Source organism: Cryptomeria japonica, chromosome 5 (genome assembly GCF_030272615.1).
Source record: "Cryptomeria japonica chromosome 5, Sugi_1.0, whole genome shotgun sequence".
In the NCBI taxonomy this organism is placed as follows: Eukaryota; Viridiplantae; Streptophyta; class Pinopsida; order Cupressales; family Cupressaceae; genus Cryptomeria; species Cryptomeria japonica.
The window spans coordinates 19,969,984-20,258,341 of NC_081409.1; the positions used below are offsets into that span (position 1 = coordinate 19,969,984).

Consider the following 288,358-nt stretch of genomic DNA (forward strand, 5'->3'; position numbering starts at 1 on the left):
ATATTACATCTAATCTGACTACCAGTTGCAATTTCCAAACCAGTTCTATTCATGATTTTGCATTTACCATTCTTGAATTGTAACTGAAATCCCTTTTCAACTAATTGACCAACACTCAAAAGATTATGCTTCAAACCTTCAACATAATAAACGTTGTCACTATTGTGCTTACCATCAAAAGATATAGTTCCTTTTCCTCTTATCAAACAAGCTTTATCATCCCCAAATCTTACTAGACCTCCATTGTATTCTTGAAAGGTTAAGAATTTACTTTTATCACCAGTCATATGATGTGAACATCCAAAATCAATGATCCATTCATCCTTTTCTTCAATTTTAGCTGCCAGGGCCTGCTCTACCAATTGTACAATAGGTGTCGGTTGATCTTCTATTATTGCAATAAAATCCCATCCATTGTCTGTTGGTTCCTCATCAGAATCATCAGTAACTCTTTCATCAACATAGTAACATGATTTGTCTCTATTCTTCTTAAATCTGTATCTCTGATATTCAAGGTTAGTCTTATATATTCATTTAGCTTCTTCTTTCAATCTTGCATGTCTATCAAGACACCTAGATGCTATATGACCAATTTTATTGCATTTAAAACATTTAAATGGTTCTTTACCTTCATACTTACTTCCAACTGGACCTTTAGGCATTTTCCTTGCAAATAGTGCTTCAAGCTCTTCAAGTTCTTCATTCTCTCTTCTGATTTATTCAAGTTCTCTAGCATAGAGTGCTTTCCAATCAGATTTTTCAGATGATGATGTTTTGAAAGTCAAATCTATCTTAATTGTAGTAACAAGACCAAATTCCTCAAGTTCAAAAGCTGAAAGTTTTCCAACCAAAGTATCTCTAGATACTAATGTATTAGGCATTCTTCTCAATTCATTAATAACAGTTACTTTCATTTTGTATGCTGGTGGAAATGCTCTTAAAACTTTAGAAACAATTTCATCGTCACTTAAGAATCCTCCACAACATTGTATACCCAGAACAATTTCATTAACTCTTTCCATAAAAGCAGAAATCCTTTCATCTTCTTCCATTTTCAGATTTTCATACCTGACCCGAAAGCATTCCAGTTTTGCAATTTTGACAGTGGTATAACCTTCATTTAATGTCCCTAATTCATCCCAAATATCTTTAGCAGTAGATCAGTCTAATAATCCCATGATTTGCTGATCTGACAATGCGCTAAAAAATGCTTCTCTTGCTTTGCAATCATTCTCCTAATCTTTAGCCAAGGTAGATGGATTACATTGACTCTATGTAGGACCAACATAGCCATTCTTTATAACATCCCATATGTCTTTTCCAATGCAATTCAGATGTGTCTCCATTCTAATCTTCCATATACCATAGTTAGTTCCATCATGTTTCAGACTGTCCTTCCTGAAATAGTTAGTTGCCATAGAATATCCTCAAGCTGTTAAACTTCTGAAAAAATAGGACTTAGCTTTGATACCAATTGTTAGGACCCGAAGGCAACTAAGAGGGGGGGGGGGCTTGAATCAGTTGTCTATTAATTTCAACACAAGTATAACTGTATAACTTAACCAAACTTAATGCATAATACCGGTAAACCAAACTTAATGTTGGTTGACAGTTTAACAGTTAATAACAATACCGGTAAAGTTTAATGCATGAAACAGAAAGACAAATAACATCCACAACACATAACACAAAAATTTGTACGTGGGAACCCTGTAAGGGGAAAAACCATGGTGGGAAACCTTACCCACAATCAGATGATACTACTGCAGATAGTATGTGTGTACAAATGGGGTCTGCACATACACAAAGGCCGACTGCCTAGAGCTCACTGCTCAATCACAAAATGGGAGTCACACTGACTACAATTGGATGGTTAGATCCAATGATAATGTACTGCTCAAAATAGAATCTTTATATGCTGGATTTAGTACCGGTTAAGCTTTGATTGTCTTCTTCATACCTTCCTTGAATCTTCAAATGATGTCTTCTTGTATAGCTTTGCTTATATTCACATATATCTTGTTACAATCCTCTACCACACCTTCTTCATAATCTCACAAATGAGATCTTACATATATACCAAAACCTAAGACCAAATGTGTAGGTCAGCTCACTAAGAATATTACAATTAAATCAATTACAAATGAATCAATATGCGATGCATCATGTCAAATCAATGCATTTACAATAATAACCAATCAATAAGACATCTCCATAACGTGTCATGCTGATCTGGAATAGATAACACTTGTCGGTCCATAGCCTAGACCTATTTGCCGGTAACAACAAATATGCAAACTCGATTAGACCAATAACCAAATCACCAAAACCAAGTGTCTAAACAATGTCTTCGACATAACCAAGTAATCTCCAGATGATAAAAGATCATCCTCAGTGTCGGTGAACAATATAACTTGTTGGTGAACCAGATGCCGGTGAATGTGCATAAGTCACTAAACATGTCGGTGAACATAACAAAATATCTTTAGTGCTGATAAGTGTTGACAAGTGTTAACATCAATGACAAAACCAATGCAACACATCCATAATACCAATAGATAGGCTAGTTTAATGGTTGGCCTCTGCAGAGGCTTCCAATCTTGTTTCTTTGTATTTGTGCTTTGTGATTAATAATTTTTAACCCCTTTTAAGAAAAAATACACATTTAAAATAGATTTGCAATTTAGTTTACTTTGAAATACATACAAATAATTTATATACAATTATATATTAGCAGTTTGAATTTTTAAATTTAAATATACTATTGTAGCCATTAAACTAAATCTATATGTATGAGTATTTTTGACCCACTATAGTAGAGATTGGTCTAGAATTATTATTCCCTAAATATTTGGGGAAGATGTTTTGGTTGATATTGTATGTTAAGTAGAAGCTTTCTAAGGTAGTAGCAAGTGATAAAAAAGTGAGGAGTGATCTTGTGGACCTTGGGATTTTTTTTTTGGATATGCTTATATATTTTTAAATTATAGAAATTAAGGCACATATTCATAAAAGAAAGGATTGTGGTCAATGGGACCTTGGTTGTTAGTGAATTTGAATGGTTCTTAAAGAGTCCACTAGGGAAAAAATCTTGTTGAGTGTAAGGCTCTGATATTTTAACTTAAATCTTCACAATAAAAAACTCTATAAATATTTACATCAACTCCTAAACAAATTTAGTAATTTTTCACTTATATGCTTAAAATAAACATGCATTTATTAAATTTCTTTACATATATGCAAGATAAATGGAAAGTAGATCTATGCACCTACAAATCTCAATGCCTTTTGAAATTATAATGACTAGAATATGTACCCATTGGAGAATGAAATTACAGCTGATTTTTCAACAAATTATTGAAAACAAATCAAACTTCTTAACATGAGAAGGAGAAAATGAGACGATCCTCTAAATTGAGGAAGTATGGGATATTGGCACAATGAGATGTAACTCTCAAGGTGATGGAACATAAAGCTTTGAATAAACCTAAAAAGAATGCATTGATGTTGACCACTCTCTTTGTAGATGATTGAGTTCAAATACATTCACAGCATTGGCATAGGACAAAATTTAATGATGAAATTCACATAATCACACAAATTCTCATTTAATTTTTGGGCACATTTCGAGAGAATGCCTTAATGTGATTATATATCAATAAATGACACAATCTCATATAAATTTAGATCATTCCTCAGTCATTTACCTATCCCCATCTACGCATGTATGATCCAATCTCATCTTATCCATTCCTACATATTATCCAATCCTCTTTACATTTATTACTGAAAACTATATATCTATAAATTCATTTGATTCAACAAATATATTACATACTATATCAACAATCCTTATTTTCAATATGATTTAAAACTTCCCCCTAAAGAACCACCTACACAATCTAATCCTCTATTACAACACTGGAAATCTAGTTAACCCATAAAACTCCTTATTTTTATAGCTTGAGCATATTGGAGAGGATCTTCATATTTTTGTAGAGGAAGAGAAATTATAAAAATCCAAGATCATTACCCCATCTACATTGCTCCTTTTTTTTCTCCAAGTCTGCCAGCTCCTATACTACTGCTCCTCAAATGGATGAGGAGATGGCTCTAGTGATTGGGGGGATGGTGATAAGACTACTATTAAGCCTCATAATAAAGAGAAGGGTAAGAAGAGAACCTCTAGAGATAGGCAGAATGATGAGGTATTTAATCGTTTTGATGCTCTAGAGGCCATGGCCTATGATGAAGGATTTCTAGTTGATTTGCATTTGGGGGATAAACCTCTGAGATTGGCTAATGTGCATGGTAGGGAGGTTGATACTGGTAATCTGCCTCTAGCTATTTTTCTTGCTCATCAGTTGTTGAGTAAAGTCTCTGATGACTTGGCATGACCTGAATCCATGGATGCTAGTGGTGACATAGTGTTAGCAACTTTGGCTAAGGAGGATTTGGGTGCTAGGGATAGTGATTCTTCTCTGGCTTTAGGGCAGCAACAAAGATCATTCAAAAAATTCCTTTCTAAGAAACCTTCTAAGGTTGGGTAGATGAAGGATCAGGAGAAAGTTAAACTAGTTGGAGAGACATTGGTGGAATCTAGGTCAGTGTGTACCATTAACTCTCACTTCTCCCAATCTCACTCATGATTGTTCTCTCAAGGAATGTAAGGGGGTTGAATAGAATCCCCAGACAAAAGGCTATTCATGATTTTATCATCACTCATTCTTTGTATCTTGTTTATATTCAAGAAACTAAGTTATCTATAGATGGCATGTTGCAGCATGCTTCTAGTATCTCGAGGTGTGGTCAATGACAATGCATTGGGATTTTGGTTCTTTTGGAGGGGTGACTTATTTTTGAGGTCCAAGGAAGATTTCTCCTATATGTGGGTTTCCAGCCACTCCTCTATCTCTTTGGTAGCTTCATGCTTAGATTATGGTGAGCTTGTTTTATTAACAAATGTGTACACTCCGACTAATTTGTTAGGTAATATTTGCTTTCATCTCACATCAGATATGTTCGATCTCTTGCTCCTCTTCTTCCTTGGATTATTATTGAGGACTTTAATTCTATGCTTAGTTTGGAGGAAAAGCAGGGTGGAATTGTCAAGTTAGATCCTTCTACAAGCCTTCTGAGAGCTAATGTGGACCTCCTTAATTTGATTGATGTGTAATCGAGTAATGGTATATTTACCTCGAACAATTGGCACTATGGTGATGATGCTATTTCTGAGAGGCTATATAGGTTTCTTGTTTCTTGCTTTTGGGTTAGAGGCAGGTCGACCACTAGTTCAAAAATTCTTGATTGAAGGGGTTTGGATCATTGGTCGATTAAACTTGCAACACTTTTTTATAAAGCCCCTAAAAAACCTTTGTAACGCATGCTAGAATTCATCTTCAAATAAATAAAGTTATCAATTAGAAGCACAAGGAAAATCATGAATCCCTATCTAATCAACAAATCTAACAAACCAAACAATGAAATGATACAATCAAGCAAAGTAGGAATTATAATTTCAATCTATAAAAACTCCCTATTCTGTGACTATGTATTGCTTCCATTGCTCTTCTCCTCTTCGTGGTATGATGGCTCTCAGATATTGCATTGGTAACCTGCAAGTGACACAAAGATTCAAAGTTCGTGATTGTTGAAAATGGAGATTGGATGCTCAATTTATAGAAAATTGGAAAAGATTGATTGAAAGGTGGAACAGAATGATCAACAGGTGTGAACTCGGGTGAGCTCAAATGCAAGTTGATAGTTGAACTGCTGATTGTAGGAGTGAAACTCAATAGATTGAATAGATTAATTGAGTCAACTGATTGATGAAAGAGTTAACTGAAGGAAGAAAAAGGATGATTGGTGGAAATAAAGAAGATGACACAGAGAGCTTAATTTAGAAAAAGGTAACTAAAAGATGGAAATAGAAGTTGAAGAGATAAATGATTTAATTAATTAATTGATTGAATTAATTAATTTAGTATGTGCTTGCATTTAGATTTAAATTATTAATTTAATCTTTGCATGAGATATTATTCAAATAATTAAATTAATAAATTCAATTTAGCATTTGAATATATTTAGAACTTGACTTTGATTTTCAATTTGGTTTTTGAAATCATGCACATGTAATTTGAATTTGGAAGAAATTAGAAGAATATGAAATTAAATGAAATTAGAATTTGGGGATTTGGAAATGGAAGAATTAATTAGCTAATTAAATAATTTAAAGAAACTATTTAATTATTTAGAAATGGACTTTAATTAAATAATAAATATTTAATTAATATTTAGAAGAGGGTTGAATGATTAGATGTTTTAGAGATAGAATTTGAATAATTAGTAATTTATTTAATAATAAAGATTATTTAAATTGGGAAATTAACCATAATTAATTAAATAATAAATATTTAATTAATATTTAGAAAATAATTAAAATGATTAAATGATGATAGAATAGGAAAATAGAATAATTAATAAGATGAAGAAATATGAAATTAGAAGAATTTAGAAGAATACGTTTAATTAACTTAATTAAATAATAAAGATTATTTAATCAATTAGAGGAATAATTAGTACATGATCAATGAGACATTTTTAGGTGTCTACATTTGCCCCTATTTGAGATGATGTCAGAATGACATTGTTTCAAAGAAAATGAAAAATTATACCCCAGTATGCCTTGGTATTGTTGTATAGTGTAAATATGCCCCCTCGGAAAAGGTGGTCAGAAAATTAAAAAATTGAGACCATGTTTTTGATACCAATTTGAAGAGCAAGCGTGTGAAATTTTGTGTCATTTTGAGATCGTTTGAGTAGGCTACAAGTTGTTTGAAGCTGGTGGGGACCATGGGCGTCAGGGTGTCATAAAACCCTAATTTTTTTGAGCTATAAATAGAGAATTCGAGGTTTTCATTTGCTCATTTGTGATTTGGTAGTTCCTTGATTTCTTTGCAATATATGTGCCTATTTCTAAGTATTTTGATCATCATGGCTGGTTATAGAGCTCGATTGCACTTGTCAGACCGAGTACGTTCATTTCAAAGACCTCCTGGGACTAGCGGCATGGTATTTTTCATTGTTTTTCCCTGATTTTTGCCTGTTTTTCAAAAATTGTCCTTGATCACTTTTTGCTCTGTGTTACACAATCGCTTGTCGATTTTCATGCATTAGTGTTTAGTGTACTGCAAACGCTTTAAATGTTACGCATGCGTCATAACTGTCACGCATTAGCTTTAACATGCCACATTTGTGTGTATCATTATGCATAAGTGTTTTTTGTCACGCATGCGCTCATTTTGTCATGTATTAGCTTTAATCGTCACGCAAGAGTCTTATTTGTACCGTATAAGTCATAACTACTACGCATTCGTTGTATATGTTATTTGTTGTAATGCGTTTGAAAATATTTTAAGTTTATCTAGATCCGACATCTGATATTTTGATCATTTTCTCGTTGCAGGAGAACATTGGAGTGTTATACTGTCAACAAAGCAGACCTAGTGGACTTGATCTTTGAGTTGACCTACCGGATGATGAGATTGAGCATATTCATCATCTTGGTCTTTACCATGTATTGCATTTTCCAGAGGTTACGGCCAACAGGGCCATGATTATAGCTTTGATAGAGCAGTGACACTCAGAGACGTGTTCATTTCATCTTCTGACAGTGAGGCATCCATTACCTTAGAGGATGTATGGCATACACTGCGTATTCCCATTCATGGTGAGAGAGTTATATATGACCATGATGATTGTATTGCTGGATTATGTGCACTTTTTGAGTGTGAGATTCAGGATTTGTAGATCAGTGGCCATTATGAGATCCCTTGGGCCCGATTAGACTATGATGACTTGACCATTATATTATGCGGTATTGTCGGTGGTTTACTGATACCTAATCGACAAGGTCATGGGTTTCCAGTTGGATGGGGCAGAGTGCTTCATGATATTATTATGCATCATCAACTATATACTTGGGGTCCTTGTCTACTGGCCATGTTGTACTATCAGATGCATGGTATTGTGTATCTAGGATACCGTTCTATTAGTTGTGGTGTTACTTTAGTGCAGACATGGGCATGGGAGCACATTTCTATTTCTAGGCCTGTCATTCATGTAGACTTGCAGGCTGGTGAGCCTTATGCCTTTAGGTATACAATAGGTATCAGACACAGGGGTTTGGGTAACACCTTGTACTAGAGACATCAGTTGGATACATTGCAGCATTTCATTTGGAGACCTTACTTAGATTGCTCCGGTTGGCTTGATGATGTAGTGCACTTGTCTTTCTGCCAACATTAGAGATATCTTATTGGGAGGACCTTTGAGACTCAGCGGATCATAGAGATGTATCTTCCTGGGTGGGTTCTCAGATAGTTTGGTGAGGTACAGGTGACACCTGTTGTTACTGCATATTTTGCTCATGTATCGTGGGAGGTATTTGATTGGGGTGTGTGTATTCAGCCACATGTTGCTTCTAGTGAGTTCGATTCTTTGCAACCATTACTCTGGGGTTGGGGTAGAGGTGGAGCGGATCCAGGGATGATAGTGGAGTATGATGCGTGGTTTGCTAGGCATGGGCCACTGACTTTGATTGATCCTGTTGTTTTGATTACATCACAGTAGATTTGCCATCCTAGACAGCGGTTGAGGATAGACGCAAGGGAGAGAGCCGAAGGAGATGGTGGAGATGGGGGAGGAGGTGGTGGAGATGGGGGAGATGGTGGTGGAGGAGAGGGAGATGAGGATATAGACATTGGTGGAGACACTGAGTCTATTAGTAGTAAGGAAAACGATGATTCTTCGGAGTCATCGAGTAGCGAGGGTGGGGATGACGATCATGATATGCCAGAGTTGGAGGATGTGCCTGGTGCTGAGGATGGGAGAGGACAGGTTGATGATGAGTGGGAGACTCTTAGATCATGGGTCCAGAGTTTGGAGGACGAGGTTGCCAGATGAGATATAGAGAGAGATCGTCTCTAGAGGGAGAGAGATGAGGCAGTGTGGAGATGTCAGATTACTATGGATGCCTTCGATCATCTTTTTAGAGCAGGTATAGATGCGCGCGACCAGGCAGATAGGTATTTCACTGCTGCACAGGAATCTATTTATTATCAGTAGGCATATGAGAGAGCCATCCCTGAGGGTCAAAGAGAGCCTAGCTTTAGTGCATACATGGGGAGGAGATCGAGTAGATCTACTTCACGATGGACTAGTAGTGGTGGTGTTATGGGACCACCTCGACATCCTGGGGCAGGATCTAGTGGACAGGATCCACCTGCTGACAGAGGCAGTGTTGGTTGATCATGTTATTTGAGCCTTCGGGCTTATTTATTGTATTCACACACATTATCATTTTTGAGCTATATATATGGCATGCGGGTTTTTTGGAAATGACCTATGTATATTATTTTCCATGTATGCTTTATATGAAGTTATGAGTTGTATGTTGCATATCTACTTGAATTCTATATGATTCTAAATGTAATGGAAATACATGTATGATGTAAATGAAATCTAAATGAATGCAATAATGAATGTAAATGAACCCTATAATAAATGCAAATGAACTCTATAATGAATGCAAATGAACTCTATAATGAATGCAAATGAACCCTATAATGACTGCAAATGAACTCTATAATAACTGCAAATGAACCTATAATGAATGCAAATGAACTCTATAATGACTGCAAATGAACTCTATAACGACTGTATTTTTGTATGATAATGGTTGAATCAATTTTAACTCAGATACGCCTTGAAGAAATGTTAGTCAGATGGTAGAGAGAAACAATGATGTTAGAAAGAATGGTAGAAAGAATGCGATTTAGACAGAAGATGAGAAACCAGCAAACTATCAATAAGCAAATGAGATGAAAAATGAAAATGAAATTGAATGAATCATGAACTTGTGTCACATATTTTATTGTGTCAATATATATTCATCACTGAGCCTTATTATTGAGCAATGAAACTTTAGCACATCAAGGTATAAGGAACCAAGATGCAAAGATATCCCATTGTAGAAACAAACATGTAGCAGACAAGGAGTGAACCCTCCATTCTGGGAATTGCGTTAGGGGTTGAGGTATGTTTGGCGATTTCACCTTGATGTGAAGGCTCTTATCACAGACACCCACTAGAGCAATTTCCCTAGAATTTCATCAGTTCACACCACAAACAACAAACAAAGAAAAAGATAATACTCATCATAGCTCCTCTAGTCACTTGTGGACATCCTTGAGTAGCATAGAAACAATATCTGTCACCAAATGATAAAAAGATAAAGACTGACCCGGACAAAATTCAGCAGCTATACTGACCTTGTGCCTTCGTTCTTAGTTGTTTGATGTGATGGTTGATAATGTCTGATCTTAGAAAGTTGCGGACCCCATTTAAGACTGACTTGTCTGATTTCGAGTGTATCCTCTTATGTTTAAGACAAGATAATGATCACGTTGATATGGATATGATATGATTGATAAGACAGTTTGATCAATTGATTGCAGATGTTTGACTAGATAGTTGTATCCTTTGTTAACTTCGTGCGAAGTGTTTGCCGGATACCTGCTAGGGTATTTGTTTCTCACAAGACATCTTATTGCAAGTTTTTCTGATTGATTGATTTTTTATTTTTAGTTATTTTTGAAGAGCTTTTTCGATGTTTTTGGATTATGTAGGTAGATTTTTGAATGTTTTTGTTTGATTTTTTTCAGGATCGTTTTTGAATGTTTTTGTTTTCTTTTTTTAGGACATTATATGGATGTCTTTGGATTTTGAGTTTTTTCATTGTTTTTGGATTTTGAGTTTTTCAATGTTTTTAGATTTTGAGTTTTTCAATGTTTTTTGGATTTTGTCAGGACTTTATTTGATTTTTTGTATTTTTTTAGGACTTTATTTGATTTATTGGATTTTTTCAGGACTTTTATCTGATTTTTTGGATTTTTTCAGGACTTTTATCTGATTTTTTTGGATTTTTTCAGTTATGCCCCCAGTGTGTAGACTTGTATGATATAATGATCTACAAAATGCATATGGAGACAAATGAATTTTTGACATGACCTATGTGAATGCAACATGCAGGATGAAGATGCATTTCCTATTCGAACAAGGTTGACTGTGTTTGTTTTTGCATTTGACTACACCAATTGAAATGGAGGTGCAAAACATTTCATAGATAAGCGATCAATCGATCTCTAAGGCCCTTCAAAACATTCATCTCAACACACTTAGTGACTAGGTTTTACAAATGGAGACGCAGAAAACTTCCCCATTGGTTCTTGAAACTTTGATCTTCTTTTGCCCATGTGTGTGTAGATGAGTTAATTTCCACTCTTGTGTTCACTAAAGATCCTTAGCATCCTATACGACTAGCTACATGGATTATTCTAACTTCAAAAGCATCTCGAATAGAGCCTTGTTGCCAGCAAGCCTTGAGAGCTCCGACGAGGTTATAGACTATAATTTCTCAAATATTGCTCCATTGCCAGTAGGCGTTCATAGCCCTGATGGAGTTACTTACATGTTCCCATAGTCAAGCTTTTTTATCACATTTGTATACATGATATTTTAGTTATATATCATTTCTGTTTTGCCTTGAGATGGATATTTGGCATAGCTCTTTTTATTTATATTTTCTTGCTTTGACTTGTAAGTAATGAAACCTACTTGGGTGTGACAATTACAGTGGCGCTGAAGTAGAATTTCAGATTTTTCACTAGTCATATGATCAACTAGGTGTCTAGAATGAATTAGAGATTTTGTTAATGTGTGAGATATAGCAATTGATAGATTGTGGGTTAACAAGTCTCAAATAGTGAAATCACTACCCAACCATAAGTAAAGCATCATCACAGGGTAATGTTGAGAATGAATGACTTTAGAACCCCAAAGACTTCATGTCTGAATATCTAAGAAAGGTGATGACCCTTGTTTTCTTTAGATGCAAACAAATGATAAACTTGAATAGTTGCCTTGTTTTATTTGATGCTTCTATATAAGAATGCAGAACTTTAAGAATGCAATGTGTCTAAAAAGGAAATGACATGTTATGCAGTGTTTTAAATGATATGATATGCAATGCAGAAAGTAAAAGCTAAACTACTTAGCCCTTAGGTATAATATCGCTTAAGGTGCATGTTGTTCATAGGGTCAGAGATTGGATCTCCCTCCATGGTAGCCAAATGATAGGCTCCATTGCCTATGACCCTTGTTATAATGAAAGGACCTAGCCAATTAGGTTCGAATTTCCCTGGCCTTTCTCGTTCTGCTAAGTTCCTTTGATTCCCTTTAAGTACTAGATCTCCCACTTGAAAGGTTCATGGGTGGACCCTTTTATTATAACTTTGTCTCAGTTTGTTTTGATATCCTTGTAAATGATTGAATGTCATTTGTCATTTTTCATCAAGGGTCTCTAGTTCTTGCAACCTTGCTACCTTGTAGTCTTCTTTCGATATAATGTTATGTAAGGATACTCTTAGAGATGGTATTTCTATTTCAATGGGGAGTATCGCTTTTGTACCATAGACCAAGGAATATGGTGTTGCTTCTATAGGTGTGCGCACTCCTATTCTGTAAGCCCAGAGAGTGGGATTTAACTGCAGATGCCAGTCTCGTCCTGTGTCAATGACTACTTTCTTAAGAATTTTCAGTATTGTTTTATTCGTAGCCTCTGCTTGCCCATTACTTTGTGGATAATATGGCGTGGAAAATCTCTGTTGTATGTGGAATTTATCACACAACTCTTTCACTTCCTGGTTTTTAAATGGATGCCCTTTATCTATAACAAAGCACATTGGAATTTTGTATCTACATATAATGTAGTTGAGCATGAATTTTGCTATCTCCTTTCCAATAGTGTATGTTAAAGCAATCACCTCAACCCATTTTGTAAAGTATTCGATGGCTGTCAAGATAAACTTGTGCCCATTGGATGAAGTAGGGTTGATTTTACCTACTAGATCTAATCCCCACTATGAAAATGGCCATGGTGATGTGATGGGTTGAAGATCTTGTGTTGGTGCATGAATAAGGTCTCCATGCATTTGGCATTGTTTACACTTCTGTACATACTTGTAAGCATCTTTTTCCATGGTTGGCCAGTAATACCCTATTCTCAGCAGTTTCTTTGATAATGGTGGACCGCTTTGGTGAGCCCCACAAATTCCATCATGGACTTCTTTTAAAGCAGGGTGCGCTTCATTATCATCTAGACATCAGAGAAGAGTTCCATCGAAACCCTTTCTATATAGAGTATCAGCTATAATGGTGTATCTAGATGCCTGACGAATAAAGGTCTTCTTTTGATTTCTGGACAGATCTGGTGACATGTATTGGGTATGCAAATATGTATATATTTCATTGTACCAAGGTGATTTTGGACCCACAATTGCACATACATAGTCTGATAGGGGGATCTCATATGTAGGTAGCATTAACTATTCTATGAAGAACTCAAGTTGAGTTTCGTTAGCAGGCATATTTAGAAGAGATCCTATGGTTGCCATTGCATCTGCTGCCTTGTTTTGTATTCTGGGGATTTGTTCGAAGGTAATTTTGCTAAAGTGCTTCTTGTAATATTTGACCAACTTCTTATAAGGCATGAGTTTGTCATCCTTCGTATTGTAATCATCATTGACTTGGTTTATAATTAACTGCGAATCACCATAGACTTGTAACTCTTGTATTTTCCATTGCACAGCTGTACGAAGCCCTATGAGGAGAGCTTCATATTCTGCCATATTGTTGGTGCATGGGAAATTGATCCTAAATGACTTAGGTATAACATCCCCTTGAGGAGTAATGAAGAGAATACCTGCTCCAGATCCGTGATTTGTATATGATCCATCAAAGTATAACTTCCACATTACTGAGGCATTTAGTGTAAACATGGATTCATCTGGAAAGTCTATCAGCAATGGGTGACTGTCTTGTATAGGAGCCTCTGCTAATTGATCTTCTATGATTTGTCCTTTGATAGCTTTTCTATCTATGTATTCTATATCAAACTCTCTCAAGATCATAACCCACTTGGCCAATCGCTCGGTTAATGTCGCTCTGCTCAATAGGTATTTGAGTGGGTCAAACCGGGCAATGAGTTGTACCTTATGACTCAACATGTAGTGTCTGAGCTTTTGGGATGCAAAGATTACTGCTAAGCATGCTCTCTCTATGGGGGTGTAATTAAGCTCATAGTCGATTAGAGTCCTACTTATATAATAAATGGCTCTTTCTTTTCTATTTTTGTCATGCTATGCCAATAGAGCTCCCAGAGCTGAGTTCGTTGCTGATATGTATAACAATTGAGGTTGTCCTGGAGTAGGAGATATTAACACTAGTGTGTTGAAAAGATAATCTTTTAGAGCTTGGAAAGCTTCCTAGCATTGTTCTGTCCATTTAAAAGTAACTCCTTTTCTGAGTAAATGCTGGAATGGGTGACACTTATCTACCAACTGTGCTATGAATCTCCTTATGGATTGCAATCTTCCTTGTAACCCTCTGAGTTGTTTAAGTGTTGATGGAGGTCGCATATTAATGATTGCCTTGAGCTTGGCAGGGTCTATTTCAATTCCTCTGTTTGATACTATAAACCCTAATAGTTTACCTGTTGTTATGCCAAACACACATTTCTTCGGATTTAATCTGACATTATACTGTTCCAACCAGTCAAATATCTGTGTAAGAACTGCAAGGTGACTTTCTGTGGTTTGTGATTTAGCCAATATGTCATCCACGTAATCTTCCATTATGTTATGGATCATGTCATGAAATAATGTTGTCATGGTTCTCTGGTATGTTGCCCCGACATTTTTAAGACCAAATGGCATCACATTCCAGCAATATGTTCCCCATGGGCATGTAAAGGTGGTTTTATGTTGATCTTCTGGTGCAATTTTAATCTGGTTGTATCCTGAAAAACCATCCATTAAGGATAGCATCTCATTTCCAGCTGTGAGGTCAACTATCATGTCGATATTAGGTAGCGGGAAGTCATCCTTAGGGCATGCTTTATTTAGATCTCGAAAATCGGTACAGATTCTGATGCCTCCTGTGGGCTTAGTCACAGGTACCAGATTTGATATCCATTCTGCGTAGTCAATAGGTCTGATAAAACCTACATCCAACAACTTTTGTAATTCTATTTTAACCAGTAATGCAATACATGGATACATTTTTCTCAATTTTTTCTTGTAAGGTTTAACTCTTGGTATCAATGGTAAGTGATGCAACACTAATTCAGAATCTAAGCTCGACATGTCTGAATAGAACCAAGCAAATTTGATAGGTCGTTGTTTGAAGAAATGAATGAATCTGTCTTTTTCTTCTTTGCTCAATGATTTTGGCAGATGGATGTTATGTACAATTTCCCCTTTTGCTATGTTTACTTCTTCTGTTTCCTTTATAAGTAATGTTGAACTTTCTCTTTCCATAGGAAGATTACCCAAATCACTTTTGTCATTATGGGTAGTTTGATCCTTATCTTCTATTTGAGAAGTACTTTCTTCTCCAAAGTATGTCATTCTATTTAGGTCTATAGCAAACCCTGCTTTATGATCACCTTGCGGAAATCCTTCTCTGATTCCTAGAAATTCTGAAATCGCTTCGTCATTTTCAAACCAATCCAACGTTGGTTTTCCTTCTTGCCCCCAATCAATCAAGTGTGAATATACTAGGGGTAAATCATTACTCCCTTCTTTAGTAGACTTGGATAACATGAAGACCTGATTGTTTGATTGGCTCTGTGTATCTTCATCTTGTATAAGCCTTATTTGATTCCTTAATATTACACTTTCTAAGTGGGCTAGAATCATGGAGTGATAAGAATTTGTAGTCATGTGAATCTATCTCACTATCAATTTATGTTTCATCACATGGGCTATCATCACTTATTTCTTCTTGTTCCTATCCCTGATTCCATTGTAGATTGACTGGTCTTCTTTGTGCATTAGTGACCCTTCTTAAGCCAAGTATAAGCCTTTGCAATCTTTCTTCATTTGTTTCGTTAGGTTGAGCCTGAGTTGCTTCTCATGGTAAAAGTAGTGACAATAACCATGGGTGGGATTCAGGTGGTGATGGTAATCCTGCATCTGTTGCCACATTAGCCTATACTATTGTGTCAATAACTGCATCATTTTGTAACTCCGTGGTGGGTTCTTGCAAGAGTTGTCTCATGTCTCTCCCATATGATTCTGCGCTTGGTGATGTAGGTACCTGATTGCTTGTTTGAGATGAAGATGGAAGAGCCTGGGTGGACCAATTCCTTTGTGATATGTAATTTGATGGTTTGCTTGGTTGATTTAGTATATCAAGGATACACTGTCTGGCTTGTGTGATATGTTGTACATGCTTGTATCCCAATCCTTGATTTCCTAGATTATCATTAGGAACAACAGGTTCTAGTCTTCCTTGATTTTGTAACCCCAGGCCTATGGTACCATCATATCCATGTCTTTGGAGTATTTTGAATCCATTGCCATACTGATCTGTGTGTATTCTGGGTGTTGTCATATGATCTTCTTCTCTATATATCCAATGGTTAATATCTTCATTCAAGGATTCTTCCTCTAAGTCTCCCCATCTAATGAAAGAGCATGAGTCCGAGTATCTGACAATTTCTTTTCCTTTGTCTTTCTTTTGTACTATAGTGTGAGGTTTCCTAAAGGACTTACGAGAAAAAGGCAATTGTTTCCCATTTAAAGTATTTGCAATAGAGTACTCTCCACAACCCATAACCTTTATTTGTAAGGAGGATGTCATAGGAATATCTTGTTGTATTTCTGTGATCTTTAATGTTTCCAACTGTGTAGTGAGAGGTGCAGTCTGATTGATAGGTACCTGATTATCAACACTATCTTTTAGATAATTACAATGTTGAAACGGATTTGGATCACCCTTTATGGTGATTTCAATACCATTGTATGGGAATTTGACACACTGATGAAATGTAGATGGTACACTTGCATGGTGTGGATCCATGGGTGACCCAATAACATGTTATATCCCAGCTCTTTGTCCAAGACTTGTAAAGTGACCTCTGTCGTTATTGGTCCTACTTGTACAGGTAATGTTACAATGCCTTTATATGGAAATTCTTCATCATCATAAGCCTTGATGTTTATCCTTTTGGAAGAATCAATGTGAAGTTCAGAATATCCTAATGCTTTGACCAGCTTTAAGGTACAAATGTTCAGACTGGCTTCCCCATCTATAAGTACTCTTCTGATTATTTTCTTGTGAATGTAAGCTTCCAGATGTAGTGGGTCATTATGAAGCAATTTATCACTAGGAATATCTTGTTATGTAAATGCAATATGCGTACCTTGTGTCAGATTTCCTACCATAGACTGGAAGGCACGTTCATCTATATCTTTGTTCACTACTGAATCTTGAATTGCTTTGTCTAGTATAGCTCTATGATAAGGATATATGTGCCAGAGTTTTCTTAAGTTGCTCAACTATATTGTAAGTCCCTACTGCTGGTGGTTGATTTTGTGGTATCCCTTGCAAGGTTACCTTTGACCTGCGACTAACCACTACGTAGTCTCTATCTCTAGGAGTAATTGTGATTGTAGCAATTATATCTTTTGTATCATAGGTTGTCTTATCTAGATGTATATTAAATCCTTCTTCATAGTCCCAATGTGTATGTTCGACATTCATAATATGTTCAATGAGTTCATCTTCAAACCAATTTGAGTGAGATGGTTGATCCTGCCCCCAGTCATGGAGACAAAGATTCATATCATCATTATACTTTGGTCCTTTAGATATCATGCAAATTTGGTTGTCATCTTTATGAGTGTCTTGATATTGGTCCTCCTGATCAGGTGTTTCTTGTGAATCATTGTTTGTTGTATCTCCTGAACTAATGACATGAATAGTGTAGTCGTATGAGACTTTCATGTAGTTAGCCATGTTGTCTTGGGTACCTAATGTGGTCGCTTTTCCCTTGTCATGATTAACAAAAGGATCTTTAAAAATTGTATGATTCATGTTTGTTGAGGCCATATCCGTATCAATTGTGATGTCCCCTTGGTCTATCATATCTTGGACCAAGTTTTTCAATTTGTAGCAACTTGTCGTTTTGTGACCTTTAGTCCTATGATAATCACAGAAATCATTGTCATTCCACCATGTAGGTTTGAAAGGACCTGGTTCATATACTCTTACTTTAGGTAGAGTTATCATGTTTGTCTATATTAAATTTTTGAGTGCTGATTCAATAGGTTCTCCTAAAGGTGTGTAACTTCTTCTTGGAGCGTTTACCCTGGGATATCTTGTGTTTGTATTTTGCATAGAATTTACATTGGTTGAGGTTGTGTTATTTCCAGTATGTGGATTTGTTGACTGACTCATTCCCAGTGATAAAACAGGTTGAGTTCTATTTATTGTTCTAGAGTCTACAATACCATCATTGGTCACATTTTTGTTTTTTGACCAAAACTTAGATTTGTCATTGTTGTTGGTATTGCCATACTTAATAAGACCTTTCTCTACCAAGCCCTTCTCACATTTGAGAGCCTTTTCTGTGATTTGTTTGAATGTGGTAAGACACTGCATTTGTATCGGATATTTTATTTTAGGAATCAAATTTTCTGTAAACATATCCACTTGCTCTGTTTCTGGGATAACTGTCTTGCATCTCATGTAGAGAGCCTTCCATCGTTGTATGAAGGATGCAAATGTTTCATTCTTGTATTGCTTAGTGGCACATAAATCCATCAAAGTAACCGGGGTGTCAATGTTGTGCGAGAAGTTGGCAATAAATTGTTCAGCTAATTCCCCTCATGACATGATGGTTGGTGGTAGATGTGAAAACCACTCTAAAGCCGGACCTCCCAGACTTTTAGGGAATAGTCTCATTAGGTAAGTATCTTGCGAGGAAACTTCTATACATGCCGTAAAAAATTCTCTGATATGATCTCTAGGATCACCCTTCCCTCGATATCTATCAAATTTGGGCATTTCAAAATATTGTGGGAAGAGTGGCATGTATAATGTGTGATCAAATGGATAAGGATGTAAGTCCTGCATTGTGTAGCTCTTTTTATCATTACCAGTTTGCATGGTCGTCATCTGTTGTTGCAAACTCTATACTTGTTGTGTCAGAATATCTGTTGATGTCAAAGGTATACCTTGTGTGTGTGTATGTCCCACAACAAGATTCGTGGTTGCATAACTAGGAGGTTGTTGAAAGGTACCAAGATTATAACCTTGTGTGTTGTGTGTTCCAGTAGGTACTGTGAAATAGGCAATATGTGAACCCATGTTTGGTTGAGTTGTTCCTGTTGTATTGGTAATACCTAGATTTGTATTTTGATAACCATATGTGGATCCCATAGAATAGGAAACTGGAGGTTGGGTTACATGCATTGATTACGTTTGAATAGGTGCTGAGACACTTGACATTATCGGTATGCTCTATGATGGTATACTAGCATTGATCGCTGAATATGAACATGCTTGTTTGAAAGTTTGCATTTGTGTTGACATTTGTTGGAAGAGGTATGTTTTGAGGAAGACTAGAGGTCATTTCTCATATTTGTGTCAAGGGTGGTGTTTGACTGTTATCTTGACCTAAAGTTTTTCCTAGTGGTAAAATCTTTGTGACATCAAAATCCTCAGGTAATTTTGCCCCATTTTGTATTAACAGCGAAAGATACTTGTCCCTATCGCTATGTATAAGTGCATCTAGGATCATGAGGGCATGCAGGTCTTGCTGTGCTGACTCAATTTCTTCCTTTGTCAGATGTTGTTGTAATTCGTTTATGGTGGACATTGTCTATGTACCTGAGTGTTGACCTATTAACATGTCCATGTTCCAAGTAGGGTTTATAGACTGTGTGTTGTTCAGGTCCATTATTCCTTTTGCTTTCTGGGACCTTGTGATGGGCATCTAAAATTGCCTATATGATGATGGTTCTATGCAAGATGATGACCTAACACTAGACAGTAGATGTAAATATGAGGTATGCAATACTATACTAGACTCTCTATTGAGGATTTTGATGTGAGACCTTTTTAGCCTTTCTATCTTTCTCTAATGCAAGTCTTTCCATTTGTTGACGAAGTTGTTCGGCCTCAATCTCTCTATCAATCGTACGGGCAATCCTAGACTCAATATCTATCTCGTATATAACTCCCATATATTGGGGTGCGCTTCTTCTTAAATCCCAAGCTAAGTTAGCTAGACCATCAATGATTTCTCATTGACCACCGTTTGGAACTAGATTAGGTTGCACGAAGGGGAGAAAACCATCACCTGGGAGACCCATGAAGGCACAAGCTATGAACCTATAACTGATAATGGACTTAGACGTATATGAGGTCTAGGTGAAGACATATATGATAAATGGCGGACTATGCAACTAATATGGATGATAATGAGGACGTAAGTGGGACTATGCAAAAGACTATGGACGATAATGAGGATGTAAATGGGACTATGCAAAAGACTAAGGACGATAATGAGGACGTGAGTGGGACTATGCAAAAGACTATGAAGACGTAAATGGGACTACCTATGGTCACAAGTATGTAAGGACGTTTTGAGAATCAGTTTCAAAATGGAATTTTTTTTTGGTAACTTCGTGTGTAGGACAATGTTTTGCAGTTTTCCAAATCTGAGAACAATGGTTGGTAGGTATGTATAGCTGACTGACTCAATTTTCATACAATCTCAAAAAATTTGGAGATACATGGGATAGGGCCTGAAATAGCCCAAGGGACTAACTCAATACTGGTCTATCACAATGATACATAAAAAAGCATAGAATACAATCTTAGGCTGGATAGTGGACACCATTCAGTGAGGACCTTACAAAATACCAAGACAAAATGAACAAGTAGAGAGTCTAGCAGCACTAGCTCCACTCCATGGCACACACTTCTCGGGCATGCCAGTCTCTCTTACCTCAAAGATCCAAGGATCTTATAGCCGAGGGATTTCTGTATCATAGTGTAAGGTACATGAAGGGTATCTATGGGGTACGATCTGCACTCCCGGAACCACTGAATGTAGGATTTTTGGCAACTAATTTGGTTCTTAGTATTAGGTTTTGAGGGATCCTGATCCAACGATGGATTCTTAGAGAAAACCAATTAAGGATTTAGTTGAGCTTATCGGTGCAGGGAAGGCCCCCACATACGTCGAATTCACTCAACACTCTAGCCACCTGACCAATATATTTATATAACGGCTTGAAAAACCCACTCTACAGTACGCTAGGAGAGATGATATCCCCAACGCATCCCAATTTGAAGTACCTTTGTGGGGTGATGAAATCCCCAGTCAAAGATACCCCTCACTACGTAGAACAAAAAGAAAATTTGGATGTCGTTGTCACCTTCCTTCTTTCTCCCAAAAGCCCGATGGTGGGTAGAAAGTCAGTTAGTGCAACTGTACGTCCACCCCAGACACAATCAAAAGTTCTTTTCCCTAAATAAAATAAAAAAATGATTTAATCTAATGCAGCCTGATTCACGTTCATTTTATAGCCCAAATTTAGGTGTTAGACCCACATGTGCATGTCAATTTTAAACACCAAATCCAAGAATGAAGGCATACATGTCAATTTTAACCATTTGTTGATTTTTTTAAGCACCAAAAACCAAGTGTAAGATGCATTCATGTCAATTTTATCCCATGTTCATTTTAAGCACCAACAACAAAGTGTGAGATTATCCATGCATGACAATTTTAACTATTGTTGATTTTAAGCACTAAAAATTGAAGTGTGAGATTATCCATGCATGTCAATTTTAACTGTTGTTGATTTTAAGCACTAAAAATTGAAGTGTGAGATTATCCATGCATGACCATTTTAACTGTTGTGAGATGTGCATGCAAAATTACTAATCTAATCCTCTCTGTGAATCCACCACAAGTTGTAAACAAAAGATTAGTAGCAAAATAAACCAACAGAAAATAGAAACTAAGAACTTGACAGAGGCGATTGCGTAATACTACCTGAGTGATTGCATGATACTTACTAAGCGAATGTGTGAATCTGACAGAGCGAATGCGTAAATCTGACAGAGCGAATGAATGACTTTATCTACTCGATTGTGTAACACTAATAGGTCGATTGCATGACAGAATGCAGACAATAAAAAAAAATTAGAAAAATACAAGAAAACTAAACCCGGTCAGGAACCTGTGAAACGAATTGTGAAGCCCTAGCCAAATCCCTCATCATCCATTTAATATTGATTAGATCATATTTAACTTTATAAGAAAGAACTAGGCTATTATATCTATCTAAGGCCAGTTGTTCTTCTGAATCCTGTATCAATTTTTCTACCTGGAGAACTTTTTGATATCGTTTGGCTTCTCTCCTTTGTTGTTTCATCCTTCTTGCACCTGAAATCTTGAATTGAACTTTTCTTGCCATAAATAGTGTTAATCAAATCATGAAATAAAAAAAAATTTGATCCTGAATTAACCAATTTTAAGATAGAATTAAACAGAACAGATAATAGATGGGAGAAAAAAATTAAACAGCAAAGCTTCCTGCGAATGCGTGATCGGAAAAGGGCGATTGCGTGATCTAGATAGGGCGATTGCGTGACCCTGTCTGAACGAATGCATGACCCCGAAGGGTCGAATGCGTGATTCTATCTATGCGATTGCGTGATGGAAAATCTTTTCTTGAAATTCATGCAACCTGCAAAAAAAATGAACAATCCGTACAATCTACCAAAATCACACAGAACACAGAAAAAGGTTAAATTGTTGTTAGCTCACATCGGGTTCACCAAAATGTAACGCAAACCAGACAATGAAATGATACAATCAAGCAAAATAGGAATTATAATTTCAATCTATAAAAACTCCGTATTCTGTGACTACGTATTGCTTCCATTGCTCTTCTCCTCTTCGTGGTATGATGGCTCTCAGATATTGCATTGGTAACCTGCAAGTGACACAAAGATTCAAAGTTCGTGATTGTTGAAAATGGAGATTGGATGCTCAATTTATAGAAAATTGGAGAAGATTGATTGAAAGGTGGAACAGAATGATCAAGAGGTGTGAACTCAGGTGAGCTCAAATGCAAGTTGATAGTTGAATTGTTGATTGTAAGAGTGAAACTCAATAGATTGAATAGATTAATTGAGTCAACTGATTGATGAAAGAGTTAACTGAAGGAAGAAAAAGGATGATTGGTGGAAATAAAGAAGATGACATAGAGAGCTTAATTTAGAAAAAGCTAACTGAAAGATGGCAATAGAAGTTGAAGAGATAAATTATTTAATTAATTAATTGATTGAATTAATTAATTTAGCATGTACTTGCATTTATATTTAGATTATTAATTTAATCTTTGCATGAGATATTATTCAAATAATTGAATTAATAAATTCAATTTAGCATTTGAATATATTTAGAACTTGACTTTGATTTTCAATTTGGTTTTTGAAATCATGCACATGTAATTTGAATTTGGAAGAAATTAGAAGAATATGAAATTAAATGAAATTAGAATTTGGGGATTTGGAAATGGAAGAATTAATTAGCTAATTAAATAATTTAAAGAAACTATTTAATTATTTAGAAATGGACTTTAATTAAATAATAAAGATTATTTAATTTAAAGGATTAAATCATAGTTAATTAAATAATTAATATTTAATTAATATTTAGAAGAGGGTTGAATGATTAGATGTTTTAGAGATAGAATTTGAATAATTAGTAATTTATTTAAATAATAAAGATTATTTAAATTGGGGAATTAACCATAATTAATTAAATAATAAATATTTAATTAATATTTAGAAAATGATTAAATGATGATAGAATAGGAAAATAGAATAATTAATAAGATGAAGAAATATGAAATTAGAATAATTTAGAAGAATAAGTTTAATTAACCTAATTAAATAATAAAGATTATTTAATCAATTAGAGGAATAATTAGTACATGATCAATGAGACATTTTTAGGTGTCTACACCCTTCATTTAAGTTCCAACTCATGTGGCTTAGAGATTCCTTGTTGAACACAATTTGGTGGTTGAGTGGTGGCATCAGGGAAGTCCAGCTTATGGGACAACAATGTGTTCTTTTGTCAAAAGATTACAATTTGTCAAAAAATTAAGCGGTGGAATCAACACTATTTTTGTAATCTTCGTGCTATTAAGAAGATTCTTCAGGAGTGGCTAGCTCAAATTACTCGTCAGATTCATGATCATGGACATTGAGGATCATGGTAGGGATGAGGATCGAGTATTGAAGGATTTGGAGGAGTGGGATATTAGGGAGGATAATTTTTGGAAGAAAAAAGTGAGAGTGGATTGGCTTCTAGAAGGAGACAAGAATAGGACCTTCTTTTATAATTATGTTAAAGCTAGGAGGCAAGGAAGTTTTATTTCTTTGCATGTGACCTTGGAAGGAGCTTCTTTATCTTCCTTGAGAGAGATGTCTTGGGAGGCTACTCACTTTTATTCTGGTTTGTTCATTGAGGATTCCCCTCCCATTGATAATGAGATAAATCTGATTTTGAGTTGTAGTCCCTCTTTAGTTTCCAAGGATTTGAATGCAACTTTATTTTATCCTATCTCTTTGTCAGAATTGGAAAAGGTGGTTTTTGGGATGAATAAAGGAAAGGCTCCTAGTCTTGATGGGTTTCCTATTGAGCTTTTTCCAGAGTTTTGGGATGTTATTAAGTCTGATTTATTTGATTTGTTCCACGAGTCTTAGGGTAATAAGCAAATTATTCGCACCTTGAATGCTACTTTTCTGGTGATTATTCCTAAAAAGGATGAGGCTAATAGTCTAGATCAGTTTAGACCCATTACTCTTTGTAATGTGGTGTAACAAGTTATTACTAAGTTGATTGCTGACAGGTTAAAGCCTTGGCTAAATATTTTGATTTCATAAGATTAGGGAGGGTTTTTTGTTGGTAGACAGATTCTTGATGAGTGGCACAATTGCTAGTGAGGCTATTCACTTCATGGCTATGTCTAAGGAAAAGGCCATGTTAGTTAAACTTGACATGGCAAAAGCATATGGTAGGGTTAAGTGGCAGTTACTGTAGGAAATTCTATTAGCCTTTAGGTTTGACCAAGATTGGGTGCATTGGGTCATGAGTTGTATTACTTCTTCCTCCTTTTTAGTTATCATAAATAGTGAACCTTCTGATTTAGTTAAGGTGTCTAGGGTTCTTCGTCAGGGGGCTCTTTTGTCTCCCTATTTGTTTATTCTCATGGTTGAAGTCTTAGGAATATTTCTCAAGGCCTATGTCTCCCAACAAGTGATTTATGGCTAGAGTTGGGGTGTTGGTTTGCCTCCTACTTCTAATTTACAGTTTGTTAATGATATAGTTTTAATGGGGCTTGCCCGCATTCAAGAAGCTACAAATTTTAGGAAAAATCTAGACATTTATTTGGCTACATCTAGTAGAAAATTTATGATCATAAATCTTAATCTATTTTTTTAACATCCCTATTCTCATTCAAACAAAGATTGCTAAGATTTTGAGGTTTCAAATTGGTTCCTTACCTTTGGTTTATCTTGGAATTCCTCTTAGTGTGAGCTATCAACTTAGGGGTTGTTGGAAGGAGTTGTTGGATAAGTTACGTCATAGGGTTCATCATTGGACACATAAATGGTTGTCGATTAATGCTCGAGTTACTCTTTTGAGTTCTGTGATTTAGGCTCTACCTATTTACATGTGTTTTGTTCATGTGGCTCCTTCCAAGTTTCTTAAAGAGTTTGATTCTCTCTATCATAAATTTCTATGGAATGGTAATTTGCTTGCTTCTAAGTGGAGTCTAATTAAGTGGGAATCTATTTGCAGGCCTCGATGTGTGGGTGGGCTTGGTATCTGCTTAGCAGCTTTGAATGGGCAGGTTCTTGCTGCTAAATTGTGTTGGTGGTGGTGTACAAGTCAGGATAAACTTTGGGTTCGTATTCTATCTCTTAAGTGTCTTGGGGGGGTTGCTAGTCTTGATGTTTCTAGATGTAGTTTGGAAGGGCAAGGCTTTGTAATTTGGAATACTCTCAAAATTGGTGCTCATCTTATTAAGAAGGGTCTTTTTTGGATCTATTTCCAGGGTTTTGATGCTTTGTTCTGGGTTGATTCTTGTGATGGGTGTTAGGTCTTGGAGACAACTGAGAGGGGGGGGTGAATCAGTTGTCTAATAAATTTAAACCAAAAACCAATTAACCAACTTAATGCTTAATACCGGTAAACTAGTTAAGTGTGTCGGTAAACAGTGTTAACAGTAAACTGCTATGCCGGTAGAGATTAATGCATGAAACATAAACATAGAGTCATCCACAACACATAACACCAATATTTGTACGTGGAAACCCTGTAAGGGGAAAAATCACGGTGAGAAACCTTACCTACAATCAGATGATACTACTATAGATAGTAAGTGTACATAAATGGGGTCTGCACATGCAGAAAGCCCAACAGCCTAGAGCTCACTACTCAATCACAAAATGGGAGTCACACTGAGTACAATTGGATGGTTAAATCCAATAAGAATGTACTGCACAAAATAGCATCTTCATATGCTGGATTCAGTACCGATGTAATGCTGATATGCTTCTACAAAAACCTAGCTTCACCTTCAAATGATGTCTTCGTGTATACCTCTTCTTAATCTCGCATATACCTTCACACAATTCTTTTTCGCATTCCACATTCGATCTTACAAATAAGATCTTACATTTATACCATAACCTAAGACCAATTTTAGTAGGTCGGCTCTAGAAGATATTACAATAAAAAACATTTTACATACAATATAATATCCGATGCAATAACCAATTAAACATGTTGGCTTAATGCATTTACAACAATAATAAATCATCTCCATAGCGTGCCATGCTGATCTGGAAAAGATAAACCTACCGGTGTAACCCTAGATAACCGTAGACCTATTTGCCTGTAATAGTTGTGTAGGAGAAAAAGTGACACTAAGCAAACATGCCCTAATCTCACTTTCAACCACACACTTGTGGAATACGAAAGAGCCTAGAGGTATCACACAATTGGCTACTTCTTCTTGTGGAAGAGAGAGCCACGGGCTACCTATTAGGATTTCTATTCCTTTGTTGTAATTGAAAGATAAAATGATGCAAGTTCAATCCCTAACCCCAAAGTGCAAGTATGAACTAATAACAAGATTACAGAATTGAACTTAAATGATGGAAAGCTATAAACACAAGGACAAGACAAGAATGCAAATGCGTGCCCGGAGTTAAAATCTGACTGAAAATGTTCGGGACGGGGGTGCGGGCGCCACTGTCCTGATTCTGCCCCTGAAATTGCTCCGAAAACTGCTGTTTTGCACTCTGGAAAAGCTGTCAAAAATGCTGAAAATGTTGTCTATCAGGAGGACCAGGGCGCCCAGCGCCCCTGTCCTAGGGACCAGGGTGCCCCACGCCCCTGTCCTGGTCTTTTGCTCTGAAATTTGGTGGGAAGGTCTGTTTCTGTCTGCTTCTTCCGGATCTGCAACCTGCGGTGTCGTCCGAGTCCCGAAACCTGCACTTATATCTAAAAAGGTGTTTGGGCGGCTATATAGGGTTTTGCCTTAGTCAAACCCCCGCTTCGGTGATTTCCACCTCCATGAATAGCCAAGTTGTATTGTAAAATGTATTGTGTGTGCAGACCTAGTGTGTGTGCAAGGTCCTAAAATGCAAGAAAGCAAACTAGAGCAACCTAGAAAGTAAACCCTAATTGCTTGTAAATGATAATGTAAATGCTCCAAATCAAGATGCAAAGTGATCTAAAGCATGAATAAAGGATATATTGAAGCTTATGCAAAGACATGAAAACAACATGAAATCATACCCAACCCTCAAGGGAGGGGTACAAGCCAATCTTCAGTCGGTAATCTCCTATTGTTCTTCAATGTCTTCCAAGCCCTAAATGAATGAATGAAATTGATAAATGCTTGATAGAAGGATGTTGAATGTTGTTGAAGTCTTCAAAGATCTGCTCTTTCGCTGCATATGAGGTCCTGAAATCAAAAATCGGATCCCTTCAAATGAAGAAAGAGAGCTCTTATGTATGAAACCCTAGGTCGTAATTTCATCTTTTGGCCGACCTAGAGATTGAATATCCCGCCAATTTCTTGGGGTTAAGCTTTATTTTATGATTGGATCGTGCTCCTAAAATTTCGGGAAAAATGTTCGGGACCATGTGCACCGGGCGCCATGGTCCCGGCAACTTTTCACCAAATTTTCAGGGCCGTCGGATATGATGATTTTAGAGAGAATCCCGAAGTTACAGGTGATTTCGAGATGTTTTGACCTCGAAACCAAGCCCCCAAGTTCGAAATAGGACTTAATTAGGGTTTTTGATTGAGTGATGTATTGAAGGAATAAAATGCGAGGGGCGCGCTTTAGTGAAAGGGCCCAACTTTATGATGATGAAATAGGACCTTAGACCTAATTAATTTGATTAATTAAGTGCTCAAGGGGAAATGCAATGCAAAATGTAAAATGCACTAAGGCGGGTGCTAAACTAGGTGTGAAATTGTACCACCCTAGCAAGTGCGTACAATTTACGATGCTACATTTAGCCCCCACTTTAGCGGTCATATGAACACTACGTGCATATGCAAGCTAAAGTACAGAAAAGTAAACATTATTTGAAAAAGGATATATCCATAAGTTCGTCGAATGAAGCCCCCAGCGGTATCTGCAGTACACAGTTAGGAACCACACCCTACAAAACACACGTTAGATCACAAAATCACCTAATGCTTACTGAGGAAGGTGATGAAAATTTGAGGGTAGCTATATGCCCCCCCCTGTTTCGGCTTGCTAATTTTAGTGAGTTGAAACAGGGTATCATGTTTACCACTTCGAATTGTTAAAGAAAATTGATGACAAATGCTCACAAGAAGATTTGATATGAGATCAAAAACTAATGGAGAATCATTTGGTAAGAAAGAGGACTAAATCTCAATTCCAACACAACAAAGAGTGTGAAGATTTGAGAGTTCTCTAACACGAGATGAAGGATGCAAATGGAAACAAAATGCAAAGAGAAGAAAAGAAAGGAAAAAAAAGCATGAATACACACATTGGTGATCCATGAGAAGAATAGTGAGAGAGAAAACATGGACTTCTCACCCCTAGATCTTGTCTAGGTGATCCATGGGAAAAAGGACATGGAAAACTAGCCCCTAGAGTCTGTCTAGGTGATCCATGTAAGGGAGGAGAGTGAGAGAGTCTAGCCTTATGCCGCTAGTTCCACTCCACCTCGTGCATGTGTGTGTAAGTGAGGTTAGAAACATCTCATAGGAGTCTATGCCCGAGTATGCTACAACCTGTATATGTATAGTACAAAAGCGTGACATCTCGCTCTAAAAGTCTGTGCTCTGGTTCCGAGAATAATCACCTTGCATAAAAGAAAAATGGAGACATCTCGCTCTAAGAGTCTGTGCTCTAGTTTCGAGAATGACCCATTGCTCAAAAAGTGTAATGTTTATGTCATAAGAAAAGTAGAACAAGGATACCTACCTTCATCACAAAAGAAGATACCCCAAAAATGCAACAATGTCATAGATCTAAGCAAGAGAGTTTTGCACTCTTTAAGCAAGAATAAGATAGTTGAAAAGGGATATCTTGTAGTATGTGTAAAGGAGATCCTTAGAGGAGAAGAGATATTTGTACAAAAGACACCTATCCCTAAGAGAAATTGTCTTAGACAAATATAACATCTTCTAGAATAAGACAAAGAAGAGAATAAGAATGCAATACTTCCTTCTTTTGCGAGGTGAAAGTGATTCTTAATGAAGGATGACGCTCTTTTTAACCCAATTAGGAGAGTGAATTCGCTATGGATGTATTTTACCAAGTGCAAAAGAGGTTGTAGTCAAGGACTTACACCTCTTGTAAGAGAGAACCCTTGAACAAACAACAACAAATGCGTACAAGGCATAACATCAAGTAATAAATTTCACACCATCCACGAAATAGGAAAAAGTGGATCCTTAGATAAAAATAAGGAAAGATCATTGCCTCCCAAGGATAAGGACAATGAGAAGGACTTACACAATCTTCTAGGGAGAGATTTGGACATAAGCAAAAGAAGAGATGTATGAAATCATTCTTGTCCCCATAGGAACAAGAAAATTAGGCTATTATGTTGCTTCAAAAAATATGATTGCACTTGAAATTGTACCATCATGAATGACAATGAGCCCCCAGTAAATGAGCTACCAATGTCACATAATGATGAGCAACATAACAGCCATTAATGTTATTTAAAGACATGATAGATTGAATGAGGTATTTGAATATGACATGCTAAATGCTCAACTATAAGTGAGATCAACAACATGTATAAAATGATAAAAATTGAAGAAGAAAAGTCACAAGAAATCTTAGAAGAGGGATGAGTGTAATTTATTAGAGCCTTATCCCTAGAGGAAAGGACTTTATGATGAATAGGAGATAAAGATTCATAAGTGGATTTAGAAATTTGAGGGGATTCATAAAGAGATTTGTTCATTGCCAAGATTTCCTTATGAGGGGAATGAGAGTTGATAGAAGTAGAAGATGATTTAGTTGAAGTGAGATCATCATCACTACTAAATATAGCATTCACATTGAGAGATGGTCTTTTAGATGCTTTGGTACGTTTGCAAGGATTATAGCCGAGTCCAAAGGCATAATTGTGAAAATTAGTCTCTAGAGGAACTTTTATCCCTTGTTCATGAGCGCCACAACCATTTCCATGATACCCATGCTTAGCAAAAATGCGAAAACCACGACCATAACGATCAACCATTTCAGGAAGAGAAGGTGGTTTTTCATAAGACAAAGAATCAAACTCTTCATAATTAGAGGTGTGAGGAGAAGAAGTTTGAGAAGCGGCCACAAAATTATTGCTCATAGGTTCAGGTAAGATTGATTGATTTTTAGTTTCTTCCTTCTCTTTACCTTTAAGCTCTCTAGGAGGAACCCTATACTCACCTACAAAGGTGGGATTAAAATCAAGAGATCCCCAATCGTCTTCTGCGAGAACCTTCTCAGCATCAAAAGCCTCTTCATGTGTAGATTCAAGTTGAGAAGAATCTTCTTCAGGAGCTTTAGACTCATCCAAAGAATTTTGATTATCAGAGGGTGATGATTCATCCATAGGTATTTTGTTTAAAGAGTCATCACTAGAAGAGGAAGGTTTAGAAGAACTCCCTTTGGAAGTAGATGTTTGTAAACAAGACTGAAGATTAGTATCACCTATCAAGGTATATGTCTTATTGTTATAAATGAATTTAACTTGTCTATGCAATGTAGAGGGGACAGCTTGCATACTGTGAATCCAAGGTCTCCCTAATAACAAGTTGTATGATAGATTTCCTGACATAACATGGATAGGAGTAGGCAAAGTAACAGGTCCCACTGTGATGGGTAAGGTGATAATACCTAATGAAGACTTAGCCACATTATCAAAGCCTCAAATGGGATGAGAGTCGGGCTCAATAAGGGATGTATCCACATTCATCTTATGCAATAGATTAATGCTACACACATTAAGGCCAGAGCCATTATCTACCAGTGTTCGTCTTATAGCAGTGTCATTTATGATAACCACAATCATCAAGGGATCATATTGATGTTGAATTTCACTAGTAGGCAATTCATCTTGGGTAAACACAATTTGAGCTTTAGGATTCATCACAGAGTTAACTAAAGATGCTATATTACTAGATGTATTCGGTGGAGGAACATTCAAATCTTTCAAGGCATCTTGCAACATTCCATGATGAGCGGAAGAAGTTTGGATCAAATCCCAAAGGGATATCTTAGCAGGGGTAGCTTTAAGTTGTTCTATGAGATCATATTCCTTACCAAGAACTTGTGAAATACGTGGAGCTTGCGGAAGAATTGGTTGAGAAGGAGGAAGTGAAGTTGGGATAACTGGAGGAGGATTAGGTTGCCTATTGTTTCTTGTGTTATAGGTATGAGCAACCGCATGATAACTCTCTCTAGTCAATTGCTTAGCATACTTATAAGGGCTCTTAGAAGAATAACCTCCTTGCACAGTAATAATAGGTTTCTTAGGAGTGCAAAAAGAATCATTAGCATAACCACCTTGAACCACTAAGATAGGCTTGTTTAAAGGTTGATAATTTTGAGAAGGACAAGCACCTTGGACAGTGAAGAGAGGTTTGTTAGATGTTTCATTCACATGTATCAAATTGATTGAGGATGGTTTAGAAGAAAGAACAAAAGTGTTGGAAGAATTATTGATAGTCTTCTCTTGCACTAAAATCTTATCACAGATTAGATCAATTTTAGGAGAGAGACAAGGGATAGGAATTGATGTTCTAGTAGGAAGAGGAAAGGTCATATCATCCTCTATCATCAAATGATCTACATGGGGAATAAACTCTCTAGGAGAAGGATCAACATTACTCTCTAAAGTCTCACTTTTGAGAGGGAGATCTTTGAAAGAGATGTTAATCATCTTGCTTTGAACTAGGGTATCTTCATGAGTAGAACCAAGTTGAGGAGAGGGAGAATGATTGAGATTAAAGGAAGGTGAGAAATTATCAAGGGAGAGAGAATAATCTACACCTTCTTCTAATGGTTCATCCCAAATAGTGAGGTTGTTAAAAGGAATGTTTGAAGTATTGTCAATTTCGGGAGAGGAGATAACATTGTTTATTAATTCCTCATCCTTAGGAGGGAGAGCATCAATAGATGTGTTAAAATCATCCTCTTTCCTCAAAATATTTTCAATATGATCTTTAGGGGAGAGATAATTAAGGAAATTGCTTATTATTTCATCTTCTTTCTCTAAGGGATGCTTATGGGTAAGACAAACTTTAGGAGAAGGGTAAGCAATTATCATTAATTTATCATCTCTAGTGGGAATTTTGTTGGAAAAGGAAATGCCATCACTAGGAAATGTAGGGATAATGTCATTTTCTTGCACAAAAGGATCCTCATGAAGGGAGTGTTTTTTAGGAGGAACATGAACATATTTCTCCAAAGATTCATGCTTAGGAAGAAGATCTTTGAAAGAAGTGTTCATAACCTCTTGTTGCACTAACATGCCCCCATTGGAAGGACCAACTTTAGGAGAAAATAAGTCAATGTCCATCAATACCTTTTCACTTAGAGAGACATCATGTAGGGAAGGTAAAGTAACATTAAGAAAGGTGTTTATGATATTATTCTCTTCCTCTAGGATAGCTACATAGGAAGGGCACATTTTAGGAGAATTATCAAGATCACTCTTAAAGACTTCATCCTTAGAGCATGGGAGAGTCTCAAAGGGATTGATAGAAACTCTTTTAGGCACTAAAATGTTGTTATAGATGGGGGGAGGTTCTTTAGGAGAAGGAAAATTTGAAACAAGGGAAGCTAACCCATTATCACATCTATGAAATACATCATGACAACAATTTTCCTCTTTCAAATGATAACACATGCAAAATAGAAGGAAATGTTTAATTTTAACCAATGCAAGTGCTTAGAATGTAGATTTAGAAAATGAAATTTATGATTCAAATGAGTTCCTAAATCAGATTTAAAATTATTGATCCCAATTAAGCTATCCACAAGTTCAACTTTTGAATTGAAAAATTAGGGTTTTAGCAAAATTTCCTCTAAATTTTTGAATCTTGCAAGAAATTAAAACTTGTAAATACAAATTTGAATTGGAAATAGCATAAACACTCAAATTTGAAAACATAAATCAGAATTAGAGAAGATTGGAGTTCACGTCGGGTTCACCAAAATGTGTGGGAGAAAAAGTGACACTAAGCAAACATGCCCTAATCTCACTTTCAACCACACACTTGTGGAATACGAAAGAGCCTAGAGGTATCACACAATTGGCTACTTCTTCTTGTGGAAGAGAGAGCCACGGGCTACCTATTAGGATTTCTATTCCTTTGTTGTAATTGAAAGATAAAATGATGCAAGTTCAATCCCTAACCCCAAAGTGCAAGTATGAACTAATACAAGATTACAGAATTGAACTTAAATGATGGAAAGTTGTAAACACAAGGACAAGACAAGAATGCAAATGCGTACCCAGAGTTAAAATCTGACTGAAAATGTTCGGGACGGGGGCGCGCGCGCCACTGTCCTGATTCTACCCCTGAAACTGCTCCGAAAACTGTTGTTTTGCACTCTGGAAAAGCTGTCAAAAATGCTGAAAATGCTGTCTGTCAGGAGGACCAGGGCGCCCCACGCCCCTGTCCTGGTCTTTTGCTCTGAAATTTGGTGGGAAGGTCTGTTTCCGTCTGCTTCTTCCGGATCTGCAACCTGCGGTGTCGTCCGAGTCCCGAAACCTGCACTTATATCTGAAAAGGTGTTTGGGCGGCTATATAGGGTTTTGCCTTAGTCAAACCCCCACTTCGGTGATTTCCACCTCCACGAATAGCCAATTTGTATTGTAAAATGTATTGTGTGTGCAGACCTAGTGTTTGTGCAAGGTCCTAAAATGCAAGAAAGCAAACTAGAGCAACCTAGAAAGTAAACCCTAATTGCTTGTAAATGATAATGTAAATGCTCCAAATCAAGATGCAAAGTGATCTAAAGCATGAATAAAGGATATATTGAAGCTTATGCAAAGACATGAAAACAACATGAAATCATACCCAACCCTCAAGGGAGGGGTACAAGCCAATCTTCAGTTGGTAATCTCCTATTGTTCTTCAATGTCTTCCAAGCCCTAAATGAATGAATGAAATTGATAAATGCTTGATAGAAGGATGTTGAATGTTGTTGAAGTCTTCAAAGATCTGCTCTTTCGCTGCATATGAGGTCCTGAAATCAAAAATCGGATCCCTTCAAATGAAGAAAGAGAGCTCTTATGTATGAAACCCTAGGTCGTAATTTCATCTTTTGGCCGACCTAGAGATTGAATATCCTGCCAATTTCTTGGGGTTAAGCTTTATTTTATGATTGGATCGTGCTCCTAAAATTTTGGGAAAAATGTCCGGGACCATGTGCACCGGGCACCATGGTCCCGGCAACTTTTCACCAAATTTTCAGGGCCGTCGGATATGATGATTTTAGAGAGAATCCCGAAGTTACAGGTGATTTCAAGACATTTTGACCCCGAAACCAAGCCCCCAAGTTTGAAATAGGACTTAATTAGGGTTTTTGATTGAGTGATGTATTGAAGGAATAAAATGCGAGGGGCGCGCTTTAGTGAAAGGGCCCAACTTTATGATGATGAAATAGGACCTTAGACCTAATTAATTTGATTAATTAAGTGCTCAAGGGGAAATGCAATGCAAAATGTAAAATGCACTAAGGTGGGTGCTAAACTAGGTGTGAAATTGTACCACCCTAGCAAGTGCGTACAATTTACGACGCTACAATAGCAAATATGCAAATATGAATATACCAATGATTAATTCTTCAAAACAAAGTGTCCATACGATGTCTTCGACATTACCAAGTGTCTTCCATATCATTCCAAGTGCCGGTGAATATTATATCCTGTCGGTGAACCATATACTAGTAACTGTGCAATAGTTACTTGCTTGCCGGTGAATGTTGCTAGATTTCCAAAGTGCTAGTGTTTCAGTAGGTGTTGACATCCATGACAAAACCACACCAAAATACCAACAATCTCCCCCTTTGGCATTGATGGCAACACAAGATGGAAAAACCATCAAAGTGCCAAAATAGAAATGCCAAATATCAAAAACCAACAATCTCCTTTAAACAACAATTTCTCCCCCTGGGAGCAACATGTGTTTATCCAAAGATTAATCTTTAATACCAATCTCTTCTCAAAATATAATGTGTTTTTCCATAGATATCTCTCCCCCTTTGACATCAAATGCCAAAGTTACAAAAATCAAGTTCATACAAAATACCAATCAATTCAATATATTAACTACACCCCCTGAGAAGTACCTTCCTCATCAAAGACCGGAGTAAAAGATTTGTATTTCTTCTGCCGGTTGATGAAAATCATCAACTGTCTAAGTCTCTACCAATGGTGGTATGACTCCAAGCTGATCTCTGAGATATTCAAAGGTCTCCTTAGGCAAAGGTTTTGTGAAAATATCCGCAAGTTGTTCTTTAGTATTCACATAAACTAGTTTTATCTCTTTTTCTTCAACTTTTTCCCTTAGAAAATTCAGTTTGATAGAAACATGTTTTGTTTTAGAATGTAATACCGGATTCTTAGATATATCAATTGCTACAGTGTTATCACAATATATAGTAATAGGTTCCTTGCATTTTACCTTTATGTCTTTCAACATTTTCTTAAGCCATAGTACCTGTGTACAGTTAGTTGCTGCTGCAACATTTTCTGATTCGGCTGTTGATAAAGATGTACAACTCTATTTCTTACTCAACCAAGAAACTAATCTTTTTCCAAGAAAGAATGCTCCTCCAGTGGTGCTTTTTCTATCATCCACATCTACTGCCCAATTTGCATCTGTGTATGCACATAGGTCAAAATTTTCATCTCTAGGATACCATAATCCAAGATTTGTTGTGCCTTGTAAGTACTGGAAAATCCTTTTTATTGCTGATTCATGATTTTCCCTAGGATTACGTTGAAATCTAGAAATAATACATACTGCATTCATAATATCAGGCCTGGTTTGTGTCAAATACAATAAACCTCCTATCATAGATTTGTATCTAGCTGGATTAATAGGTGTAGATTCATCCCTTTGAGATAATTTGTCATTTGTAGTCATAGGTGTTCTTACCGGTTTAGAGTTCTCCATCCCAAATTTCTTTAGTAATTCTTTTAAGTACTTGGATTGACTCAAAAATATACCTTTATCAGTCTGTGAAATCTGCAATCCTAAAAAGAATTTTATTTCTTCAATCATAGACATTTCAAATTCTTGTTGTATTTTACTAGAAAATTCCTTACATAATCCATCTTCTCCTTCAAAGATTATATCATCAACAAATACTTCAATAATCAAGATGTCATCATTAGTTATTTTGTAATATAAATTGCTATCTGCATTTCCTTTAGTAAAACCAATCTTTAAAAGATACTTATCCAACCTTGCATACCAAGCTCTTGGGGCTTGTTTTAATCCATACAGAGTTTTTCTTAACCTGCAAACCATATCATTGTCATCTGTCAAAGAAAATCCATTAGGTTGTTCAATATATACTTCCTCTTCAAGATCTCCATTCAAAAATGCACATTTAATATCCATTTGATAAACTTTGTAGTCCTTGTGAGCTGCAAAAGCCAAGAATAATCTGACTGCCTCAATTCTAGCTACTGGTGTAAAGGTTTCATTGTAATCAACTCCTTCTTTCTGAGAATATCCTTTACATACTAGTCTTGCTTTATTTCTGACAACCTTACCATCTTCATTAAGTTTGTTTCTAAATACCCATTTGGTTCCAATTACATTTTTATCTTTAGGCCAGGGAACTAATGTCCAAGTATTATTTTTCTCAATTTGTCCTAATTCTTCTTCCATAGCTTTAATCCAAAATTTATCTTCACATGCCTCATTGATAGATGATGGTTCAATTTCATAAATAAGACATACCTCTTCATTTGCCAATCTTCCTCTTGTCATAACTCCTTTAAATTTGTTTCCAATTATCTGATCTTCAGAATGATTCAATCTTACATACCGGGGTGTCTTAGTTTGCTGTTGTTCTTTGATTATTGTGGAATCCTCTGATGATACCGGGGTAACTGGATCTTCATTTTGTACCGGTGGATTTAGTGTAGGTTCATTTGTCACAATTTCTGTTGCCAGTTCAGAGTCTATATACCTTGAAGTTCCTCGGAATTGTTCATCAATCTTTACATTTGTACTCTCAACAATTTTTTGCAATTTCTTATTAAAACATCTATATGCCTTGCTCTTAGATGAATAACCAAGAAATATTCCTTCATCACTTCTAGGATCAAATTTGCCAATATACTCATCTCTTCTAATATAACATTTACTTCCAAAAATTCTGAAATACTTAAGAGTAGGAGTATTACCAAACCATAGTTCATGAGGGGTCTTACCGGTTTTACCTTTGATGTGAACTTTGTTGAATGTATAGACAGCAGTGCTAACTGCTTCTCTCCAATACACATGTGGTAGATTTGCTTCTGATAACATACTTCTTGCTGCATCCAAGATAGTTTTGTTTTTCCTTTCAATAACTCCATTCTGCTGTGGTGTCCGAGGTGCTGATAACTGTCTTCTGATATCATTCACTTCACAGAATGTATTAAAGTCCTTGGATGTGAATTCTCCTCCTTGATCTGATCTTAAACATTTGATTTTCTTACCAGTTTCATTCTCAACCATTGCTTTGAACAGTTTGAACTTTCCAAGTGCTTCTGATTTTTCTCTGAGAAAAGTAACCCAACACATTCTAGAATAATCATCAATAATTAGCATGAAATATCTATCACCTTGTAAGCTTTTAGTTCTAGCTGGACCACATAAATCAGTGTGAATCAAATCAAGAGCATTATTGGATTTTTCTGGAATACTTTTGAAACTAGCTCTAACTTGTTTTCCAAATTGACATTCCTTACAAATTGTATTCTGAGGTTTCACAATTTTAGGTAGATCTCTAACTACCTTAGAAGTACTTATTTTTACCATGCAATCAAAGTTTACATGACATAGTCTCTTATGCCATAACCAACTTTCATCTATATGTGCAATCAAGCATGCCTTTTCATTGTTATTCAAATGAAAGATATTACCTCTAGTCTGATTACCGGTTCCAATTTCCAAACCAGTTCTATTCATGATTTTACATTTTCCATTTTTAAATTGTAATTGAAATCCTTTCTCAACTAATTGACCAACACTTAAAAGATTATGCTTTAATTGTTCAACATAGTAGACATTGTCAGTGTTATGCTTACCATCAAGAGATATTGAACCCTTACCTTTGATTGAATAGGCTTTGTCATCTTCAAATCTTACTAAACCTCCATTGTATTCTTGAAAGTTCAAGAATTTGCCTTTGTCTCCTGTCATATGATGTGAGCATCCTGAGTCAATGATCCTTTCATCCTTTACTTCAACTTTAGCTTCTAGGGCTTGTTCTATCGGTTGAGTAGTAGGTGTTGGTTGATCTTCTATTATAGCAACAAAAACCCATCCATTGTCTGCTAGATCCTCATTAGAATCATTATTCACACCTTCATCAGCAATGTAACGGAATTTGTCTTTGTTCTTCTTAGATCTGTATCTCTGATATTCAGGATTAGGCTTGTATGTTCTTCTAGCTTCTTCTCTTAGTCTAGCATGTCTATCAGGGCATCTTGAAGCCATATGACCAATCTTATTTTAGTTGAAACATTTAAAGGGTGCTTTACCTTCATACTTACTTCCAACAGGACCTTTTGGCATTTTTCTTGCGAATAGTGCTTCAAGTTCTTCAAGCTCTTCATTTTCCTTCCTGGTTTCTTCAAGTTCTCTTGCATAAAAGGCTTTCTAGTTTGATTTTTCAAATGATGGAGCAAATGATGTTGATGCTTTAAAGGCTAGATCAGTCTTTATAGTAGCAACAGGACCAAATTCCTCAATTTCAAAGGCTGAAAGTTTTCCAATCAATGTATCCCTAGTTACTGAAGTATTAGGCATTGTTCTCAACTCATTTATAGTAGTAACCTTCATTTTATATGCCGGTGGCAATCCTCTTAAGATTTTTGAAACAATTTCATCCTCACTCAAGGTTCCTCCACAACATTTAATACCCAAAACAATTTCATTTACTCTTTCCATAAAAGTAGAAATCCTTTCATCTTCTTCCATTTTCAAATGTTCATACCTGACTCGGAAGCTTTCAAGTTTTGCAATCTTGACTGTGGAATCTCCTTCATTTAGTGTTTCCAAATTATCCCAAATAGCTTTAGCAGTAGACCTATATGATAATCCCATGATTTGTTGATCTGATAATGCACTCAAAAGTGCTTCTCTTGCTTTGCAATCATTCTCTTCATCTTTAGCTAAGGTAGTTGGAGCATTTTGACTAGCTACAGCAGCAGTATAACCATTATTTGTAACTTCCTAGATGTCTTTACCGATGCAATTCAGATGTGTCTCCATCCTGATCTTCCATATCCCATAGTTGGTTCCATCAAGTTTAGGATTGTCCTTCCTGAAATAATTAGTAGACATTGGATCTCCTCAAGTTGTTAAACTTCTACAAAAGAGGACTAAGCTCTAATACCAATTGTTAGGTCTTGGAGACAACTGAGAGGGGGGGGAGGTGAATCAGTTGTCTAATAAATTTAAACCAAAAACTAATTAACCAACTTAATGCTTAATACCTGTAAACTAGTTAAGTGTGCTGATAGACAGTGTTAACAGTAAATTGCTATACCAGTAGAGATTAATGCATGAAACATAAACATAGAGTCATCCACAACACATAACACCAATATTTGTACGTGGAAACCCTGTAAGGGGAAAAACCACGATGGGAAACCTTACCCACAATCAGATGATACTACTGCAGATAGTAAGTGAACATAAATGGGGTCTGCACATGCAGAAAGGCCAACATCCTAGAGCTCACTGCTCAATCACAAAATGGGAGTCACACTGACTATAGTTGGATGGTTAAATCCAATAAGAATGTACTGCACAAAATAGCATCTTCATATGTTGGATTTAGTACAGGTGTAATGCTGATATGCTTCTACAAAAACCTAGCTTCACCTTCAAATGATGTCTTCGTGTATACCTCTACTTAATCTCGCATATACCTTCACACAATTATTTTTCGCATTCCACATTCGATCTTACATTTATACCATAACCTAAGATCAATTTTAGTAGGTCGGCTCTACAAGATATTACAATAAAAATTTTTTTACATACAATATAATATCCGATGCAATAACCGATTAAACATGTCGACTTGATGCATTTACAACAATAATAAATCATCTCCATAGCGTGCCATGCTGATCTAGAAAAGATAAACCTGCCGGTGTAACCCTAGATAACCCTGGACCTATTTGTCGGTAAAAGAAAATATGCAAATATGAATCTACCAATGATTAATTCTTCAAAACAAAGTGTCCATACGATGTCTTCGACATTACCAAGTGTCTTCCATATCATTCCAAGTGTCGGTGAATATTATATCTTGCCGGTGAACCATATACCAGTAATTGTGCAATAGTTACTTGCTTGCCGGTGAATGTTGCTGGATTTCCAAAGTGCTAGTGTTTCAGTAGGTGTTGACATCGATGACAAAACCATACCAAAATAGCAACAATGGGCATCCTCTTATTCTTTCTTAGTATCCTCATTTTTATTCCCTAAGTGATCGCCTTATTGAAGTTGGTTGGAGTAGGGTGGCTAATTACAAGTTGGTTGAACATGTGGGGCATGTGATTATGTGCAAGTGGAAATATCCTCAGGATTGGCCTCCTGGTGGGATGGAGGGGGAGTGACAGGAGTTAGCTCAGATCCTTGCAAATAGGGAATGCACGTCTCTTTTCGAGAGGGACTTGTTAGCTTGGGGTGAAGATTCGTCTGGTAAATTTCCAGTGGCATCTAGCTATTTGGAGCTAGATCGACAATTTTTTGGGAGGGTTGGCATTCCATGGTGGAAATAGGTGTGGCACAAGTTTTCTTGGCCCAAATGTATTTTTTTTCTTTGACTAGTGACTCAAAATATGTGTCTCACTTGGGATAATTTACGAAAAAAGAGGTTTCCATGGGCCACCAGTTTGTGTTATGTGCTATAATAGCGAGGAGTGTTATTTTCACCTTTTTTTCCTTTTCTCTTTTGCTAGGGATATGTGGCATCTTTGGTGGGTGGTTTGGAATCATCCTTGTTTGCATGTCATGTCTTTGGTTGAGTTTTGGGATCGTCTTGGTTTTTTTTTAGTTTCGACCTCTTTTCTTCAAGTTTCTTGGGAGATTGGGCCTTCTCTCATTTTATGGCATATCTGGTTGGAAAGGAACCGACAAATATTTTAGGGGAAAAAATTGGTTGTCATGCAACTGTGGCAGGGAGTAATTTGTGCTCGTCAAGAGATGGTTTAGGTTAAATGTGACCTTTATGGTCCCGTGGCCCTTGGTGATTTGGATATCTATCCGCGGTTGAGTTTCCTGGTTCCAGGGGTTGGTTCTCCTAGTAGGAAGAAGCTTAGGTAGGTGAAGGAGAAAATTGCTAGAGAGGGTAGATGATGCCCTCCTCCTCTTGGAGTTCTCAAGATTAATACTAATGGTTCTTCTCGAGGGAATCTTGGTCTGCCAGGGATAGGAGGTATTGGTCGAGACAACTATGGAGAGGTTCATTTCTTCTTTTCTGTGTATAATGGATTTCACACCAATAACTTTATGGAAGTTCTTTCTATTTGGTATGTGGTACATAGAGCTTATGCTCAGCGTTGGAGAAGGGTTATATGTAAATCCGATTCATAGATGATTGGTTTGTGTTGACTGTGGGGCGGTTGGATGGGGTTAATTGGCGGATAGCTTAGGTTCTTTGACAAATTCTCAGTTTGAGTGGGTTTTTTAATTCTATAGCTTTTTTTCATATTCTTAGGGGATGGAATGGTGTAGGAGATTGTTTTACTAAGTGGGCATTTGATCATTTGGAGGGATGGAGTAGTGTTGACAGGAGTTCTTTACCTTTGGATCTTTATATTGTGTTAGATCAATTAATGGACAAGGATAGGCTACTTTAATGGTTGGCCTTTGCTGAGGCTTCCAATCTTGTTTTTGTATTTGTGCTTTGTGATTAATAATGTTTAACCCTTTTTAAGGAAAAAAACATATTTAAAATAGATTTGCAATCTAGTTTACTTTAAAATGCATACAAATAATTTTCTATACAATTATAGTTAGTTTGAATTTTTAAATTTAAATTTACTATTGTAGTCATTAAACTAAATCTATATGTATGAGTATTTTTGACCCATTATAGTAGAGATTGTCTAGAATTATTATTCCCTAAATATTTGGGGAAGATGGTTTGATTGATATTGTATGTTAAGTAGAAGCTTTCTAAGGTAGTAGCAAGTGATAAAAAAGTGAGGAGTGATCTTGTGTCTTGGGATTTTTTTTTTGGATATGTGTATATATTTTTAAATTATAGAAATTAAGGCACATATTCATAAAAGAAAGAGTTGTGGTCAATGGGACCTTGGTTGTTAGTTATTTTGAATGGTTCTTAATGAGTCCACTAGGGATCAAAACTTGATGAGTGTAAGGCTCTGATATTTTAACTTAAATCTTCACAATAAAAAAACTCTATAAATATTTACATCAACATTTATTAAATTTCTTTACATAGATGCAAGATAAATGGAAAGTAGATCTATGCACCTACAAATCTCAGTGCCTTTTAAAATTACAATGACTAGAATATGTACCCATCCGAGAATGAAATTATAGCTGATTTTTCAACAAATTATTGAAAACAAATCAAACTTCTTAATATGGAAAAGGAGAAATTGATGAAGTATGGGATATTGGCACAATGAGATGTAACTCTCAAGGTCATGGAACGTAAAGCTTCAAATAAACTTAAAAAGAATGCATTGATGTTGACCATTCTCTTTGTAGATGATTGAGTTCAAATACATTCACACCACTACATAGGACAAAATGTAATGATGAAATTTACATAATCACATAAATTCTCATTTAATTTTTGGGCAAATTTTGAGAGAATGCCTTAAAATGCAATTATATATCAATAAATGACACAATCTCGTATAAATTTAAATCATTCCTCAATCGTTCACCTATCCCCATCTACACACATTCCCACATATTATCCAATCTCATCTTATCCATTCCTACATATTTATTACTGAAGACTATATCTAAAAATTCATTTGATTCAACAGATATAGTACAATCCTTATTTTCCATATGATTTAAAACTTCCCCCTAAAGAACCACCTACACAATCTAATCATCTATTACAACACTAGAAATCTAGTTAACCCATAAAACTCCAAATAAACACAATAAACATTCTCAGAGTTTCCTCAGTAAACCATTTGTTTTGGCAGCAGCTGCTTGCTTCATGTGACCAAGACTCTCAACACAATCCAAACAAAGGCGCTCTGGATCAGGCATGAATTCCTCTGCAGATGTGACCACCAGCCTGACTTTCCCCATGTAACTCATAAAATACACTGCCAAAGACTGTCAAACATTCAAGCCATTGCAGTTAGTGACAGACAGAAGAGCTTTTAAAAGCATTTAAAGTCCAACAAACAGAAAAATAATAAAAATATTAGGAAGGTAGGAAGGAATTACATGTGGCTGACCAACTGTTGTGGGGGCAATGTAAGTAATACTCTGACCAAAGAAATCAATTTCCTCTTCTGGTGCAACTGTGTTGGAGAATGTTAATGTTGTGTTGGAACTCATTCTGTACCAAATATTCTCACTCATCTGCCATTAAAAAGAATGAATATTTTTTATCTTTGTTTTTCATAACTTTATATCTAGATTACATAAGATTGTTTTTGAATTCAATGGTGTTAATCTTTCAATAATAGTTTCGCATCACTCTTTTCTTTTTAATGATGATGGATCATTGAATGTGATGTAAAGTGAATTGAAAATCTAACACAATTTAATCCAAAAATATTTTTTATCTAAATTATAACGATTGTTTAAAACAAGAAATGTGTTTATGATTATTCTGGAATCTAAAATATCATAAAACAATTAATTATGTAAATTATTTACATACCTGGCCTGAAAGGTAGGCAGTTAAATAAGTAATGTACATCTCCAGTGATGATTTCTTTTTCTTGCAGATTATTTTTGCAGCCTGTGCATATTGAAGAGGATCTTCATATTTTTGTAGAGGAAGAGAAATTATAAAAAATCCAAGATCATTACCCCATCTACACTGCTCCTTTTTATTTTCCAAGTCTGCCAGCTCCTGTTTTATATATATGAGAAAGAATGAAAATAATCATTAATTAAATAAAAATTATAACCATTAAAAACAAACTTACTTGTAAGCCTGGTACTGCCCTCGTATTCACAGGCATTGCAAGCCTAACTAGTAAGTTTGATGGCAAAGTTTGTTCCCTACTTGCTGCAATACATATCAAGTGAATTATTGTTGGAATAAATAAAGTTAAATTTTGTTATCTAAAAAGTATTTAAAATTTGTTATTTTGTTTTAATTAAAAATTATTATAATAATTTTGAGAATTTTTTTATATTTTCAATGATGTTCTTATTTTAAAACATTAAAACAGTAAAACATTTTTTTAAATAAATAAATAAAAGTAACTTTATTTATTTAGGAGTTAACAATAAAAAATCAAGACTCATAACTTATATTTCTATAGTTCACATCATTTCAATTTAAATGTCTACAGTAAAAAATCAACACATTAACTTATTACTTGTATAGATATTTTCAATACATTGGTCTAGAAAATGTTACATCTATACTTATATGTTTTTTTTTCTAATTTATGTTTCTTATTAAATATTAAGTATTTGGCATATCAAATGTGTGGTCTACATAATCAATCTATGCTTGTAGAAGGGACCCACAAATGCAAATTTGTCTTGGAGACCATGAAACTTAACATAAAAATATAGTAGGCACATTCACTTTACCATTTTTTTAGCATCAAACTAGAGTATCAAAACTCGCCGCGAGTCAGGCGAGTTTGCCGAGTTGGCGAGTCGAGCCAAGCTTGACGAGTTTTGACAAATTGTGACTCAGACTCGGCAAGTTTTGCTCTTAACTCACCTAACTCACCAAGTTTGAGCTCCAGGACTCGCGTTGCGGCATGCGGCATGTCAGACATGGTAGATAGAGAGGCTGAGGGTGGCTATGGCAGAGGAGGAGGATAGAGCACAATCTGACACATGCACAACTGATGTTGATCATTTTGGCACCTCACAGGCGGAGACTATGACTACTCAGTCATCTAGGACCTATCTTAGATGCTTTTGTAGGAGGTAGACAGACTACTTTGAGGCTGAGGATGAGCTAGAGCCTGAGCCATAGACTTGTTTTTGTTTACAGTTACATATGTGTTTGGGAACATTTGATGTCATGGATTTTATATACATTTGACAACATTTATAACTCTATATATCTAAGTTTTCTATTTCCTTCAACTACAATTTACGTTTCTATGCATGTGATGGATGTATGTTTATGTATATGATCAAATTAGCTTCTATTTGATGATGTTATAGTGTCTTTAAGCTTTATTCAATAATGAGTGCATGAAGCAAGTTTTAAATCATTAAAAATCTCTAAATTTCGAGGGTTTTTTTATTTTGTCACGAGTCGAGTCAGCCTTGCCAAGTCTGAGTAGAGTCAAACCAAATCGTCAAAATTGTCTTCAATGACATTAGTAGACGTAAGTACACTTAAATTAAACTAATAATTATTTGTATGCTTTTTATTTTGATTTCACTACACGAACATTAAGAGTATGATTATTTTCTTTTATAAAACTATAAATTAACTTGAGCTAGATCTAGCTACTAATGAACTTTCTAAAAAATCTCTTAATTATCAAAATTGCACAATGACAACTCAACATGCAAATAAAGATGGTGAGGACTTTAATATATTACTAATTTCTAGTTTTAGATCATCAAAACTAGCATCTAATTCAGAATTATCTTCAACATTATTGCTAGAGATAAGTACATCCTTTACAATTACTTTACTAAAATCACATTTAATTGCTCAACTATCACTACCATAACTATAAGTTATTAGTCTAAGTTAATTTATACATATTTTATTTGATTAACCTAAATTAACATTAAGAAAGGTTATTTTTCCTTACAAAACTATACATTAACTTAGACTAACTAGGTACTAGTGGTGTTTTTAAAAAACTTAAAAAACATTAAAAAAAAATAATTCACATTAAATCAAATATTTAAGAAATTTTATAAATACTGTTATTATTTATTATCAAAATCATTCTCTTAATTCTCTTATTTTATGTGAGTTAAATGTTTTAAGTAATTTTTATTTATTGAGTTTCAATTTTAGATCTTTGAAGTGTCATCTAAGAATATGATGCAATGGCATTCTTCATCTTATAATAGATAGATCAACCTTAAAAAAAAAATATTATACAAAATGAAAAATTTGAAATTAAAAGATCCAACTTAATATCTGTAGATTTAATCTAATTATATTATGAATGTCTCATTAACTAACATCTATGTTACCTGGAGTTTTGGGACAGTGACGACATGGGACAGGGGTAGATGGTGATTTTTTTTGTCAATTTTGGGGAAGGCTAAGGGATGGCTATATAAAAATAGGGAAATTAAAATATATCAGAAAATTTAAAATATTCATATGAAAACATGGATAAAGCATGCACATATACATTATAGAACCTTAAGATATAAGAACTAGCAGAGTTCTTATGCCAAATTTGTGTTAAATTGAAAGTCAAAGTCAAATTGCTTATAGAATTCATTGTCCCGGAGGAAGATACCTGAAAAAAATACATAAACTAAGATTAAGTTTTTTTAATGCAATGAATCAAACAAAAAAACATATTTTAATAGTTAGATGCATACCATATATCCTGTCTAAATATCTCACCAGGCCGGCTGCTAGAGTTCCTATAATCACATCATTTACAGTCTGCAATGTTCCAAATTAAGAGCAAGAAGGAAACAATCAAACTCCAAAATAAAACATCTTAAATTTAAAGGAAAAATAAAAAAAAAAAAAATTCAAGTATACTCTACCCCATTCACAGCATTTTTAATAGTTTTGACATCCTCCAAACTGAAACAAACATGTGCTAGACGCTTAGGCATGGATCCCACTCCGTCTGATCCCTTAATGGGTGTATTGCTATCCCTGATAAAGTTTGACAGGGTACCCACAATTCCTAATGAATCCTGAAAGCTGAAATACATCATAAGCAGAAACCTTAGAAATAACATAAAAATTAAGTAGACAAGGCTGATTGGTCTTGTGGGTCTTTGAGCAGGGCGTGGTAATGTGGGCAAGGATTTGGGATCATTTGTTTTTCGGGAACAAGCAAAGCAGAGAGACATAAGAGACACTCCATCTCCTATACAATGGTGGATTCTGAATATCATGGTTGCTTCTGCTTCTGCTGACTTCATGTTCAAAACATGGAGTTGCCACAGAGGCTTTGATGGATCCAGTGGAGGAGCTGTGCCTAATTTGGCAGCATAATCCTCAACAAACCCTACACAATTCTCACTGTTCATGCTCAGATCTATCTGTGGGACTATGATATGATCATCTATGTTGGCTTTTGTTGGAACCCATCTCAGCTTTCCCTTCCTGCCTGCCTTCTGTTAATCACAAATCAATTCACAAAGTGAGATAATGTCGTCGCTATTTTTGATTGGATTGTATGAGATTTTTTAGCATCAACGTTTTGTCAGTCTTAAACTACACACTAAACAACATATTAAGTCTAGAGAGTGTCAGTCAACTCTGAGTGTTTAACACTTTTAAGTCTAGAAGTCAAAGTTTAGTGTGTGTGATTTAAGCTTAGTGTGTGTGATTTAACATGCTGATGATGGATTAGGGTTTGTGATCCAGAATTTTGATGCTAAAAGAATCTCACAAATGTTGTCGCTGCTGTTTCTGGATTGCATTGTGTGAGATTTTTTTAGCATCAACGTTTGAGATCATACTTCATGATCCATCATCAAGATTATTTTTCATCTCTTTGAGTTCTCTAACATCATGATCGTGGATCAAGAAATGTAACTGAAATGTTGACACTAAAAAATCGAATTCAAAAGCAACAACCTTATCAATTGTATATACAAATTTGATATACTAAAATGAAATAATGGCAATAAAAATAACTAAAATCAATTGAATTTGAGGATCAAATGTGACTAACCAGGATACTAGAAAAACGCTTGTGTTTGAAGAGTGGTGAATTTTCCACATTATTTTTGAGCTCTTGGATATCTATCTCATGTTTGCAACCAAACAAGCAAATAACATGGCAATTTATTTGCTTGAATAAACGGGCACATGGAGACACAGGCTCACACTCATCTAATCCATCATCTTCATTTTTCTTTGTTTTAATCTTTTTCAAATCCTTCACAATTTCTTCCATCTTCCTTCAGTGCAATGCATTGATTGGAATGCATATTAATATAATTCAAGCATTTAATGTAGGGTGTAGTAGTAGTTTTTGAATTTAATGTATTTCAACGAGCTGAGAGTTGTGAGAATTTATTTATGTGAAGCTAACTCACTATCACTGCTATTAAAAGCTAAATTCTCGACTCCACTGTATATACCAACATCAATTATTTTTATTTTTAGTAACATTTTTTCTTTTCATTGTACCATCTAAAAATTGATTTATTGAATCATTTAATGTTTAAATATGATGGTTTTAATATACATAATTTATTAAATTAAATTTATTTTTTAAATTTTATTATTAATGTGGAGAGGTATTTTTAGAATTGTATATGAGTGTTACAAAAATTTCATATATAAGTCATTTCATTTAATTTTTCTTTCATAAAGAAAGACTAACTTAATTATATCCAAAAAAAGCTTTAATATCTATTTTTCTTTAGGCAAGTATATCAAATTAATTAGTTAAATGTTGTAGTGTTCAAATGGTTGAGGAAACCACATGTGTGTGGAGGGGTGGTATTCATTGAACACTACTGGATGCTAAGAGGGGGGTGAATCAACATATATTAAGACTTGAATAAACAAAACTCACAATTCCTAACATACATCAAATTATGAAAGTAAATAATCAAAGAAATAAGAACATCCACACAAGAATGCCAGATATTTACATAAAAAGCCCAAATTGGGAAAAACCACAGTGAGATTCTAACTCACAATGTTTATATTAACTATTTACAAAGTTTAGGCCACAGGCCAAGGAGCTCATTGCTTCAGACTTGTAGACCAAAGCGCACTACCTCAGAGCAAGATACAAATGAAGGAGTTTCACAACTGAAGATCACTTCTTTGGGGCAACATACATAACAATCCAGATACAATAAAAATAGAAGATTGAATTGTATAGGAAAATGGCATCTATCAATATGTTGATAACAATCCACTGATCAAAGCTCATCTATCACAATAACATTTTCGAACATTTGTTTTGCATGAACTTGCACCGTAAATCAACTCATTGTCACATACACTTCTTCGCACACCATTCTATATACATAACCCAATTAAATTGCTTATTATATACCTTTTGGATCAACAATATTCTTCATAAGGTAAGGCATAAATGAATGTAATGTGTATATTGCCATTGGTCCAAAATAATTGATACAACAAATGCTGAATGCACAAAATCGTGTAAAGGTCTACACCATGTTGGCTCATCTTCCAAAAAGAATTCTAAACACACCATACACAACTTCATGGACCTAAAACAATACAAACCAATTTGTCTTACACAAATTCTTATTCCAGATCAAAAACAACATTAGAGAACCACCAAAATAGAAGATAATATAGGAGCATGATCTAATAATCTGAAACACTCTTTACTCATTAGCAAGGCGAGGAGCAAAAGACATTATTCTGCATCAACCCGAGTTGTATGAATTTCGTCTTTATACATCTTCTGACACCAACAAAACGAAACATAATTCACATGAACTCCATAAATTCATCTTACAAACATTTCTTACCATTTGAAACACTATCTAATAATTTGCACAACATCTTTTACATATATATACACAATCTATGCACAACCTAATCATATTGTATACAACTAGACTACTTCTGAACTAGAGAGTTGACATCAATGACAAGTTGTAGGGCATATTTGTAACAATATCCCCTATTGCCATTGATGGCAACACCTGCACCAACAATATATCATTCCAAAAGACAGTAAAACTGAAAACCTCTCTCGCTTTGACATCAAAGACAAAGGTCATACTATACACCAAACTAACTCCCCCAATGAATAATACTTCATCAACAAAAATATTCAAGAAAATATGTACACAAAAAAAAAATGAATACTATACTAGATGCTCACACATTCTACACGGCAGGGGATATGATGGTCTTGTGAATATCTCTCAATTATTTTCAAGCAGAGCTCTAATCAACTTTCACAAATACTAGAATCTTGATTTGACTTTCCATATCCAAAATAAATTATTCTGCAACATTACACTCAACTAGAAACGAAATAGATGCACACAATTTTTGAGAATCCTTGAGCACTTTCACCATGTTGGAGAGATGCATGTCCACAATGTCCTCAACCTTTAAAAAACATTCTTCACATGCTCTCTCTACCCTACAAGCTCATTCAATTGTTTATACTATTTCTCAATTTCCATTCTCCCTTTACCATCCTCATCATTCTTTAAATCAATAGCCTTAGATGCTTCTAGAATGCTGGCCTCAATAGCATTAATTTCCTTTTGAATTTTTCTTGTGGACTTGGGGCATGAATAAAAAAACTTGTACACTTGAATCACACTATCCACACTTTGTTCAAATATTGCAATGCATTCCTTCAGATAGGTGTGATTCTCTGCACACTTTCTTGTTAGCCATTGCAATCAATAATATGTCATGTTCTTCTCCATAGCATTTGTAGTGTTTATCTCAAGGCTTGAAGGTAGTTCCCTCAATCTTTCAAATAAATCTCTTACCTGGTCTTCATCACTAAAAGAGTCATCAATTTGTACATCCAAAAGTTTCTCATGGAGAAAATTCAACATGTCTTCAACTAAATCTCCAGACACATAAATTTTCTTTCTATCTTCCAAGTGTAAAACATCACATAATTATAACATCTGTTGGGGTGTTAACTTGCCTATATCCAACATTCCCTATGTGATCGGTACCTATAGTAACTTGGATGACATTCTTGGTTCAATAATCATCTTCATCTTTGCTAACTTGGAGACATTAGAGGATTCCCCCACAAGTGTTTTCTCTGTTTGTCTCCTTTTCTTCTGACTAATATGAACATTGTCTAAACTTGTCTTATCTTTCTCTCTTCTTCCCTCTATAGATGACTTATGTAGTTCATCCTATGACTTATCTGATCATTTTCTTCTGCATTCACTTCCTTACTAGTGTCCACTAATGTTTCCAACACTTTTAATAAACTGCTTATACTGATCTTCATGCACATTCTTTGGAATACTATCACCAACATTTTGTTGTCCAACTTTAGCCACCTTCTTTTCTGTAGTAATAGGAACTTGTTAAATAGGCACTTGACTTTCTAGAACCATTTTTCGTTTTACCATCATCAACATTTTGAACTTCTACTCCCTTCTCCAGAGTAGGACCACTTCCATTAGGTTCACCGATGCTCAATTCCTTGTTTATCTTTCTTGGAGGAGAATATAATAACTTCACAACTTCCAAAACAATTTTTGTCGCAATATTATTAGATTGCCTAATAATTTTCTTGATATAGTTAGGATCTCCACCCATTATTAGATTCACTCTTTCCTTCTTACAATTTACCTTTCTTTAATAATCTACAAGATTTGGGCTCTAGCCTCTTTTGATAGAGGGCCCTACAAAATTTGTCTATAGCACCTATTCGGATATCATTTTCTTTTGTTAATGCCTTGCTTCTTTTTGTTGGCCATATGGTGGAATTGATTATGTGTTGCATTGATGTTTTGTCATTGATGTCAACACTTGCTATTTTGGTTGTTTACTGGCTTCCGGTAGGAGGATTGGATTGGGAAGATAATCAGTTGATTGCCACTGGTATGATCTGGTTGATGGAATAAGTCTGTATGGATGGTTCATATGTTTTTCAAGTATGTTTCAGTCAGTTGGTATTGACTTGATTATTAGATGCTATCTTATGTTCTAGTAAGCTTGCTTTATTGGTCTAGTAAGGGTTTCACCGATAGAGCTTTATTGAAGATCTTTGATGTAATGCATAAGTGGTGTTGGTGTACCTTCTAGAAGGGATTCAGGATGCTGATGGTGATTCTGTTTGTGCCTCGACTGATTGGTGTCATTTCTTTGGCATGTGTGGATCTAATTTAGTTCCGGTGCTATCTAGGTTATGGACCGGTTTGCATGAAACATGTTGGTGGATCGTCCAATGCGTTTCTGGGATGTTTCATTTGTTGGATGTTGTTTGTTTGGCCTTAGGCCAACATGTGTTATGATTTTATTTCAAGATTATGTAATGGATCTATTGTATTATCATTTGTGTGGCCGACCTAATTGGTTAGGTCCTGGGTTGGTATAAATATATGTAAGATCTCATTGTAGATCATGTGTGGATATATGGATATGGGCAAGGAGCAAATAATGTAACAATCATTTGTGCAGAGGATTTGGTCGATCATAGGTGATCGAGTTGGGTTTATGTAAGAGGTTTTAGACCTCTGGTATTGAGCTTAACTGAAACTATAATCTGGCATGTTTGATGCTATCACCGACAGTTCTTCTCTCTAGATTGTAGTCCAAACATCTTGAGGTGGTTGATATCTATGTAGTCAGCGAGACTCCATTGTGATGAGCAGTGAACTCTAGGAAGTGTGCCTTCCTTTATGTGCAGGCCCCTATTTTAATCATATACTTGCTACCGAAGTATCATCTGACTTTGGGTAGGGTTTCCCACAGTGCATTTTCCTCATTGAGGTTTTCCACGTACAAATCATGGTGTTATGTGTTATAGCTGTATGGTATTGATTCTCTGGTTTTCATTTATGCTTTAATGCTTAATCTGTTATATCAGTATAAGGTTTTAAGTGCTTTAATTCACATAATATGTTAACAAATGATTCACCCCCCCGCCTCTCAGTTGTTCACCGGTTATCCTAACACTTTTCTCCATCAATGCTTCATACAAACTTTTAGGAACAAAATCTTGAATATTACATAGATTTTGATTGCTAATAATCATATATCTGATTACAACTTTCTCAATTACTTCTTTATCAACCAAATGTGATTCTTCATCCACAAGGTAATTCAAGAATTAGCTTTCATACATTGCATTAACAAGACTATCTAAGTTAGGATATCGAATGGGTGGATCTACCTCTTGTTCTTCTTTCTTACCACCTTTCTTATGGTTTCTCTTCTTTGGTTCACTCTTCTTTTGTCTAGTAGAGGTTTGGCCTCTTTTCTTCTTAGCAAGAGGATCAACACTTTCTTCTTCAATATCCTCCATCTGAGTTCTCTTTGTCCTCGAGTTGATTATAAATTTCTTCTTCTCTACTTCTCCATCACTACTACTCTCAACCTCTTCAACTTCAACTTCTTGTCATATTAAGTTTCCTTTGAGGTTTAGCCTTCTTTCTTGGTGTCTTCTTCTTCTCACTAGCCATAGTCAAAGAAGGGGTTTTGGAGGAACTCAACATTGTTAGAGGTGATGTAGAAACTAATCTAGTCATCCTCTACACATAGACTTCTACAACTCTAGACAATCCCATTTCATTAAATATTTTCTTCATTCTTTTGTCCAGTCCCTTGTTGGACCTCTCATTCCTCAAGTTTGCTTCTATATCCTTAGTTGTCCCCAAATGGGGTTCATTGGGGTCTCTATCCAAACCAATGATCTCAAAAATATTGGATTCAACCATCTCTTAAAAAATTTCATAGGTGTTACTACGTCATTTATTCCTCATGATAAGAGCGAGTCATCCTTTAAGATTTTCAGTCGGAGTCCTAATCTTACTTGTGATACCTCAGTTCAAGTCCTTAGTACGTATGTAAATCCTTTTTCAATCATAAAAGTCAAGTTTAGATAATTGGTTGAACTCTGTGAACACGTTGAACCATTTTGAACCGGGTTCAACAAGTTCATTTAGGCTCCATAGGTTCCTAGGTGTTCAGGGAGGTTTTTCATACTAATATTTTCTCTAAGTGTCTTGCAGCAGCTCTCTAAAAGTTTCTTGTTCGGTGATATGTTACTTTATTTCTCTCTGGGTTTTGAACTCATTGAACCAAGTTCAAGAGGTTCAAACATGTTCAACATGTTCAATATAGCACAAGTGGTCAGCAACTTGATATCATTAGTTTTCTCAGCAAAATTCTCCTTGAGTGCGGCATACATCTTGAACTACTTGAACGCCCATGAAGTATGTTCAGGATGTTCATATGTGTTCGAAGTTGGTGGGTCCCGTGGGTTTTAATGATTTGATGGTGCATTCATTGCTAAATATGAGGAGGCAGAACCATGTCTTAAGTGACATCAATCCTTGGTTTTTTGAAGTAAGTAATCATTTCAGGAACTGGCGGTTACTTCAAAAATGCCGCCATGCATTCAATGCATGCGTGCGATGTCTAATCCACAAACTTAACACAATTGGACTGAAAATTGGAATTATTGCATTCAATGTCTTCGTATCATTGCCTTCAATAATAAGGTATGAAGGATTGTTAGTGCTCTGCATTTGTTCCTCGCTGTTGTGTCTTTGTTTTTCCTGGATAGGAGTCTTGTTTGCTGCTAGCCATCATTCGGTTGTTCAACTGTGAAGGTGAGTCTTTTTCTTGTCCTCTCCAGTGGTTTTTGCTTGCATTTTCTCTCTTACAGAAAGTTTTGCTGTAACCAATTTAGGCTTATTGTTTAAAATTATGAAGTCCACACTACATTTGTTTGGGAACGTTTTTAGCCTGGCATCCATTGAACCCATAGTTAGCGATATTGACCTAAAAGGGGAAAACCTTGAGGTGTTGAAAGAGAGGGTGTTCAAGGGAATCGACAAGACTTTTGGTGTGGAGATTTTGAGTAGCAGTCTCGTAGAAGCCACAACTTTTCCCCCAGCCATTCCTTGCCCAGAATTGATTTGGGAATGTATTGCTAGATATGACCCAATGTTTGAAACCATTAGGAGAGACAATGATGAAACCCTTCTTGCCATAAATTGTGAAGTAATTTACTCAATCTTCAAGATACCTGTTACCAGTTCTCCAACTTTTCCTCTGCTCAGTCAATCACCGAGTTCAACGCAGACAGAACCGGACACTATAACAATGTAGTAAAATTCTGGTTGAAGGTTCCTCAAAGATGTGGTTCCAGGTTACCCAAGAATCCTAATAAGAATCATATGTTTCCTCACATTCATGACATAATGCTTTTGTTGCACCGAGCCAGAGGATCTGTTGAAGCTTATAGCTTCGACGACTGGATTTATTGGACCGTGCAGCTGGTTTTAGAAGGGAAGCAATATTTGGATTGGGCTGAATTGATTGCTGATTCAATGAGAGAACAACTGAGTATGGCTAAACAGTTCAAACAGAACTTCTTTATGTCTTCATATCTCTTGTATTGTTTGGCTTGTGTTAAGGAGTTGGTTGGAATACCGAAACAGCTCACTGAGGAGGATGTTCCCATATATGAGTTCTATTCCATGCTGCAAAAGGATAAAGCTTTATAGGATTTTAGAAGGGTGCAAAATGCTTTTCTGGGTGATTTGTGTCATGAATTGAAGAATATGAAAGCCAAAAGAATCTCCGAAGATGCATAGACTTTGATAAAGAGGTTTGGTAGTTTTTATATCCAGTTTCCATGCTTCTGTTACATATGGGTAGGCGGCTTTGAAGAGGAGCCCTTCAAGCTCCCTCACTTCTATTCAGATTACTTTGTTTTGGTGGAGATATGCAAGCAACTAACCTCCGTAATCAAAAAGGCACAACCCAGGGACAAATGGGAAGGTCATTTTCCCATCCAATTGGGTGTGTTGTCCTATAGTTCGATGTCTAACACTTTGAGTATAGGAGCAGACCTCAGGAATTTCAATTTTTCCCTGTATCCTAAAAGGAAAGGTTTTGATAATAAGGGATTTTCCAAAAGTCTTGGTCTAATGCCATACCTTCCAATGCCACAGTTAGAGGATTTCTGGGAAGATTGTACAGATGAATTCGAGGTATTCAAAAGGGGAAACATGAGATTGGTGTTAGAACAAGTTGTTTCATTGCAGATAAAGTTGGATACTAAGGGGGTCGAAGAGGATTATCTAGAGCTAGCCCGTGGGGAAGTTGAAATGCCTCCAATTGACTAGGATGAGGAAGAGAAAGATGATATACAATTAAGGAGCAAAGGAGTTTTGGAAAGGACCGCGGCATGGGTGGCCAATAAGAAAGCAATGAAATCAAGCGTTAAGTCTAATTCTGCAAGAAGTAATAAGGATCCTCTACCTTCACCAAAGCGTCTTTCTAACAATGGTTCTATGCCTATTCCTGTAGGTAAGGATAACAAGCCACCCCAGCTTAGGCAAAGGTCTAATTTAGCATTGGATTTTTGTACTCCTCGGCATACCCAGTCCCGAAGTGCCGCTCAAAGAAAGATGGATCAGGCAAAGGATATAGGGGTGAAAGATACCATTCTTGATGCCCAGATATTTGAAATTGAAGACTTGGATGGCGATGTTGCTAGTGCCCTGGATTCTCATATGGTGACTGTGGCTATGACGCCACCTTCCAAGATGATCGAAGGAACCACTGGTTCCAGTGCAACTCCTAAGTGGTTGACCACCTCGGTGAACAAAAAATGGATTTTTCTTCCTGTGACTATTCCAATTCAGGAAATGGTCGTTAAGTACACAGAGAAGAATCCAAAGCCGAAAAGGTTCAAGACTATTGCTCGCCTAGACAATGATGAGGGAACTGGAAAATGGGTTACTGAAATCGCCTTGTATAAACCCAAGGATGAAAACAAGGAGGCTAGCCCCGATGATTTCGAGATCACAAAGGTGGAATTTGGAAACATGAGTAGAGACACAGACAATCATTTCTTCCAAGTATCGGCAAAGAAAATGCTCACTAGGTCAGAGAAGGATGGGTGAGAAAAGAGAGAACTAAAGTGACACATAAACGTGCTGGCCCACTTCATCAATAGTATTGCTTGCCTTGAGGAACTCCCAATATCTCATGCTACAAAGAACTTCAACCCAACTTCACCAGAAAATAAAAAGCTAATGAGCCAAGTTCAATGGGCCAAGAGTATTGCTGAAGCTGTGGAGAAATGGATTGAGGGAATAATCAAGGATGACGAGAAGTACATTACCAAGTCCCGAAGGCTATGTGATGAGATACAGGGCCTTATTGTCGAAGTTCAAAATCAGCTTGTGCTGTGGGAGGAGGAGAAAAAATGGCAAAATATCTTGCCTTTGTTTGCCAAAATAGAAGAATATGGAGTTACCAGGTTTTTGACAGAACACTCAATCAAGTTGGTGGCGGATGAATGTCAGTTTTTTGTGCTGAAGAAAACCATAATGTGGCGAGTGCTTACCTTCAAGTCTGTGATCACCGAGGCAAAGACCTTTGTTTACGAACTCCAGGATCTCCAGTGTAACATAGTTAATGATAACAAGGTGGTTAACCCTGACCATGATTGGCAGTTGGGAATTTGCGGGTTGAGCACACAAGATGCAATCGGGTCTTTCAGGATGAACATGGAGAAAATCAAGGCCAAGGGTAATTTCACTCCAAAAGATATAACAAGGGTGGCTAGGATTGAGTCTATGACTTTCATTGGAAATGATCAACTGTCAAAACATGCCGAAAAGATGGTGAAGCACCAGTGGAACAAGGAGGCAATGAAGGTGAAGCTCAACGCGATGAAAGTTCCAAACCAATCCATTGTTCAAGAACTCACAACCGCTCATGATGCCCACGAAAGCGGAGAGGATGATGATGATGGAAAAGTGGCATAATGCATTGATTCAGGCCCGGTTCCCTTTATTCTTGTAATTTCTCATGTTTATGCAAAGACTTCGGGACATCTGTCCCAAAATACTTCTTGTTGGCTTCATAATTGTTTACGGGGAAGGTCAAGTTTTCAAGGAACCCTCCCCTGTTCTAAAACTATAAATTAAGGAAAGATAGATAGTATGGGGGTTAGATTTTGTGACCAATTTTTGGTTGGTTTTCTTCGGTTTTTCCCTCTGTTTTGTGTATTTTCGGTTTTGTAGAAGGAAGAATCAGACTGCTAAATCTGGAATGTAAAAGATTTATACATGTATTTTCGTGCCTTTGTTGCATAAGAATATATATATAGAATGATCATACTATTCTTGGGAGAAGGAAAATCTGTGTATTTTGAATCTATGTAGATACATGTCTTTGCATATGTTTATCTTATCAAATAACAGTAAGGATCTTTCCATTACAGAAAATTATTATTCTTCTGATATTCCTTCCTTTGAGTGTTTGTTTTCTTCTAGAGAAGATTCATGTTTGAGGACATATTTGTTTTCTTAAATTTGTTCATTCTTTATTAAACCTGTGAAAATGGTGTACTAAACTTTGTTTTAGTTGTTGTCATCTCATATATTGAAAAGATAGGAAAAATTGCTTTCTCCTTTTTAGGAAACATGTGTGAAATATCGGCCTCTCATCCAAGAATGAAGTAGGCAGCCTTACATGCTTTCAGGTTAAAAGCTACTATTCAAATTAAAATAGTTAAAAACATTACTTGAAAAACTGAGATAGGGAGCTGTACCTATGAAAAATTCAGAGGGAAGTGGTTTATACAACACTTACCCAACTATTTAATGAAACACTTGTCCTTAAAATAAGGCGATAGAGTTCAAAATTGATCATTTTAAAAAAGGGACAAATCTATTCACTAACAAATTTTTGGCGACTCTGTTGGGGAGTTTAACAAAGAGAAAACCAAACATTCAGTAGGCTAGTATGTCATAGACATAACAAAATTGAGCCTATAATTGGCAAAAACACACAGAGTTTGTTTTGTCAAATACATAGTTCTATAATTCAGGAAATTGTTGAGATTGAGATTTGGTTGAAAGAGCTTAGGATTCCTAAGGGTGATAACACTAGATTCTCATCCATATACTAGAGTGTAAAGGAGAGAAGGAATAATTGATAATTGTTTTGAAGAATTGCAAGGGTTGTCATTCGCCACAAACTTTACTCCCAAAAGAAAATCTAAGAGTAGACCTTCCTCTCATGTTAGAGTTACTCCTATACCTTCTTCTTCAAACCCTTGGCAAGCACTAACACTTATTGGAGTTCAAGCCCCTCCCCTTGTAACCATTTATCCTTCGTTCATTATGGCCCAACCATGGGGTGCTGTTGTTGGACCTCTTTCTCTCATAGCTCATAATCCACTTCCAAAAGGGGCGAGGGATGTTTTACCTAAATATAATGGAGACAGAAAAGTCTCGGTTGAAGAGAACTTGAATTCTTTTAATGTGGCCACTAGAATTCTGGCAGTCCAATATGAGGATGTGGCCATTAGGCTTTTTGCCCAAACTCTCATTTAGGGGGCAGTAGATTGGTTCAGTCATCTACGAGTAGGATCCATAACTAACTGGCAAATGATGAAAACCGCTTTTGAGAAAAGGTTCAAAAGTGCTGATGATGAACATTTACTACTAGCTCAGCTCACACAAATGAAAAAGGAAATTCATTAGCCAATGAGGGACTATGTAGCCAGGTATAATAAGATAATCCACAAAATTCCTCAGGCCAAAAGACCAACTGCGGATAATCAACAATGTTTCTTCATAAATTCCATGCCACTTGACGTGGGTTTTCACCTTAGAAGAAGTAGGCCGGTTGATCTGGAGACTACACAAAATGAAGCTATATAGCTTGAAGATGATTTGATAACAACCAGAAAATGGAGGAAAGATGTACAAACCCATTAGGGCCAACCTCAAGCATCTACCTCTTCTATTGACCCAGTTGTTCAGTGGCTTGTCAATGATATGATTGCTTTGAAGAGGCAGATACCCAAGCCTGGAAGTTCTTATCCACAGCCTTATCAAGATATAAGCAGGAAAACTCCAAATCAGTATAACTATGGACGACTGTTGCAATTACCTGCTATTCCACAAAGATTACAAATAGAGGCACCTCCTGACAAAGGTGTCATGTGTTCATTCCATCTTACCATAGATCACGATGGGGGTTCTTGTCCTGATATAATAAGACATGTTTAGATGCAAAACACAAAAGATGAATTAGGTGAGTTGACTGAGGTAGAAAAAATTCAAGAGGTACCTAGTGACTCTGGAACATTCTACCTCGAATATGAGTTAGATTCGAAAAAAGGTAGTAACATTTTGGCGACCCTTGAAGGTCCTGCATGTGCGATTCTAACAAGGAATCAATGAACTTCCCAGGCTTCTTCTTTTGTGAATCCTTCTAGAAGCAATTTCAAAGGTAAAGATCTCCCAAGTAATAGCTTTTGAAAGACCCCTGAAGTTAGGATTTTGCAAAGGAACCATGAAGATAACAATAGCCCTTCCTCTTCTTCCTCCTTTGACATCATTGAGTTTTGTAAAGCTTCTACTATTCAACTTCCCACTACTGAGTATATGAAACTGAACCCAAAATAACTAGATAAACTGGTCAAATATGTTAAGGGAGATTCTTCTTCGGAGTCCCTGGTACACAGATGTGTGGAGAATAGTGATTTAACTGTTGCTAAAAAATATTCATCTATCCCGTGCTCATTAGCTAACTTGGCTGATCCTTGTGCTTTTCATGATGCTAAAAATGGGCTTGAGGTTGAGATTCTGAAACCTGAACCTTTCTACATATCCCTTCTCTTGAATGGTCAGAAGCTTAGCAATTGCATAATAGATTCAGGAGCATCAGACAACATAATGCCTTCACCTGTGGCTAAGTCTCTAGGTTTGACTCTCACGAAAACATTTGGGAGATGCTTTTTGATGGATGGGAAATAGGTTCCTCTTATTGGATAGGTAAAAGATGTCCAGGCAGTGCTAGCAGCATGCCTTGATAAAAGAGTAAAATTAACTATCCTGGTTGTTGATATTCCCGCAAGTTACAAAATGCTTTTGATTAGAACTTTTTGCAAGGATATTGGAGGTGAAATCAAAATGGACTGGTCCGAAGCCATTATTCCCCTTGGAAAACAAAGAATCAAGCTTGAACCCGAGCCTAAAAATAAGTACACTATTTTTCCTTCGGACAACCCCAAAGCCCAGATTTTGTTTCAAGAATGCGAGTTTGGAAACTATCTCATTCTTGCACCTGGCGAAAGAGAACCAGAAGAAACTGTTGACGAACTTGGTGGGTTGTGGCAGATGGAATTTGATGGAAGCTGCGCCAACTCCAGCTCTGGAGCAGGGGTAGTTTTGCTGTCACCCACTAGTAATATTTTCCCGTTTTCTTTCAAGTTAGATTTTAAGAATACTAATAATACTGCAGAGTATGAGGCATTATTATTAGGATTAAATGAGGCCAGATGTAAAGATATCAAATTGCTCAAAGTTAAAGGTGATGTAGAGTTGATTGTTAGACAGGTGAGAAATGTTTATACAGTTAAGAATGACAGATTGAGACATTATAGAAATAGGGTTTGGGATGAGTTATAATTCTTTGATGCTTTCTCGAGTGAAGCCATTCCGAGGGAACAAAACAGTAGGGCAGATTCGTTGGCCATTTCAGCTTCACTTTTATTACCGCATCTAGACTTTAAGGATAATTCATATAGGATTGAAATGATTTATAGGCCTAGTGTCCCTAATAATGTAAATCATTGGCAAGTGTTTGATGCAGATGCACAGATCAAAGATTTCCTAAAACATGTTCAGTCATTCTCCCAATCATAATTTGAAGGTGTTGAAATCTGATTCCCTTTAACATCCTTAAAATAATATGATTAAACTCGGTGTAGAAGAGACATCAAAGATAAGGAAATTCTCAAGACAACATATGACAAGGTTTGATTGAACCTCCTGCACTTCGGACTTACTCAGAGCCCAAGCGGGTATACCTTTGTGAATTGAATTCACACTTTTGAACATAAACCCACAGCAAACCAGTCTAGAAAACCAGTGGATCTATTCACCTTGAAATCAACTGAAAATAAAGAATGGAAACTATACTTAAATTCAACATTTCGATCAACAAAACATGCAATAAACCACTTCAAACAATACCAGTGCCTTATCCAAGGTCACAGAGTCATCTAAACTCAGATAATACTCCTCAAACAAAACATCTTTATGCGTCCCATTGGCTTGGTTCCTATTAATCCTTGTATATGCCTGACACCTACAAGAATTTATGCATTCCAAATTAAGCTATGATCATCAAAATTCAAAGTCTCTTCCAAAGAGTTTACTGGTATGAGTGATCCCCGCATCTTTAATTTCCCTCCTAAAGAGAAAAGCTAACGAACACTTCTACTAAAATTGCTTTGCAATTCCATTCAAACAGAACAACCTTGGATTATTCAGAATGAAAACAGTAAACAAATTTGTAAACGCACTTGAAGACAACACAAAGCTTTACTCAAAACCGATGGTCTGTATAATGATATTTAGTTCAAGAAATATTACAAGAAATTTTGAGTATTCTCCATTAGACTTAGAAAAGCTCAGATAAATTTCTATAGCATTTTCTTACAATTTTTTGCGATCTCCTTTCCTCTAGTCCTGGTATCCATTTATAACAACATGGATGCACAAAGCTTCGGACTTCTCAAGGAGAGTTTGTTACAATCATTTCTTTCAAAATAAAGAGGTTACAAGCTTTTCGCAAAAAACAGTTACAAGCTCTTTTTGGCCTCTGCAGTTTCTTCAATAGACTGTTCAATTGCAACCTCTTCTACCTTTTCAGGGGAACTTTCCAATTGTTCCAGATCATGGGTGGCATATTTAATTTTCTACTCATCATACACCTCTTCTATCGGCCATGAGAAATTAATTACTTTATCTTTAGTTTTAGTCAACCTTTTCCAAGAATTTCTCATTTTGTTGACTTCTGAATTAAGAAAACCATAATGTGACTTAATTTTCTCTATCTCTTGTATTGTCAAAATGAAGAAAGAAGCATCATCTAGATCAATAATTCCTTTAACTCTCACTGACAATTTAGCTTCTATCTCCTTAAGCCACATTTGTTTGTCCTTTAATTGATCCGGGCTATTAAAAACTCCTAAGACTTTAGCGATATCAGAAGTGGATTTGATGATGGGATTGGCCCTTGCCTCATCGCAGGATACACACATAAACTCTAAATATTGCTCCCTAGGCCTCCATTTATCAAAAATAGGTGTCAAAATGGCCTTGTCTCTCTTGAGCTCATTCCATATATCCATAATTTTACCTACATTGTTGTAGAGCAATGAGGCATTTATTGTATCTGCAAAACTAGAAATTGTAGCTCTTATTCTCTCCTCATACTTCATTCATATAAGGCCTGAGCCTGTTTCAAGTTTTCTAATTCTTGGGGAGTAATTTCAATCATTTGAGAGCTGGAGGGTGCTAGAGATGGTGGAAACTCAATGATAGGGCTAGTAGGTGGAGGTCTTGCAGGAGAAGAGGAGATCATCAGTGTTGAAGACTCACCTTGATGGTATTGTCCAGTCAACTGGCTCTGCAGCTTGGCAATGATGCTATCCTTACCTCTTACCTCCTCCTTGGCATTGTTATAGGCCTTCAAAACTATTTCCAACTTAACTTGGAGGGCCTCTTTCTCTTTGGCTTCCTTCTCTGCTACTGCAACACTAAATTTTGCAGTCTCTAACACAGTGCTAGCAGCCTCCACTACCCCTGTACTCTGCACTCTCTTCACCATCATTCCACCAAGGTAACTTGACCCTGGGGTGTCTTTGCTTTTCTTACTCTCATTTCTCTTGAGAGACCACATGACGAGTGCAACATTGTCCTTATTGAAAGTAATCCCCTCCATGGGTTTAGTCTCTTTTCTCACTACATCTAGTACCAGGGCTTCTACTATATCCCATTTGGGTAAGATAAGCACTCTAGCTTGTGCTACCATATCTCTTCCCTGCTCAGGGGTGATGGTTTTGAATTCTTCCATCATCTCTTTCTTTATTTCCTCTTCCACTAGGGCTGGATCTTTATTGGGTTGCTCAGCCTTTCTCTTTTCACATCTAGCATTATATTTATCTATGTGTTGTTTCCATATAAACTGCATAAATGCTTCTGATGTGACAAAATTGTTATCAGCTAAAAAGGCCTTACTTGCCTGCTTTATCTCAGGATCCCACTCTTGGCCTTTGATTTCAGTGGTAGTGATATCCATTTCAGCAGCAATGGGTTCTTCTAGCATTCCTTCCTCCACTTCATCATAAGTGTAGGCAATTTCCCCTAGACTACCTAACTGTAGGAGTTGCTCAACTGCTGCTTGCTCATTTCCTATATGGATAGGGGATTGGGATAGGGAATACAAAGGTGTATCTGATTGTACTTCTTTCCCCACCCTTTACTTCTTTTGGCTTTCTTGGATGTCAATGACATCTTGTATCTTCCTCTTTCCTTTGGAGGTAGAGGGCTCCCCTGTTGTAGGCATTAACACACTATAACTGGATTTCCTATGCAGTGTATAATCACCAGGAGGGATTGCTTTGCTGGAAGTTGACCTACTTAGGATCATTCTTGCCTTCTCAGGGTTGCTCTTGATTACGACTTCCCTCTTTTCCTTCAGTGTTTGCATCACATCTTCAAAGCAAACAATCAAAAACTTTATTTTCTCCTCTAGTGGGAAAAAGCTAGACAATGGGTCATAGCTGGCATCAAACTGATGCACAAAATCCAAGGCTTTCTTATAAGCCACCCACTTCTCTTTCCTTAGCTCCTGCTCATCTAGATCAAACTCATTTTTGATGAGGTCTTCAGGAAACTAGAATTGATGAGGCCTACCTTTGCATGCTGCCTTTTTTCTAAACATACAATTGAAGAAGTCTTCTGGATCAGCACACCTGGACACTGTAGTAGACAAATGATAAGGCTTGAGGAAATCCTCAAAGCAATTCCAACCTCCCTTTGTTATTACAAATTGGTGGGCTATGGTAGCTGCAGGGAAAATAGTCCCTTTACCCCTACCTGTCAACTCTGCCTCTTGTAAACCACCAATTTGTCTAAGGATCTCTACGATTCCCATTTTGAGAGGGACCTGGTAATGTAGCAAAAATGGGGTGCCTCTGAAACCAAACACTCTGAAAACTATGGAGACTGGATACAAGTAAATGTCACCCCAGTTATGAACAATTTTTATGTTCTCTGCGAATTCTTTTGGTCTTATGAATTCTAGAAGAACTTTGGGGATTCTTGGGTTCTCAGAGTAGAGGAGAGTCCTTATCTTGGATACAAAATATTTATCAAACTTAAAAAAACTGGCATCCTCTCTATCCCATGACAACACAATACTCCATAATTGTAATGGCATTTTTTCTCCTTCTTTCTCCTTAATAAGGTCTAGTCCACTGGCAAAGTAGTCACCACCTTTGAAGAGAAAAAGATGCATCAAGAGTGAGTACCATCCGAAAGGTCTATTCACCTTTCCATTCGTGATTCCTGTTAACCCTCCATGAATAGCATCAGCAATGAAAGAGGCATACTCAAATGTAATTGCAAGAGAAGGATTCAAAATCTGAGCAATCATTAACAGGTAATGATTTGGCATATTTTCTTCAACATCTTCTCCCAAAACTTGGCAAAGTGCCCGATACATTCCTTTAGCCCTCAGGGTGAACAAACTTAATGAAAAGGGCTCTTGTGTGTTGGGTCCAACAACTGTTAACCCTCCTATCTTCACAAAAAACTCCTTGAGAGGCCCATTCCTGAGATGACGCCTCTGTGCACTGTAAATTTGGGCTAATGATGTGAAATTTATAGGTTCCAAATAATTGGTGAACTCATTAAGCCCAAAAGTTTTCCTGAATTCTTTAGCATTAATCTCGACAAGGGTTTTTCCATTTATATCCTGAATGCTTCTTGTGACTGGATCATAGTTGAGCACAATTTGGGTCAACAAGTCTATGTCCATAAATACCCCTAGGACTACTAATTTCCCGACATCTAATTCCCAGATACTGTTTTGCGGGGTAGGAGAATTTCTCATTCCGAATCCAACTTTAAACAACCCCAACCCAGACAATCCAACCTGTGGGTCTCTCAACCAGTTACCCTTGTCATATAATCCTTCTCCTATCTTTAAACGGGGAGCCTTGGGTACTAATTCTTTTGCCTTTGATGCCTAATTAGTTGACAACATCAACTGTTCTAAAAATCCATCACAGACACTCCTTTCTGAATAGTTAACTTTGCCAGATAACTCTCTTTTAGGAGCCATTTTGAAAACGTAGGAAATGAATACCACTCTTAAACAATTCTGTGATGAATCAATTATCTTATCTAAAACACTACACAGGAATTGCTACACGAGAATATGAGAGAACCTATTCTTCGCTTGAAGGAATTTTCTCTGGAACTGAACCGACTTGCTCTGTACCTAAAGAAAATAACTCTGCATCTGCTCTTCTGCAAAATTCTTTAAAAGATATCTTCACCCGGTTGATAGGAAATCAAATATTGTACTCAGGGCCTTAACTACAACATTGATTCCGCATGCTTCGGTCATCCCTTCAAAATTGAATTCATACGAGAATTCATATTTTTCGCTCCAACGGGTCACAATGTTCCTACAAGTGTTTCATTTTGCTCTTTCGCAACTTTGCGAAGCATAACTATCGGGTAGCTTAGTCCTGTGAAATAGCGCCGACTGTCTGATCAAAAGAAACTTGATCGAGTGTTAGATTAACTAACAACTTTTGCTCCATGCCAGGTCCCACTTCTCTATTGGCTATATGATACCACATGGCACCCAACCATTGGCCTTGAAATTTCCTTCGCATTCGACTTAACGCTGGCCGCGTGTCTTTCCTTTATACCGCCGATTCCACCTTGGTGGGCCCACACTTTCTTCTTAGACCACGTGTCACTGGACATGTGGATGGCTCTCATGCACTCTCTCTATTTTGCGGGGTATAAAGAATGAGCATCTTACCCTTGCGAAATAGCGCGGGCCGTCAGATCATCTCTTAAGTTGATCGACATTTAATCATCTGAAAAGGCTTTTGGGAGGGGTGGGCCCGCTGACTCACTGTGAACACCTGGCATCCAGTCACCTTCGGAGCTAACTTGTCACTTTTTCATTTGCTGAGAGAAAACCACGGGGCCCCAACAAACTCTTAATAGCTATATCCTCCAGGGCCGCCATCAAGACACGTGGACGACTCTCATGCACTCTCGCTATTTTGCGAGGTATAAAGAACGAGCATCTTACCCTTGCGAATTAGCGCGGGCTGTCGGATCATTTCTTAAGTTGATCGACTTTTAATCATCTGAAAAGGCTTTCAGGAGGGGTGGGCCCGCTGACTCACTGTGAACACCTGGCATCCAGTCACCTTCAGAGCTGACTTGTCACTTTTTCATTTGCCGAGAGATAACCACGGGGCCCCAACAAACTCTTAACAGCTATACCCGCCAGGTCATCTCCTGACTACGACCTGACTCACCTCTGGGGCCCGCCTTTTAGCCTTTAATCCTGACCCGCTGGCTGTTGTAACTTATGTCGCGTGCCGCCATTTTACTCGCTATCATCAACCAGCTGGACTGTCTATGTGGCATGCCATGTCATTTTTGCAACTTCACTGGTTTTAAATTATGCGCAACTTCGCCTAGCGAAATAACGCGAGCCATGGATCTGCCCGCGAGATGCGCACCAGTTACTTGGCCCGAGCAACTTTAGGGGAAAAATATATGAGGCATAAATTTTTTGATTAATTAACATGACCGCCTAGGAAAACAACAAGGGGGGACACTTCCTACAACCCCACGACCCATTACTTAAGTGAATAAAGTAACGAAAGATTAGAAACCAGAGGGTTTAAAACAAACACAAGAGGATCTAAAATCAAAAACCCTTAAACCCTTGAGGTCAAAAACAAAACTGAAGCAGTTGAAACTGCACCCAATTCAAAAAAAATCAACAAACCATAGCTAATCATGGGAAAAGAAAAACCCATTTTTAATCAGTGATAATATAAGGTTCTGAAAATGCCTGCAAGGAGTTTAGTCCAAACCCAGATGTTGATCCTACAAATAGTTTTATTCAGCTCAAAGGCAACAAAATTCTGAAAGGGCTAGTGACTCTGGAGAGGTTTTTCACCAGAGATGATGCATTCATAGGAAGGAAAGTTTCCAAGGATGACGAGAAAGGAAGTTGCGAGAAAATAAATTTGGGCGATGAGTCCAACCCAAAAGAGGTAACAATTGGCAAGTGTTGTTCTACGGAGGAGAAGTGAGCAATTGGCACACTGCTGAAACAATACATTGACAATTTTGCTTGGTCCTACGATGACCTGAACGAGTTTAGAGATGGGCATTTTCAGCATCAGATTCTATTGAAGCCAGGCGTCTCTCCTTTCAGGCAAAAATTGAGGAATTTCAACCCCATAATGGTGGATGCAATTTTTAAGGAGGTTGATAAAATGCTTAAGGCGAGAATCATATATCTAATTCATCACTCTACTTGGGTAGCCAACATTGTGCCTGTAAGGAAGAAGAATGGGGAGATTCGTATTTGTGTTGATTTTCATAATCTAAATAAGGCAAGTCTGAAGGACAACTACGCTTTACCCAATATGGACCACATTCTGCAGACGGTATCCGGGTCAGAGATGATGTTTATGTTAGACGGTTTTTCTGGTTACAATCAAATTAGTGTTGTAGAGAATGAACAACACAAGACGACATTCATCACTTTGTGGGGAACATTCGCATATAATCGTATGCCTTTTGGTTTAATAAATGTTGGAGCCACCTTTCAAAGAGCTATGGATTCCTCTTTTAAGGATTTTCGAGATAGAATTATTGTTGTTTACCTAGATGATCTCACAGTATTTTCGAAAGAAAGGAAGAACCATCTTAGGGATTTGAGTGCAGTTCTGCAGTGTTGTCGAGAGCACGGAATCTCCCTGAACCCAAAGAAATCAGTTTTCTGTGTCACAGAGGGCAAATTGCTAGGACATATTGTCTCAAAAGGAGGAGTCAAGATCGATCTTGAGAGAGTTAACACTATTCAACGTCTCAGTTTACCTTCCAACCGGACTGGAGTAAGGTCATTCTTTGGTCAAGTGAATTTCTTAAGGAGATTCATTCTGGAGTTTGCAGAAACTACAAAACACATCATTAGCTTGTTAAGCGAACAACATCCTTTCAAATGGACTGAAGAGGCCAAAGAAGCTTTCAAAAGAATCAAGGGTTCAGTTGCAAATGCGCCTACTCTCATTAACCCAAATTTCACAAAGGACTTCATTTTGTATTGTTATGCATCAGAGCATACAATGTTTGGAATACTGTTATAGTTGGATGAATCTAGGGCCGAAGCACCTATAGCGTTCATGAGTATCCCGCTCAAGAAGCATGAGCTTAAGTGCTCACTCTTGGAGAAACATGCCTATGCCATAGTGAAAGCTGTGAAACAATTTTGGTACTATATTCTGCACTCCCTCTCTTTGGTTTTTGTCCTAGAATCCATAGTGAAAAGCATTTTAACTCAACAAGAGGTTGGACTAAATTAAAGAGCAACTTGGGTAACAAAAATTCAAGAATATGATTTAGATATTCGCCCTACGAAGACAGTCAAAGGACAAGGCTTATGTAGGATGATAGCAGAAAATGAGATGGAAACAGAAGTCGAATTACCATTAACTCTTTTTGTTGGATTGCAGGATACCTGGTTCTCTGATGTGGCCTATTATTTGACTTATGGTAGCTGCCCAAGTCATTTGTTAGCAAAAAAACAAAGGAATCTTAAGTTAAAAGCTGCTAAGTATGTAATTTGGTGGGATGTTTTGTACAAAAAAGGTTTAGATGGAACATACTTAAGGTGTGTAGATAAACCTCAACAACAAAAACTCCTGGAGATCTACCATGGTGAAGCCTATGGGGGACACTTCTCATCATCTATTATTGCTTTCAAAATTTTGAGGAATTTTTTTTATTGGCCCGACATGTTTAGGGATTCATATATTTATGTTAAAGAGTGTGACAAATGCCAACTCTTTTTCGGGAAGCCACATTTGGCGGCCCTGCCTTTAAGGCCTGTGGTAGTAGATGAACCTTTCAAATAGTGGGGCATTGATTTCATAAGACCAATAAACCCTCATTCCAGTGCTGGTCATATGTACATTTTGATAGCAATTAACTACTTTACCAAGTGGGTAGAAGCCATTCCCACTAAAAAGGCAAACTCAGAGGTTGTTTGTAGTTTTCTCAAGGATTACATCCTAGTCCATTTTGGGGTTCCCCAAAAGATTGTTGCAAATAACACATCATATTTCTCTTCTGAGGAGTTGACCATGTTTTACTATGAGCATTAGATTACCCTCTCGCATTCCTCTAATTACTTTCCACAGGGTAATGGACTGGCAGAGTCCAACAACAAGAACCTGATAGTCATCATGAAAAATTTGGTTGATGAAAGTGCTCAAAATTGGCATAAGAAGGTATATGAGGCTTTGTGGGCAGATAGGACCATGCCCAAGAGGGCCATTGGAATGGCACCTTTTGAGCTTGTGTATGGGGTCGGAGCAAAACTTTCTTTACCTCTAGAATTATCAACAGCCAAGCTGTAGACAGTAGTGGAAGATTCTTTCTTTCAGAATGCTTTGGAGAAAAGAATTATGTACCTGACAAAGTGTTGTTATGGGATAAAAGGAAAGAATCTCAGAGCATCAGAGCCGAGTGAAGAGGATTTTCGACATGAGAGCTCGGCCAAGAGGTTTCCTAATAGGAGATGAAGTGTTGTTATGGGATAAAAGGAAAGAGCCAAAGGGTGCTCACAACAAGTTTTATTCATTATGGAAAGGCCCTTTCAAGATCTGTGAAGCGGTGGGACAAAATGCTTTCAAACTCAGCTATGCCGACAGAGCGATTATGCCCTATACCTACAATGGGCAAGATCTCAAGCTCTACAAATTGTAAGTCCTGTGGTCAAGAGTTTTGTATATAGTAGCTTAGGTGTTCTTAGTTGTGAGTCACCTTATCCTTTCCCCTTTGTTTTTTTGGTCATTCGAAACCAGAGTTTGAGAGTTCTTTGCATTTTCCTTTGTAAAATACAATCCCCAGTTAGAGCCAATGTCACTGTGTCATTTATTCCTCGTGATAAGAGCAAGTCATCCTTTAAGATTTTTAGTCAAAGTCCTAATCTTACTTGTGATACCTTGGTTCAAGTCCTCAGTACGTCTGTAAATCCTTTTTCAATCATAAAAGTCAAGTTTAGGTAATTGGTTGAACTTTGTGAACACGTTGAACCATTTTGAACCGGGTTCAACAGGTTCATTTAGTTTCCATAGGTTCCTAGGTGTTTAGGGAGGTTTTTCATACTAATATTTTCTCTAAGTGTCTTGCAGTAGCTCTCTAAAAGTTTCTTGTTCGATGATATAATACTTTATTTCTCTCCGCGTTTTGAACTCATTGAACCAAGTTCAAGAGGTTCAAACATGTTCAACATGTTCAATATAGCACAAGTGGTCAGCAGCTTGATATCATTAGTTTTCTCGGGAAAATTCTTCTTGAGCGCAGCATACATCTTGAACTACTTGAATGCCCATGAAGTCTGTTCAGGATGTTCATATGTGTTGGAAGTTGGTGGGTCCCACGGGTTTTAATGATTTTGATGCCCTCCTAAATGGCACAAGGTTAGCTTAAGATCAAAGAACACAAAACACACAAACCATTAGTGTTAGTCAATCGAAAACTAATCTAAAAAGGCATACCAAAAGAGAGACTATAAGCATGCAAGCATATTTAACTATCAAAGCAAACATGATGAGGCATCTCCAAATACCTCCTAACATACTCCTAGTTCCTTCTCCCTTGTTCCTCTCCTCTCCAAGTTCCAAAATAGTGTAGCTCTCAGCAGCTTTTTGCACTATGGATGCTTATGGAGGATTGAGATTGTAGTATAGCTCCACATATAAAATGAAAAGCTAATTTTTATGCTAAAATGATGTATTTTAACCAAAAGAAAAGATTTAGTTATGCTATGCTAAATGCTCTCTAAAATGGCTATAGTCTAAATGCTTACAAGTTTTCAGGATCTGGATTATGAAGGAATGGGCTCTATTTATAGGAAAAATGGAGCAATGGATGGCCAGGATTGAAAGGTTTAATCAAGGGTCAAGCTTGAAAGTTGGGGATCCATGTGCACAATTTGCACCAATAAAATAGTGACAAGTGTCAACACAGGATTGGGTTGAGAGAAGAGGTTGGAGGCATTAAAGGCCTGAGAAGACCTCATGGTTATCTAAAGGCTAAGAGTCAAGCCTAAATTAGGATTACCCACTGGATTAGGAGTTAATCCAAGGATAAACCTTTGTGCAAATGATTAAGAGATAATCATGGTCAAAGCATTAAATGCTTGATGAGACCCTTGGGTTGGATAGAGGTTGAGTCAAAACAAATGTTTTAACCATGTGGGAGGGTTTGGGTTAACCATTAATGGTTATTGGAGACTTTGTGGATTAAGTGGTTGAAAGTTGGAAGCCTTTAATGGTTTTCAAAGACTTTGGGGTTTTTGGTGGTTGAAGGTTGAAAACCTTCAATGGTTATCCAAGACTTTGGGCCATTTGAGAAGTGACTCCATTTGCTTAGGAATGTGACAATAATTAGGGGATGGATTAGGCTAATTAGGAAGGGGTTAGAAGAATCTAGAAGGGGATTAGATTTTGCAAGTGGATTTGGTGGGTGAGGGAAAATAGGATTTTATTAAAATAAAAATTCATTTATTTCAATAATGTGTGCAAGTTGCATTTGTAGGAAAATGCAAGTGGGGGGGGAGGATAATGATTTAAATAAATGTTAATTTATTTAAAAGAGGAAAAGGGGGATTTTAATTAAATAAATTGATTTTATTTATTTAATTAAATGGAATTGGATTTTAATGATTTAATTAAAATAAATTGAATAATTTATTTAATTAATAGAAGAATGTTTGGGGATGAATTAATTAAATATTAATTTAATTAATTGATGGCTAGTGGATTTTTAATCAAATAAATACGAAATATTCATTTAATTAAAATGGACAGATTTGTGTGACTACAGATTTGATGGTGCATTCATTGCTAAATATGAGGAGGCAGAACCATGTCTTAAGTGACATCAATCCTTGGTTTTTCGAAGTAAGTAATCATTTCGGGTACTGGCGGTTACTTCAAAAATGCCGCCATGCATTCAATGCATGCATGCGATGTCTAATCCACAAACTTGAAACACTCAGACTGAAAATTGGAATTATTGCATTCAATGTTTCCATATCATTGCCTTCACTAATAAGGTATGAAGGATTGTTAGTGCTCCGCATTTGTTTCTCGCTATTGTGTCTTTGTTTTTCCTAGATAGGAGTCTTGTTTGCTGCTAGACGTCGTCCGGTTGTTCAACTGTGAAGGTGAGTCTTTTTCTTATCCTCTCCAGTGGTTTTTGCTTACATTTTCTCTCTTACAGAAAGTTTTGCTGTAACTGATTTAGGCTTATTGTTTAAAATTATGAAGTCCACACTACATTTGTTTGGGAATGTTTTTAGCCTGGCATCCATTGAACCCATAGTTAGCGATACTGACCTAAAAGGGGAAAAACTTGAGGTGTTGAAAGAGAGGGTGTTCAAGGGAATTGACAAGTCTTTTGGTGTGGAAATTTTGAGTAGCGGTCTCGTAGAAGCCGCAACTTTTCCCCCAACCATTCCTTGCCCAGAATTGATTGAGGAATGTATTACTAGATACGACCCAGTGTTTGAAACCATTAGGAGAGACAATGGTGAAACCCTTCTTGCCATAAATCATGAAGTAATTTCCTCAGTCTTCAAGATACCTGATTACCAGTTCTCCAACTTTTCCCTTGCTTAGTCAATCACTGAGTTCAACGTAGACAGAACTGGACACTGTAACAATGTAGCAAAATTCTGGTTGAAGGTTCCTCAAAGAGGTGGTTCTAGGTTACCCAAGAATCCTAATAAGAATCATATGTTGCCTCACATTCATGACGTAATGCTTTTGTTGCACCGAGCTAGAGGATCTACTGAAGCTTATAGCTTCGACGACTAGATTTATTGCTACATGCAGCTGGTTTTAGAAGGGAAGCAATATTTGGATTGAGCTGAATTGATTGCTGATTCAATGAGAGAACGACTGAGTATGGCTAAATAGTTCAAATAGAACTTCTTTATGTCTTCATATCTCTTGTATTGTTTGGCTTGTGTTAAGGAGTTCATTGGAATATCGAAACAACTCACTGAGGAGGATGTTCCCGTATATGAGTTCTATCCCATGCTGCAAAAGGATAAAGCTTTACAGGATTTCAGAAGGATGCACAATGCTTTTCTGGGTGATTTGTGTCATGAATTGAAGAATATGAAAGCCAAAAGAATCTCTGAAGATGCACAGACTTTGATAAAGAGGTTTGGTAATTTTTATATCCAGTTTCCATGCTTCTGTTACATACAGGTAGGCGGCTTTGAAGAGGAGCCCTTCAAGCTCCCTCACTTCTATTCAGATTGCTTTGTTCTGGTGGAGATATGCAGGCAACTAACCTCCATAATAAAAAAGGCACAACCCTGGGACAAATGGGAAGGTCATTTTCCCATCCAATTGGGCGTTTTGTCCTATAGTTCCATGTCTAATGCTTTGAGTATAAGAGCAGACCTTAGGAATTTCAATTTTTCCCTGTATCCTGAAAGGAAAGGTTTTGATAATAAGGGATTTTTCGGAAGTCTTGGTCTAATGCCATACCTTCCAATGCCACAGTTAGAGGATTTTTGGGAAGATTGTACAGATGAACTCAAGGTATTCAAAAGAGGAAACATGAGATTGGTGTTAGAACAAGTTTTTTCATTGCAGATAAAGTTGGATACTAAGGGTCGAAGAGGATTATCTAGAGCTATTCGAACTAGGGTACTTAGCCCGTGCAGAAGTTGAAATGCCTCCAATTGACTAGGATGAGGAAAAGAAAGATGATATACAATTAAGGATGAAAGAAGTTTTGGAAAGGACCACAGCGTGGGTGGCCAATAAGAAAGCAATGAAATCAGTCGTTAAGTCTAATTCTGTGAGAAGTAATAAGGATCCTCTACCTTCACTAAAGCGTCTTTCCAACAATGTTTCTATTCCTATTCGTGTAGGTAAGGATAACAAGCTGCCCCAACTTAGGCATAGGTCTATTTCAGCTTTGGATTTTTGTACTCCTCAGCATACCCGGTCCCGAAGTGCCACTCAAAGAAAGATGGATCAGGCAAAGGATACAGGGGTGAAAGATACCATTCTTGATGCCCAGATATTTGAAATTGAAGAGTTGGATGGCAATGTTGCTAGTGCCCTGGATTCTCATACGGTGACTGTGGTTATGACACCACCTTCTAAGATGATCAAAGGAACCACTAGTTCCAGTGCAACTCCTAAGTGGTTGACCACCGCAGTGAACAAAAAAGGGAGTTTTCTTCCCGTGACTATTTCGATTTAGGAAATGGTCGTTAAGTACATAGAGAAGAATCCAAAGCTGAAAAGGTTCAAGACTACCGCTCACTTGGACAATGATGAGGGAACTGGAAAATGGGTTGCTGAAATCACCTCGTATAAACCCAAGGATGAAAACAAGGAGGCTAGCCCCAACGATTTCGAGATCACAAAGGTGGAATTGGGAAACATGAGTAGAGACACAGACAATCATTTCTTCCAGGTATCAGCAAAGAAAATGCTCACTATTTCGGAGAAGGATGGGTGAGAAAAGAGAGAACTAAAGCGACACATAAACATGCTGGCCCAGTTCATCGATAGTATTGGTTGCCTTGGGGCACTCCCAATATCTCATGCTATAGAGAACTTCAACCCAACTTCGTCGGAAAATAAAACGCTAATGAGCCAAGTTCAACGGGCCAAGAGTATTGCTAAAGCTGTCGAGAAATGGATTGAGGGAATAATCAAGGATGGCGAGAAGTACATTATCGACTCCCGGAGGCTATGCGATGAGATACAGGGCCTTATTGTTGAAGTTCAAAATCATCTTGCGTCATGGGAGAAGGAGGAGGACAAATGGTAGAATATCTTGCCTTTGTTTGCCAAAATAGAAGAATATGGAGTTACCAGGTTTTTGACAGAACACTCAATCAAGCTAGTGGCAGATGAATGTCAACTTTTTGTGCTGAAGAAAACCATAATGTGGCAAGTGCTTACCTTCAAGTCTGTAATCACTGATGCAAAGACCTATGTTTATGAACTCCAGGATCTCTAGTGTAGCATAGTTAATGATAACAAGGTGGTTAACCCTGACCATGATTGGCAGTTGGGAATTTTCGGGTTGAGCACATAGGATGCAATCAGGTCTTTCCGGATGAACATGGAGAAAATCAAGGCCAAGGGTAATTTCACTCCGGAAGATATAACAAGGGTGGCTAGGATTGAGTCTATGACTTTCATTGGAAATGATTAACTGCCAAAACATGCCAAAAAGATGGTGAAGCACCGGTGGAATAAGGAGGCAACGAAGGCGAAGCTCAACGCGATGAAATTTCTGAACCAATCCATTGTTCAAGAACTCACAACCACTCACGACGCCCGTGAAAGCGGAGAGGATGATGATGATGGAAAAGTGGCATAATGCATTGATTCAGGCCCGATTCCCTTTATTCTTGTAATTTCTCATGTTTATGCAAAGACTTCGGGACATCTGTCCCAAAATACTTCTTGTTGGTTTCATAACTGTTTACAGGGAAGGTCGATTTTTCAGGGAGACCTCCCCTATTCTAAAACTATAAATTAAGGAAAGATAGATAGTATGGGGGTTAGATTTTGTGACCAATTTTTAGTTGGTTTTCTTCTGTTTTTCCCTCTGTTTTGTGTATTTTCTATTTTGTAGAAGGAAGAATCAAACTGCTAAATCTGGAATGGAAAAGATTTATACATGTATTTTCGTGCCTTTGTTGCATAAGAATATATATATAGAATGATCATACTTTCTTGGGAGAAGGAAAATCTGTGTATTTTGAAGCTGTGTAGATACATGTCTTTGCATATGTTTATCTAATCAAATAACAGTAAGGATCTTTTCATTACAGAAAATTATTATTCTTCTGACATTCCTTCCTTTGAGTGTTTGTTTTCTTCTAGAGAAGATTCATGTTTGAGGATAGATTTGTTTTCTTAAATCTATTCATTCTTTATTAAACCTGTGAAAATGGTGTACTGAACTTTGTTTCAGTTGCTGTCATTTCATATATTGAAAAGATAGGAAAAATTGATTTCTCCTTTTTAGGAAACATGTGTGAAATATCGGCCTCTCACCCAAGAATGATGTAGGCAACCTTACATGCTTTTGGGTTAAAAGCTACTATTCAAATTAAAATAGTTAAAAACATTCCTTGAAAAAATGAGATAGGGAGTTGTACCTATGAAAAATTCAGAGTGAAGTGGTTTATACAACACTAACCCAACTGTTTAGTGAAACAATTGTCCTTAAAATAAGGCGACATAGTTCAAAATTGATCATTTTCAAAAAGGGACAAATCGGTTCACTAACAATAGGTTAATTGAGGAGTCCAGGCAACTCTCAGTTCAACTACCATGTTATAACAAATTATCTTTTCTAACTAGGAAAGTAAACATTTCTTTATACTTCTAGACTAAATCCGGAGGGAAACTTCTCCTTTTTTGCATTCTCACTTTAAAATACATAAAAGAACCACCAAATGTTCTCTTGAAAGGCTGATCATCTAAGCTAAAACCCTTAACATATAGTACTATCTACACTCCAATAGGTGAAGTTTTCTCCCATACATAAGTATCCCTTCTAAGAAGCTCATTCAAGTACATAAAACTGATACAAATGATCAGAGAACCAAATTTGAATGGATACTTTCTTTTTCTTTTCTTCTCTAGATTGTCCATCAGTTGTGCCAGGAAGAATTCATATAGATCAAAATTCTCTTCGCAAACCACCATCTGAAAAGAAGTGTGAATTGCAATCACAATTGCAGTATCCTCTCGGTTATGGAAATAGATTTTGTATGCAAGCCCTTTAGATACATATTTAAATCCTCGGTCCTTGATATCTTTGATAACCATGGCTCTTCCATCCCACCTAGAATGAGTCAGTATTGAAATGGTGCCCTTTACTAGAATTGTGCCCTTCTCACATAAGCCGATAAAAGCCCTAATATCATTTTTCATAATTTTATAGGGTTTTTCTAGATGCATTGTGTCTCCATTAATTAAGATTAGAATATTTTTTATCCATTTGGTATAATAGTGTTAGGATTCCCAAAGATACTGAAAGGGGGGGGTGAATCAGTATCTTGCCGGTTAATGGATTTTCTTAATTTCTTAAATGAAAAGCATTCCAAAACTATATCCAGTAAATCAAAATTAATGTAGTAAATAAGAACAACAACCACAACATGAAAGACACACCATAACACAACATTTTTAATGAGGAAACCCAGTGTGGGAAAAACCTCAGTGGGATTTGTGACCCACAATATTCACTTACTGGCCAATAAGAGAATATTACTGTTACATAGGGCCCTGCACATGCAGGAAGGCCAACTGCCTAAAGACCACTGCTTACATACAAAAAGGAGAAGTCTCACTGACTTATAAAAGTGGATTATGAAAATCCAATGTCATGTATTGCTACAAAAGGGCATCTGCTATGCCAGATCCAGTACCGGTTTAAGCTCTGGAACTTCCAAAACCTTTTACCAAACTCTGCCTTAATATTCACATCAATAATCTAACCATATCCGCATCTAAAAATGAATTGCATGAACTCATACTTATATGAGTCATATTACAACTTGCCTTGTCAACTTACAAAAAGATATTACAATTAATTACATTTTGCAATAAATAAAATCCTGTCGGCCAGGGTGTCAGTAATCAATCTTTTCAATGTCGGTGAACGTATGTCAGTGTAGAGTCTACTAGTGTCAATGCCTATCGGTGTCATATGATTGTAAAGTTTCCATCAATGACAATACTATTAGGATTCCCATAGATACTGAGAGGGGGGGGTTGAATCAGTATCTAATTGGTGAATTGAATTTCTTAACTTGAAACATGTAGAATATATTATAACAGTGTACCGGTATGCAAGAAATAATGCAATAGACAAAATTAAAAGTAACCACATAAAAAACACACCATAACACAATGTTTTAACGAGGAAACCCGGTGTGGGAAAAACCTCAGTGGGATTTGTGACCCACAATATTCACTTACTGGCCAATAAGAGAATATTACTGCTACAAGAGGGGCCTACACATGTAGGAAGGCCAACTACCTAGAGCTCACTATTCAATAGGAAGTCTCACTGACTTACAATGATGGATTATACCAATCCAGTATCTTGTATTGCTTCAAAACAGCATCTATAATGCTAGATCCAGTACCGGTTTCTGCTCTGCTTCTTACATAAACGCTTAACCTATAATTCACATAATAGGTCTACGTTATTTCGCCTAAAATATATTACTCTTACTTACTTACACATGTTCTACAATGATCTCTCTTATATAAGAGTCATTTTACAACTTTCCAAGTCGACTTACAAAGATTTTACAATAATAAACAAAATATAATATAACAAAAATCCTGTCGGCCTTTATGCCGGTATGCTTCCTTTCTCTGCCAGTGCCGGTGGTCTGAGTGCCAGTGTAGAGTCTGATCTTGCTAGTGCCAGTGTAATGCCTTGTTAGTGCCATAGGATTGTAAGGTTGCCATCAATGACAAAACCTTCAATCACCTACAATGTCTCATTGGAGTGTGCATATGCCAACAATCTCCCCCTTTTGCATTGATGGCAACACTTATGAGAAAATTTAAAAGTGTATCCAAAACTTGTAATCCAAAAATATTTCCAAAAATATGTTACCAAAAATATAAGAGCTCCCCCTGAGCAAATAAGTCTTTTGCCAGTTATTTTCTCATACTACTACTCCCCCTTTGGCATCAATGACAAAGGTTGTCAAGATGTCAGTAGAGTTGTAGTCTCAACCTTGTAACTGGGTGGTTACAATTTCAAAAAGATCTCCCAAAATCAAGTTTATACTTTCCATAAACTTCTTGCTGTCCTTTATTGCTATCTCTATTGTTTGAACTGTACCGGTGAGGTGCTGCATATGCTCTGCTGGTGTTCTCTATCCCTATACTAGTGCCTCAGTTATTTCCTTCTGTAATGATGCTAGATAGTCCAATCTTGGACTCAGTCTTAGTCTCAAATTCTTTTCCTTATTTACTATTCTCTCCTTTTCTCTTTCTAACTTAAGTAATTCTTCCTCAAAATTGGTTATCCTTTGTTCAAAAACTGATAATGTATCAGGTGAGTTAACAAAATTATCAGCAAGCTTATTGATTTATTCTTGTACCTTGCTCATTTTCTTATCTATGTCTACTATCAAAAATTTTGTCTTGCAAGTATCTTTGTACAGAGTTTTAAATTCCTTCAACAAGCTACATAGTTCTGGTAAAAGTGTGTCAAATTCCCTAGTACACTTCTTTATCTGATCTTCAAAGAATTTTTGCTTTTCAATTTCTAACTTATCTTTCAATGCCTCTTCCTTTATTTGCTCAACAGTCACTATGTTCTCAGTGATGTATTTACACAAAGTGTCAAGCTGGCTTAAAGAATCCTTATTGTCTATGATACAGTTGGGAGCTATCATCTTCAAAATTGGGATTGTGTCATCTATAGCTTTATAAGCTTGTGAACTACAATATGTTATCCTTTTGATGGAGTCCAAAAGTACTTCAGTTATATTTGTTGATTTGTTACCTGTTGAGGAGGAACCAACATTTTGAATTCCATTGGTGGAGGAAGTAACCAAGCTTCCAGTGACCTCTGGTAGGTCAGTCTGTGTTTCCATTTCTTTAAGCAATGGTTTTTGATCTTCTCCTGTTGTCGGTGGCACTGTTTCCATGTGAATTTGTTCCTATTCCAGAGCCTATTGCTCTGCTTGTCTCTCTATTTTTTGCTCTATTTTAGTCTCAGTTTGAGTCTCTACCTGTTGCTCTATGTTATCAACTTCAACTTTTCTTTCAGTATTGTCAATGTTGTCAGTTGTCGGTGGCTCACACGCCATATCTATCTTGTCGGTTGTATCTTTGTCTATCATAATGTTGACCTTATGTGTATCAACATCAACTGTGTATAGTACTTCAGGATTAGGATTTGTATCCTCTATGTCCATACTCTCATCTGCCAGCCGATCTTCAGTAGTTGTTACTGGTGATGTAATTGGAGGCGATGGGAGTAAGTTGTCTTTTACTTTGATGCTCAGAGGTCCACCAACCTTTCCTTTTCCTTTGTCCCTTTCCTTCTAGTATACCTTTAATGGTTTGGGGTTCCTGTATTCTTCCTATTTTTCTTTCTCAACAAGAAATATGTCCCATGCATTTTTTGTTTCCTCTATCACTTCATTCACTCTTCCAACCATTAATGCAATATGCCAGTGTGCAGTAGAGAATACTGACCGGTTGGCTTCTGCAATTAAGTCATCTATCTCCTTAGGTGAGTTTACTGGATAAACAACAAGTAACTTTTCAATTTTGATTTTCTTATCAAGCTCTACAATAGCTTGTTTTCTTGCTTCCAGCCTTTTGAACAATTCATCTGGTAGTTCATCTACAACTTCCATTAAAAACTTCTTATAGATGTCCATGTGTAAAATAACACTATTTTCAACTTGTTCTTTTTCATCTGCTGATAGTGTATCATAGACCTTTCCTATGTTCTTGAGTTTCCCTTCCTCTATGATTTCATTCAGCAATTTGTCAAGAGGGGCCATGTTTTCTTTAGTCTTCTTCTTCTTTGGTGTCAACTTTTTCTTTGGTGTTGTCTTTCTAACTAGAGACTTCATTGCCCGTTGTTTTTGTCTAGTCCTTCTAGGTGAGGGTGTGGATGCCGGTGAAGGATCCCTTTTCCTTACAACTCTTTTGAAAGTTGCAAGCATGTCACTCTCTGAAGAAGTAGCTATCGGTGATAGGTGAGTCTCAGGCTATAGAGTTCCTAACTCATCCTCAATGATACCAGTTTGTTTCAGTACATCTTCTTTAATAACCTTCGCCTGTCTAGAACCTCTTCTCACAACTGCTTCAACCTTTTTCACTCTCTTCTTAGATTGAATTTGACTTTCTATGGTCTCAGCACTACCAAATACTTCTTCCTTTGGTTCATTTGGTGCTTCCAGAAGTGCTTTAGCATAAGTCTCAATTATATGATCATCAGTCTCATAGCCCATCTTTGTTACCCAAATTGTTCTTGGGATGATTGCTTCCATCTAGATCTCATCCTTTTTTATCACAAAACATATTTCATCCTTGTATTTATTGACAATCCTCTATGATAGTCTGATTCTTTTGTTCATCCTAACCTTTAGTGCTTGAAAATAGTCATGAATATTCTTTTCTTTGTTTCTTGAAATAGTAAGATTTTCTTGAATTGCCTGAATGATATCCTGAGCTACCTTTAGATCATCTTCAAGTTTGATATTTTTTAGTTTTTCTACATCATAGTCTAAAAGAGCTGCATCTAGTTGCTTCATTAGATTTTCCATTTCTACCGATGTCAACATCTTCCTCAAGTTGTTAGGCTTCTAAAAATAGAGGACCAAAGCTCTAATACCAAATACCTTTTGTAGTCACATAAATCTGTCCATTTTAATTAAATGAATATTTGCTATTTATTTGGTTAAAAATCCACTAGCCATCAGTTAATTCAATTAAATATTTAATTAATTCATCTTCAAATATTCTCCTATTAATGAAATAAATTATTGAATTTATTTTAATTAATTCATTATACCAAATTCACAAATCAATTAAATGAATAAATTATATTTATTTCATTTAAATCCCCTATTCTTCTTTTAAATAAATAAAATAAAATATTTATTTAAATCATTTATCCCCCCCACTTGCATTTTCCTACAAATGCAACTTGCACACATTTATTGAAATAAATAAATTTTTATTTTAATAAAAATCCTATTTTCCCTCACCCACCAAATCCACTTGCATTCCTAAACCCCTTTCTAGATTCTTCTAACCCCTTCCTAATTAACCTAATCCATCCCCTAATTATTGTCACATTCCTAAGCAACTTTAAGTCACTTCTCAAAGACTTCAAAGTCTTTGAAAAGCATTTAATGCTTTCTGTGTTCAACAATTTAACCTCCAAAGTCTTCCAAAACCACTAATGGCTCTTACATGACCATTAATGGCTCTTACATAACCATTTATGGTTATTTAAACTTGCACTCATGTGTCTCCTCAAGCATTTATTGCTTTGACCATGGTTATCCCTTTTGCCTTTGCACAAGAGTTTATACATTAGATAAAAGCTTTATTCTTTGAATAAAGAATTTATCCATTCAACTAACCTTGACCTTAACTTCCAAATTAACCTTCACGTCATGTCAAACATTTAATGCTTATTCCCTCTCCTCTCAACCTATCTCACATTGACACATGTCATCTTGGGATCGGGTTGAAAGCCCCCACATGGATCTCAAATCATTCAATCTTGACCCTTGTTGAGATTACTCAATCTCAACCATCCATTGCTCCTTTTTTCCTATAAATAGAGCCCATTTTTTCATAATCCAGATCCTGAAAAACTTGTATGCATTTAACCTATAGTGAATTTTAGAGAGCATTTAGCATAAATAACTCGTATATTGTCATCTTGAACTAAAATAATTCTTAGTTCTTTTTCATAATATGTTTTATTAGTTTGTTTTACACTTGCATAGCATAAGCTTGAGATCATTTACAATCTTGAATCTCCATAAGCATCCATAGTGCAAAAAGCTACTGAGAGCTACACTATTTTGGAACTTGGAGAGGAGAGGAACAAAGAAGGAGAAACTACCAGCATGGTAGAGAGCATTTGGAGGAGCTTAGTTGCTTTTTGTAGATTCTTTAAGCTTTCTTTTTGCTTAGTAGTGTCTTTCTTGATATGCTTGCTTAGGATAGTTTTTAATTTATGATTTTCTAACATCTAACAATCGACTCTTATTGTTTCTTGTTCAAGTGTTTGTTTATCCTAACCTTGTCCTTTTTGTAGAGCATCATTTGGTGAACCCGATGTGAATCACAAACACTTAAAAACTTTTTTAAAAAAACCGACTAACATGTTTGAATGTTGAAATTGTCACACAGGTCACGCTTTAGCGCTTTTGCTCGCATTGTAGGGCTATTGCAACTTGCTATTCTAGCGCTATTGTTTTTACAATAGCACTATTGTCTCAAGTTTGGCGCTATTGTGCTGGTTTTAGCACTTTTGTGCTTATTTCAGCGCTTTTGATTTTGTTCTAGCGCTTTTGTATTCATAGTCAAAGTCTTCTTTTAAGCACTTTTGTTTCTGTAAAAACATGTTTTTGGTTAACTAGTGCTTTTGGTTTCACACAGACTAGCACTATTGTGACAGAACATTGTAAGGAAGGCCTTGTAACTAAAAATTTGATTTATTTTAGGCTTGTGGAAGCCCCCCGTAGGTGTGGATTTTACTAATTGTTTGCTTTTTGTGTAGGTCTAAAATTCACTTCCTTAAAATCAAAATTTTACATTTTGGTGCTCTAAAAATTGAACAAAACAAATTTACTTCTTTGCAAGTTAGGATCATTTGCATTTGGTGTTTTAAAAATTGAACAAAACAAATTTTCTTTCTTGCAAGTTAGGATCATTTGCATTTGGTGCTCTAAAAATTGGACAAAACAAATTTAATTCCTTGCAAGTTAGGTTCATTTTATTTTGGTGCTTAAAACAAGACAAGACAAATTTCTTTTTTGAATCAAACTAAAATTTACAATCCACACTTCAAATTTTGGTGCAAATAAAAATCACAATCAACTTGTCTCAAATTTGCAAAAGCTATTTACTTCAAGCAAACGTGTTTTTTATTAAGTTGACTAGGATTTTATTTTCCTAGTTACTTAAACATATTGTCTTTGAAGATAAAAAGAACATCATGGTTGTTCGAGCAACATCTCCAAGTTAGATAGAAAATCATTGCAATGACAAATTAAGAAAAAAAAAAAAACAAGTGTTTTTCGTGATTGACACACTTGTGCAAAAGAGTTGGTCGAGTGGTCCTACTTCTAACACACACTATCCTCTCCCTTGGCTTTCGTGATCCTAGGTGCAAGAGAAAAGTGTTAGTAACACTCAAATTTTTATCTTTTTAAGAGAGGCCTGCCAAGAGACACATCACTCTTGGGAACGACCTCGTGCGGTAAATCCTTCGAGCCGCTATAGAAATCATGTGAGAGCGAAAGTTGTAGCCTTGGGCATAGCTATTCCTACAGTGTAACTTGCTGAAAGGATAAATGGGCCCCACCACAAGTTACAAGGCTCTTAAGTGAGTCACTACAGAATGAACTTATGTCCAAAGACATCAAAAATGACTAAACACCTTTAAGTAGTAGCCCACCCATTCTATTGATTGAGGATATTTGTGATATAATTCAGTGCAAGAGCATAGATGGTTTTGCTCCCAAGATAATCACCATACATATTTCCTTGAGTAGAAACATAGCTTTTTGAAAAGTCACTTGTGGCTTGATAAAAGTGGTGACTCCCCCATCATAGGGATCATCTATTTGTTATGCTCGTGCAAGACTTAGTATATCACATCCTTACCTGCCACAATAGGATTCATAAGGTATGTAGTACCAAAGTCGAAGAAATATCAAAATGTGGGTTGAATTTATCGCAACTAGCCATTTGACCTTAGGGATAAAAAGTGTTTGAAGTGTTTTCATTATAGTCAAGACCAAGTGCAAATTGAGCCGACTTCAGGCTTTGGAAAGAAAAACACCTAAAATACACTTAAAGGAAAGGGTCATAAAAAGTCCAAAAATTGGGTTGATCTAGACCCATACACATTTGTGCCTTTAAGACAATATTCTTGTGTTTGTGTGCTTGCTTTGTTTTTCTTGTCAAAGAAACATCATAAAATCCAAAAATCAAAACAAGTATTCATCCAACCAAACATTTTTCAAACAACCAAAAAGATCAAAAGCAAAAGAAAAGTATCAAACTTTATGACCATTCTTCACATCTTGAGAAAGAAGAATCTTCATCAAAACATCAACTTGAAAAGAAGACCATTGAGCTCAAAGGCTTTGATCAAAAGGCAGAAATTCTTCTATCTAAATAGACAAATCTTTGTCTCTCATAGAGATTTTCTATGTCACATGCATCTATACCTTCAAGGAAAATCAAACGAATTTGATCCAGAGTCATTGAACCACAGAGCTTTTATGCAATATAGAGCTTTGAGTTATCACAAAAACCAAGGAGGCAAGATCAATCCCAACTTCTTTCTAGACATTTGTATCACATACAACGTAGCTCGAGAAATGCCACCAAGACCCGAAAGGGAAGAGGTAGAATTTGTCCCATATGTGACACGGAGCTTTTATTGAAGTTACACATTTCATCCATTATCTCATTCACACATCATCACTTCATTATCAATCCGTTTCAACTCTCAAAACATTAAGAGGTTCTTGTCCTAAGTTCTCTTTTGGATATTGATTGAATCAACACAACAAATCACTTTTTAGATTGTTTCTACATCTAGGATAAGCTTATCCTAAGAGACATATCTATGCAGATTAAAACTAGTTTATGAGTGAATCCTCTCATTACTAGGTAGTTAAGTTTGTAACACATCTCAGATTTCTCTACACCTTATCACATCAAACCTTATCAAAACATAACAAGCAATTCAAGAAAGAATTTTGGTCACATCTACCTTTAAAGTGCTAGAGATCCACATGCAAAACAATTCACCAAACATCAATCTTTCATTTCATCAACAACTCATCATCATTTTCACCCAACTTCAACAAAAACTTATAAACAAAATTGCTCATACCCGATCATAGTCAAGGCAACAAGAAATAGAAATTGAAGAAGAAGAGGAGGAAAATATCAATGAATTTCAAGAAGCACTTGGAGGAAATGCTAATGATGAAAACCCAAGTACTCCTACTCCTGCAACAATAGAAAGGGCTCAACACAACCCTCTCTTTAACAGACTTTTGGACGAAATACTCAAGAGCAATGCGGATGCTCACTTTTTAAAACTTGCTCAAGAAGGAGCCAAACTCCCCTCTGACTTTGATCTTGCATAACTAAGACAAGCATCAGAATGACAAAGTCACCATGAAGAAGAAAGAGGTAGAGATCCCATCAGATATAACATTCCTCGAGGTAACCCACCACCTCCTCCTCCAAATGAAATAGAAATGTTGTGGCAACAAGTCAAAAATCTCGCCCAACAACTTTATAGTGGTGTAAAAACCAATCAATTTTCACTCAATGACATTTGTCCCTATCCCTTTGATAGGAATCTCTATATGCCACCTTTTCCTCAAGGGTTCGAAACACCCAAGTTTGAAAAATAGAGAGGAAAAGGAGATCCTTGTGATCATGTCAGATGATTCCCTTCAGCTTGCCTCGAAGTGGCATACGAGGATACATACCTAATGCGCCTTTTTCCCCAAAGCTTGGGAGGAACAACCACATCATGGTTTTCCCGATTATCAGGTGGCATTAGGGCATTTGAAGAGTTAGTCTAGAAATTCTTGGCACATTACTCTCATAACATTGAATGTGACATCACCATGGATGATCTATGTAATACTAAACAAAAACTAGGTGAACTATTCTCAGTATTCCTGCAATGATGGCGTCAAATGTCTAGCAGACATTCTCTTCAGTTACCTGAACAAGAACTAGTGGAAATATTTATTTCCAACTTAAACGAAGAAATGGAATTTCACCTGGATGTCAAAGACATAGACTCTTTCAATGACATGATCACCAAAGGTTTAAAATGTGAGCGGGCTCTCATCAAGAAAGGACTTATCAAAATCTATAATGAACCAAAGGATGGTCCTTGCCCATGCTTCATTAGTGACAAGCCAAGCTTCTAGAACAAAAACAAAAATGTCATCAATGATGGGGTTGTCGATGCCAGAACTATCAAAAGTGCACAACCTGTAGTTCGATTTGCAGGACAAAATCCTCCACCTCAGACTAACATAGTTGCTCCTCCAAATCAAAGCTACATCACATCTCATGATGAACCCAGACCTCGTCAACAAAAACAAAAGCGAACATACACTCCCCTAGGGGAACCCATCAAAATAGTGTTGCGACAACTAGTTTCTCAAAATCAGGTAACCCTACCTAAAACATCAAACTATGAACCTCAAATCAAACCTACATGATGGAGGGATACTGAACATTGTGATTTCCATCAAGGGAGAGGACACAAGACAAGCAATTGTCAAAGATTGAAAGATCTTATTCAGGATCTTATTGACCAAGGTGAAATTGAAATTGAAGGACATGACCCAAAAACAACAAACAATGATCATCTGATGTTCAAAAATCCACTTCCATCACAAGATCAAAGGGGTCCTTCCACTTCCAAGAGAGGTACTGATATCACTGATTATACGCAAGCTGTATATAATTACACTGTAAATCACCTATATGATGCCAATGAACAAATTGAAACTATAACCATCAAAAATCCCAGCTCCACTTGCAATGTTGTTACACGTCGCAGCAAGATTACCATAAAAGCAGCTCCACAAGGCACCACCTCCATACCAAAGCAGTACAATCTTGTGGATCAAGCTCTCCAAGATTGCACTGATATCCATTTTAGAGCTATTGCGCCTATCTCCATCTCATAAAACAATCTTGGATCAAGCTCTCCAAGAGGCGTCAATCCCTGTTAACTTGAATACAGATCAGTTCCAAGCCATGGTTGTAAGTCTAAGATCATCCCCTTGTCTCACTTTTTCTGAAAGTGACAACTCTTCCTTCCAGCAAACTCATAACACTTTGCTACACATTGAAGGATTTATCAACTAGCATAGGATCAAGTGAGTCTTGATCGATAATGGAGTAGGCCTAAATATTTGCACACTACAATTGGTCACAACTTTGGGATATGCCATTGAATCCATGGATCCTCGCAAGAAGATCACAATCAAAGCTTATGATGATGCAGAGCATTCATCCAAAGGAGCTGTTGTACTACCAATTCAAGTGGGCCTTGTAGTAAAGCACATCGTATGCCAAGTTTTGAACCTTCCTCTTCCATACAATCTATTGTTAGGAAGACCTTGGATACATGCCATGCAAGCCGTTCCATCCACCTACCATTAGTGTATCAAGTTCCCACATAATGGTATAGAGATCACAATTCTGGGTGATGCAAATCCCTTTGCATATTCTCATAATATCAGTCATCAACCAGAGATTACCATTCCCAACAATAGAGAAGCCATCTCCTCCACATCATATGTAAGTCCAGCCTCTCTTGTCAGTTTGAACATCACTATACCCAAGCAAGAAAAGCTTAAGATGAAAATAGTAGAGGAAGGTCCTGGGGAATACAATTTGAGTCAACTCTATTGTGTGGGACAAATTCCCACTTCTCCTAGAACACATGGCAAACTGTAGCAGTTACTTCAGCAACCACTAATCACGCTAGCATGTGCTTTGACGGCTTTCATCCTTGGGAAGAGTCAAGAAGAAGAAACTAAAGATGAGGACTTAGCGGAATGGATCTATAAAGATCCCATCACCACTGATATTCCACAAGCTACACTTCCCATGGATCAATATGGCAAAGGCCTCCTCAATATGAAAAGAATGGGTTATGATGGTCAGAGTGCTTTGGGACCTTGCAAACAAGGAAGACATGAACCACTATTGCCAGAATTAAAGCCCAAGGATAATATAGGCCTAGGCTTTGAAAAGGAGATCTTTCCTAAGCTCAGATTCAAAGGAAAACCCAGCAAACCACTATATCAGCCTATTGCAAAGATGACACCTTTTATTATCAAAGCAGCATCAAACACCAACACAACTCCCCCACTGATGCTCAAAATCCCAACACAACCATCTACAATGCCAATCATCCCACCAATCAAACCAATGATCCCATCAGCAGTAGCAATAACATCAAAAGCACCATTAGTAGCAGCGACTATATTAGAACCCATAGCAGTATCTACAACAATAGTGGTTCCAGCAGAAGTAGCAGAGTCAACATTACCAATGCTCCCCATATCAGATTCATTGATCCCCATAAACCTTCTTGCAACACCGATCATTTCATCTACAAAGGCACATCAACCGATCACACCCGCAGTGTTTAACACAAAGGACATCCTAGTCTGGTATAGTAATCGGATACTGGAAAGTGATTCAGAGACCGACTCACATGAATGGGAATTTGATTCCATCTAGCTTAATACTTCATATGAGGAAGACACATCACTACCTCCACCTCACAAAGACATCCCTATTTATGGAGAAGCACAGATAAAGACCTCTTGGGTTCCTAAGCTGGAAACTTCTTCCATAGACACTACGTCACATCATATGCCTGATTCTAAAAGGGAATGTACCATCAATGACCTTCACCACATTGTCTTAACCCTCACTGACACATCTAACAAACTTAACCTAATCGATGAAGTAATGCCCATTATCCATCCTAAACTCATTGAATGGAACCACCCTAATCCCCCATGTCTTGACCATTTCCAAAATGATGAGGCACTCATTGACTTTTTGGAACTATGAGATAACACACCAAGTAGGGATCACAAAGCTGGATTCACCATAGAACTTAATAGTGCAGCATACTTTGGGGTGGATGCCAAACCTTTCAATTACAAAAATATAACAATAAAACATGGATCTTCTAGTGAAAATCACACCGTGGCACTATTTGATTCAACAAAAGTAAAAAGAAAGAGTGTATCCAACGATGAAAACCTCTTTGAGGGGTCTGAGGATGAAAGGTTTGACATCCTTCCCTGTAGCACACAATGGGAATGATCAATTATTCTCATCGAGGAAACAAAAGAATACAACGTGGGGACTCCTGAAATTCCTCACCACATACATCTGGCATCTCTTCTATCTCCAAAGGAACAACCTAAATTTGTAGAGTTCTTTCAAAAGCGTCAAATCAACTTTGCATGGTCATATGCAGACATGCCTGTGCTTGATTTTGATTTAGTCATGCATCACCTCATAGTAACAGAAGGAGCCAAACCTGTCAAGAAAAAACTTCATAAGATGCATCCTCAGATAGCAGTATTAGTCAAAGCTGAACTCAAGAAACTTCTGGATGTTAGATTCATTAGACCCATTGATTATGCAGATTGGATATCTAATATTGTGCCTGTCGGCAAACCAAATGGGGGCATCTATATTTGTACTGACTTCAGAGATCTAAATAAGGCATGTCCTAAGGATGACTTTCCCCTACCAAACATCGACATCATAGTGGACCTAACAGCAAGACATGCCATGCTTTCACTCATGGATGGATTTTCAGGATACAATCCGATAAAGATAGCAGCAGAGGATCAACATAAGACAACCTTCACATGTCCATGGGGCACATACTGCTGGAATGTAATGCCTTTCAGTCTAAATAATGTAGGAGCGACCTATCAATAAGCAATGACCACCATCTTCCATGACATGATACATACTATGATGGAAGATTATGTTGATGATGTTGGCATTATGTGAACCTGTATGTGGACATAATAACATTGTATGTTGTCATTGATGTCAATATGTTGAAGAGGTGTGAACCGGCATATGTGAGAATCAGTATAACACTGTGAACCGACATTTGTGCCAAAGTGAAGTAGTGTGCTTGTTCAAGGTGAACTAGCATATGGTTATGGGAACCGACACATGGAAGCGTTGTATGACTACCAGTTGGTAGTCTCAACTTTAGGGTTTTCGGTTGATGTGCTTCAAGCCTATATGGCTCAATAGGTGACATTATGTGATGAGTTAGCGTTGTAATGAAGAATGGATCATGTTGCCATGTCAGCCTTGTGCGCGTGAAGGACCTTACATGAAGGAGATTGTTCCTATTCACCTCGGGAATAAGCAAAGTTTGTAAAACGGTGATAACATGTGATGGGTTATCAACCACCATAAAATCGGTGAGAATGGATGATGGAGAATGTCTTGATATTGGATCAAGACTATTGCAATTAAAGGAGTGTTACCAACGGTCAGGATTGAACCATTTGAATTCCTTAACCTAACAGGCTTAGAGTTTAGGGTTTATGCTACCGACCTATCTATTTTCCTATAAGGTTGATGTTGTGTCTCTTTCTTAGGTTGTTGGCAAAAGGTTGTGTGTGAGTATCCAAGAGAAAGGATACGTGTTTCTTGCCAGACCAAAAGGAGAGAAGTGATACCTGCAGAGTGTAAGTGCAAAAGGAGAAGAGGAGCTTAAGTGGATCTGCATTGGCATTGAGTGTTGTTACCAGATCATAGTAATACCTATTGATCTCTAACCACCTCAATAGTTGGAAAATCCCTTAACAGGGTAGCCTTAACCGACTTGCTGTAAATCCTTTAACAGGGTAACTCTAAGCTACTGAGTTTGAAGTCCTTTAGCTATTGAGTTCTTGAAATCCTCTAACAAGGTAACCTTTAACAGGGTTTAACCATTAATTGGGTATTGTAGCCATCCCTTAACTGAGTGATCTCTAAGAGGATCAGTTCCTAGCAGAACCTATTGTAATGTCTCTAACTAGACAAGGCTCCTAACAGAGCGGACTTCCAAAGAGTTCAAACAACATCTTGTGGGTATTCATCCCCACTGTGGTTTTTCCTAGTTGCATTTCTACATGAAAAATATGTGTGTCATGTGTGATGTTTTTATCTTGTGATGCTTTGCTATTGTTTGTCAAACATATGATGGTTCTATGTTTTATGCCTATCAATAAAACATGTTGAACTAGCTGCTATTATGATCTGATGATAGATTACCTGTTTATGCATAAGGGTGAACTGGTAGTGTAGTCTCAAGTTGAGTGAAAGGCCAAATGAGTAACCGGTTAATGTTTGCCTCAGACATTCTTAGCTTTACCGGTTGCACTCTGTTTCAAACCGGTGTCACTATCTGCTAGTCTTCTGAAGTGTTTGTTGTCAAATCGGTTTAAGAGATTGTTTTGTATGTATTGATTCACCCCCCCTCTGAGTACCGGTTTGGTACTATTTGCTCATCATTGAGTTATAAATTGGTATCAGAGTGTCCTCCAGGTCCTCTTTGTTATAAGCTTAACCGCTTGAGGTAAAGATCCCAATCAAATGATGAAGAGGGAAGGTCCAAAGTTTAACAGGGAAAGTTTTGATATATGGAAATATAGGATGAAGATATTCATCAGAAGCATGGGTGCTCAACACTGGAGCTGTGTTGAGAATGTCTATGTTGGCCCTACCAATACTCTCATTGATGACCAAAAGAGAGAGATACAAGAAAATGGGCAAGTCATGGAAGCCCTTATTAGTAGTCTATCTGACATTGAGTTTATTGATGTTCAGGACAAGGTAAATCCCAAAGAGGTATGGGATGCTCTTGAAAATATCTATGGTGGTGATGAACATGTAAAATAGGCTAAGGAAGAAAGCTTGAGAGGGAAGTTTGAAGATATGCAGATGGTTGAAGGTGAGACCATTCAATAGTATGGAATAAGAATCAAAATCGTTGTTGGAGATATCAAGAGTGCAGGTGGTAAAATAGAAGACTCCACTGTGGGAAGAAAAGTCTTGAGATCCCTATTGCTGGTCTATGCAATAAGGGTTGCTACTATTCAAGAGCTGAGATCAATAGACAAGACTAAGGTATCCTTGGACTCCATCATAGCAAAGTTGACAGCCTATGAGCTAAATATTTTTGATGGAAGTATTCAAAAGACTGAATTGGCTTTTAAAGCTTCTGTTATTCCATCCAGAAAAGGAAAAGAGGCTAGCACCAGTGGTGAACCAAGACAGAGCAGAGAAATGGGTGATGAGGAGATTCTGATGGCATTCGAAGCTCTCCTTGCTAGGAAGATTCCAAAAGGAACTAGTAAATACAAAGGTAAGCTACCTTTGAAATGCTTTTCTTGTAACCGGATTGGACATATTGCTATAAATTTTCCTAATGGCGATAACAAGGACAAATCGGAAAGGTTCAGGAAATTCAAAGGAGGAAACCGGAGAAACTATTTTGTGGCAGTTGATGAAGGTGTCATTATTGAAGAATCAGAGGATGAAGAAAACAAAGATATTGTGTTTGTGGCTGCCAAGGAAGAAGTGTTAGACAAGAAGGCTCTTGTCTCCTGGTTTGATAATTCCAATGAGTGGATCATTGATAGTGCTTGTTCTCACCATATGACTAGTGACCAGAGCAAGTTCCTATCCTTGGAGGAGTATGATGGTGGTGTGGTTTGTTTTGGCAATGATGCACCATGCATGGTCAAAGGCAGAGGGTCCATCTCTTTGAATGGAAAGAGTAGTGCTGACAATGTGTACTGGGTTGATGGTCTCAGACAAAACCTTCTGAGTGTTGCCCAGCTAAATGACAGTGGCGTCACTCCAGAATTCAAGAAGGGAGTTTGGAGAATCAAAGGAAAAGATGGTGAATTGGTGGCCACCGGCATGCAGACCAAAGGTAACCTATTTCATCTAAAAGCAAATATAAGTACATGTCTTATGGCTAAATTTGATGATAGCTAGATATGGCATAGGAAACTCTGCCATGTAAACTTTGATAACATTATAAAGGCCAATAAGATCAAGGCAGTTAGAGGGTTGCCAGTGCTAAGAAAATTGGATAATACCTTGTACAGAGAGTGTCAATTGGGGAAAATGTCTTCCTCAACCTTTAAAGGTAAATCTTTCACTGCTGACAACTTGCTTGATCTTGTGCATACTGATTTGTGTGATCCTATGAAAACTAGGAGTGTGCCGGGTGATAGGTACTTCATGATTCTCACTGATGACTGCTCAAGAATGATGTGGGTCACATTCTTGAAAGACAAGTCTGAAGCCTTTGTAAAGTTTAAAGCTTTCAGAGCATTAGTGGAGAAGGAAAGCGGTAAAAGGATCAAGTGCCTGAGAACTGATCAAGGAAGGGAATTCACTTTTGGTGAATTCAACAAGTACTGTGAAGAACATGGCATCAAGAGGCAATTATTTGCCCCTCGGACTCCATAGCAGAATGGCCTAGCAGAGAGGAATAACCAGACTGTGGTTGAAGCAGCTAGAACCATGTTGATTCAGAGCATTAGTGGTTGAAGTTTAAAGCTTTTAGAGCATTAGTGGAGAAGGAAAGCGGTAAAAGGATCAAGTGCCTGAGAACTGATCAAGGAAGGGAATTCACTTTTGGTGAATTCAACAAGTACTGTGAAGAACATGGCATCAAGAGGCAATTATTTGCCCCTCGGACTCCATAGCAGAATGGCCTAGCAGAGAGGAATAACCAGACTGTGGTTGAAGTAGCTAGAACCATAGAGAGGAATAACTAGACTATGGTTGAAGTAGCTCACACCTTTTGGAGAGAAGCTGTGAGCACTGTAGTCTACACAGTGGACTGGGTACTCATCAAGAAAGGTAAGGATAAAACTCCTTATGAGTATTGGACTGGTAAGACACTTGTGGTTAGCTACTTTAGAATGTTTGGTAGCAAATGTTATATCAGGAGAAGTGAACACCAGAGCAAATTTGATGCAAAATGTGATGAGGGAATATTCTTAGGATATTCCACCAAGAGCAAATCTCTCAAGTGTTTCAACAACAGGACTCGAATTGTGGAAAGCATCAATGTAAGATTTGATGAAACCTCTGAGAAAACTAAGGAAACCGGTAGTGTGCAAGTGGTAAGTGAACTGGTTGCAACCTTCTAGGAATCGGTTGTCAATCAATCGAGTTCCATTGATTGACACTAATGTACATGAGGATGAAGAAGAAAAGAAAGAGGAATCTATCAAGACCATTCCTCAGTATGTCAAGCTGAATCATGATCCTAATTAGATCAGAGGAGATAAGGATGCAGGAATCCTTACAAGGAGAAAGGTTAGATAAAACTCATGTATGATCTCTAAATTTGAGCCTAAATCATTTTAAGAGGCACATAAAGATGGAATGGATCAAGGCAATGGAAGAGGAACTTGACCAGATAGAGAAAAATGGTACATGGTCCTTGGTACCCAGACCGGAGTACAAAAATGTCATTGGTACCAAATGGGTCTTCAGAAATAAGCTAAATAAGGATGGCACAGTGATTAGAAACAAAGCCAGACTGGTGTGGAAAGGATATGCCCAAGAAGAAGGAGAAGACTATGGTGAAACCTTTGCTCCTATAGCCAGATTGGAAGGAGTTCGTATGCTTCTAGCATATGCAACTTTTAAAGGCTTCAAAGTATATCAAATGGATGTAAAATCTACATTCCTAAATGGTGTACTTGAAGAGGAGGTGTGTATAGAACAACCAGATGGGTTTTCCCTATCTGAAGACAGTGACATGGTATGTAGGCTACATAAAGCCTTATATGGGCTAAAGCAGGCACCTAGAGCATGGTATGAACGCCTGCATTCCCATCTTGTGAATATTGGATTTGAGAGAATAAGTGAGGATAGCAATATCTTCTTGAAGTCTGAAGGAGATTAGATCTTAATCTATGAGGTATTTGTTGATGACATTATATTTTGTGGTGATGACAAGATGAGTCATGAATTTATAGATGAGATGAAGAAAGAGTTTGAGATGTCACTCATAGGGGAGCTTAAGTTCTTCATTGGACTGTAGATCCAGCAGATGAAGGATGGAATCTTTATCACTCAGTCTAAGTATGTCAAAGAGGTGTTGAAGACCTTTGGCATGGAAGATAGCAAATCGGTTGGTACACCAATGGTGACCAGTTGCAAACCATCCAAAGAGGATGACTTTGCATTGGTTGATGAGAAGGAATACCGATCAATGATTGGTAAGTTGCATTATGTAGTGCATAGCAGACCAGATATTGCACATGCAGTTGGCATTACTGCAAGATTCCAGAAAAGTCCAAGGGAATCCCACTTGGTTGTAGTCAAGTGGATTCTTAGGTATTTGAAAGGAACTATTGACTATGGGTTATGGTATCCATACAATAATGATTTTAACCTAAAAGTGTTCATAGATGTTGATTGGGCTGGTAATGTAGATGACCAGAAGAGCACAACCGGTGGTGCATTCTTCCTTGGTGGTAGACTGGTCTCATGGATGAGTAAAAAGCAGAGTTGTATCTCTCAGTCTATAGTGGAAGCGGAGTATGTTGTAGCTTTCATGAATTGCACTCAAACAATTTGGATGAAGCATGTATTGAATGGCTTCAAAGTTCTTGTATCTGAACCGGTAAGTATATTTTGTGACAAAACTAGTGCAATTAATATCTCCAAGAATCCGGTTTTACATTCTAGAACCAAGCACTTTGAGCTTAAGTATCATTTCTTGAGGGAAAAGGTTTAGATTAAAGAGATTGCACTAGAGCATGTTTCTAGTAAGGAGCAGTTAGCAAACATATTCACCAAGCTTCTCCCAAAGACTACATTCGTATACTTAAGAGGTGAATTAGGGGTACTGCCCCTTCAGGAGGTAAACTAAAAACATATGCTCCACATTAGTCAGGTATTGCATAGTCAAATTTATTTTGGATTGATGTGTTGAAGGATGCTACTCCTCAGGGGGAGCAACATAATGGAATAGGGTAGCTTGTGCCTCCACTTTGGCATTATTGTCAAAGGGGGAAAAGATGTGAAGCAGAGAAGATATCTGATGAAATTGGGGGAGAAGATGTGAAGCAGAGAAGATATCTGATGAAATTGGGGGAGAAGATGTGAAGCGGAGAGATATCTTAGTATATTGCCATCAATGCCAAAGGGGGAGATTGTTGGCATTATGTGAACCAATATGTGGACATAATGATATTGTATGTTGTCATTGATGTCAATATGTTGAAGAGGTGTGAACCGGCATATGTGAGAACCGGTATAACACTGTGAACTGGCATTTGTGCCAAAGTGAAGCGGTGTGCTTGTTCAAGGTGAACCCTACATATGGTTATGGGAACCGGCACATGGAAGCGTTGTATGACTACTGATTGGTAGTATCAACTTTAGGGTTTTCGGTTGATGTGCTTCAAACCTGTATGGCTCAATAGGTGACATTGTGTGATGAGTTAGCATTGTAATGAAGAACAAATCATGTTGCCACATCAACCTTATGTGCGTGAAGGATCTTGCATGAAGGAGATTGTTCTTATCCACCTCGGGAATAAGCGAAGTTTGTAAAATGGTGATAACGTGTGATGGGTTATCAGCCACCATAAAATCAATGAGAATGGATGATGGAGAATTTCTTGAGATTGGATCAAGACTATTGCAATTAATGGAGTGTTCTCAATGGTCAAGATTGAACCATTTGAATTCCTTAACCTAATAGGTTTAGGGTTTAGGGTTTATGCTACTAACCTACTATTTTCCTATAAGGTCGATGTTGTGTCTCTTTCTTAGGTTGTTGGCAAAAGGTTGTGTGTGAGTACCCAAGAGAAAGGATATGTGTTTCTTGCCAGACCAAAAGGAGAGAAGTGATACCTGCAAAATGTAAGTGCAGAAGGAGAAGAGCTTAAGTGGATCTGAATTGGCATTGAGTGTTGTTACTAGATCATAGTAATACCTGTTGATCTCTAACCACCTCAACAGTTGGAAAATCCCTTAACAGGGTAGCCTTAACCGGCTTGCTGTAAATCCTTTAACAGGGTAACTCTAAGCTACTGAGTTTGAAGTCCTTTAGCTATTGAGTTCTTGAAATCCTCTAACAAGGTAACTTTTAATAGGGTTTAACCCTTAATCGGGTATTGTATCCATCCCTTAACTGGGTGATCTCTAACAGGATCGGTTCCTAGTAGAACCTATTGTATTGTCTCTAACTAGACAAGGCTCCTAATAGAGCGGACTTCCAAAGAGTTCAAAAATAGCTTGTGGGTATTCATCCCCACCATGGTTTTTCCCAGTTAGGTTTCTGCGTGAAAAATATGTGTGTCATGTGTGATGTTTTTATCTTGTGATGCTTTGCTATTGTTTGTCAAGCATATGATGGTTTTCTGTTTTATGCCTATCAATAAAACATGTTGAACTAGCTGCTTTTATGATCTGATGATGGATTACCTGTTTATGCATAAGGGTGAACTGGTAGTGTAGTCTCAAGTTGAGTGAATGGCCAAATGAGTAACTAGTTAATGCTTGCCTTAGACATTCTTAGCTTTACCGGTTGCACTCTATTTCAAACCAGTGTCACTGTCTACTAGTCTTCTGAAGTGTTTGCTATCAAACCGGTTTAAGAGATTGTTTTGTATGTACTGATTCACCCCCCCCTCTCAGTACTGGTTTGGTACTATTTTCTCATCATTGAGTTATCAGATGACTTACTAGAAAAATTGTTCACCAGAGAAGGGCATCTCAACATATTAGATAAAATCTTTGATAGACTAGAACAATATCATGTTTGACTCAACCCAAAGAAATGTGTCTTTGGAGTAACCTCCGGGAAGCTTCTAGGATACATTGTCTCCAGCAAAGGTATTGAGGTCAACCCAGCAAAGGTCAAAGCAATCATGGACATGCCACCTCCAAAGAACATTAGTTAGCTAAGGACATTACAAGGATGGCTACAATCCATCCAAAGATTCATTGCACAACTGGTAGATAAGTGTCACCCCTTTACACATCTACTACACAAAAACATCCACTTTCAGTGGGATGCAAGATGCCAGCAAGCATTCCAGATGCTTAAAGACTATCTCATGAATACACCATCGTTGATCCCACTAGATCTGAGTAGACCTCTATTACTCTATATATCCGCAACAAGTACCGCATTGGGTGTATTACTGGCACATCATAATACAGAAGGCAAAGAGTGTGTTGTTTACTACATCTCTCACACACTGGTTGGCTATGAACTCAATTATACACCTATTGAGCGAGCTTGCTTAGCAGTAATTTTGGTAGCCACTAAATTGAGGCACTATCTATTGACACACAAAGTATAGCTCATTGCAAAGATTGATCCACTCAAATACTTTCTTAGTAAAGCAGCATTGATAGGCCACTTGGCCAAATGGGTGATGATTCTCAGTGAATTTGACATTGAGTATGTGGACCATAAAGCTATCAAAGGTCAAGTTATTGTAGATTAGTTGGTCAATGCACCACTCATAGGTGATCATCCTATCATTTCCAATTTTCCAGATGAAGAGATATTCATGATCACAACAGTAGAACCATGGAAACTATACTTTGATGTTTCATATACTAGGCATGGCTCAGGGGCAGGCATTCTATTTATCACACCTCAAGGTGATAGCATCCTGAAGTCTTACAGGCTCACATTTCCATGCACCAACAACATAGTAGAGTATGAGGCCTTGATCACCAGACTCAGGCTAGCTGTACAATGGAAGTTACAAGAACTACAAGTCTATGGCAACTCCCAATTGGTCATTTGACAAGCAATAGATGAATATCAGACCAAGGATGAAAAACTCATGTCATACAAACAAATGGTGGAAAAATTAAAGGCATCATTTACTACCATCACCTTTGAGTAGATACCAAGAGATCAGAATCAAGCTACTGACGCTATGGCTACCATCGCATCTCTCCTAGATCTTCCATAGAATTCAACACGCTACGATTTCTTGGTAGAACAACTTTGGATTCCCGCTTATGATATCCCTAAATCCGAGATGATATGTCACCTTATCGGTTCTGAATCCCCATGGTACAGTGAGTTTTACACCTATCTCCATGATCACACCCTTCCTCCTAACCAATCAAATAACCAACATAAAACTTTCATTTGCCAAACTACTCGATATACCATTATTGCTGAAACCCTATACCAACGTAGTTTTGATGGTACTCTCCTTTGATGTCTGGAACAAGATGAGATAGCAAAGGCCTTGGAAGAGGTACATGAAGGAATTTGTGGAACCCATGCAAGTAGTCCATCACTAGCCAAGAAACTCCTGTGCACTGGATACTGTTGGCCATCTATGGAAAAAGACTCTTACTACTTTGTCAGAAAGTGCAAGAAATGCCAAGTTCATGGAGACCTAATACATGCACCAGCACAGGAACTCCAACCAATCACAACACCATGGCCCTTTTGTCAATGGGGTCTTGACCTTGTGGATAAAATCCATCCATCTTCATCTAACGACCATAAATTCATTATTACCGCCACCTAATATTTGACAAAGTGGATTGAAGCTGTTCCACTTACCCAAGTTACTGGCAAGCAAATCGCCTCATTCATCCTCAATTACATCATCTGCCGGTATGGTGTACCCATGTCCAGCATCATAGATAACGGTCTTCCTTTCAAGAATCAGGATGTCCATGAACTCTGTGAGAAATTTCACATCCAAAACCGCTTTTCCACTCCCTATTACCCACAAGGAAATGGTCAAGCCGAAGCATAGAATAAAAACATATTGAGAATCCTCAAGAAAATAGTCAATGATGCTAGTCATGATTGGCACGTTCAATTGAATCCAACACTCTGGGCATATCGAACTAGCATTCAAACCCCTACAGGCGCAACTCCCTACTCATTGGTCTATGGTGCAGAAGCTATTTCACCTATTGATGTCGAGATACCATCACTACAGGTTTCCTTGCACAATCTCATCAATGATGAAGCATATAGAGTATCCCGTCTCCGAGACTTAGAGCTACTTGATGAAAAACGACAAGCTACATACAATCACCTCAAGGCCTATCAGCAGCACATGAGAAGAAGCTATAATCATCGAGTTAGACCTCGTACATTTGAGGTAGGTGATCTTGTTCTTCGAGAAAATCCTCGTAACCAACCCAACCAAGAACATCAAGGAAAGTTTGAATCAAATTGGCTGGGTCCATATATTATCACTGCTATATTTGTGTCTGGGGTATATCAGTTGGCTACTTCAGAAGGAGAACCGCTAGCAGATCCGATCAACAACATGTACCTCAAATGGTTTTATACATAAGCTACACAGAGCATCAGGCTCCCATATATACTGGAAAAAATACCAAAAATATTCAGATAAATGTCCTGAAGAACATACAAAAACATCAAAATAGTAAAGAAAAATCATGCATCCAAACGGTGAACAACCACTCCGGTGGCACCTTGGGTAAGTACGATGGTGAAAACCTGGCAAACAGGTGCCACTCATAAAGGCTATGGCTCCATTGTCTTTCAAGCTTGTTTCAATCACATTCACTACATACACACATCCATCCATCCAAACCATGGCTTGTTATTAATTTGCAATCAAGAAAGTACTTCACGCGTCTTGCATCCCACTTTTTCATAGTCATGCCTAAACTGGGGGCAATGCCCTTAACCTATTGATGGAAGTGAATTCTACATTGTTTCATGCTTCAATAAGTTCTTCATTCAAAACTATCTTTTAAAATCTAAAAACATTCAAAACAATCATCAAAATACCAAAAACATTTTAAAAATATCTCACAAAATCCAAAAAAAATATTAGAAAACATCAAAAATCACACAAAAACATGGCAACACATTGTACATACTCATCCAATTGGATACCAAACAAGCATTGAAAAATACTCGCATGATGATCCCTTCTCAAAATCGACCAAATAATCAACATCAACACTCAAAACTGTCTTCAACAAGGATGCATCCTTCCTTACCAAAACAAAGACAAAATGACATTTTCTTTGACAAGAAAATTATGTGTTAAGCTATCAAATACTTGGTTGATTTGTGAGTAATTCATTCGTTTATATGTATCAGGTTCCTACAACATTGTTTGTGTATCTTTAGCGCATTATTTCGATGAAGTTCTGGGCCATGTCCTAATGGTGTCTACGTGGGAAGTTCACTAAGCTACATGATCTTATGCAACATGTAGTCATAGATCACTACGGCTTGTTGACTATAGTGTATACCTCGACCATATGAGCATGAACCATTACCAAGGATCCATATTCTTTATTCTTTATGTATATACTATTTTCTTGCAGGTACAATGCTCCTTCTTTGGTTCTTCCTCATCCAATTTGGATAAAGGTTTTGTCTCTTATTAAGGTATGAACTTGTCTCAGGATATGATCAGCCCAAGATCAAGGAGGACAACCCAAGTCATGCATAAATGAAGATGATCCTTGTCTGTTCCACAAGCAATACTCAGGTCAACTTGACCCATTATATCAAGTTGTTTGTATTAACTTGCTATATCAAATCCATGTAAGAAATACTCTGGTCATCTTGAATCATTATGTCAAGATGCTTGTATTTTCTTACAACATTTTAAAAGCTCAATAATGAAAATAGAGCACTATGGATCATCATTTCATCCCACCTGTATATATATTACATTCCATTGCATGTCACCCATCCATTCACTCATTCATATGTAGGATTTGTCTACAAATGTGAACAAAGTTAAAATGAGCAGCCATGTGCAAATTAAGCTGGTCTTGGATACAATCGCGACCGAGTACTCTGATACATCATCAATGCATCATGCAAAGTCTAAAAATACCTTGCATTCCTCATGGTCATATCATCATCAATACATTTAGTTGCATTTACATCAAGTACATTTCATATTATTTTAGTTGCTTATCATTTATTACAAAATTATATCATCTCATCATTGCATAATCGAGATATTTCAATTCATTCATATAAATCAATTATACCTGATTGTATTAACCATTTACTATGCATTCATTTAGTGTCAATTATCAATTATCATTTCATCATCCTTTATTATCCTTTATCATTTATTGTTGCACCCATTTCTTTATCTATTCATTAGTTAGAAAGTGCATTCATTCATCCATTATTAAGTGTCTTATTATGCTCATTCTAGGATTCATTTGCATTGCATTCATTATCCTTTTTAATTGCATTAAGGTGCAGTTATTAAACCATAGGTTGCATTATCATCACATTATCATTTTACTTAATCATATTTAGGCATTTAGAATCATAAAACCATTTGTCTCAAACATTGGTTCATACCATTTTATATATCCATTCTACGTATGCATTCATTTAGACATCATCATATAAACATTTGTACTTTACATTTGTTTATCCATATTTCATTCATCTAAAAACATCTAGATACATTTACATACATATAATCATTCACTCAAAATATTGCATTCATCATTACAAATATATCAAACATGAAGCACCAAATCTTGTTCATAAATCATCATAAGCATACATCATCATCATCATGGCATTACATACATAAAGCACTAAATCAAACAAAACATACACACATGTATAAACCTACATTCATATGTCAGTATCCAACATCATAAATCATCATAAAAAAATGCATATAGGAATCATCTCATAAATGTATACTGTAGACACTCAAAATTGTCATGTCTAATTAAATAAATATTTTATTTATTTAATTATCTAAGCCTAATTCTTCTATTAATTAAATAAATTTTTATTTATTTAATTAATTCATTTATCCTCTTCTAGCCTTATTTCTCATTTAAATAAATACATTTATTTATTTAAATTATTCCTTTCTTAAATTAAATAAATATTTTATTTATTTAATTGTCCTACTTCTTCTATTAATTAAATAAATCTTTATTTATTTAATTAGTTCATTATCTTTTTCTACACATGACACATGTCATTCATCTCTTATTTCCTACACTACCTACCTCTTTCATTATTTTGGTATTTCTTATACCTACCCTCTAATCCTAGCCGACCTCTCTTTTTACACCTCTCAATCTTAACCCTCCATTTCTTATTGTGTCTTCTATTTAAGGAGATGCTTTCTTCATTGTCAAACCCTAATCAAGCATTCTAAGGAAGAACCCTAACTACTTGATCACTTGGCTACACTACAATTCTACTTGCAACCACATTCCGTTCTTTATTGAGCTCTTGTGCATACAAAAAATCTGAGAGCAAGTATATCAAACAAGATCAATGGAGATAGGAAGAATGGAGATCAAAACCCTAGTGGACATGTGATGGTATAATCTTTGTGATTTTGAGTTGCTTTGCATTGTCTTAGGTTATCTTCATATGTTATGGTGGATCTTTGTTCATTGTTAGGCTAGGGTTTTGTGGTTGAATCCATTTTAGTCCTTCAATATTGTTGTTTATTGCTATCCATTTTCACCATATACATTTTGGCACGCCCGGTGGGACCCTTGTCCCTTTGCATTTAACATTTTTGTTGCAGATTTTGCATTTTTGAAGTTGCAGATCGGACGATTTCGAGGACATTTTAGGTTTTTTCCGCGTCTGCGAGTGTTCGGATCGCGTTTCTGTATTTCAGAGGCGTCTGCGATATCTTGGATCGCGTCTGTGTTTCTGTCATTTTCTATTTTTGCAGGTTTCCGAAAGTCGCGTCTGTGATTCAGAATCGCGTCTGTGCATCATCTTCTCGCGTCTGTAGAATAAAGAGGCGTCTGCGAATCACAGAACCGCGTCTGTGTCGGACAGACGCGTCTGTGTCTGGTATAACAGCGTCTGTGCTTTCTGTTTTGCAAATTTTTCAAGTTTTTTTTTTATTCGAGTTTTTGGATTTTTGTATTTAGGGTTTCAGATCTGGTTTATTTTCGGCTAACCTTTGCAGATCTAGCTAACCTGGTTTGTGCAGCTTGCTTTGGAGGCAAATACGTTTTAGTTGAAGGCCCCTTTTCACAAAGTCTTTTTGGGTTTTCTAAAATTTACCTAACTTGTGTGCTTGCAGGAAGGGGTTATCATTTGAAACAACCCAAACTACTAACAATTTTGTTGCAGGGCCTTAGCTAGGGTTTTGTAATTTTATTGTGTGCCTTGTTTTCATAGCTTAGCAAACACTTCAATTGGTGCACTAAAATTGAATCATTGTCTTTTGTGTCTTGAGCAATAGGCTCTTTTTGTTTATTCTTTAGAGGGTCTGTCTTCCCGTGTGGTCATTAGGACTACTAGTGAGAAGAGAACGACCCAAGTGGTAGCAAAAGAAAAGCCATCTTCTTCCAAGCCACTATAATCAAATGTATTCATGGTGAAAACTATGAATAACGTGTGCTGATTAGTTCATACCGACACTATGTCTCCCCATAAACCCGTTTGATCAAATTTATTTGATCATTTGTAGGGCGTAACCCCTACCGGCTGGGAGCCTTCTGTATTTACAGAGCTGAAAGTGCCGCATGTATGGCCACACGAGCGGATGCCCTTACTAGCACCTCTTTGTTTTAGATGCCCAAATCCTTCTAGTTGTTGAGGCAGGAGGTCGGACCTCTGGTAGCGGCCCACACACATACGGTTCTTAGTAGAGATACAAAGTTCGCCATGGGGAGTTTTCATGGGGACTGATGCTTGGCTGACCCGAGAAGTGAGTGCCGAGGGTGGAGCCAGTGAGGTCAAGCATCTAAGTATCCGCTCTGAATAGCGTAGCCTCGGGGGTAAAACCCCATGTGGGATCAACAATTATTGTCCTGGCCAGCCATAAGAATTGTGCTTGACTTATGATAAACATTCAAACACTCAAAGACAAAACAACAAAACATTGTGTCTTTTGTGTCTTCAAGTGTATGCAAAAAAACTTTTTACATCAAACAAACACACTTTTTGGAGTCTAAACAGTCTGCAAACATTGGGTCATCAACACTGTGTCCTCTTGTCACGAAAAACAGTCGAAAAATCAGATTTGGTCACAGCAAAACAAATTCACAGATAGGAAAGATTGCACTAAGGTTACAGAAACGCGTCTGTGTCTGTTTAAACTGCGTCTGTGTCTGATAAGCGCGTCTGTGAAGTACAGAATAGCGTCTGTGTTTTTATCAGCGTCTGTGTCGAACAGAGACACGTCTGTGTATGGAAATCGCGTCTGTGAAGTATACAGGCGCGTCTGTGTCCACAATTGCAAAAAACTGTTACAGTCCCGGCAAACATCAACAGGAAAATCTCAGAATCGCGTCTGCATCAAACAGAGTAGCGTCTGTGTCTTAAAACCGCGTCTGTGAAGTATACAGAGGCGTCTGTGTCAGGATTTGAAAAGTTTAACAGTCAAGCAAACAAAGAAATCAGTTTTGGCATACTTGAGCTTCCTAGGTTGTCTCTTCAGGTTTCATCTAGCATTCAGCCTGTTCTAAGGTCTTACACAGTCCATCATTGCTTCACATCTCATTTTACATTCATACTTGTCTAAACTTGAGTCAAAAAGTCACTTGCTTGTCCTCATCATACTTTGTCAACACACTACTACACTTTGCTAAGTGGTCCCTCATCAAGGTTTCTTACCTTTGGGTCTCATTTGGTCTTACTTAGAGTCAAGGTTAGCTTACCTCATCAAGAGAAACTATCCTCTCTTTGGAAGTCACACCTACTCTACTGCATACATACTTGGTCTTACACTTTGGACATTGCAAGTACACCTAAGATTCATTTACACTCCATACAACTCTTGGTCTTCCATACTCTTTTCATATTTTTCATCTAGTCTCTCACATATTGGTCTAATACCTAGTTCATAGTTGAAACCCGTCTTCAAAAATCTAGGAGAAAAGCTAAAGAAGCTCAAGGGCCCGTAAACATGAGTTCTTATGAGTATGACAATGATGTCTTCTACAATCCTGAGCACACTACATTACCAGACATGAATGTTTATAGACACAATCCAAATGTGGAAAGCGCAAACGCTATACACAACGCTACACACAATGGTAATGTGGACAATTCTTCAATACTATCAGCAGACATACAAGAATCTATAATGGATCCTCAATTCAATAGATTGGTTGAAGAGATAATGAGGAGAGATCGTCAATATTTCCTAAACATGATGGCACAAAGTGGAGCTTAAATACCACATGATTTTGACTTATCTCAACTTATGGAAAGTAGACCTTCACAACAAACTCAACCAAATAGTGGAGGACCCAATAATATGATGCCGGAGTCACCATCAGTTTTGCTTCAGAAACCAGCAATCCCACATACACAAGCTCAAATGCATGATACTTACACTCAAAGACCATCGTGGAGGCCTTATGCTCAAACACATGCTCAAGATATGGGTCAACCAAGACAAATGGATACTCAAGGACTTCCTCAAAATTTTGACACAAGGAGACCTCATGCCAAAATTGGGGGCAACACAATGGAAAATGAAAGGCCTATTGAATATGGTTTATATACACAAAACAGATATGGGGTCCCTCAACAAGAAGTTATACCAAGTGCTCCATACATATCGCAACAATATAGACCTCCATATGGACATGTCTACGATCAGTATCATCCATATATGCAACAAGCTCCTCCTCAAATGGGTATTTCAAACATGGGATATGCTACAAGAAATCCATCTCCTCCCAAAAATAATTTGGAGCAACAAATTAGAGATCTACAAAAGAAAGTGGAAGACATGGGCACATCAAAACCCACATATACTATGAGAGGTATATGCCCTTATCCCTTTGATAAGAGCATTCCAATGCCTCCATTTCCTCCACACTTTGCAACGCCGAAATTTGACAAATATAGAGGGAGAGGAGACCCCAAGGCACATATAAGACAATTCTTCACAAATTGCATTGAGGTAGCCGCAGAAGAAACATACTTAATGAGGTTGTTCCCACAGAGCTTAGGAGATCAAGCGATGGAATGGTTTTCTCAATTACCTCCCGGTATTAAGTCATGGGGCGACTTGGCAGAGGCATTCATCCAACATTTCTCTTACAACATTGAAACAGATGTCTCAGTTACTACCTTGTGCAATACAAAACAAAAGGAAGGAGAATCCTTTGCGTCATTTTTGCAAAGATGGAGAAACTTAGCTAGCAGATGCTCTTGTGAGATCCCGCAAAAACAAATGGTAGAGATGTTCACACAAAATGTTAACAAGGCTATTGGCTATGATCTCAGAAAAGCTTGTTTGTCTACATTTAAGGATGTCATTGAAAAGGGCCTAGCAACAGAAAAGGTCTTGATTGAACAAGGAGTTATCAAACTATTCAAAGAAAACAAAGAGGACTTTAAGGGAAAGGACAAACCAAAATTTTGGAACAAGAACAAGAACACAGTTAGTGACGGCGTTGTTGATGCCAACACAGTGAGACCAAAGTTCGTCTTTTCTGGATCAAGTTCTACCAACAATCAAGTGAACAATCAAACGGCTGCTAAACCACGAAGGAAATATACTCCATTGGGAGAACCACTTGAATCAGTATTCAAAAAGCTTGTAGCAAACAAAGTGATCACGATCCCAGATTTTCCTCCATATGAACCAAAGGTAAAACCGAATTGGTGGAATGATGATGAATTTTGCGAATTTCATAAGAGCAAGGGTCATAAGAAAAGTAATTGCCATCGATTGAAAAACATTGTACAAGATCTCATTGACAGAGGAGATATTGAGATTGAGGGACATTCCTCTAACCAAGAGCATGAGGTGTTTAAGGAACCATTCCCAAAACATGACAGAGGAAAAGGCAAAGTCACAGATGATCAAGCCAATTACACCAGAGCATCTTACAATTATGATTCCACTATTAATCACATCTCAATGGACAATCATATTTCTACCATTACTATCAAAAACAAAAATCCGGAGAATCCTTCTCAAAGACCCAAAATTGTCCTAAAAGGTGTGGGATCTTCGTCCGCATCTACCTCTGAATGTCATGTTACAACCCGTCGAGGTAAGATCACATTGCCAGGTACCTCTACTAAGAATACCAATCTTCTGTCAACGAAGCCTGAGTATGACCTTGTAGAGAAACTAGGGAAGACACCTGCGCTCATCTCTATTCTTGAGCTCTTACGTATATCCCCTGCACATAACGTTGTCCTTGACAAAACCTTGAGAGATACTGCTGTCCCTACTGATCTAAACATGGACCAGTTTCAAGCCATGGTGGGATACTTATCCGTTCCACACTCCCTCACATTCACAGAAGCCGATGACGCCTCCATAAGTCAGCCTCATAATGCACCTCTACATATTGAAGCCTTCATACATAAACACCGAATAAAACGAGTCCTGATAGATGGAGGAGCAGGTCTTAATATTTGTACATTGAGCACCATCAGACAATTGGGATATTCTGACAAAGCTGTGAATGCTACAAACCAAATCACCATTAAGGCTTATGATGATGAAGAGCGTTCGTCCAAGGGCACGGTCATCTTACCACTAAGAATAGGGCCAGTCACAAAGGACGTGGTTTGTCAAGTCCTGGATCTAGACCTCACGTATAACATATTGCTAGGACGCCCGTGGATTCATGAAATGAGAGCAGTCCCATCAACATACCACCAATGCATTAAATTTCCTCATAATGGAGTCGAGGTAACGGTCAATTGTGATCCAAATCCATTCATATATTGCAATAACTTGAGATCACATACTGAGACTATCATTCCTAGCAATCGTGAGGCTACCCCTTCTTCAGCATATATTGATCCTGAATCATTAAAGCCCTCGACATCCAAACAAGGTGAACTTAGAGCCAAGTTTCAAGACAAAGGCATGGGAGAATACACTCTGAATCAAACAATGTTCTTACGACAAGTCATGAACTCCCCTAAGGAATACGGGAGGCCACATCCTAATAAGCAAATCTCCATCATGCTACTCAAATGGGATCCTACTGTCTTTCAAAAATGGGGCGAACTAGAGGAAGAAAATTTATATAAAATGCTATACAAGGACGCTGAAGATGATACACATGATCAAATTATAATACCCTGTGAGAACTATGGCAAAGGTTTCAAAATTCTGCAGAGATTCGGGTATGATGGAAAGAGCCCTCTCGGACTACGCAAAGAAGGTGTCGTGGAGCCTTTATAACCTGAGCTAACTACAAGAAGGGAACGCTCTAAGGGGCTTGGTTTTCTAAATCCCAAGATTCAAAATAAGAGAACAAAACAAATATGGCGAGTCAAAGTGGCTGAAGTTCAACAAGAAGATAATTATTCCACAGACTCCAATGAGTGGGAATGGGGTTCAGACAAATCCTCCAGCGACTATGAGATCAATGAGACATTTAGAGAGCCAGATGAACCTACAGAGGAGGAGGAGTTTTACAAGAAATTCAGAGTCGGTCAAGAACCGACCCATAAGGATCCCGCACAAGCTTCGTTTCAAGGCCCTAGGTCAGGATCACATAGGATGAGGACACCTGTCCCTGAGGGTGCCACTAGTGATGATAATTTGGACTCACTCACGATCGAAACTGATGAGGAGAGTGCCATTGATGACCTCGATGACTATCTTGACATACCTGAATATAACCACATCTTCACTATTAGCCTTGCGGACTCTAAAAACACTAAAGACCTTCCCCTCGTTCACCCCCAACTCATTGACTGGGATCAGGATGGACCACCACAGCTTGATACATTTCAAAATGACGAAGCTATTGTTGATTATCTTGGCATTCGTGATGATCTTCCTCTTGGAGACCATAAAGCAGGATACGCCATAGAGCTTAATAACATGGCATACTTTGGTGAGGGTGTCGGGCCTTCTAGTCGCAAAAATGTGAAAATAAAAACAAAACAAGGGTCTTATGGCGAAAACCACACTGTGGCGTTATCTGACTCTAAAAAAGTAAAAAGAAAGGATGTATCTGAGGGTGAAAACCTCTCTGAGGTGCCCGAAGATGGAAGGCTTGACATTCTCCCAGCATCATACGAGGAAAAATCATCCATGTTGGTAGAGGAGACTATAAAAACAAACATTGGTACAACAGAGGTTCCACACAACATATTTTTGGCTCAATCATTGACAGAGACCGAAAAAGCAAGATTCATAAGCTTCTTTAAGGAACGACAAGTCAACTTCGCATGGTCTTATGCTGATATGCCTGGACTAGACCCCGACTTAGTAATGCATCATTTAACAGTCAAACCGGGGGCAAAACCAGTAAAACAGAAATTAAGGAAAATGCATCCACAGGTGGCATTATTAGTCAAGGCAGAGCTGGAGAAATTACTAGATGTCGGATTCATACGCCCAATTGATTATCCTGAATGGATTTCCAATTTAGTACCTGTCAGCAAACCAGATCGCAGCATCCGAATATGTACAGACTTCAGGGATATCAACAAGGCTTGTCCGAAGGACGATTTCCCATTACCAAACATTGATTTAATTGTTGATCTCACAGCAGGCCATGAGATGTTATCTTTAATGGACGGATTTTCTGGATATAATCAGATCAGGATTGCACCTGAAGACCAACATAAAACATCATTCACTTGTCCATGGGGAACCTTCTGCTGGAATGTCATGCCCTTTGGGCTGAAAAATGCAGGTGCCACGTATCAACGAGCCATGACTACTATCTTCCATGATCTCATGCATGTAACGGTGGAAGATTATGTTGATGACCTTTTGGTTAAATCAATAGACAGAAATACACACTTGGACATACTTTCAGTTGCTTTTGATAGGCTGGAAAAATACAAGGTAAGATTAAACCCAAAGAAATGTGTCTTTGGAGTAACCTCCGGGAAGCTCCTAGGATTCATTGTGTCTAAAAGAGGAATAGAAGCTGATCCAGCGAAGGTCAAGGCTATCTTGGACATGCCACCACCCAAGAATATCAGTCAACTTCGGTCTTTACAAGGGAGACTCCAGTCCATACGAAGATTCATAGCACAACTTGCAGATAAGTGTAATCCTTTCCAGCACCTGCTACACAAAAACATCAAGTTCAAATGGGATGAGAACTGTCAACAGGCTTTTCAGGCGCTTAAGGACTATCTTTTGAACCCGCCAATTTTGATGCCACCAATTCAAGATCAACCATTGCTACTTTACATATCAGCTACTCCAATAGCACTGGGGGCACTCCTAGCACAACAAATACCTGACGGCAAGGAAAAAGCAGTCTACTATATCAGTCGCACATTGGTGGGATATGAGCTAAACTACACACCAATTGAGCGTGCATGTCTCGCTGTGGTCTTCGCTTCACAAAAATTACGACATTATATGCTCACTCACAAGACTAAACTGATTGCCAGAATTGATCCACTAAAATATCTTCTCAACAAAGCTACACTTACTGGGTGGCTGGCCAAGTGGGTAATGATTTTGAGTGAATTCGACATTGAATACGTGGACAGAAAAGCCATAAAAGGACAAGCCATCACAAATCAATTGGCAGATGCTCCCATGATAGATGATGTGCCTCTACAGTCAGAATTTCCAGATGAGTCCATTCTAACAATATCACCTGCAAAGCCATGGCAACTATACTTTGATGGCTCATACACACAGCACGGGGCAGGAGCGGGTATACTCTTTATAACTCCCCAAGGCGATTCTATACCAAAGTCATACCGCTTATCATTTCCTTGCACCAACAATATATCGGAATACGAGGCATTAACAACGGGGCTAAGAATTGCAGTTCAGTGGAAGATCCAGGAACTTCGTGTTTTTGGCGATTCTCAACTTGTCATCCGTCAAGCAACTGATGATTACCAAACAAAAGATGAAAAGCTAATGCCTTACAAACAACTGGTAGATGATCTGAAACAGCACTTTGCAAAGATAGAGTTTGAGCAGATACCAAGAGAACAGAATCGTGCTGCTGATGCCATGGCTACAATTGCTTCGCTCATTGATTTACCGCAAAATGAGACTCGCTATGAGTTCCTGGTTGACAACTTGTTGATTCCGTCATATGAGATCACTCCTACGGAAATGATATGTGTTGTTGGTCCTGAATCCTAGTTATATGGTTCCATATTCACATACCTTCGCGACAATATCTTACCTCCCGATTTATCGAACAACCAACGCCGCACTTTCATTCGCCAATCCTCCCGATACGTTATCCTAGCTGATATCCTATACCGACGAGGTCTAGATGGCACCCTCCTTAGATGTTTAGAGAGTGACGAAGCTCAGATTGCGTTACGAGAAGTACATGAAGGGATATGTGGTCCGCATACTAGTGGTCCTACCTTGGCTAAGAAACTCATCAGGACTGGATACTACTGGCCTACTATGGAAAAAGATGCATATCAGTTTGTCAAGAAGTGTAAGCAGTGTCAAATTCATGGAGACCTCATACATGCACCAACACAGGAATTACAGCCACTTGCATCTCCTTGGCCCTTTTGTCAGTGGGGACTCGATCTCATAGGCAAGATTCACCCTCCTTCTTCCAATGGACATAAATTCATTATCACAGCCACAGAGTATTTCACAAAGTGGATTGAAGCCGTGCCTCTCACGCAAGTTACTGGGAAACAAATCGCTACTTTCATCTTGAACTACATCATTTGCCGATACGGGATTCCTACTTCCATTATCACTGACAACGGGCGTCCTTTCAAGAACCAGGATGTTCGTGAACTCTGTGAGCACTTCCATATCTTTCATCGTTTCTCCACACCATACTACCCCCAAGGTAATGGCCAAGCTGAGGCGTCTAACAAAACAATTCTCAAAATCCTTAAAAAGACAGTCAACGACGCTGGCCGTAACTGGCATGTCCAACTCAATCCCGCACTTTGGGCCTATCGTACCAGTGTCCGCACACCTACAGGAGCTACACCCTACTCACTTGTCTACGGTGCTGAAGCCATCTTGCCTATTGAGGTCGAGTTACCTTCTTTACGGGTCTCCTTGAGAAACATAATCAACGACGAAGACTACAGGGTCTCTCGCTTACAAGAACTAGAACTGCTGGAGGAACGACGACACACTGCTTTTAATCATCTCAAGGCTTACCAACAATGAATGAGTCGCAGTTACAATCACAAGGTCAAGCCTCGCACATTTGAGGTAGGTGACTTAGTCCTTAGAGAGAACCCCAAGAATCAGCAAGACAGAGATAAGAAGGGCAAATTTGAACCCAACTGGCTTGGTCCTTACATCATCACAGCAGTATATGGATCTGGGGCATATCAGCTCTCAACTACAGAAGGTGAACCCTTGGAGGATCCTATCAACAGCATGCATCTCCGCAGGTTCTACACATAAGCTCTTTGGAATATCCTAATTCAAAAATACAAAAAAATCAAAAAATTTCAAAAATACAAAAAAAAAAAAAAAATTTTGAAAAATCGAAAAAAGTAAAGAGAAATAATTTCGTCCAACGATGAAAACCACTTCGGTGGCACCCTGGGCAAGGACCATGGTGAAAACTGGGTCACCAGCGCCATGCGTAGGGACTTTGCTCCTCCCTCCTTCAGGATTCACTTTCATCCTTTCACTTTGCACACACTCACAACCTATTCACTCACAATAAACTTGCCCATTCCCATCATGGCTTGTTATTGATCTACCTAAGATTGGTTAGCCATCCATAACCCTCCCCTTTCACTCCCTTTTCCATCCATAATAAGTCAGATCTTATCTGTGGCTAAGGCAAAATCCTACGTCTAGTGATGGGTGTGGAACTGAGAACATCACATGTTTCGAGGACTACAGTTTCTTTCAGCTTCCTTCAGTCTATTCGCGCACAATCCGCAATAAAGCAACATTTGCATCGAAGATCCGCAATAAAGTTCCATCTTCTCCGCAATAAAGTATCAGTTTCATGGATTCAGTCAGTTTCAGATAAGACACAGCAGCAACAATGAGCTTCAACAAAATCAAATCTTTCAACAGACTCAGACAACATATGGTTCAGTGCTATCTATCCTTTTTGTGAAAGTGAACATTGTGACCACAATCAAAATTCGACTTATACAAGTGACAAGAGACACTAAACTTGAGGACTACAGTGGATGTTGGTGTCGAGTCTTGGTTTTCTTTTGATTTTATCTTTTTGGTGACATGCCTTTTAGCTTTTCCAGGATGTCTCTGACTAGAGATTCTATCTCCAGGATGTCTTTGACTAGAAAGGCGAGGATGGGGTATCGTCACCTATTTGCATTTGCTGTCTGTGGATTGTCTCTTAGTAATGCTATGACTTGTCCAAGGATATGAGGACACTGTGAGTGTAGTATGAACTGGGGCATTCCTTGTTTGTGACTGTCTTATCTCCATGTAAACAGGTACAATGACTTTCTGGGCCGAACAAATGCCTCGATTGTCATAACCTATTTTGCCATAATAAAGCTCAATGATGATAACGCACAAGAAGCTCTTTCACGTTCATATCTTCTGTCTTCCATCCCCCTTTCTTGATTGACTTCCATCATCCTTCTCGAGTCCGCGTAGCCAGCTATCACATGACTGAGTATAATGACACACCAAAAACATTTGCATTTCATATAGTTGCACCTGCATCACCACATATAAGCATTTCATACATACATATAGATATCACAATTGCATCACATCCTGCATACCACACATGTTAGCACATCTCACATTTTCATTGTGTAAATAATCATTTGCATTATGTAAATAATCATTTGCATTATCATATTCATTTGCATTACATACATTCACATTTACATCATGCATACACATATACAACATAAAAGAACAAAAATATATTGCATTGCATCATATTTGCATCCATATCATAAAACATGTATCACATAAGAACATCTCATCACATAGGTACACATGCATATAGCTGCCGCAAAATGAATCATCTCATATATATAATCAAATGTGTCATAATACAATGATGTCAAAAGAATCATATGGTTACAAAAGAATCACCCGCAGGTGTCTACAATACAACAATGGTACATATACTGATACAATGGGAGCCCACTATAGCTATGAGGAACTCCCTCCCTCAGAGCCGCCTCGCCTCGACGGAGTCTAAGCTGTAGATGGTCCCGCCCCAGGATCCCCCTGTCTCTCTGGTGGTGGTGGAGGCCCTATGACTCCACCGCTGGATGCCTGTCTCCTGCGACTCCCTCCCGTAGCCATCGCTGTGCGCGACGATCTCTGGAAGCTCCTAGCCCGCTGATCTGCTGGCACGGCTGCGTAGTATAGATCCCTCCAGTAGGCGATCTCCTCTCCAGCTCGCAAAACATATGCGTAGCCTGCCCCTGCATCCTCTGCTGCCCGCCTCCCTGCCCTCAGAGCTGTCTCGGCCTCTATGTATCGCTGGATGGCCTGATCCCTCTCTCGCTCTGTGTCTCGGACCCTGATCCTGAGGTGGTTCCTCTCTCGAACCAAATCCTCAATCTCATCTGCCTGGCCCTGGCAGATCTCCCGCAGCCTCACCACCTCATCCTCCTCAGAGTCTCCGCTCTCCGTCCCTGCTTGTGGCTCCTCCTCTACAGGTGCCTGTCCCTGTGCCTCTGCCTGCACCTATCCCTATGCCTGTATAGGTACCTATGGCTGTACCTGTCTCTGTCCCTCTGGCTGCACCTATCTCTGTCCCTCTCTGGGACCCTGTGCTGCTGGCACCTGTAGGGGCAGTCCACCCCGTCCTCTCACCACTGGAGCTGCTCTCTCCTATCCTCCCTCCCTCCGAGGTGCTACCCGTCTCTCTCCCACCACTCCCCTCCGCCTCTGCCGGCCCCTACCTCCATCCCCTCCTCCATCATCATCCTCTCCTCCACCCTCTCCATCCACTGGCTCTGCTGGATCTGTCAATCTAGGAAATGGATGCTCTGCCCAATATGCAGAGTACTCGGCGTCCATCCCTGCATCATCTACCTCTGGCCACATGTCCCATGGCATCGGCATCATCTCCGCTAGCTGTATCACTGCCTGATCATATGATAGCAGTGGGCCAAACTGCACCTGATCTCTGACCGTACGGGCATACATGCCCGAGCCTCGTGGCATCCGCTGAATCCGCCCAAAATGCCTGCATACCCGGTCCACCAGCTGTCTCTCTAATATATAGGGCATCCGCCCAATCAGGTACCTGCTCCGGAAGGTGTAGGGCAGCTTCAATGCATCGTCCTCCCACTCCTCGCACCCCAGGTACGACCTCCAGATCACCATGTCAATATCATCAATAACTCTCCTCCAGTGCTCCAATCTCCCAATCTGAGGCTGGGATGTAATCATGGCATACAAATGAACAAAACTCTGTCCCTGTCCTCTGCCTCTGAAATGAATCGGCCTCGTCACTGGCAGATGCTCGTAAGCCCAAACCTGCAATAGTGTCACCCCGCAGCCCAATCCCACTGACCCGTGGTATACAAACTGATGCAGCTCATAATACAAATGTGCTAGGACACATGGCCCCCACGCATACCTCGTGTGCTCTGCCATCAGCGTCTCCAAGGCCCCTCCCCAGCCCACTGCCAATCCTCGTGTGGCCCTGTCTGGACACAAATATCCACTGATGACTCCCCCAACAACTGCCGGCAATGCTAATCCTGTGGCAGTCATGGTGTCCCAGGCTACATGACCTGCTCGTATCTCCAACTCAGGATCCTGAAAAACTCGTCTCAATGCCTCCCTGTCACCGTCACGGTCGTAGGGAATCAACTCTCCATCAATAGGAACATGTAGAATCCTATATACATCCTCTAATGTCACTGTCATCTCACCCATCGGCAGGTGAAACGTGCATGTCTCTGAGTGCCATCTCTCGGCCAACGCAGTCAGCAACCCCATATTTGCCCGAAACTCGGGCACATAGAGCATATGTGTGAGACCCATCTCCTCAATGGAAATCATGTCCTGAATAGACAACTCTGGTCGCAGTCTTTGAGTCGACGGGAATCTCTCCCGTGACTCTAACATCGACAAATACTCCTGCAGTCACACAATCAATCTTGTCAGTTATCGTGGCATTCACTGTTTATCACAAAATGCTACTTGCTACCTAAATGCATATGGCTATCTACCCTAGTGACACTCACTGTTCATCACAAAGTGTTGCTATCTATCCTAGTAGTGCTCCCTATTCATCACAAAGTACTACGTGTATGACATTCCCTGTTCCTCACAAAGTGTCACTCACATTCGCACTCCCTGTTCATCACAAAGTGCTGCCTATCCTGGTGCTCCCTATTCATCACAAAGTGCCTTGATCTATCCTAAACTTCCTAGAGGACCTGCTTGAGTGTATCCTCTCAGCAGCTTATCCAATCGACAGCGTATGTTCATCACAGAACTGCCGATTTGACCTAAAGGACTAGAACCATGCATTTAAACACACAAACGCACTTTTACAACACACACGCGCTTTTAACTCCTAAACGCGCTTACAGACTGCACAAACGCGCTTCTGCAACACAGACGCGCTTTCTGAACACAAACGTGCCTATGCCAGACACAAACGCGACCAGGGAACACAGACGTCCCTGCATGACATAAACGCAACTAAAAGTCACAGACGCTGCTACATTTCACAAACGCATCCGCAATCAACACAAACGCGGTTCCAGGCACAGACGCGCTTGGACCCGACACAGACGCGCCTGTTGGACACAGACGCGCCTGGCGCTGACACAGACGCGGTTGCGCGTTTTTGCACCTTTAAACTATCCTATTTCTAGCGCATTTATTGCTCCTAAACATGCATTTATGACAAAACTCAAAATGCATGAAAGTACGAGGAGGTTTTCGGGTACTTACCGGCTCTCCTGCATCGGCTGGTCGCTGGAATCGGCGGACACGATCGAATCTATGAATGAATGCCATCGCTGCTGACTGCTGCTGCTCTTTTCTCGCTCTGCACTGTGATCTTCTATGGGTGTGGATGACAATGAGGATGTCTTTTTCCCGTGGCCTATCTTATAGCCTAGCCTAGCCCTCGCCTGCATTTTCCCGCGTCAGTCTTCTTCCTTATCCCGTGACTTTGTCACTCTATTCGCTCAACCCATTCTATCCCATCTTTCTTATCGAGAGATTGTCTGCAATCTTTTCAGACATTTTAATCCAATCTCTCGAGGGGGCATATTATTCCTTATTCTGGGGCAACTCTGTATCAGTTCATCTTATCTTCTTTGAAACAACGCGACAAGCCGCATTGTCTCAAAGAGGGGCAAAATGTAGACACTCAAAATTGTCATGTCTAATTAAATAAATATTTTATTTATTTAATTATCTAAGCCTAATTCTTCTATTAATTAAATAAATTTTTATTTATTTAATTAATTCATTTATCCTCTTCTAGCCTTATTTCTCATTTAAATAAATACATTTATTTATTTAAATTATTCCTTTCTTAAATTAAATAAATATTTTATTTATTTAATTGTCCTACTTCTTCTATTAATTAAATAAATCTTTATTTATTTAATTAGTTCATTATCTTTTTCTACACATGACACATGTCATTCATCTCTTATTTCCTACACTACCTACCTCTTTCATTATTTTGGTATTTCTTATACCTACCCTCTAATCCTAGCCGACCTCTCTTTTTACACCTCTCAATCTTAACCCTCCATTTCTTATTGTGTCTTCTATTTAAGGAGATGCTTTCTTCATTGTCAAACCCTAATCAAGCATTCTAAGGAAGAACCCTAACTACTTGATCACTTGGCTACACTACAATTCTACTTGCAACCACATTCCGTTCTTTATTGAGCTCTTGTGCATACAAAAAATCTGAGAGCAAGTATATCAAACAAGATCAATGGAGATAGGAAGAATGGAGATCAAAACCCTAGTGGACATGTGATGGTATAATCTTTGTGATTTTGAGTTGTTTTGCATTGTCTTAGGTTATCTTCATATGTTATGGTGGATCTTTGTTCATTGTTAGGCTAGGGTTTTGTGGTTGAATCCATTTTAGTCCTTCAATATTGTTGTTTATTGCTATCCATTTTCACCATATACATATACATATACACATATCCATCTAAGCATAAACTCATAAAATCACCATCCTGCATAACATCCATACATATCAAATGCATATCATCAAAATATGGGATCTCCTCATATATATCAGAGTACAATGAAGTCTACAAAATCGGCTACCATGAGCCATCCAAGACATAGTCCAAAATAACAATATAGACACATATATGCAAAATGCTCTCTCAGATGCCACTCTGACCAGATGCTGCACCACCATCACCACCTGCTCTAGGACTAGTCCCTGCACCACCTGATCTATCTCCCCATGGAGGACCCATCACACCCCCACTAGCTCCTGCATCCCCTGATCTATCCCTCCATAGAGGACCCATCACACCCCCACTACTCTGCATTGTCTATGATCGCTCTGATCTTGCCTGCCGCATCTGTGAATAGCTCAATGCCTATTGACTAGATGGTACCACCTGCTCATATAGGCCCTACCAATAAGCCACCTCCTCACATGCTCTCCATACCTCCCTCGCTAATGCCTCTAAAGATGGCCTCTGTCCCTGTGCTCCCTCCAAAACCCTCACTCTTGCCTGCAATTGGCTCAACTTGTCCATGGCCTGATCTCTCTCCCGCAGCACTCTAGTAAGCTCTTACTCTCATGCAAATAGCTGCACATCCCTAGCTGGAACCTCCACCTCCAAATCCTCCACCTGCACATCTCTAGTTGTAACCTCTGCCTCCAAATCCTCTGCCCATGTCTCAACTGCTGTAATTTGAGACTGCAAAAGTACTATCAGTTGCTCTAGAATATCTCCACCCACTCCCTCTCCCATATCCATAGGTGCCTCACTTGTAGCTCCCTCTCCATTCGCTCCCTCCCCTATCTCCATAGGTGCCTCTCCAGTGGTTCCCTCCCCTCTATCCATCAGTATCTCCCTCTCCATACCTTGGCCGCTTAATTTGACTCCTCCTAGCACCAATGGCCCCTGAGATATTCACAGTGGCAATCCGACTCTCTCTCTTCACTGGACCCGACCACCTAAGACACCTAATCTACCACCTCCACCACCTCCACCATCTCCTCCTCCTCCCCCTCCACCTCCACCATCTCCTCCTCCACCTCCATCGTCTCCTCTCCCTCCTCCACCTACTATCGGTCCTCGACCTCCTCCCCTCCTCCATCTCCATCCCCTCTCATCCTCAAAAGCAGGAATCAGCTCTGCTGGATCGGATATCCACAGAATTAGATGAGCTACCATATACTGTGTATACTCATCTGACACCCCAGCATCCACCACCCTTGGTATATCCCATGGCCTCACCTGAAGCATTTGGAACTCTGCCAATGCCTGATCATATGGAAGTACTGGCCCCCATGCATATCTCTCTTGCACTACTTTGGCATACTCCCCTGATCCCCTCGACAGTCCCTACTGCCGTCCAAACTGCCTCAGAACCCTCCCTGGCACCTGTCTCTCTACATCATAGGATGTCTGCCCAGTCAGGAATCAAGTTATGAATACATAGGGCAAGGCCTCCGCATCATCCTCCCATGGCTCAGACTCTAGATAAGGTCTCCAGATCACTGCATCAAGATCATCCAACTCCCACTACCACCACTCTAACTTCACCAGGTGGGGCTGACACATCATGCCACTGTACATGAACATATAAGGCTAATCAACAACCTGAAATCTAAGACTCACTGGTCAAGTCACTAGTAAGTGCTCCCATGCCCAAATGTGTAACAACATCACTCCTACTGCGAAAGACCCTCTCCCATGGTACACTACCTCATGCAACTCTTAATACATGTGCACTAACATGCACGGTCCCCAAGCAAATCAAGTCCCCTCCGTCATCATCTTCTCTATAACCTATCCCCATCCAACAACTAGACCATGCGAGCGCCTATCAGGACACAGTAGCCCTCCCATGATCCTAGATAAAACTACAGGCAATGGCTCATACAACGCTGCAATGTCCTCCCAAGCTATGGAGTTGTCATGAATGAACACATCCTCATCAAAGAATCGCTGCACTGCTAGAGTCCCCCATGCTCTGCAATATGTAACTAGCTCACCCCAAATGGGAATATGAAGGATACGCCACACATCCTCTAATGTCATTATCATCTCCCCCTATATAAGGTGAAATGTGCACATCTCACTATGCTAGCGCTCTGCTAAAGCTATAATCAAACTGTGATTTATTCAAATCATGAGCATATGCATCACATCGTACAACCCAGTCACTGCAATGCAATCAATCTTGGCCTCTATCAGTCGATCCCGTAACCCCTGTGTCATTGGATGTCTGTCGCGTAACTGTAACACGCGTAGATCCTCCTACACATGAGCATCAATCAATCATCATTAGTTGTTTTGTTTTCAAACTTTCTTAAGTTTAAATCTAGACTATCAACAGATACTTTTATCAAGTATCTTCGGGTCTCAATAGGTAAGCAATCATGGCACACCTAGACTTCAAACAGACATTTATCCTAATGATCTAAGTCTCATCAGGGTTGCTATGGTTCAAAATAACTCTCACTTCACATCCCTATCCATCCATTATTGACATCGGGAGATTTTTGTTCACACACACTAGGGCATCTATTTTCCTCAACAAAAGCGCTACTTCCTAAACAATAGTGCTCAAACCCTCTCAATAGCGCTAAACCCCAAACAAAAGTGCTTAATCAACCCTACAAAAGTGCTAAAATTACAACCGCACTATAAGACCTATGCAATAGCACTTCTTAAAGACAAAAGTGCTCAATTGACCCCTCAATCGTGCTAAACAAACAATAGCACTTAAACATGCACACACTAGTGCTAATATTTTCAATAGCACTCAAACAACAGCACAATAGCGCCATTGCAGCACAAAAGCACTAGTTAATTGGACAAAAGTGCCAAAACATAGTTTCAACGCTATTGTCCTGACTCAACTTGGACTCAGCAAAAAACATGACAAAAATGTATAAAATTAAAAATTTCAAATTTGCATACCGCTGGTCCATAGTCGTTTGGCTGATGGAATTGATGGACGAGCTCGAAACGGTGCTCTGCAATAGGTACTGGCATCTTGACTGCTCCTCGCTCCTCTAAAATGTCACTATCCGAGCTCTGGTTTCACACTGGTCACGGTAACAAATGATCCTATTTTCACCCCTTTCTCCTCATTTAAACCCTTTGTTGTCACTGTAACTTTCTCCCACTCACCGCCATGGTCCTTGTGAACTTCCCGAGCCTCCTATTTCTCCATTTTACTTTCGATTTCTTCTATTTTTCACCCGTGTTGCTAGATTCTTCTCCTCTACCACCCTGCCAATTTTCATTCTTTTTCGAGAGATCATCTGATTTTTTCAAAAAAAATTGGCCCATCTCTCGAGGAGGCATACCACCCAACAAATTAACATTTTATGGGGGATTTCTTCACAGCTATTTTTCTTTCTTTGAAATGATGTGATAAACCACACTGTCTCAAAGAGGGGCAAATGTAGTCACATAAATCTATCCATTTTAATTATATAAATATTTGCTATTTATTTGGTAAAAAATCCACTAGCCATCAATTAATTAAATTAAATATTTAATTAATTCATCTTCAAATATTCTCCTATTAATTAAATAAATTATTGAATTTATTTTAATTAAATCATTATACCAAATTCACAAATCAATTAAATGAATAAATCATATTTATTTCATTTAAATCCCCTATTCTTCTTTTAAATAAATTAAATAAAACATTTATTTAAATCATTTATCCCCCCACTTGCATTTTCCTACAAATGCAACTTGCACACATTTATTGAAATAAATGAATTTTTATTTTAATAAAAATCCTATTTCTCCTCACCCACCAAATCCACTTGCATTCCTAAACCCCCTTCTAGATTATTCTAACCCCTTCCTAATTAACCTAATCCATCCCCTAATTATTGTCACATTCCTAAGCAACTTTAAGTCACTTCTCAAAGACTTCAAAGTCTTTGAAAAACATTTAATACTTTGTGTGTTCAACAATTTAACCTCCAAAGTCTTCCAAAACCACTAATGGCTCTTACATGACCATTAATGGCTCTTACATAACCATTTATAGTTATTTCAACTTGCACTCATGTGTCTCCTCAAACATTTATTGCTTTGACCATGGTTATCCCTTTTGCCTTTGCACAAGAGTTTATCCATTGGATAAAAGCTTTATTCTTTGAATAAAGAATTTATCCATTCAACTAACCTTGACCTTAACTTCCAAATTAACCTTCAGGTCATGTCAAGCATTTAATGCTTATTCCCTCTCCTCTCAACCTATCTCACATTGACACATGTCATCCTGAGATTGGGTTGAAAGCCCTCACATGGATCTCAAATCATTCAATCCTGACCCTTGTTGAGATTACTCAATCTCAACCATCCATTGCTCCATTTTTCCTATAAATAGAGCCCATTTCTTCATAATCCAGATCTTGAAAACTTGTATGCATTTAACCTATAGTGAATTTTAGAGAGCATTTAGCATAAATAACTCATATATTGTCATCTTGGACTAAAATAAATCTTATTTCTTTTTCATAATATGTTTTATTTGTTTGTTTTACACTTGCATAGCATAAGCTTGAGATCATTTACAATCTTGAATCTCCATAAGCATCCATAGTGCAAAAAGCTACTGAGAGCTACACTATTTTGCAACTTGGAGAGGAGAGGAACAAGGAAGGAGAAACTACCAGCATGGTAGAGAGCATTTGGAGGAGATTAATTGCTTTTTGTAGATTCCTTAAGCTTTATTTTTGCTTAGTAGTGTCTTTCTTGATATGCTTGCTTAAGATAGTTTTTAATTTGTGATTTTCTAACATCTAACAATCGACTCTTGTTGTTTCTTGTTTTGGTGTTTGTTTATCCTAACCTTGTCCTTTTTGCAGAGCATCACCTTCAATCGCCTACAATTTCTCATTGGAGTGTGCATTTGTGAACAATCTCCCCCTTTGGCATTGATGGCAAAGGGGGAGTAGTGGAGATGAGAAAAATGATCAACATAAGACATCATTAGGAGAGAACAAAGAGAAACCATCAGAGCAACAAGCTCTTATTGAGGAAAACACTAAGAAATAGGTAGAGCAACATGATTCACATGAACTATTGTAGTTGAAAACATTATAATTGGGGCAAAACAACAAACTAAAGCACCAAATGATCCCTTGGATACAGGAAAGGCAGATACCAAAGGTACACACATTAATGTATCTACTGAGTCACCAGTAGTAGACAGTATAGAGGTAGACCAAGAGAAACTGACAGATACATCAGAGCTAGACTCACAAAAACCGGTAGTGGATGACATAGTGAAATTATTTGAAGCACAAACATAGACACCATCAGGAAAGAACAAAGAGAAACCATCAGAGCAATAGGCTCTTACTAAGGAAAACACTGAGAAACGGGTAGAGAAATAGGATTCACAAGTACATACTCAGACAGTACCATCGGCTACATCTAACAAGCCCAAACCTTTGGTAGTAGAAATGGAAACACAAACTGACCCTCTGGAGAAAGAGGAAAGCAAAGCTATCACAACCACCAACGGTTTATAGATTGTGAAATCAGTTGGATAGTCATCTAGTACATCTATGACTGAATTCAAGCCAACCAATGTAATGAATGTTCTATTAGATTCAATAAAGAAAATAACAGAGTGTAATGCATAGGCATATAAGGCTATAGATGGTATTTTACCAATTTTGAAGATGATTGCTCCAAAGTGTATTATGGAGAATAAAGATTCCTTGAGCCAATTAGACACATTGTCTAAGTATATTATCGACAATCTAATAACACTGGATCAAATAAATGAAGACACCTTCCAAGAGAAAATGAATAAAGAAAAGGAAAAATTCTTTGAGGAAACAGTTAAGAATAATAAGGAACAAATGGAAACCTTATTACCAGTATTAGGAAAAACAAAATTGGACTTCAAGAAACTGTATAGAGATACCTGCAAAATTGATATTTTGATAGAGGACATAGATTCAGAGATCGGCAAAGCAAAAAAAGAAATCAACAATATTGCTGACAACTTAATAGGAACATTAGATTCATTTTTGGTAGTTGAAAAGGAAATTGCAGTTCTTGAGGAGAAAATTGAAAAATTAGAAAAAGATAAAGAAAGAATAAAATCTAAGGCAAAGGATTTAAAGTGCAAACTAGGCCCTAAACTAGATAACCTCATTTCTTTGAGAAAAGAGATTTTTGAGGCTCTAGTTCCAGGACTTAAGATACCGGAAGAGAAAATGCACATACTCACCGGTACAATTCAGAGAACAGAAGTAGCAATAAAGGATAGTGAAAGGTTCAATGACAGTCAAAATTTTGCATTTGCGGACATCTATCAGATTGTAACCCACTAGTTACAAGGATCTAGGCAGGAATCACACTCCATTAACATTGAATGACAACCTTTGTCATTGATTCCAAAGGGGGAGTAGTGGAGATTAGAAAAATGATTAGTAGAAGATATCATCAGCTCAGGGGGAGCACACATTTTGGTTGTTTTGGCAGATTCTTTTGGAAAATATTTTTGGTCACTTTTTGGATTTTTCTCATGAGTGTTGCCATCAATGCCAAAGGGGGAGATTGTTGAAAAATTCACAATCCAATGAGAAATTTTAGGTTATTGAAGGTATTGTCATTGATGACAACCTTAAAATCATATGACACCAGTAGACATCGGCATATGTTCACCGACACTGAAAAGATTGATTACCGGCACCATGGCCGATAGGATTTTATTTATTACAAAATGTAATTAATTGTAATATCTTTTTGTAAGCCGACAAGGCAAGTTGTAATATGACTCATATAAGTATGAGTTCATGTAAATCATTTTTAGATATGCATATGGTTAGATTATTGATGTGAATATTAAGGTAGAGTTTGGTATAAGGTTTTGGAAGTTGTAGAGCTTAAACCAGTACTAGATCTGGCATAGCAGATGCCCTTTTGTAGCAGTATATGACATTGGATTTTCATAATCCACTTTTGTAAGTCAGTGAGACTTCTCCTTTTTGTATGTAAGCAGTGAGCTTTAGGTAGTTGGCCTTCCTGCATGTGCAGGCCCCTATTGTAACAGTAATATTCTCTTATTGGCCAGTAAGCGAATATTGTGGGTCATAAATCCCACCAAGGTTTTTCCCACACCGGGTTTCCTCATTAAAAATATTGTGTTATGGTGTGTCTTTCATGTTGTGGTTGTTGCTCTTATTTACTGCATTAATTTTGGTTTACCGGTACATAGTTTTGGAATTCTTTTCATTTAATAATGTAAGAAAATCAGCACACCGGTTAGATACTGTATATGGTGAAAATGGATAACAATAATAATGATATTAAAAGGCTAAATGAATTCAACCACAAAACCCTAGCCTAACAACAACAAAGGTCTACCATAACATATGAAGATTACCTAAGACAATGCAAATCAAATGAAATCACAAAGATTATACCATCACATGTCCAATAGGGTTTGGATCTCCATTCTTCCTATCTCCATTGATCTTGCTTGATATATTTGCTCTCAGATTCTATGTGTACAAGAGCTCAACAAAGAACGGAATGTGGTTGCAAGTAGGATCGCATATGCCAAGTAGTCAATTGATCAAGTAGTTAGGGTTTGATAATGAAGGAAGCATCTCCTTATATAGAAGACACTATATGAAATGGAGGGATAAGATTGAGAGGTGTAAAAGGAGGTCGGCTATGATTAGAAGGTAGGTAAAAGAAATAATAAAATAATGAAAGAGATAGGTAGTGTATGAATTAAGAGATGAATGACATGTGTCATGGGTAGAAAAGGTTAATGAATTAATTAAATAAATAAAGATTTATTTAATTAATAGAAGAAGTGGGATCAATTAAATAAATAAGATATTTATTTAATTTAGGAAAAGGATGATTTAAATAAATAAATGTATTTATTTAAATGAGAAATAAGGTTAGAAGAGGATAAATGAATTAATTAAATAAATAAAGATTTATTTAATTAATAGAAGAATTAAGCTTAGATAATTAAATAAATAAAATATTTATTTAATTAGACTGGACAATTTTGGGTGTCTACATTTTGCCCCTCTTTGAGACAATGCGGCTTGGCACGTTGTTTCAAAGAAGATAATATGAACTGATACAGAGTTTCTCCAAGATGGGAATGATATGCCCCCTCGAGAGATTGGATGAAAAAATGTTTGAAAAGATTGCAGACAATCTCTCGATAAGAAAGAAAAGCTAGAATGGATTGACCAGATAAAGTGACAGAGTCACGGGATAACGAAGACTGACATAGGAGACTAGGGATAAGGTAGTCTATAAGATAGACCACGAGGGGAAAACGTCCTCATTGTCATCTACACCTCCAAGAGATTAGAGTGCAGAGAGAGAAAAGAGCAACAACAGTCAGCAGTGATGGCTTTGGTTCACAGATTCGACCGCGTTCGTCGATTCCAGAGGCTAGCAGAGGCAGGAGAGCTAGTAAGTACCACAAAACCTCCCTGTACTTTGATACATTTATTGTTGTCATTAATGCATGCTAGATAGGGTAATAAATGTGTGTTTATGTCAGGAAAATGCATTTGTGTCCAAAAATGTGAATTTGTGTCTTCTAGGTCAAATCAACAGTTCTGTGATGAACATACGCTATCGATTGGATAAGCTGCTGAGAGAATACACTCAAGCAAGTCCTCTAGGGAAGACTAGGATAACAAATAGGGCTAGGATTGACAATTATGTGATCTAACATACATTGCCAATTAGGAAACTTCTCAAGAGGATTCACTCAAGCAGAGGCCCTAAGATAGGATAGATCAAGGCACTTTGTGATGAACAGTGAGTACCAAGATATAGTACTTTGTGATGAATAGGGAGTACTAAAATATGAGCAGCACTTTGTGATGAACAGTGAGTGCAAATGTGAGCAACACTTTGTGATGAACAGTGAGTGAAAAACACATAGTACTTTGTGATGAACAAGGAGTACCACTAGGATAGAAGCAACACTTTGTGATGAACAATGAGTGTCACTAGGATAGAATACCATATGCACTTAGATAAAAAGTAGCATTTTGTGATGAACAGTGAATGCCACTATGACTAACATGATTGATTTGCTTGACTGCAAAAGTATTTGCCTATGTTGGAGTCACGGGAGAGATTCCTGTTGACGCAGAGATTGCAACCTGAGCTGACCTTTGAGGACCGAGCGGCTATTGAGGCTATGGGTCTGAGACATATTCTATATGTGCTTGAGTTTTGGGTGAACATGGGATTGCTGACTGCACTGGCGGAGAGGTGGCACTCTGTGACTTGCACTTTTCATTTGCCAATGGGGGAGATGACAGTCACCCTAGAGGATGTATACAGGATTCTGCGGATACCGATCAATGGGGAGCTAATTCGGTATAATCGAGACGGAGACAGGGATGCCCTTAGACAAGTGTTTTAGGATCTAGGACTAGAGATTAGGGTTGGATACGTGGCATGGGATACCATGACATGGACAGGATTAGCACTACCAACAGTGTTGGAAGGAGTTATCAGTGGGTTCCTCTATCCGGATAGGGCGACACGAGGGGTGGCTGCAGAGAACACAGGGGCCAGGAGAGATTATCTTGGGGCGGGTCCTTCTATGCCTCAGACTTTGTCAAGGCCAGCTGGCTTTGAGGGAGGGAAGTCATCATAGCCATAGAGGGCTCCCTATGTATTAGTATTGTACCATTTTTGTATGATGATGTAGACACCTGCGGGTGATTGTAGCCATATGATTTTGACATCATTGTATCATGACTTTATATATATATATATATATGAGATGATTCATCTTTGCAGCAGCTATATGCATGTGTACCTATGTGATGAGATGTTCTTATGTGATGCTTATGATATGGATGCAAATATGTATATGATGCAATGCAATATATATATATTTTTGTTCTTTTATGTTTTATATGTGTATGCATGATGCAAATGTGAATGTATGTAATGCAGATGAATATGATAATGCAAATGTAAATTGTGCTAACAGGTGTTGTGTGCAGGATGTGATATCTATATGTATGTATGAAATGCTAACATGTGATAATGCAGGCGCAATTACATGAAATGCAAATGTGTTTTTGGTGTGTCATTATACTCAGTCATGTGATAGCAGGCTATGCGGACTTGAGAAGGACGATGGAAGTCAATCAAGAAAGGGAGATGGAAGATAGAAGATATGAAAGTGAAAGAGCTTCTTGTGCATTATCATCATTGAGCTTTATTATGGAAAGTAGGTTATGACAATCTAGGCATATGTTCGACCTAGAAAGTCATTGTACCTGTTTGCATGGAGATAAGATAGTCACAAACAAAGAATGCCCCAGTTCATACTAGACTCACAGTGTCCTCATATCCTTGGACAAGTCATAGCATTACTAAGAGACAATCCACAGATAGCAAATACAAATAGGTGTGATACCCCATCCTCGCCTTTCTAGTCAAAGACATCCTGGAGATAGAATCTCTAGTCAGAGACATCCCAGAAAAGCTAAAAGACATGTCACCAAAAAAGATGAAATCAAAAGAAAACCAAGACTCGACACCAACATCCACTATAGTCCTCAAGTTTAGTGTCTCTTGTCACTTGTATAAGTCTTATTTGATTGTGGTCACAATGTTTACTTTCACAAAAAGGATAGATAGCACTGAACCATAATGTTGTCTGAGTCTGCTGAAAGATTTGATTTGTTGAACCCCATTCTTGCTACTGTGTCTCATCTGAAATTGACTAAATCCATGAAACTGATACTTTATTGTGAAGAAGATAGAACTTTATTGTGGATTGATGATGCAGATGCTGCTTTATTGCGAATTGTGCACGGATAGACTGAAGGAAGCTGGAAGAAACGGTACTCCTCGAAACATGTGATGTTCTCAGTTCCACACCCATCACTAGACGTAGGATTTGCCTTAGCCACAGATAGGATCTGATTTATTATGGATGGAAAGGGAGGTGAAAAGGGAGGTTTATTATGAATGGCTAACCAATCTTGGGTAGATCAATAACAAGTCATGATGGGAATGGGTAAGTTTATTATGGATGAATTGGTCGTGAGTGTGTGCAAAGTGAAGTGATGAAAGAGAATCCTGAAGGAGGGAGGAGCAATGTCTCTACACATGGCACTGGTGACCCAGTTTTCACCATGGTACTTTCTCAAGGCACCACCAAAGTGGTTTTCACCATTGGATGAAATTATTTCTCTTTACTTTTTTTGATTTTTCAATGTTTTTTGTGTCACAAGGTGCCTGTTCACTAGGTTTTCACCAAGTAATGATTTTTTTATTTTATGATTTTTTTTGTATTTTGAAATTTTTGAATTTTCTTTTTTTGTATTTTTTGAATTAGGATACTCTGAAGAGCTATGTGTAAAACCTACGAAGGTGCATGCTATTGATAGGATCCTCCAAAGGTTCACCCGCTATAGTTGAGAGTTGATATGACCCAGATCCATATGCTACTGTAATGATGTAAGGACCAAGCCAATTTGGTTTGAACTTGCCCTTCTTCTCTCTGTCTTGCTGATTTTTGGGATTTTCTCTGAGAACTAAGTCCCCTACCTCAAATGTGTGAGGCTTGACTTTATGATTGTAGCTGCGATGTTCCTTGACTGAATGATGTGTAGCTTGAGTGTCTGTCTTCCTTGATAAAGGAACTGAGATAGAATTACTAGTGTGTGGACTACGTAGGCCCATATGTATGTCACCTGAAGAAGTTTGGGCATCCTTGATAACAAATTCCCTTGAGGAAGATCCATTAAAGGTCCATGATGTATCACCAGAAGGGAATGGATGTGTGAAACAAGTGGATGAGTGATAAAGGCTTATGATTGCGAAAAGAAATGAAAGTAGGATAGCATGATGGAGACTTAGGATCAACAAGTATGCTTTTTGATTTAAAATTGTAGAACTTTTGCCCCCAGTTATTTTGATATTAGGGGAGATCAACTCTTGTTCTTTTTCTTTCATAGGATTTTTATCCTTGACTTTGATTTTTGCAGAGTCCAATAGCTTTTGATTTTGATTTGAACTAAAGGACTTCTCTCTATTTTTGACTTTTAGATTTTTCTTTTCAAAGCTTGATTTTTGATCCCCAATGAGTGAGGGCTTTTGTGATTCTTGTTGATCCAAGTCTAGGAGTGGAGTGGAAATGGAATGACTGGATGAAATGGTAAGGCTATGTGAGTTATCAAGAGGGTTGGTGATATGCTCAATAGATTCTTCACTGGAACTGCTCTTAGGACTATTGATATCAAGAGTTGCTTGCACCACTGGAGGAGATTTGCATTTAGACTTAGTAACCACAACACTAGGTGGTTCACACCTAATTCCTTGGCATTGCAATTTTTTTGTAGGTTGTTCTTGTCGATTGAATACCTTAGAAGATAGTGGGAGTTGATCAACATGAAAGATATACTCACCACATCCCATGTCTTTAAACTTGAAATTTTCTTTTAGCTCTGTTTGCTTTGATGTTGAAGCTTTTAATGATTCTAGATCCACATATGCTGATGAAGGAATAGCTTCTCGATTGACTGGGATTGTTATTTCTGATCTAGGTCGCATATTGTTGCAATATATAAATGGATTTGGATCAGCTTTGACGATTACTTCAACTCCATTGTGTGGAAACTTGATACATTGATGATATGTAGATGGTACTGCACTCATCTCATGAATCCATGGACGTCCTAGCAATATGCTGTATGTGAGATCCAAGTCTAGGACTTGACAAACCACATCCTTTGTAACTGGCCCAACTCTGAGAGGTAAGGTGATTGTGCCCTTGGATGAATGCTCTTCATCATCATATGCCTTGATGGTAATTTTGTTTGTAGAATTCACAACTTTATCAGAATATCCCAATTGTTTAATAGTGCTCAATGTACAAATGTTTAGACCTACTCCTCCATCTATCAGGACTCGTTTTATTCGATGTTTGTGTATGAAGGCTTCAATGTGTAAAGGCGCATTATGTGGCTGACTTACGAAAGTGTCATCGGCTTCTATGAATGTAAGGGAGTGTGGAATAGAAAGGTATCCCACCATGGCTTGAAACTGGTCCACGTTTAGATTAGTAGGGACAACAGTGTCTCTCAAGATTTTTTCAAGAATGGATTTATGTGCGGGGGATATGCGTAAGAGCTCAAGGATGGAGATGAGTGTGGGTGTCTTGCCTAATCATTCTACAAGGTCATACTCAGGTTTGGTAGATGAGGAAGCGGTGTTCTTGGCTAGAGCACCTTGCAAAGTGATTTTACCTCGATGGGTTGTAACATGACATTTAGAGGTAGGTTCGGAAGAAGATCCAATGCCTTTTAAGACAATCTTGGGTCTTTGGGTAGAATTCTTAGGTTTTTTGTCCTTGATGATAATGGTAGAGACATAATTGTCCATCGAGATGTGATTGATAGTTGAATCATAGTTATAGGTTGCTTTGGTATAGTTGGTTTGGTCATCTGTGGCTTTAGCTTTTCCCTTGTCATGTTTTGGGAATGGTTCCTTAAAAATCTCATGTTCTTGATTGGATGAGTGTCCTTCAATCTCAATGTCACCTCTATCAATGAGATCTTGTATGATGTTCTTCAGTCGATGACAATTTCCTATTTTATGACCCTTGCTCTTATGGAATTCACAATACTCATCATCATTCCACCAATTTGGTTTGACCTTTGGTTCATATGGAGGAAAATCTGGAATTGTTATGATTTTGTTTGCCACTAGTTTTTTGAAAACTGACTCAAGTGGTTCTCCCAATGGAGTGTACTTCCTTCGCGATTTAGAAGTTGTTTGAGTATTCACCTAGTTTGATCCAGAAAAAACGAATTTGGGTCGCACTGTATTGGCATCAACAACACCATCATTGACTATGTTCTTGTTTTTATTCCAAAATCTTGGCTTGTCCTTTCCTTTAAAGTCATCTTTGTTTTCCTTGAATATCTTAATGACTCCTTGTTCAATTAGGACCTTCTCTGTTGCTAAGCCTTTTTCAAAGATGTCCTTGAAGGTGGACAAAAAAGCTTTCCTTAAGTCATAACCAATCTCTTTGTTAACATTTTGGGTGAACATTTCTACCATTTGTTTTTGTGGAATTTCACAAGAGCATGTGCTAGCTATATTCCTCCATCTTTGTAAAAATGATGCAAAAGACTCTCCCTCTTTTTGCTTGGTGTTGCACAAAGTAGTGACTGATATGTCTATCTCTATATTGTAGGAGAAATGTTGAATAAATGCCTCTGCTAAGTCACCCCATGACTTAATACCAGGTGGAAGTTGGGAGAACCATTCCATAGCTTGATCACCTAGGCTTTGTGGGAATAATCTCATCAAATATGTTTCTTCTGAAGCTACCTCAATGCAAGCTGTGAAAAATTGTCTTATGTGTGCCTTAGGATCAGCTTTTCCTCTATACTTATCAAACTTAGGTGTCACAAAGTATGTAGGAAAAGGAGGCATTGGAATGCTCTTGTCAAATGGATAGGGACATATGTCTCTCATTGTGTATGTTGGCTTCGGTGTATTTATGTCCTCCATTTTCTTTTGTAAGTCCTTGATTTGTTGCCCCAAATTGCTCTTAGGTGGCGATCGACTTCTTGGACCATACCCCATGCTTGAGGCACCAATTGGAGGCAGAGCATGTTGCATATATGGATGATATTGATCATACACATGTTCATATGGAGGAGGTCTATAGTGATGCTGCATATATGGACCACTTGGTATAGATTCATGTTGAGGAATGAAATATCTATTTTGTCCATGTATACCATACTCTACAGGCATGTCATGTTCTAATGTGTTGCCCCCAAATTTGACATGGGGTTTCCTTGTGTCCAAATTTTGAGCATGCCTTTGAATATCCAATTGCTTTGGTGGTTGACCCTTAGCATTGGTATCTGATTGAGCATATTTCTCTACATAAGACTTCCATAATGGTCTGTGAAGGTGAGTATCATATGCTTGACCATGTGTATATGGGACCTCTGGTTTTTGAAACAAAGATGATGGTGATTCAGGTACCATATGTGGTCCTCTATTGCCTCCACTATTAGGCCTTTTTTGATCCATGTTGGAGTGAGTTTGTTGCAAAGGTCAATTTTCCATTATTTGAGACATGTCAAAATCAGGAGGTATCTTGGCTCCACTTTGTGCCATCATTTGTAAGAGGTATTGTCTATCCCTCCTCATTATTTCCTCAACCAATCAATTGAAACGGGGATCCATATTGGATTCTTCCACATCTGCTAAATGTTCTGAAAAGTTGTCCATATCATCATTGTGTGTATCATTGTTGTTTGTAGTGTCCATGTTCTCAACATTTGGAATGTTTCTATAAGCATCCATGTCAAGTAATGTAGTATGATCTGAATTGAAAAAGATATCATTGTCATACTTGTTGGTGTAAATAATTATTCATCATGGATATTATTACACCTTACTTAAGTTTACTTAGGATAATGCATTTCATAGTAGCTTGGGTATGAGACACTTGGGTGTTTCTGCCACATTGGGATAGTGTGTGTAGGAGAAATTCCACCTTTTATGGTGTTGATCTTGTTGTTACACTCCACTCTTGTTGTTACACTCCACATTTAGTGGGTGATCCACCTCATGTGGACTATTATATTATTTCTCCTACCTACCCACACCTATTTCCTACCTATCCTTGTTTCTTATTGAGCCACATGTCATGTTTTTGTGCTCACATATCCCTAGCCTTGCCTATATAAGCAGGCTCATCTACATTGTATGTAACTATGTAATTTGATTATTGATCATTTTCTATTGATGAGAATACAGTTTATTCTTGTCCTATATTGTGTCTCTATTTTGTACATTTCATTGAGCTCTTGATCTTGGCAAAATCTCAAATGGTATCAGAGAAATTAGGGCTTCATTGATTCGTCTTGAAGAGGCATTATTGTGACGTCAAGAGGCAGATCTGAAGAGTAGCATCTTTTGGAGGCATCCTAGACTAGATCTGACCCCGCCATTGCATCCAGAAGGCCGTTTCCATGAATTTTGGTTATAAAGTCGGTCTATTTTGGTGAGAAAATTTTTTTCCCCAATTTTGCCATAATCGTACGGATTTTAGAAAAAATTTATATATTGTTTGAAAAAAAAAAAAATTCATTTTTCTAGATATTTTTTCAAAAATCAAAAATAAAAAAAAATTTGAAAAAAATTGAAAAGTCGAAAAAGAAAAAAAAATAAAAAAGTTTCTTTTTTGGGGGGTCCGTAGACCCCCCCCCCCTGTGACCTACCGTACTTGCAGGTCTACGACTGTCGTACCCGCAGACCATCGAGAATCGCGCCCACTGCAGGTACCTTCCGGGCCGCTTCCCCTCTCCGGCCACTTCCACCTACGCTGCCCAGCCCTCGTACCTGCCGGACCTGCAACAGCTGCCACGACCTCTTCTCGCCGCATACCTGTCTACGCGTTGTACCTCGTCCGGCGCTCGCCGCAGGTTTCCTGTCCACGCCGCCGCCGAGAAGACCCGCCACTGCCGCCCTGTATCTCCCACCGTGCTTGTGCCTGCCGCTGCTCAAGCGCCCGTCCTGCCATGTCCTTCCACCTCCGCACGACGTTGCCACCGATGCCCAAGTCCGCCGCGCCGATCTCTCCTGTTTCGCCGGCGCCATCACAGACCGGAGGACCTGCACCCGCCACGTGGCAGGTGGCCACTGGCCCGCGGGTAAAACCCATACTATCAATCATCCATACGGCCACCACGTGGCATACACAGTCAGCTTCCTGTACGCCACCGTACAGTGCACAATCAGCAAATCCGTATGGTACGGACCGCACAGTCATCTGCCACGTCACTTCTTTGTACAGTACGGACGCTCAGTCAGCAGGGGCGAAGTTTTTGCGACGGTCCTATGGTCGTCAAATTTAACACAGTGACTTGCTAACATCAGCGCCACATCAATATTTTTCAAAAATTTGGCAGGCCCCTCTCATTTGCATTTTTGATTTTGCAGTTCAACTTCAAATGGCCATAACTTGCTCATTTTTGCTCCTTTTTGGGTGCAAATTTTTTTGAAATGGGCTAGAATTTTGTGCTCTCCGCAATGGTGAAGAATTTTTTTGATTTTGATGCATGGATTTTTCAAAAAATGCAGTTTTTGGTGACTGTACCTGAGTAATCCCAGTTTTTGCAACTTCAGAGGCTTTGTTTGGGGTCATACGCCCTCCTTTTCAGGTGCTTTTTTTCTTTGAAAGTGCGTATTTTTTCATCTACTTTCACATGATGCTATCAGATTGATGCCATTGTAAGTAGAAATTATACTTTTAGATTTTGGCCATTCTTGGCTCTCTTGGTACTTGTATATTTGCTTGAATCTTAGTTAGATTCATTGCACTATTGATTGAAGTCTCTTGTATCTCATTTGAGAAGTTGTAAAATTTGCATCATAAGTCCACTTTTCCTTGTTTTGCAAGTGGCTCATTGTAATCACACTAAGTATAAAGTGCCAAAATCATCACTTTGGGGGGGGTACATTGATTGAGTGAATTTGGGGGGTGTCTCTTGTGCTCTTGTTCACTTATGTTCTTTCTTTTGCTGCTATGGGTTCTTCTAAGTTTCCTCTCTTAACTCCACATAATTATGCTACTTGGAAAATTGATGCATGGAGTAAACTTATGGAAAAAGGACTCACTCATTACATTGATGGAACTATTGTTGCTCCAGTTGATCCTAAGGCTGATCCAGTTGGTCACTTAGATTGGCTTACTAAAAATATCATGGCAATTGGTACCTTAAGAAAGTATGTATCAAAGGATCTCATTTTTCATATTGAGAAATGTACTTTAATCAAGGATGCTTGGCAAAAGTTTCAAGACTTGTATGGTCAAGTTGATGAGATTAGGAGATATCAAATTGATAGTGATCTCACCATGTTAGATCCCAAGAACTTTGATACTATACAAGATTATGTCACTAAGGCAAATGAGTTTAGGGCACAACTCAAAGATTGTGGCATTGATAAGAAGGATACTCAATTGATATTCAACTTGATAGGCAAGCTTCCACAAGAATATGCAGCATTTGTTTCTAGTTTCCAAACCCATAGGATGACAATGAGTTCAAGCTACAAAATGCCTACATTTGATGGTTTCAATGAAATGTTGATGATGGAACAAACTAAGTTGATAAGCATGGGCATTCTTAAGGCTTCTAAGTCTCAAGCATTAGTGGCAAACCAAGGGAACAAAGGAAATCAAGGAAAGGACAACTCAAACAAGAAGAAATGGCAATCAAAGCCTAAGGACAAAGCACCATCTTCTCCAAAACAAGGAGATTCATCCTCTTCCAAGAGAGATAATTCACCAAAGAGGGAGAGACCTACTTGTGCTTATTGTAAAAAGATTGGTCATGAGGAGCATCGTTGCCATTCTAAGAAGATTGATGAGCTCACACATATCATCAAAAAGCATAACATTGATTTGCCTAAAGTCTACAAGAAGGATGATTCATCAACTTCCACTTCCTCACATTCAAAAGGAAAAGGGCAAGCATTCATGGCTTCTACAAGTGGGAAGACTCACTCTTTTGGAACAAGAAAAGGAAAAGCTCTATGTGCTACTATTAGTCATGATTCAGAGAGATGGCTTCTAGATTCAGGAGCTTCTCATCATATGGCATCTTCGCAGTCTATGTTCTCTACATTTGAGCCTTGCACCATGCCACAGATTTTGATGGGCAATCATACATACATGGATGTGATTGGGAAAGGATCTATTGACATTGGGGATAACTCTTTCAATGATGTGTTGTGTGTACCCCACTTGACAAACAATCTCCTTTCTATCTATCAAATCACACATGGCGCAACTAAGAGAGTTGTGGAGTTCACACTTGACTCAGTTTTCATTAGAGATATGGAGACTAGAGCTATCATTGCGACTGGGGTGGTTGATCATGCATCTTGGTTATACTCCTTTTCAGATTTTGTTGATGATGATGATTTCACATTTGATGATTCTACACATGTTGATCACACTTCTTGTGATGGTTCATATTTTGAGGAGAACTTTGGACACTTGAACATGGGGATTCTCACATGTGACCCCATTCTTGAGCCTTGTATTTCATCTCCTCATATTGATATCACATCACCTATTGCACCTGATGATGCGGATAGTGCGACAGTTTTGCCTTCATGTGATTCAGTGCAGCAGGATATTCATTGTCTTCCAGCTTCAGATTCATGGGATGATTACTTGACAGACATTGCAAGTTTGTTTGTGGAATCCTACATTGTAGATTTGGGAGACATCATTGATGACATTCATCTTCTCTTTGATGAAGGTGATCCTTCTTCGATTGTTGCGAGGGAACACTCTAACCCTCTTGTTCATTCTCTACATGATCATTCTTTTGAGGTTGACATGATTGTGGATACTTATGTACAGCAGTTGGAGGAGGTCTCTTTATTTTTTGAGGAGACATGTGATTCTTTGGGACATGCTCTACATCCATCTCCACTAGATCTTGGAGTGCCTTTTTCAGCAGTGTGGCACAGTTTACCACCTTTGGAGGGGGTTTCTTTTAGCATCGACATGGGGACACTTGAGCAGTTTTCAGAGATTCCTTTCATCATGAGTTTTCTTCATACATCTTCCCTTCATGATTGGGGAGACTTCATGGATACACCTTTGGTTTTGTTTCTTCCTAAGGGGAGGAATGTTGTTTGACGTTCATGGAGCAGTTTCTTCATACATCGAGTTTCAATCATTGGTGCAGATTCCACATTGAGGGGGAGCTTCCTATCTTCTCTTCTTCTCTCATATGGGGGGGACTTTTTCCTCACATGGGGTTTTGTTCCTCACATTCTTCTATGAGAGTTCTCTTGCATGTTTTTCATCTCTCTTTTGGGGGAGGGTTTTTTCCCATTGGGTTTTTCTCTCTTTCCCCACTTTGTGAGAGATTTCATTGCATTGGTTTGCATGCATTTGCATTTGTACATGGGTACCTAACATGGCCTCGTAGCCGGGACCCATCTTGCATTGCTTAGTTGCATTGTATACTTAAGTGCATTCCCCTAAGTTGCACTTAAGGGGGGGTTTTGGTGTAAATAATTATTCATCATGGATATTATTACACCTTACTTAAGTTTACTTAGGATAATGCATTTCATAGTGTAGCATCGGAATTAGGAATCATCAAAACAAGTAGATCAATCAAAACACTAGACATGATAACTCAATCATGAGAACACTCATTGCAAATGAACCTAATTCTAAGCACACTCAATAGAGGTATGAAAACAAAGCATTCAAAATGAAAATTATGCAAACCAGATGTAGAATTGAATACTCCTTCCATGCGGCTCCATTGTTGTTCTTTCCTCTTCAATGGGTTTGTGGATCTCACCTACAAGTGCACACACAATTGAAAGCAAGATTGATGAAAAGCTCAAGAGTACTAGAAGCGTAAGTTCAGTAGTTTGATAAAAATTTGGATTAGGTTTGATTGAAAATCATCCAATTTATAGAGAAATTGGATAAATGACAAGATTGGCATGATGCAATTCAAATGGAAATTGCAAATCAATATGACAAATTATGACAAATTATGCACTTTCCATGCACAATTTGATTGATTGTTAATTGATGACAAATTATGACACATTTCATGTCAAAATTGATTGATTATCAATTATGACAATTTCATGACAAATTGAAATGTCATTCCCATAGAATTAGGAGATGAAATAGGAGGGAAAAGAAATTAGAAATTAAGAAAAATTAGAAAATTGAAATTGATGACAATTTAGGAATTAGAAATTTATGGAAAAATAGGAAAATAGGAACTAGAAGAAATTAGGTAAATTAATTAACAATTTGTCATTTATTAATTAATTTACAAGAGGAAGAATAATTAGCCAATTAAATAAAGATTTAATTGTAATGAGAAGACTTAGGATAAATAAACAATTTATTAATCCTAAAAGAAGAAATGACACACAAGGTTAAATGATGAAATCACGAAACCCTAGAAGACGAATTAGCAATGCGAGAATGACAATTAGGTCTTGATTGAAGATAATTAATGTCATGATTTATGAAAAATTGAAATGTCATTATTTATGACAAATTATGACACATTCTATGTCAAAATTGATTGATTGTCAATTATGACAATTTATGACAAATTGAAATGTCATTCCCATGGATTTAGGAGATGAAATAGGAGGGAAAAGAAATTAGAAATTAAGAAAATTAGAAAATTGAAATTGATGAATTAGTGAATTAGAAATTGATGGAAATTAGAATTTAGTGAATTAGAAGAAATTAGGTAAATTAATTAACAATTTGTCATTTATTAATTAATTTACAAGAGGAAGAATAATTAGCCAATTAAATAAAGATTTAATTGTAATGAGAAGACTTAGGATAAATAAGTAATTTATTAATCCTAAAGGAAGAAAATGATAAGCAAGGTTAAATGACTAAATCATGAAACCCTAGAAGGCGAATTAGGTCTTGAAAGATGATTGACTCGATTTGATTTGATTTTGGATTGATAACTGACCAATGTGATAAATGATTTGATTGAGAAAATGTGCCAATTGACGAGGAACAATGACAAATTGATCCAAATTGACATAATTGAGACAGACAATGATCGATAGTGAATCGGTCGCCAAATGACAAGATTGACAAAGGGACAAGAATCGATGACAAATTAGATTGCAAGATGACAAGATCGAACATGACCACGATCGATGAAAAATCGATCGTTAAATGACAAAATTAAACATGACAACGATTGAAAAGAGGACAAAACCCTAATTAGGATTGACGATGTCCAAAATGATAAGATTGATGATAAGATTGATAAGAGAGCCACAATTGATGACAAATCGATCGCAAGATTGACAGGAGGACAAAACCCTAATTAGGATTGACGATGTCCAAAATGATGACAAATAAGCACGCACATTGATGCAATAGGATAAGATCGATTAAAATCATGACTGGATAGTGTTGTCGACAAGACCAAATTCGAGAGCGAGACAGAATGAAGAATGTAGAAGAAAAACTCGATGTTCGCAAATGATAAAAACCAAGTGTGTGACATAGGAGAAATGTTAATGCTACGCAAAAACCTAAAATGAGGCAATGCGCAAATGTTAAAGTATGACTCCGCAAGCGTTGACCATTTTTAGGTGTCTACATTTTGCCCCTCTTTGAGACAATGTGATTTTAAGCGTTGTTTCAAAGAATAATAATGAAAATGCCCCAGACAATAATAATGACATATGCATGCCCCCTCGAGGAATTGGCCGGAAACATACAGAAAAGAGGCCAATTGATCGATAAAAAATGATAGGATCGAACAGACTAATAATCGGAGATCGGATGCAGGAAGGACAAGCAATTTAAGGTGCACAAGACCGCGACCAACATAAGATGGAGAGGACGCACGTCCATCTATGCAATGACAAAGGGCTATAAATGAGACCAAGAGGGTGAAAAATGGCTCATTTGCAGTAGACAAGGAGGAGAATTTGTTGCTCTGGACAAGGACACTTGCAAAGAGATGGCGAACATTCCAATGGCGGATCACCTTGGAGAACGTGTACACACATTCAGACAATCGGACGATGCAGGAGCAGCGGTATGGATCTCAAAAACCCATGTTTTCAATTTCATGAATTTTGATTGCTTTCGGGACATTGCGGGGCCCACAGGGGATGCAAAAATGGACTCCTGCACTTGTGTCATCTAGTTCTGCGCTTGTGTAGGGAGTTCTGCGCTTGTGTAGGAAAACATAAGCGCAGGTCATCTGACACAGGCGCAGGTTACAAGACACAGGCGCAAGTGTGCATAAATGACCCAATTTTAACTCAAAACTGCATGCAAATGACCTGAAAAGGGGGGACAAGGGTGGGATAGGTCAATGCAGATGAAAAACACCCTGATTTGGACATGAAAATGAGGATATGCAACTCATAGGAGCAAACCCTAAAACTGACAAAATGTTGCCCCGATTGTGATGCAGAGGCGACAGTATCCATTGATCACACGGGAGAACCGACCTGACTGCTTCATGTTACGACATAGACTCAAAAGCACAGAGAGAGACACATTAGCAGGACTGGGGATATATTATATCACATACATGACCGAGATTAGGGAAAACATAGGATTGCTTACCGCATTGGCAGAGCGATGGCATTCGGAGACTTCCTCATTCCATTTGGCGACTGGCGAGGCGACAGTGACTCTAGAGGATGTATGGCGCATCCTCCGCATTCTGATACATGGGGAGATGATAGAGTACGACCCAGTGACAGGGAGAGACGCGTTATGTAGGCTATTTGAGTGTGACGCAGATGATCTGGACATTGTCGAGAGGGAGATTCGCTGGGAGACTATGGCTTCCGAGTATGACCGACGATATGTGGTGATAGCAGTTGTGATAGCATGTCTTCTAGCAGGCGATAGACGAGGACATGGATTCCCTATTGGATGGGGAAGAGTGTTGGAGCGGATGGCGACAGAGGGTACAGTGTATGCATGGGGACCATGTGTGCTTGCTATGTTGTATTTCCAGCTACATCAGATAGCATATCAGGGAGTGCAGACTTTGAGCTGTGGAGTCACATTGCTTCAGGTATGGGCATTTGAGCACATAGCCATATGTCGACCGATTATAGATAGATAGATTGTACCACACCGACCATATGTGTATTGCTATGGTGGAGCACTGAGACAGGGTCCTTTTGGATACATATTGTATTGGCGACATGAGCTGGATAGACTGAGAGAGTTCATATGGAGGCCATACTGAGATTGCCCCGGATGGTCAAATGACAGTGATGAGCTACCCTATTGTAGACAGGAGAGGTACTTGATTGGGTGACCAGTGAATCGCTAGAGAGTGATTGAGTTGTACTTGCCAGAGAGGGTCAGATGACAGTTTGGAGAGACATAGGATGTACCTAGGAGGACTGCATGCTTTTCTTGATCTCATAGAGAGACGAGTCAGTGGGGTAGTATGATTCAGCCACACATAGCATATGCCGACTTTGCACAGCTATAGCCAAGATAGTGGGAGTGGAGGTCAGATGTGGTAGATGCTGGGACGACAGAGGAGTATGAGATATGGTTTGCACCACGACGGCCAGTGCCTTTGACGGATCCTGACATTCCAGTACCTAGGAGACAGGAGGACTTCCCACTCACAGGAGAGGAGGGAGATGATGAGGATGAGGAGGATGATGAGGGTGATGATGAGATTGATGGGGATGATGGTGGGGAGGACGATGACGGAGATGATAGTGGGGAGGATGATGAGGAGCCAGACTCAGCTGATCAGGAGACATTGCAGGATATTCCTATAGAGCCGGGGACAGCTAGGATAGAGGAGATGGAGATGTGCAGGGCTACCATAGCGAGTCAGCAGGATCACATTGAGACTTTAGAGAGATAGCAGGACCAGTTCAGAGCAGAGATAGCGAGACTCACAACGGCTCGAGATGCAGCGATTGCTCAGGCACAGCGAGAGGAACAGAGAGTCACTGAGTATATTGGGTCGATTCGGGATGCCAGTGTACGGGAGCTAGGACAGATGCTGGTAGAGACCGGAGAGGAGATACGCCATTGGAGGACACTATATGAGAGTGCAGTTCCACCAGAGCAGAGAGCACCTTCATATCGGGCACGATCAAGGATAGAGAGCAGGGCACGCTCTCGGAGGTCATTGAGCAGCATGGGGGTGAGTGGACCTATGAGACCACCACAGCCAGGACCAGGAGGGACATCATCCGCGAGACATGGCAGGGATGAGGAGGACAGAGGGAGCACCCAGTGACAGAGGCACGTGCTCCTTAGACAGTGGACATTATGTAGTTTGTCATTTTGTAGTCAGCCTGCGGGCCATACTTAGGACAGATAGTCCAATTTTGTACTCCGATATTATTTTGACATATGATATGATATGCATCGATATGAGGGGATGCAATGTGTTATGATTTGTAGTTATTTTTCATGTATGGATGACTTATGCATTGTTGATGTACCATTGTGGAACATGTATGGATATGTTTTTGTTTATGTGTTTTTTTTTTTTTGATGCCTTGATAGTATGAAATGGATAAAATGCTTGATATGATGCTTAATGTAATGCAAATGTACTAACGAAATGGATGCAGGATGCAGTATGTATGGTTGGAAATCGGAGCACTAGACCGAACTGACTATCCGACCAGACGGAAGAAATGTTAGTAAGAAGAAAATGAGACAGAGGACAGTTAGAGATGAAGAAAAACTTGCTTTCAGTAATGCACTTTGTAGGTGAGAACCTTTATTTTTATGTAGCAAAATGGATGCGTAGCGTCATGGCATGGAAGGCCAGAGCTGAAATGCAACCCTTTTTGCAAAAGACAGACACATTGCAGACAAACAGCAATCACAACAAAAAAGAAAGGAACCATGAACCATCCTGGTCACTCTAAATCACTCAGTGACATCATCGAGCAACATAGGAACATGATTGAAGATAAATCAATAAAAAAGATAAGATGCACAAATTCCAACAAATCAAACAAACACCTTGATCTTCGTTGTCAAAAGTTGAAAGCGTTGATAGGATGATCATGCTGTCTGGTTTTAGGACATGCGGTACCCCGTCTAAGACAGGACACAGTCTGGTTTCGAGTATACCACACCCTGTATAAGACCCATGATAGTAGAGCCAAGGACAAATGATTTTGATGGTAACGTTCGATTGATATGACAATTTTGATCAGGTTGAATGTTTGGTTTGGATTGAAAAAGTTCATCTGGTTAAAGCATGATTTCATTAAAGCACAGCGTTGGATTGATTGTCGTTGGATGTATGCTCAGCGATTTGTCTTATGCACAAAAGGAATAATGTTATTGCAAAATGTTTGTTTTTTGGATTTGGAGTTTTACAATTTTTTTTTTCGTTGTTTTTTTCAGGACTTTATGTGATTTTTTTGGATTATTTCAGGACATTATTTGAATTTTTGTTATCTTATTTCAGGACATTTTTCAATTTTTAAGACTTTTTTCAGGACATTATTTGATTTTAATGAATTTTTTCAGGACATTTTTCAATTTTTAAGACTTTTTTCAGGACATTATTTGATTTTTATGAATTTTTTCAGGACTTTTTTCAATTTTTAAGACTTTTTTCAGGACATTATTTGATTTTTATGAATTTTTTCAGGACATTTTTCAATTTTTAAGACTTTTTTCAGGACATTATTTGATTTTTATGAATTTTTTCAGGACATTTTTCAATTTTTAAGACTTTTTTCAGGACATTTTTCAATTTAAAAGTTTCAGTGATTGATCATGACAAGGGGAAGGCACCCAATGTGCATTTGAAAGACACATAGACCAGGACCAAAACATATGTACAAGAAACTAGAGTAGGCAAGACAGTGATGTTAACCAATAACAGGCCTGGAATAGAACATTGGGTCGAGACCAAGATAGGCATGATAAACCGGCCGAGAGAAAGCATATCTAGAAGTCATGATAGATGACGAAGCAATAATCTCATTACTCATGGCGCCTGATTGCCAGGTTTTCACCCTGGTACTTGCCCAAAGCGCCTGTTTGCCAGGTTTTCACTAGAGGGCGAATCATTTTTTTCTTTTTTTTTTGCTCTTTACTTTTTTTTTTTCTTTTTTTCTTTTTTCATTTTTTTGTATTTTTTTTTGCTCTTGTTCATTTTTTTGTATTTTTTTGCTTTTTTCATTTTTTTGTATTTTTTCAGGATCATATTTGAAGAACTATCTGATAGAAAACTATGCCCAGTACTTGCGAAGATGCATGCTATTAATAGGATTAGACAGAGGTTCACCTTCTGGAGTCGCAAGCTGATATGCCCCCGAGCCATAGGCTGCAGTTACTATGAAAGGCCCAACCCAATTAGGTTCAAACTTGCCCTTGATGATGTCAGTAGACTGTGCATTCTTGGGATTTGCCTTTAAAACCAGGTCTCCCACTTCGAAGTGTCGCCCTTTGACTTTCTTATTATAAGAGTGACGGAGATGGTTTTGATATGCCTGCAAATGTGTCAAAGCTGTTTGACGCTTTTCATCTAACATTTCAAGCTGATGCAACCAAGAGACTCTGTGTGTCTCATCATCAATCAGGTGTTGCAAGGAGACTCGCAAGGAAGGAATCTCGACTTCCAAAGGTAAAATGGCTTCCGCACCATACACCAAGGAATAAGGTGTTGCGCCAGTAGGTGTGCGGATAGAAGTGCGATAGGCCCATAGTGCTAGATTTAACTGTACATGCCAATCTCGACCAGCATCATTGACAACTTTCTTCAAGATCTTGATAATGGTTTTATTTGACGCTTCAGCTTGACCATTACCCTGTGGATAGTACGGGCTAGAAAAATGGTGTTGAATATGAAATTTTTCACAAAGCTCTTTAACATCTTTATTCTTGAAGGGTCGACCATTATCTGTGACTATGGCAAGGGGAACCCCATATCTGCATATGATATAATTTAGCAAGAATTTTGAAATTTGGACACCAGTGATATAGGTCATGGGGATGGCTTCAATCCATTTTGTAAAATATTCTGTAGCTGTAATAATGAACTTGTGTCCATTTGCAGATGTTGGCTGAATCTTACCGATAAGATCCAATCCCCACTGAGAAAAGGGCCATGGAGATATAACAGAATGAAGCTCTTGAGCTGGTGCATGAATATAATTTCCATGGATCTGGCACTTGTAGCACTTTTTAACAAAATCATGAACATCCTTTTCCAAAGTGGGCCAATAATACCCAGCACGAATCAACTTTTTGGCTAAGCTAAGACCATTGAAATAGCCCCCACATATACCATCGTGAACCTCATGTAAAGTTGTTTGTGCTTCGTCAGAATCCAAACACCTGAGGAGGGTATGGTCAAAAGAACGGCGGTAAAGGGTGTCGGCGATGATGACATATTTGGCTGTTTGTCGAATAAAGGCTCGGCGTTGGTTAGCGGAAAGGTTAGGTGGTAAGGTCTGGGATTTCAAATACTGATATATGTCATTGTACCAGGGGGAATTGGGACCAACAAGAACGCACATCACATCAGCTGTCGGAATGTCAAAAGAGGGAACCAGCAATTGTTCGACCAAGAATTCACACTTGTCCATATTATGAGGCATATTCAACATGGAAGCGATTGTAGCCATCGCATCTGCCGACTTGTTTTGCATTCTTGGCACTTGACTAAAATGGATAGCTGTGAATTTTGTCTTGAAGAAATCTACCATGTGCTTATAAGGAATAATTTTCTCATCTTTTGTTTCATAGTCATCATTCACTTGTCGGATGACTAATTGAGAATCTCCATAGACTTGCAAATGCGAGATGTTCCAATGGACGGCTACTCGGAGTCCTGTGACCAGTGCTTCATACTCTGCAATGTTATTGGTACATTGGAAAGTTATTCTGTAGGACTTTGGAATAGCATCACCTTGCGGGGTGACAAATAAAATGCCTGCTCCGGATCCGAACTTGGTGTGGGACCCATCAAAATATAACTTCCATTCATTAGAAGATGTGAAAGCAAAGACTGATTCATCTAGAAAATTGGTCAACATGGGATGATCGTCAGAAATAGGAGCGTCTGCAAGTTGATCTGCGATGACTTGTCCTTTGATCGCCTTTCGCTCCGTATACACAATATCAAATTCACTGAGGATCATGACCCACTTTGCTAGGCGACCTGTCAGCGCTGCTCAGCTAAGCAAGTATTTTAAGGGATCAATTTTTGCAACCAATAGTGTTTGGTGGCTTAGCATATAATGTCGGAGCTTTTGTGTTGCAAATACCACTGCTAAGCATGCCCTTTCAATAGTTGAATAATTTAACTCATAGCCTACCAGTGTGCGGCTGATATAGTAAATAGCTCTTTCTTTGCCGCTCTCATCTTGTTGAGCCAAGAGAACTCCTAATGCTGTTTCAATTGCAGAGATATACAGTAAAAATGGCTTGCCATCGATAGGAGGCATTAGAATAGGCGGTGACAGTAAATAGTCTTTGAGAGCTTGAAAGGCTGATTGGAATTGCTCAGTCCATTTAAAAGCAACACCTTTGTGCAATAGATGCTGGAATGGATGACATTTGTCGGCCAACTAAGCTATGAAGCGGCGAATTGATTGGAGCTTTCCTTGCAGACTTCTTAATTGCCAGAGGTTTGAAGGTGGAGGCATATCCATTATTGCTTTGACCTTGGCGGGGTCGACCTCAATGCCTCGGTGAGAAACAATATATCCGAGTAATTTGCCAGCTGTAACACCAAAGACACACTTCTTTGGATTGAGTCTAAGTTTGTAGGTCTCCATTCTATCAAAGATTGGGCCCAGGATGGCTAGATGACTATTTCTGGTAACAGATTTGCATAACAAGTCATCAACATAATCCTCCATCAAAGTATGCATGAAATCATGAAAAATTGTCGTCATTGCTCTTTGATATGTTGCACCTGCATTTTTGAGACCGAAGGGCATCACATTCCAGCAATAGGTGCCCCAAGCACATGTGAATGTGGTCTTATGTTGATCTTCAGGTGCAATGCAGATTTGGTTGTAGCCGGAGAAACCATCCATTAGTGAAAGCATCTCATATCCAGCCATCATATCCACTATGATGTCTATGTTGGGCAATGGAAAATCATCCTTAGGGCATGCTTTATTCAGGTCCTTGAAATCTGTGCAGATTCTGATGCCCCCAGTTACTTTGCTAACTGGTACTAAATTTGAAATCCAATCTGCATAATCAATGGGTCTGATGAAGCCCACATCTAGCAATTTTTTTAGCTCCACTTTAACCAAAAGAGCCACCTGAGGATGCATCTTTCTAAGTTTTTGTTTGATGGGCTTAACACCTGCTTTCAATGGCAAATGATGAAGAACTAACTCGGGATCGAGGCCAGGCATATCTACATAGGACCACGCAAAACTGATCTTCTTCTCCAGAAAGAAATTGACAAAATTTATTTTTTCTTGTTTTGATAGAGAAGCAGCAAAATGAATGACCTTAGGGTTGTCAGGTGTTCCCAGATTGATTTCCTCGGCCATCTCCACAAGCAGTGTTGATTTATCCTGAATTGATAGGGGTACGTCCACTCTTCCACCTTTGGGTGCCTTAGAAAGGTTTTCACCCATAGGTACGTCTTTTATTTTTACTTTTGTATGATCAGAGAGTGCCTTACGGTTTTCACCCAAAGATCTATTCTTTTGATTTTTTTCTTTTTCTTTTTCTTTTTCATGACTGGAAGAGGGAGTTGACTCCCCAAAATATGTTGTTGAATCCAGGTCAATAGCAAATCCTGCCTTATGATCGCCCTGTGGTATGCCTTCCCGTAGTCCCAGGAATTCCGCAATTGCTTCGTCATTTTGAAAACAGTCCAATGTGAGCGGTTCTTGTTGGTCATATTGGATAAGTTGTGGATATATGAGGGGCATGTCATCATCAGTTGTAAGGATAGAGAGGGCTAATATGGTAAAAATGTGAACATCTGTGGTGTCACTGTCCGAACTGCTTGTATCGGATTCGGAGCTTGGATCCCAAAATGACTCTATCCAAGCATGAGGACATGTTTTAGGAAGAGGAGTTATTTCATGTTTGTCCTCCATAGGCAAATTATCAGGGTCAATGAAGATATTGTCCAGGGCATAGGAGCTAGAAGAAAAAGAACTCCACTCCCATTCATTAGAGTCAGTCTCGGGTCGGGTATCCTTAGGTGTTATTTCATCGTCAGAATCACGCCCTTTTCAACACGTGGACGTTTTGGTAGATGTGGATCCAATTCATAACGGTACAAAACCTAACCCTAAAGTTGGGGGTCGCCTCGTGGGTATGACAGGTTCTAATCTTCCATTGTTGTTCAGGCCTAAGCCACTGCAGCCATCATATCCTTTCTTCTGCAGCATAGTAAATCCTTTGCCATATAATTCCACTGGCAACTTGACAGGTGGGGTTTTAGTTGGATCCTTATAGAGCCAATCTATGACATCATCATCTACAGTTTCTTTGTCAAGTTCTCCCCATCTTGCAAATGTAGTAGGAGGCTGATATTGAATAATGACCTTGGGTTCCTTTTGCAATAAATGCGGTTTGCCATATGATTTTGGAGACATCGGCAAATTCCCAATGAGGAATGTTTGGTCCATTGAATATTCTCCACACCCTTGGTCCTGTATCTTCAGTTTTCCTTTGACAACATCTAATAATTGATTAGGATCCACATAGTTATGTGATTTGGCTTCTCTATTGACTGGGACTTGCTGCTGAGGAGTACCCCTTAAGGTAGCACATAACTGAAATGGATTAGGATCTCCTGGAATTGTTATCTCAGTTCCATTGTAAGGATATTTTAGACATTGATGATAGGTGGATGGAACTGCTTTCATTGCATGGATCCATGGACGGCCAAGAATCATATTATAAGGGAGATCAAGGTCTAGGACTTGTAGGAAAGTATTTTCCATCACTGGACCAACTCTGATAGGAAATGTAATTATCCCTTTAGATGGGCGTTCAGCATCATCATATGCTTTAATTGTTATCCTTTTGGAAGCATCAATGTCATTTTCTATATATCCAAGGCCAATGACCACTCTTAAGGTACAGATATTAAGACCCGCTCCACCATCTATCAAGACTTGCCGAATTTTGCAATTATGGACAAAGACTTCTAGGTGCAAAGGGTCGTTATGAGGGAGCTTATCAGGTGAGATATCACTATCAGAAAATGCGACACTTTGGGAAATGGCTAAATGTCCAATCCGCGCTTGAAATTGGTCAACATCAATATCTGTTGGGACAGTGGACTCGGTCAAAGCTTTATCTAGGACTGCACGATGCATGGGAGACATTTTCAACAACTCTAGAATGGATATTTGTGCAGGTGTTTTTCCTAGGTGATCCAAAAGATTATACTGACTGGCAGGAATTGGTTTGGGAGGAGCTGCAGGAGCTCCTTTCAAGACTATTTTGGATCGACGAGTGGTGACCGCACAAGAAGGATCTTGTCCTTTTATTCTCAAGGTGGATACATACTCATTTGACGCATGAAAACAATTAATAACATTGTGATAACCGGTATTTGCATAATTGGCCGTTTGAGCAGAATTAGAAGAGGATGCTTTGCCCTTGTCATGATCAAGCAAAGGAGTTTTGAAAATGGTATGATCAGTGTTGGAGGTCGGATGGGGTGGATCTACCTCAATTACCCCTTGCTCTAATAAATCTTGAATCATGTGTTTTAATTGAAAACATGAAGCAGTTTTATGTCCTTTGGACCGATGATACTCACAGTATGCATTATCATTCCACCAATGCGGCTTTACCACTGGTTCTGCTTTAATATCTGGTAGCTTGATAAATTTTGCTTGTATTAATTGCTTCATTACTGATTCAATAGGCTCTCCCAATGGCGTAAACTATCAAGGAGGCCCATCCCGCGATCGGAAGGGTTTGCGTTGTTGATTTTGTTGTTGGCCTTGTTGTTGATTATATTGTTGCGCATGCTGTTGTTGAGCATTTTGCTGATATTGCGGGTGTTGAGCATGCTGTTGATATTGTGGCTGTTGAGTAACATTACTCCTTGGTGCTTGATTTTGTTCCATAGTTGACATGTTAGGAACACTCAATTTCTTAATTGTGAATGGGGGTTGATTTGCATGCACCGCTCTCGCATCAACAACACCATCATTAGTGACGTTCTTGTTCTTATACCAAAATCTATTTCTGTCCCCTGAATAATTTGTGTTGTCATTGTCCTTATTGAGCTTGATAATTCCTTTAGCTACAAGAGCTGTTTCAATACTCATTCCTTTCTTAATGAGTTTTTCTATAGTACTAGGGCTTCTCAATTTTAGCTCATACATCATTTCTGGGACCAGATTCTGGATAAACAGATTCACTTGCTGTTCTTCAGGTATATCGAGAGAAGAACGACTATACAAGCTTCGCCATCGTTGCAAAAAGGTCACTAATGGTTCACCTTGCTTTTGTTTGGTATTGCATAAATCCGACATAGTCACATCACTGTCGATGTTGAACGCGAAATGAGATATAAACTTTTGCGCCAGTTCTGACCAAGTCTTTATATTTCTTGGCAGATGTGAATACCAATCCATAGCTTGTCCAGTGAGACTTCGTGCAAATAATCACATTAAATATGTCTCCTCATAGCTTACTTCGGTGCATGCCGCGTAAAATGCTCGAATATGATCTTTTGGATTGCTATTCCCTCTATATTTCTCAAAGTTGGGTGCCTCAAAGTGCTTAGGGAATGGAGGCATGTATACACTCTTGTCAAATGGATTAGGACATAAATCTTGATCTGTATACAACTTCTTTGTTCCTTTAGTTTCTAATGCGTCAACTTTTCGTTGTAACTTCTCAAGTTGTTGCGCAATTGTATCAGATTGTAGAGGTCCATCATTAATCCCAGTTGGTATTCTTTGTTGATATATTGCATTTCCGATCGGTTGTTGATACTCTACAATGGTCGTTTTTGGGGTCTCCTGCATATAAAGTTCTTGGTACATCTCTTGTTGTTGCGGTTGTGCTATGCCTTGATATCGACCTTGTTGTTGTGCTTCTTGGAGCCTAGGTTGATATTGCAATTGAGTAGGTTGTTGATATTGCATAGGTGCCAATTGCGGTTGTGAAGTAGGATAACTTGTTTGCCTTGGCACATATTGTGGCACATGTTGTTGGTGCTGACGAATCGGAATTTGTTGACTTTGTGCCAATTGTTGTCGCGGTGTATATCCCATCATTTGTAAAAAACTTTGTTTAGGTGCTTTTCCTTGCTTCTCCTTAGGATGGGGTATAGCACTTGCATCAACTTGCTGTGTTTTTAGTCCAACCCCTTGTGATGGTTGCAAGTTTGCATTAACTTGTAATGGTGCCGAAGGCGCTGCAATTTGTTGTCGAATGCGAACTTGTTGTTGTTGCACATTACTTGTTTGCACCTTTGATTGTACCTTTTGTATATTACTCAATTGTTGCAACAATTGTTGTTGGTGCAAACCACTATCCATAGCTCTTTGTGTCGCCATTATTGAAGGGTTTGTCACAATAGTGTTTGGCAAAGATATTGAACTTAACGGGACATAAGAACTTTGTTGCATCATGGAATTATTTTGGACATTGTTGACATTAGGCATTCCAGTTGTGAAGCCTTCCTGCATCTTAGATTTTGATCCCACTTTATGCATGTAAGGAACCACTTCTTGTTGGGAGACAGCTACGAATGCTTGCGTGTTCTTCATTTGATCTTGTATTACAGGCGTTGAATTGAATAGTGGATTATTTATTGTCTCAAATGGTGACTTTTGAGGAATAGTCAATGTCAATGCCTTTGAGGCACGTTTGCTCATCAATGTAGGTTGAGTTGCTCGATGTGTATTGTCTTCATTTGGATGCGGGGAAAAACTTAACAACTCACCACTTTGTTGTTCTTACACATTGATTTGTTCACTTGAAGAGGTCACATTACTCATCATGTTAAGATACTTTTGTGGAAACATCTTAAAGACCTTGTTCAAGAACTTATCCATCTTTTTTGTCATTTTTGGATCTTGAAAGAACACGTCAACATCATCAGAAGCGTCAGAATCAGATGAAGAATCTGGTTGGACATTTGGATTCGCTTCTTGTTGGATGCCTTGATCTGAACCAAATCCTTGCGAAAGAGTTTGTTCTTCATATAACGTTTGAGTTTGAATGTCATGTTGCAAGTTTGGTTGATTCCAATCGAAAGGTGGACTTCCTCTTGGAGTAGGTGGGACACTCCCATGTCCTGGTTTCATAGGTACAAACAATGGTTCATACAATGGAGGTGGTCCAAGTTGAACCGTTCCATATGGTGGTAGAGATGTGTTTGATGAACCTTCAACTTGCACTGTCTGACTAGTTTGAAACTGCGAATTTGCTATGTTGTCTATGGGTTGATACATTGGTTCACTCATCTTCTTAGATCTTGATCTTGTCTCAACAGGCATGTCACTTATGCAAATGTTTTTTTTTGAAATTTTCAAGGATAATGTATGATATGCAACTAAATGCAAACTAGATAGACGAGCATGCAATCTATGTTTTTGGTTGTTTTGAAGATTTTGACAAACTTTTGAAATGCAAATCTAAAAAGAGACCCTTAGGAAATTGAAATGATGTCTAGACCTCAAAGGACAAAAGGACTTAATGGACAAAGGACAAGATGACAATGTCTCCCCTATATGCTTGGATACTAAGCTAGGTTTGACGAAATGATATTGATGACAAAAGGACAAAGGATTTGATAAGGTCTAGACTTCTTAACAATGACTTAGGGTTTTTCAAAGATTTGGATTACTCAAGTATGACAAAACCTAATTTTGGCACTATATGCAAAGGGACAATTACTATGCAAGTGACCCTAATATGATATGATAATGACCTAAGCTTAGTGAAGAGACTTAGGGTATGCAAATATAAATATATGACAATGATATGACTTTAATGCAAGAGGACACATGCAAGTGGATGACTCTTATTGATATGCAAAAGGAGCATGACTTAGGTGAAACCTAACCTTGATATTTGACAATGACTTTGCAAAATGCAACCTAGGATGAACCTAAATGTAAGTGACATAAATGTTGAGACAAGTTTTTGAACAATGTTGGATAACCATATTTGAAGAAGATGATCTTTGAATCTTGTTGAATTTTTGTTGGATGAATGTCTCTTATGTTTAACCTTGTTTTGAATCAATTTATCTTGCTTTTTGAAATGGGATGCAATTCAACTTTTGACAATCAAAGAATACAAGATATTGCAACTTAGACTCAAGACACTCATGCTCATTTCCACATTTCTTATGGTAGGCAAAGACATTAGGTACTTGAGAGGTAGACTCATTATGGGATTCAAGGAGAATACATAGATGCTTGACCCCACGGGCTCCCCTCCACGACACTCACTTCTCAGGGCAGCCAAGCATCAGTCCCCATGGAATCTCCCCATGGAGAACTTAGTATCTCTTCCAAGTATCCGAATTTGTCCTTCTCAAGCAACTAGAAAGGTTTTTGGCCTCTAAAAACAAGGTGTTTAGTAAGGATTTCTGTTAAGCATTACTCCTTGATGTCACGCAAGCGTGATTGAGACATTAAGCCCATCAAGATACCAAACAAATGTAGTCGCGCAAGCACGATTTAGACCAAAAGGCCCTACTTAGATGTTGATATGAGAAAGAGTTTCAAGGGGCATCACTTCCCAAGTAACTACAATTCCCACGTAACACTTCCTTCAAAGCTTTCGCTCATCGGGTATTTTTTTATAGTGAGTTAGAATGCCAAGGAATTCTAGCCGTACTCACTTTGGGTCGTTCCCTTCTCACGATTATCACTTGCTTGCAAAAGCAAAGTGGTCGGGAAGGCAGGCCCTCTAATGGAGACACTCAATCAACAACACAAGCATGGTATTGAAGATCTGGATTTCTGATCACCCTAAGAAGGATGAGAGCATACTCTCCTACTCCAATGTCACACTTAACAATCAAAGCAAGCAAATGTTCATTCCCACCTATTTATAAATCACTAAGTGCCTAATTAAAAATCTCAAGCACACAATTTGGTTGTTTTTCCAAGGCAACCTGCAAAACCCAAGTTAGAGGTTTGAATTGTTCTTTGACCATCGAATCTGCACAAAACATGTTAGTAGTTTGATTTTTAGTCTTTTCCATGCGTATGCCAAGATTCTGCACAAATAATTAGTACCAAAATCCAAAACACAAAAAACAAAATGCAAAAACATCAAAAACTTCAAGTAAACACTGCATTTTTCACCTCTGTTCTGGACTTTACACAAGCGCAGAACTCATGACACAGGCGCAAGATGTCTGACACAAGCGCAGAATGTTGCATACACAGGCGCAAGATGCTCAACACAGGCACAGAATGCTTCACACAAGTGCAGAAGTGTCCAGAATGCACTGCACAGCCCTGTTTTTGGGTTTTTGACCTGCAAAATCAACTTAGAAGCACTCCAAAACATAGTAAAGGGGTTAGAAGGTTAGTATTCACGTCGAGTTCACCAATTAATGTAGCATCAGAATTAGGAATCATCAAAACAAGTAGATCAATCAAAACACTAGACATGATAACTCAATCATGAGAACACTCATTGTAAATGAACCTAATTCTAAGCACACTCAATAGAGGTATGAAAACAAAGCATTCAAAATGAAAATTATGCAAACCAGATGTAGAATTGAATACTCCTTCCATGCGGCTCCATTGTTGTTCTTTCCTCTTCAATGGGTTTGTGGATCTCACCTACAAGTGCACACACAATTGAAAGCAAGATTGATGAAAAGCTCAAGATTACTAGAAGCGTAAGTTCGGTAGTTTGATAAAAATTCGGATTCAAGATTCAAGATTAGCTTTGATTGAAAATCATCCAATTTATAGAAGAATTGGATAAATGACAAGATTAGCATGATGCAATTCAAATGGAAATTGCAAATCAATATGACAAATTATGACAAATTATGCACTTTCCATGCACAATTTGATTGATTGATAATTGATGACAAATTATGACACATTCTATGTCAAAATTGATTGATTGTCAATTATGACAATTTATGACAAATTGAAATGTCATTCCCATGGATTTAGGAGATGAAATAGGAGGGAAAAGAAATTAGAAATTAAGAAAATTAGAAAATTGAAATTGATGAATTAGTGAATTAGAAATTGATGGAAATTAGAATTTAGTGAATTAGAAGAAATTAGGTAAATTAATTAACAATTTGTCATTTATTAATTAATTTACAAGAGGAAGAATAATTAGCCAATTAAATAAAGATTTAATTGTAATGAGAAGACTTAGGATAAATAAGTAATTTATTAATCCTAAAGGAAGAAAATGATAAGCAAGGTTAAATGACTAAATCATGAAACCTTAGAAAGCGAATTAGGTCTTGAAAGATGATTGACTCGATTTGATTTGATTTTGGATTGATAAATGACCAATGTGATAAATGATTTGATTGAGAAAATGCGCCAATTGACGAGGAACAATGACAAATTGATCCAAATTGACATAATTGAGACAGACAATGATCGATAGCGAATCGGTCGCCAAATGACAAGATTGACAAAGGGACAAGAATCGATGACAAATTAGATTGCAAGATGACAAGATCGAACATGACCACGATCGATGACAAATCGATCGTTAAATGACAAAATTAAACATGACAACGATTGAAAAGAGGACAAAACCCTAATTAGGATTTACGATGTCCAAAATGATAAGATTGATGATAAGATTGATAAGAGAGCCACGATTGATGACAAATCGATCGCAAGATTGACAGGAGGACAAAACCCTAATTAGGATTGACGATGTCCAAAATGATGACAAATAAGCACGCACATTGATGCAATAGGATAAGATCGATTAAAATCATGACTGGATAGTGTTGTCGACAAGACCAAATTCGAGAGCGAGACAAAATGAAGAATGTAGAAGAAAGACTCGATGTTCGCAAATGATAAAAACCAAGTGCGTGACATAGGAGAAATGTTAATGCTACGCAAAAACCTAAAATGAGGCAATGCGCAAATGTTAAAGTATGACTCCGCAAGCGTTGACCATTTTTAGGTGTCTACACATAGTAGTTTGGGTATGAGACACTTGGGTGTTTGTGCCACATTGGGATAGTGTGTGTAGGAGAAATTCCACCTTTTATGGTGTTGATTTTGTTGTTACACTCCACTCTTGTTGTTAAACTCCACATTCAGTGGGTGATCCACCTCATGTGGACTATTATATTATTTCTCCTACCTACCCACACCTATTTCCTACCTACCCTTGTTTCTTATTGAGCCACATGTCATGTTTGTGTGCTCACATATCCCTAGCCTTGCCTATATAAGCAGGCTCATCTACATTGTATGTAACTATGTAATTTGATTATTGATCATTTTCTATTGATGAGAATACAGTTTATTCTTGTCCTATATTGTGTCTTTATTTTGTACATTTCATTGAGCTCTTGATCTTGGCAAAATCTCATAGATCCATATTGGATTCTTCCACATCTGCTGAATGTACTGAAACATTGTCCATATCATCATTGTGTGTATCATTGTTGTTTGTAGTGTCCATGTTCTCAACATTTGGAATGTTTCTATAAGCATCCATGTCAAGTAATGTAGTATGATCAGAATGGAAAAAGATATCATTGTCATACTCATAGGAACTCATGTTTGTAGACTCTTGAGCCTCTTTAGCTTCTCTCCTAGATTTTTGAAAATAGGTTTCAACCATGAACTAGGTATTGACCGAGATGTGTGAGACTAGATGAAAATGGAAAAGGTATGGAAGACCAAGGGTTGGATGGAATGTAAATGAATCTGAGGTGTACTTGCAATGTCCAAAGTGTAAGACCAAGTATGTATGTAGTAGAGTAGGTGTGACTTCGAAAGAGAAGATAGTTTCTCTTGATGAGGTAAGTTGACCTTGACTCTAAGTAAGACCAAATGAGACCCAAAGGTGATAGACCTTTATGAGGGACCACTTAGCAAAATGTTGTTGTATGTAATGTGTTGACAAAGTATGATGAGGACAAGCAAGTGACCTTTTGACTCAAGTTTAGACAAATGTAAATTTAATGCAAGATGTAAAGCAATGATGGACTTTGTGAGACCCAAAGACAAGTTGAATGCTAGATGAAAACTTGGAGAAACAACCTAGGAAGCTCAAGAATTCTGAAACTGATTGCTCTTGTTTGTTGGACTATAAAATTTTTCCAATTTGTAAAGTTGTTGGTTGTGACCAAATTTAAGTGTTTGACTGTTTTTCATGACAAGAGGACACAATGTTGATGAGGACTCAATGTTTGCAAGTGTTTAGACTCAAAATGACTCCAAGAAAAGTGTGTTGTTTGATGTAAAATTGTTTTGCATACACTTGAAGACACAAAAGACACAATGTTTTGCTGTTTGGTCTTGAATGTTTTGAATGTTTAAAATAAGTCAAGCACAATTCTTATGGCTAGCCAAGACAATAGTTGTTGATTCCACATGGGGTTTTACCCCCAAGGCTATGCTATTCAGAGCGGATACTTAGATGCTTGACCTCACTGGCTCCACCCTCAGCACTCACTTCTCAGGTCAGCCAAACATCAGTCCCCATGAAAACTCCCCGTGGCAAACTTTGTATCTCTACTAAGAACCGTATGTGTGTGGGCCGCTACCAGAGGTCCGACCTCTTACCCCAACAACTAGAAGGATTTTGGCTTCTAAAACAAAAAGGTGCTAGTAAGGGCATCTTCTCATATGGCCATACACGTGACACTTTAGCTCTGTAAATACAGAAGGCTCCCAACCGGGAGGGGTTACGCCCTACAACTGATCAAATAAATTTGATCAAATGGGTTTATGGGGAGACATAGTGTCGGTATGAACTAATCAGCACACGTTATTCATAGTTTTCACCATGAATACAATTATTTATAGTGGTTCGGAAGAGGTGGGTTTTCCTCGCTACCACTTGGGTCGTTCTCTTCTCACTAGTAGTCCTAATGACCACACGGGAAGACAGGCCCTCTAAAGATTAAACAAAAAGAGCCTATTGCTCAAGACACAAAAGACAATGATTCAATTTTAGTGCACCAATTGAAGTGTTTGCTAGTCTATGAAAATAAGGCACACAATAAAAATCCAAAAACCCTTTCCAAGGACCTACAATAAAGATTTATTAGTAGTTTGGATTGTTTCAAATGATCACCCCTTCCTGCAAGCACACAAGTTAGGTAAATTTTAGATCCAAAAGACTTTGTGAAATAGGGGCCTTCAACAATGTGTTTTGATGACCAATTCAAAGATTTGATTCATCATAAAAAAAGAGCACTTGTAAAATTTGAAGAGATTTCTAGAAATGTAATAAAATCCAAAAAATTTGCTAATTTTCTCCAAAAATTAATTTTTTATGAAAAATCATAAAAAATTCATATAAAATACAAAATCGATCCAAAAAATCTGAAATTTTTATTGGAGAGTCCTAATGGTCTTCCAAACTTGCATAAAAAAATTTCTGCAACAAATCTAAGTAGTTTGTGAGATACGAGTAAAATAACACAAAACCCTAATTTTCAAAGATCTGATTTTTGAGGAATGATTTTGCATCAAATTTAAAATCACAAAGAATAGATCCTATTTATAATTTTGAGAGATTTCCAAAAATGTAAGAAAATCCAAAAAATTCATTAATTGTCTCTCAAAATTAATTTTTTATGAAAAATCATTAAAAAATCATATAAATTGAACAAATGATCTAAAAAATCTAAATTTTTTACTGAATCCTTTTGATACTTTTCCTGACTTGCAAAAATCATTTTATGCCAAAATTCAAAGTCATTTGTGATATCTGATCAAAATAAGGAAAAACCCTAATTTTTAAAGATCTGATTTTTAAAGAAATATTTTGCATCAAAATTAAAATCACTAAGAACAGATCCTATGTATAATTATGAGATATTTCCAAAAATGTAAGAAAATCCAAAACATTCTCTTATTTGCTTTCAAAATTAATTTTTTATGAAAAATCATAAACAATTCATAGAAAATGAAAATCTACTCCAAAAATTCTGAATTTTGGATTGAGAGCTCCTGATACTTTTTTCAACTTGCAAAAACAATTTGGTGCAAAATTTCTAAGTTGTTTGTGAGATATGATCAAATCTCTCCAAGATCTTGATTTTGTGTCCAAAACCCTAGCTGCACAAGATTATTCTCCAAATTGTTTTACAAAACAACAATATAGGGTTAGAAAAATCTACAAAAAACATAGATCTAACAAAAATCCATGTCCCACGGGGCATGCCAAAATGTATATGGTGAAAATGGATAACAATAATAACGATATTAAAAGGCTAAATGAATTCAACCACAAAAGCCTAGCCTAACAACAACAAAGATCCACCATAACATATGAAGATTACCTAAGACAATGCAAATCAAATGAAATCACAAAGATTATACCATCACATGTCCAATAGGGTTTGGATATCCATTCTTCCTATCTCCATTGATCTTGCTTGATATATTTGCTCTCAGATTTTATGTGCACAAGAGCTCAACAAAGAACGAAATGTGGTTGCAAGTAGGATCGTATATGCCAAGTAGTCAATTGATCAAGTAGTTAGGGTTTGATAACGAAGGAAGCATCTCCTTATATAGAAGACACTATATGAAATGGAGGGATAAGATTGAGAGGTGTAAAAGGAGGTCGGCTATGATTAGAAGGTAGGTAAAAGAAATAATAAAATAATGAAAGAGGTTGGTAGTGTATGAATTAAGAGATGAATGACATGTGTCATGGGTAGAAAAGGTTAATGAATTAATTAAATAAATAAAGATTTATTTAATTAATAGAAGAAGTGGGATCAATTAAATAAATAAGATATTTATTTAATTTAGGAAAAGGATGATTTAAATAAATAAATGTATTTATTTAAATGAGAAATAAGGTTAGAAGAGGATAAATGAATTAATTAAATAAATAAAGATTTATTTAATTAATAGAAGAATTAAGCTTAGATAATTAAATAAATAAAATATTTATTTAATTAGACTGGACAATTTTGGGTGTCTACAGATACCAATTCAGCCCCCCCTCTCAGTATCTTTGGGAATCCTAACACATAGTACAAATCAAGAAAAACCCTCCAAATATTCAACCCTAACTCAATAATATTCTTATACTGATTCTTAAGAGTAATCCCATCACTTTTAGACATTTCCTTCCAGAGGTCATTGAATTTTGCATGGCTTACTTCTCCCATTTCAATATGAATGTATGCCCTAATATATTTAGTGTAAAGACAGTAAGTTAGAACATTCTAGAACACACCCTCTTTATATTTATAATTCACTACAAACAAGTATGGCTTCAGGACAGGTCATGGATTTAGCTTAGGGTCAACAACAACTGGAATTGACATTGTAGCAACAACTAGGGTTTACGTTCACTAACACTTCACACACATAGATTGCACAACAACTCTTTTTCTAGCAGGAGCTGTCAAAATATCAATTCGCAAGTGAGCAAAATAGGTCTAAAATCCTTATATATTTAAATCAACCAAGTATTGTCAATCATTAATGCATTTTGACCAAAATGCTATTAAAAAATTTGTTTTCTCTCTTTCATTGCAGACTAGTCAGACCATTCGGAATACATCATAAATTACTTCTTGAATATTGTTATGCTAAAAGTACTTCAACACCGAACTACATTGGGGTTCTTAATATCTTCTTTCAATTCTCCCCCTCAGACCTAGTAGTGTGTTTTTTATTTTATTTTTCAAGAAGATGGCTCAACACCCATAGAAGGTGTGGATCCATCTTTAGTCTTTTCTTCAACCTTATCATCTACTTTTTAACCCAATTCATCTTCATTTTTTCTCTTTCAAATTCTATTGAAAGATTGAGTAGAGTTCATATTTCTGTATCCATTCCATATCATCCTTCTTCTACATTCAGTAGCCTATGCCCAAGCTTATTGCAAGAGTAACATCTTATGCTATTATATTGATTTTTGATTTGACTTCTTTGTTTACTAGATCTATGTCCAAATTTATTGCATATAAAACAATTTCCATTAAAAGGATATCTAGATGTAGCTTGAGAATGTTAGGTCCTAGAGGCAACTGAGAGGGGGGCGGGGGGGGGTTGAATTAGTTGTCCAATAAATAAAAACCAAAAATAACTTAACCAAACTTTAATGTCAGTAGATAGTTTAACAGTTAATTGCAGTACCGGTAAAGTTTAATGCATGAAACAGAAAGACAAATAACATATACAACACATAACACATTTATTTGAATGTGGAAACCCTGTAAGGGGAAAAACCACAGTGGGAAACCTTATCCACAATCAAATGATACTACTGTAGATAGTATGTGTGTACAATATGGTGTCTGCACATGCAAAAGGGCCAACTATCTGGAGCTCACTGCTCAATCACAAAATGGGAGTCACACTAACTACAATTGGATGGTTATATCCAAGGATAATGTACTATTTAGAATAGCATCTTCATATGCTAGATTCAGTACTGGTTAAGCTCTGATATGCCTTCTTCAAACCTTCCTTCAATCCTGAATGATGTTTGCGTGTATAGTTCTGCTTATATTCACACATACCTTATTACAATCCTTTTCCACACTCTACCACACAATCTCATAAATGAGATCTTACATATATACCAAAACCTAAGACTAAATGAGTAGGTCATCTTACTAAGATATTATAATAAAATCAATTATAAATGAATCAATATTCGATGCATCACGTCAGCTCAAGGCATTTACAATAATAACAAATCATCTTTATGACATGTTGTGCTGATCTGGAATAGATATGTTTGCCAGTGTATAACCTGGACCTATTTGCAGGTAACAACAAATATGCAAACCCAAATAAACCAATGAACAAATCACCAAAACCAAGTGTCCAAACAATGTCTTTGATATAACCATGTAATATCCAAGTCATTCCAAGTGCCGCTGAACAATATAACCTGCTGGTGAACCAGATACCGGTGACTGTGCATAAATCACTAATCATGCCGGTGAACATAAACAAGAATCTCCAAGTACTAATAAGTGTTGACATCAATGACAAAACCATATCAGCATATCCAAAATACCAACAATCTCCCCCTTTGGCATTGATGGCAACACAAGATGGAAAAACCATCAAAGTGCCAAAATAGAAATGCCAAAAACCAAAAAATAAATAATCTCCCAAAGAGATCATTAACCAAAATTCAAATTATAGATACAGAGAGTAACAATCTCTCCCAAAAAGATAAAGTGTTTTTCCATAGATATCTCTCCCCCTTTGACATCAAATGCCAAAGTAATATAAAAAATAGATTTATAGAGCTCATACAAAATACCAACTTATCAATTTATCCAACTATTCCCCCTGAGAAGTAGCTCTCCTCATCAAAGCCAGAAAAAAGATTTCTCTGTTAATTATGTTGGTTGATGACGATCATCAATTCTCTAAGTCTCTATTGGTGAGGGTATAACTCCAAGTTGCTCTCTTAGATATTCAAAAGTTTTTTTAGGCAAAGGCTTAGTAACAATATCTGCAATCTACTCTTTAGTATTCACATAAACCAATTTCACTCTTTTTGCTTCAACATTTTCTTTAAGAAAATTGAATTATATAGAAACATGTTTAGTTTTAGAGTGAAATATCGGATTCTTTGATATACCAATTGCTGTCATATTATCACAGTAAATAGTTATAGGTTCCTTGCATTTTACCTTTATGTCCTTCAACATTTCTTTTATCCATAATACCTGTGTATAGTTAGTTGCTGCTACAACATATTCTGATTCTATTGTTGATAAAGATGTACAACTTTATTTCTTGCTCAACCAAGAGATTAATGTGCTGCCAAGAAAAAAATGCTCCGTCGGTGGTGCTTTTTCTATCATCTACATCTCCTGCCCAATTATCAAATTTCATCTCTAGGATACCATAAACCAAGATTTGTAGTTCCTTGTAGATATCGAAAAATCCTTGAGTTGTTGATTCATGATTTTCTTTAGGATTACTCTGAAATCTTGAAACAATACATCTTACATTCATAATATCAGATCTTGTTTGTGTCAAATACAATAAACCTCCTATCATATACTTGTACCCAGTCGGATTAACAGGTGTTGATTCATCCTTCAAAAATAATTTATTAGTTGTAGTCATAGGTGTGCTTACCGGTTTAGAGTTTTCCATGCCAAATTTTTTTAGTAATTCCTTCAAGTACTTAGATTGATTTAAGAATATATTTTTATCAATCTGTGAGATCTGCAATCCTAAAAAATAATTTTCTCCCCAATCATAGACATTTCAAATTCTTCCTGCATCTTTTTAGAAAAGTCTTTACACAATCCATCTTCTCCTCCAAAGATTATATCATCAACAAAAACTTCAATAACAAAGATGTCATCATTAGTCACTTTGTAATATAGATTGTTGTCAGCATTACCTTTAGTAAAATCAATCTTCAAAAGATATTTGTCCAATCTAGCATACCAAGCTCTAGGAGCTTGCTTCAATCCATTTAAAGCTTTCCTTAACCTACAAACCATATCTTTGTCATCTGTCAAAGAAAATCCATCAGGTTGTTTAATGTAAACTTCTTCTTCAAGATCACCATTCGGAAAAGCACATTTAACATCCATTTGATATACTTTATAGTTCTTGTGTGCTGCAAAAGCTAAGAATAGTCTGACTGCCTCAATTATAGCTACCAGTGCAAAGGTTTCATTATAATCAATTCCTTCCTTCTGTGAATATCCCTTACACACTAATCTTTCTTTATTTATGATTACCTTACCATCTTCAATAAGTTTATTTCTGAATACCCATTTAGTTCCAATTACATTTTTGTCTTTAGGTTGGGGAACTAATGTCCATGTGTTATTCTTTTCAATTTGTTCCAATTCATCTTTCGTAGCTTTAATCTTGTGTTTATCTTCACATGCCTCATTAATTGATGCTAGTTCAATTTGAGAAATAAGACATACCCCTTCATTTGTCAGTCTTCCTCTAGTCATAACTCCTTGATACTTGTTCCCAATTATATGATTTTTAGAGTGATTCAATCTTACATACTGGGGTGTTTTCACTTGCCATTGTTCCCCAGTCACTGTTGAATCCTCAGATGATGTCGGTGTGACTGGATCAACATTCTGTACCAGTGTGCTTATCGTAGGTTCATTTGTGATTATCTCAACTGCCGGTTCAGAGTCTATAGACCTTCTAAACTATTCATCAATCTTCACATTTGCACTCTGAATGATTTTCTGCAATCTTTTATTAAAACATCTATATGCCTTGCTCTTAGATGAATAACCAAGTAATATTCCTTCATCACTTCTAGGATCAAATTTTCCAATATACTCATCTCTTCTAATGTAGCATTTACTTCCAAATATTCTAAAATATTTAAGAGTAGGAGTATTACCAAACCATAGTTCATTAGGGGTCTTACTGGTTTCATCTTTGATGTGAACTCTATTGAATGTGTAAATAGCTATATTGTCTACTTCTCTCCAATACACATGAGGTAGGTTTTCTTTTGATATCATGCTTCTAGTTCCATCCAAAATAGTTCCATTCTTTCTTTCCACAACTCTATTCTACTGGGGTGTCCGAGGTGCTGATAACTGTCTTTTAATTCCATTCACTTCACAGAATGTATTAAATTCCTTAGATGTGAATTCACCTCCTTGATCTGATCTCAAATATTTGATTTTCTTACCAGTTTCATTCTCTACCATCACCTTGAATAGTTTGAATTTCTCAAAAGCTTTTGATTTCTCCCTGAGAAAAGTAACCCAACACATTCTAGAATAGTCATCAGTGATTAGCATAAAATATCTATCTCCTTGAAAACTTCTTGTGTTTAACCTTGTTTTGAATCAATTTGCCTTGTTTTTGAAATGAGATACACTTCAACTTTTGACAAACAAAGAAGACAAGATATTTCAAATTAGACTCAAGACAATCATGCTCATTCACACATTTCTTATGGTAGGCAAGGACATTAGGTACTTGATAGGTAGACTCATTATGAGATTCAAGGAGAATACATAGATGCTTGACCCCATGGGCTCCCCTCCACGGCACTCACTTCTCAGGGCAGCCAAGCATTAGTCCCCATGGAAATCTCCCCATGGCGAACTTAGTATCTCGTCCAAGTATCCGAACTTGTCCTTCTCAAGCAACTAGAAGGATTTTTGGCCTCTAAATACAAGGTGTTTAGTAAGGATTTCTGTTAAGCGTTACTCCTGGCGTCACGCAAGCATGATTGAGACATTAAGCCCACCAAGATACCAAACAAATGTAGTCGCACAAGCATGATTTAGACCATGAGGTCCTACTTAGATGTTGATATGAGAAAGATTTCAAGGGTCATCACTTCCCAAGTAACTATAATTCCCACATAACCCTTCCTTCAAAGATTTCGCTCATCAGGTATTTATTTATAGTGAGTTAGAATGCCAAGGTATTCTAGCCGTACTCACTTTGGGTTGTTCCCTTCTCATGATTATCACTTGCTTGCAAAAGCAAATGGTCGGGAAGGCAGGCCCTCTAAAGGTGACACACAATTAAAGACATGAGCATGGTATCAAAGATCTGGATTTCTGATCACCCTAAGAAGGATGAGAGCATACTCTCCTACTTCAATGTCAAACTCAACAATCAAAGAAAACATATATTCATTCCATCCTATTTAGAAATCATACTAGGTGCCTAAACATTAATTGCAAACACAAAGTTTACTTGTAGTCCAAGGCAACCTGCAAAACCCAAGTCAGAAGTTTGATATGTTTAGTCTTTGACTATCGAACCTGCATAAAATGTGTTAGTAGTTTCATTTGTTGTCTTTGCCATGCGTATGCTAAGGTGCTGCATAGAGAGTCAGTACCAAAAACCAAAAAAGCAGAAATAAAATGCAAAAGAAAACAATTTGCAAGTGAAAAACACTGCCTTTTACCTCTGTTTCTGGCCCTACACAGGCACATAATTCCCTAGAAAAACCCGCATTACCCTGTTTCTTGGGTTTTTGACCTGCAAATCATCTCAAAAGCACTCAAAAGCATGGTTAGGGGGTTAGTTCATGTCGGGTTCACCAATTAATGTAGCTAGGAAATCAGAAATCATCAAAGCAAATATGAATTATTAGTCATAGCTCAATCACAAAAGCTGAAATGCAATGATCAATCCTAACACACTCAATAAAGACATGAAAACAAAACATTCAAGATTTAAAGCTAAGCAAACCAAGTGCAAATTTGAATGTCTCCTTCATGTGGCTCCATCGTCCTTCTTTCTCCTTCAAATAGCTTTGTTGCGGATCTCACCTACTAGTGCATGATCATGATATGAAAGCAAGTAGACAAGATGATTGCTCAAGAATACTCGAAGCGTGATTGATTTGACAAAGTGATTAGAAAAAGTGATTCGTTCGATAATGTGATTAGTTGGGATTGAAGAAATTCATCCAATTTATAGATAAATTGGAGAAAAGATCAAATTAGCATGAAGAGATTCAAATGGAAATTGCAAATCAATATGACAAATTATGACAAATTTGCACTTTCTATGCAAAATTGATTGATTGATAATTCATGACAAATTATGACAACTTTCTATGTCAAAATTGATTGATTGTCAATTATGACAAATTATGACAAATTGAAATGTCATTCCCATGAAATTAGGAGAAAAATAGGAGGAAATTGAATTAGAAATTAGGAAAATTAGAAAATTGGAAAATAGAAATTTAAGAAATTAGAAAAATGAGGAAAATAGGAATTAGGAAACTAGTGAATTAATTAATAATTTTTTCATTTATTAATTAATTCACAAAGAGGGAATTTAGAAATTGATGAAAAATTAGGAATTAGGAGAAATTAGGTAAATCAATTAATAATTTGTCATTTATTAATTAATTCACAAATAGAAGAATAATTAGTTAGCCAATTAAATTAAACATTTAATTGTGACACGAAGACTTAGGATAAATAAATAATTTATTTAACCTAGAGGGAGAAATGACAAACAGGGTTAAATGAATAAAATCATGAAACCCTAAAAGATGAATTAGAAATGCAAGGATGACAATTAAGTCTTGATGAAGGATAATTGATATCGATTCGATTTGATCATGATTCTGACTTAATAAAAGACCAATGCTTGACAAATGATTTGATTTAATAAATGCGCCAATTGACAAGGAACAATGACAAATTGATCCAAATTGACATGATTGAGAAGGACAAGAATCGATGACAAATCGATCACAAAATGACAAAATTGACAAGAAGACAAGGATCGATGACAAAATAGATTGCAAAATGACAAGATTGAAAATGACCATGATCGATGACAAATCGGTCGCATGATGACAAGATTGATAAAGACAATGATCGATGAGAAATTGATCGCATGATGACAATATTTGTAAAAGGACAAAACCCTAATTAGGATTGACGATGTCCAAAATGATGACAAATGAATACGCACATAGATGCGACAGGATAAGATTGACCAAAATCATGACAAATATTGTTATCGACAAGACTAAATTCAAGAGTGAGATAAATGAAGAATGTAGAAGAATGACTTAATGCTCACAAATGATAAAGACCAAGTGTGTGACATAGGAGAAATGTTAATGCGATGCAAAAACCCTAAAATAAGGCAATGCGCCAATGTTAAAATACGACTCCACAAGCGTTGACCATTTTTAGGTGTCTTCTTTTTGCCCCTCTTTGAGACAATGCGATTTTAAGCGTTGTTTCAAAGAACAATAATGAAAATGCCCCAGATGCTGACAATGACATATGCATGCCCCCTCGAGGAATTGGCCGGAAACATCCACAAAAGAGGCCAATTGATCGATAAAAATGATAGGATCGAATGGACAGACAATCGAAGATCGGACACACAAAGGACAAGCAATTAAAGGTTCAAAAGACCATGACCGGCATAAGATGGAGAGGGCACACGTCCATCTATGCACTGACAAAGATCTATAAATGAGACAAGGAGAAGGAAAATTGCTCATTTGCACTAGCCCAAGAGGAAAATTTGTTGCTCTGGAAAAGGACACTTGCAGAGGGATGGTGACATTCCAATGGCAGATCACCTTGGAGAATGTGTATGCACATATAGATGACTAGACGACGCGGGAGTAGCGGTATGTATCTCAAAAACCCATATTTTCAATTTTATGAATTTGACTTGCTTGCGGGACATTGCGGGGCCCACAGGGGATGCAGAAAATGACTTTTGCGCTTGTGTAGGGCAAATCCTGCACTTGTGTAATGTCTTCTATGCTTGTGTAGAGGGACATAGGCATAGGTTATGTGACACAGGTGCAGGACTCATCACACAGGCGCAGTTGTACTCTGGCAACCCTAATTTTGGTCAAAACAGCATGCAAATGATTCGGAAAGGGGGGATAAGGGTAGGATAGGTCAGAATAGCTTAGAAACACCCTGATTTGTGGATGAAATGAGGAAATGCAACCCGTAGGAGAAAACCCTAAAACTGACAAAATATGCCCCAATTGTGATGCAGAGTCGACAATATCCATTGATCACGTGGGAGAATCGACCAGACTGCTTCATGTTACGACATAGACTCAGGAGCACAGACAGAGATACATTAGCAAGACTTGGGATATACTATATCACATTCATGCCCAAGATTAGGGAAAATATAGGACTGCTGACTGCATTGGTAGAGCGATGGCATTCAGAGACCTCCTCTTTCCATCTAGCGACAGGAGAGGCGATGGTGACACTAGAGGATGTATGGCATATCCTCCACATTCTGATTCATGGAGAGATGGTGGAGTATGACCCAGTGACAGGGGGAGATGCATTGTGCAGATTATTTGAGTGCGACGCAGATGATCTGGATATCATAGAGAGGGAGATCGGCTAGGAGACCATGGCATCGGAGTATGATCGATGATATGTGGTGATAGCAGTGGTGATATCATGTCTACTAGCAGGAGATAGACGAGGACATGGATTCCCTATTGGATGGGGAAGAGTGCTAGAGCAGATGGCGACAGAGGGGACAGTGTATGCATGGGGACTATGTGTACTGGCTATGCTATATTTTCAGTTGCATCAGATAGCATATCAGGGAGTGCAGACTTTGAGCTGTGGAGTCACATTGTTATAGGTATGGGCATTTGAGCACATACCCATATGTCGACCGATCACAGAGAGACAGGTATTACCACACAAACCATATGTGTACTGCTATGGGGGAGCACTGAGATAGGGTCCTTTTGGATACATATTGTATTGGCAACACGAGCTAGACAGACTGAGAGAGTTCACATGGAGGCCATATCGGGATTGCCCTGGATGGTCAGATGATAGTGATGAGCTACCGTATTGCAGACAAGAGAGGTACCTGATTGGGCGACCAGTGAATCGCCAGAGAGTGATTGAGATGTACCTACTAAAGAGAGTTAGATGACAGTTTGGAGAGAGACAAGATGTACCTAGGAGGACTGCACACTTTTCCCGATCTCATAGAGAGATGAGTCAGTGGGGGAGTATGATTCAGCCACACATAGCATATGCTGACTTCACACAGCTACAACAAAGATAGTGGGATTGGAGATCAGATGTGGAGGATGTCGGGATGATAGAGGAGTATGAGAGATGGTTTGCACGATGGCGACTAGTGCCATTGACAGATCCAGACATTCCAGTATCGAGGAGATAGGAGGACTTCCCACTCATTGGAGAGGAGGAGGGAGATGATGAGGACACGGAGGATGAGGGTGGTGATGAGAATGAGGGGGATGATGAGGATGAAGATGAGGATGGGGATGATGAGGATGAGCCAGATTCAGGTGAGCATGAGGCATTGCAGGATATACCCATAGAGCCAGAGACAGCTAGCATAGAGGAGATGGAGATGTGCAAGGCTACCATAGCGAGTCAGCATGATCATATTGTGACTTTAGAGGGACAGAATGCCATCTTGAGGATAGAGCAGGATCAGTTCAGAGCAGAGATAGCTAGACTCATTGCGGTTCGAGATGCAGCAATAGCCCTGGCACAGCGAGAGGAACAGAGAGTCACTGAGTATATTGGGTCGATTAGGTATGCCAGTGCACGGGAGATGGCACAAATGTTGGTAGAGACCGGAGAGGAGATATGCCATTGGAGGACACTATATGAGAGTGTAGTCCCACCAGAGCAGAGCAGCTTCATATCGGGCACGATCGAGGACAGAGAGCAGGGCACGCTCTTGGAGGTCATTGAGCAGCATGGGGGTGAGTGGACCTATGAGACCACCACAGCTAGGACCAGGAGGGACATCATCCGCGAGACATGGCAGGGATGAGGAGGATAGAGAGAGAACCCAGTGACAGAGGCACATGCTCCTTAGGACAGAGACAGATGTAGTTTGACATTATGCAGTCAGCCTGCGGACCATACTTAGAGCAGACAGTCCAATTTTGTACTTCGATATTATTTTGATATATGATATGATATGCATCGATATGATTTATGATATTTTCCATGTATGGATGACTTATGCACTATTTATGTACCATTGTGGAACATGTATGGATGTATTTTTTATGTGTTTTTGATGCATTGATAATATGAAATGAATAAAATGCTTGATATGATGCTTGATGTAATGCAAATGTACTAACCAATGAATGTAGGATGCAGCATATGTGTTTGGGGAAATCGGAGCACTAGATCAAACTGACTATCCAAACGGATGGAAGAAATGTTAGTAAGAAGAAAATGAGATAGAGGACAGTTAGAGACGAAGAAAAACTTGCTTTCAGTAATGCACTTTGTAGGTGAGAACCTTTATTTTAATGTAGCAAAATGGATGCGTAGCATCATGGCATTGAAGGCCAGAGCTGAAATGCAACCCTTTTTTGCAAAAGATAGACACATCGCAGACAAACAACAATCACAACAAAAAAAGAAAGGACCATGAACCATCCTGGTCACTCTAAATCACTCAGTGACATCATCGAGCAACATAGGAACATGACCGAAGCCAAAGATAAATCAGTAAAAAGATAAGATGCACAAATTCCAACAAATCAAACAAACATCTTGATCTTCATTGTCAAAAGTTGAAAGTGTTGATAGGATGATCATGTTGTCTAGTTTCAGGACATGCAATACCCTGTATAAGATAGGACACAGTCTGGTTTCGAGTATACCACACCCTGTATAAGACCCATGATAGTAAAGACAAGGACAAATTATTTTGAGGTTGATTGATATGACAATTTTGATCAGTTTGAATGTTTGGTTTGAGTGAAAAGTTCATCTATTTAAGCGTGATTTCATTTAAAGCACAGTGTTGGATTGCGTGTCATTGGATGTATACTCAGTGATCTGTCTTATGCACCAAGAGGATATTTATTACAAAATGCGTGTTTTTGGATTTTAATGTTTTTGAAAAAAATTTGTTCATTTTTTTTCAAGACTTTATTTGACTTTTTAGGGATTTTTTTAAGGACATTTTTCAATTTTTTTGGATTATTTCAAGACATTTTTCAATTTTTTTTTGGATTATTTCAAGACATTTTAAATGCAAAAGTTCCAGTGATTGATCATGACAAGGGGAACACACCCAATGCACATTTGGAAGACATATGTACAAGAAACCAGAGTATGCAAGACAATGATGTTGACCAATCTCAGGCTTGAAACATAACATTGGGTCAAGACAAAGATAGACATGATAAATTGACCGAGAGAAAGCATAGCTAGAGGTCATGATAGATGATGGAGCGATGGTCATGCTTACACATGGCGCCTGATTGCCAGGTTTTCACCATGGTACTTGCTCAAAGCACCTGTTTGCCAGGTTTTCACTAGAGGGTGAATCATTTTTCTTTACCTTTCTGCTCTTTTTCTCTTTTGCTTTTTTTTTTGTTTTTGTATTTTTTTGCTTTTTTCACTTTTTTTGTATTTTTTTGCTTTTTTTCACTTTTTTTGTATTTTTTCAGGATCATACTTGAAGAAGTGCTGATAGAAAATTATGCCCAATACTTGCGAAGGTGCATGCTATTGACAGGATCAGACAAAGGTTCACCTTCTAGAGTGGCAAGCTGATATGCCCCCAAGCCATAGGCTGCAGCCACTATGAAAGGCCCAACCCAATTAGGTTCAAACTTACCTTTGATGATGTCAGTAGACTATGCATTCTTAGGGTTTGCCTTTAAAACTAGATCTCCCACTTCGAAGTGTCGCCCTTTGACCTTCTTATTATAAGAGCGACAGAGACGGTTTTGATATGCTTGCAAATGTGTCAGGGTTGTCTGACGTTTCTCATCTAACATCTCAAGTTGATGCAACCAAGAGACTCTGTGCATCTCATCATTAATCAGATGTTGCAAGGAACACGCAAGGAAGGAATCTCCACTTCCAAGGGTAAAATGGCTTCCGCACCATACACCAAGGAATAAGGTGTTGCACCAGTAGGTGTGCGGATAGAAGTGTGATAGGCCCATAGTGCTGGATTCAACTGTACAAGCCAATCTTGACCAGCGTCATTGACAACCTTCTTCAGGATCTTGATAATGGTTTTATTTGATGCTTCGGCTTGACCATTACCCTGTGGATAGTATGGACTAGAGAAACGGTGTTGGATATGAAACTTTTCACAGAGTTCCTTGACATCTTTATTCTTGAAGGGGTGACCATTATCTGTTACTATGGCAAGGGGAACCCCATACTAGCATATGATATAATTCAATAGGAATTTTGAAATTTGTACACTAGTGATATAGGTCATGGGGATAGCCTCGATCCATTTTGTAAAATACTCTGTGGCTGTAATGATAAACTTGTGTCCATTTGCAGATGTCGGGTGAATCTTGCCAATAAGGTCCAATCCCCATTGAGAAAAGGGCCATAGATATATGACAGAATGAAGCTCTTGGGCTAGTGCATGAATATAGTTTCCATGGATCTGGCATTTGTAACACTTCTTAACAAAATCATGAACATCCTTTTCTAGAGTGGGCCAATAATACCCAGCACGAATCAACTTTTTGGCTAAGCTCAGACCATTGAAATGGCCCCCACATATACCATCGTGAACCTCATGTAAAGCCGTTTGTGCTTCATCATAATCCAAACACCTAAGGAGGGTATGGTCAAAGGAACGACGGTAAAGGGTGTCGGCGATGATGACATATTTGGCTGTCTGTCGGATGAAGGCTCGGTGTTGGTTAGCGGAAAGGTTAGGTGGTAAGGTTTGGGATTTCAAATATTGATATACATCATTGTACCATGGGGAGTTGGGACCAACAAGAACGCACATCACATCTACTATCGAAATGTCAAAAGAAGGAACCAGCAACTGTTCGACTAAAAATTCACATTTGTCCATATTGTTTGGCATATTTAACATGGAAGCAATCATAGCCATTGCATCTGTCGACTTGTTTTGCATTCTTGAAACTTGATTGAAATGGATAGCCGTGAATTTTGTCTTGAAGAAATCTACCATATGCTTATAGGGAATAAGCTTTTCATCTTTTGTTTCATAGTCATCATTCACTTGCCGGATGACTAATTGAGAATCTCCATAGACTTGCGAATGTGTGATATTCCAGTGGACCGCTACTCAGAGTCCTATGACCAGTGCTTCATACTCTGCAATGTTATTGGTACAATGAAAAGTTATTCTATAGGACTTGGGAATAGCATCACATTGAGGGGTGACAAACAAGATGGCTGCTCCGGACCCGAACTTGGTATGGGATCCATCAAAGTATAGCTTCCATTCATTAGAAGATGTGAGAGCAAAGACTGATTCATCTAGAAAATAAATCAACATGGGATGATCATCATAAATAGGAGCCTCTGCAAGTTGATCTGCAATGACTTGTCCTTTTATCACCTTTCACTCCATATACTCAATATTAAATTCACTGAGGATCATAACCCACTTTGCTAGGTGACCCATCAAAGCTGCTCTACTAAGCAAGTATTTTAGGGGATCAATTTTTGCAACCAGCAATGTTTGGTGATTTAACATATAATGTCAGAGCTTCTATGTTGCAAATACCACTGCTAAGCATGCCCTTTCAATAGTTGAATAATTTAGCTCATAGCCTACGAGTGTTCGGCTGATATAATAAATAGCTCGCTCTTTGTCGTTCTCATCCTGTTGGGCCAAGAGAACTCCTAGTGCCATTTCAGTTGCAGAAATATACAATATAAATGGCTTTCTTTCTTTAGGAGGCATTAGAATAGGCGGCGACAGCAAATATTCTTTGAGAGCTTGAAATGCTAATTGGAATTGCTCAGTCCATTTAAAAGTGACTCCTTTATGCAACAGATGCTGGAATGGATGACATTTGTCTGCCAACTGAGCTATAAAGCGGCAGATTGACTGGAGCTTTCCTTGTAGACTTCATAGTTGGCAGAGATTAGAAGGAGGCATATTCATTATTGCTTTAACCTTGTCCGGGTTGACTTCAATGCCTCTATGAGAAACAATGTACCCTAGTAATTTGCCAGCTGTGACACCAAAGAAACACTTCTTTGGATTGAGTCTGAGCTTGTAGGTCTCCATTCGGTCAAAGATTGGGCCCAGGATAGCTAAATGACTATCTCTTGTGATAGATTTGCATAATAAGTCATCAACATAGTCCTCCATCAAAGTATGCATGAAATCATGAAAAATTGTCATCATCGCTCTTTGATATGTTGCGCCTACATTTTTAAGACCAAAGGGCATCACATTCCAGTAATAAGTACCCCATGCACATGTGAATGCAGTCTTATGTTGATCTTCAAGAGCAATGCGAATTTGGTTATAGCTGGAGAAACCATCCATCAATGAGAGCATCTCATATCTAGCAGTCATGTCAACTGTGATGTCGATATTTGGCAGTGGAAAATCATCTTTAGGGCATGCTTTATTGAGATCCCTAAAATTTGTACAGATTCTGATGCCCCCAGTTACTTTGCTAACTGGTACTAAATTTGAAATCCAGTCTGCATAATCGATGGGTCTGATAAAGCCCACATCCAGTAATGTTTTCAGTTCTACCTTGACCGAAAGAGCCACCTGGGGATGCATCTTTCTAAGTTTCTATTTGACAGGCTTGGCATCTGCTTTTAATGGCAAATGATGAAGGACTAATTCTGGATCGAGGCCAGGCATATCTGCATAGGACCATGCAAAGCTGATCTTCTTCTCAAGAAAGAAATTGACAAAATCTATCTTTTCCTGTTGTGATAGAGAAGTAGCAAAATGAATGACCTTAGGGTTGTCAGGTGTACCCAAATTGACTTCTTCGGTCCTTTCCACAAGCAATGTTGATTTATCCTGACTTGATAGGGGTATGTCCACTCTTCCACCTTTGGGCGCCTCAGAGAGGTTTTCACCCGCAGGTACGTCTTTTATTTTTACTTTTGTATGATCAGAGAGAACCTTACAGTTTTCACTCAAGGATCTATTCTTCTGATTTTTTACTTTTTCTTTTCTTTTTTCATTTTGATGACTGGAAGATGGAGTTGACTCCCCAAAATATGCTATGGAATCTAGGTCAATAGCAAATTCTGCCTTATGATCACCTTGTGGTATGCCTTCCCGTAGTCCAAGGAATTTTGCAATTGCTTCATCATTTTGAAAATAGTCCAATGTGAGTGGTTCTTGTTGGTCATGTTGGATAAGCTGGGGATAGATGAGGGGCATTTCATCATTGGTTTTCAGGAGAGAGAGGGTTGATATGGTAAAGATGTAAACATCTATGGTATCACTGTCTGAACTACTTGTATCTGATTCAGAGCTTGGATCCCAGAATGACTCTATCCAAGCATTAGGACATGTTTTAGGAAGAGGAATTATTTCATGTTTGTCTTCCATAGGCAAATTATCAAGGTCAAGGAAAATATTGTCAAGGGCATAGGAGCTAGAAGAAAAAGAACTCCACTCCCATTCATTGGAATCAGTTTCGGGTCGGGTATCCTTAGGTGTTATTTCATCATCAGAGTCATGCCCTTTTCCACACGTGGTCACTTTGGTAGATGAGGATCCAATTCGCAATGGTACAAAACCTAACCCTAAAGTTGGAGGTCACATCTTGGGTATAACAGGTTCTACTCTTCCATTGTTGTTCAGGCCTAAGCCACTACAGCCGTCGTATCCTATCTTTTGCAGCATAGTAAATCCTTTGCCATATCGTTCCACTGGCAACCTGACAGGTGGGGTCTCAGTTGGATCCTTATAAAGCCAATCTATGACATCATCATCTACAGTTTCTTTGTCAAGTTCAACCCATCTTGTAAATGTAGTGGGAGGCTGATATTGAATAATTACTTTAGGTTCCTTTTGCAACAAATATGGTTTGCCATATGATTTTGGAGATATTGGTAAATTCCTGATGAGGAATGTTTGATCCATTGAATATTCTCTGCATCCTTGGTCCTGTATCTTCAATTTTCCTTTGACAACATCTAATAATTCATTAGGATCCACATAACTATGTGATTTGGCCTCTCTATTGACTGGGACTTGCTGCTACAGAGAATCCTTTAGGGCAGCACAAAATTGGAATGGATTAGGATCTCTTGGAATTGTTATCTTAGTTCCATTGTAAGGAAATTTTAAACATTGATGATAGGTGGATGGAACTGCTTTCATTGCATGGATCCATGGATGGCCAAGAATCATATTGTAAGGGAGATCAAGGTCTAAGACCTACAAGAAAGTGTTTTCTATCACTGGACCGACTCTAATAGGCAATGTAATTATCCCTTTGGATGGGCGCTCAACATCATCATATGCTTTGATTGTTATTCTTCTGGAAGCATCAATGTCATTTTCTGTATATCCAAGGCCAATGACCACTCTCAAGGTACAAATATTAAGACCCGCTCTGCCATCTATCAAGACTCGTCAGATTTTGCAATTATGGACAAAGACTTCAAGGTGTAAAGGATCATTATGAGGGAGCTTATCATGTGAGATATCATTAACAGAAAATGCGACATTTTGGGAAACATCTAGATGTCCAATTCGGGCTTGAAACTGGTCAACATCAATGTCTATCGGGACAGTGGACTCAATTAAAGCTTTATCTAGGACTGCACGATGCATGGGGGACATTTTCAACAACTCAAGGATTGATATTTGTGTAGGTGTCTTTCCTAGATAATCCAAGAGATTATACTAACTTGCAGGAGTTGGTTTGGGAGGAGCTATAGGAGCTCCTTTCAGGACTATTTTAGATCGACGAGTGGTGATTGCGCAAGAAGGATCTTGTCCCTTTATTCTTAGGGTGGAAACATACTCATTTGACGCGCGAAAACAATTTATGACATTGTTATAACCAGTATTTGCATAATTTGCCATTTGGGTAGAGTTTGAAGAAGACGCTTTACCCTTGTCATGATCAAGCAAAGGAGTTTTGAAAATAGTAAGATTAGTGTTAGAGGTCACATGGGGTGGATCTACCTCAATTACTCCTTGCTCTAACAAGTCTTGAATCATATGTTTCAATTGAAAACATGATGCGGTTTTATGTCCTTTGGACCGATGATATTCACAGTATGCATTATCATTCCACCAATGCGGTTTTACCACTGGTTCTGCCTTGATATCTGGTAGCTTAATAAATTTTGCTTGTATTAATTGTTTCATTACCAACTCAATAGGCTCTCCCAATGGCGTAAATTGTCAAGGAGGCCCATCCCTTGATCGGAAAGGTTTGTGCTACTGGCTTTGTTGCTGGCCTTGTTGTCGATTATATTGTTGAAGATGTTGTTGGTATTGCGGCTATTGAGTAACATTGCTCGCTGGTGTTTGATTTTGTTCCATTGTTGACATATTAGGAACACTCAATTTCTTGATTGTGAATGGGGGTTGATTTGTATTCACTGCTCTTGCATCAACAACTCCATCATTAGTGACATTCTTGTTCTTATACCAAAATCTATTTCTATCCCCTGAATTATTCATGTTGTCACTGTCTTTGTTAAGCTTAATGATTCCTTTAGCTACAAGAGTAGTTTCAATGTTCATCCCTTTCTTAATGAGTTTCTCTATAGTATTGGGACTTTTCAATTTTAGTTCATACATCATTTCTGGGACCAAATTTTGGATAAACAGATTCACTTGTTGTTCTTCCGGTATATCTAGGGAAGAACGACTATACAAGCTTCACCATCATTGTAAGAAAGTCACTAATGGTTCACCTTGCTTTTGCTTGGTGTTGCATAAATCTGACATGGTCACGTCACTGTCGATGTTGAATGCGAAGTGAGATATAAACTTTTGAGCCAATTCAGACCAAGTCTTTATATTTCCTGGCAGATGCGAATACCAATCCATGGCTTGTCCTGTGAGACTTCATGCAAATAATCGCATTAAATATGTCTCCTCATAGCTCACTTCAGTACATGCCACGAAAAATGCTCGAATGTGATCTTTTGGATTGCCATTCCCTTTATATTTCTCAAAATTAGGTGCTTCAAAATGCTTAGGGAATGGAGGCATGTATAAGCTCTTGTCAAATGGATTAGGACATAAATCCTAATCTGTATACAATTTCTTTGTTCCTTTAGTTTCTAATGCATCAACTTGTCGTTGCAACTTCTCAAGCTGTTGCACAATTGTATCAGATTTTGGAGGTCCATCATTAATCTCGGTGGGTACTCTTTGTCGATACATCATGTTTCTGATTAGTTGTTGATGCTCTGAAATGGTCATTTTTGGTGTCTCCGGCATATAATGTTCTTGGTACATCTCTTGTTGTTGTGGTTGTGCCATGCCTTGATATTGACCTTGTTGTTGTGCTTCTTGTAGCCTAGGTTGATATTGCAATTGAGGGTGTTGTTGATATTGCACAGGTGCCAATTGTGGTTGTGAAGTATGATAGCTTGTTTGTCTTGGCACATATTGAGGCACATGTTGTTGTTGATGCTGACGAATCAGAATTTGTTGACTTTGTGCCAATTGTTGTAGCGATGTATATCCCATCATTTGCAAAAAACTTTGTTTAGGTGGTTTTTGTTGTTTCTCCTTAAGATGGGGTATGGCATTTGCATTAACTTGCTGTGTTGTTTGTCCAATCCATTGTGATGGTTGCAAGTTTGCATTAACTTGTAATGGGGCAGAAGGCGCTCCAATTTGTTGTCGAATGCGATATTGTTGTTGTTGTACATTGTTTGTTTGCACATTTGATTGTACATTTTGTGTACTACTCAATTGTTGCAACAATTGTTGTTGGTGCAAACCACTATCCGTAGCTCTTTGTGTCGCCATTATCGAAGGATCTGTCACAATAGTGTTTGGAAAATATATTGAGCTTAACGGGACATAAGAACTTTGTTGCATCGTGGACTTGCTTTGGACATTGGTGATATCAAGCATCCCATTCGTGAAGTTTTCTTGCATCTTAGATTTTGATCCAATTGTATGCATGTAAGGAACCACTTCTTGTTGAGGGACAACTATCAATATTTGTGCGGTCTTCATTTGATCTTGTTGTACAGGTGTTGTGTTGAATAATGGATTATTTATTGTCTCAAATGGTGACTTTTGAGGAATAGTCACTGTCAATGCCTTTGAAGCACATTTACTCATCAAGGTAGATTGAGTTGCTTGTTGCGTATTTTCTTCATTTGGATGTAGAGAAAAACTTAACAGCTCACCGCCTTGTTGTTTTTGAACATTGATTTTCTCACTTGAAGAGGTCACATTACTCATCATGTTAAGATATTTTTGTGGGAACATCTTAAAGACCTTGTTCAAGAACTTATCCATCTTTTTTGTCAAATTTGGATCTTGAAGGAACATATCAACATCATCAGAAGCATCAGAATCTAATGAAGAATCTAGTTGGACATTTGGATTCGTTTCTTATTGAATGCCTTGATCTGAATCAAATCCTTGCGAAAGAGTTTGTTCCTCATGTAATGTTTGTATTTCATGTTGCAGGTTTGGTTGATTCCAATCGAAAGGTGCATTTCCTCTTGGAGTTGGTGGAACACTCCCATGCCCTGGTTTCATAGGTACAAACACTGGTTCATATAATGGAGGTGGTCCAAGTTGAACCATTCCATATGGTGGTAGTGATGTGTTTGATAAACCTTCAATTTGTACTGTTTGACTAGTTTGAAACTGTGAATTTGATATGTTGTCCATCGGTTGATATGTTGGTTCACCCATCTTTTTAGATTTTGATCTTGTCTCAACAGGCATGTCACTTATGCAAATGCAATATTTTGGAAATTTTCAAGGACAATATATGATATGCAACTAAATGCAAACTAAATGAATGAGAATGCAACCTATGGCAAGAATGCAACCTATGTTTTTGGTTTTTTTTCAAGATTTTGACAAACTGTTTGAAATGCAAATCTAAAAAGAGACCCTTAGGAAATTGAAATGATGTCTAGACCTCAAAGGACAAAAGGACCAAGTGAAAAAGGACAAAGTGACAATGTCTCCCCTATATGCTTGGATACTAAGCTAGGTTTGACGAAATGACATTGATGACAAAAGACAAAAGATTTGATAAGGTCTAGACTTCTTAACAATGACTTAGGGTTTATCAAAGATTTGGATTACTCAAGTATGACAAAACCTAGTTTTGACACTATATGCAAAGGGACAATTACTATGCAAATAACCCTAATATGATATGATAATGACCTAAACTTAATGAAGAGACCTAGGGTATGCAAATATGAATGTATGACAATGGTATTACTCTAATGCAAGAGGACACATGCAAAAGGATGACCCTTATTGATATGCAAAGGAGTATGACCTAGATGAAACCTAACCTTGGTACTTGACAATGACTTTGCAAAATGCAAACCTAAGATGCACCTAAATCTAAGTGACATGAATGTTGAGACAAGATTTTGAAAAATGTTTGACAACCATGTTTGAAACTGTTTTGAACCTTGTTGGATGAAATGTTCTTGTGTTTAACCTTGTTTTGAATCAATTTGCCTTGTTTTTGAAATGAGATACAATTCAACTTTTGACAAACAAAGAAGACAAGATATTTCAAATTAGACTCAAGACAATCATGCTCATTCACACATTTCTTATGGTAGGCAAGGACATTAGGTACTTGAGAGGTAGACTCATTATGAGATTCAAGGAGAATACATAGATGCTTGACCCCATGGGCTCCCCTCCATGGCACTCACTTCTCAGGGCAGCCAAGCATCAGTCCCCATGGAAATCTCCCCATGGCGAACTTAGTATCTCGTCCAAGTATCCGAACTTGTCCTTCTCAAGCAACTAGAAGGATTTTTGGCCTCTAAATACAAGGTGTTTAGTAAGGATTTCTGTTAAGCGTTACTCCTTGGCATCATGCAAGCATGATTGAGACATTAAGCCCACTAAGATATCAAACAAATGTAGTCACGCAAGCATGATTTAGACCATAGGTCCTACTTAGATGTTGATATGAGAAAGAGTTCAAGGGTCATCACTTCCCAAGTAACTACAATTCCCATGTAAACCTTCCTTCAAAGCTTTTGCTCATCAGATATTTATTTATAGTGAGTTAGAATGCCAAGGTATTCTAGCCGTACTCACTTTGGGTCGTTCCCTTCTCACGATTATCACTTGCTTGCAAAATCAAATGGTTAGGAAGGCAGGCCCTCTAAAGGTGACACACAATTAAAGACATGAGCATGGTATCGAAGATCTGGATTTCTGATCACCCTAAGAAGGATGAGAGCATACTCGCCTACTTCAACGTCAAACTCAACAATCAAAGAAAACATATATTCATTCCATCCTATTTAAAAATCATACTAGGTGCCTAAACATTAATTGCAAACACAAAGTTTAGTTGTAGTCCAAGGCAACCTGCAAAACCCAAGTCAGAAGTTTGATATGTTTATTCTTTGACTATTGAACTTGCATAAAATGTGTTAGTAGTTTCATTTGTTGTCTTTGCCATGCATATGCCAAGGTGCTGCACAGAGAATCAGTACCAAAAACCAAAAAAGAAGAAATAGAATGCAAAAGAAAACAATTTGCAAGTGAAAAACATTGCCTTTTACCTCTGTTTCTGGCCCTACACAGGCGCAGAATGCTTGACACAGGCGCAAAATTCCCTAGAAAACCCTGCATTACCCTATTTCTTGGGTTTTTGACCTACAAATCATCTCAAAAGCACTCAAAAGCATGGTTAGGGGGTTAGTTCATGTCGAGTTCACCAATTAATGTAGCTAGGAAATCAGAAATCATCAAAGCAAATAACAATTATTAGTCATAGCTCAATGACAAAAGCTGAAATGCAATGATCAATCCTAACACACTCAATAAAGACATGAAAACAAAATATTCAAGATTTAAAGCAAAGCAAACCAAGTGTATATTTGAATGTCTTCTTCATGTGGCTTCATTGTCCTTCTTTCTCCTTCAAATAGCTTTGTTGTGGATCTCACCTACTAGTGCATGATCATGATATGAAAGCAAGTAGACAAGATGATTGCTCAAGAATACTCGAAGCATGATTGATTTGACAAAGTGATTCGTTCGATAATGTGATTAGTTGGGATTGAAGAAAATCATCCAATTTATAGATAAATTGGAGAAAAGATCAAATTAGCATGAAGAGATTCAAATGGAAATTGCAAATCAATATGACAAATTATGACAAATTATGACAAATTTGCACTTTCTATGCAAAATTGATTGATTGATAATTCATGACAAAATTATGACAACTTTCTATGTCAAAATTGATTGATTGTCAATTATGACAAATTATGACAAATTAAAATGTCATTCCCATGAAATTAGGAGAAAAATAGGAGGAAATTGAATTAGAAATTAGGAAAATTAGAAAATTGGAAAATAAGAATTTAAGAAATTAGAAAAATGAGGAAAATAGGAATTAGGAAACTAGTGAATTAATTAATAATTTTTTCATTTATTAATTAATTCACAAAGAGGGAATTTAGAAATTGATGAAAAATTAGGAATTAGGAGAAATTAGGTAAATCAATTAATAATTTATCATTTATTAATTAATTCACAAAGAGAAGAATAATTAGTTAGCCAATTAAATTAAACATTTAATTGTGACATGAAGACTTAGGATAAATAAATAATTTATTTAACCTAGAGGGAGAAATGACAAACAGGGTTAAATGAATAAAATCATGAAACCCTAAAAGATGAATTAGAAATGCAAGGATGACAATTAAGTCTTGATGAAGGATAATTGATATCGATTCGATTTGATCATGATTCTGACTTGATAAAAGACCAATGCTTGACAAACGATTTGATTTAGTAAATGCGCCAATTGACAAGGAACAATGACAAATTGATCCAAATTGACATGATTGAGAAGGACAACGATTGATGACAAATCGATCGCAAAATGACAAATTGACAAGAAGACAAGGATCGATGACAAAATAGATTGCAAAACGACAAGATTGAAAATGACCACAATCGATGACAAATCTATCGCATGATGACAAGATTGATAACGACAACGATCGATGACAAATTGATCGCATGATGTTAAGATTTGTAAAAGGACAAAACCCTAATTAGGATTGACGATGTCCAAAACAGTGACAAATGAATACACACATAGATGCGATAGGATAAGTTTGACCAAAATCATGACAAATATTGTTATCGACAAGACCAAATTCGAGAGCGAGATAAATGAAGAATGCAGAAGAATGACTTAATGCTCGCAAATGATAAGGACCAAGTGCGTGACATAGGAGAAATGTTAATGCGATGCAAAAACCCTAAAATAAGGCAATGCACCAATGTTAAAATACGACTCTGCAAGCGTTGACCATTTTTAGGTGTCTACAGTCTCTATTGTTCTTAAATCTATACCTTTGATATTCAGGGTTAGGCTTATATGTCCTTTTAGCTTGTTCTTTCAATCTTGCATGTCTATCAGGACACCTAGAAGCCATATGACCAATCTTAGAGTAGTTAAAACATTTAAAGGGTGCTTTGCCTTCATACTAACTTCCAACTGGACCTTTAGGCATTTCCCTTGCAAATAGTGCTTTAATTTCTTCTAGTTCTTCATTCTCTCTCCTGCTTTCTTCAAGTTCGCTTGAATATAAGGCTTTCCAATAGATTTATCAAATGATGATGATGCTTTGAAAGCTAAATCTATCTTTATAGTAGCAATAGGACCAAATTCCTCAAGTTCAAAAGATGAAAGTTTTCCAACCAAAGTGTCTCTAGATACTAATGCATTAGGCATTGTTCTCAATTCATTTATAGCAGTAACTTTCATTTTATATGCTGATGGAAATTCTCTTAAAACTTTAGAAATAATTTCATCTTCACTTAACGTTCCTCCACAACATTGTATACCCAAAACAATTTCATTTACTCTTTCCATAAAAGCATAAATTCTTTCATCTTCTTCCATTTTCAGATTTTCATACCTGACCCAGAAGCATTCAAGTTTTGCAATTTTGATTGTGGTATCACCTTCATTCAATGTTTCCAATTTATCCCAAATAGCTTTAGTAGTAGATATATCTGATAATCCCATGATTTACTGATTTGATAATGCGCTCAAAAGTGCTTCTCTTGCTTTGCAATCATTTTCCTCATCTTTAGCCAAGGTTGGTGGAATAGGTTGACCTTGAGTAGGAGCAACATAACCATTCTTTGTAATATCCCATGTGTCCTTTCCAATGCAATTGAAATGTGTCTCTAGCCTAATCTTCCATATGCCATAGTTGGTTCCATGAAGCTTCAGACTGTCCTTCCTGAAATAGTTAGAAGACATTGGATCTTCTCAAGCTATTAAACTTCTACAAAAAGAGGACTAGGCTCTATTACCAATTGTTAGGTCCTAGAGGAAACTGAGAAGGGGGGGGTGAATCAGTTGTCCAATAAATACAAACCAAAACTAACTTAACCAAACTTAATTCTTAATGCCGATAAACCAAACTTTAATGCCGGTAGACAGTTTAATAGTTAATTGCAGTACCGGTAAAGTTTAATGCATGAAACAGAAAGACAAATAACATAGTTATTTGTACATGGAAACCCTGTAAGGAGAAAAACCATGGCAGGAAACCTTACCCACAATCAGATGATACTACTACAGATATTATGTGTGTATAATATGGTTTCTGCACATGCAGAAAGACCAACTGCCTAGAACTCATTGCTCAATCACAAAATGGGAGTCACACTGACTACAATTGGATGGTTAAATCCAATTACAATGTACTACTTAGAATAGCATCTTCATATGCTAGATTCAGTACCAGTTAAGCTCTGATATGCCTTCTTCAAACCTTCCTTCAATCTTGAATGATAACTGCATGTATAGGTCTGATTATATTCACATATACCTTATTACAATCCTTTTTCTACACTCTACCACACAATCTCATAAATGAGATCTTACATATATACCAAAGCCTAAGACCAAATGAGTAGGTTGGCTCACTAAGATATTATAATAAAATAAATTATCAATGAATCAATATCTGATGCATCATGTTAGCTCAATGCATTTACAATAATAACAAATCATCTTTATGACCTGTCATGCTGATTTGGAATAGATATGCTTGTCAGTGTATAACCTCGACCGATTTGTCGGTAACAGCAAATATGCAAACCCGAATAAACCAATGAACAAATCACCAAAACCAAGTGTCCAAACAATGTCTTTGACATAACCAAGTAATCTCCAAGTCATTCCAAGTGCCAGTGAACAATATAACCTGTCGATGAACCAGATATAGGTGACTATGCATAAGTCATTGATCATGCCGGTGAACATAAACAAGAATCTCCAAGTGCTGATAAGTGTTGACAAGTGTTAACATAAATGACAAAACCATATCAACATATCAAAAATACCATCAGAGAAAACCTTTTGTCATTCTTCTTGTTATTCTAGATGATAATGCAATTCTACTGATTCTGATCAATATCCTTGACCTTCTCTTTTCCTTTATCTTTGAAATTTTCACCTTTTTCAAAACCAAGTCCATATTTATCATTATTTATCTTCTGAGAACTTAGCATGACATCAAGTACTTCACTTCCACCTTTTAGTTTCAGACCCTTGTCAATTTGTTCTTTTGCTTCTTTTTGTTTTGTCCTCAATTTATACACTTCTTTTTTAAGTTTGGCACGTTCCACAGTTTTGATATTCATCTTTGTGTCAAGATCATCCATTGGATTGTACCTCTCCCTTAAGGTTTGATATGGTTTCATGTGATTTTCATATCTCTATGTGAGTTTTCAAATTTAAATATTAGTCATTTTCAGATATACATTATTGCTTTAGATCTACATTACATTATGATTTGAAGTATTACATTTACATTCATTTAGGGTTTTTACTCCAAACATAGGGTAGGACTCTAGTTTACAGTTTTAGCTCATAGGAATCTTACAAACACATTTGATTCTAGGGTAAACACACTTTTCAATATTACATTGGCTATTTGTGGAGGTGGAAATAACCAAAACAAGGGGTTTGACTAAGGCAAAACCCTATATATACACAAACACAACATTTTTCTAATTGCAGGCACAGGTAGAAGTTTCCATTGGAGTTGGCAATTTCCATGAAGTCTCAGTCAGTAGGCATAGATCCATTTACAAAATTAGGGCTTAGATATTTGGGACCAAAGCACCCAATGCCTTGGTCCTCAAGACTAGATCACCCAGTGCCCTGTTCCTCCCTAGTGAGGTACCGATTTTGGTAGACAGGATCTAGATCAGTTCAATTTGTAGATTTGTAATTTTCAACTTAGTATGGTCACTGGGACCAAAGCACCTAGTGCTTGTGTCCTCTCAGTTAAGGCTTAGATTTCAATATCAAGTGCACATAAAATTATCATTTTTAGATCTATACTTTGTGTTTCAATTTCATCTATGTATCAGACTATTAGTGTTGTTGTTCTAAGTTGTTTAGATTCATTCTTCTAGCTTAGTTTTGTGTTCCCTTACATTTGACTCATTCCCTTTGATATCAGAAAAGGAATAGAAGCCCTAAAGGTATTCCTTGACTTTCTTTCACAAGATTTAGTCAAAGTGAATCACTTCCTTAGGCTCTTTTGTATTCCAATGTATGAATGAGAGTGGAATTAGTTATTAATCTACCCGATTCCATTTTCATCCATCACACTAAGAATGATGGTAATCCCTTTCAATTTGGATCTTTGATAGATTTCTACTTTTTAAATTCATTACTGTTGAAGGAGAATGTGGCTTGGGATGTGAGCTTACTGGTTGGAAAGCAAATTAAAAGATATTTAGACAATATGAATAACAAAGACATTATGTGCAAGGAATACTTTTGTGAACTCCAGAAGATCTTCATTTTGAGATACATAATTTGAGAAAGATGTGTTGAGAAGTATAGAGATATAGTTACTTTCTTGGTAGGTATTGATCATTTCTTTAGGAAGTTGTGTTTCCTTGGAAGGTCTGGTTATTAGGATTTGGATATGAAATTAATGATGAAGAATGTGAGATGTATGTAGATGAAATTCTTAGACTTTAGGTAGGTCTCATTAAAGATAAGTTTGGGATTTATGAAGAACTTGTTGGTTTAGATGTTCTTGAATAGGTGGCTCCAAAAGGATCCTCCTCTAGAAGGAAGAGAAGTAGAAGATCAATTGAGTCCCCTATTGTTATTTTGGTTATGTTGATATGGTTTTGTCATTGATGTCAACACCTATTAACACTTATCCACTCTGACACTTTGAAGAATCGGCAATGTTCACTGGCAAGCAAGTGACTTATGCATAGTCACCGATATCTAGTACACTGGCAGGATATAATGTTCACCAGCACTTGGAATGATATGGAAAACACCTGGTTATGTTGAAGACATAGTTTGTACACTTTGTCTTGGAGATTTGTTCATTGGTATATTCACATTTGCATATTTGTTGTTATTGGCAAATAGGTCAAGGATAAGCATCGACAGGCTTATCTATTCCATATCAGCACAACATGCTTTGGAGATGATTTATTATTGTTGTAAATGCATCAAGCTGACATGTTGAATCGGTTATTGCATCGGTTATTGATTTACTTGTAAAATATTTTATTGTAATATCTATTAGAGCCGACCTACTAAAATTGGGCTTAGGTTATGGTATAAATGTAAGATCTTATTTGTAAGATCAAGTGTGGAATGTGAAGAAAGATATAATTTGGTATATGCGAAAATAAGAAGAGCTTTACAAACAGATATCATTTGAAGGTTGAAGGAGGATTTTGTGAAGACAATCAGAACTACACAGGTACTGAATCCAACATAGAAAGATGCTATTTTGAGCAGTACATCCTTATTGGATTTAACCATCCAATTGTAGTCAGTGTGACTCCTACTTGTGTTTGAGCAGTGAGCTCTAGGCGCTTGGTCTTTCTGCATGTGCAGACCCCATTTGTATACACATTCTATCTGTAGTAGTATCATCTGATTATGGGTAAGGTTTCCCACCATGATTTCTCCCCTTATAGGGTTTCCACATACAAATATTGGTGTTATGTGTTGTGGATGTTATTGTCTTTCTATTTCATGCATTAATCCTTACCGGTACTGTAATTAACTGATAAAATATCTACCGACATAAAGTCTGATTTACCAGTATTAAGCATTAAGGTTGGTTAAGTTGTTTTGGTTTGAATTTATTTGACAACTGATTCACCCCCCCTCTCAGTTGTCTTTGGGACCTAACAATTGGTATCAGAGCCTAGTCCTCTTTTGTAGAAGTTTAACAACTTGAGGAGATCCAATGTCTACTAACTATTTTAGGAAGGATAGTCCTAAACTTGATGGAACCAACTATGGAATATGGAAGATTAGAATGGAGACACATCTAAATTGCATTGGAAAGGACATTTGGGATGTTACAAAGAATGGCTATACTGCTCCTACTCAGAGTCAGCCTAATCCACCAAACTTGGCTAAAGATGAGGAAAATGATTGCAAAGCAAGAGAAGCACTTTTGAGTGCATTATCAGATCAATAAATCATGGGATTATCAGATAGATCAATTGCTAAAGCTATTTGGGACCATTTGGAAACATTGAATGAAGGAGATTCCACAATCAAAATTGCAAAACTTGAAAGCTTTTGGGTCAGGTATGAAAATCTGAAAATGGAAGAAGATGAAAGAATTTTTGCTTTTATGGAAAGAGTTAATGAAATTGTTTTGGGTATTAAATGTTGTGGAGGAACCTTAAGTGAAGATGAAATTGTTTCAAAAGTTTTAAGAGGATTTCCACTGACATATAAAATGAAAGTTACTGCTATAAATGAGTTGAGAACAATGCCTAATACATCATTAACTAGGGATACATTGATTGGAAAACTTTCAGCCTTTGAAATTAAGAAATTTGGTCCTATTGCTACTATAAAAATAGATTTTGCTTTTAAGGCATCAACATCATTTGCACCATCATTTGACAAGTCTAATTGGAAATCCTTTTATGTAAGAGAACTTGAGGAAAGCCTGAGAGAAAATGAAGAACTTGAAGAACTTGACGCACTATTTGTGAGAAAAATGCCTAAAGGTCTAGTTGGAAATAAGTATGAAGGTAAAGCACCCTTTAAATGCTTTAACTGTACTATGATTGGTCATATGGCTTCTAGATTCCCTGATAGACATGCTAGACTAAGAGAAAAAGCTAGAAGAACGTACAAGCCTAACCCTAAATATCAGAGATACAGATTCAAGAAGAACAAAGATAAATCTTGTTATCTTGCTGATGAAGGAGTCACTGATTATTCTGATGAAGATCCGGCAGACAATGGATGGGTTTTTGTTGCTATAACACAAGATCAACTGACACCTACTATTCAACCGGTAGAACAGGCCCTAGTAGCTAAAATTGAAGTTAAGGATGAATGGATCATTGATTCAAGATGTTCACATCACATGACTGGTGATAAAGGTAAATTCTTAAACTTTCAAGATTATAATGGAGGCCTAGTAAGATTTGGAGATGACAAAGCTTATTTAATCAAAGGAAAAGGTACAATATATCTTGATGGTAAGCACAATACTGACAATGTTTACTATGTAGAAGATTTAAAGCATAATCTTTTGAGTGTTGGTCAATTAGTTGAGAAAGGATTTTAGTTACAATTCAAGAATGGTAAATGCAAAATTATGAATAGAACTGGTTTGGAAATTGCAACCGGTAATCAAACTAGAGGCAACATCTTTCATTTGAATAACAATGAAAAGACATGCTTGATTGCACATATTGTAGAAAGTTGGCTATGGCATAAGAGACTCTGTCATCTAAATTTTGATTGCATGGTAAAAATTAGTACTACATGTTGGCAATATTACATTATAAGGACATTGAGAAGGTTGTTGATGATTATGGACATAACTGATTAAAGATGTTTCACTATCTTGATATTATTATTTTGTCATTCATGTCAAGAAATTGATTTTCTACGTTAGTATGATGTTGCCATATCTTGAGAAGTATGATATGAAGATTATAAAGAAGTCGGTAAAGACATGGGAAAGAATATGATGAATAAGGGGATAAGTTATTCAATGGGAAACTCTACCGAGTAAGAAAATAATGAGATCTTGATGTTTTAGATTCTTTTAACATCATACATCTATTGTAAAATGTAAAGGTTAATACTATACTATGTTATAAAGCAAAGAACCTAGTCGGTAAACCCTAAGGTTATCGCAGTCAGTTAAAGAAGATAGAATGTCTACCGAGTGAAGTTTAGTATTCACCAAGTTGTAACCAAGTTATAATAGAATGCATTAAATGTTTACATATGATATTTAATGAAAGAAGCTGATGAGCTGGAGCGGATCAATGATTGGCAAGCTGTGGAAGAAGTTTGTTAAACGAATCTAAGGCAATGGAAAGTCGGAAAGAAGATCTATAGCTCAGATTGAACTGCATTACCCTAACACAAGTTCCAAGGTGAATGTGCAAGTTCCAAGGTAGGGTAAAACATTTTCAGATTGAAAGATACAATGAACCTGGAAAAGATTGAAGATCTTATGGCTACCATTGATCATGGGAAATGTGATCAAGGAGATTAAGTAGTTAGAAGATTGTTTATAAATAGGAAACTGTTGATAAACAATGTATGTAGGCAAGTGTATGCACAGGGATGCTACATAGTGGTTACCGAGCACATAAGCTTGAAGACCTATTAGAATAACAGAGTATTGATGCCCAATAGATAGACAAGATTAGTTCTATGTCTAGATTGTATTGAACAAATAGGAATCTACTTTAGCATTTTAGATGTGAAGTTGCAGATAGATTGTATTACTGTTATTTTGTGAAAGTGACAAGAAATCTCTTAACCAAGTGGACTTAACAGTCTTATATGTAAATCCTCTAACAAGGTGACATTCTGATTGAGTGTTTGAAATCCTTTGACAAGGTCATTTCTAACAAAGTGAAGATCCTAATAGATCTGAGGGAAATCCCTTAACCGGGTCACATCTAGCAATGTGTTTGTAATCTTTAACAAGATTTTTTTTTAACCGAGCATACTCTAGAAGAGTATATTTCTTAGTGGGTCTGAAATCCCACAGTGGTTTTTCTAAATTTGGGTTTCCACGTTAAATCTGGTGTTATGAGGTTTATATTGTTCATATGCTTTTGAGTTTGCATGTTTGACAGTTTTTGGTTATATGACTGATATATATGTTACCGAGGTTGAATCTGATGTTTTTATGGATGATTAAGTTTGTATGATTCACCCCCCCCTCTCATCTTGTTGGCTATTGGATCTATACTTATATTAAGTATCAGAACTATAAATTGGTATTAGAGCTTCAGAATCTGAAAGGAAAGTTTAAAGGCACTTGAGTTAAAGATCCAAAGATGTATAAGAGGGATGCACCTAAGCTGAATAAGTCAAGTTTCTCTACATGGCAGAAAAGGATGAAGCTACATCTATCAGGAGTTGGAGAATATGCTATATACTATCTGGAGAATGATTTAAGAGGACAACTTGAATCTATGAGGATGAATGAAGGTGAGAATATAACCCAGTATAGTACAAGACTAAAGGAGCAGGAGGAACTATTGAAGAAAAGGATGTGACAAGTAAGTTGTTAAGAACCCTTTTACTTTCCTATGCAATCCGAGTCTCTGCAATCAATGAGTTAAGGTCTATACCTAATATGTGAGTTTCCTTGGATGCTACTATTGGTAAGCTACATTTGATAACAGTGGGTCATCGATAAATAAAGTTGAATCTGCATTTAGTTCTTTTTATCCGAATGAATCTAATGATTACAATGAAAGAAAGTATAAGTACTCTGAAGGAGATCATAGTGGAGCAAGTGAAAGATTTCAGAAGAACATGGAGGAGGTACACAAACTGTATGAAGAAATCAGAAAGCAAGAAGAGTTTGAAGCACTTTTGGCCAGAAGGTTACTGAGAGGCAAAGGTAAGTATCAAGGAAAACTACCTTTGAAATGTTTCAATTATGATAAGATTGGACATATGGCTTCTAACTATCCTGACAAAGATTTTACTGAAAAGAGAGATTACCGAGATGATAGACAGAAAGATAATCATTACAGAGGACACCGAGACTTTAGAAGAAGAGATAGAAAGACATGCTTAATTGCTGATGAGGAATCTGAAGATGATAAATCAGATGAGACTGACACAGAAGAAGTTGTTTATGTGGCTATCAAGGATGGATCAGATGAAGAAAGGTATGAAGAAAAATCCCTAATATCTCACATAAACACTAATGATTCTTGGATTATAGATAGTGGATGCTCACATCATATGATAGGAGATAAACACAAGTTTGTTATGTTAGAAGATTATGATGGAGGCTACGTTAGATTTGGTAATGATGCACCATGTCTTGTAAGAGGTAAAGGATCCATAACACTTCTTGATAAAGAAAGATGAAATGATGTTTATTGGGTTCAAGGTTTGAAATATAATTTGTTGAGTGTAGAACAGCTAAACAACAAAGGTTACCGAATAGAATTTCAGAAAGGAATTGTCAAAGTTCATGACAAGAATGGAAAGTTAGCTGCTACCGGGACACAAACAAAAGGTAATACATTTCACCTTAACTCAACTCACAATAAGTGTTTGCCTTCAAATATTGATAATACCTGGTTATGGCATAAAAGGTTTTGTCATGTTAATTTTGATAATCTGATCAAGATAAGTAAGAAGCACAGAGTAAGAGGTCTACCGAGTCTTGAAAAACCTAAGAATGCTATGTGCCGAGGATGCCAGATGGGTAAAATGACAAGATCAAGCTTTACAAGTAAGTCCTACACTTCTAAGGGAATTTTAGATCTTGTGCACACTGATCTTTGTGGTCCTATGAAAGTTCAAAGTTATTATGGTGATAAGTATTTCATATTATTTGTGGATGATTATTCAAGGATGATGTTAGTAATGTTTTTAAAAGAAAAATCATAAGCTTTTCAAATGTTTAAGTGGTACAAGGCTAGAGTTGAAAATGAAACAGGAAGACAACTGAAATGTCTTAGATTAGATAGAGGAGGAGAGTTCACATCTAATGAGTTCAACCTATTTTGCAATGATCATGGTATTAAAAGACAAGTCTCTGCACTGAGAACTCCATGGCAGAATGGAATAGCTAAAAGAAGAAACAGATCTATTTTGGATTGTGCTAGAACACTGATGATTGAGAAGAAGGTTCCACAATCATTTTGGAGAGAAGCAATAAGCACAATAGTTTACACCTTGAACCGAGTTCAATTGAAGAAAGGTACTTTGAAGACACCTTATGAAATCTGGTATGGCAAGAAACCTAATGTAAGTTATTTTAAGATCTTTGGAAGTAAATGCTATATTCATAAAGATGATCGAAATGGCAAGTTTGATTAGAAAAGTGAAGAAGGAACATTTCTAAGATATTCTTCTAGAAGCAAAGCATTTAAATGTCTGATCAAATCATCTAACAAAATAGTAGAAAGTGCAAATATGAAAATTGATGAATTTACAAAAAGAACTGTTGAAGGGAATTCTAAAGAACCGGAAGACTATGATGAATTTGTCTATGTGCAACCAAGAAGTCCTACCAAGATAATTGTTGAAGAAAACGTAGAAAATATCTAGTTACTGAGTGATGAAGAAGATCATATAGAACCTACCGAGCCTGTATTAGCCAAGTATGTCAGAAGACACCATGCACCAAGTCAAATTATAGGAGATAAGGATGATCCAGTGATGACAAGGAACAAACTGAGATAGAACACATGTTTGATAGCTGAATTTGAACCGAGAATTGTGAAAGAGGCATTTAACAGTGAAGATTGGATAAATTCTATGACTAAAGAGATTGATCAAATCAAGAAGAATGACACATGGAAACTAGTCCCAAGATCGAAGGACAAAAATGTAATCAGTACAAAGTGGATGTTCAGAAACAAGATAAATGAAAAAGGTGAGGTCATTTGGAACAAAGCAAGATTAGTTTGCAAAGGTTATGCCCAAGAAGAAGGAATTGATTATGGTGAGACTTTTGCACCTGTTGCTAGACTTGAAGGAGTTAGAACATTGTTGGCATATGCTGCTTTCAAAAACTTCAAGGTATATCAAATGGATGTCAAATCTGCATTTCTGAATGGAATATTAGAAGAAGAAGTTTTCATTGAACAACCTGAAGGATTTGTTGAAGACAATAATAAAGATCAGGTATGCAAATTGAACAAAGCTTTATATGGTCTGAAACAAGCACCTAGAGCATGGTATGAGAGATTGCACTCTTATTTGATTAAGATTGGTTTTATAAGGACAAGTGAGAACAACAACATGTACATGAAGAATGATATAAATGGAATACTAATCTCGGCCATATTTGTTGATGATATTATATTTTGTGGAAATGACTCTTTATGCAAGAAGTTTGGAAATGAAATGAGCAAAGAATTTGAGATGTCATTAATCAATGAGATAAAGTATTTTATAGGCTTACAGATACAAATGAAAAATGAGATTTTCATTACTCAATCCAAGTACATAAAGGAAATCCTAAAGAAATTTGGAATGGAGGATTCAAAACCAGTAAGTACTCCTATGACTACCAACTATAAACTATCAAAGAATGATGAATCTACATCTGTTGATTAGACACTTTACTGATTTATGATTGGAAAGTTGCAATATGTTGTTCATAGTAGGCCAGATATAGCACATGCAGTAGGTATTGTTGCAAGATTCTCTGCAGATCCTAAGGAAATATACATGACAACAATCAGAAGAATTTTTAGATACTTGAAAGGCACTGAAGATTATGGCTTAGTATATTAGAAAGGAAACGATTTTGATCTAAAAGTTTATACTGATGCTGATTGGGGAGGCAACATTGATGATAGAAAAAGAACAAGTGGAGGAGCTTTCTTCTTAGGAGAAAGACTAGTGATTTGGCTTAGCAAGAAACAAGGATGTGTTTCTCAGTCAACAGCCGAAGCTGAATATGTTGCAGCAGAACTAAATTGTACCAACATTGCATGGATCAAACAACTGTTGGAAGGTATAAATGAGAAAGTTACCGAGCAGGTAACTATATCCTGTGACAATACTAGTGCCATTAATATTTCAAAGAATCCTTTTATGCACTCTAAGACAAAGCACATATCTATCAAATATCATTATCTTAGAGAAGAAGCTCAAGAGAAGAAAGTGGTGTTGGAATATGTTAATACAAAGGAGCAGATAGCTTATATCTTCACCAAGCCACTACCAAAGGACACTTTTGAATATCTCAGAAGTAAGTTAGGGGTCCTACCCCTATCTTTTACTCACTGACCAAGTTCGGTGAAATCATCACTTCGATGACTCTATTGAATATCTTTTGGGGAGCTGATGCTGGATTGATACACTTTAGAATGTTTTTTCTGAAAGTGTACTGGAATTAATACTAGGATAATATAGAGAATGATATAGGGAACAGGAATTGAAGACAAATGCTCTGACCAAGAATTAGTTGATACACAATAACAGGCAATAACTTCTTACAGAAAGAAATTATGTTTTAGTTCTTTTTCTTTTTGGCATTGTTGTCAAAGGGGGAGAAGACCTACTCGAGGGAGAAGACCTACCTAAGGGGGAGAAGACCTAAGGAGGAGAAGACCTACAAAAGGGGAGAAGACCTGAGAAGACTGAAAAAAAACATAAGAGAAGTCTAATGAATGGGGGAGAGCATTTCAACATTTCAGAATCACAGCAATCTAATTTTTTTTTTAAAGATCAAATCAATTGGTTTTGCCATCAATGCCAAAGGGGGAGATTGTTGGCAATATTACATTATAAGGATATTGAGAAGGTTGTTGATGATTATGGACATAACTGATTAAAGATGTTTTACTATCTTGATATTATTATTTTGTCATTGATGTCAAGAAATTGATTTTCTAATTCAGTACGATGTTGCCATATCTTGAGAAGTATGATATGAAGATTAGAAAGAAGTTGGTAAAGACACAGAAAAGAATATGATGAATAAGGGGATAAGATATTCAATGGGAAACTCTACTGAGTCAGACAATGATGAGATCTTGATGTTTTAGACTATTTTAACATCATACATATGTTGTAAAATGTAAAGTTTAATACTATACTATGTTATCAAGCAAAGAACCTAGTCGATAAACCCTAAGGTTATCGTAGTCGGTTAATGAAGATAGAATGTCTACCGAGTGAAGTTTAGTATTCACTGAGTTGTAATTGAGCTATAACAGAATGCATTAAATGCTTACATGTGATATTTAATGAAAGAAGCTGATGAGCTAGAGTGGATCAATGATTGGCAAGCCATGGAAGAAGTTTGTTAAATGAATCTAAGGCAATGGAAAGTTGGCAAGAAGATCTACAGCTCAGATTAAACCGCATTACCCTAACACAAGTTCCAAGGTGAATGTGCAATTTCCAAGGTGGGGTAAAACATTTTCAAATCGAAAGATACAATGAACCTAGACAAGATTGAAGATCTGATGGCTATGATTGATCATGGGAAATGTGATCAAAGAGATTAAGTGGTTCGAAGATTGTTTATAAATAGGAAATTGTTGATAAACAATGTATGCAGGCAAGTGTATGCATAGGGATGCTACATAGTGATTATCGAGCACAGAAGCTTGAAGACATGTTAGAATAACAGAGTATTGATGCCCAACAGATAGACAAGATTAGTTCTATGTCTAGATTGTATTGAACAAATAGGAATCTGCTTTAGCATTTTAGATGTAATGTTGCAGATAGATTGTATTACTATTATTTTGTGAAAGTGATAGGAAATCTCTTAACCGAGTGGACTTAAGAGTCTTATATGTAAATCCTCTAACAAGGTGACATTCTGATTGAGTATTTGAAATCCTTTGACAAGGTCACTTCTAACAAAGTGGAGATCCTAACAGATCTGAGGGAAATCCTTTAATCGGGTCACATCTAGCAATGTGTTTGTAATCTTTAACAGGATTTGGTTTTAACCTAGCATACTCTAGAAGAGTATATTTCTTAGTGAGTCCAAAATCCCACAGTGGTTTTTCTAAATTTGGGTTTCCACGTTAAATCTGGTGCTATGAGGTTTATATTGTTCATATGCTTTTGAGTTTGCATGTTTGACAGTTTTTGGTTATATGACCGATATATATGTTACCGAGGTTGAATCTGATGTTTTTATGGTTGATTAAGTTTGTATGATTCACCCCCCCCCCCCCCTCTCATCTTGTTGGCTATTGGATCTATACTTATATTAAGTATCAGAACTATCAATTGGTATCAGAGCTTTGGACTCCGAAAGGAAAGTTTAAAGGCACTTGAGTTAAAGATCCAAAGATGTATAAGAGGGATGCACCTAAGCTGAATAAGTCAAGTTTCTCTACATGGTAGAAATGGATGAAGCTACATCTATCAGGAGTTGGAGAATATGCTATATACTATCTGGAGAATGATTTTGTTGCACCGAGGACCTATCCATTAACTATGGAAGAGATAAAGGCAAAGCAAGAACATATTCAAGCAATGATTGAAATAACATTTGCATTGACCTATTCTAAGTTTAATGATCTAGAAGGCTGAAATGATGCAAAGGCAATGTGGACTAAGCTCATATATGTATATGGAGGAGATGAATATGTTCAAAGTGCAAAAGTTGATAGTTTAAGAGGACAACTTGAATCTATGAGGATGAATGAAGGTGAGAACATAACCCAGTACAGTACAAGACTAAAGGAGATTGTAAATCAAATCAAAGGAGCAGGAGGAACTATTGAAGAAAAGGATGTGACAGGTAAGTTGTTAAGAACCCTTTTACTTGCCTATGCAATCCGAGTCTCTGCAATCAATGAATTGAGGTCTATACCTAATATGCCAGTTTCCTTGGATGCTACTATTGGTAAGCTACATGCATTTGAGTTAAGTAATTTTGATAACAGTGGTCATCGGTAAATAAAGGTGAATTTGCATTTAGTTCTTTTTATCTAAATGAATCTAATGATTACAATAAAAGAAAGTATAAGTACTCTAAAGGAGATCACAGTGGAGCAAGTGAAAGATTTTAGAAGAACATGGAGGAGGTACACAAATTGTATGAAGAAATCAGAAAGCAAGAAGAGTTTGAAGCACTATTGGCCAAAAGGTTACTGAGAGGCAAAGGTAAGTATAAAGGAAAACTACCATTGAAATGTTTCAATTGTGATAAGATTGGACATATGGCTTCTAACTATCCTGACAAAGATTTTACTGAAAAGAGAGATTACCGAGATGACAGATAGAAAGATAATCATTACAGAGGACACCAAGACTTTAGAAGAAGAGATAGAAAGACATGCTTAATTGCTGATGAGGAATCTGAAGATGATAAATCAGATGAGACTGACATAGAAGAAGTTGTTTATGTGGCTATCAAGGATGGATCAGATGAAGAAAGGTATGAAGAAAAAGCCCTAATATCTCACATAAACACTAATGATTCTTGGATTATAGACAATGGATGCTCACATCATATGATAGGAGATAAACACAAGTTTGTTATGTTAGACGATGATGATGGAGGCTATGTTAGATTTGGTAATGATGCACCATGTCTAGTAAGAGGTAAAGGATCCATAACACTTCTTGATAAAGCAAGATGCAATGATGTTTATTGGGTTGAAGGTTTGAAATATAATTTGTTGAGTGTAGCACAACTAAACAACACAGGTTACCGAATAGAATTTCAGAAAGGAATTGTCAAAGTTCATGACAAGAATGGAAAGTTAGCTGCTACCGGGACACAAACAAAAGGTAATACATTTCACCTTGACTCAAGTCACAATAAGTGTTTTCATGCAAAGATTGATAATACCTGGTTATGGCATAAAAGGTTTTGTCATGTTAATTTTGATAATCTGATCAAGATAAGTAAGAAGCACAAAGTAAGAGGTCTACCGAGTCTTGAAAAACCTAAGAATGCTATGTGCCGAGGATGCCAGATGGGTAAAATGACAAGATCAAGCTTTACAAGTAAGTCCTACACTTCTAAGGGAATTTTAGATCTTGTGCACACTGATCTTTGTGGTCCAATGAAAGTTCAAAGTTATTATGGTGATAAGTATTTCATATTATTTGTGGATGACTATTCAAGGATGATGTCAGTAATGTTTTTAAAAGAAAAATTAGAAATTTTTCAAATTTTTAAGTGGTACAAGGCTAGAGTTGAAAATGAAACAGGAAGACAACTGAAATGTCTTAGATCAGATAGAGGAGGAGAGTTCACATCTGATGATCATGGTATTAAAAGACAAGTCTATGCACCAAGAACTCCACAACAGAATGGAATAGTTTAAAGAAGAAACAAATCTATTGTGGATTGTGCTAGGACACTGATGATTGAGAAGAAGGTTCCACAAACATTTTGGAGAGAAGCAATAAGCACAGTCGTTTACACCTTGAACCAAGTTCAATTGAAAAAAGGTACTTTGAAGACACCTTATGAAATTTGGTATGGCAAGAAATCTAATGTAAGTTATTTTAATATCTTTGGAAGTAAATGCTATGTTCATAAAGATGATAGAAATGGCAAGTTTGATTAGAAAAGTGAAGAAGGAACATTTCTAGGATATTCTTCTAGAAGAAAAGTATTTAAATGTCTGATCAAATCATCTAACAAAATAGTAGAAAGTGCAAATGTGAAAATTGATGAATTTGTAGAAAGAACTGATGAAGGGAATTCCAAAGAACCAGAAGACTATGATGAATTTCTCTATGTGCAACTGAGAAGTCCTACCGAGATAACTGTTGAAGAAAATGTAGAAAATATCCAGTTATCGAGTGATGAAGAAGATCATACAAAACCTACCAAGCCTATATTAGCCAAGTATGTCAGAAGACACCATGCACGAAGTCAGATTATAGGAGATAAGGATGATCCAGTGATTGCAAGGAACAAACTGAGATAGAACACATGTTTGATATTTGAATTTGAACCGAGAACTGTGAAAGAGGCATTTAACAGTAAAGATTGGGTAAATGCTATGACTGAAGAGATTGATCAAATGAAGAAGAATGACACATGGACACTGGTCCCAAGATGGAAGGACAAAAATGTAATCAGTACAAAGTGGATCTTTAGAAACAAGCTAAATGAAAAAGGTGAGGTCATTCGGAACAAAGAAAGATTAGTTTGCAAAGGTTATGCCCAAGAAGAAGGAATTGATTATGGTGAGACTTTTGCACCTGTTGCTAGACTTGAAGGAGTTAGAACATTGTTGGCATATGTTGCTTTCAAAAAATTCAAGGTATATCAAATGGATGTCAAATCTGCATTTCTAAATGGAATATTAGAAGAAGAAGTTTTCATTGAATAACCTGAAGGATTTGTTGAAGACAATGATAAAGATCAGGTATGTAAATTGAACAAAGCTTTATATGGTCTGAAACAAGCACCGAGAGCATGGTATGAGAGATTTCACTCTGATTTGATTAAGATTGGTTTTATAAGGACAAGTGAGAACAACAACATGTACATGATGAATGATGAAAATGGAATACTAATCTCAGCCATATTTGTTGATGATATTATATTTTGTGGAAATGACTCTTTATGCAAGAAGTTTGGAAATGAAATGAGCAAAGAATTTGAGATGTCATTAATCAGTGAGATAAAGTATTTTATAGGCTTACAGATACTGCAAATGAAAAATGAGATTTTCATTACTCAATCCAAGTACATAAAGGAAATCCTGAAGAAATTTGGAATGGAGGATTCAAAACCAGTAAGTACTCCTATGACTACCAACTGTAAACTATCAAAGAATGATGAATCTACATCTGTTGATGAGACACTTTACCAATCTATGATTGGAAAGTTGCAATATGTTGTTCACAACAGGCCAGATATAGCACATGCAGTAGGTATTGTTGTAAGATTCTCTGCAGATCCTAAGGAAATCCACATGACTGCAATCAAAAGAATGTTCAGATACTTGAAAGGCACTAAAGATTATGGCTTAGTATATCAGAAAGGAAATGATTTTGATTTAAAATTTTATACTGATGCATATTGGGCAGGGAACATTGATGACAAAAAAAGCACAAGTGGATGAGCTTTCTTCTTAGGAGAAAGACTAGTGAGTTGGTGATAGGGAGGTAATGCTAGGTGTTTGTTAGTTGTTTAGTATGTTTACTTGCCAAAATTTCCTTACTATTTCAAGGTGTAAAAAACTTGATCAGAGTGCAAAGAGATCAAAGGTAGTCTAACAATTCACCATGCTCCACCTCCCTATGTCAAACTCTCACCTTGGTTACTCAAGGGCTTCAATCCCATAATCACTCTGGCTTGGTAAACTAACTCCTTTATTCACCCTCTTGGCATTCATTCCTATATCCTTGACCTACTCCCTGACTGCATAAGGTCACCTTTTATTGGTTTACACATTGATATCAAGTTTTGCTCCCAATGGTGTCTTTTGTCTTCTACGTTTTGAGATGTAGAAGTCCTCCTCAAGTGCTAAAACTAAGTTTTTGGAGTCTACCACATAGAAAGTGTGAAATTCATGTGAGGACAACTTGTTTCAACTAGTATTGATGACTTTTGTGTTTTGCATCCCCCATTTGTGTACCCGATTTGACAAAAACTCAATTTTGAGGCCTAAAAAGGCTACAAGGAATTAGCCCTCCTTTTGGGGTTTTGTGCTCACCCTGCTCAAGCGATGGGCTTCCAGACTAAAAGAATCACATATATGGATACCCTTTTGGGATTTCTTGAAGATTTTCCAAGTTTAGGGGTCCCTAAGGCCTTCTCTGTGATTGTCCCAAAAATGGGCATAAAAAGAGGGTTTTGGTAGGGTTTGTTGGCAAAAACCAAATTTCAAACTTGAGATCCTCCAAATGTCACAAGAACACTTAGTTTTACCTTTCTACTAACTAACTAGACCATAAACAAGAGGATTTAAACCTCACAGGGTGAAGAACAAGATTTTCACAAAATGCACATAAGGAAAGTGCAACATTTGACAACTTTTCATTTTTTTGCCTTCTATAAACACAACTTTGCATGAATTCCAATTACAAATTGAAGTATTTGAACATGGCCATCATTAGAGATAACAAGGAAACAAATTATCCCTATACAAAAGGCATTAGGCAATTACAATTAACAAGTAGTTCACTATCAAGTTAAACATGACTGCATTTTGCTCTCTCGCTGCCTTTTCACATTTGACCTGCACTTCACACTGTTAGAACCCCTTTTCAAGGTCTTCTTTTGTGCTTTCTTAACAATACTCTGCCATTTTATGTTTAGTGTCCTTCATACCTACAAATTTTAAAAGGGAGATTACATTTACAATCCTCAAAACAGTGTAAAATTCAGTCCTAGATGACTGTGACAACCTGTTGGGCATTTATCATTTTACCTAAAGAGATCATTGTTTGATCTTGGCATTTACAATACCCATGGGTAGGGTTTACACCTCTCCTTGTTCTTTTTTTCAAGAAAATAAAGATTAACAAGGTTTACACACACCAATAAATGGTGGAGAGCCAACAAAGGAAGGAAACACTACTACCAAATAGTGACTCACTGTTTTGGTTTACAATTCACAAAACTGAAACATTTGACCCTCCTTGTCCTGGCTTAGGAAGCCTCTTTACTTGCACATATCACTTGGACATCAAATAGGTCTGTCCACCAAATGAATGCAATTTCTAAGGAAGAGCAAAGCATCAAACTCATACAAGACCCTAGCCAAATGGCACACTTGCCTAGGGCTCCATGGTCACAAAACTCCTTACACCTGCATTTTCGAACTCAAACCAAGTATGTACACATATTACAAGTTGACCAACTGGTTCTTGGGAAGCCATGAGCATTTTAGGGCCTCAAGAAGCCAAATTGGTCAAACATCCTTGCCAAATTCCTAGACAAGGCAGTGAAACTGTCAAAACCAAATATTTTTGCACAAATCTCAAAAATTGATAAAATTCAAAGCCATCAAGGGGAAAGCTGAATTAAACATTGAAGAACTAGAAAATGCAAAAATAGTACGGACAAGTACAACAGGTGTACGGACTATTGCTCACTTGGAATCAAAACATGACAAAAAACAAGGAATTTTTAGTGCAAATTCTCAAAATGCTTCATAATTTCGAAAGATCAACCCTTACAATAGTTCAAACAGGAGAATATATACCACTCCAGGTTTGTTAGCCACCTGTACAGATAGGTACATGTCCAATAACACTAAAATTTGACATTTTGATGCCTAAAATGACACTTTTTGATGCCTAGAAGGTATAAGGTTGATCTCAAAGCCTAGAAAACACCTAGGAACACTATTCACACCTACAAACCAAACACAAAACATGCCTAGATCTTTTTTAAAAAAAACACATTAAAAACTCACTTTTTCCAACATTTTGCCAGGCAACTCCAAAACTGGCAATTTTGAACAAAAGATGAAAACAGGAAATCAAAACCACACAATGAGTTGAAAACTCATCCAAACAACTTAAAGCAACACAAAAATAACTTAATCAACCTTTCCCACTCAAAGCTAATAAAACCAAACTTACTCTCAAACCTGTGTTGAAAATGAGGCCTAGGTGCTCCTACACCATACTCCCCCAGTGAAAAAGAAGTCAAGTGACTCCTTTGGGCAGAAAAGAGAGAGGAATACCAGCCTTGTGGAAGTCACTTTTAGGTATCCAAGTGGCTTCAGAGGCTGGTTGATCTTTCCACTTCACCAGATGTTCAAAGTAGTCATGCTTTCTAGTCTTCTTGATGATTCTGGAATCGAGTACCTGTTCAGGAATGGGAGAAGAAGAAGAGGGGAGAGGTAGATCAGAAAGGGAATGTGAAATGTCTGAAACTCATTGATTCTCTACTAGAGGCTGCCCTTTGAAAGGTACCAAATCTGCAACATTAAAGATAGGAGATAAAGAAACATCAGCAGATAAATCAACTTTATAAGCATTTGGACCATACTTAGCCAAAATCCTACAAGGTCCAATTCATCTCTTTTGTAACTTGGTAGGAACTCCCTTGTGCAATCTAGATTTGTTGAGATGTACCATTAGAAAATTGCCAACTATGAATTGGACATCCCTCTTTGAAGCATCCACCCTTGCCTTGACTCTTGCTATGGTATCCTGCAAAGACTGCTTAACCTGTTAATGTATATCTTTGAGAGATTGAGCCATATCTTCTATTGTCCCACTAACATGTTGCAAGTTAGTCACATCATGTAAGTCAAAAAAACCTCTTGGATACATACCATAAACAACCTGAAATGGACTCTTACCAGTGGATCTGTTTACACTGTCATTATAGGCAAACTCTACTAGTGGGATGAGCTAATCCCAGCTTTATCCATACTCCTTGGTGAGACATCTAAGGAGATTACCTAATGTTCTATTCACCACCTTTGATTGGCAATCTTTCTGTGGATGGTAAGATGAACCAAAAGATAAGTTAGTAACCAATTTCTTCCACAAAGTCTTCAAAAAATGACCCAAAACATTTACATCTCTATCTAATACAATGCTAGATGGCAAACCATGTATTTTGACAACTTCTTTAAAGAACAGAAAAGCAATATGACTAGCATCATTAGTAGTTTTGTAAGGTATAAAGTTAGCCATTTTACTAAATCTATCAACAACCACAAAGATACTATCATGCCCTATTTTTGTCCTTGGTAAACCTACAACAAAATCCATACCGATGCACTCCCATGGCTTAGAAGGAATGGGAAGTTGTTGATATAAACCAGCATTAGTACTATGACCTTTGGCATTCTAACATACCATGCACTGGTCAACATACCTCTGGACATCTCTCTGCATCTTAGGCCAGTAATAAAAGCGTTGAACCAACTCTGAGGTCTTATTGAGACAAAAATGGCCATTCAAACACCCATTGTGTTTCTCTTGAATGAGATTTTATCTCATGGAACCTTTAGGAACACATAGCTATCCTCCCCTGAATAACAAACCATTCTGCAATGTATAGTCAGCATACTCATTATGAAAATGATTCTCAAAATCAAGACAAACTTTATAAGCAGCAGCAAAACCATCATTATTAGGATATAAATCTTGAAAACAATCAATCCCAATACTCTTTACTTGGATCTCCTGAATAGTTAACAATCTCCTACTTAAAGCATCAGCTACTTTGTTACATTGGCCTTTCTTGTCCTTAAGAGTAAATGTATATGGTTGTAGGTACTCTACCCATTTCACATGTCTATGGTTGAGTTTATCCTAAGAATTCAAGAAACTGACTGCTTGGTTGTTTGTATACACAACAAATTCCTAAGGAAGCAAGTAATGCCTCCACTGCCTAAGTGCCTGCACCAATGCATATAATTGTAAATCATAAGATGAATACTTTTTCTTTGCATCATTCAGTTTCTCACTAAAGAAAGCAACTGGTCTATTATCTTGACTCAAGACTTCACCTACTATAAGTTGACTGGCATCACATTCTATTGTAAAGAGTTTATCAAAACTAGGAAGGATTAGCACTGGTTGTGTAGCAACTCTATTTTTGAGTAACTCAAACCCCTTATTGGCTGCTTTGGTCCATTGAAACTTGACTTTATGACCACCTTTTATTGTATCTAACATGGGTGCACAAATCTCACTAAAACCTCTGATAATCTTTCTGTAAAACTGGGCTAGACCATGAAAACTCCTAACTTCAATGGCTGTATGTGGGGTTGGCCAACTTGTTATGGCTACAGCTTTAGATTGATCCATCTTAAGATCTCCACTGGACACAACAAAACCAAGATAGACTAGCTCTTGCTGCATAAAATCACATTTTTCAAGATTTATGGTTAACTGCTCATCAGATAATCTTTGCAAAACAATAGCTAAGTGTTTCAAATTCTCCTCTTTAGTCTTACTAAAAATGAGTATATCATCTAAGTAGACTACCACAAACTTACTAAGAAAATCCTGCAATACTTCATTCATTAACCTCATAAAGGTATTGGGAGCATTAGAGAGTCCAAAAGGCATAACCAACCATTCATAAAGACCCTCATTTGTTTTAAAAGTAGTTTTCCACTCATCACCCTCTTTTATTATTATCTTATGGTAACCACTTTTTAAGTCTATTTTGGAGAAATACTTCGCACCCCCTAGACAATCCATCAGATCTTCTATCCTGGGAATAGGGAATCGGTATCTTATTGTGATCTTATTGATAGCTCTGGAGTTTGTACACAATATCCATGTGCCCCCTTTCTTAGGTACTAACACAGTGGGCACTGCACAAGGACTAATACTCTTTCTTATTAATCCTTGATCCAATAACTCTTGAATCTGTCTAGCTACCTCTTTGTTCTGCTCAGGAGTCATCTTGTATGCTGCTTTGTTTGGCAAAGAAACTCTTGGTGTAAAGTCAATTTCATGACTAATGAATCTAGGAGGAGGTAATGTAGCTCACTTTTCACCAGTTCGTACTACATTCACAGCTCTAGCAGTAGCACAGGTGTTCTTGCGAGACATTGTTAGACTACATGGCATACCCCACAAGATTATTTCTGACAGGGATTCTCTTTTCACTTCTACCTTTTGGAAGTCATTACAGGCAGCTATGGGCACTAAGCTCAATTTCAGTACAGCCTATCACCCAGAGACAGATGGTCAGACAGAGAGGGTCAATCAGGTGTTAGAGGATATGCTTCGTATGTACGTCATGGATCATCAGACCCAGTGGGAGGAGTATCTTCCCTTAGTGGAGTTTGCCTATAACAATGGGCATCACACTTCCTTGGGAATGCCACCCTACCAGGCATTATACGGCAGGCCTTGCAGGACGCCCTTGAGTTGGGATCGCATAGAGGATAGAGTTTCTATTGGTCTTGAGTTAGTTTGGGATATGGAACAGCAGGTGGATTTGATTAGGCAGCGTCTCAGAGAGGCTCAAGATAGACAGAAGAAGTATGCCGATGCAAAGAGGATAGATCGTAGTTACTTGGTTGGAGACAGAGTTTTCTTAAGAGTGCGACCGCATAAGAGTCCAATCCGTTACGGAAAGTCGTCTAAGCTCGCACCTCGCTTTGTAGGACCTTTTGAGATTTTGGAGAGGATAGGCCCAGTTGCCTACCGTTTAGCTTTGCCACCTAGCCTGTCACGCATCCATGATGTGTTTCATGTTTCAGTTTTGAGAAAATATATCTATGATGAGTCTCACCTTTTAGATTGGGATGCCTTGCAGGTGGAGTCGGACAGGCAGCTAGCTTTGGAGCCCATTCGCATTTTGGCACGCCGGACATTGGCCCTTCGAGGTCGAGAGCTGGACCAGGTTAGGGTCCAGTGGGATTGTTATGATGAGGTTACGGCTTCATGGGAGGACGCAGCACGTATGAGATCAAAGTACCCTCACCTCTTTGATGAACTCCAAGAGGAAGTTCATGCCTAGAGGGGGAGGATGTGAGGCCTCACCTCGACTCAGTCTGACATTCAGTGGATTTTATATTTTAGACTATTATGTATACTTTATTTTGATGCATTTTGAGACTTAGAACTTATATGATTTCAGGATTTGGATAACATTGCTATGATTTGATGATTTACTTACATGCTTTATGAGATAGAACACTACATGATTATTAGATAGAATGATATTGCAATGATAGATGTCGTTATTGAATTTGCAGGACTTTACTCTGAATATAGAACTATGATGTATGTTTAGTTTTTGTGAATTGGGATGAAATTTGCTTATGTGAATTTGCTTGATAAAGATGTATTCAATCTGTGCAGATGAAAATTGTATGCAAGTAATGATGTGTATTGTTATATTATTGAATTATATTATAATTGGATATTTGGAAGCACTAATGTGTAAATTGAGATGCGCAGGAAATTTACCATGTGACCATGGAAAATTACGGAGAATCAAACCTAGACTTATGTATGTTCGTAAGCCAGGGTTTGTCTATTTGGAGAGACAACACCCCGTTTGTGTTGTATTTTATTCGTAACAGTATATGCTGCATGAGTGTTAAGTGTTATTTAAATTTATTGTGTAAAAACCTCAAGAGACAATTTCATGTTTTATTTGTGTCACTTGACACGTGTGTATTTAAATTTAAATGTTTTATTTTGTCTCTTGGTGGGAAAGTGTTTAATTATAGTTTTCTTAAATAAATTAATGTGTTGTCATAAATACTTTGGAAATATAATATTTGGAGTGGTCAACTTATGTTTGACCCGAAAATAAACTTCAGAGGGGTTTAAAATGAGTTAAATGAACACCTAGGGGTAGTCTAATAAGGTTTCCTAAAGCCCATAAGGTATACCTAGGGGTTGGGGGTAATTTTAGGCAAGTTTCTACTTTATAATGATCTTTTTAACGCTTTAAAAATTGGCTTTTTTGAGTTGAGCGAAAATTGAAAATTGGAAGTTAAATCAAATCAAGATTTTTCCTTTTGGAAGGAGAGTCTTTTTGCATTTTTGCTTTCTTTCTTCTTTTTTTTGTTTTTTGAGAATCCTGTGAGAACTCAGAGAGTGAGCTTCTTAAGGAAGATTTTTGGGAATAGCAGGGTAATCACCCACTCTCCATTTTTGGAGACAGAAGGAAATTTGGAAAGAAAATAATGTTATGGAATAGAGAAATTGAATAAGGGTAGAAGGAAAAAGATTTGTGGATTGGGCAGCACTTCATCAGATATCATAATAACCTTTGGGCAGATTAAGGTTGGTTTCAATTATTATTTGTAATGTCTTCTTCTTGTTTATGTCTGGAAGTTGTTTGTATAAGAAATCTGTGTTCTTGAAAGTTTATGTTTGAAAATCTCTTGGTATTTTTGCTTTATGAAAATGTTGTGTTTTGGGAGTTTTCTCAAGATCTCTTACTCTTGGGAGAGAAGAGGATCTTGAGGGTGGTAGTAGTGACAGCCCTCGAGTGAGAGACTCTCTTTTGAGAGCGATCACAAGGGATCTTTGTGTGACCCTTGCTGCATGGCCTGTTTGTGCAATGGGGGTCATAAGGAGGGATATAAGGCTAGAATGCCTTTGGGGGGCATAAGGGATAAGGGGTTGAGATTCTTGATATTTTTATTGTGCCATGAGGTGGCTTCTTGTTTATTTCATACTTGCAGTTCTCCTCAGGGTATTGGTCCACTACCACCCTTTGAAAATGTTCATCACCAGAGTGTGGTGCTGTGAAAGCCAAGTTGGGAATGTGTCTGAAAAGAATCTGTATGCATTGCTTTCTATGTGTTTGCCTGTTTGAAACCCGTCTAGGATTTGGTTCTCCGAGCTCGGGGGTGGCTACCAGTTAGCCTAGGCTAGGAGGTGAGCACTCCATGGTCATATTTGTGTTTTCTATTATGCAGGAAATTCAGAGGAAAGAGAATAGGAACCATGAAAAAGACACCGAAGATTATTATTGAAGATTCTTAAATTCAGTTGCAGATGTTTGTTTAAAATTGTTATAGAAATATGCCTCATTCATAGAATAGAGAAGCAAGTTGTAATTTGTGAAAGTAGACTTGAAGTTTTATTGTAGTGACTATTCAGAGAAACATCCTGAAAATTTGGTAGAATATCTTAGAGGTGTAATAAAAAAAAAGAAAAGCTTGTTATTTCTACTTCTGGTTTTTAGAAAAAGAAAAGTTAATTTGTGTTGCATGCAAAAGCTTCTTTGAATTATAAAAAAAAAAAGAAAGCGAATTATTTTCATTTAGATTTTATCTATATTTCACTTGTGGCAAATAGAAGTTTATTGATGTTGAAAGATTTTAAGTATTTTAAATGAAAAAAAAAGTAGTTTTATGTAAACATTTGATTAGAGGAGAAAAATCAATGAAAAATTCCTTTTATTCTAGAAAAGTATATTGTATCTTTTTTAAAAGTATTTTAAATTGTATTTCAGTTAGCATTGATTTAAAAAAAAGCTATTTTATATATATATATATATATATATATATATATATATATATATATATATATATATATATATATATATATATATATATATATATATATATATATATATTCCTGATTAAACTTAATGTTTTTTCCCTTTATTATAATAGTTTAAAAAAAAAAAAATCGCATGTAAACCTCTTTTAAAAAAATATATATATAATTCATATTGAAATATTCTCACCATTTGTAACTGTGGATATAAATTTATTTAAATATAAATATATATATATATATATATAAATTTATATTTATATATATATATATATTTTTATATATTATATATTTTAAAAAAAAAAAAAAATTAAAAAAAAAATGTATTTGGGTCCTCGCGGACTCCACTGTGTGTACGCACAGTGGAGGGCCGCGCGGCGCCCACTGTGTGCACACACAGTGGAGCCGCTTTCGGCTCCCACTGTGTGGGCACACAGTGGACGGCCACGGCTGCCACTGTGTGGCCACACAGTGGGGAGCCGCTAGCGGCGCCCACTGTGTGGGCACACAGTGGTGCCACGGCGGCTCCCCACTGTGAGCTCACACAGTGGCGCGCAGCCAAGCCCGCCTCCCTTCCTCCGTAACCTGCAATAAAGAAATTCATGGCCGCCTTTGGGGTCTTCGGCCCAGCAAGAATTTGGAATGTTAAAAAAAAAATATGGGTTAAACCCTAGCCCGGATGGGGCTAGGGCAATTTTGGTTTTAAAAATAAATATGTTAATTAGTTTAGATAATATGTATGTGAGAAATTAGGGTTGGGGAAAAAAATATGGAATAGTATTTAGGAAGTTAAAATGGCTTTTGAATTAGAATTAAAATATTTGTCATTTATGTAAAATATATATTTATATATGTATCCATATATGTATATGGGTATATATATATGTATATATATGAATTTTGATCATAATTTTGGGTAAGTATTTAAATTATAAATATATATATATATATATATATGTATATACAAATATATATATATATTTATATAATCCTGGTTTTTATTTGGAATAAATAATAAAGAGAAATTTATAAATGGTTGATTAGGCTATATAGACATATTGGAGGTTAAATTAAATTTCCCCTCCTATTTCCTTTAGCATGATTAATTTAATAAACCTAATGACTAGGTATCTCTTGGAGATAGAATTATTCCAGTTAGTTTTTTTTTGCAATTAAAATTAAACAATTTATCGATGCTTAGTTCGTTACAGAATTAGCTCGAATTTAATAATGGAAATTTCATTAACACTTGTCGCGAGAGTGAACTTGTAAATTAATTTAGTATGTTTTAAAAAAAAATTTGTTCCGTTTTTGCCCTAAATTTTGGGCATGACAGGTTTCACTACAAGTGCATAACCAATCCCATCTCCCTCTTTCATGGTTTGGATGAGCTCTTTGTCATTGACTAATAACACTTTAGGTGCCTGTGGTTTACTGTTCTCTGTCTCTTCACTAAGGGACTGAATTTTATAGACAATGCCATTCTTTTGAAAGGAATATGTGTTTTTTTCACCATCATGGTGTGCCCTCCTATCAAATTGCCAAGGTCTACCCAATACTAGATGGCAAGCATCCATGGGAAGGATGTCACATAGTATCCTATCCCTGTATTCACCTATATTGAAGTCTACCCATGCTTGTTCATTCACTAGAACATGTTGCCCCTTCTTTAACCAAGTTACCTTGTAGGGTTCACTGTGCTTCATTCGAGGTAGGTTCAACTTGCTAACTGCCTTCTCCGCGATAATATTATCTGTAGAGCCTGAATCAATAACCACCTTAAATACCTTGCCCAAGATTTTGCACTTGATCCTGAACAATGCTCTTCTCTAAGACACTTCACACTTATGAGGTTCTTGCATCAATACTCTCCTCATCATTAGACTTTCATCCTCTTCGGGTGCTAGGTGCATTGCTGGAGTTCTTATATTACTCCCTTCCTCTTGAACATAGTTCACTTTTCTTTCACCTCCATGGGAAGAACTAGGCTTTTTAGGACACCTATAAGTAGGATGATCTAGTTTCTTACAGTTGTAGCATTTCATTGTGGAGAAATAAGACCGTCTACCTGGGCCACTAGATCTACCCCTTCCTGGGTTGCTTGATCCCCTTCCCCTAAAATTAGGTTTGCTCTGAGAATCTCCATTTTTCTCTATAAGCTTAGATTCCCCCAAGGATCTTTGGTCTATGTGTCTTCCCCCAAAACTGCCTCGATGGCCTCGACCATCTCTTCCTCTTCCTCTACCTCTGTTATGATGTGCTTGCTTCTTCTTACTCCTTTCCTCTACCTTGAGTGCAAGTTGATAGCACTTCTAGACTATTGTAGGGCACAACAAACTTAACTCTTCTTGTATGTTCCATCTCGAACCATTTAGATACCTAGAAACCTTGACATTCTCATCTTCTTGGATCTTTGACCTAAGGCATAGCTTCTGAAACTCCTCGGTGTAGGTACTAACATCTAACTCTTTTTGCCTAAGGTTTTGCCTTCTCCTATGGAGCTATATTTCATAGTCCTCTGGAATGTAAGCCTCTCTGATCTTGGACAACATTCCCTTCCAAGTTGCTATGGGCCTTTTGCCCTCTTTCTCACGATCATCCTGAATGAACTTCCACAATGTTAAGGAAGCTCCTCTCAACCTAGACTTAGCCACCTTAACTTTCTAGGCCTCTGTCACACCATTACACTCAAAATGGTTGTCAAGCCCCTCAATCCACTCCATGACCACTTCTGGGTCTATTTTAACATTGAACAGTGTGACTCCTTCTAGTGTTCTCCCACTCATAGCCTTCAAGGCTTTCAAAAAGGGTTCATTCTCTATCACAGGGTCTGGTATAGGGGTCTCATCCTCTATAGCTAATAGCTTACCCTTTCCTTTTGTTCCCTCTATCTTATTGCTGGCTTCATCTCCTTTCACTTCTACTTCAGCCAAATTCTATTCTAGGAGGTCTAACTTCAGTCTGAGTAACCTATTTTCTTCTTCTTGGTCTTTCACTTTCTTTGCTAGTTCTGCATTTGTCACCATAGTTGCCAAATTGCTACTTCTTCCCAAGTGTAGTTGTGCTCTGATACCACTATGATAGGGAGGTAATGCTAGGTGTTTGTTAGGTGTTTAGTATGTTTACTTGGCAAAATTTCCTTACTATTTCAAGGTGTAAACAACTTGATCAGAGTGCAAATTGATCAAAGGTAGTCTAACAATTCACCATGCTCCACCTCCCTATGTCAAATTCTCTCCTTGGTTACTCAAGGGCTTCAATCCCATAATCACTCTGGCTTGGTAAAATAACTCCTTTATTCACCCTCTTGGCATTCATTCCTTCATCCCTGACCTATTCCCTGACTGCACAAGGTCTCCTTTTATTGGTTTACACATTGATATCAAGTTTTGCTCCCAATGGTGTCTTTTGTCTTCTACATTTTGAGATGTAGAAGTCCTCCTCAAGTGCTAAAACTAAGTTTTTGGAGTCTACCACACAAAAAGTGTGAAATTCATGTGAGGACAACTTGTTTCAACTAGTATTGATGACTTTTGTGTACCCGATTTGACGAAAACTCAATTTTGAGGCCTAAAAAGGCTACAAGGAATTAGCCCTCCTTTTGGGGTTTTGTGCTCACCCTGCTCAAGCGATGGGCTTCCAGACTAAAAGCATCACATATAAGGATACCCTTTTGGGAGTTCTTGAATATTTTCCAAGTTTAGGGGTCCCTAAGGCCTTCTCCGTGATAGTCCCAAAAATGGGCATAAAAAGAGGGTTTTGGTAGGGTTTGTTGGCAAAAACCAAATTTCAAACTTGAGATCCTCCAAATGTCACAAGAACACTTAGTTTTACCTTGCTACTGACTAACTAGACCATAAACAAGAGGATTTAAACCTCACAGGGTGAAGAACAAGATTTTCACAAAATGCACATAAGGAAAGTGCAACATTTGACAACTTTTCATTTTTTTGCCTTCTATAAACACAACTTTGCATGAATTCCAATTACAAATTGAAGTATGTGAACATGGCCATCATTAGAGACAAGAAGGAAACAAATTAGCCCTGCACAAAAGGCATTAGGCAATTATAATTAACAAGTAGTTCACTGTCAAGTTAAACATGACTACATTTTGCTCTCTCATTGCCTTTTCACATTTCACCTACACTTCACACTGTTAGAACCCCTTTTCAAGGTCTGCTTTTGTGCTTTCTTAACAATACTCTACCTTTTTATGTTTAGTGTCCTTCATACCTACAAATTTTAAAAGGGAGATTACATTTACAATCCTCAAAACAGTGTAAGAATTAGTCCTTGATGACTGTGATAGCCTGTTGGGCGTTTATCATTTTGCCTAAAGAGATCATTGTTTGATCTTGGTATTTACAATACCCATGGGAAGGGTTTACACCTCTCCTTTTTCTTGTTTTCAAACAAATAAATATTAACAAGGTTTACACACACCAATAAATGGTGGAGAGCCAACAAAGGAAGGAAACATTACTACCAAACAGTGACTCACTATTTTGGTTTACAATTCACAAAACTAAAACATGTGAGCCTCCCTGTCCTGGCTTTGGAAGCCTCTTTTCTTGCACATATCACTTGGACATTAAACAGGTCTGTCCAACAAATGACTACAATTGCTATGGAAGAGCAAAGCATCAAACTCATACAAGACCCTAGCCAAATGGCACACTTGCCTAGGGCTCCATGGCCACAAAACTCCTTGCACTTGGATTTTTGAACTCAAAACAAGTATGAACACATCTTACAAGTTGACCAATTGGTTCTTGGGAAGCCATGAGCATTTTAGGGCCTCAAGAAGCCAAGTTGGTCAAACATCCTTTCCAAATTCCTAGACAAGGTAGTGAAACTATCAAAACCAAATATTTTTGCACAAAAGTCAAAACTTGATAAAATTCAATGCCACCAAAGGGGAAAGCTTAAGGAAACATAGAAGAACTGGAAAATGCAAAAATAGTATGGACAAGTATAGCAGGTGTACAGACTGGTGCTCACTTGGAATCAAAACATAACCAAAAACAAGGAATTTTTAGTGCAAATTCTCAAAATGCTTCATAATTTCAAAAGATCAACCCTTACAATAGTTCAAACAGGAGAATATATACCACTCTAGGTTGGTTAGCCACCTGTATGGATAGGTACATGTCCAATAACACTAAAATTTGACATTTTGATGCCTAAACTGACACTTTTTGATGCCTAGAAGGTATAAGGTTGATCTCAAAGCCTACAAAACACCTAAAAACACTACTCACACCTACAAACCAAACACAAAACATGCCTAGATCTTTTCAAAATAAAAACACATCAAAAAGTCACTTTTTACAACATTTTGCCAGGCAACTCCAAAACTGGCAATTTTGAGCAAAAGATGAAAACAGGAAATCAAAACCACACAATGAGTTGAAAACTCATCCAAACAACTTAAAGAAACACAAAAATAACTTAATCAACCATTCCCAGTCAAAGCTAATAAAAACCAAACTTACTCTCAAACCTGTGTTGAAAATGAGGCCTAGGTGCTCCTGCACCATACGCCCCCGGCGACAAAGAAGTCAAGTGACTCCTTTGGGCAGAAAAGAGAGAGGAATACCAGCCTTGTGGAAGTCACTTTCAGGTATCCAAGTGGCTTCAGAGGCTGGTTGATCTTTCCACTTGACCAAATGTTCAAAGTAGTCATGCTTTCTAATTTTCTTGATGATTCTGGAATCAAGTACCTGTTCAGGAATGGGAGAAGAAGAAGAGGGGAGAGGTAGATCAGAAAGGGAAAGTGAAATGTCTGAAACTCTTTGATTCTATGTTGGAGGCTACCCTTTGAAAGGTACCAAATCTGCAACATTAAAGATAGGAGATAAAGAAACATCAGCAGGTAAATCAACTTTATAAGCATTTGGACCATACTTAGCCAAAATCCTGCAAGGTCCAATTCGTCTCATTTGTAACTTGGTAGGAACTCCCTTGTGCAATCTATATTTGTTGAGATGTATCATCACAAAATCGCCAACTGTGAATTGGACATCCCTCTTTGAAGCATCCACCCTTGCCTTGACTCTTGTTGTGGTATCTTGCAAAGACTGCTTAACCTGTTCATGTATCTCTTTAAGAGATTGAGCCATATCTTCTGTTGTCCCACTAACATGTTGCAAGTAAGTCACATCATGTAACTCAAAAACACCTCTTGGATGCATACCATAAACAACCTAAAATGGACTCTTACTAGTGGATCTGTTTACACTGTCATTGTAGGCAAACTTTGCCTATGGGATGAGCTAATCCTAGCTTTGTCCATACTCCTTGGTGAGACATCTGAGGAGATTACCTAATGTTCTATTCACCACTTCTCTTTGGTCATCTGTCTATGGATGGTAAGCTGAACCAAAAGATCAGTTAGTACCCAATTTCTTCAACAAAGTCCTCCAAAAATGACACAAAAACTTTACATCTCTATCTGATACAATGCTAGATGGCCAACAATGTATTCTGACAACTTCTTTAAAGAAAAGAAAAGCAATATGAATAGCATCATTAGTAGTTATGCAAGGTATAAAGTGAGCCATTTTACTAAATCTGTCAACAACCACAAAGATACTGTCATGCCCTATTTTTGTCCTTGGTAAACTTACAACAAAATCCATATTGATGCACTCCCATGGCTTAGAAGGAATGGGAAGTGGCTGATATAAACGAGCATTAGTGCTATGACCTTTGTCCTTCTGACATACCATGCACTATTCAACATACCTCCTAACATCTCTCTACATCTTAGGCCAGTAATAAAAGCATTGAACCAACTCTAAGGTCTTATTGAGACCAAAATGGCCACTCACGCACCCATTGTGTTTCTCTTGAATGATATTTTCTCTCATGGAACCTTTAGGAACACATAGCTATCCTCCCCTGAATAACAAACCATTCTGCAATGTATAGTCAGCATACTCACTCTGAAAATGATTCTCAAAAGAAAGACAAACTTTATAAGCAACAACAAAATCATCATCATTAGGATATAAATCTTGAAAGTAATCAATCCCAATACTCTGTATTTGGATCTCCTGAATAGTTAACAATCTCCTACTTAAAGCATCAGCTACTTTGTTACATTGGCCTTTCTTGTCCTTAAGAGTAAATTTATATTCTTGTAGGCACTCTACCCATTTCACATGTCTATGGTTGAGTTTATCCTAAGAATTCAAGAAACTGTCTGCTTGGTTGTCTGTATACACAACAAATTCCTTAGGAAGCAAGTAATGCCTCCACTTCCTAAGTGCCTGCACCAATGCATATAACTCTAAATCATAAGATGAATACTTTTTCTTTGCATCATTCAGTTTCTCACTAAAGAAAGCAACTAGTCTATTATCTTGACTCAAGACTGCACCTACTGTAAGCTGGCTGGAATCACATTCTATTGTAAAGAGTTTATCAAAACTAGGAAGGATTAGCACTGGTTGTGTAGCAACTCTAGTTTTGAGTAACTCAAACCCCTTACTGGCTACTTTGGTCCATTGAAACTTGACTTTATGACCACCTTTTATTGTATCTAACATGGGTGCACAAATCTCACTGAAACCTCTAATAAACTTTCTGTAAAACTGGGCTAGACCATGAAAACTCCTAACTTCAGTGGCTGATTGTGAGGTTGGCCAACTTGTTATGGCTGCAACTTTAGATTGATACATCTTAAGAACTCCACTAGACACAACAAAACCAAGATAGACTAGCTCTTGCTGCATAAAATCACATTTTTCAAGATTTAAGGTTAACTGCTCATCAAATATTACAAAACAATAGCTAAGTGTTTCAAATGCTCCTCTTTAGTCTTACTAAAAATGAGTATATCATCTAAGTAGACTACCACAAACTTACTGAGAAAATTCTGCAATACTTCATTCATTAACCTCATAAAGGTATTGGGAGCATTAGAGAGTCCAAAAGGCATAACCAACCATTCATAAAGACCCTCATTTGTTTGAAAAGTAGTTTTCCACTTATCACACTCTTTTATTCTTATCTGATGGTAACCACTTTTTAAGTCTATTTTGGAGAAATACCTCGCACCCCCTAAACAATCCATCAGATCTTCTATCCTGGGAATAGGGAATCGGTATCTTATTGTGATCTTGTTGATACCTCTAGAGTTTGTACACAATATCCATATGCCCCCTTTCTTAGGTGCTAACATACTGGGCACTACACAAGGACTAATACTCTTTCTTATTAATCCTTGATCCAATAACTCTTGAATCTGTCTAGCTACCTCTTTGTTCTACTCAGGAGTCATCTTGTATGCTGCTTTGTTTGGCAAAGAAGCTCCTGGTGTAAAGTCAATTTGATGACTAATGACTCTAGGAGGAGGTAATGTTTCTGGTTGTCCATCACTAATGATGCTCTTAAAATTATCAAGAAGTTTTTGCACTTCATCTGGGATCTCAACTTGTTTTTCTTTCTTATCCTCCTTAGGTTTCACTACAAGTGCATAACCAATCCCATCTCCCTCTTTCATGGTTTGGATGAACTCTTTGTCATTGACTAATAACACTTTAGATGCCTATGGTTTACTATTCTCTATCTCTTCACTAAGGGACTGAATTTTGTAGACAATGCCATTCTTTTGAAAGGAATATGTGTTTTTTTCACCATCATGGTGTGCCCTTCTATCAAATTGCCACGGTCTACCCAATACTAGATGGCAAGCATCCATGGGAAGGATGTCACATAGTATCCTATCCTTGTATTCACTTATATTGAAGTCTACCCATGCTTGTTCATTCACTAGGACATGTTGCCCCTTGTTTAACCAGGTTGCCTTCTAGGCTTCATTGTGCTTCATTCGAGGTAGGTTCAACTTGCTAATTGCATCCTCTGAGATAATATTATCTGTGGAGCCTGAATCAATAACCACCTTACATACCCTGCCCAAGATTTTGCACTTGATCCTGAACAATGCTCTTCTCTAAAACACTTCACACTTATGAGGTTCTTGCATCAATACTCTCCTCATCACTAGACTTTCAGCCTCTTCGGGTGCTAGGTGCATTGCTAGAGTTCTTATACTACTCCCTTCCTCTTGAACATTATTCACTTTTCTTTCACCTCCATGGGAAGAACTATGCTTTTCAGGACACCTATAAGCAGGATGACCTAGTTTCTGATAGTTGTAGCATTTCATTGTGGAGAAATAAGACCCTCTACCTAGGCCACTAGATCTACCCCTTCCTAGGTTGCTTGATCCCCTTACCCTAAAATTAGGTTTGCTCTGAGAATCCCCATTTTTCTCTATAAGCTTAGATTCCCCCTAGGATCTTTGGTCTATGTGTCTTTCCCCAAAACTACCTCGATGGCCTCGACCATCTCTGCCTCTTCCTCTACCTTTGTTATGCTGCTCTTGCTTCTTCTTACTCCTTTCCTCTACCTTGAGTGCAAGTTGATAGCACTTCTAGACTATTGTAGGGCACAACAAACTTAACTCTTCCTATATGTTCCATCTCAAACGATTTAGATACCTAGGAACCTTGACATTCTCATCTTCTTGGATCTTTGCTCTAAGGCGTATCTTTTGAAACTCCTCGGTGTAGGTATTGACATCTAACTCTTTTTGCCTAAGGTTTTGCCTTCTCCTATGGAGCTGTATTTCATAGTCCTTTGGAATGTAAGCCTCTCTGATCTTGGACAACATTCCCTTCCAAGTTGGTATGGGCCTTTTCCCCTCTTTCTCATGTTCATCCTGAATGAACTTCCACCATGTTAAGGTAGCTCCTCTCAACCTGGACTTAGCCACCTTCACTTTTTGGGCCTCTGTCAAACCATCACACTCAAAATGGTTCTCAAGCCCCTCAATCCACTCCATGACCACTTCTGGGTCCATTTTACATTGAATAGTGGGACTCCTTCTTGTGTTCTCCCACTCATAGCCTTCATGGCTTTCAAAAAGGGTTCATTCTTTATCACAGGGTCTGGTATAGGGGTCTCATCCTCTATAGATAATAGCTTACCCTTTCCTTCTGTTCCCTCTATCTTATTGCTGGCTTCATCTGCATTCACTTCTACTTCACCCAAATTCTATTCTAGGAGGTCTAACTTCACTTTGAGTAACCTATTTTCTTCTTCCTGGTCTTCCACTTTCTTTGCTAGTTCTACATTTGTCACCATGGTTGCCAAATTGCTACTTCTTCCCAAGTTTAGCTGTGCTCTGATACCACTATGATAGGGAGGTAATGCTAGGTGTTTGTTAGGTGTTTAGTATGTTTACTTGGCAAAAGTTCCTTACTATTTCAAGGTGTAAACAACTTGATTAGAGTGCAAATAGATCAAAGGTAGTCTAACAATTCACCATGCTTCACCTCCCTATGTCAAACTCTCTCCTTGGTTACTCAAGGGCTTCAATCCCATAATCACTCTGGCTTGGTAAACTAACTCCTTTATTCACCCTCTTGGCTTTCATTCCTCCATCCTTGACCTTCTCCCTGACTACACAAGGTCTCCTTTTATTGGTTTACACATTGATATCAAGTTTTGCTCCCAATGGTGTCTTTTGTCTTCTATGTTTTGAGATGTAGATGTCCTCCTCAAGTGCTAAAACTAATTTTTTGGAGTCTACCACACAAAAAGTGTGAAATTCATGTGAGGACAACTTGTTTCAACTAATTTTGATGACTTTTGTGTTTTACATCCACCATTTGTGTACCCGATTTGACAAAAACTCAATTTTGAGGCCTAAAAAGGCTACAAGGAATTAGCCCTCCTTTTGGGGTTTTGTGCTCACCCTGCTCAAGCGATGGGCTTCCACACTAAAATCATCACATATAAGGATACCCTTTTGGGAGTTCTTGAAGATTTTCCAAGTTTATGGGTCACTAAGGCCTTCTCCGTTACTGTCTCAAAAATGGGCATAAAAAGAGGGTTTTGGTAGGGTTTGTTGGCAAAAACCAAATTTCAAACTTGGGATCCTCCAAATGTCACAATAACACTTAGTTCTACCTTTCTGCTGACTAACTGGGCCATAAACAAGAGGATTTAAACCTCACAGGGTGAAGAACAAGATTTTCACAAAATGCACATAAGGAAAGTGCAACATTTGTCAACTTTTCATTTTTTTGCTTTCTATAAACACAACTTTGCATGAATTCCAATTACAAATTGAATTATGTGAACATGGCCATCATTAGAGACAAGAAGGAAACAAATTAGCCCTATAAAAAAGGCATTAGGCAATTACAATTAAAGAGTAGTTCACTGTCAAGTTAAACATGACTGCATTTTGCTCTCTCACTGCCTTTTCACATTTGACCTACACTTCACACTGTTAGAACCCCTTTTCAAGGTTTGTTTTTGTGCTTTCTTAACAATACTCTACCTTTTTATGTTTAGTGTCCTTCATACCTACAAATTTTAAAAGGGAGATTACATTTACAATCCTCAAAACAGTGTAAGAATCAATCCTAGATGACTGTGACAGCCTGTTGGGCGTTTATCATTTTGCCTAAAGAGATCATTGTTTGATCTTGGCATTTACAATACCCATGGGCAGGGTTTACACCTTTCCTTATTCTTGTTTTCAAACAAACAAAGATTAACAAGGTTTACACACACCAATAAATGGTGGAGAGCCAACAAAGGAAGGAAACACTACTACCAAAATTGACTCACTATTTTGGTTTACAATTCACAAAACTGAAACATGTGACCCTCCTTGTCCTGGCTTAGGAAGCCTCTTTGCTTGCACATATCACTTGGACATCAAACATGTTTTTCCACCAAATGAATGCAATTGCTATGGAAGAGCAAAGCATCAAACTCATACAAGACCCTAGCCAAATGGCACACTTGCCTAGGGCTCCATGGCCACAAAACTCCTTGCACCTGCATTTTTGAACTCAAAACAAGTATGTACACATCTTACAAGTTGACCAATTGGTTCTTGGGAAGCCATGAGCATTTTAGGGCCTCAAGAAGCCAAGTTGGTCAAACATCCTTGCCAAATTCCTAGACAAGGCAGTGAAACTATCAAAACCAAATATTTTTGCGCAAAACTCAGAACTTGATAAAATTCAATGCCACCAAAGGGGAAAGCTTAAGGAAACATAGAAGAACTGGAAAATGCAAAAATAGTACGGACAAGTACAACAGTTGTACAGACTGCTGCTCACTTGGAATCAAAACATAACAAAAAACAAGGAATTTTTAGTTCAAATTCTCAAAATGCTTCATAATTTCGAAAGATCAACCGTTACAATAGTTCAAATAGGAGAATATATACCACTCCGGGTTCATTAGCCACCTGTATGGATAGGTACATGTCCAATAACACTAAAATTTGACATTTTGATGCCTAAAATGACACTTTTTGATGCCTAGAAGGTATAAGGTTGATCTCAAAGCCTACAAAACACCTAGGAACACTACTCACACCTACAAACCAAACACAAAACATGCCTAGATCTTTTCAAAACAAAAACACATTAAAAACTCACTTTTTACAACATTTTGCCAGGCAACTCCAAAACTAGCAATTTTGAGCAAAAGATGAAAACAGGAAATCAAAACCACACAATGAGTTCAAAACTCATCCAAACAACTTAAAGCAACACAAAAATAACTTAATCAACCTTTCCCACTCAAAGCTAATAAAAACCAAACTTACTCTCAAAACTGTGTTGAAAATAGTCCTAGGTGCTCCTGCACCAATTGGCTTAGCAAGAAACAAGGATGTGTTTCTCAGTCAACAGCCGAAGCTGAATATGTTGCAGTGGCACTGAATTGTACCAACATTGCATGGATCAAACAACTATTGGAAGGTATAAATGAGAAAGTTACTGAGCCAGTAACTATATTGTGTGACAATACTAGAGCCATTAATATTTCAAAAAACCCTGTTATGCACTCTAAGACAAAGCACATCTCTATCAAATATCATTATCTTAGAGGAGAAGCTCAAGAGAAGAAAGTGGTGTTGGAATATGTTAACACAAAGGAGCAGATAGCTGATATTTTCACCAAGCCACTACCAAAGGACACTTTTGAATATCTCAAAAGTAAGTTAGGGGTCCTACCCCTATCTTTTACTCACTGACCAAGTTCGGTGAAAGCATTACTTCGATGACTCTATTGAATATCTTTTGGGAAGCTGATGCTGGATTGATACACTTTAGAATTTTTTTCTGAAAGTGTACTGGAATTAATACTGGGATAATACTGAGAATGATACAGGGAACAGGAATTGAAGACAAATGCTCTGACCGAGACTCAGTTGATACACAACAACAGACAATAACTTCTTACAGAAAGAAATTATGTTTTAGTTCTTTTTCTTTTTGGCATTGTTGTCAAAGGGGGAGAAGACCTACCTAAGGGGGAGAAGACCTAAGGAGGAGAAGACTTGAGAAGATTTAAAAAAATAGAAGAGAAGTCTAATGAATGGGGGAGAGCATTTCAGCATTTTAGAATCACAGCAATCCGAATTTTTTAAAGATCAAATCAATTGGTTTTGCCATCAATGCCAAAGGGGGAGATTGTTGGCAATATTACATTATAAGGATATTGAGAAGGTTGTTGATGATTATGGACATAACTGATTAAAGATGTTTTACTATCTTGATATTATTATTTTGTCATTGATGTCAAGAAATTGATTTTCTAATTCAGTATGATGTTGCCATATCTTGAGAAGTATGATATGAAGATTATAAAGAAGTCGGTAAAGACACAAGAAAGAATATGATGAATAAGGGGATAAGTTATTCAATGGGCAACTCTACCGAGTCACACAATGATGAGATCTTGATGTTTTAGAATGTTTTAACATCATACATATGTTGTAAAATGTAAAGGTTAATACTATACTATGTTATCAAGCAAAGAACCTAGTCGGTAAACCCTAAGGACCCTAGTCGGTAAACCCTAAGGTTATCGCAGTCAGTTAATGAAGACATAATGTCTACCGAGTGAAGTTTAGTATTCACCAGTTGTAACCGAGCTATAATAGAATGCATTAAATGTTTACATGTGATATTTAATGAAAGAAGCTAATGAGCTGGAGCGGATCAATGATTGGCAAGCCATGGAAGAAGTTTGTTAAATGAATCTAAGGCAATGGAAAGTTGGCAAGAAGATCTACAGCTCAGATTGAACCACATTACCCTAACACAAGTTCCAAGGTGAATGTGCAAGTTCCAAGGTGAGGTAAAACATTTTCAGATCGAAAGATACAATGAACCTGGACAAGATTGAAGATCTGATGGCTATGATTGATCATGGGAAATGTGATCAAGGAGATTAAGCGGTTAGAAGATTGTTTATAAATAGGAAACTGTTGATAAATAATGTATGTGGTCAAGTGTATGTACAGGGATGCTACATAGTGATTACCAAGCACAGAAGCTTGAAGACCTGTTAGAATAATAGAGTATTGATGCCCAACAGATAGACAAGATTAGTTCTATGTCTAGATTGTATTGAACAAATAGGAATCTGCTTTAGCATTTTAGATGTGAAGTTGCAAATAGATTGTATTACTGTTATTTTATGAAAGTGACAGGAAATCTCTTAATCGAGTGGACTTAACAGTCTTATATGTAAATCCTCTAACAAGGTGACATTCTGATTGAGTGTTTGAAATCCTTTGACAAGGTCACTTCTAACAAAGTGAAGATCCTAACAGATCTGAGGGAAATCCCTTAACCAGGTCACATCTAGCAATGTGTTTGTAATCTTTAATAGGATTTTCTTTTAACCGAGCATACCCTAGAAGAGTATATTTCTTAGTGGGTCTGAAATCCCACAATGGTTTTTCCCTATTTGGGTTTCCATGTTAAATCTGGTGTTATGAGGTTTATATTGTTCATATACTTTTGAGTTTGCATGTTTGATAGTTTTTGGTTATATGACTGATATATATGTTACCGAGGTTGAATCTGATGTTTTTATGGATGATTAAGTTTGTATGATTCAGCCCCCCCTCTCATCCTGTTGGCTATTGGATCTATAGTTATATTAAGTATCATAACTATCACTACTAAGGCAGTTAGAGATTTACCTAAGATTGTCAAGCCTCACAATCTGGTATGTAAGGAATGTCAATTTGGAAAACAAGTTAGAGCATCTTTTAAAAGTATTCCAGAAAAATCAAATAATGCTCTTGACTTGATTTATGTGGTCCAGCTAGAACTAAAAGTTTACAAGGTGATAGATATTTTATGCTAATCATTGATGACTATTCTATAATGTGTTGGGTTACTTTTCTCAGAGAAAAATCAAAATCACTTGGGAAGTTCAAACTATTCAAAGCAATGGTAGAAAATGAAACCGGTAAGAAAATCAAATGTCTGAGATCAGATCAAGGAGGTGAATTTACATCTAAGGAATTTAATGCATTCTGTGAAGTGAATGGAATCAGAAGACAATTATCAACACCCCAGACACCACATCAAAATAGAGTTGTAGAAGGGAAAAATAGAATTATCTTGGATTCAGCTAGAAGTATGTTATCAGAAGCAAATCTTCCACATGTATATTGGAGAGAGGCAGTAAGCATAGTGGTCTATACATTCAACAAATTTCACATCAAAGGTGAAATCGGTAAGACCCCTCATGAACTATGGTTTGGCATTACTCATACTCTTAAATATTTCAGAATATTTGGTAGTAAATGCTATATTAGAAGAGATGAGTATATTGGCAAATTTGATCCTAGAAGTGATGGAACATTTCTTGGTTATTCATCTAAGAGGAAGGCATACAAATGTTTTAACAAGAGATTGTAGAAAATTGTTGAGAGTACAAATGTGATGATTGATGAACAATATAGAGGAACTTCAAGGTATATAGACTCTGAACCAGCAACAAAAATACTAGAAAATGAACCTACATTGAATCCACCAATACAGAATGAAGATCCAGTTACACCGGTATCAACTGAAAATTCCACTGTAACTGAGGAAAAACAGCAAACAAAGACACCCTAGTATGTAAGACTGAATCACTATGAAGATCAGATAATTGGAAACAAGTATAAATGAGTTATGACAAGAGGAAGATTGGCAAATGAAGAGGTATGTCTTATTCCTCAAATTGAACCATCATTAATTAATAAGGCATGTGAAGATAAACACTGGATTAAAGCTATGGAAGAAGAATTAGAAGAAATTGAGAAGAATAACACATGGACATTAGTTCCTCAGCCTAAAGACAAAAATGTGATTGGAATTAAATGGGTATTTAGAAATAAACTTAATGAAGATGGTAAAGTAATCATAAATAAAACAAGACTAGTGTGTAAAGGATATTCTCAAAAAGAAGGAATTGATTATAATGAAACCTTTGCACCAGTAGCTAGAATTGAGGCAGTCAGATTATTCTTGGCTTTTGTAGCACACAAGAACTACAAAGTATATCAAATGGATATTAAATGTGCATTTCTGAATGGAGATCTTGAAGAAGAAGTTTACATTGAGCAACCTGATGGATTTTCTTTGATAGATAACAAAGATATGGTTTGCACGTTAAGAAAAGCTTTGTATGGGTTGAAACAAGCTCCAAGAGCTTGGTATGCTACATTGGATAAGTATCTTTTGAAGATTGGATTTTCTAAAGGCAATGCTGACAACAACTTATACTATAAAGTGACTAATGATGACATCTTGGTTATAGAAGTTTTTGTTGATGATATAATCTTTGGAGGAGAAGATGGATTATGTAAAGACTTTTCTATTGAAATGTATCAAGAATTTAAAATATCTATGATTGGAGAAATAAAATTATTTTTAGGATTGCAAATTTCACAGACCAATAAAGGTATATTCTTGAGTCAATCCAAGTACTTGAAAGAGTTACTAAAGAAATTTGGGATGGAGAACTCTAAACCAGTAAGCACACCTATGACTACAAATGACAAATTATCACTAAGGGATGAATCTACACCTGTTAATCTAACTAGGTATAAATCTATGATAGGAGGTTTACTATATTTAACACAAACTAGAACTGATATTATGAATGCAGTATGTATTGTTTCAAGATTTCAGAGTAATCCTAGAGAAAATCATGAATTAGCAGTAAAAAGGATTTTTCGGTACTTACAAGGCACTACAAATCTTGGTTTATGGTATCCTAGAGATGAAAACTTTGAATTATGTGCATACACAGATGCAAATTGGGCAGGAGATGTGAATGATAGAAAAAGCACCACCGGTGGAGCATTTTTTCTTGGAATCAGATGAATTTCTTGGTTGAGTAAAAAACAAAGTTGCACATCTTTATCAACAACAGAATCAGAATATGTTGTAGCAAAAACTAACTGTACATAGGTATTATGGCTTAAGCAAATGTTGAAGGACATAAAGGTAAAATGCAAGGAACCTATAACTATCTATTGTGATAACACTGCAGCAATTGATATATCTAAGAATAAAACCAATCATGTTTCTATCAAATTGAATTTTCTGAAAGAGAATGTTGAAGCAAAAGAAGTAAAATCAGTTTATGTGAATACTAAAGAGTAGATTGTAGATATTTTCACTAAACCTCTGCCTAAGGAGACCTTTGAATATCTTAGAGACCAGCTTGGGGTCATACCCCCACTGGTAGAGACTTAGACAGTTGATGTTTATCATCAACTGGTAGAATTAACAGAGAAATCTTTTACTCTGGCTTTGATGAGGAAGCTACTTCTTAGGGGGAGTAGTTGGTATACAGAATTGGTTGGTATTTTGTATTTGAATCTAGTTTTGTATTGGCTTTGGCATTTGATGTCAAAGGGGGAGAGATATCTACGGAAAAACACATTTTCTTTTGGGGAGAGATTGGGAGAGATTGTTTACTCTCTGTATCTAAATTTTGATTTCTGGCTATGATCTCTTTTGGGAGATTGTTGGTTTTTGATATTTGGCATTTTTGTTTTGGCACTTTGATGGTTTTTTGATCTTGTGTTGTCATCAATGCCAAAGGGGGAGATTGTTGGTATTTTGGTTATGTTGATATGGTTTTATCATTGATGTCAACACCTATTAACACTTATCCACTCTGACACTTTGAAGAATCGGCAATGTTCATTGGCAAGCAAGTGACTTATGCACAGTCATTGGTATCTGGTACACCGACAGGATATAATGTTCATTGGCACTTGGAATGATATGGAAAATACCTAGTTATGTCGAAGACATAGTTTGGACACTTTGTCTTGGAGATTTGTTCATTGGTATATTCGTGTTTGCATATTTGTTGTTATCGGCAAATAGGTCCAGGATAAGCACTGGCAAACTTATCTATTCCAGATCAGCATGGCACGCTTTGGGGATGATTTATTATTGTTGTAAATGCATCAAGCCGACATGTTGAATCGGTTATTGCATTGGTTATTGATTTACTTGTAAAATGTTTTATTGTAATATCTATTAGAGCCGACCTACTAAAATTGATCTTAGGCTATGGTATAAATGTAAGATCTTATTTGTAAGATCAAGTGTGGAATGTGAAGAAAGATATAATTCAATATATGCAAAAATAAGCAGAGCTTTACACGTAGATATCATTTGAAGGTTGAAGGAGGATTTTGTGAAGACAATCAAAACTACACCGGTATTGAATCCAACATAGAAAGATGTTATTTTAAGAAATACATCCTTATTGGATTTAACCATCCAATTATAGTCAGTGTGACTCCTACTCGTGTTTGAGCAGTGAGCTCTAGGCGCTTGGCCTTTCTGCATGTGCAGACCCCATTTGTATGCACATACTATCTGCAGTAGTATCATCTGATTGTGGGTAAGGTTTCCCACCGTGGTTTTTCCCCTTACAGGGTTTCCACATACAAATATTGGTTTTATGTGTTGTGGATGTTATTGTCTTTCTATTTCATGCATTAATCCTTACCTTTACTGTAATTAATTGATAAACTGTCTACCGACATAAAGTCGGATTTACCGGTATTAAGCATTAAGGTTGGTTAAGTTATTTTTGGTTTGAATTTATATGACAACTGATTCACCCCCCCCTCTCAATTGTCTCTAGGACCTAACATCCCCTTCTTTGATCATTAAGAAGAGGAAATTAGTTAAAAAAGATAACGCTGAAATTATTTGTATCGATGATGTTGAGACCGTTGAAGTTGATGTTAAGTAGATTGAAATGATTGTAGAAGAAGAAGTGTAGGAGGAATCCTCTAGTTCTCCTGATGAAGATCCTTTTGAAGTTGTCAAAGTTTTGAAGGTACTTGAGGAACCTAATAGAATTAAGAAAATTGGAGATGCATGGTTATTGTAACTAGTATATGATCAGGACAGGATTGAAGAAGCATTGACTATTGATTTTCTCCAGAATAGTATAGCTCTTGGTTTAATTGAGAATTTTCTCCCAGAAGAACTATTTAGACAACTGAGTGAGTAGTTAGCCCTTAAATCCTTTGAAAAAGGAAAACTAGATATTAAAAATGAAGTGTAGAGAGAAATGAGTAGAAAGTGTGTTGCCGCATAAAAGAAGTTGACTGAATGCATTATGGATATGGAAAAGTGAATGAGTGCAATTGCAAGTACTTACACGTATTGCATTAGGTGGCTTGCTGCCATAGAAAATCACAAGGCAAAGATTGACTCCCTTGAATTTGAAATTAACAGTTTAGCTAAGTCCTTCAATATTTTTAATGTTAAGGATGGTGCAATGAGAAAGAATATTAACTCTGTATAGGTGGAATTATCCTCAGTGCAAAGACATAGATGATTTTCGCAGGAAGTTTCGGATGGTTAAGGAGATTATTTAAACTAGAATGGATCATTATAATCATCTCCTGGAAGATGTAGAGAAGGTAGAGTTGAACCTACTGGTCCTGTATGACTTAATTAGTGCCATTGACTTACTTGTCCAGTGTAATTGTCAATGCACGACATTGGCAACTTCTATTAGTTCTTGGAAATGTTTTCTCCCAGAAATCAAAGACAAATATAAGGAGATTTTTCCGTAAAGAGGTAAGTGATACTTTTTTTTTGGCTAAATATGTGTATAGGTATCTTTTTTATACCCTTTTCCCTTGATGGAAAAGGGGGAGAGAATGAGAGAATGATATATTTAGCAAAAGGGGATAATAAAATATGAGATGTTTAGCTAAGGGGGAGAGATTGTAGAAGGTGAATTTTTGAGAATTTTGAAGCGTAAGTAGCTGGAAGTAGATTAGTACAATAGTGTTTGTTTAGGAGTTTATTTTTTATGTTGCCATCAATGAAAAAGGGAGAGATTCTTGGAGTTTTTTCATTGATGAAGGATAGTGTTGTGTTGGCTACTAGTTGTCATTGATGTTAAGATATTTCTATTGACTTGTTATGTTGTTGCTCTGGCATTTTGGTGATTCTGTCTGTCATGTTTTGCTCCACATCGCTCTGTAGTTGTAGATATGGTTTTACAGTTTGGATAGTACACATAGATATCAGATGTATATATATTCTAGATTTCACGTGTTTTGGATCTCTAGAAGGTGAGATGCTTGGTTTGAAAATACAGTTTGTCAGTTGCTCCATTTCTCCAGAACAAAATAGTTGGTTTTGGCATCCACATTTCTTTAATTAAGTGATTTTGATCTTTGAAATTTTTGGGACATGATTAAACATTATGGATAATGTGGGTATCATAGTTGGCTTTAATTTTTGTTATATATTTGGCCAATCAATGCAAGTGAAACATATGATATATATTGTAATAGCATGTAAGGCATGTATGACCAACTTAAGTAATGAATGCATCCTAGTATGTGCTCTTTCATGTCTATGACCATCACCTTTAATTTTACTATGTTTGGTGGCAAATTTATATTTTCTACATGCTTTCTTTTCAAATGTATAAATGCCAACTTAAAGCAATTTCTCTCGATAAGGCATAAGCAATTTCTTTAATGTGAGGGAATATACTCCGCTATATGTTACACTTTTTGCACACACCATGAGTTTGGTTTGTACTCTTTGACCACACACCATGATATGTTTAATGCATGATGAAACACCCATTTTTAGTCACATTTTTAGATTACCTAGAAAACAAAGGATTTATTTTGTAATCTCTATGTTTAGTGCACACTGCAACACCCATTTTGCAGTCACTTTTAAAAAAAATTATCTAGCAAATGGAGATTTTACTTTGTAATCTTTTGCAAGAGTCAACTAGCATAACATAACTCCTAGAGAGCATCCCTTAATAGATCTAGATGTCATTCTTCTTCTCTTATAGCTCCTAGTAAACAACCCTTACTAGACCTATATGCCATATCCTTCTTTGTTCTTTCCTGCTCCATGTGTATGTGTAACCTATGTCAATCATGTTGCTCCTTTTATCTTGATATTTTAGACCAATAAGATTCTAATCCTTTGGGGGCTTGGTGTTGTCTTATCTCTTTAATGCCTTCTTGAAATAATTTTGATGCTATCTTATACTTTATTAGGAGTATGAGCGTAAGGTCATACTATTGCTAAAGTGGGGGCTAAATATAGTGTCATAAATTGTATACTCATATGATTTACATTCATTTGGGGCTCACTTTGGTGAGTTTCATTTATGCCCCTGATTCATGATAGAATGTGCTCAAGGAATTCTTGGAGTTTTGTCATTGATGAAGGAGAATATTGTTAATCCTATGAGGATCCAATTAATACTGAGAGGGGGTGAATTAGTATTAATACCAATTGAAACTTTAAACCAAAAACAAACATATATCAAATCTAAAATCATTTAACAAATATCTCAACTTCTTTTATCAGATCTAACAACCTCTTAGTCAGAATTGCTAACACATTAATCAGATCATTTACCACATCTATCAATTCTTTCACCACTTAAGAAGTCACATAAATTTGATCATTTACCAACTCATTATCCTCATCTATCAGATCAAACACTTTCTATACCAACTCTTATCAATACCGGTAACCTTTGATAAACCTTTGATAAAACATCATAAACGATGTACTAAAAAATAATGCATGAAATGTAACATAAACAAGAACATCACATGAAAAGAATTCCACACATGAACACGACAATTTTTTGACGTGGAAACCCAAATAGGGAAAAACTACGGTGGGAGTTGTCACCCACAAATATTTGTACTCTTTTTTAAGTACGCTCTTTTAGGAGCTTAGCCCTATTAGGAGCTTACAATACACCCTGTTAGGAGCAAACCCAGTTAGCAGTCACCCAGTTAAGGGATTTTCCTAGCAACCCAGTTAGGAGCTTGATGATCTATTCGGATCAACCTTGTGAGAGGATCTAAAATTATTTTGAGAGCTTCCTTGTTAGGGGACTTAAATGTTTAAGGCCTGTTAGGACCTACTCGGTTAAGGGATTTAACCTGCTGCAACTGTTAGGGAACAATAGTGAAAAAGTGATATGTTACTTTCACTTCTCACCTTGCTAAATCAGATCCAATTATTCTCAACACTCTGTGACTCTCAAGAAGATCTCACACTTCTCTTGGATGTCTCAATACATGCTCTTAAGACCACTAACACAATAAACATCAACTGTGTCATCCTAATTAGCCATCTCAACTAGGTTGACCACAACATCATGAATTTACAATACAAATCATAAGAGATCATCTCGGATCAATATATAGATCATTACATCAAATTACAATGCAATATCAACTGTTGGTTGATCATAACCCATCATGAAAAATCTGATCTGTACCAAAGTCAAAACCTCAAAACACTCCACTAAGCGTTTCACTGTTTCCCAAGACATTATTCCTTGAATTGCACCAAAACAACAATAAAATCATTCATGTGGGTTGTGTCATATTACCACCTTCATGTAGACTCTTTGTCGATCACCGTCATAACAAAAATCATTACCGGTTTGATTATTTCTTCACCGGTCTTAAACCCTACTAAAACCTTAGCAAAACTTCATCAGAAATTTTGAAACATGCCTTCCAATAATCTTCACAAGTTTTGATTTCGGTCAAATACTCCTTTCCATGATACAAGCTCACATTCCAAACCAAAAATCACCAATCATCACCGATTGTTGGTTGGATTCAACCAAAACTTCTCTGCTTTATCGGTTAAAGTCCACTTTCACAGACTTCAGTTCTCTCCCGGTAAACCCTGTCTTCTGGTAAACCAAATCACTTAGATGAAAAAAAAACATCAGGAACATCAGTTTTCATCATTTGACATCAGTTACCATCAATGACAACATAAATAACTGATAAAGTCATCTAATCATAAAATATCAATCTCTTCATCACAAATAGTCTTATATCCTCTATTGGTGCAGTCATCTCATTCTACATCAGTTATGCCAAATTCCAACAATCTCCCCCTTTGGCATTGATGGAAAACACCAATTAAAAAATACAATTAGAGTAACATTATCATCTACAACTTTCTTTCCGGTATCACATCATCTGACGGGTCTCCTCCTTTTGACTTCTCCCCCTTAACCAATGCTTCTCTCAATCTAATCTTCTGATCTTCAACTTCTCTCATATCTAATTTCATTTCTTCTATATCTGATTTATTTTCTTCTCCCCCTTTGACAATAATGCCAAAGGTGTAAATGCATAACTTGTGTTTAATTTTGTTGCTTCCTCTTCCATCATCTCTGCTAATCAAATTAGAAAAATTATATGAGAGCTTTACATCAGATTTGCTCCCCCAAAGGAGTAGCTTGCACCTTCATCAATCCTTACTGAAAGATAAACATGAAATCCACAGGATTTCCAACACTCTATTTGTTCCGATGTAGGGGTCTAACCCCTAGTTTACCTCTAAGAAACTCAAAGGTAGCCTTCGGTATGGCTTAGTAAAGATATCAGCTAACTGATCTTTACTCTTCATATATTCCATCTTCACCTTTTTTTCTTGAATTCTTTCCCTTAGTAAATGACACTTCAATTCAATTTGCTTAGTTCTAGCATTAAGTACAAGATTCTTAGAAATATTTATTGCACTTGTATTATCACAATAGATAGTCACTGGTTCAGACATATCTATCTTGAATCCTTCTAGCACATGTCTCATCCATATTGCCTATGTGCAATTCATGGAGGCAACTACATACTCTGCTTCAGTTGTAGATTGAGAAACGCATGTTTCTTTCTTGCTCGTCCATGCCAATAATCTTCTACCAAGTAGAAAAGCTCCACTGGTTTTTCTTTTCCAATCATCCACATTACCTGCCCAATCAACATCAGGAAAGACATCCAAAGTAAAATCTCCTTTATAGGGATACCATAAGCCATAGTTTGTTGTGCCTTTGAGATACCAAAAAAATTATCTTTGCAGCCACCATGTGACTCTCCTTAGGCTATTTTTGAAATTTAGCCACTAATCCAACAACATGAGCAATGTCTGGTCTACTATGAGCAACATAGTGTATCTTGTGAGTCATAGATTTGTACTCTTTTCACTAACAATAGGGGATTCATCTTGTTTCGACAACTTACAGCCTGTCACCATCAATGTTCCTATCAGTTTGCAATCTTCCATACCAAAAGTTTTCAACACCTCTTTGATATACTTGGTCTAACAAATAAAAATACCACCATCCAATTGTTAGACCTGTAAGTCAATAATCTAACTTTATTTCACCGATTAGAGACATTTCAAATTCCTTTTTCATTATATCAACAAAATCCATACACATATCATCATTTCTACCAAAAATTGTCATCTACAAATACTTCTGCAATCAGCATTTTGTCTCCACTAGTCTTCAAATAAACGTTGTTGTCCTCAATGGTACGTTGGAATCCAATTTTGATCAAATGTGCATGTAATCTCTCATACCAGGCTCTCAATGCCTACTTTACACCATATAGTGTTTTATGCAATTTACACACCATGTCCTCATCATCAGTCAAGGAAAATCCATCTGGTTGTTCAATGTATACTTATTCTAGAATTCCATTTAGAAAGGCTGATTTGACATCCATTTGATAAAATTTGAATCCCTTATATGTTGAAAATGCCAACAACATCCTTATTCCTTCTAATCTAGCAACCAATGCAAATGTTTCACCATAATCCTCACTTTCTTCTTGAGCATACCCTTTGCAGACTAACCTCGTCTTGTTTCTTACAATTCTTCCTTCTTCATCCAATTTATTCCTAAAGACCCATTTTGTTCCAATTACATTCTTATTCTCTGGTCTAGGAACAAGTGATCATGTCTAATTCTTCTCAATTTGATCTAATTCTTCATTCATTTCATTCACCCAATCATCATCCTTTAGTGCTTCCTTAACTGCCTTGGGTTCTATTGTAGAAATCAAACATGAGCTCTCTTGGATATTTCTCCTAGTTTGCACACCTGAATTCTTATCACCAATTATCTGCTCTTATTAATGGTTCAATCTGACATATCTAGGTATTTCTTGTGTCGGTTCTGCATCTTCTCCATCAAGTTCTTCATTTTCTTCCTCACTGTCATCACTTACTGGTTAAGCATCCAATTCTATATTTTCTGGTTCTATATTATTCTTTGCCTCTGATTCAATGATCACAAGTTTTTCCTCATTATCATCCTTTTTAGGTTCTAATCTTCTTGTGCCTTCAGACTTATCAAATAGATCATCAAGTTTTACATTAGCATTTTCAACAATTTTCTTAGTTCTCTTATTGTAACATTTATATGCCTTACTATTAGAAGAGTAACCAAGAAAAAGTCCTTCATCAAATTTTGCATCAAGTTTCTCAGTGTAGTTATCTCTCTTAATAAAACATTGACTTCCAAAAAATTTAAAATAACTTACACAAGGAGTTTTTCCATACCATATCTCATAGGGTGTCTTATTGTTACCTCTCTTCACTAGTACCCAGTTTAAAGTGTATACAATAGTACTGACCGCTTCTCTCCAAAACATTTTGGATACATCACCCTGTAGTAACATGGTCCTTGCAACTTCAACTATTGTTCTATTCATCCTTTCTGCTATGCCATTATGTTGTGGTGTCCTCGAAGTAGACAATTGTCTCTTGATACCTTGTTCATCACAATACTTAACAAATTCATTAGATGTGAATTCACCTCCTCAGTCTGATCTTAAACACTTCAGGTTCTTACTGGTTTCATTCTCAACTAGTGCTTTAAATGATTTAAATTTACTAAATGCTTCTGATTTCTCCTTCAAAAATGTCACCCACATCATTTTAGAATAGTCATCGGTGAAAATCATGAAATACATATCACTATAATAACTCTTTGTTCTCATAGGGTCATAGAGATCAGTATGTACTAAATCTAAAATATTCTCCAAAATACAATTATTGCTCTTGGAAGAAATAGAGGTCATCTTACCGATTTGACAATCTTTTCATATCGCACTATTTGGTTTGACAATTTGGGGCAATCCTCTTACAACACTTGACTTGCTTATCTTAACCAAATTATCAAAATTAACATGAAAAAATCTTTTATACCATAACCAACTGTCTTCCATTCTTGCAACCAGACAATTATTAATATTACTATTCAAAAGGAATAAGTTACCTCTAGTTTGCTTCCCAGTAGCAATCAATTCACCATTACCTCCAAGAATTCTACAGGCTCCACTTTTAAACTCAAGCAAATAACCTTTATCATTGAGTTGACCAAAATTTAAAACATTATGCTTTAGACCATCAACCCAAAACACATCATCAACATTACTCTTCCCATTTAGAGAAATTGAACCTTTACCTTTCACCATGCAGGGATAGTTATTTCTGAATCTAACAACACCTCCATCAAACTCATCAAGGGTTATGAACTTACTTTTGTCTCTGGTCATGTTGTGTGAGTAACCACTATCTATAATTCATTCATCACTATTCTCCATATGAGATACTAGTGCCTTTTCATCTACCAGTTCCTCCTTCATGGCTACAAACACAATTTCCTCATTGTCATCTTCATCTTCAAACTATCACACCTTCATCTACTGTAACATAACAATGTTTCTTGCCCTTTCCTTTTAATCTCCTAAACTTCTCTTTCTTATCAGTGTTAGGGTAGTTAGCAGCAATATGACCAATTTTACTACAAGAGAAACACTTCAAAGGTAGCTTTCCTTTATACTTACCAGTGCCTCTTGGAAATCTTTTTGCTAACAGTGCCTCAAGTTCTATCACTTGATCTTCATTGTCTTCATTTCCTCGGTTACTTCCATGACTTGAACTGCACTCATGATTTTGACATATATCTTTTCCTTTTCTAGCAGATGAACTAGTAACAGAAGCTTTAAAGGCAGATTCAGTAGATTTTGTCACACTATTGTCAAAACTATTTAACTCAAAAGTTGTAATCTTACCAATTAATGAATCAACAATTATCTTATCCTTTGAAATAGATCTAAGTTCTTGGATTGCAGATACTCTTATAGCATACTGAGGTTGAAGAGTTCTAAGCATTTTACTTACTATTGCATCATCGTCCATTTTACATCCAACACTCTTTATGCCACCAACAACTTCTTTGATTCTCTAACCATATTGTGCAATATTTTCTCCTTCAAGCATTCTCATGTCATTGAACTTTCCTCTCAAGCTTTCCTCTTTGCCTCTTTGAATATGCTCATCTCCTCCATAGATTATATATAACTTTTCCCAAACCTCACCTATTGTTTCCAATCCTTGAACATCAATATATTTTGAATAGGATAAAGTACTTACAATAGCTTATAGGGTTTGCAAACTATCTTGCTGCTCTCTGAATTCATCTAGTGTCAAGGGAGTAGTAGTAGGAGCAACATATTTTGTTTCAACTTGCTTCCAATATTGTGCACCAAGACCTTTGATTTAGATCTTCATTATGTCTTTCCAGATCTTGTAGTTATCAAATATCTCAACTTCTTTTATTAGATCTAACAACCTTTTTATCAGATTTGTAGCACATTAATCAAATCATTTACCACGTCTATCAATTCTTTCACCACTTAAGCAGTCATATAAGTTTGATCATTTACCAACTCATTATCCTCATCTATTAGATCAAACACTTTCGATACCAAATCTTATCAGTACCAGTAACCTTTGATAAACCTCTGATAAAACATCATAATCAGTGTACTTAGAAATAGTGCATGAAATGTAACATAAACAAGAACATCACATGAAAAGCATTCCATACATGAACACCATAATTTTTTGACGTGGAAACCCAAATAGGGAAAAACCACGATGGGAGTTGACACCCACAAATATTTGTACTCTTTTGAAGTATGCCCTATTAGGAGCTTACAATACACCTTGTTAGGAGAAGACCCTATTAGGAGTCACCTGGTTAAGGGATTTTCCTAGCAGCCCAGTTAGGATCTTGATGATCTATTAGGATCAACCTCATGAGAGGTGTTGGAACCCTAAAATTTGAATTTTTTTAGAGTTATAGATTCATGCCAAAAAGAGGATTTCTCAATGCAATTGTATGCACTACCTATGACCAACTCCTGAAAACCTATGAACACGTTAAGAGATCGATTTCCAAGTATGTATATGTATTCAAAACTTGAATTTTCAGGTACACCCTTCTGAACCAAAATTCATTTCATTTGAGTGTAATTATGTCAAGTTATTGATTTCTTTGCATTTAGTGTACATTCAAACTTTACCATGTCAAATTTTAGAGCCTTATGATATTATTTACTATATCATTTTTAAGTAAATTTAAATAAGTCCATTATGTATCATTTTAAATTTTCTTTAAATAGTGGCATTTGGATATTAACGATTCTCTTTCTTGTAGGATCATTACACTAAGCCAACCATTTCCTTGAAATGAATATGATTTATTCAACCTAATGCAAAATTTTGGAACCATATGTGTTCATGTCATATGAGAGTCATTTTATTCACATCTTATTTTAATTTTTCCTCCATAAAATTATTTATTTTGATATATTAACTTAGATATTGTTATAACATAATCATTTATTTGTGTTATAATATTTCAAATGATTTTTTTATTAATACAAATTTTAATTGGCATTGATGTGTTATATGCAAGTTACTATAAAAGTAAATAAAAGTTTATTTTCAAGAGCGTAAAATATGAATGCTTTTACAAAATATATATCAAGTTCTATGGAGAGGGTTTTTTTGTAAATCTTTTAAATAAAAGGTTTAATATATTGCCAAAAGGAATAAAAGTTTTTTCCAAAAGGTAAATCATTTTTATTATAGAAAACTTTATAAGTAAAAGTGGCATTTGCACAAAGTGGGGCCCGGTGGGTGAAACCCATCAGGCATCGGGGTAACTAAAAAAGTTTTACCCCTAATTTATTTTTAAAAGGTAAAATTGATTTTAAGAGGTAATTAATTAACATTTTACCTTTAAATTTAATTTTTCTTGAAAGTAAATAATCTCATGTGTTTTCTATATAATATATTTACATTTTGGGATTTTTTAAATAATGTATGAAGTGGAATTTATAGATTTATTTTCTTTAATCGGAATGTCTCATTAGATATTTTGCCCTAGTGGTTGTGTCATGTAAAGTTAATTTCCTTTTAGGGAAAATTAATTTTATGAAATATTTTTAATGGCATTATATTTCAAGATAACCATATTAAAGGAAAAGTATTGAGTTTATTGCAATATCTCATTATGGTATTTTGTGTGCAGAAAATTATATTTGTTTCTTGGGCAAACATTAGAGGGAGTGTTTCTTACTCAAAATATTAAACATGATTCTTGATAATTCCTTATTTCAAGATAATAATCTCTTATTATTCTTAAAAGTATTATTGTAGGGAAATGTTATTATTTCAAAGACTAATGATTATTAGTTTTCCAAAAGTTAAATTTCCTTACGAAAAGAGGTTATTATAGAAAATTTCTTTTTACTTTGGAAATTATTCAAGTGAAAGTAAATCACTCTTATTGGAATATTTACTCAAGGATATTTCATTTACTTTTGTAGCCTTATTATATCATATTTTTAAGAAATATTTTTACTCTAATTATGTGTAAAGATTATATATCTTTTAAGGTAAAGTATTTTTAATTTTTCCAAAGCAAGTGATTAAGTAATTTTTTTTAGGTTTTGGAAAGTTTTAATTCAAGTGTAATGTATTCCCAAAATGTTATTAATACAATATTATTATTCTTAGGGAATATTATTCTTTTTGAATTTTTTATTTCGATAAATGAGAGGAGGGGGGGGGGGGGGGTGTGTGAATCATTATCTAACTGGTTTGTTTATTTACTTGAATTAAAACATGTAAAGCATGTCAATATAGTGTACTGGTAATTCAAAAGTAATGCAGTAAACAAGAAAAATAATAACCACATGAAGAGCACACCATAACACAATAGTTTAATGAGGAAACCTGGTGTGGGAAAAACCTCGGTGGGATTTGTGACCCACAATATTCACTTATTGGCCAATAAGGGAATATTACTGCTACAATAGGGGCCTGCACATGTAGGAAGGCCAACTGCTTAGAGCTCACTGCTCAATTACAAAAGGAAGTCACACTGACTTACAAAAATGGATTATAACAATCCAATGTCTTGTACTACTTCAAAATAACATCTGTTATGCCAAATCCAGTACCGGTTTTAGCTCTAGTGCATACATAAACCCTTAACCTAAAATTCGCATATTAGGTCTGCATATTTTTGCCTATCTCCTTCTTACCAAATGTTCTACAATGATCTCATATATATATGAGTCATATTACAACTCGCCAAGTCATCTTACAATGATTTTACAATTAATTACAAAATATATTATCAACAAAATTCTTGTCGCCCTAGGTGCCCATATCCTTCCTTTCACTGCTAGTGTTTTGTGTGCCGGTGTAGAGTTTGTCATTGCCGGTGTCGGTATAATTGTCTTGCCGGTATCATATGATTGCAAGGTTGCCATGAATGACAAAAAATTCAATCACCTACAATTTCTCATTGGAGTGTGCATTTGCCAACAATCTCCCCCTTTGGCATTGATGGCAACACTCATGAGAAAAATCCAAAAAGTATCGTCCAAAACGAATCTGCCAAAATTGTTTTACCAAAAACTATCTTACCAAAAATTGTGTGCCAAATCATATGTGCTCCCCCTAAGGTGATGGTGTCTTCTGCTAATCATTTTTCTCGTTACCACTACTTCCCCTTTGGCATTAATGACAAAGGTTGTCAAAGTGTCAACTGAGTGTGGATTCCAGCTTCATCCCTATAACTGGTTGGTTACAATCTGAAAAAGGTCTGTCAATACCAGATTTAGGCTCTCAGTGAGCCATTCACTATCCTTTAATGCGGCCTCTGTCCTCTGAATTGTACTGGTGAGGTGTTGCATTTGTTGTTTAGGTGTCCTCTGTCCTTGAACCAATGTCTCAGATATCTCTTTTCTCAAGGAGGCGAGGTAGTCCAATTTTGGACTAAGTCTCCATTTCAGATCTTTTGCCCTTCCTTTTATTCTTTCCTTCTCTTTTTCAAATTTTTGAAGTTTCTCCTCAAAACTTGTTATTTTCTGCTCAAAAGCTGATAATGGTTTAGATAAATTAATGAGACTGTCAGCTAATTTATTTATTTCTTCCTGTACCATACTAATCTTCTTGTCTATATCTACTATCAAAAAGTTTGTTTTACATGTATCTTTGTAAAACTTTTTAAAAATTTTTATTGTTTTACATAGTGCCGGTAAAAGAGTGTCAAATTGTCTCATGCACTTCTTTATTTCCTCTTCAAAGAATTTATGTTTTTCTTTCTCAATTTTCTCTTTGAATGCTTCCTCATTTATTTGTTCAACTGTCACAATGTTGTCAGTAATATACTTGGACAATGTGTCAAGTTGATTTAAAGAATCTTTATTATCCACATTACACTTGGGTGCTATCATTTTCAAAATTGGGATTGTATCATCAATAGCTTTGTATGCTTGTGCACTGAACTCTGTTATTTTCTTGATTGAATCCAATAGAACTTCTGTCACATTTGTTGGTCTGAATTCTGCCATGGAAGAACCAACAATTTGTATTCCACCGGTGTGAGTAACTTCTTTTCTTGTAGTGACCTCTGGTAGGTCAGTTTGTGTTTGGATTTCTCTAAGCAATGGTTTGGGTTTCTCAGCTGTTGCTAGTGGCACTGTCTCTGCATGAACCTATTCCCGTGAGGGAGCCTGTTGCTCTGCCTATTTCTCAGTGTTGTCCACTACCATTTTTTCTTCGGTGCTTCCTGTTGCCGATGGCTCAGTAGATGAATCATTATGTACATTTGTGGTCTTTGCCTTTCCAGTGTCCGAGGTCACAGTAATGTTTTTTGTTGATGGCTCTGTTGCCACTTCTGATTTTCCAATTGATTCTTTATCCACCATAATATTGAGTTTCTTAGTGTCAATGTTCATTGTATATAATAGCTCAGAATCAAGATTTGTATTCTCATGTGGTGTGTCCATACTCTCAGTAGCCGGTTGATTGTCAGTAGTAACTACCGGTGGAGTATCTAAAGGCAATGGGGATAAGTTGTCTGCTATTTTTATACTAGGTGGTCCACCAACCTTACCTTTTCCCTTATCCTTTTGATATACCTTGATGGGTTTAGGGCTTCGATACTCTTCCTGTTTCTCCTTCTCTACAAGGAATATATCCCATGCATCAGCTATTTCTTCTATTACCTCATTCACTCTACCTACCATCAGTGCTACATGCCAGTGAGCAGTTGAAAATACTGACCGGTTAGCCTCAGAGATCAATTGATCTATCTCATCAGGTGGGTTAACAGGATGTATAGCAAGTCATTTTTCAACCTTTATTTTCTTATCAAGATCAATAATAGCTAGCCTTCTAGCTTCTAGTCTATCATACAAATCTATTGGTATTTCATCAACAACTTGCATCAAAAATTTCTTGTAAATATCTAAGTGTAAGATTACACTATCCTCTACTTTCTCCTTGTCATCAATTGATAGTGTGTCATATAATTTGTTAATGTTTTTCAGCTTTCCATACTCTGTTATTTCATTGAGAAGTTTATCAATGGGAGCAACAGTTTGTTGAGTCTTCTTCTTAGGGGTCATCTTCTTTTTCCTTGGAGTCAGTTTCTTTGGTGGGGGCCTCACTGCTTGTTGCTTATGTCTTGTTTTTCTAAGAGAAGGTGAGGTACCGGTGAAGTTTTTCTCTTCCTTTCAACTCTTTTGAATTTAGCTGGTATGTCACTCTCAGATGAAGTTGCAACCGGTGGTAGATGAATTTCCGGTTGAAGTTCTTCCAGTTCACTCTCCTTAATACTGGTTTGTCTTAATATATCTTCCTTGATAGCTTTTGCCTGCCGAGTTCCTTTTCTAACAATTGCCTCAACCTTCTTAACCCTTTTCCTTGATTGAATTTGGCTTTCTATTGTTTCAGCAATGCCAAAAATGTTTTCTTCAGGTTCCTTTGGAGCTTCTAGGAGGGCTTTTGCATAAGTTTCTATTATGGTGTCATCAGTTTCATACCCCATTTCAGTTACCCAGATGGTTCTAGGAATAACTACCTCCATCCAAATTTCATCCTTCTTTATTACAAAATAGATTTCATCCTTATATTTGTCCACAATTGTTTGTGACAATCTAACTCTAGTTTTCATTTGGGCCTTCAATGCCTGAAAATACTCATTTATGTTCTTTTCCCTATTCTCTCCCATGTTGTTCGGTAAATCTAACAATTGTTTTCCTATCGGTATATCAAAACCAAAATTTCTAATACCAATACCGGGTACTTGTTTGGTTATGTACAACATTAGACAAACAAGTAGGTTTCCAAATCTGAATGTTCCCTTTTTGTCTTTCTTTATCTTTCCCAAACTGTCAATCAGTTCATCTTTAAGCCATTCACATATGTCTATTCTTGCATTATCATTTACCATATCATAGGCACTTTTAATGCATAGGCTAGAGACTGAGTTTAACCTATTTGTATGTGTATTTTTGTAGCCTAAGATCATACTAATAAATTTGACATTGATATCTGTTACATCATTACCCTTAGTGATCACTTGTCAAATGTTGCACTAGTTAGGTCTATCACTATGTCATTTGAGACTCTCTTGGTTTTGTCAGGTTTATTACCGGTGGAAGGTAACCCTGTTACAACTTTGACAACTTCCTTAGTAATCTTGTGAATAGAGTCCAACCAAAATAATTCACCATGAACCCTGCTTAGCACAATTGTTATGATATCCTTGGGAAAATCTGGGATACTAAGAATTTCTGTAAAACCTAGGGTTTCTATTATCTTGTGTTCAGTTTTGACATTTTCGGATTCATCACAAATTATAGATTTATACATGTTTTTGATTTCATCATCACCCAATTCCTCTATATGACAATGTATATACATTCTAGGGTCTTTAGCATAAACTACTCCTTTAGGGATTTGGGAGAATGCACCTATGTCATCATCTTTCTTAGCAATTTCGGGAACCAATTTGAAGACGGGTCTAGGGTGCTTAACTACCTCAACAACATTAGGGTTTGCAATGAATTCAGGAGTAGATGAAGAAGCCATGGTTATAAATACCTTTATCTACCTTAAGGAATGATTGCTTGATGAACTACTTCGCTAAGGGTGCCTTCGCTCAGAAATTTTCACTCTCTAAATTTTGAATGCTCTGTGAATGAAAATGGAGCCAAAACACTTGCTTTATAATATCATTATCTCCAACTACCACATTTAATGCTTGCCGATTAAGTAATGACTTAACTTATCTACCTGTATAGAAGTAATTTCTACTTCTTACCATCAACCAAGGGAATAATAGCATGTTTCTCATTTAGTTGCTAAACCCTCAAAGGATTTTCCTTCAGTTAGATGAAGAGTCTCCTATCAGTGGAGTGTTACTTTGTTCTGCCGGTGGAGGAGTATTCACATCAACATTCTGATCTGACTTTCTAATCCATTGTTTTGAGAATTCTTGCTTTACCTCTTCAACCTTTTCTTTACCTTTCAAACTAGGACCTTTGTTATTTGCCAGTGAGGTCTTGCTTCTACAAAATTTAGCAATGTGTCCAATTTTGTTACAAGCATAACAAGTCACATTGTTTTTTTGAATAGCTTTCCCATATCCTATGCCGGTATGTGTTCTGCATTGATTAGATAAATGTCCAAATCTTCCACAAACATAACATCTTACATTCATTATGCAATTTTTTGAATTATGACCAACTTTGTTGCATTTAGAACATTGACCGGTGGGTGTATTGGTGTTTTGATAATTTCTAGATCTACACTGATTTGCTCTATGACCATACTTGTTATAGTTAAAGCATTTGCCATTAAATTTGTAAGCAGTAGGTTGTCTTACCAGTTTTCTATGATCATGTTTGTTTGCAGTACCGGAGCTTTCACCAACTTCAAAGCCAAGCCCATTTGTATCACCATTAGGTTTTTGATTCTTCAGCATGTCACCAAGTTCTTCTGAGCTTTTTTTGAATTTTTCTTTGTGATGATTTGCAGTAGTTAGTTCACTTTCCAAGATTCCTTTCTGTCTTATAAGTTCAAGATTGTCATTTTGTGTGTGCATTAAATTTGTCTTCAACATATCATTTTCATGACTAAGTCTTGTGTTCTCATTTCTAGCATCATTTAGTCTTCTGGCCAAGTCTTCTTCATTCTTCTTCCTATCTTCATTTTCTTTACAAAATCTCATAGTCATATCCTATATCTCATTCTATGTTGTACTGATCTCTTGTCTTAGCTTGTTTACCAGATCATTAAGAGCTTCCTTTTCTTCATTCTCATTCTGTATTTTTTCACAAAGTTCTATTCTCTTATTTTTTGCAATGGTAAGATTTTCTTGAAGTACTTGAATGATATCCTGAGCAACTTTTAGATCATCTTCAAGTTTGATATTCTTCACCTTTTCTGCATCATAGTCTAAAAGAGCTATTTTCAATTGTTCTCTCAAGTTTTCCATCTCTACCAATGTCAAGATCTTCCTCAAGTTGTTAGACTTCTGAAAATAGAGGACCAAGCTCTAATACCAATTGTTAGGATTCCCAAAGATACTGAGAGGGGGGGTGAATCAGTATCTAACTGGTTTGTTTATTTACTTGAATTAAAACATGTAAAGCATGTCAATACAGTGTACCAGTAAATCAAAAGTAATGTAGTAAATAAGAAAAACAATAACCACATGAAGAGCACACCATAACACAGTAGTTTAACAAGGAAACCCGTTGTGGGAAAAACCTCAGTGGGATTTTTGACCCACAATATTCACTTACTGGCCAATAAGGGAATATTACTACTACAATAGGGGCTTGCACATGCAGGAAGGCCAATTGCCTAGAGCTCACTGCTCAATTACAAAAGGAAGTCACACTAACTTACAAAAATGGATTATAATAATCCAATGTCTTGTACTACTTCAAAATAGCATCTGCTATGCCAGATTCGGTACCGGTTTTAGCTCTGCTGCATACATAAACCCTTAACCTAAAATTTGCATATTAGGTCTGCATATTTTCGCCTATCTCCTTCTTACCAAATGTTCTACAATGATCTCATACATATATGAGTCATATTACAACTTGCCAAGTCGGCTTACAATGATTTTACAATTAATTACAAAATATATTATCAACAAAATTCCTCTCGCCCTGGGTGCCAGTATCCTTCCTTTCATTGTCGGTGTTCTATGTGCCGATGTAGAGTTTATCATTGCCAATGCCGATATAATTATCTTGCCAATATCATATGATTGCAAGGTTGCCATCAATGACAAAACCTTCAATCACCTACAATTTCTCATTGGAGTGTACATTTGCCAACAATAAATGTTTGATTTATTGCAATATCTAAATAGTGTCATTTCATGTGCAGAGAAAACATATTATTTCTTCCATGGGATAGGAAGTATTTCTTACTTTAATAAATTAATATAATACTAGAAGATGTAATGATTTTATTATTTGTGAAAAATACATTAAATCATTATCTTGGAAATACTTCCTCAATGGATGAAATATATTCAATAGTATTCATGAATAATATTGGATTAGTCAATTGGATGATATTTTCACCCTAAGTGAATAAAGTAGAACATGTGTATTAGGGTTAATTTTTTATGCGGAATCAAAGTGTAAATTTTTGTAAAAGTATTTTCTAGAAAAGTTGTAAAAACTTTGATTAAGGAGAATTATTATTTATGTATCTGAAAAGATCTAATTTTTAATGCAAAACTTAACCAAAGGAAAATCATGATTTGCTTTCCATTTGAGGAACCTGATTGGTTTAATTTATGTGCAGAAAACTTTTATCAAAGCTTGGAAATTAAGAACTCAAGCAGAAATGAAATATTAAATCTGCATTATTAATGTCTTAGTGTTGTATTTTATGGATTCATTTGTAAATGTTTTTCAAACCAAAGGGTGTGTCCTTTGGGATTGCAACTGTCTGTAACTCCCTCTTGTGTATGAAAGGGTGTGTCCTTTCATATGTGCCTTTTGATTCATATATTTAAAGGGAGTCGGTTTTACAGAGGGGAGGGAGATTTTGATATAGAACAGCATGCTGCTATAAGGACTGAAATTCATTTGTACTAGGGAAGTCTGTAGGAAGAAGAAGTACCATTTTGTGTAAGAAATTTGTAATGGAGTATCTGCAAGTGCAAATTATGTATGCAATCATTTCCTGAAGGTTAATATACAAGGTTGGTTGTTTCTTTTCCAAATATTGTGCACACTTTTGTTTTGATGACTATCTTTGTCCTCTTGATAAACCTGTGTATAGATTTTCTGCGATGTGAATCACATCTTGTTGCATTAAGTGAAATATTGAGTTCTTATTATTTGTGCAACACATACTGAACCTTCATAGTTAATGAGAAATTGTCTCTTGAGTTGATAAGATATTCTTGTTACTACTTATCAAGTTGCCATTAGTTTTTATATTCAAAGTCATACTATATACTCTAGTCGGTTAACACTACTGAATCATGCAGTCGGTATACATAGAGAAGTCGATATGCATAGTCTAGTTGGTTATAGAAGAAAGCAGTCACAGAACGCAATACACACCGAGCTGTCTACTGAGTATCTTTTTATGTCTACCAGGCAACAAAGATGACACACCGAGTGAAACGTGTTACCAGATTCATTGAACCTGGCCATGCATATGAAAATGTGTTACAAGATCGAGGCACATCTAACCATTATCACATTGGAAATTGCACTAGAAGATTGTGTATGATTTTGAGATCAATCTAACCAATAAAATATTTTGTATAGTTATTCATTCGAGGAATTGTGTTTGTAAGATCAAAGCAATGAATTGGATCACCATCTTAAGATATCTATTTATATAACATGAGTTAAGAGTTAAAGGTGTGTGCATGAGTGTAAGAATACTATTACAGAGACACAAAGGTCACCGAGAAGGTTTTCAGAGAACAGTCAAAGAACAGAGTAAACGGAAGGGTTTAGCGAGTTACTATATGGATTACTGAGGTATGCTATAAGCAAGGTAATCTATTATGAGCACATAGAATCTACTATAACATTTTAGATGTAAAGTTGTAGATATTTGTAATGATTTTATTGTAATATTGTGAAATTGTAAGAGAAACCTTTAACAGGGTAAAAGACTCTAATCAAGTCTATAAATTGTAAAGCCTCTAACTAGGTGCATCATTTAGATTAAATGTTGAAAAATCCTTTAGCAAGGTAGATCTAATAGATCTTGTTACTCCTAACAGGATAAGCTATCAGAAATAGCTAATATGTAGCACTAACCAAGCACTCTTTATTATTGCAGTAGTGAAGTTGTGGGTGCCATCCCCACCGCAATTTTTCTCTCTAACCAAGAGTTTATGCGTAACCAAAATATATATGTTATGGAGTGAATCATGTATGATTGTTATCTATTTGTTTTAACTTTATTTTATGTTACTGCACTATTCTGTTTATGCATAACAGTAAAGTTATTATTCAAGAAAAGTTTTGGAGTACTAATTCACCCCTCCCCTCTCAGTACATTAGCTTTCCATATTGGGCCTAACAATTGGTACGAGAGCTTGAATCTTGGAAAAGGGTTTAACTACCTAAAGAGAAAGATCTTATCAATGGAAGGCTACAAACAATCTTGAAGGATTTTGTATCTGCAAGAAGAGCTAGATCATGCTAATCAAGTGATTGCAAACATGCAAAGGCAAATGCAAAAATCTCTGAAAGTAAGAAGAAGATTATCTGATGACTTGCAGGATTCTCAAGAGTTAGTGGAACAAATTGAGACATCATCTGAGAACAGTATATCTAAAGAGACTGAAGAAATGATTGGAGTATTGAAAGAAAAGAACAAAGCACTGGTTGATCAACTAAAAGCAATGAAAAGAGAACATGAACATTTCAGCACACAAATGATTGAAAATCTAGATGTATTAAGAATAGCTGAGGATAAAACAAGAGATCTACAAAGAGAGAAACAACAACTTGAAGTCTTAGTATCTAATAAAAATGATGAAATCATAAGGTTGACTGGGATTCAACAAAATATGACAGATCAACTAGGTTATGCACATCATGAAGCAATTCTGAAGAATGATGAAAATCAAGCATTGAAACTTGAAGTATCAAGGTTGACCGATGAACTTGAAACATAGAAGAAATCCAAAGAAACACTAAAGAAGAGTTATGAAGCATCAAAGATGTTGGATGAGCAATTGAATACAAGAAGACCCAACAGAGATGCAGGACTTAGTTACAAAGGAAAAGACTCTACTGAGAAAGGAATTCATACTACCGAGAGAGGGAATCATCAAAGCAAGCTGGAAACAGGAATAACATCAAAAGAAAGAAGCCTATTTTCTACTACTATGGAAATCAAGGTCATACTGCCAACATGTGCCAAATCAGAAAAGGTAAGCAATTCAATGTCACTAAGTCCAATGGTTATTGTTACAATTACAATAAATATGGTCACACATTTAACCAATGTAGGACAAAGTCTGTTAACAACTATGAGAAGGCAAAATACAAAGGGTTTTGTAGAAACTACAATAGATATGGACATCATACTAAGAAGTGCTAGCTTAAGCAAAAGAACTACATGTGGTCTGCTGTAGCATCCTAAAATTGCGACACTTGCAATTTCGACTGCATTTCGGTCTTCATGATGGCGATGCAACAGGCAACCTGAATGGAGACCCCGAAACCTGATTACGACACCAAAAACTGCATTTTCAAGCACCCTGGCCTGAACCTCCTTGCAACCTGCTATCTCGGGAGGTGGGACCAGAGCGCCCAGCGCCCTGGTCCTTCAGGACTAGGGTGCCCAGCGCCTTGGTCCCCCAGGACCATGGCGCCCAGCGCCCTGGTCCCTGGGCCTATTTTGGGCCCGGTCTCCTAAGGGGTCTCGGGTCTTTTTGTTTGCAATTTGGAAATTAACTTTCCTGGTCAGCCTAAGGTTGGGAAAATCAATCTATCAGCCCTAAATGACAAGTATATAAACTACATTTGCCTCTCCCATTTGGGTAAGAAGGAGGACATATGTGTACAAGCGTGGAAACTATACTCAAACATTCAAGCATTCAAGCATTCAAGCATTCAAGCATTCCTTCTAAGTCTCCATTCAAGGCTAAGTGTTGCATTCAAGACAAGGATTCAACCATTGAAGAGGAGATCACTTACTACATACAACATACTACAACAACATACAACATCTATACCTTCGCACATAAGGATACAAACATCCTTAGAACAAGGTATTAGTACTTGTTTTACATTACAAACATTTACATTTACAGCACTTGCTCATTTCTTGGTTAATTCCAAAACCGGGGTTTGACCTAAAGGCAAACCCCTAATCCCTAACCCCCCAATCGTCTTCGCTTTTCTATGTGTAGGTTGCAGGTACGCGGCTGAAATTGAAGATCTGGAATCCTTGCGCAAAGACGAACAGATCCCCCTTCATTTCACGGATTTTTCGGAGGACCGTGGCGCCAAGCGCCATCGTCCCGACAACTTTTGCTCAAATTTGCAGGATAGTGTCGTATCAATATTTTACTGCTAATTCCAGGTCCGTAGCTTCATCCTGTATCCCTATCTCAGTTTATAAGCGAATCTTTGTCACTTTCTATGCATGCCTAGCTTAATTCTTCTATCAACATTCTTTACAAAAGAGGGTAGCCTTGCTGTCATAACCCTTGAAACTCATTTGGCATCCAATCTTGCATTGCGTGGGATTGGATCTTGTGGGTTTCAACCCCTCTTTTGAATGTAAAGTCTCTCCCCTAAGTGAAAATCATCAACCCTAGTGAATCTCCCTTCTCTCTCCTTGGAGTTGGAAGAGGGGAGAGCAACTAGGGTTCGATCGCGATTTTCCGCTTTACATCTGCATAGTGAGAAAACACTAGAGGTTACCAAACTCCCATAGATCCTTACCGACAATATGCAGTAGTACCATGGGATTACAATACAAGGATATGTGTGAATGTTGTGGAAGATATGGACATATTAGTGCTAACTGTTTTATAAGGTTTGGAATGAACAACCGAAGATCATGGAGAAATCCTGGTATGGCATGTTTTCATTGTCACAAAGTTGGACACTTGGCTGGAGATTGTAGAGATCAACCTAGAGGAGACACTGAAGAAATAAAAGGCAAATTACAGATGATTTAGAAAAAGAAGGAAATTGTGTCAAATGAAGAAAGCACCTTACCTACCGAGTTAGGTGCACCTAGTCCAAATTAATCAGTAAAGGTATTAAGGGACTACATTCTCTCAAGGTTAAAATCATAATAGTTCCTATTCTATTATGTACTAAATTCAAAATCTGCATAGTTAAGATGCATTAGTAAGTTTGAAATTCTATCAAAAGTACTTTATAGGAAACCTGTCAAGTTGGTGAATACAGGAAGCCTATCAAGTCGATAAATGAAGGAAATTTGGTTACTCAGTTAAAACAAAAAAGAGAGTAAATTGGTTAAGGGTGAACTGAGTGCATTTAACATTTTTGACCTAACCCGCACGGAGCCCAATAATGTATTTTGTGTACCTAAAAGTATTTTCACGGTCATTTACACTTACCAAGTTTTTGAAAGAGTAGAGCAGAGCGATTCCAAGGTGGTCAAACCTCATTCAAAGTGAATTCAAGGTATTTACATCAAATCTCATCGCACTGTTAAGCTACCTTACTGATCTTATCAAATTGTTATTATCTACTAAGTGTGAAGCATCTGTCATTTGAAATTCTGAAACCCTAAGGACTCTTTACTAGTTTTTACCTGAAATCTTCAATGGAGCCCAAGATCCAAGAACCCATAGTTGTCAAGAATGTAGAGAAGCCCTCACTAAAATACTCTTTGACTCCTAAAGTCACCTCTGAACTGGATGACAAAACCGCCTTTTCACTCATCCCAGATCGAGTCTTGTTAGTCGAAGATGTGAGATTCTTCACCAAATGCTGTGTTGAAGAACTCGATCATGATGAAATAAGAGACACCTATGATGAACTATGTACCGATGGTGTATTAAACAAAAAGTATGAACATATCAAAATCAAAGGATTGACTGAAGCCCTAACCTATCCTCATGTGTTCAAGCCCCAATGGGTCAAGTTTGTTCTGAGCAGAGTTCATGATGATTTCATGTGGCTAGAAGAGAAACCACTTAAAATCGCCAAGGAAATCATTCATGTGATCATCCATTACCCTATCTATGATCATGCATGAGCTCAAAAGATGATATCACAAAAGGAATTGATCAGTTTAACCGGAGTAGAATCTAATTACAAAGGACTAAAATTGAACAATGTCATTGATACAAAACTTAAGTTTGCCATTAGAGTAATTGGTTACTGTTTCTTCCAATCAGCAAGGGAAAATAGTGTACCCTGTGCAGTAGTTGACATAGCTTATAAAATTGTGAAAAAGGGAATGAAAATTGACTTATGTGAAGTGTTACTAAAGAACTTGTTTGAGAATCTGAACACAATAAGGAAGCTGAAGAAGAACAACTCAGCAAATACACTAAAGTTTGGTTCACTTCTTGTATGCATGTTTTTCTACTTTGAAAAATTCTTTCCATTAGGTGGTAAAGTAGTTTGGGAACTACACCGACCAATCACCCATTAGATTAATGACTTCATCAAGAAGCTAGGTGATAATTTCAATGATATAATGGATGATTACTTCAGTAAATCTCAAGCTAAAATGCACAATAGGTACTGGATACCACCCCAGCTAGTGGAGAAATATAAAGATGACATATGCTTTGAGGTAAACATTGATTACTGTTATGTGAATGTTGTGGAACCAAGAACTCAATCTTTGCCACCTATGGGTTATGAGATTGACTTTGACATCACACAATAGCAAATTCATGCATTTCTTACATTACCAAGGCATGCTACTGAGTTGAGGTATGGAACCTATGAAGAAGTGAAGGGAAAAGTAAAAATGAGCATTGTAGTACCCAAAGCTACAAGAAAACCAACAAAGATGATAAAGGTTTTAATGGAGAAATTCAGAGAAGATTCTTCCTCCACACCTATCAAAGGCACTCTTGCCATCACCAAAGAGGAATTAGAAGCTCAAGAGGCAGCTATAACACTGAGCACTGAATTGCCTAAGGGTAAAGTGTTAAAAGGAAAAAAAAAGGACACTTCAAAGGCCCTATTGACTCCTCCAACAAAGAGACCTAATACAAGAGCAAGAAACAAAAGAGAAACAAAAGAGTGTTACTGCTCCCAAGGTAACAAAGACATACAAGAAATCTACTTGGAGACTCATTTTGGCAAAAGAGTCTAGTGATACAGAATTTGAAGATGCAAACAAATTCCAGATTGTTAAGAGCAAGAAGGTAAATATACATTGTGTTGAAAACTTCTATGCCAATCTGAAAGAATATGGTGGATTTGGTTCATTTAGATATGTCAAGTATGAAACTAGAAATAATGATGAGAAGAGACAAATTGAAGAAGCTATCATCTGCACACTTCTAAAGTTCCGGTTAGCTCCATTGGAACTAGTAAAGTCACTTCCAAATGAACTTTACTTGCATATTGATTATAGGTGGAAATATGCAATGGACTCAGAGAAACAAATCAAAGAAAGAAGTCTAGTCCATCTATTTCCTGATATGTCAATAGCCAACATAAAGGAACATTTGACAACCTACAATTCAAAATTTCTTGTCAAACAAAGAGCCTTAAAACTGATGAATGGGCTATATATTGACATAGAAAATGAGACAAAAGCAAAATGGCAGGAAATATTCAAAATCAAAGATGTCGGTGAACAATCTACAGTTGAAATTGTTGATGTCACCGAGCAAGGTCCTGATGCTACCGAACAAGACTCTGTCGACACTATTCAAATAGATGAAGATGTCATGGATACAGAGGAACCGGAGCAGGAAATGATAGAAGGCACTACATATGCAAAACTTGTATCTAGTGAATCTATTTTAGAACAAGTTCATCCTTATCCACCGATCAATCAACTTGTCTCTACTGAAGCTCCTCAGGATACAACACAAGGCACCGAAGGTCACAAGTCTACAACAGGAGAAGATACTACTCTAGAACATACCTCTCAAGAACCTTTGAGCACTAAAAATGTTGCAGCTGAGACACCCAGTACCAAGACACCAAAAGACACCATAGTGGCTATAGGAACCGACCAAAGTGTTGTTTCTACCGAGCAACCTACCAAGGGTCAGTAAGCGTCTCAAGCTATTGTCTTGGTCCAACCAACCAAACGTAAAGAGAAGAAGGTGAAAAAGCATAGTTTCAAAGTTGATTTATCTAAACCAATAGCGTTGCCCAATGTGGATATATCAAAATTAAAGGGGCAAGCACTCATTGATTTTGGTGAACTGTGCAAAGCAAAGGTTGAACAAGAAAAAAAGATGGCCATACAAAAGAAGAATAAAGTACTTCAGAAGGTGAAGACACTGCTATCAGATATGCTACCTACAGCTATAGTGTCAATCGATGCAGCCATCCATATTCAATTGGATGAACTCCTTAATCAAATAGAAACATCCAGAGTTGATGCATCTGAGTATTTGAGCAAGCTAAAAGACAAGGAGCTTACTGCAAAAATGATAGAAGAGGTACAGAAAGCTCTAGCTATTGGCAAAGTCAAACTTGTCAAATTCATTGTTGAGTTGTCCCCTCAACTCAAGCACATTCTTTATTTATTTCAGAAACTCTGTACATTTTCTATATTCATTAAAGACATTAAGAATAAAGTTGATACAATTGAGAAAGAGATCACCGATCTCTCAAATAAGTTGACCCCAGAGCCCAATTCAGTTCAGAATTTTTATACCAAGCTTCATCAGCTCATGGCTCAACAATTGGAACTAAGAAATGAAGAACACAAGATTGGGATGGATATAATGACACTCCAGACATTATTCCTTCCTCATCTTTCATCTGTCCAAGAACAGATTAACCGAGCCACATGCCTATCTACTACACAAGAGGGAAGCACTCTTGATGGCTTAATATCACTATTGGCTGATATTCAAGCACAAAATTCTTTAATGGAAAGTGTAAAAGATGCACTCTCTGTCCCTCTCACTGATGCCCAGAACAAGTACAAATCCATCTTTAACCAGTTACCACCCCTGGATGGAAATTAAAGTTTTTGATGTTTGTCAAAAAGGGGGAGTGATACAATATATTTGGGGAGTGATACAGTTTTGATATAGTATTCGAAGTATTGTATATAGGGGGAGTAAACCAAGCAGAGTATGCAGAGTATCCAAGGATAGTAAGCAGAGCACACAAGCACAAAACTAAGCATGCAAAATCAGACTTATGTATAGTATAATGATAAGGGGAGTGTATCTGAATATACTATTTCATTTACTATTGTATATACTATCAAGTATAGTCATTTTGCAAAGTATATATATTTTTGAGTTATGACTTTGAAAGTAGTTTTTGTCAAACATCTCAACTAATGTCAAAAGGGGAGATTGTTACTACTTATCAAGTTGCCATTAGTTTTTATATTCAAAGTCATACTATATACTCTAGTCGGTTAACACTACCGAATCATGTAGTCGATATACACAGAGAAGTCGGTATGCATAGTCAAGTCGGTTACAAAAGAAAGTAGTCACAGAATGCAGTACACACCAAGCTGTCTACCGAGTATCTTTTTATGTCTACTGAGCAACAAAGATGACACACCGAGTGAAACATGTTACTAGATTCATTGAACCTGGACATGCATATGAAAACATGTTACAAGATCGAGTATAACCATTATCACATTGGAAATTGCACTAGAAGATTGTGTATGATTTTGAGATCAATCTAACCAATGAAATATTTTGTATAGTTATTCATTCGAGGAATCATGTTTGTAAGATCGAAGCAATGAATTGGATCACCGTCTTAAGAGATCTATTTATACAGCATGAGTTAAGAGTTAAAGGTGTGTGCATGAGTGTAAGAAGATTGTTACAGAGACATAGAGGTCACCGAGAAGGTTTTTAGAGAATAGTCGAAGAACATAGTAAATAGAAGGGTTTACCAAGTTACTATACGGGTTACCGAGGTATGCTATAAGCAAGGTAATCTATTTTGAGCACATAGAATCTGCTATAACATTTCAGATGTAAAGTTGCAGATATTTGTAATGATTTTATTGTAATATTGTGAAATTGTAAGAGAAACCTTTAACAGGGTAAAAGACTCTAATCAAGTCTATAAATTGTAAAGCCTCTAACTAGGTGCATCATTTAGATTAAATGTTGAAAAATCCTTTAGCAAGGTAGATCTAACAGATCTTGTTACTCCTAACACGGTAAGCTATCAGAAATAGCTAATATGTAGCTCTAACCGAGCACTCTTTATTATTGCAGTAGTGAAGTTGTGGGTGCCATCCCCACCGCATTTTTTCTCTCTAACCAAGAGTTTCTGCATAACCAAAATATATGTTTTATGGAGTGAATCATGTATGATTGTTATCTATTTGTTTAACTTTATTTTATGTTACTGCACTATTCTGTTTATGCATAACAGTAAAGTTATTATTCAAGAAAAGTTTTGGAGTACTGATTCACCCCTCCCCTCTTAGTACATTAGCTTTCCATATTGGGCCTAACAATTCTATCCACAAAGTGTCATATATATATCCCTCGATAGAGGCACTGGTTTGTTATAGATTTTTCAAGGTTTTGATTTGTATGCATTCAAGGTCCTTGATATAAAAACATTCTTCCCAAATCCTATATGAACTGATCTATGCATATGTCTTTTAGGTCCTAAAAGCAATCTCATTTTCAATATACATTCACAATGATTTCATTTCAAAGGCATTCACTTAAAGCACATAATAAAGCATAATTGCAGAACAATCATTTGCTAGTTTTGCATTTGCTAACCATAAAGCTTAAATCCACTTTAAACAACTCTTTTTGTGCTTAAGAGGGAGAGGCATACCCACCTAGGTTCAGTGGAGCCTTAAGGGCAGAGGGATTTGGTCTTCGACCATCCCTGCTCATTGGCCAAAGCTAGTTGGATTAGTTGAGGATTTGCCAAACCCTTAAGTTTTCCAATCTGTGGTTTTGGGAACCAACAAGAGGATTTAACACTCTTTTGAGAGCTTCTCTATTAGGAGACTTAAATTTTTAAGGCATCTTAGGACCTACCCGGTTAAGGGATTTAATTTGTTGCAACTATTAGGGAACAACAGTGAAAAAGTGATCTTTTACTTGCACTTCTCAACTTGCTAAATCATATCCAGATATGCTCAACACTCTGCAAATCTCAAGCAGATCTCACACTTCTCTTGGATGGCTCAACACATTCTCTTAAGACCACCGACATAATAAACATCAACTGTGCCATCCTAAATAGCCATCTCAACTAGGTCGGCCAATAAACCCTAATTACATCATGAATTAACAATACAAATCATAAGAGATCATCTTAGATCAATATACAAATCATTACATGAAATTGAAATGCAATATCAACCGGTAGTTGATCGTAACTGATCACAAAAATCTAATCTATACCAAAATCAAAACACTCCACTAAGTGTTTCACTGTTTCCCAATAAATTCTTCCTTGAATCACGCCAAAACAACAGTCAAATAATTTATGCAGGTTGTTTTGTGTTACCACTTTCATGTAGACTCGTCGTCGATCACCATCATAACAAAACTCATTACCCGTTTGATGATTTATTCACCAGTCTTGAACCCTACTTAAACCTTAGCAAAAATTTATCATATATTTGAAACATGCCTTCCGATAATCTTCATAAGTTTTGGTTCCAGTTAGATACTCCTTTCCATGATACAGGCTCACATTCCAAACCACAAATCACCAATCATCACCGATTGTCAGATTCAACCAAAACATCTCCGCTTTACTGGTTAAAGTCCTCTTTCATAGACTTCATTTTTCTATCGGTAAACCATGTCTTTCGGTAAACCAAACAAAACATCAGGAACATCAGTAATCATTATTTGACACCAGTTGCCATCAATGACAACACAAATAACTAGTCAAGTCATTTGATCACAAAATCTCAATCTCTTCATCATAAATAGTCTTCTATCCTCTATTGGTTTAGTCATCCATTTTCAAATGCATCACCTACATCATCTCATTCTACATCAGTTATGCCAAATTCCAACAAATATTGTGTTGGCTACTGGTTGTCATTGATGTCAACATATTTATGTTGACTTGTTTTGTTGCTTCTCTAGCATTTTGGTGATTTAGTCTATCATGTTTTTCTCTACGTTGCTCCATAATTGTAGACATGGTTTTTTGGTTTGGATAGTACACATAGATGTGCAATGTACTTGTATTCCATATTGCACATGTTTTGGATTTCCAGAAAGTGAGATGCTTGGTCTGATAATTTAGTCTATTAGTTGCTCCATTTATTCAAAATAGAACAGTTGGTTTTGGCATCTGCATTTCTTTAATAAGTGATTTTGATCTTGTGGTTTTTGGGACATGATCTAACATTGTGGATAATGTGTGTATCCTAGTTGGCTTTAATTTTTGTTATATCTTTGGCCGACCTATGCAAGTGAAACATATGATGTATATTATAATAGTGTGTAAGGCATGTATGGCCGACTTAAGTTATGAATTGGTATATATATGAGATGCATTCCTTTGATGAGATGGATATAAGTATATGTGAAAGAGATATAGAAGGAAATTAAGATATAGAGACATAAGTGTGACATAGTAATTAGATGTTATTGAAGTGGATAGTTGAAGAGCAGATGAAGTGTAAGAATTCTATCTACCAGGCTTAATTGGAACTGCAATTCATGCATATGTAAGATGCAATTTTAGCTATTCATTTTGTTGATTCTCTTGGGTAGTGAGCCTCCCTTTCTTTTTGGCAATGAACCTTAGGTAGTGAGCCTTGCAGTGAGCACTTGTATTATTCTATAACTAGAGTTATATTATATGGAGATTTAAACCTCTTTGTGGTTTTTCCCTAGAGAGTTTACATGCAAAAAACAAATCTAGTGTTCTCTTGTGTGTTTTGATGTGGATGATATCTTTGTTTATCTAATCACTCATTTTTGTTTGATTAAATTATATATGTAAAGTAATAATTGTTTTAAAAATATTTAGGGAATACTAATACACCCCCCTCTTAGTATTCCAGTTGTTCAACAAGCATGGCCAAATCTAGAAGCTTATCACAATCCCATGCTCATTTACCTTGATTCTAGCTCAAAATTCCAAGAGTATTGCTCCTAGCACCCTAGTCCTCACAATCTATGGTTCCTAGTGCCATGGTCCTGTCAAAACAGGCCCAAATTTAAATCCTTAATAGTTGGGAAGTTTGTAAGAGGGAAAGTATTCCCATATGTCAACATCTCCCACCCCCTCATTTGAACATCTCTCTACAAGTACTCAATTCTAATTCACACTCCACTTGAGCAAAGAAATTAGGCATTCTAATTCACACTCCACTTGAGCAAAGAAATTAGGCATTTTCAAGGCAACGAAGGAGAAATCTAAAGTCAAACATTCAAGTAAGCAATCATGATCAAGCATATGTTTTCCTCTAGGAATAAAGAATCCATTCTCTTATCAAGTAACCTCAACATATCATGAGGTTTCAAGGCAAGAAGATCATTGAAATTGTATTATTTGTTAGTTTAGCATTTCTTGAAGGTTTTCAACCTCTGCCCTATTATGGGTAAGTTCTCTTTTCTAATCATCATTGTTATAGTGTAGGTTAATTCCTACTTGTGGTTTGACTTAGGTAAGCCACTATATAATACAATACATTTCTCCTTGTTTCTATGTGCAGGTTACAAATGCATTAGTTAAGAGTTGGACAGTTGAAGAGTATAGACTAAGGCACATACTTCCAAACTTTGAAAAAGCAAAAAAAATGGTCAATGCTGATTTTCTCATGTGACCAATACTTTTTGGCTGAATTTCAGAGGGAGTGATCTGTAGGGCATCTTGATCCAAAATCTAAAGTTGAAGCTAATAGAAACATCTTTAGGTCTAGGGAACCTAGAACATTTAGCTCTAGATTTTAGTTATAGTTTTCTCTCTGTGTCTCATTTATAGATCTATTCTTTTGAGTTATTTTTTATTTTGTATGTTTCTATTTATGTTAAATCTTGTCAGTTTCCTAGCATTTCACCTAATTCTTGCATCGTTTCATATCCAACCATATCAATAAAAAAGATAATAATTGATCTAAGTGCCTATCTCTCTTAAGGGACTAAAGTTGGGCCTAATTGGTTATTCTCCAATGAATATAAGATTGGGAATGATTCTTAGTTTCCATATTTAAGCTAGTGAAACCCCATTTCCCAACATTTCACTTTGGTCCTAAGTGTCATTATCTATGAGTTATTTATAATGGGTTCATGTTTGCCTCATTTAATTTTAGTTATCTAGGCATTTAATATTTGTATCATGCATTTAATGTTTGTATGCAGGGTAGTTGTGTATTACCCATCATACTTTGCCTAAATAAGCAAGGCCTTTCATTGTATATTTCATATTTAACCCTTATTCAATCAATACATTATTGATGCAAGTTATCTTGCCATTCTCTCTTGTGGAAGATATTTTTTATAGCAAGGATTCTAGGGGTGTTAATGAGTCTCCTATATACTCCTACAATTTATAGTCTTCTATTTTTTTTTTTGTATATTTGTAATCCAAGAACTACTATTTTTTTATTAAGGGAAAATCATGTTTTGAGGAAACCAAAACCTCATACAATAGGTTTTGAAGGGATCCAAAACGTCAAATATTTTAGGGATCTAGAACCAACTTACAAAATGTTGCAACAAGATACAACACAAGCAACCAACAACCAACCCACATCCATACAAAACATACTAAGCATTAGAGAATTAGTTGTAAAAGTAGAAGGTCAAGCCATCAAACCAAAATAATCAAACAAACATGAGAAAAGGGTTTTCCTAGCCTCCCTTAACATTAATAATGGGTTTTAACAAGGCTCCTATAACCTCCACCTTCAGTGACATATAGATAAAATATAATAAGATTACTAGAATAATGGGTTTTAAAAAGGTTCCGAAAACCTTCATCTCGTGCTGAAAATGCAAACCCATCGAACACCAAAATATTGAGCTCCATAAAGGTCTCCACCTCCATAGGAGAAGAATGATGGAAAAAGAAGAAAGGTGTCAATAGCACCAATGTAACTTCCCACTAAAACCAAAGCAGCAATAGCGCCCTTGAAACAACTTCCAACTTCACCCACCAAGCCACACTCCACCTCAACATGATACCCCTCCACCTCAATAGGATCGATGAGAAGCAAAGAAGGAATGAAAGAAAGCCAATCCCTGGCCACCCCCACAATATGGTTCTCCATATTAGTAGGAGTATCACAAAGGATAACTAGAGAAATAACAATATGAGCCTGCAAAAGATAAATGTGACCATCAAACCATAGAGTTCCAAATAACCACACAAAGGACATAAATCACTTCAAAACTTAATAAAAAACAAGAGGCAACCACAAAACATCCCCATAAGGCATAGAAACTAGTAGCTCAAGATTGGGGAAAACCACAAAAGCCCCATCATGAGCAACAAAAAAGGGTATGAGAAGATGAGAATTGCAGAAACACATACCCCACAAAACAAAAATGAGAAAAGCCCCAAAAGGGAAACATAAAACCTCAAACACACTAGAAATAGGGACCAAACCCTAGCAAAATTGCCACCAAAAGTGTGGAACAAAGAACTAGAGGTGACGCTATTGAAGAGACACATCAAAGAGGCTAACCCACGAAGAATAAAGGCCCTCAACAACACCATGGAAAAGGGAAACAAAGAACCAAAACCCCCAAAATGGGATCTCATGCAATCACAAGCCACCTCCACAAAATAATCCTCCAACTTTAGAGTGGCTAGACAAACCATAGAAGAATAGGAAAACATCTAGAGAGGAAAACCAACAAAACTCAAAACAACATAGTAGAAACCACTATCATAACCCAGAAACACAACACCTCTAGATATCATAAAATAGTCACCATCCTCCTTTGAAGAGACCACAGGAGAATTAAAAAACTACTTCCATGTGCACCCACTGGATCTTTCCTCTACCATGAAAATTCTAGTATCTGCTACAATACTAGAAAAGAGAGGAACGACAAAGCCTAAAGGAAAGGCAGAAGCAAAAATAACCTTTGGAGACTGCAACAGTGCCACAACATTAACTGAACTTGCCACAACAAAGCCAAGAATCGATGAATCTTAGTCGACCAGATGAATAAAGACATAAGAACACAAGCAATAAGTGTGTTGGTTCCTAAATCAATAGATCGTAAATCCTAGAGGTTTAGACACTTTCTCATCTAAAGACTTATGACAAGAGTTGGCCAACAAACAAGATTCAGTTTCAATAATGAAATCTTTTGCACTTTTGGCTCTACAAGACCAAGGTAGGTGTACCTAAACAATGCTTTGACAAACTACTCTAGTGTATACATGTACATTGTCTTTTAAGAAGATATCCTGATAAAAATATACCAAGGAAATATTTAACATATTAGAATTTGGCTACAATCTGTGTTTCATGCCTTCACTTAACTATTGGGATTTGATTTTAAACTATTGCTAATCCTACAACTACTCCTACAAACAAAATTAAAAAGATAATAGATAATAAATGATTATGAAGCAATCTAAGAAGGTGAGACCAATGACTATTTTAATGCAAATAGATTCAAACCTACAAACAAATTATAATTCATTGCCACGTATCATCATTTTATCACATCCAAACATTCTATGACTTGCATATTGTGTCCATCAAAACCATAACAAGATAAAATGCATTTGAACATGCACACATTGTAGCAATCCTGAAACAAAATTTAACCCTTTCCTTAAAAGAGACCCATTATCAAGATAACACGTTCCTACTTGTGGAAGACAAATTCATGTGCCATTAACACAAAAAATCATACAAGTTGCACACACAAAAATGAGAAAATATGCAAATTGTTTATCTTCATTGATCTTTCAAAAATTGATACAATATGACAAAGATTTATAACATATGTTGAAAGGAAATTTAACAACTCTATTATCCTAAAACTGGTTCCTATTACATACTACTCAAAACATTTCAGAATCCTTCTTACTGGCCTTGATTTCCCTTTTATAAGACAAGGGAGAAAAACAAGCTTGAGGCCAAGTAAGACACTTGTCACAAAATGATTGTTGATAATAAAAGAATATGCCAAAAGGCATCTTTCATAGGTACATTCAAAAAATCCCCCTAGGAAGAGGGGCTGGAAGGTGGCTGCAATAATTGATCCTTGGAAATGGTGTAGCAAGCTTGGAAGGGATGAGGGTGGGGCGTCTTCTTAATATAGCATCTGTCACTATCAAAACTCTAGCATTGGATGTTGCATTGGTCTAGACCAGGTACATGCTAAATATGTGATCTGAGCCCCTTTACAAAAATGGAACATACCAAAAAGAATGAGGGGAACACAAAAAAGGCATAGCATTTACTATTCTTCCTCCTTTGGCTTCTCTTCTTCAAGCAAGCAATACTTCTTATACCAACTATCAATTTCATTTGTGGGCCAAGAAAATGCATTCCAATTTTGTAATTTGCCTATAGTTTCTTTTGTCTTATTGGTCGATACAATTGTAGCTTCTAAAATGAACATTTGATACAAAGAACCAATATACAGAATTATTTCAACAATCAAATGGTATGTATCCTACTGATTGGGATCCCCAACTAACAAATTCAAAATTACATCAATTGATTCTCTAAAATTTTGCTCCACTTGTCCATCCTCAGTCAAAATTGTAGGAATATCCCACCTCTGAAAACCTTTAAATGATTCTAACTTTTCCTTCAATAGCTTCTCCTCTTCCTCCACGTGTGGGAGTTCCTTTATCATGAGGTTGTAATTTTTACATGTCATCCCCACAATTTGGAGTGCATCAGGCATATTTTTCACCACTAAAAGAATCTCCATTAACATGTTGGCCTTAGGGAACCATGCAACCCTTAATGGTTGAAAAAAAGAAAGAATGTCACCCAATTAGGTGCTTTGCTAAAACACAAAAGAATAGGAAGCATGTACATCACCTAACTTAGCCAATATTTTGTTAATGATTTGCAAAATTGTAGCTTTCCTTATTTCTAGGTATTTATTTTCTTCTTCCTCCTTCATCTTTTGCAAATATTCCTTATTTTATTGCTTCTCTTCTAGTTGTTGCTTTGTCATCTTGGTGGATTCTATTGCTACCAACTCTTTTCTCAGCCTAACATTTTCGATGTACAACTCATTGTGGCTGACAGTAAGAGCAACATGTATTTTCTTGATCTCTTCATGCTTCTTCTATTCTTCTTCAACAACCATCTTAGCAAAATAAGCAACATGGAATGACAATGTGGCTGCTTATAGGGTTGTGGTGTTAGCTAAGGTTCTGACAATTGCATTCCTTGCCCTTTGTTCTACACCATATAATACAATCAGCTTGTCAGTATTGCGGTCCTTTGCAAGTGGCTTGATACTAAAGTTAAGTCCTAAGCCATGCTTCCCAAATTCTTGGGTGTAAATTGGATCCTTTTGCTTGATTACTTGATCTAATACAAAAACAATCTCGATATCCCACCTAGGGATTAATATCATGTTGCTATTTTTTATCATCTCCCTTTCCTCCTGAGGAGTGCACTCAATTTTTTTGTTGTCAAATTTTGTAATTTCCTCATCTGATAAATTCTTTAATTTCTCCTTTAACCAAAAAGATTTGAATTTCAAAGTTTTGACAAAATTATCATTAGACAAGAATTGAATAGCAACAATTATCCTTTCATCTCACGCTTGCTCCTCTAGGATAATGCTAGGGATAATTGTCCTATCCTCATCACTAGGGATATCTATTGAATCATCATCCTAGAAATTTTTGCAAGGGGGAGATGGTGGTTGGACATTTGCATCCACTTCTTCATTCACAATCTACACAAAATCCGATATTTTAGCCTTCCCCTTCTCAATTTTCTTGGTTACACCTATTGTGGGTTGTCCTTCATGGGGGGATTTCTATGAGGGGGCATCTTGGGAAAATCCCTCTACCAAAATTTCCTTCCCTTTTTCTTTGTACATAGTTGGGGAAGTATCCACAGGCCTTTCTTTGTCCTTCCTTGTTAACTGCTCTACCTCAGCCCATGCCATTTCATTGGTGACAATGACTTCCAAATTCCTCATCTTATTTAAAATTATTAAATAATCATTATGTATATTATGACAAAATCCCTGGAAGTCAAGGTCATTTTCTCACCTCTCCCTTTCTAATTTCTTGAGGTACTCCCACTTTTTCCTTCTTTGGACAACCTCCTTGGGACCATAATTTTTAATTAGGTCATCCTACTCATGATGCTGATGGGACATGCCCTTTGCTTTCATTTTTTTTGTCCTTATCTCGTTAATGTACCCCTCTAGATAAAAATCACAAGCTTTTCCTACTTGAAGGCAGTAGGTGCTCACCATGAAGTCCCATACCTTTTAAAGTGTATCACATCCCGCAATGAAATCTTCATATATAGTGAGATGAGGAAGGTTTGTTCCTTTTTTTAGTCTGTATCAATTACTTCTCCATCCACATAAGTTGCCGCATGAATTCAATGAAACAAAGCCTTGGAGAGACAATTATTGGCAAAATGTGGGGTGGTTGAGGGAACCCATACACCCTGATTATTGTGCAATCTGAATCGTAGAAAAAATCACCAAAAATGTGAGAAAATGCACCCTCCGTAAATTCAACACCCTTGGGTCTAGCACTTTTCACCCTTAGAACCTTTACAATGTCAATTGGGAGTCTTGGAAATTGGACCCCACACATCCCTATGATCTTCACAATAAAATGGTCAAATAATGCTCTATAATTTGAATATTGGGATCCCTTATCCCACACTTGAGTCCATATTTGAATTGACCAGCTGCTACTTGTCTGTGGGTCAAATTTTATTACCTTTAGGACCTCATCCCAATCTATCATGTTTTGTTATCCTTTGGTTTTATCAACTGAATTTCTTAAATGTAAGTGGAAATGTCATATAATCCATTAGTCTAGGGATAATGTATGTTTATTTCCATCATCATGTAATCTACTGGCATTTAAGTTCTTCCACAATCTTCTCGCAAAATTTGGAAAATAGCATAGTAGGTTTTTACAAAATAGTGCTCAAAAGTTGACAAATTGAAAGGCTCCTTTTCTGAACTCAAAATATAATTCATGTCCCCTTTAAACATCTTTCTCCTATATTGGTTAATCACTTTCTCTCTATATAAGTCTTCAAGTCAATTGATCTGAGAGCACTTTTGTCCAAATCAAAACATTGAATTATGGAATCCCTTGCCACATTGACCAAAATATGACCACTTGCCATTCTTACTGTCATACTCTCAGGGTGATAGTGCTTGGTGTTGGTTCCCTAAAGGGTTTACACTACAAAAGGAAGAAACCAAGTTGATTCTTCAAATATCTATGGAGAAGCCAACTCCAACTATCAATATCCTCTAGAACTTTGACCAGCTAACAAGGATTCAACAAATCCTTCTACACTTTGGGCTCTGCAAGACCCGAGAGAGTGATCCCTTAGTGAATTTATAATCTCTGTACCATACTCACAAATTGCACTAAACACAAAGCAGATAATCTCATATACAGGCTCAACAAAGAGGGAGAATGCTCAAGAATGGTAAATTCTTCAGTGATCCTCAACCTATTGGAGCATGAGATGGGAAAAAATTATAATAACAGACATGAAATAAAATATATTTTGATAATCAATAATTTATAACAAATATAGATGAACGAAGCACAAAACTAACTATAAAGACTAAGACAAGCTATAACTAGTTCCTTATTCCATTGGGGAGTTGAATTCATGAAATGTAAGATGAATGACAACATAATTTATCTAATAGAATGTTGAACGAAGAATATATTGTATTACAATATATCTCTATTATGACCCAAACCCGAACTAATTATCAAAATCCCTACATAAGCCCTACCACTCTACAATTGTTTTCACCATTTAATTGATCCCTTATATCACAACATAAACATAAATCACATACATAACAACAATGCAATGAATGAAAGAAACCCTTGATTATATTTGATTCAAAAGATAGTAGAATCATACAAAGGAGAGAAATAGGTTTGGATTCTATTTCATTAACTCAAATGATATCTCTTTCATAAGAAAATATACAATTCAATCCTTCAAAACCTACAAAAAATATGACATAAAACTCATTCTATTTTTGCTCTACAAAAAAGATTTTACACTTTTCTCATTTTCACCTAAAATTGCAAATGGAACCTATGACTTTGATTTAGAAAACTTCATATAGAGTTGGAACAAGAACCTTGTCTCTTGGCCTTGAATTCCCTTTTATAGAAAATAAGGGAGCCAACAAGCTTTAGGCTAGAGGAGACACCTATCATCAAAATGATTGGACATAAATGACTTGTTACAAAATATTCCTTTGAGGAATGTCACAACCAAGACCATATATCTTTAACTGCTTCATCATAACACTTTATGCACTTTGTCTTCCTTGTTATTGCTGAAAAAGATCCTAATACGGGCCCACCTTGATATTTCTCACATTCAAAAAGGTAACCTCTACAAGAAGACAAAACCATTTACCAAAATGTCACATCAATAAGTTGGCCAGCTAGTTGTTTGCAGTCTTTATTCCTCATTCAAATATATCTTTCTCCATTTGTTGTATTCTTCATCAGATGGACACCTAAAACTCATGACTTCATTAGCTTTTTCCCTATATGGAGCATAATTTACAACAAGTTGATTTGCTTCTCTTTCAAAGGACTCAAAGAATGTCCATGTACATACAATTTTATCCATATTGTTTTCTAGCAAATTAGTATCCAAATCCTCACAAATTAGTTCCACCTGAGTGTTGATGATTCTCTCTGCCTCTTCCTTCCATAGCTGCAAAGGCTTGATAGCTCTATTCTCATCCAAAATCTTTCGCAGAAGTGTATCATTTAACTCATTGAAACTCCTCATCAACTCTCTTATTTTTCTCTCTATGCTTTCTAGTTGGATTTGAGCTTCTTGCATTGACTTCACCAACAAATAGGTTGGCTAAAGTGTAGGTGGTCTCTCAACATGATATTTAGAAGCCATTGACATTAACCTAAGCTCATTTTCCCTTTGTAACCATTTGGTAAATAGAGTTATTGCCACTTCTTTATCCTGATCAAAACCTTGAATATTAAACAAAAAAGAATATAAAGAATGAATACTATTCAACTTGCTGCCAATTTTTTCATTCAAATGAGTTAACACAAAGCTAATTATTTCTCTTTGCTCGAAGGCAGGCTTGTCCTTTGATTCCTTCAGTTTATTCTCCAATTTTGTGATCTTCTCCAAGAGTTGAGCCCTTGTTGGATCAGCTGACTTGGTTGGTTCTTCAACAAATGGCTCCGATGAAGAACACTAAATTGTTGCATCAAAAAGGGTAATAAGAGACTTTGATGTTGAAGGTGTTGAAGTAGCTATAGGGGCACCATTGATGCTTCCAATTGTTTTTGTTCCAAAATTTGAACCTTAGAATGCAACTCAATACATCTCTATTGCACCTTGTTATATTCTACAAATACTTGTTCATATTTTCTTTGGCATTCTTCTCTATCTGCCTTTTCCCTCTTAGTTTTTTCCTATGCTAAACTTGCCACATTCATTGTTAGGTTAGTTTCTTCTACCACTAAAGTCTTCGAAGCTCTTTTTATAATCATACTTCCCCTTAAATTGAGGTTGATATCACCAATATCAGGTCTTCTAGGCCCTTGTGCCAATGAGCAAATGACTACTATGGCATAATCTTGCATAAATTTAGATCCTTTTAATGCCAACCTAAATTCTTCTTTAGAATTGAAAGGCTACTATTTTGATTTTATGATGGCATCAAAGGCCACTGCATCAACAATATACCACTCAGGCATAATTAGGACCCCTTCTTGGCTAATGATTCTTCTACCTTCTTCAACAGTGATTCTTCTAAATTCTTCCATCATCTCACCCTTTACTTCATCCTGATTCTCCTTATCATTTTTATCTGGCTTTTGAGCTTTCCTTTCTTCACATCTCCTTTTTTATTCATCAATCTTCATCTTCCATACTAGCTGCAATAAATCTTGGCTTTGTACAAAAGCCTCATTTTCAATAATTATATCAGAGGCCTCTTTTCTTGCATCTTTGAAAGCTCTTCCTTGTATATCTAGTGGAGAAAGGTCCCAATCTAATGACCTTGGTGGAGATGGGATTCCAACCTGCAACTCTTCATCAGTAAGAATGATCACATTCTCCTCCTCTGGTTTTTGTTCAGGTTGTTCTTCAGGCTTGTCAATTTTCTCCCTTTTAGATGTAGGAGGTGAAGGAGGAGGTGAAAGGCTCCTTTTAGGTGGAGGTTCAACATCTATGATCACTACCCCTTTAAGGGGCCCACGCTGAGGTTCAAGGGGTTTTTCTTGTTCAATTATTCCCTTCCCCTTCCTCTTTATCTCTTCTTCCTTTTCACTATTACCTTCATCTCTTAATATTTTGTAAATAATCCTCCCTCTTGAAGGCATGTGGATAGGTCTCTCCTCCTCTAGCTCCCTTTTGAGTGGTGATGTTGATCTTTGTGTTTGGGGCCTTTGGTGTGGAGGATTTGATAGTGGCCTTTGTTGGGCTGCTAATTTTGGAGGTTGTTTTCTCATTTCTTGGCCGCTTGCTATCTCCAATTTCTCCACCTCATCCATCAGGTCATACATGACTTCATCAAAATTTTCTATCAAATGATCCATTTTCTTATAAAATGGTTTGAATTTTCTCAATAGATCATACTTTGGATCCAACCTATGGACTTTATAAAGCAACTTCTTATAAGCCAACCATCTTTCTTTTCTGACCTCTTGTTTATTCAAATCAAACTCATTCCTAATCAGATCTTCTAGAAAATCAAAATAATGAGGCATTTGGGTTCATTTGATTCTTTTTCTAAATATTTGATAAAAATCCTCTGGTTCACTATGCCTCTTTATGCTGACTCTCAAACAATAAGGAGAAATAGCATTTTCAAAATGGACCCATCCTCCTTTAAGAATTACAAAATATGGGACAATAGTGTAATCAAGGAAAAATGTGTCTTTACCTTTCTTTGTTAGCTCATCTTCATGTATGCAACCCAATTGCCACATAACTTCTACAAATCCTAATCCATGTGGGATATTGAAAGGCAATATATGTGGTTGTCCATAAAAACCATACACTCTTATAACTATGCTCACAAAATAGGGAATGATATCCCCTCAATTATGCTCAAGTTTCAATTCTGTCTTTCTTTCCATTGGCCTCAAAAATCATGCAATTCTACTGGAATCCTTGGTGGATTTACTACCAACTAAGCCCTAAGACTAGATCCAAAGAAATTGTCAAAATCTTACATAGCTTGCATCCTTCCTATCCCATGACATATCCATGCTCCAAACTCGTACTGACATGTCTTCACCACTAATTGTCCTTCTTAAATTCATGCTACCTTCAAAATAATTTTTATTCCTGTATAAGAACATGTGCATCAAAAATGAATACCAGAAGAAATGGTTGTCCAACACACCACTCTTAATGTCCTGCATCCCCTCATGAATCTTGTCTTCAAGGTATTGGGCATAGTCAAATATCACTATGAAATCAGGATGTTGAATCTGAATTGCCATGTGTATGAATTCCATAGGCATAACTATAATAGGATGGAATCCTAAGACTTGACATAGTAAATAAAATGTTTCTTTGAAATTTTGGGGCAAAGGCATCAATTAGAAATGGCTCACCTGAACTAGGGCCAATATAAAATTTTGTTTCACCTGCCTTTTCCAAATGGGCTGAAACAAGGTTAGGTTTGATAAAAAAAAATTATTCTCTAGTATTCTGCCTTCAAACCCTCCAAATTTATAGGTACAAAGAGGGCAGAGGGCTCATATAAATCAAATACCTCTTGAAAATCCTCTCTTGTGATAGACATCAAAATTTTTCCCTCATTGCCTCTTATGACCCTCAGAATTGGGTCATATCTATCTGCAACTACTCTAAGTAGATCAACATCCATGATCACATTAGGCACCACCAATTTGCCTGTCATAATGCCATGTACTAGAAAATGGATAGGCTAAATTCCTTTGCCCGAACCACAATTTGAACATGTCAATTCCAGATATAGGCACATAAGAATCTGCAATGTTAAAAACCTTATCTACCAAACTCTCCCCTAGGGTTTTACCATTCACCATTCCCTGTCCTTGATATCTGTCATTGGTTGAAGGTACCAATTGATCAAATAAATCATCATAAATATTTCTTTTCAAGTATTCTGTTTGTCTCGGATGATTTCTCTGAGGCGCTATCTCTTAGACTAGGGTTTCTACTATAATTCTTTGAATGGGAAGGAAAAGACTAGGGATAGCATGAAAACTTAATTGCAACAACAATTTAGGAAAGTTATCACTTATTTCTATCTAATCTCTATCCCTAGAACAATTTATAACTCTTTCCCTACAATTTACATGCAATTCACAACTTATTTCTTCAAAACAGATGAGAAAAGCTCAGATGAACTTACTGCTTTAAACCCTCCAGAAAACCTTAATTTCACACTACAAGAAATTGTTCAAATCTCCTTTGGCTTTGGAATCACTTTTTGATCTCCTCTAAATGCTTTGGTGACTCAAAATAACTCAGAAAATGCCTTTAATTTCTTTCTGGAATGAAGAGTCACTATCCTATCCACTATTACTGCTTGCGCGAGTGAAGAAAATGACTCCATTTTTATTTGAATCTCAACCGTTGATCATTTCCATGCTGGAAAATTGCATGAACCACACTGGTCAATATGACATTGACTATCATATGTAGCAAGCAATGCCATCAAAAGTATGATGTATCACATCTATCTCACCGCCATCTCACCATGGTCAATGGTCCCACCATCAACTTACCATGTTTTGCCTTGGAGATGTGGAATCATCTCGTGATGTCACGGTGATTATCCTCCTCGTATCTTCAACCGCGGGGTCATGAAGACTGTCTGATCTGCTCAAATGTTATCTTCCTGCCATGGTGACCACCAAATTTAGCTGCTTAACCATCGAGCACCCTTTTGATTGTGATTAAAACATCACCATCCATTTAATGCATGTGCAAATAGAAGAATCTTTAGTAGCTCGATCTTTAGCATAAAAACACCAACAAAAATAATATATGGCTCAGACTTAGGAAATATTAAAGAGCTCGCTAATAAAAATCAAAGGAGACCCACCTAGGATGATAGAGATAGACACAACGTTAGGAAATAAAGGGGAACCTGACCACAGGGATAAAAAAATATAGCATGCTAGAATTACGAAAAATAACAATGGGTCGACCAAACAAATTAATGCCTAGGAAAATGACATGGCCCCTTCAATGACAAGATGACCCTCAGACTTAAGTTAATAAAGTAACATAGAATTATAATAGGTTTAAGGGGTTTAACAATAAGATTTAATAAAAAAGGCATAAACCCTAAACCCTCAGCTTAAGGGGAATAACATAGAACATAATTAATTCAAAATGACCGAAGTTTTCACAAGAACATCAAATTTTTGTTTTCATTTTGTAGGACTATCACTTGGCAAGTTCTCTGATCAATAGTGTCTCTACAAAGACATTAGAGACCACCAATTTAACTAAATTGATGTTCCAATAGTTTGACATTGGTGTAACCTTGTCCCTATTCCCATAGAAAAACTATCCCATCCCTTATCTGTAGTGATGGCATATATGCAGTTGGAGCTCTTATCTTTGAATGTAGTTTTTAAAGTCTCTTGCATTGTGGACCCTTTGAACAATTCCAATAGATCCTAGTGTAAACCCCTTGTGTCCCTCTTCTTCCTCTTCTCCATTTCCTCTAATTTTTACTCAACCTCCTTGGCTATTTAATTATCATCTTTGGCTAGAACTAATGAGGTTGGAGTCTATGATGACTACTCTTGCTGAGTAGGTGGGGGGTTTTCTATAGTAGGAGGATTTTCTTTTGTAATTGGGGCCTAATCTATAGATGTGGATGCAACCTTTTTAGAAGGAGCCTTCTCCTATGGGTCCAATTCAACAACAATGGGTGGGGTTTGTGCAGAGGATTTCATAGTAGATTTATTGGTAGGGGCACTTCTTTTCTCGGGTGTTGGGGCTTCAATTTACAGGGATGGATTAGGCTCACTAGCAATTGGTTCATCATCTGAAATTACAGTGGCATCCCTTTTTTGTGCCCTCTTCCTCTTTGGCTTCGAGGATTCTTCCTAGCGTGGCTGACCAAACTTAACACTAGGAGGTTTTTGTGTGATAGTAGGAGGATTTGATTATATAGCTAGCTCATTTTAAATCATAGGAGCCATGTGAATGACAACAAGAGGGGTGGCATAAGTTATTTCAAGCATAGTAGAGCCTTCTCCTTTCTCAAGAATCTTTTAAGTGGTAGGAGAGGTACTAAATTTTATTGGGGAAGTTGTCTTTATTGTTCTAGGGCTAAAATTTTGGTTCTTCTCTAAAAATAAACCCTACACAACTCCTAATTTCTTCACAAAGCACAAAGCTACAGGGTCTAATAATACTTACTTGATTTGTCAAATGCTCTTGGATGCAATTGTGCAACTTTAAAGGTTTCTCTGAATCACCTTGCTCTCTCTTTGATCGTTTCTTGGGTGCTCTTCAAATGTAGGGTATGCAATTATGCTTCAAAAATTGTTTTGATCGTTCACAAAGGAGCTTCCATTAATTCATGTGTGCATGCTTGATAGGTTGGTGGTTTCAAGATTTAAACTCCATCCTTGGTATACAAATGGATGGTCATGATCACATTGTTGACCCCTTTTAATGTTGACATGGCGCACTACAATATCTTCTCCACCAGCTTTGGTTTTTATTTTATTCTAAAGTGTTTCCCTTGGTACATTTTGCCACCTTTATGTATTATTTTATCCCTTGCAGAATAGCAGGGCCTTGGAATTCTACCACATTGGATACCTTGTGGGGTCACCTTTTAATCGTTCCTCTCATCGTGGGGTGGTGGAGCCTTATTGATTTAATTTACCTTGTTACCCCACATAATGATCATCTTCTTTATATTCTACTTGCGGGGTGGTGGGGAAACCATTTTAAATGTACCCCACTAGCCCTCTTCATTTCTTTCAGAGCTTTTACACCCCCGTGGGGTGAATCTTTCCTTGTCTTGTAAGTACTCCCACTAGCCCACAAAGTATTATATCCTCTATCTTCCTGAGGGAACATCTTCTCCTTTTCTTTGGTTGTGCAGGATAGTAGGGACCACCTCTTCCTTGTTACTGCTTCTGACCCATTGGCTCACACCAAATTTTTGTCAATGCCTCTACTCCCATGGGATAAAGCTATCCTTGCATGTTTGAATTACCCTATCATCCCGTAGAGCATGCTTAGTCTATCTTCTGCTTCTTCGCTTTGGTGAGTTGTGGGGCCCTTTGATTTAATACTTGTGACACCCTCCTAGCTCACATTGTATTTTCTTTATCTTTTTAACTCCTATGGGGTAAAGATGCCTTAGTCATTTATTGTATCCCACTATCCCACTGGAGAACTTTGTCTTAATATTTTATTGAGATTGCGAGCCAACCTACCTATTTTTTTATTAGACTCCCCCTGCTATCTTGCAACCATACTTTTATTGCCTTATGATCCATGTGAGACAAATTTACTCTATGAGGCCTCACCTCACCTCAGTCTGACATTTAGTGGATTTTATATTTAGACTATTATGGATACTTTATTTTGATGCATTTTGAGACTTAGAACTTATATGATTTCAGGATTTGGATAACATTGCTATGATATGATGATTTACTTACATGCTTTATGAGATAGAACACTACATGATTTTTAGATAGGATGATATTGCAATGATAGATGTCGTTATTGAATTTGCAGGACTTTACTATGGAAAAAGAACTATGATGTATGGTTTAGTTTATGTAAATTGGGATGAAATTTGCTTATGTGAAATTGCTTGATAAAAGATGTATTTAATCTGCACAGATGAAAATTGTATGCAAGTGATGATGTGTATTGTTATTCCTTTGACTTACATTATATGTGGATATTTGAAAGTACTAATGTGTAAATTGAGATGCGCAGGAAATTTACCATGTGACCATGGAAATTACGGAGAACCAAACCTAGACTTATGTATGTTTGTAAGCCAGGGTTTGTCTATTTGGAGAGACAACACCCCGTTTGTGTTGTATTTTATTCGTAATAGTATATGCTACTTGAGTGTTAAGTGTTATTTAAATTTAATGTGTAAAAAAAAACCACAAGAGACAATTTCATGTTTTATTTTGTAAAAGTGTTTTATTTGTGTCACTTGACACATGTGTGGATTTAAATTTAAATGTTTTATTTTTGTCTCTTGGTGGGAAGATGTTTAACTATAGTTTTCTTAATTAATGTAACATGTTGTCATAAATACTTTGGGAAAAGAATCTTGGAGAGGTCAACATATGTTTGACCCGAAAATAAACTTCAGAGGGGTTTAAAATGGGTTAAATGAACTCCTAGGGGTAGTTTAATAGGGTTTCCTAAAGCCCATAAGGTATACCTAGGGGTTAGGGGTAATTTTAGGCAAGTTTCTACTTTCAAATGATCTTTTTGACGCTTTAAAAATTGGTTTTTTTGAGTTGTGCGAAAATTGAAAATTAGAAGTTTAAATCTAATTGAGATTTTTTTGGAGTCTTTTTGCATTCTGCTTTTCTTTCCTTTTTGTTTTTTTTAGAAACTTGTGAGAACTCAGAGAATGAGCTTCTTAAGCAAGATTTTGAGAATTTGAGGGTAATCACCCACTCTCCATTTTTGGAGACAAGAGAAAATTTTGAAAAGAAAAGAGTAGATTTGAAATAGAAAATTTAACTAAGGGTAGAAGAAGAAGATCCGTGGATTGGGCAGCTCTTCCTCAAATAATATACTACCATTGGGTAGATTAAGGTTGGTTTGATTTTTCTTTAAAAATGTCTGTTCTCTTGTATGTGTTTGAGTGTATGATTGGAGAAGAAATCTGAGTTTCTTGAATGGTTTGTTTAGAATTCATTTGAAAGTTTTGCATTATGTTTTGTTGTGCTTTGGGAGTTTTCTCAAGACCTCTTACTCTTGGGAGAGAGGAGGATCTTGTGGGTGGTAGCAGTGACAACCCTCGAGTAAGAGACTCTCGTTTGAGAGCGATCACAAGGGATCTTTGTGTGACCCTTGCTGCATGGCCTGTTTGTGCAATGGGGGTCATAAGGAGGGTTATAAGGCTAGAATGCCTTTGGGGGGCATAAGGTATAAGGGGTTGAGATTCTTGATATATTTATTGTGCCATGAGGTGGCTACTTGTTTTTCCATACTTGCAGTTCTCCTCAGGGTATTGGTCCACTACCACCCTTAAAAAAAGTCATCACCAAAGTGTGGTGCTGTGAAGCCAAGTTGGGAGTGTGTCTGAAAATCTGTATGTATTTTGCCTTCTATGTGTTTGCCTGTTTGTTACTCGTCTAGGACTTGGTTCGCCGAGCTCGGGGGTGGCTACCAGTTAGCCTAGGCTGGGAGGTGAGCACTCCGTGGTCATATTTGTGTTTCTATTATGCAGGAATACCAGGAGAAAAGACTAGGAAAAGTGAAAGGTTGCAGAAGAATATTGTTGAAAGAATTTCAAATTTATTTGCAGTTATTAGTTTTAAAATTTGATAAGAGAAATACATCCTCATTCATAGAAATGAGAGGCAAGTTGTACTTTTGGAAACAGACATGAGATTTATGGTTGTAGTTAAATAAAGAAACATCTTGTAGATTTGAGAATATCATTAGAGTTGTAAAGAGCTAGATAAGCTTCTATTTTCAAAAAAAGAAAAGAATTTCTTTTTTATTTACATGCAATAGTTGTTTTTTTTGCAATATAAAAATCAGTTTATTTAAATTTGGGTTCTTCTTTTTAGCTAAAAATCTCTCTCTTTTTTAATTGCAGAAAACCATGAATTGCACTTGCTGTTATCATGTAAATAAAATTAGTTGTTTTATTAGTTGAGAAATCCATAAATGTATTTGTTTCAGAAAAGTATAAAGTTTTCCTAAAATAGTATTTCTTAAGTATTTTTTAAAAAATAAATAAAATATAAGTCTTAGAATTCTGTTTCCTGCATACCCATAGATTTCAATATTTAGATTTCGATATAGTTCTGGAAATAAATATTTATCCATTAAAACAAGCGAAATCCATGTTTCTTTTCCTACAATGGTTTATCAAAATCTTTCATGATTATGATGTTAGTTTAAGAAAAAGAAATTAAATCTAATAGTCATATATATATATATATATATATTTATATATATCTATATGCATGTAAAAATTCATGGATATACATATATATATGTTTTTATACAAGCATGCCATATAAATACCCTGCAAAACGAATGAAATGGAAACCTAAGCTTATTTACCATATATATATATATATATATATATATATATATTAATTTAGCATAATGAGATTACTTTGTTATTTCTTTTGTTCCTTTCAAAAAAAAGCTTGCATGTAAAAATTAGCCTTGAGAAATATATTTAAATGTATTTATTTATATATATATATAAATATATATATATTTATATTATAAATATAAAAAGAAATTTTAAAAAAAAAAATTTAGCAAAAAAATAAAGGGGCCGAAGCCACTATGCATCGCACAGTGAATGGTAGAGCCGCGCACTATGCAAGGCACAGTGGGTGGTGACGCCGCACACTGTGCAGTGCACAGTGAACGGTAGGGCCGCGCACTATGCGCTGCACAGTGGGCAGCAAGGGCCGAACACTGTGCAGTGCACAGTGGGCAGCCATGGCCGCGCCGCCACCGGTAACCCCTGCCTTTCCTTGCGTTCGCCCTTCGCTATGCTATCTCTCTCTCAGTTCGGCCCTACAATGCGGGGTTTGAACAAAACAAAAAATATATATATCAAACCCTAGCCCAGGTAGGGCTAGGGTAATAAAAATAATAATAATAAAATAGACTGTTAAATTCTTGTTTATAAATAAAAATAAAAAAATAAAAAATCCTAAATAGGGATTACATGAAAATTTGTTTTTAAGTTGAGGAAAATCTATATTTTAGATTAGATAGGGTTTTCAATTTAGATGGATTTGGGAATTTAAATCCCAATTAATTATTTTATCAAATTATCTATTTGTGAAGCCTTGAATTAAATAAAAAAAAAAGGGGAAATTAATTCCTTGGAAGCTAAATTGATTATTGGAAAGGTAATTTTTCCTCAGCGAATAATGTCATTTAGGAAATTAATTTGACACTTTAATCCATTTCTTTAATTAATGATTTAAAAAGAAATTCAGTCAATATGGTTTTATGGGAGATCAATTCTTATCTTTGTCCACCCATTTAAATGAGTTTAAATAAATTAGACTATCGACTTTATTTGATGAGAAAACAAATTAAAACATTTAGTTTCTGCAAACGAATTTTAATTAAGTTTCGATACTTAGTTAGTATCAAGAAATTGTTTGAACTTTGTTGACCAACATGATAACACATGTCGTGATAGTAAACTGTGTCCATTATCTAGTTGTTTTAAAAAAAAAAATCATTCCATTTTTGCCCCAAATTTTGGGCATGACATACTCTTAGCATCTTGGTGTACCACGTTATCCCATAAAGAAAATTGCCTTTTAGAATGGTTGGGTGGGGGACTTTTACTTGTTACTTAGCATATATCTCGCCATCTTGCAAGACAAAATTATATGCGAATGACGCTTGCGGGGAAATAATTCTTCTTTGTTGACTCACACTCTGTTGTTCTGCACATACATCTTCACTTAACAAAGACCTTATGCAGTGGGATTTCTTCCTCATTTACACTTATCTCACTACTCCACAAGACTTTGGTGGGTGTAAAGTGGAGCTTGCAGGGTAAGGAAGAAGGGTGTGAAACCTGAACCCCACCATCCCGTAAGACTCGGATTGCTCTAGGCCAACACTTAAGCGATCAATTTAGTACATGGGGATTAATTGAGGGTAACAGGGCCATAAGACTTAGATGCGCTAGGGGATACCTAGGACTTAGAAAACTCCTAAAACTTGCCCCTCATATGAAAAAGTGACCAACCTGAAATCAAACACCTAGCGCATGGGGCTGGTCAAAACACGATAAGAACCCGTTCAGAGGACAACTTAAAAAATTGCATCCCACCATAACTAGTCAACTATGGATTAGAAGAATAAGAAGGGGTTTTTTACTAAGGCATGAAAATCTTAAACCCTTCCAACCAGTTGAAGAAACCCTAACCCTAGGGAATCTAGGAGACCAAAATAGTAGAGATAAAAGCAAAAATTGACACTCCCAATAGTGTCTCTAGTTGGGAACACTTGATTTCCAGAATCAAGGCAAGGATCCAAACTTCTCTAAGGGAGTAGACCAACTTCAAAAAACATGATGCAGGAGCATCCCCAGTCGATGAGCAATCTTGCATCAACCAAAAATATTTCCTTTCAATTTTGTTCTTGTCTAGTTCTTTATGTTGTTTTCTATGTTCTTAACGGATGGTACTGGTAGTTTCTTGTTCTTCATGGCAGATCTTATTTTTGGTTTTTAGGCTGGTTTGTGTGCTTAGTTCCAAAATTTTCAGTTCATTTGGGTTCTTTTACGTTTAGTTATCGCTTCTAGTTGATTGTTTTTGTGTTCCTGGATAGTTCTTGTGCTTACCGGTTGGTTTTCCTTCATTAACAACATGATTCTTGGCATGTGGATCTATTTCAAGTCTTGTCTGATGTTCTTTGGCATGTGGCTAACCTTCCTACTGAACTGTATCTCTTGGTTGTTATTTTCCAGATAGATTTCTTTAATTCTTAGGGCCGACCTATTTACATGTTTCATTTTATTGCGTTGATATATGTAAATCTTATGAGGCCAACCTAAATATATTTTTTTGTGGGTATAAATATGATGTTATGTAATCTTTTGTAGGGGTAGATGAAGTAGAATTGAGAATAAGGATTGAGATTCACATATTGTGATCTTGTTGATTCTTAGATTGGATTGTATTTTGCTGATAGCCTACATGTAATTGATTAATTGTCAGATGTTCTTTGATGATTATATGGTGATTGTCAGATGATTGCCAAATAATTTTTGGAAGTTCTAAGGCATTAATATGATCTGTTTATGCAATCTTGTTATGTTTTCTTGTTTCTTTCGTTGTGTTTCTCTTTCTACATAAGTCAGTTGACTCTTTTGAGGGTTTTACTAGTTATGGCTGTATCAAGTGGTATCAGAGCTGGTTATGGACTAGCTGGTGGAATAATTGTTTGCAAACATTGAGGCATTCCATTGGGTGGACAGATCACCAATTGGAGGTAGGTTGCACGTGTGTTCAATAGATCGTCAAGGGGAGGCAATTGAAACTAGCAGTTAGATCATTGAGTTGAGGCAACTCACCAAAGTGGAAGAGGAGATGTCGTTGAGAAGGACAAACCCCTAGAGGGTAGAGAAGATGATGGAAGACTTCAAGAATTGAGGAATGAAATCTGAAACTTTTTGGCTAGTTTGTAGAGAAATCCTAATTCTAAGGATGAATATGAGGAAGCTGGTGAAGAGCTTGAGGAAGCTGAAGGACTGAAAGATGAAAGAGAGGAAAGATTCTTGAGAGTTGTGGCATAGGCAAGTAAGATTCATAAAGTTGAGGTTTCCAACTTTTTTGGAATGCTGAACCCAGAGGATTTGATCGATTGGATCAGAGAGTTGGAGGATTACTTCTAGTTTGAGGATTTCAAGGAACCACAGAGAGTCTGGTTGGCATAGACTAAGTTGAAACAAAATGTTACCTTATGGTGGAAAGAATTGTAGAAAGACAGAGTGGAAAATTATGAATTGAAGATCACCTAGTGGAGACAGATGGTTGCAAGATTGAAGGCCAAGTTCATACGAGGAGACTATGAATTGGAGTTGTTCAAGAAGTTACAGAACCTGAAACAGAGAATCATGACTGTGAAGGAATATAGTGAGGAATTATACAAGGTGGTGATTAGATCTAGACATAGAGAGATGGAAAAAGAAAAGTTGGTGAGGTACATTAATGGACTTGCTTTTAACATTCAAGATGAGATGAGTATGTTGAAGGTTTCCACAGTTGAAGAAGCTTACCAATATACTTTGAGGCTGAGGATAAGATGAGAAGAAGACAAATGAATAGAGGGAAGGAGAAATTCAAACGTCAAATGAGTGATAGTATGAAGAAAATGGTTGAGGAAGATGAATCAAAACCTAAGAGGAGTAAAGAATCGGAGCAAAAATCTCAGGGGAAAGGCAGTAGCAGTACCGATAGAGAATTTCTTAACAAATGCTTCAAGTGTAGAGAAATCGGACATAGATTTTATGCATATAAATAGGGAATGGCAAGAAGTTGTGTGGCAAATGAGGAATTGAAAGGTGAAGGTATTAGTTCTGACTGTGCACCGGAGCAAAGAGAATCCCTTATGTTTAGAAGAAAGGATACCGGATCTACTCAGAGGAAGAGTCTTTTTTGGACTGTGTGAAAATATGGTGGTAAGTGTTGCAAGGTTATTGTAGATAGTGGAAGCACTGAAAATTTGGTATCTGAGGAGATGGTTATGAAGCTTGGATTGAAGAGGCTTAAGAATCTTTGTCCTTATGAAGTGAGTTAGTTACAAGATGATCAGAAGATAGAGATAAAGGAGAAGTGTTTGGTGAATTTCAACATTGGGCCTTTTAGAGATGAAGTTTTGTGTGATGTTGTATCTATGAGTTCTTATCATGTCTTGTTGGGAAAACCTTGGCAGTATGATAGAGGAGCTATTTATGACTATAGAAGAAACCTAGTGATGATTGAGAAGGATGGGAAGAAGTTCACATTGATTTCTTTGAAGGAGAAAGAGAAGGAAGTGAAGAATTTGAGTCCTGAGAAACTGGTGGTAGAGGTTAGACCAAAGGGTTTGTAGAAAGATTTGATAGACCTGATTGTAGAGGTTATATCAGAGGGTGGCATGAGTTTGTAGAAGGATCTTGTTAGGACTCAGAGGAAACTGAGATGGGGTGGTGAATAAGTTGTCTATTAATTTCAACCCAAATATAGCCATTCTTTGTAACATCCCATATGTCTCTTCCAATGCAATTCAAATGTGTCTCCATTTTGATCTTCCATATACCATAGTTAGTTCCATCAAGCTTCAGACTGTCCTTCCTAAAATAGTTAGTTGCCATAGAATCTCCTCAAGTTGTTAAACTTCTACAAAAATAGGACTTAGCTCTAATACCAATTGTTAGGACCCAGAAGAAACTGAGAGGGGGGGGCTGAATTAGTTGTGTATTAATTTCAACCCAAATATAACTTAATCAAACTTGATGCATAATACCAGTAAACCAAATTTAATGTCGGTTGACAGTTTAACATTTAACAATAGTACCAGTAAAGTTAAATGGATGAAACGGAAAGACAAATAACATCCACAACACATAACATAGATATTTGTACGTGGAAACCCTGTAAGGGGAAAAACCACAGTGGGAAACCTTACCCACAATGAGATGATACTACAGCAAATAGTAAGTGTGTACAAATGGGGTCTACACATGTAGAAAGGCCAACTTCCTAGAGCTCACTGCTCAATCACAAAATGAGAGTCACACTGACTACAATTGGATGGTTAAATCCAATGATAATGTACTTCTCAAAGTAGCATCTTCATATGTTGGATTCAGTACTAGTTAAGCTTTGATTGTCTTCTTCATACCTTCCTTTAATCTTCAAATGATGTTTGTGTGAGTAGCTCTGCTTATATTCACATATACCTTGTTATATTCCTCTTCTACTACCATGTTAATCTCACAAATGAGATCTTAGATATATACCAAAACCTAAGACCAAATGTGTAGGTCGGCTCACTAAGAATATTGCAATTAAATCAATTACAAATGAATCAATATGTGATTCATCATGTCGGCTTAATGCATTTACAATAATAGCCAATCAATAAATAATCTTTATAACGTGTCATGCTGATCTGGAATAGATAACGCATGCTAGTCCATAACCTAGACCAATTTGCCGGTAACAGCAAATATGCAAACTCGATTAGACCAATAACCAAATCACCAAAACCAAGTGTCCAAACCATGTCTTTGACATAACCAAGTGATCTCCAGATGATAACAAGTCATCCTCTATGCCAGTGAACAATATAACTTGCAGGTGAACCAAATACCGATGACTGTGCATAAGTCACTGAACATGCCGGTGAACATAACCAAATATCTCCAGTACTAATAAGTGTTGACAAGTGTTGACATCAATGACAAAACCAATGCAACACATCCATAATACCAACAGATCTGATAGATGATTCTAATGGATAGATAGAGCCATATGACAAAGAGATTATGGTGACAAACTGGATGA

The 288,358-nt window shown here is 37.0% G+C and overlaps 1 protein-coding gene across 1 annotated transcript; it reads right to left on the reverse strand.

Moving 5' to 3' along the window:
- Nucleotides 1-43,707: 43,707 nt before the first annotated feature.
- On the reverse strand, nucleotides 43,708-49,027 carry LOC131077948 (wax ester synthase/diacylglycerol acyltransferase 5). The gene is made up of 7 exons (XM_059220301.1): nucleotides 48,803-49,027; nucleotides 47,658-48,239; nucleotides 47,484-47,550; nucleotides 44,915-44,997; nucleotides 44,644-44,838; nucleotides 44,202-44,339; nucleotides 43,708-44,087 (listed from the first exon to the last, which is right to left on the reverse strand). The coding sequence occupies exons 1-7, from the start codon at nucleotides 49,025-49,027 to the stop codon at nucleotides 43,917-43,919; spliced, it is 1,461 nt and encodes a 486-aa protein (XP_059076284.1). The 3' UTR covers nucleotides 43,708-43,916.
- Between the last annotated feature and the right edge of the window lie 239,331 nt (nucleotides 49,028-288,358).

Bases quoted from the DNA above. Each gene is read 5' to 3' on its own strand.
- LOC131077948 (XM_059220301.1), bottom strand. From the start codon at position 49,027: ATGGAAGAAATTGTGAAGGATTTGAAAAAGATTAAAACAAAGAAAAAT. The intron at 47,551-47,657 runs GTAGAGTATACT...GGAACATTGCAG, and splicing joins TTAAAAATGCTGTGAATGGG to ACTGTAAATGATGTGATTAT. The intron at 44,088-44,201 runs GTAATTCCTTCC...AATGTTTGACAG, and splicing joins CAACAGTTGGTCAGCCACAT to TCTTTGGCAGTGTATTTTAT.